A 224707-nucleotide genomic window follows, 5' to 3' on the forward strand; every position below is an offset into this window, starting at 1 on the left:
CTTGTTCTGTGAAAGAAATGCTTTGATCTCTTTCTCTCACCCTTGCCATCCCTCCTAGAGTAAGTACCTGTAGGGTTACACATTCGTATTTCCATTGGGTTCAGAAGACAACTGTCAGAAAGGCTGGCAGTATAATTCACAACAAATCATTACAAAGAATGATTCATCACAAAGAATACATTGAATATTTCATTCCACAGTATTCATTCGGGGATTATCAAACCTACATAAACATTTTTTAGAATCCTGGAGCTCATCATGACATATTCATGCAGGATAAACAGTCACAGCAGTTTGACTCCTCGGATTTCCATTTCAATTGATTACCCTCAGTATATTAGTGCATTATCCACAGCAAACTCTCACAGCAGCAGAAACATGTTGGTTTTATTTGTATGTTCACCCATTGAGTAAAACAAGCTTTTTGTCAGTAAGTAGTGAGCCAACATTGTAGCATTACAGGAAGACAATCCTCCTGCCGGAGCGCCCTGGTTTCACTTCATTTCCATGTCAGGTTCCGATTACTTATTATTTGGCCTCGAAGTTACAAACAAGTCGTAATGCATTTGTCACCGGATTTAAAATGATCCAACAAAGTAATTATTAATCTACTATATCACATACACGCATCAAGGATGATGCTACTTTTCCAAACTCATGGTAATACTCTGTACATGGGCAGCCACAATATGGTCATATGATTGCCACTAAATTTAACAGTAAAATGTAGCACAGATTTAGCAGCAATTTATTTACTGTATATCCTGTAAAATGTCTTTTTATACAACAAGGAATTAATGCGAGCTCTCGTGACATAGTAACCTGAAAATCTCTGCCTTAAAGTTACATCAATTCATTTTAAAAGCACATCAAGGTTCTAAGGTGCTGCCTTGAGTATTGAGTGAGCGAGAAGCATCTCCTTTATCTATTCAAACTCAGGGGTACCAACGCCACTATATGTCATCCCTGTTTCTTATTTGGGTCTCCCCTCGTCACATTTCCAGCGCTCTGCTTGAGGAAACAGGGTAGCTCAGCTCCCCTGAGAAAGAGCTGCAACTTCTAGAGGCCGTCCGGAAGTAGGGCATCCAGCTTTAGTTTAACCAGTAGGCTGTTTCTGTGAATCATAAAAGCACATGTCATAAAGTGCAGTTGCAGGTGAACAGGGTGTGGCAGGTGGTGTTTGGTAAGGCACCCTATCAGTAAGTCTGGCAGGTCTAGTTTCAACACTGAAACCAATCAAATCATGTTTTTTCTTTCCCTTTAGCTTGCTCTAATCCGTTTCACTCTGACAGTTTTCCTGAGAACAGTCCGGAACACTTCCACCCCAACAGCTTCTCCTGAGAGGCAACTGATGTCCTTGTGCCAGAGGTGGAAAATCAATCCTCCTGCCAGCCTGATCTAATTACTATCATTATGTTAAAACAAAGGGCCGTGTATATTTACCCTATTTGAGGGATTTATATCAATTTAATTTAGTTGCCATGCAAGCCACCAAGGTACAACACAGGCCCAAGTAAGAGAGAATCTTGTGTTTGTCTATCCTGACGTAAAGCCCTGACATTTACCATACACTATCATGATAAATGAGCGCCATGTCTATAATGTTGTACTCCCACTATCCCATCACAGCCACTCGCACATGCACTACCCGCAACTCCACTTCTAACGGTGTTGACACATAGGTATTAGACTTTATCACATATTGATATATTTATAGTATTCTTACTTTATACAATATTAGAATGATGCTGGAATTAAACATAATTTAACGTAATCAGTGCATCATGTAGTTCTTCTTATGCAACACAATATATATACACGTGTATGGAGTCAACCAGACAGCCTAATGCAAAATCAGAGGGCATTGGAGTCTCCACCTGTATGAGTCCAGTAACCCTCACTTTAATCTTCATCTTAAAATAATGACATTATTCAGTTTTTCAAAATATCCCAAAAACCTTTTGTTCTCCTTTTCATTTTCTAGGCCCCAATCCTCTTTAATAACATATGAGAGAGTTCTCATACAAACTTATCCGGAGTGAAGGAAGTATTCAGATCCTTTACTTAAGTAAAAATAATACAACATTTAAAGTTTAAGTCCCGGATTCAAAATGTTTTTTTGGTTGTTCAAAATTAAGTTTTATCTGCAAATATTCAGATAAAGAGGCGCTTTTTTGTGGAATTCAAACTCACATATTGTTCATCATTCGTTATCTTTCTTTACTTAAAAAAACCTCAAACAAACATTGGTAACTTCTCAATTACAGTGGTAATTGTTGGGCATCTGGAATGAGTAATAATTGTATATGCTTAAAGCTTCCTACCTCTCGTGCACAAGCTCTCGTTTACTATGGATCAGGTATATGTGTGTATATGAATCCATCTTATAATTATCTGGGTTGCGCTAACTGCAAATTAAGCATCTCCAACAATGCAGAGTAAATGTGGTCTTCAATACTCTGAATTGAATATAAGGCCAACAGCAGAACATTTATTTAATTAAATTACATTTCTTTAAAAACCTAAAAGATGGGGGGCATTTGGTAAAACATTCAGGGCTGGAATATAGACTGTAAATAAAGATGGACGACGCATCTCCACTTCCTCCCACTGTACAAAAGTGAAGCCAAAATATCCCGGAAATGGGCACTGCCCAAGCCCCTAGGAAGTGGGCTAGGTTTTGATGCCAATTTGATATAGCGGCCAAACAGTGGAATTACAACTTTCGTGTCCATCACGTGCCATAGGGCCCAAAAAGACTTTTTCCCATAGCCTTGCACAGCGAAAGACATGTCTGTTAATCCATGGATACAGTTTTTTGAGCGTCACAACCCCAGGTTTCCCTTTCGATTTCATTAATTTTTTCCGATAACATTTGGAAAGTCTCAAAGAGCCACGCGATTAAATCATTCCCCAGTCACGTTAGCAGAGAGCTAAACCAGGATGTAGCTGGCTCGGCCAGAGGAGGTCTTTAGAGCACCTGGTCAATGGGCCGCACAGAACGGAAGCAGTGCCAATCATCTGGGTAACGTTATATACAGCAGTTGAACATTTTTGGCTTCATGAGCCACAGAGCAACTCTCATAAGAATGAATGGGGCCCCGTCCTAAACGCTGTATCCAGTTATTATTATACATCCATGGCGCTGCCATTTTGTAATTTTGTCAGAGTCTGGGTAGTAGTAGTGATCAGGTAGTGGAACCTCTGAGTTAAAGTTCCAGTCATACAGTACACTTGACTGACCAATAGTGAGTCAATCCATGCTGTCAGTCATGACGTTTCACACCGTTTTCATATCAAATTACAAAAAAACAAACTTATCAAAAAAATGAAAACTTGAAGAAACATAAATGTGATAAGAACTACCTAAAATGACAGAAACCATCTTTGGAAAACATTTATTTGACTTTGATTTTTTTAGTTTGGCCGATGTCCCATCTGCTCACATATAATGTATGACATTGATGTCTAATAATAACTGGATACGGGATCCCAAAATGGGACCTATCCAGTTTAATGGAGTTGTTCGCGTGGCACATAGGCCAAAAAGGTTTCTAAGCTTCCAGGTTTACTCTGCGATATGTGGCCCACTGAAGAGTAGTGTTTCTCCAGATGGCCCCGCCACGCGAGTTCCTGCTCGGCCCATAGACTTTACATTGTGGTGGTGTCACAGGTTTTTAAATCGCTTTTCTCGACAAGAGGGAAGTTTGTCAAATATAAAAAAATCTAACGATTAAATATTTAGAATAGAAAGAGTCATAATTGATGTTGTTTGCAGTTCAAGGTGTCCTGCCAACAGTTTCACGTATGCTTATTTTACAATGGTGGCCTACACGTATGGGGAAGATTTTTGGGCCACAGGGGGATTTTTTTGTTGTAATAATGCAAATGGCCACTGGAACAAAACTTATCTTTTGCTTGCGTTATAAAGAAACAAAATTAACTCCATATTCGTGGGGGCCTGATTTATGAACTGTATCGCAGCCAGCCACCAGGGGGCGATCAAGATGGTTTGGCTTCACATACATAGTCTATACATCAACCCCTGGGCTGGAGCCCCTGAATCCACCCCCAAGTCAGCCCCTGATAACTATGCAGTAGCTGTAAAATAAATGTAGTGGACTAAAAAGTACATTCCCCGCGCTGAAATGCAATTGAGTACAAATATAAAGTGACATAAATGGATAATTTCAAGTAAAGAACAAATGCACTTTGTAGGACTCCACAATTAAACTTTACATAGTAGAAAAAAAGCCGAGTGGTAAAAATCACACACAAGAAAGAACATCTGTATACATTGACGCTGCTGCTGTGCTACTGTCTCTTTAAATATCTCTTCCAGTCTGTTGCCCCGGTAACCCGGAAGCTTCACGCTCTCCGTGCTCTGCACTGCTCAGAGTCCTTCCTGTTTAAGAAATTTCGAGGAAGCAGAAGCAACTGGACAGTCGCGTATAGCTACTGATGGTGCGTGAGTCGAACAAAAAGCATGCATGCATCTACTGTAAACAGCTGTTCCTCTCCAAAATGTGTTGACTGTGAAATAAAAGCACACTAATGTCCTACTGTACCTGCTCGCAGTGGCTTCACGTAGAGCGACTGCAGCACACATCCCGGGGAAGTTGTTTGTAAGAGAACGAAAACATTAAACAGATGTTGACTGTTTTTTGAGAGAATGACAGAGCAGTCTGAGGTAGCTAAGCGTGTGAAAATGAATGTTTTTGTACTGCCTGCAGCGTGGTTTTAAAGCGAAAAATAACGTTGCTGTGTTTGCATAATTAATTTAGTTGCACGTGTGCAAAGTTGGGCGAATACACACGGCTGCTGGCGTACCAGCAACACTTAACGTGTTTCATAGCAATAATGTTGACAAATAGTTGTAGTTAGTTGTTTATCCAGTGTGTTATTGCAGTGTGAATTATCACGGCTCCGTTTTATTCAGTAAGCTATAAGCTTGTAGCCTGTACAGGAGTGTACTATTCGACAGTGTTATATTGTGTTGGCTCACTGCCACCTTTCAGGTGCAGCAAGCTTTGAGGCAATTACCTTCATAGTCTGGTAAATAAAGAATGGGCTCATTCTCTGACTGAAGTATAGAACAGTATGAGTATATAGCACAGTGCATGTGCTCCATCATTGGTGAGTTCTAGTTCTTATTCTTCCCACATTTGACAGGATGCATCTGATTGACCTTTGGGAGGGGAGGACCCATGCTCTCTCATCTTTGCGCTGCCACACCAGCCCTGTACATATTGTGGATCACTATGGCCCAGATAGCTGGCCAGGAGGACAGAGAGAAAACCACTGCACTCAAAGGTATACATGAAGTGATACTCTGAAAAGTGACTTCACTGAAAGAGGAGAAAAGTACATAAAAAGGACATAAAATAAAGTTAGGTTAAAAACCTACATTGCCACATAGACTTTGCTGTGAGGGACCTTATTTAGAATTTCAACATTGATTTATTTTTCAGTTTTTTTAGTCTGCTGCTTTCACCCAAGTTAAGTTTTTCTCCTATCTTGACCTGAAGGCAAGCCCACCAACATGTCTGACTTGTCTGATACCTTGGCACACAAATTCACATGGACTGTAGTCTTATATCATTGATCGTGTCCAGCCTACTCGTTTGCACGATCTTGAAAACTACAGAACAGAAGGTATAGTTCCTGTTACACCATACTAGAGTTAAAATGATTATACAGTTTGGGAAATCCCAAAATATTGTGCACAAGTCACAATTGAATAAATGTGGCAGAATCCCTAATTTTGTCTCATATTGTTATAAAGGAATGTGCAATTCATATCACGCTGATTTGTGATTGTATGCCTTTAAAATGTATGTGGGCTATCTGACTCTAAAAAAAAAAGTATATATATTTTATCCAATGAACTGAAAGTTTTACTTCACAGTTAGCTGGCCCCAAGAAGGGGGACATAGGACAGGAAATCATGTTCCACTTAACCATGAGTCAAACATATTTACCCACCATTTTAGCAGATCAATGTGTGTGTTTATGTGATTTTTCTCCTCCCCCCACTTTTTTTTTTTTACTTGACTGATAGAATTTTGCAGAAAAATGTTACTAGACATTTTTGCTGCGGTTATTATTTGAAGGGAATATCTGCTTTTCCACCTGCTATGCTACTTAAGAATGGTGAAAAGCTTTTCAGTTTAAGGGAGTAGGGAGGACTTTGGCGTAGCTGTTGCTTGGTAGCTTAACACAATAAGGCAACATTATCAAATTGTAATGTAGGCGATGTTGCTAGATATTATCAGGTTATGACGCTGTGATTGCGATTATGGCATTTGACATTCTTCGAAGGAAAGCAGCAGTGTCTGTTGTGACTCATTTTTGCTCACCTTTGATCTTATCTTTTCTCTTTCTCCTCAGATTTGCTGTCAAGAATAGACTTAGATGAACTGATGAAGAAAGATGAACCTCCTTTCACTTTCCCCAAAACACTGGAGGAGTTTGAATATGCCTTTAATGAATGTAAGTACATAATTTAGTCTTCAAAGCACACAATGCCTTCTGCTTTAACAAGACAAAACAAAAACAAAAACACCAATCCCATGAACTCTAAGTTAATGGAACAACACTGCTGACAGTTTAAGCATAATACTTCAGCTCAGCTAAATAGAAAGTTAGACTGGATTGTCATACCACATGAGGTCTAGATAAAAACTGCAGGAAACCTAACCTAAAGAAATGGCGTTGTTCTCAATACATACATAGCATGTTGTCCATAGCTGTGGCTCCCAAACTTTTTGGCTTGTGACCCCTTAAAATGAAGGAGTCCCTCATCACAGCATGAAAATGTCCACCAAAGAGTGATTTTCCCTCTTGAAACATCTTAGATTGTTTCATTTGAATAGTTGTTAGTGACCTGAAGAGTTAAAACTGTCCCGTATTTAGATTGAATGAGTAGCAGAACAATGATTTTTTTCCCCCTTCCTTTATTCCCTCTTTTATCATCTTGTGACCCTTCAGTTTAATCTTGTGACCACTGGATGGGTCCCGACACCCCAGGTTGAGAAACATTGACCTACATCATTAGTTGCTTTCACTTTAATACTAAAGCTGCTGTGAAGTTGACATAAAAACAAAATTACCATAATCCCTTATTAAACATTTAACATAAACAGTCTGCAATTACAGTTCTGCTCAGTGTAATGTCACTGTTTTTGAATAAATGACCTATAACTGTCTCTGCTATCACCTGGGACGTGTGTGTGTGTGTGTGTGTGTGTGTGTGTGTGTGTGTGTGTGTGTGTGTGTGTGTGTGTGTGTGTGTGTGTGTGTGTGTGTGTCAATAGTGACAGTTCAGAGCAGAGCTGGACCCAGAGTGGTGTGGGTCCAGATGATGTAAAAGTCTCTTTAGAATTCTCTTGGCTCGCTTTAATTAAACCAGGTGGAGAGTAGGAGGAAGAGTTGGAAAGGGGGTGGTGGTTTTGACTCTTAGTATTCCCCTGTAGCCCCCCTCTCTCTCTCTCTCCCTCCCTCCCTCCCTTACCCCCTCTGTTCTCTGTCAGTGTCTCTGCTGGCTGTCTGGCTGGCTGAGTGGGGGACATGTTGTGTACTCTACGGCCCGTCAGTAACCTACTCAGCCTTGCCCTCCGCCTGACGGAGCATTTACATAACCTCGCTGTGCCTAAGAACAGAGACACGGAGACTTGCCCCCCACCAGCCACTGTGCCAACAACCCCCTACCCCACCCTCAAGTCTCAGCTCAGTCTCCCATGGAGGGATGAACACATTCAGAGACTTTGTCTCTTCTCCTTCACCCCCCTGTTCTTCTTTCTCTCCCTCTCTCTATATCTCTCTATTTCTGCCCCTGCCCTGCTCAAAATCCCCAACTGAATCCCTCCCCCCCTCCCACCCCTACACACACACACACACACACACACACACACACACACACAAAAAAGACACACACACACACACACACACACACACACACACACCTTTATGTCTTGTCAATTTCCACTCAGGCCTGTTTTTGATGGATAGCATTTCACAGTAGCCCTGGCTCGCAGGCATTTCTATAGCTTCACCAAGGCATCCTTTGCATGAGACAGGTGGAACAAAAATGTTAATTTGACCATGTAATGATGTGAATACAGACGAGGCTGTGTACAATAGTTTGCAGGTATCTTAATCACTGAAGATGATGGCTTCATCTCGCTAGCCCTCCAGTTTTCCATTACTGGAAATCCAAGGTTATGTACACCTAATTAAGCGGCCAAATTGAGAACAGAATGCTAATTATGACAGAAAAGAGGAGAAAAGTTGAGAAAACGTTATTCCTCTGAGAGGATGTGTTGGGGAGGCGATGGAGCTGATCACCCCCTAGCTTACACACACACACACACACACACACACACACACACACACACACACACACACACACACACACACACACACACACACACACACACACACACACACACACACTCCTTCCCTCGTGCCAAGACACACACTTCTTACAGTAGGATTTCATTATAGCTCCTCTCTTCCTTCTCTTAGGCAGTAGTGTTTAGTTCCTCACCCCTCCATGAATGCATAATTGATTTTCTTCAAGGTACTTTTTGTGCACACTGCTTTATCCTAACTTATCACGCATCTCCTGCTCTACCTCTTCTTCTGCTCTTTAATGCAACATGATGACAAACCTGGATTCAGCATTACATGTTGTCTAACAACTAACCATGAAAGCAAGCACTGTAATACTCAGTGTGTTAGCAATGTAAGATTCATCACATTGATAGAGGGGTGAAAATGATGGCAATTTAGAAGGAAATGAAAAAAAATACTTATGCATTCTTTTATCCTGCAGAGATATTATATTTATTTATATCTCAGATGGGTTTCTTCACGTGCAATAATTGAGAAAGTATGAGAGCCCCCTGGCTATTTGGGTTAAGTATGTGTACTTTTCAGTGGTTTAGCTCTTACCAATTCTGCAGTCATAAAGGTCAAAATTAAATTTAACACTGTTTAGTGTTTTATTGTGTTGTAGTGTCAACCACAGGATCGATGGGCTCATTGCTAAGGTATAAACGTAGTGGTTCCACAGCCACACAAGGGTAATTGTTTATTAAGAAAAAAGTAGCACTATTTCTATACAGTATTTTCCTGTCTTATGACTGTTTTATATCAAATAAAACCTGGATGTGTTGAAAACTCCTCTGTTTTCCCTGAATTATAATAAATCACTTAAACATTGTCCCAAAAAGTCTGTTTCTTCTCAGTCAATTTGTGTGTGTTGTAATGGCGCAACTACTCTCTTGCAAGAATTTATAGACACACACATACTTAGGTCTAGTATGTACTGTATGACCACACCTGGTCGTTCTGGCTGGAACTGCTGGTACGTGTGTGTCTGTATGTGTGTTGTGCGTAGGCTCTGCTGGTTAGGGTGATTGGCTGATGCCCAGACAGCGTCCTCAAAGGAATTGCAAAGAGCAGTTGTCTTTGTGGCTAATGCATGCCAGGCCACCTTTCTCACAAAAACACCCTGAGAACCTTTTTTCATACCTCCTTTAGTCTTTGCTCTTGGGGATTACAGGTGGACAGACAGGGACAGACCTGTGGCCTGTGGCCAGAGTGAGCGAGGAAGGAGAGAGAGAGAGAGAGCGAGAGAGAGATTGACACAGTTAAAGAGGAAGGGGAGAGGCTTTTAGACGGATGAAAAGAGGGAGAGACCATTTTTTCCATACCAGCTGTCCAGCGCTGGCCTGCCAGACTAACCAGAAGGCCGTTGGAGTCGTGACTGGAAGAGCACTGCTGTATCCACAGGCCTTGTACCTGCCAGATGGGGGTGGTTAAGGGAGGGTAAAGAAACGAAAGGACCACTAGAGGAAAAGAGAGGATAAAAATAATTGATAAAAAAGTAGGGGTCAAGCTTAATTCGCATAATTTGGCAAATAGAGATACTTTTGCGTGCCCATTAAGAAGTAGTGATCCATCCACTGCTCTCTCACAAACACACACACACACACACACACACACACACACACACATTTTCACGTTTTCATTTCACTTTCATTCTATCTTTCTCCCACAGATGGCCAGCTCAGACATATAAAAACAGGAGAGCTCTTTGTATTTAATGCCAGGGAGGATCTCCACCGCTGGAACCAGAAACGCTATGAAGCTCTTGGAGAGGTAACATCACATTATGTTTTTTCTAAAGCTTTATTCAGGCCATCCATGTTCGGAAACCTTTGCCTCAGCTACTGAGTCTATTAGGATTTTCTTTCCTGGCCAGTTTTTGTAACATGGCATTACAAGATATTGCAGTGGTTGTTGATTTTTTGGAGATTAAACAGAAATGGCACATCAGCCCTTATCACACAACATGCTTTGTGGAATTTTGATATGACAATCATTTTTGCTACCTATTTTTACACAGACCAAGAGCAATCAAGCCACTGTAGTTATAAAGGAGACTATCGTCCCAAAAGCCGCTTTAAGTCGTTTGTTCAAGCAACAATTACAGCTCTTATTTACCTTTTTAAATGAGACTTTAGTGGCCTTCTGTAATTATTACGAGAGCAAAGCAGGAGGTAAGGTGACAAAGTATAAGAGCGCCAAATTCTGCTTAGTGAAGTGGGTTGGGTTGGTGGACGGGTCAGACCACCACAGGACTTTCACCCAGGAGATCGGGGTTGTTGTCTCGTTTGAAAATAAAAGTAAACTGGAATTTTTTTTAACTTTACAGAACAAACCGAACTATGTCATATGCGAAACCAGAAAGTTAAGTAATATTGCAGATGTACTGATTTTAACCCAAACCGCAATCTTTTTGTAAACTTAACTAAGTAGTTTTGGTCCCTAAACATACTGTAACCAACAACGTTAACGACATCTTTAAAACCGTGCTCGTTGCGTCCTTTGGTTTAGATTTGACGGAAAAAGCTCCTGTGGGTGGTATTTTGTTGCTGCGTTGCTGACGAATGCAGGACTGTTGTGAATGTGATGTGACAGCACAGAAAGCTACTTTTGGAACTTCATTTAAATGATTTTATGCCACGAAATACCACCAGCTTTAATATCCTGTTGACACATTTGTTCTAAGTTCCTTGATGCTCTTATGAAGTTTTTGTGTTTGTCCAACTGCATCGCCATATATCCAAACATACACCATCCTAAAGTTAACCTCTAATTCACTCCCACAGTACCACCACATGCAATATGCATTAAGATAATGAGACAAATGTTCTTTTGTAATCAGTTTTTTTTATTTGCATCCCCTGCTATGTTGCTTTTAATTGTGTATATTCTTTGAAGTTCAAAGCAAAGTGATAGACCCGTTTGTGGGATTACCTGGGTCTTTTTATTATTTCTAATGCAGGTATGCAAGAGCTCCTTTGAGAGCCAGCCTTCTGTGAAGGCTTTTCCCCCCTCTTTTCTTTTGCCTGCTCAGGCGCTATCCACCAGCATCTTAAAAGGCTGTAGAAACAAACATTTGGTAGCATGCAAGCAGAAGCCCTGAAAGAACACACAGACATTTAAACTAACTGAACTCAGGCATCGGAGGGGGGCCAAACATTTGGAGAAAATAACAAATCATCAAGCAGGGTGTATGCAAATTGTATTCATCCTGTGATTAAAAAATTGACAGAAGCATCTTCTTTAGAAAAGAAAAAAAGGAAACCGTGTCAATCACTGTGTGTGTAATGAGAACAGATACTGTACTGTATGAGTTGTGCTGCAGGAGATTAACTGGCTGTGAAGAAAGCAGCAATACCCGAATACGCAGTAATATGTGTCTGTTGTTTTTAGGCCACAGATGATTCAAGAAAATTAATATTGTACCTCTCTCATGCAGCTTTGCAAGTACAAATGCACTGTTTCTGCTGGTAAGAAATATGCTCCATTATAAATAGACACGGCTACTGAATTGTATGCCTTTGGTTCCAAAAGTGGGTTATGCTGCTTAGTCAGCCTCTGTGTGTGAGTTTCTGCGTCCGTCTGGCCGATACATGCAGATGTTTTTGTCCTTGAGTTTTTCCCTCTATGCCATTGTTTGTGTGTCTAGTTTCTTCTATCAACCCTCTCTCATCTGCATCAAGCAGGATGAGAGAGTTTGTCAGATGCCATGAAGGTACATTTTTGTCTCAAATCTTTATTTATTTGTCATATGCACAACAATTACAGTGGAGCAGTTTTTGGCAATGAAATTGTTGTTCTCAGTCAACAATGCTATTACAAAATGTATAAAAGAAGAAAAACAAATAAATTAGAATCCAAGATGCAGACATGAAACAGAAATGAGTGAAGAATTTTAAATAGGAATATAATATAATAAATATAAAATAGAATGAAAATAAATATATATAATGTAGAATAAGCTTCTATGCAGACAGGCCTATTATGGGCCAACGCCACTCCACAACATTCCCCAATGCCCTCTATCAAGCTGCCACCTGAGACGATTCTGCCTGTGAGCTGTGTGAGATGGCACAAGGACATGGGCTCATGTGTTTAGAAGTATGAATAGAAGGGTATCATCATTGCCCCCTAATGTTCACTCACATTCCTTTCTCTCCCTCCCTTCCGTACCTCTGGGGGACTAATGGCTGCATCCTGCTACAGTGCACACACTCTTTTCACTTGCTCCCTGATTAGTTGCTATTTTTGCAACTTTTACTTGTCTCAAACTACAAAACCTAAAGGAGTGTTACCTATTAAAGCTAAATCATTGGGAGGATGACTTATGACAACTCGGGGCTGCGATTATCTACTTGATACTGCCTTCTGCTACCCACAATGTTAACATGACCAAAACAGAATTGGAGTGTAAAGACATGTCATGAATTGTTACCAAAGATTGTTGTACTTGAGACTGGGATATTCGCAGTGGAGAAGTCTTCTGAACTCCACAACACTCTGCCAAAGTCTTCTGTCAGGGAGTTAGCTCATCAGAACTCAACACAACAATATTTAAATGGACAGTTATTTCTCAGTGACACCATCAACTCATCTAGGAGACGATTCAACCTGGAACTCTATTCTGTAACTGTCTGGACACCCAGAAAGCCCAGTTTTATTATTATTATTGGTAAACTACTGCCAACGTTTAACAGACTGATAAACGGGTTCCGCAGACTCTTAGGACTCTACACATGGCTCATCAAAACCTGCGGTCTGAAAGGGATCAACTGTATTGATAACTTCATCTGTTGTGGGGATTTAGGCATCTTTTCAAGGCAGATGGCCTCCACCCAAGCAGATCTACAGTTAAAGTATTGATAGCCCATTTTGGTTCCGCCTGTGACACCCAATCGGCCAGGCCTAAGATGATGCACCCTGACACACAGGAGCCTCGGCGCCACAAAGACAAAACATCACCGACTCACTATCAATATGTGATAAGTGACAAGTGCTGATTACCAGCTCATGGACCTGTCTCCTAATTCTGCCTCCCCTCACTCTCCCCTGCCTCACCCCCTTTGGGATTCATTGATGAAAATGGAAGCGCTGGTTAACGCTGGCATTAAATCCAACCCCTTGTCACTGCCACGTCGTCTGCCTCCCTCCCAACGGAGCACATTGTGTAACCCCAACTTTGCTGATAAGAAAGATGACAAAAAGAGAGAGCAGCTCCTGCCCAGGCTGCCGAGACTGAAGAAGAGGAAGAAGAAGTTTGCTTCATCCGTCTCCATCTACCTCCTCTCTTAGGGATATCTCTAACAAACTAAAATCAGAGATTTAGGAACTGGATGTGATGTTGATGGATGCCAATGAGCTACACTGATCTTGAATCACCGCCATTACAATCCAAGGAAATCTGCCTGGCATCAGTGCAGACAGTAGAGAAGATGCATCGGACGGGCAGTCCCTGCCCCATTTCTGCTACCCCCAATGTGCCTGTTCTTTATCCTACTGGGCATGGTCCTACTACCTCGTACAGTGGCCCCCACCACCGCCCAGAATCAGGCTCATCCTAACGACATGCCGACGACACACAGATTTATATCTTATGCCTTTATATCCTATGTAAAGCATTTTGAATTGCCTTGTTGTTGAAAGTTGCTAAAACAGATCCGCCTCTGTCCATCTCTCACTTCTTTTTTCCCCTTACTGTCTTTATATCCTCATGGTCCTGTATTGGAAGAAGATGTGTGTGTGTGCGTGTTTGTGTGTCTGTACATGTGTGAGGGGGCTGGGGGGTGGCAGCTGTATTGTCAGACACATCACAGCACCAGATGTCCAATTTGCACTTCAGCCTCGTCTGAATGGAGGGACAGATAGAGAGAGGGAGCATGAGGATGTTGGTATGATGGCCTCCATGCAGAAGAAAGAGATGGGAACCAAATTTGGGTTGAGCACAAGAGCAGTGAATAATTTTTCACTCTTTATTTTTCATCTATAAAAAACTATTCTAAAATGTTTCCATGTATTTATGTTATAATGTTGAAAGATTTGCAGATGCTATTTCTGAAAAGGCTGCACTACTTTGTATGGATACCATAGGCCATATGTATATAAGGGGAGGGCAAATGTGTGCATGGGCAACTGGGCAACACAACAGCAAACTTAAATGAATACAAAGGAAAACATTTATTGAAAAAAACTGAACAATGAAGGTTGAGGAAAAGGGGATAGAAAAGAAGGTCAGTAAAACAAAACGTAAATTACACATTCAGCTTTTTGAATATACTGTTTGAGTACAGTGTACTGACTCAGTGCAAACAGACAGTAGGATAATGATGTTCCTTAGAACCATGAGCTCTGGAATGAGAACCATTGAATGTCCTCAGGGAGCACCTGATTATTAACTATCTGATATAAAATCCTTCAAGGGAAAGCTACGTTATTTGGGCCATACAGCTATTTTTCCTTTTTACCCCAAGACAGCCCACTCACTGATGCCTTTTTATGTCTCTCTGTGTAGTCTGAAGGTATGGCAATACCATAAGAAAGGGCATCTATGGTTGTAGGTCTCTGGATAAGTAGGACAAATAAGAAGTCTTCAACTGAAATATCCTTTTATGTTCCTAATGCACTCTATAAAGAGTTTAAGCACCAATTTAGAGGATCTGATTCTCTTATCATTTCCATTTACCACAGTTTGTAAATTGTAATATTGGTCTAATATATTCTTTATTGTGTTCTTTCTTGCTTTTGTATTCGGTTTTGTCATATTCAAACTAAAATACTACACAAACCAAGACTGAAGAACCCACAGACTGCTGTCGTAGTGACATTTTCCATCCTTGACTCCGACTGTTATCATAATGGCCATATTACAGCTGTGATACAGTGCACGCTATCTGCACAGTGTTGCTCAGTGCAGCGGAGTCCCCTCAGCCTGTGTGGGTGTCAGTTGTAGTCTAATTCTTGTGATTTGGTGATGAATCTCTCTGATAGAAGACAAGCATAGGGCCTGGCCCAAATAGAGCTCTATTAAGCTTCTAATAAATGAGGATTCTCCTCTGCTCTGCCTGCATCTGTGGAATGGAAGGCACTCACAAATTTGTAACACACACACACACACACACACACACAATATTATAATGAAGTAAAGCTAGCCAGATGGCTGAATTATAAAGCCGTCGCTTCTTTTCTCTCTGTTTCTTCATTTCTCTCTCTCTCTCTCTCTCTCTTCTCTCTGTGTTTCTTACACTCTCTGCTGTCGCTCTGTTATTTTTTTTCTCTTCCTGTCTCCCTCTCCACATTATGGATGCTGGGAGTTGTCATAGCGGTGACTAGCTGGCTAAGGTTTAAGGCCCTGCTGAAGTGCCCTTGAGCAAAACACTGAGGGGAATGGCAATATGTATATTATATTGTATTCTAAACTGAGTTCATGATACTTAATGGTAGCTTGTGGTATATCTCTACCATGTGCATAAATTACAATATCATCTACATACATCTGGATGCTAGTCTCAGGACAAACAATATATGCAGAAAAACATGTGGGATTTAATACAGATCGTTGTGGAAGACCTGTGGAGAGTCAGTGGCCAGCTCGTTGATGTTTGTGTACTTGTGAAGAGTTAGCTTGCAGTACTATCATTAAGCTGAAATCAATTATTCATTCGTTCACATTGCTGCAACGCAAATATTTATCCGTGCCCGTGCAGTAGTCTTTGTGTAAGTGCAGGTGCAGCCTTTAGATTATTCCATTAGATGTATTGTATGTATGCGTGTGTTTTTCCACAGGAAGCAGAAATGTTGTAGACTGTTTAGATAATCAACATTAACCGAAAAAAGATGAATTACATTTTGTTAAGGTGTGGCGTTCTTATGAATCAACTTTAAAGAGTCATAATGCAGTTATGAAGTGTTGCGTCAGGCCCACAGTGGGAACCCCGCAGACAGGCCTCCGTACTGTACTTAAAGCATCAGGAGGCCCCATACCAGTCGTGGACCATTTTGTTGAGAAGCTAATGGGCTGTCTCTAAAGAGGGACTATAAATGACAGCTGTCTGCCCAGATTCACTGACTGCCATCACGTCTCCATTCCCAAAACACTTAAACACTTCCGCTGCAGCTTCTGATGAGAGCATGAAGGAGGAAGCAGACACAGTCAGACAAAAATGGTTGCAGGGAGTGGGTGAGGTGGATTAGAGTTGATGAAAGAGAAGGGAATTGGACTGGGGGTGGGGGGTTTGAGTGCGGTGTTGGAGAAAAGACAGGAGGGCTGGTAGTTACAGCGCTGGCATCTGTCGCTACCGCCGGCACCCAGGGTGGCATACAGTACTTTACTTTGAATTAGACCTCTGCCGGCTTCTCAGTTAACACCTGAGGAGGTCATTACGATGCCATTAGGATGAGTAGTGCTGAGAGGGTGGAGAAGGAGTGAGAGAGAGGGATATCTTCACTAGTGTGTAAACAGTCTGTCTGTCCGTCTGTGTCTGAGAACTTTCTCTTCCCCTGGAGAGCCCTCTCTCCTCTGACAGAAGAATGACAGAGACCTCATGGGAATAATACCAGTCTCTCTCTCTGTGTGTGTGTCTCTCTCTCTCTCTCTCTCTCTTTGTTTCCCACACGGACTGACAGATCACAAATTCACAACAATAGGCTCTATTTTAATACCACTTTTTGTTGGTACACAAGGCTGACTTAAAATAAACAACCTTTCTATTGCCTCATGCTCTCTCTCATTTTCGCAGTCTCTCTTTCTGAGTACGCTTTGCTGTTGTTGCGGCTGTTGTTGTGCTGCATTGTTTCAGGGGATTTTCTTCTTTTTTTTTCTTCTTTTTCTTCCTCTCCTATAGTCTCTAGAGAAGAAGGAATACTTTCCTGGTTGCAGTCAGTGATATGGCATGGAACAGCTCTTTCAGTTTCATTATATAAACAGCTTTGATGCCTCTTCTTGCTCTCTGGTTTTAATGGCTAAGTGGCTTTTGGAGAGGACTCTGGACTACAGAGACAAGAGGTGTGTGTGTCTGTACATGAGTTTCTTGTGTATGTGCTGCTGTCTTAAGTATATTTGTGCACATGGCTGACACTGAGATAGTTTTATCAGATGATAGGCCCCAATATGTTAGAAATGTCTCCAATTACATTCATTAAATGGGAAGCCTCACAAGGCCTTACAACAGCTTGGTAACTATGACTTCTGATTACTTAAAATGTATTTTCAAAATGATTTTCATTTATAAATTGATTGTATATTTCACTATGACTGGCATTAAATTAAGTCAATCCCAATGAAACTTACAGCTTCCCTGATACACATCAGTTCATGTTTCACATTCGTCTCATCGAGGGCTGGTTTCAGATCATTGTTTTCTCTTCCTCCCCAGTAATTATCTCAGATTCTTCATTACCGTTGACCATCTCAACCTTTAGCCTCCCTGCCTCCTTCTCATCATCCTCTGATCCCTATCCTTATTTTCTTTTCATACTTGCCTTACTCTCTATTCCCTTACTCTTGTTCCTCATCTCCTCTTCTTTCCCACCTCTCTTCCTGTGCTGGTTCTTTTCCTCCTAACGTTTGTTTTCGTGCATGCCCGGAAAAATCATCTCCTTATCGCCTTAGGTGCGGTCATCCAAACCAGGCATGACTGTTGTAATCAGTGCAAGAGCACACATGCACACGCACGTTAACTGATACATGTGCACACATAATGCGGGAGGTCTCTCTCCATAGTGAGGGGTTTAAAAACATATCGACTTGCAGCCGCAATGGTCTTCATTTAGACCTTGGCATGGTGTGTGAGTGAGAGTGATGAAGAGATTGTTATGGGGATGGCCAGACGTTTGCTAGGAGTTGATGTTACAGCCCACCCACTTTAAGGCCTCTTATCGAGGCCACGTACTGTACTGTTCTCGCTCCTTCCATCGCTCATTCTCCTCTCAGCTGTTCTTTGCACTGGGAGCTGGCACGAACTTCTGGCTCCTGGGGATTACTTCTCCACGTCTCCCTTCTTGTCTTTTTTTCTTTCCTCCAACCGAGCCCTCCTCTAAGTCCCTTCCTTCCTCCCTGATCCTGCTTTTCTTGCTTCATCGCCACAATGCTTTTTCCACACAAACAAACCGCAGACACAGAGGTGACCTCAGCCACAGAAGGTCTATTTTAGACTCTCCCATGACCGCTCTCACGGTCATGTAGAAAGCCCACCATTATTTAAGGATACATCATCACCCAGCTGTCGTAGCAGACAATTGAAACTCCACTTTTACCATAGCTGACTCTGTCTTTTTAGTCCAGAGTGACAAAGTCAGTGAGGGTTACAATGGTTACAAATGTTTCCGTAAACTGTCACTCATGGCCACTGCTCTGTCTCTTTGGATGTAACATTCTGACCCCACTCTTTATGATAGAGAGAATCTAACATTACGTTGACATTTCAGATAATGTTGCGCTCATTTCTTTTCAGCCTGAATGTTATTACGTATTTGTTGCATATAACAAGGACATTGTAAGCATGTCTATGGCTTTGAAATCTATTGATTTGAAGTGATTTAGGTTACTTTTATCTCTCTCTCTCCTCTTCTCTCTCTTTCTCACCACCTCCCTTCCTTTTTCTTTGTGTGTCTTAAAATTATTTTCCAAATCCACTCCTCATGCTTCCCCTTTCGTCTGATGCCGACAATGCCGACAATGCAGCCACTCAGCGTTGCTTCCTGCAGGCATTTCATTAAAGCACTAATAACACATTGGTAATTAGGTGACAAAGAGGCTTTTTTTTTGGTACTGATCAGCTGCTAAGGACGTGGTCCTCTGAGGTCTACACAGAAGGAGGTTGACTGTGTGTGTGTGTGTGCGTGTGCGTGTGTGCGCACGTGCACACTGTCTGTGTTGTTTCTGAGTTGTGTGCTCCTACTCTGAGTCTATCCCATTTTTTTCTCAAAAGTTTGGGTTTGATGCAGTGGAATGATGGTACTGTCCCTTTTTCAAGTCTTACTTTTAGATCTTGTTTACTGAAAAGACAATCTGGCTGCAGGTTTTATTATGAACTAAAGCACACAGATGACCACACAGCCTATATACAAGTTTGGATATTGGATTCTTATTTAGGATCTGCAGTATCCTTTTATCAGTGGAAATGCATTTACACAGTGAAACTTGCATTCTTTCCCCTGTTCTCTCTTCTCTTGTTCCCTATAAATCTCTCTCCTTATTCTATATCAGATGGTTCTCTAGCCACCTGAGGCACTGAACAAATAACGTAGTGCAAATGAAATTTCCTGTGAGGCTTATTGATGTCATTAAACACTAGCATACTGAGGCCCGGAATCATTTTAGTCTTCATCAGAGCGGCTGACATTTTAGTGAATTAGCTGTTGGAGGTTTGGTGGGGTTGGTTTAGCTCCTCTAGCATTTTTTCGATCATCTCATTTGGTCGGTCTGCTGGCCTTTGATTGGCATTGTCATAAGGCTAATATGTGTCTGGTGCATAATGTTATTCTTGTATGTTGTTCGTTTTAGCTGTAAATCAAGTTAGGATTGAGTTTCTTTTGAGCATAAAAGAGCATGGCAATATTGTGATTATCATGAGATTTCACATTTGACCTAAAAGCAAAACATATTTTTTTGAGTACTCTTAAGTTGCATTTGGCCTTTTGTTGTCCTTTCTTTTCTGTGTCAAAATGCCAATTCATGCCATTTAAAAAGTGTTTGGAGTTTGGAACATGTACTTTTGGGGATATGCATAATTTTATTGTCCTGTGGTTGACATTTCAGAGCGTAGTCTAAAGAATCATTTTTTTGTGTGTGCACCAACAATTACAAAAGCTAAGGAGATCATGGCCCAAAAGAATCTCATCAGTTTTTCACTCTTTGCCAGTAATCCATGTTTTTACTATAGTCTCATGTCGCCAGTCAGGGCAAATATGTTCTCACTTCTGTAGGGAACTTGGGGAAATGTAATATCAGTTTGACTGAGTTTAGCTTGCTTGCTTTTAGGATTAGCAGGATGTTTTTTGACATTCAGTGTTATTGTCATGTAGCTGTACTACTACACTACTACTACATGCTGTAACTTACGCAGAGCAAGTTTACTTTTGATTGGCTCCAATACACACTAGCTGCTTGTGAATGTCTCTGGTTTGCACTCAAGAATGCTTATTATTTTTGTACAGTTTTGCAATGGTTTATATTGATATTTAAAGGAAATCTTTTAATAGCCTAATTAAAAACATTACATTTATTTGCAGATATTTTTATTGTTTCATCCCTATTACATTTCATGTGTAAAAGTGTCAATGTACAGTTTCCCCCCTCTCCACACATAATGAAACCTGTGCGTCACTGATGCCATGTTTGGGGTCAGTCAGTTGGTCTCACTTTGTAGCTGTGGCGCCACCGCTGGCCTTTGGTTTCCTGAATTGGTAAGTCGGATGCTTCAAAAGCTCACCAAAGTGAGACTTTACCGCAGGACAGCATGTTGCTCAGCTCTCCCTGTGGTCCATCAACCCATCATTGTTTTGTCGTGACATGTACAGGACAGGGACTCTGTCATCGCGTGTGTTTGTGAAACATCATCAGAGCGACAATAGGTCCAACACAGCACACTGCCAGCGGTCGTTTGCCCTGTTATCTGTTATCACCACTCCTCTGTCTTTCTCTCACAACTGATCAAAAATCAAAATCTGTTCCACAAAGCGCTTCTCACTGTTCTCAGCTGAGCAGGACATGGGGAGAAGAAAAGGAGGAAAGAAGGAAAACGGAAAAGAAAGTTGTTAATGTCACCGAACCATGAAAGGCTTGGCCTGGGGTTGGAATGATTCGGTATACAAGGTTCTTTAGTGCTGTGGCTGCGGGGATAAACATAACTTACATCAGCCCTTCGCTTGTACAGGAGATTTCCTCTCCTGGCACTTACAACCTCAACACTCTAACTGCACTGTGATACACACACACACACACACACACACACACACACACACACACACACACACACACACACACACACACACACACACACACACACACACACACACACACACACACAGTACAATCCAGACCCTTTCAAGTAGCTCATGTATACACACATACCAGAGGGCAAACAAGGGTTTTGAATAGTATTTTTTATTCTGTTTGCAAGCATGACAGTGGTTGCTATTACTTATTCACACATACAGAGTTTAGTTGGCTTTTGTTGCTGGAGTTGTATCAATATGAAAATATTAATTGCATTAGACCATATATTACTGTAATGTTTGACTGTGTGTGTGTGTGTGTGTGTGTTGTGTGTGTGTGTGTGTGTGTGTGTGTGTGTGTGTTCTGTGTCTTTTTCTCTCTCCAGATCATCACTCAGTATGTTTATGAGCTGTTGGAGAAAAAGTGCAACATGACTAAAGCAATCCTGCCAGTAAGTACCCAGAGTGAAAAGAGGCATGTTTCTTTTTGATTCATGCCCTTGAAGATTAAAGGGGGTATTAAATATGAAAATTGACGTAAATGCTTAGGCTTCAGAGTGTGATTATGATATTGAGTGTCCTGTTTAAAAAAATCAAGAAAAGGGTATTGTGAGGCGTCAGCTCTCCTCATTCTCTATCAGTCTTTGTCTTTCTCTTTCTATCTCACTCAGTTTCTCTCTTACTCCCTCTCTTTCTTTTCCCCCCTCCTCTGCCCACATCCTTTGTGCAAAAGTGTCTCCTCAACAAATTAACTGTATTGTGACGTGTCATTTCAAAGGCGCAGAGGCACAGCATGCTGATGCTTAATCTGTTTTGCATTCATTTGCGCTGAAGGGGACTTTCTACTCTGCCATCATGGAGTTATTCTTTGCCCAGCTCATCCAGGCTCAGAGCACACACTTGATCCCTTTTATTTGTTGTTAGAAGCATGTTTGTCTCTTTTTGCCCCCCTTTACCCCTCCAAGCCTGCTCCTTTTCTGTTTATAAAAGTTGTGATCATTTTTCAGGCTGCATTTATAGGGATGTTAGGCAGCGCCGGTGTTTAGAAGCATAGCAGACTTAGCTCCAGCACTAACAGTGTCCATAAATCACCTAGCCAGGGACTCAGCGCCTTTCATTAGCCCCCATACACTTTTACTGGTTTATCTGCCTGGCCTATTTATCTCATTATTCCTCTGGAAAATTGCTCTGTTCTGCTTTTCTGCTGCCCACCCGCCTGCGTGTATATGGCGTGTGTGTGTATTTGTGTATTAGTGGTGGGTCCGTCCACCTGCGTGGCATTGAACTTGTGACCGCAGATTTTAAGAAGATTAACCACAGCCAAGTATAGGGAGAGGGAATGAGGGAGCACAAGAGAATAAAGGGTAAGATTTTCTCCCCCGCTCGGCTCTCTTTGTCTGCTTGGATTAAGTTCCTGCAGCTGCCACCCATGGCTTTTATGGACAGTGTTTGTCTCCTTAGAGATTCTTCAAGGCATACTTGGTAGGGATGCAACGGCGCATGGGATGTGGACGGAGCGCATGCACACACACAAACACTCACTAACTTACTTAGCCTCTCTTTCTGTCCGCATTACTTTCTGCCTCAGTTTTAATCACACACAGGCTGTTTTCTAATCATGATTATTGCTGATTTAGTGTACTGATGCATATGAGCTTTTTTAATTACAAAGGCCACAGAGGAGAAGGCTGTTTCTCCTTAAACTCATGCATGTTACATAAGAAACCGTTTCTCTTCATAATCATTATCAGGAGATTCTTTGAACCAGCAGAAATCTCAATTGGATAATCTTTTGCATTTGCTGCTGTTGCACGGAAACGGCAAAGATTTATTTTGATTGAGTTAAATGTCCCGAAAGTCTATGAAATCATATTCAAAACATGTTGAGCAGTTTAAAAAAATGAATGAACATTATTGGGAAAGTATACATTCTTCCTTATATAAGGGACTTTTCCGTTACTGACACAGGTAACCTGTGATTTCCTGAACATTTAGGTGGATGCTACAGAAGATGAACCCACCAGTTTCATCTACCTGAGCCCAGATGCCTTGACCAACCCTTCTAAACTGCTGGTGCTGATCCAGGGCAGTGGCGTGGTGCGGGCCGGGCAGTGGGCCCGTAGACTCATCATCAACCAGGACCTGGACTCAGGGACACAAATCCCCTTCATCACCAGAGCCATGGAGGTAGGGGGCACAACAAAAGAAGTGCAATCTATTCTGTTGGATGTTGAACTGATTTTGTCCTGTTTCATGTTTCGCTAAGAGGGACTGGGTAGGCTGACTGCACTGAGGACACTGCATGTAAGATATTAGAATACTGTCTATTAGGGGGTGGCAGTAGCTCAGTCTCTAGGGACTTGGGTTGGGAACCGGAGGGTCGCTGGTTCAAGTCCCAGTATGCACCAAAGTACAGAGTGTGGATTGGTAGCTGGAGAGATGCCAGTTCACCTCCTGGGCACTGCCAGGTGCTCTTGAGCAAGGCACCGTGCCCCCCAACTGCTCAGGGTGCTGGTCCAGCACTGGCAGCCCACTCACTCTGACATCTCTCCATTTGTGCATGAATAGGTCCTGAGCATGTCTGTGTGTATTTCAGGCCTGTGTGTAAATTTTAATCCCCACTGGGGATCAATAAACAGTATAATTATTATTAATTATTGTTTCGCAGCTAGTTTTAAATACTTTACGTTTATATTCTCTACTTAATTTGCAAAGAATATATTGTGTGACAAAAATAATTCAGGCTGCGTGTTCCCGTGTGGTCGTTGGTACCACCACTACCACAGTGGTTAGCCTGATGGGATATTGGTGTGACAAGAGTAACACACAACGTTTTGTTTTTAAAAGCAGGCTTGAATATTTTGGGGCTGTGGAGAAGGTGATGTGGCACAGTCAGAAGCAGAGTGTGGTGGTATTTTGTTTTCTTGTATTTGACTGCAGGTTTGGATGTGATTGTGGATAATTTGTTCTTGCTGTGTGCTTTCAAAGCTCAGACTCTGGATGTACTGTATCGACTCGGTCCACTTCATTGTACAGTTTACACAAGTGCGGATTGGAAAGGAAACTTTGTCCCGGGGTCATATGAGAAATTCTATGATGGTGAACAATTTCTGCACTCCACAGAAGCAAAAAATAACAAGCAGACATTCATTCACAGGTGCAAACACAGACTCCTATTCTTGAATGATACTATTACGGTACAGTCCTCAACCCAATATTTAGGCTTGTATTGTCCTTGTTAGTGAAATAAAGCATATTCTTCAACATGATCATCATTATACAAGAACAAAAATTATGCATTCTTATGATGCATGATTCCTATGTATATGATGTAATGTAAAATATAAATTAGTTTTTTCTTTCCCCACCATATGATCACACACGAGTGTATACATCTGTGTGTCAGCAAGCAAAATGTGGCTCTGCCGGTCTTATTATTTTCATCCCTATCTCTGTGCTCATTTGTCAGCCTGGCCACGACTGCCTGTGCAATGTTATCGTCCCACTGTTCAAATTGACTTAGGGGAGATACTGCTCTCCCTCTCCCCTTGCCCCTTCGTTTCATCCATCTGAATGCCATAAAGACTTTCACTGCTGTGTAAAGCCCACTCCTGCTGTGTACAACAACGGGAGAGGTTTGGGGTGCCTGCGTCCGTGCCCATCTTTGTGCTAACTGATGATTTGGCTACCCAGAGACTGTCTTTGAATTACAGTTACCCTGGCTGGTATTACAGTTGGAGAAGGCAGGGCGGTGTGCTGCAGAAAGCCAAAGTGACAGCTTAGATATAGAGAACACGGTGTGTGTAGTGCGAGTGTTGCTCATTCATCACAGTAAACAAGAAATCGTGTTCCTACACCCTGACAAATCATCATCCAGGCATTTACCACACACAGGCCTTGTACTCTGTGTGTGGAGTGGATCGACAGGCACACACATTTACAGTCAATTCCTTCTGTCTGCATCCATTACGGGCAAGTTTGTCGTTTATTATGTCATACCATGAAATTTGTGTGGATGTAATTTTTAGATGCAATGTACAGGAAGTACAGCTACTATTCAATCTGAAGAAAGAAGTTGAGTTATTGGTCCAGTGCAGATATAAGCACATTTTATACTTTAATTTACAGGCATGCAGCACACAAGCGATGAAACATGTTTGATCATCATCTCACAAATGAATGACAGCTCGGGGAGATGACAGCTCTGTGGCACAGCAAATACAGAAAGCAAAATCCATGATCACAAGCTTTATAACATGTTAAGAGCAGAAACCCATGATAAAGCACGTATATGTAGAGACTATCTCAAGGACAGCCAATTAGCTGTTTTTACAGCACCAGTGCAAAAAATAATGTGGCAAAGTGTTTGCTGGTTTTCCTCTCAACGTAACACGCCATCAGCTGATTTTGATGATTAGTTCCCCCTCAAGCAAAGAGGGACCAGCTAACCAGGATGATAATCTCTATAATACTCATCAGCAGTACCCATTATAGTTATTCAATATGGTATTTTCAGTGGATACTTACGAGTGTGCTCCACAGGTATGCCACATAAGACTGGGTAAACCCAGCCCAATCTGCCGGCGATTTGATTTCGCCCTGCAGCTCAGGCTGGAAACCTGTACGTTTATCTATCCTGCTTCCGTTACAATTTTGCGGGGACCAATCACAAACTGCCTTATCCACCTGGCGCGCTATTGGCGGGTTTAACGCGATGACGATAGAGGAGCGACCAAGCAGCTTCTTGTTTACATTCAACATTGCGGCCACCGAAGCGCAGCAACCGCTCTCTTAATACATCCATGGCAGCAACCCGTTGATGCCGCTGTCGCTGCTACGTCACCTGGATCGTTGGTCTGATTGGTTGAAGGACTATCCAATTGCGTACAGAGTCATTTGAACTATGCCCATTAATCACGCCTCTTGTGCAGTAGAAAATACAGAGCAGACTCCCCAGACTAATGTTCAATCTTAAAAGATTGAGCTTGGTCTGGTGATAGCCAGACTAATGCCACATGACTCGTCAGCACTATAAAACAATGAAAATGGTAAGCTGACACGCATTCAATAACATACACTAACATAGCGATATTTTTATCGGCAGAGTTTTGGCTGCATTGTATTATGTATTTGACATATATTTTCGTCCTCCTTTATTCATTTACCCTCAAACATCTCATCTGCTTAACTCGTATAGAAGTGTGTAGAAGGTAAGCTACGATCATCACTCTGACAGAGATATCCCATCTTCCTTTTTAAAGATACTGTCTTATACCTGCCATACAGCACTAAGACAAAAGTGCATGGAAGCCCGGCATGAGTTACACATTCATTTAAATGTATCTCCTAAGTCAATGTTTATCATGAGTGCCTGACTGGTCAGCCAAGTGGTTAGCTGACACCCAGCCTGTTATATTTAATGTCTGGGAGGAGAGGTGCAGCAGAAATGGGGATGACTAGGTGAGGTCTGAAACCTGGCGAGAAACAACCATCTACACCATTGTTGTTTAACGGTGTTAATAGTATACAGCTAACCACTTTTGTATTCTTAAATTGTTACTATGACACATTAATAATGGATATGACGTAGTATTAAAAGCAGTATAAGCATATATAAACCATGTTAAAAATTAGTAAATATAAATATTGCTTACTTGCTTCCAAATCGGGCAGGTACTCAGCAGTTAACATTTGCTATTGCTACCTCTGTGGTTATCAGTATCATTCTCTCCACCTACACATATAATCCACAGCTGAATGAATCAGTGCAAAGATCACATTGACTGACAACAGTCATTCTGTGAAATTCAGGAAATGACTAATTGGGAAGTAGGGTGTCAAACCTGAGGAAATAAGTATATTACACCACTTCATTTAAAAAAGTAATTGGAAATGCATTGCTGATATCCAGCAGTGTTAGAACTGACAGCAGTGGAATATTCCTGTGACCAAACTGTCATCAAGTTTGATATGATAACGTATTTGTGAATCGTTCATTAGCACAGTCCAATGCTGTACAACTGTTTATGAGCAACTCAGACACCATAACAATTACACAATATTTTTGATTTACAAATTTAGTTAAGTGCAGTGTTGGGTCAAGTGTTGACATTTTGAGTATACTGTACTTTTTATTATGTTTAGATTAGGCTCCGTTTTCCTGCAATGTTTCGTGGCAAGAATCAGTTGCCCCGGGTGCAGCTCATGTGAAGTTACTCATGGGAAGTTGATTGGAAATTCAAAGCCTGCAGCAAAGGGTCAGCTGGAGTGCATTCGGCAAATGTGGGAGGGAGCTTGTGGCTTTGCAAAACACATGAGCGAGCAAGCAAGCACACACACGCACACGCACAGTTCTATGTGTGTATGGGCTTGCACATACCTGTGTCAAAGCACCACTCTGAAATTCTTAGCCATGTTTCTCGGAACTTCGAGTCAGCCTTTCCTCTCTTCCGATGGGGAAAAATAGCTGATTGCGCTAGTTAATCAGGCCCTTTACTCAACACACATGCACACACGCATACAATCACAGGGTGAAACTAGGGGCATCCTGTCTCTAACGCCCATATCTACCATGCTCCTGTCTACAGATATCACAATCTTTGTCACACTGCTATATGATGATGACACATTAATAAGCTGGCAAAATGTATATGTGAAAGATGAGTCTAAAATATTAATACTCAGACATGGACACAGAGAAAACACACACAGACACACACACACACACACACACACACAAATGCATCACATGGGGCAGAGGGTATACTTGTGGCATTTGGCGTGTAGAGTCACAGCAGGTTAAGGGGAATCTTTGTGCTGTGTGCATGTCTCATGCATGTTCTTTTTATGTGCATGTGTGTGTGCACATGGAAGTGGTGCTATTCCCATAGCCCAGAGGTAAAATGACAGGTGAGAGGAGGATGCTCCAGCAACAACCAGGAGGGTAGAGGGAGCAGAGAGGGAGAAGGGGTAGGATTGGTTGGAAGAGGACAGAAGAGGAATGAAGGAGAGGGGTACAGAGAGGATTGAAGCAGGAAGAGAGAAATGAGAGGAGGACGAGGGAGTGACTGCAAATGGGGTGGGACTGGCAGAGGAGAGACGGTAGTATAGAGAGAGAGAGAAAGTAGGCAGAAGGCAGGCGTCTGACAGCTCCACTACTGGGAGAGGGCCTTTTAATGACAGCTTATTCCTTCATGATTTCAATTCCTGACAGTCGACAGGTCTGCTTGTTGCATCATGGCAGCTGTATCATTACCTTCTGGCCCTGTCACTGCTCTGCATCCTGAGACTGAGATGGTGGAAGTGGAGGGTGGGCGCCGTGCTGTTTGGAAGGGATGGGAGAAAGAGAGAGTAGATTGTGAGGTTATAGTCAGAATAATTGAGGAAGGATGGAACATTGAAAGGTAAGATCATTAGTTATAGTAGCTGTTGGTATTAAGAGCAGGGCTTTTAACTTTTAGCAAGTTTGTGTACAAATTGAAGGAAAACCCATGCATGTTGTTGTGAGGCCTTAGCTCTCCTTTATCTGGTCATGACACAACCTAGCTGAGAAGCAGGAAGCCAAGATTTTTTGTGTGCCTTTTTCATTTTATTTTACTTTACATCACTTCTTTACCTTTTTTCCATTGGCATCCTCCGACTGTAGTCACAGTCTTTTGATTTTGCAGAGGTTAGTTACTGGCTACTATGTTACAGGCTACTTTGTGGTTCAAAAATACTTTGTATTCATCTGGGGCAAAAAACATCTTAATTCATTTTAAATTAACTACAATTGAATTGTTTATAATTCAATCTTTTTTCTGTGCGTGTTAGATTTTTCAAATATAAATGAATTAATCAACAATATTACGCTTGACAACTTTCCTACTTGTTAACTGCATATACAGGTGCACACAATACACACATCTATACACTGTCCTCAAGACCAACTTAATTTAATTTTGAAGTTGCTGATACAAAAACAGATCTATGCCTCCCCTCCTTCTCACCCCCCTTTTCTCCATCTCTCTCTCTCTCTCTCTCTCTCTCTCTCTCTCTCTCTCTCTCTCTCTCTCTCTCTCTCTCGATAGTGAGTCATGCTCGACACTGGAGACCCACTGGAAAGAAAGAGGGGGTGTGGTGTTTTCAAAAGTGTGTATTCAAAAAATTTCTTTTTTTTTTTTTTTTTTTTTTTTTTTTTTTTTTTTTTTCCCCTTTTTTTTTTTTTTTTTTTTCTTCTTTTTTTTTTTTTTTTTTTTTTTTTTCTTTCCCTCTTTTTTTTCTTTTTTTTTTTTTTCTCCAAGCTGTGTGCAATGTGCTGTTGTTTATTGTAGTGTGTGTGTGTGGTCCAGTGTTAAATTGTAAAGGTATTTTTTTTTAAAATTTTTTTTTATTATTTGGTTTTTATAAGAAAATAAAATTTTATTTTTTTTTCTTGTTAGTTTGTTTTAGCCAGAGGACAGTTTGTAAATGTATTGGTATTAAAAAAAAAATAATTATATGTAGGGGTCAAAAGATGCACCTTCTTGCCATGGCCTTGTAATAGCAGCCCTAGGTGACCCACTGTGAAAACACACACACACACACACACACACACACACACACACACACACACACACACACACACACACACACACACACACACACACACACACACACACACACACACACACACAGACAGGCATACACACACCTCCAGGTGGGAAGGTCCCAGCACATCCCGCAGCTCAGATCAATGCACTTGACACCTTCAAAGGCGGGTGTGGGGCCTGGACTTGCTCTGGGGTTAAACCTCTTTTAAATAGCATCCCGCGGGAAGGCAGCTGTCAATAACCCACCATAATTACCGGGGCCAGGCCCGCCAAGGGCTCGGCTGCACAGGCCAAATTAAAAATTGATCAGAGGGAGAGAAAACATTATTTTGTGGTGGTATTCCCTGTCCTAACAGCACTGCTGCTGCCGGATGTGAAATCTCATCAATTGAGGTCCGAGCTAGCTATCTAGAGAGCTATTTATCCATCTACCTGACCTCCTTCGTCCAGATGAACAATGGAGTGCTGTCCCTGTTGTAAAAAAATATTTGCATAATAAGTGTCTTTTAGTGTGCACGTCTGTGTGTGTGTGTGTGTGTGTGTGTGTGTGTACATGCAATACGAGAGTGTGGGCATGTGCATACTGTATGAGCATACAGCTGATTGTTATGTGCTCCAGGTAATCGTACATCATCCCCTATCTGTGTAGTGTATGTGTGTATGTGCATGCATACCTTGTAACATTATATTGATTGTGGTTTCATTGAGTTTCTATTGGCAGGGAGCCTTTATTTGTCAGTCAGAGAACGATATTAAGAAGATCTGTTCATCCTCAGGCTTCCTCTAGGAAAACACACTGGCTATTGTTTCATCAGACACTGATAAATGAGAAAGACAGTTCACAATGGGTTTGAGGTATTTTGTAAACACACTGTAAGTAAAAGGTCATAGTACATGGTTATTATCATTGTTTTCGTATGTCATTGGTGTAGGACATTTTCCTCGCATTGCGTATTAAGCCCTATTTAAATTGAATTTTCTTTTGGGAGGTCCTGTCATTATTATAATTACCAGTGGCATCTGTAATTTGCATCCCCTGCAAATCTGCCAGATACATACATAACCAGTCAAAAGTTTGGACACACTTTGATGGGAAAGTGTGTTCAAACTTTTGACTGGTACTGTAATTCACATAAGTGTTTAAGGGGGCGCATGCATGACATTTCACATTTGGGCTAAGAGCAGAGATTTAAGGAAAAACACAGCAAATTCTGTGGTGTTAATTAGTGCTGATTGGCCTCCATAAACACTTTCAGAGTTACAGTAAATTAACAAGCAATTTTACTGTGCAGATATCATTTATTTTGTGTAAAGTACCTATGGATTTACACACATAGCACATGCACATTGCAATAGAGGATTCCTGCTCTAAAAGTAATCCAATTTAAATAGTGTGAATTTAAACATCAGATGAGTTGTTTCCAAAGTGGTGGCTGCAGAACCCTGGGGTGCCATAAAAGTGGCCAGGGATGTGGCAAGATTGGTTTTTAATTTTTTGTGGTTCCCATTTAATAACATTTTATCACACAATAAAATAAATGCAGATAATAGATATTTACTGTGACATTATCAGCTTAAAGGGGTGCATGAGAGTGTGTTTGTGTGTGAATGGGGTGTCATGGTTTGAAACTAGTTTTGGAACTACTGCTGTAGATCCAAAAAGTGAACATGACATGTACAGTTGTAGCACTTTGTTTGTTACAATTCAGTAGGTTAAATACACTTAGAGGGGAAATTACACTTTTACTTTCTGAATGTAAAGTATGTACATGTACGTTGACATATACTGTATCGTTGAAAAAGCTGATGAGAGTTGTTTGTGGTGTCAGTTTCCAGACTGCTCATGCCACCATGCTGCTTGGGGATGAGAAGATGGAATAAAACAAGAGGATGAAAAACAAAAGAAAATGACAGAGGAAGACTTTGATCTAATTGTACAACATTAATTGGGAGTGTAAATCTTTTAGCCCACATATGATAATTTACTTTATTTTTCTCTCTTGAAATTAACAAATTATACCATCAAAAAGGCTGTGTGTGTGTGTGTGTGTGTGTGTGTGTGTGTGTGTGTGTGTGTGTGTGTGTGTGTGTGTGTGTGTGTGTGTGTGTGTGAGAGAGTGTGTGTGTGTGTGTGTGTGTGTGTGGGGTGGGTAGTAGGTCATTTGCAGCTGCAGGCTGTGTGTGTGCGTCCCAATGGGAAGGTCTTGTTTAGTCTCTCTTCCAGAGGGCCCCAGGCAGTGTGTGGTGGATACCTCTTCACTCTCTCACTGGGAACACTTCTCTATGGCTAATACACACACACACACACACACACACACACACACACACACACACACACACACACACACACTAAAGACATGCGCACACACGACAAAAAACCCTCAACAATCTTTTATACAACAACAATCTATGTTCACTCTCTGACAGCAGAATTTTTTTTTTGTGGTGTATGTACCGTATGTGTTTGTTCAGTCAGTTGATATTACATGCAGACACACACACACACACACACACAGCGCACACACAGTGGCTCAAACATCTTCTTGTAAATTTTACATGTCTTCTCCATTGCAGCAGCTTTACAGAGGTTAAAAGTGCTTAGCTTTGGACGTTCGAGGAGGAAATTGTGTTTTGCGAAGAGCTAGTGGTGAGCAGATAGGTGACCCACTGTAATGTGAACACACACACACACACACACACACACACACACACACACACACACACACACACACACACAAGCCACTGAGCATCTTTTAGGGTCAAAGTTGAAACCTGCTGTAAGCTCTCCAGTGCCAGCGTCGTGCTCCTGGACTGTGTGCTTCACACTTTGATCGATGAGAGGAAACTCTGTGCTTAAATAGGGGTTACCAGGGTTCTAGGGGGTAAACTAAGGTTTGAGGCAAACAACAACAAATCTTTCTGATAATAGTTTTAGTGCCAACTCTGTGGTTAGAAATGAAAATAGATGCTGGAGGGCTGCTCTGGTTTTCCTGCAGACATTTCGAAAATGACGTTTTGGAGACTGACTTTTCCCCCTATGTTTTATGGTAACAACATGATGCTTTTCAGACATCTAAACCAGCTTTTCAATCATTTGTCCCACTGGATTATTTGCCATATACAGATGATTAGTAATATTTGCCATACATGTTTTTGAGGCTGCGCTTTTATCTGTTTACCTGTACGTGTTAGTGTCTTGTAGCTGTCTGCTTTTGTGTTTTTGCTGCATCTCTATATGACCAGACGTTGAAGATGGAATCTGTATTTGAAGGCTTATCTGTCATTTGAGACTGATATTGTCCTGCCTTCTCTGTGGATGTGAAATGTACATTTCAGTACATCAGATCATTGCAGTGATGGCGGTGTTTCAAGATATGTGTGCTTTTGTGTCGGTGCGAAAGAAAGAGAGACAGACAATGAGGAGAGATGGGATCAGTGATCAGATTTGTTCTGCAGCTCTTTTGTCTTGTGCAGCTTAGTGGGTCAGTGGATACCTGTCCGTGTCTGTATATCTGTGAGTACATCAATAGGCATCAATATGCATCTTAAGTTGAACTTTGGCACAAAAATGCATGAAAGCCAATGTGTATAAACAATGACATGTAGGAGGTGTACAATTCTCCTAATAGGACACATTTTATATTAAACCTGTGTTTTACTATATTGTCTTTAATTAACAGTTAATACAGCAGCAGTAGGAGTTACAGTAGTAGACAAATACAGTAGTAAACGTATATCTGTTTACTACATCACAGTGTTTCATAAACCATTTATTTAATATTTATATACTGCTTGTAAATGCTTAATAGGGTGATTTAGAGTAAAGTCTTATCGATGTGAACCCATTCTGGATGTGAAACTCATGTTAATGTGAGGCGTGAGGCACTCTCTGTATCAATGGTTGTCTTTACTTTTCTGCTTTGTGTAATGCTACAACATGCTGAGATCAGGACCACCTATACAACAGGTGTTTATATCAGTTGTAGTTTATCCATTATCTTGTTGTCTAACTAGTCATCGGTTTCATCTGAGTCAACACCAACCTATGTATTTGGTCTAGCTCTCCTCCCCTTTATCTGGTATTATGGTGCTCGTGATAGGTGTTATTATCCCGCTGTATGCTGACAGCCTATCCCTTAACCCTCTTAGGAGCACACTATGCCACGCTTGGCTGACTTGTTTGCGCTGATGTCAAGTTTTAGCGGTTAGCAGGCGGTTACCATATGCCACTGTGCTGCTGTCGCCCCCGATGTCAGTCAAACGAATGTCAACCTAAGCTCAGAAACACACTACGGCACGGCGCACACCCAGAAACACAGCGACAGTGTCAAAACACACAGTCAGTCATACTGTACACACAAATAAACTTGCCGTAAGGCAAATGCAGAGGTAAGAACAAAAGAATCGCATCCTGCTTGGAATGCCATGAGAGGACAGTGTCGCTTGTCTCCAGGAAGGCCCTGACATGCTGCTCTTCATCACCTGACTGAAGGAAGAGGCAGCACCTGCATTGGTCCTGAAGGTGAGAGAAGTCCCTGTAAAACATAGACCTAAGCATACGCATTCGTAAGCAGTAGATGCACTCCTCTTTCAAAGTCTAAATTTGCTTGCTAATATTCTTAGATAAAGTTACTTGGACAGCAGTCCAACTTAATATTTTTATTGCCACACAACAGACGTTTGGGACAGCGCCCTTCCTCAGAGTGTGCTTATATTCTACAATTGTGATTGACCAAGCAATAAGTCGACCTAATAATTGATTGAAATGATGCACTTTATCAGACCTTCCAACAACAATGGCGTATTAAGTCCACAGCATTAGCAAAATTCTCATATACTTTAGTTTTGTTTATAAAAAAAACTATATTCATCTCAGTGTGTGCATAACTAAGGCGTTGACTGGCTTCCCGCTCACGAAAGCTGCAACTATGTTTGTAACAATGCACGACCAAGCCAGAGGTAGTGCTGCTGGGCATATAACCCCAGGCCCTGCCCCCAGTGGTGGGTATCGACCTATTGTATTTTGTGTCTGATGGACTAGCACACCTGTAATGATCATGTCATCATCAGGACACTCTACTCACTAATGTTTATCAGCTAAACGTTTCTCTGTTTAATAATTTACATCTGAGCTCAATGGTCCTAATATGAAATACATTTTATTTCTATCCTAAGTGTTGATTTGATCGATCTGTGGTGACTGGTGGTCGCATCAGGTGCATTTTCTTAAAACAGAGTTCTATTCAAAGCTAAATGATCAGCATTGCCTATTAGGAGCAGTAGTGGATGATTAGATGTCCTCTGTGCACAAGTAATAATAATAATAATAATAATAATAATAAGACTAATAAGAATAATAATAATACATTTTATTTGCAAAGCGCTTCTTGTTGTTAAAAGCAATCCCAAGGTGCTACAGAGGAAAACAAGATTAAAATCTAAGTAGATTCTAAGTACACTAAGCAAGGCTAATAGAACAGATGTTTGTGTAGAAATTGAAGTATTTTCCTGTGCTGGCACTGTGTAAATGCTGTGAAGAATCAAATATGTCAATGGAAGACCTACATAAATCAAGATTTACTTTAACTTTAAAGCTGTATAGGACCAGAGTGTGTAAGATAACTGGCAGCTGCCTGTCTTTGCTCACATCGAGAGAAATCCTGCTTCAGTTCACTCCATTGCAAATGTGGCACATTTTGCACTTCAGTTAAGATTAATGCAAAGGCATATGAAGAATATTTTATTCATTAACATAGTAAACATATGTTAATGCTATAAAGGATTGATAAGACAACATCTTATACAAAGAACAAACTTTGGACATGGAAAAATAACCTTTACAATCAGAGATCACAAATGGAATAAGATCTACCCCAAAAATAGAATCTGTAAAAAAAAAAAAATCTTGCTTAAGATTTGCAATATGGAACTCCTCCCCCATCCTAATCCCAATACCCCCATTTCTACCCTACCCTGTTATTTATTAATTTCAATTTACATTTATAAAAAGAATACAAATGTGAATGTCTGGAAAATGGTGAAAGAACATTGCAATAAATACATTTAAAAAGGAAACATAGGAGAACACACTTTCAGAAGTCAAACGGGTGGATGCAAGCTTGTGCAAACATTTGTCCAAAATGCATAAAGTACATCTGAACCCACATTCATACAAATGCGCACACATAGTGACATTCTCACACTCACATCTCACCATAAATTAAAGCGCTTTTATCATGTGGTTTCCCATCACCAGAGAACAGGGTGTGTGTGTGTGTGTGTGTGTGTGTGTGTTTGTGTGTGTGTGTTTTATGTCCTTCACTTACTTTATGAAAGTGTACCTCCCCTATCTTCCTGCCTCCCTGTATCCATCTTAAGATGTTGGTGGCTGTTTTCAGGTGTTAAGAGTTGTTGTGTTTTGCTTGGTGTTCAGGGATGAGGCAGAGTGGCTCGCTGCCCTCTGTTTATTTTGACCTTGTTCAAACTCACCCTTCCCTCCCCTCCCCTCTTTTTTCTTCTTCCTCTCTCCTTTCTCCCTTCTCTTTCTAAGGTTCCTTTTTCCATTTCATCTTTTAGGCTGCCTATGTTTTATCTAAAGTGTGGTGCAGTAGCCTTTGGAGTCACTGTCTCTTTGGCCTTTTACAGATCAGGATGGCAGTGTGTGACCATGGAGGATTGGGCTGTTTCTGCATTCTTCTTCTTGGTGTCTATCTCTGCCTCCTCTCTCTGCCTCTCTCTCTCTCTTCCTCCGTTTCTCCAGCTCTGTGTCTAAATTAAACATTAGTTAAACTGCTGAGCACCAGCTTCGATGGACAGTGATAAAGAAGTAACATTATAGTAACAGTAAAATGACATGGTGCTGTACAACCCCAGGGAATGACAAGAGAGAAAGGCGCCATAATCCATTTTAATTCCACTGATATCATTGTATTGAGAGAGAGGGAGGCAGTGGTTGGTGGAGCGAGAGGGAGAGGAAAGGAGAGAGAGGGAGAAGGAAGGGAGAGAAGTGAGATGTCTCAGACCAGAGCCTGTGCTCTAGCTGACTGCAGTGTCTTGTGGTGACCTAGTTGCAACCCCTTTGAAGTCCACAGGCTGATCTCTCTCTATAGGCTACAGAGGAGATCTGCTGCATACAGCTTTATTAGACCAGGATAGAAAAAAGAGAGATAGAGGTGATTCAAATTCATGGGTTCTTGATCCTGCCCTAAACCTCCCTTGCCATATATATATATATATATATATGTATATATGTATATATGTATATATATATGTATGTATATGTGTGTGTGTGTATATATATATATATATATATATATGTATGTATATATATATATATATATATATGTGTATGTATATATATATATATATATATATATACATATATGTGTGTGTGTGTGTGTGTGTGTGTGTGTGTTTACTGTGTACGTGTATGTGTCAGTTTGTACATGATTTCAAGTGTGTTTGTGAGTGTTTAGTGTTTTAAGGTATGTTTTTGGCTTCAACAGTGCTCACTTTAACAAGCTCTCTCGGTCTGTTTGTGTGTGTGTGCGTGTGTGTGTTTGTGTGTGTGTCTCTTTGTATGTAGCAGGTATTCCTTTCGGAACATGTAGCTGTAATGTCAGGCCAAACACAGCCTTTATCCTTTAGCCCACCACATTAAGAGACAGTGGTGCATTGTCAGGAGAGCTGACCTAGAATAGTCCAATCACTCTACATCCAGCCCCATGTCTGCCCTCTCCTGTGATCACCAAGCTGCCAATGCCGCAGTCTATACTGTGTATGTGTGTGTGTGTGTGTGTGGGGTTGTCTGTGTGTGTGTGTGGGGGTGTCTGTGTGTGTGTGTGTGTGTGTGACCCAGTTCAGTCGCCGGTGTCGCCAGGCTTGCCCCTGGTGAGGGCATGCATGTTAGGGCACAAAACCCTCAGATGTGTGTGTTCTGTTCAAGCACAGCTGTAGATTTCTTATATCATCTGTTGTTCGGAAATCAAGCTTGAATGCCCCCTTCCTTTTCTATCTGTATGTATCCGGCTGCTGCCGTAACTTTTAATTAAGTTTGTGTCCACCTATGATTAAAAAGTGTCCATTTAAAGTTCAGCATGCGCCTACAAAGGGTCAGGGCAAGTATACAAAGGTGTGTGGGTTTGTGCCAATATGCCATTTAGGGGTAGTGAGCTCATGGACACGCACATGCACACTGTTTGACATGGCCGCTCGGTGAACTCTCAATTATTATCGGGAGCCTTTCTACTTCACCCCTCCATCCCTCCATCTCTGCATCTTCCCACCTGCTCCCCATTCAGGAGCCTGTGTGAGCAGACATTCGCTGCTGGGGGCATGCTTAACCTTTTTTCCTGCTGCACAACACAAGGAGACACAGACACACATGCTCTTCTTCAATTAAAAAACCCACTTCACTTTTTCCCCTTTTTCTTTCTCCTTTTCCTCCTGTCTTTCATTGCCTTCTTTTTGAAGTTAGCCTGGGGCCTCGCAGAGCCTCATCAACCCTTTGCTAGATTGCATACAGGTACCCTCTGTGGCTATTTCAAATGACTTAATTAGCTTCTGAGTGCAGCGGGTTTGTAGAAGCCTTCTCTCTCTCTCGCTCTCTCTCTCTCCCCTATTCCTCCCTCTCTCTTGCTCTCCCTCTCTCTCTCTCTGTCTTCAGAGAGAGAGAGAGGCAAAATGATTGAGCCCATGTGACACATTTAGTCCCTTGCCATGTGGTTTCACTTTCTAGGTCATGCTCTGGCTGTGAAGCTGACTGCCTATTACCTCGTAGAATAAGACGACACGCACATCAAGACGCACAGAGAGACAGTGTGAAGTGTGCACATGCATCCATGAACACACTCCGCCATGCAGGCACAAGCACACATGCCTCATTTTATGTTTAGTTTGATTGTCACTCTGCAATCTTTAGCTTAAGGCTACATCAACCCTACGTCATTTGTAATTTATCTTCTTTTCATTGATGCAATATTTATTAATTCCATTGCCAAACATCATGTAAGCCAGACAAGTGAAATTTTGGTTTCTGGCTTTGCTAGTTTGGCACATGTTTGTTTGTTTGTTTGGAGGCTCAGACACAATCCGACGCTGTTTTGTTGTCTTAAGTCCCCAGGCGTGAATTCCCATACACACCAGTGATCAAGGTGTGTGCTTGTGTTCAGACTGTTGCCACGCCTGTGTTTTTTTTTTGTATCAGTGACAACAACGTCAAGGGCATGCCCCACTGCACTACAAAAATTCCATGTTGCCACATCCATCTCAGCCCTGATGCCACACATGCACCACATATACATTACACATGGGTACTGCACACACATTCATATACACAAAGTAGCATGTCTTATCAGCTCCCCTTCCAGGGGACAAGAATATGTTGGATGTTTCCACCTTTGTTGTCCTCTGTTGTTGTTCATGTCTTAAAAGCAGAGTCTGTCAGACTGTACATCTATACAGCAATGCAAATGGTAGCAGTCGTTCAAAATGTCAGTTTCGCAAACAGTCATAAACCATATCAGAAGTTTCGTCAATGACAGCTGAGTGGTCCCCTTACCTCTTTTAGCATTGTCAACTGTCAAGGTCTTGTAAGTCGGAGGGAAAAAAAAGTTTTTGCTTCATAAAGCTTTATTGTAATGAAGTGCCTGATGGATAGATATGACCACAAGGATGTGATCAGTGATGGTCATCAATGACTAAATGAGTTCTCTCACCCCTCAGGGTGGGAATGAGATCTCAGGGGGTTTAGGAGAGCAATGTGCCTGTTAACTTCTGGCTCTCTGGTCCAGCTATAGCTTGCTGGCTAGCTTCAGGCCTGTGTTAAAAACCGGGGCCAGCTAAATTAAGTTTGGCTGCACAGCCTGTGGCACGACACACATAGACACATGCACACACACAAGAGCAAGTGCACTTACAGCCGCTTGAAGTCAGGCATTCACCCATACCAATGTGTGTGCGCACACACACACACACACACACACACACACACACACACACACACACACACACACACACACACACACACACACACACACACACACACACACACACACATTCACTCTCCCATTACCCAATCTTAATTGGCTACCTTCTCCTTCCCTCTTTCTCTCTTCGTCTCTACCTCTCTCTTGGGCAGGCCTACAGGCCTGTTGGTATGCTGGCACACAGCAGCACAGTTTGGGTATGCGAGCAGGTCTGGGGGCATGGATGAAATTGGAGAGAGAGAAGTAATACAGATGGGTGCTAGCATGAGGTTTAGATCGCAATCAGGAGTTGAGAGAGGGCAAATTATAGCTATGCCTCAATACAGTGATATTTTACACTTAATATTTTGAAATTAATAGTGTTACTGTATTTTCACTATCACATATCCAGGCCACTTGTTAAAGCCACAGTTGGAAAGTAGAGTAGGAGATGCCTTTCTCTTTTTCCACTAGCTGAGGAGTTGTCATGTGCTGTCAGCCAGCTTGTTCTCCATGTGCCTGTCACTGCTCTGGATAGGAGCTCTGGGTCCCAGCATCCTGCCATTTGGTGAACTGTGTGTGATTGTGTGGATGTGTGCATATGTATGTGTGTGTGTGCATGTTGCCCTCAGAGCACTTTGTTGATTCTGCTCTGCAGTGTCAGTGACACATTGAGCTGGTTCGGTGGGAGTCCCCTGGTTACTCTCGTGCTGTGTTTACTCCATCTGTTTACTCCCCAAAAACACTCAAATCTATTACCCTTCTCTCTCTCCCTCTTTTTCACTCTCTATAAATCTCTCTTATTTACTCCTGACTTCTCTTGACTTGTCGTTTCAAATCGGTAGCTGTGTGGTAGTCAGGTGGTGAGCCTGTCGACAGCCAGCACTCGTCTCTACCTCAGCAGGAGGCGGGATTGAGTTTCTATCTCAGCCATCCAGCCAGCCATCTTTTTGCTTAAAGAACACATTCTTTTCCTGGATGGATATTTTCACTTATGTGTTCTTGATTGATAAAATAGTTGAATGAGAGACTGTGGGTAAAATAAAAGTATGTTAAATGCACAGAAAGCAATAATCAGGGGTGCTTAATGGCTGCCAGTGATTATTTTCATTGAACTGTTTAATCTATAAAACATTAGAACATTGTAAAACAAACATCACAATGTGTCAGAGCCCAAGTTATATCTTCAGATTCCTTATTTTGTCTGACAAGTACTTGGTTGTAGGGCACCCATTGATTATTTTTAATTAGTTTTAATAATTGTTTAGCATGTCAAAAAAATATTAGAACGTGAAAAATCCAATTATATACAAATTATATACAAATTAGAAAATCCTCATATTTGACAAGCAGGAACCAGCGAATGTTTGGTGATTATCTACAAGCATCTAATACATATACCATAATATAAAGTGTTGAGGACTGTACTGTACTTTCTCCAATAGTAAAACCCTCTCTTGGTACTCCTGAAGTTACACAGTCCTGAAATGTGTGTGTCCCTGTGAATCAGAAGTACAGAAAAGAGGGAAAGACAGGACACAGTGCTGTTTATTTGAGCATGATTGGAGCCTGCACCGCCAGTGGTGTTGGTTAAACCAGTCTGTTCTGTATCGGAATTCACTCTTCAAATTTTTCTCTAAAACTGTGGTCACTATTTGAGCTTCGATTCAGAGTAACTGAAACTATGGACTGTCAGACTGACAGAAGTAATGAATGGATGGTTTGACAAGGAATATTTAGATGATTCGATGCATTATAGTCTCTAAAGGTTATCTTTGAAATAACGTCCAACAAACTCAATTTAAATTCACATTAAATAAAATCTATCTCCGATTGTGAAATACTCATTGATTTTTCTTCTCCACACAGCATCACCCCTGAAACAACTTAATTAAGCTGTGTGCTCATTATGCAACCTGTGCTATGGTTTTATAATGCCAGCCCTGAGTCTGTGTGTGATGGTATGAATTGATAGTGTACATACCCAATGCCAAGGGCACCACCAAGGGCTCATGAATGAGAGATGAAAAGAAGTAGAATTGGAGCAGGGGAGGAAGAGAGAGATATATCTTTTTTTTTTCCCTCATCCCTGTGACCGGCTAATTAGCCTGCTACACTACCAAGCCTCAGCTGCAAGGACAGAGTTCAATAGTTCACATATCTACCACTGAGCTACAACGATGGTAAACCTGGATTACCTGCTCTACCGGCAACCAAACCCCAGTATTACAAGTACCCGTCTTGTTCAGCCGCCTGGAAGTCAAATCAGTCCAAAGAGCTGGCCAGGTGGACTTACACTAAATCCGTTGTCCTGAGAAGAGACGTAGTTGCTTACTCCATAATCTCTGTGCATTATGGGGGAAAACAAGTTTGAGTGGCCTGGAAACTGAAGAGCTTGCATATTCAGCAGTCGGGACACTTTTCGGAATGAAAGACAACCAAAGATAAGTTAATAAGTTAATGGGATCAGATTTATGACTACTGCCATTTAAAATGAGATGTTACAAATGCTTTGTCCTAGATGTGTCAGCTATGTCTGTAAATGATTAAAGGCAATTATTGATATGGACCGTCAATCAGTTTTTGTTGTGACAAGAACTGAAGCATCGGAGATGAGCGCTCATCTTGACATTTGATATTTTAAGAATAAGTGAGGCTTCAGTCCGTCAGCCAATGAGATTGGTAAAAGATCTTATTAATATATCTACTTTACATTTACATATGAAGCATAAAGCAAACATGCAGCTTGCACTAAAAAGATAGAGTTGAGTAGTAAATACAACAATTGGCACCTTTTCTGTGTAATTAATTAGGTCTTAGTATTCTTTTAAGTTATTCTGCACCTTACCACACAGTGTCCCCATACACCTGAAGTGGCCCTAAAACCCATCTTCAATGTTCAATCAATAACATGTAGAGGCGAAGAGATTACAGCAGAATGCAGTGAGAAAGGAAAACGTAGGCTTTTGTATAGACAAAAGTCTAACTAAGAGCAAAAATGCATGCGCACCACATGCTGTTCTTCATTCTCACATCTTCATTTCGGTCTCAAACAGTGAACAATATATGCTGATGTGCAGAGGAGGTAATACGAGAGATATCTTGTGTGAGTACTGGCTTGTGTGTGTGTGTGTGTGTGTGTGTGTGTGTGTGTGTGTGTGTGTGTGTGTGTGTGTGTGTGTGTGTGGTGTGAGAGAGAGAGAGAGACTGATTGACAGAGATGCCTTTAATGTATTAGAATAGCCATACGATAGAGGACAGCTTATTAGAATTCCATTCATCTTTCGTTCTTATGTTCATTGTGTCTTATTCATCAGATAAAAAAAATTATATAAAACCATAATAAAGGTACAGTACATCTCGGGCGAAATTAGGGCTAATAGAACAAAATATGATCTATCACAAAATTGTGATCCTTTGTGAATTTTTACACCTATGATTTTGTAATGAGATTTTTTTTTTATTTTTATTTTTTTGAGAATCAGGAAAAGAATAATTCTGTCATCTTACTTTTTAACCAAATTAGTCAGTTTTTCTGTGTTGTATTTCTTGTACTACTCAATATTTCTATAAGCATCTTCCCTGCAGTCCTCCTGGTTGTGTGCCAGCTGTACCAGCGCTCGCTTCCTGTTGCTGGCAGAGCAGAGTATAGCAGAGTGGACTCGGAGGGTTGAGTCGGGCTAATGAAGTTGTCAGAGGCGTGTAGCATCGAGGCTGATGGGAGGGCCTGCCAGGCAGCCAATAGTGAGGCTGCGTCTGTGATCAGCCGAGCATGATGGGAGACCACCCTGCGCAGCGAGTGCTGAGGCCCGGCACAGCCCCCAGATCAAAGAGCTGGCTCTCTCTAATACACCAACAATTAGAGAGATGCTGCAGCCTAACACTAACACACAAGCAAGAAATAATTTGTAGATATACACAAAGTAACACCTGGATGCAACCAAACATGAACAAATACACATTCAAGTGTGTACTGATGCACACATTTACACTTGTACCAAAAAATGGGCAGTTTCATACTTGGACACGTGAAATAATTCACAAGTACAGCCGCATGCACAGACTGACTGTGGGAATATAACGAAGGATGAAGTAAAGCGAAAAGTCAAAACACGTCTTAGTTTCCTGTAGATATACTGTATTTAGTTCATTCCCCCCTTTAGCCCCTTTTGCACTCTACCAGAAGTTCTCCCTCTTCCAGGTCCATGCCTCTCTCCTCTCTTCCCCCCGTCTCCTCTCCTTCTCTCTGTTGCCCTCCTTTCTTGGTTATTAAGATATCTCATTAATAACCACTCCTCTTGCCTGCCTCCTGTTAGCCTCCAGTGTTAGCTTGCTGCTCGTTCTCTCACCCCGCCGCCTCTCTGTCTTTCCTCCCTTTCCTCTCCTCTGCTCTCTCCTCTGCTCTCTGCTCTGCCCAGGGTTCTTGTTTGAAATTCAAGAGTGGTGCAGTGAGACTGCAATAACCTACATACAGATCTCTCTCTCTCTCTCTCATTTTTGTTCTCTTTTCTAACTCTCATTTATTTTACCATCAGTCCTTTTCTTTTTAACAATATCCTCCCCCCCCACTACGCCCCCAGTGTATTTTTGAAATAAATATTATTAAAGGTGTAATGTATGTGCATATATAAGAACGCTAATGAATATCTTTATCTTTTTTTTGTTGCTTCATTTCTTTACAAACAGCTTTGTCAGTCTGGCAGACTATTGCACCTTTTCATGCTTTGTTCTTTTATTCTTCTCACCGCTACGGGAAGACATGCGGGGGGTTCTTGATGTCAAATTGTTCTCTGTTTACCATTGGTTAATTTAAAATGCTGATGCGTCCTACCTCCACCTTGCCTCGTTCCTCATTCCGCACCATCCTGCTGTGTGTCCCTGTAGCTTTGTGTGAACATGTGTGTATGTGTTTGCGTGCACGAGTGTGTGTGTGGAGCTGGCGGCGCAACTCCTAAATGCCCCGCTGACTTCTTGGTGAACTCCTCTCCTGCAGATTAAAATAAAGACAAGAACAGGAAGAGGCCAGATGAGTCGAACAAAGTTTGTGGATGTGTGCATAAACAGGGTGGGGGCGTCTCTGTGTTTATTAGAGGGGATGGAAGTGTTAGCATGTGCATTAATGCTCATATTGGCTTGTGTCTATGTGTGCAGTTTGTGTAAAGTTCCTTGTGCTTTTACTTGTGTATGGAAGTGGCAGTGGGTGGCAGTGTAGGAAAAGCAAGCTGGCTTGCAGGTGGGGAACCTGAGTCACAACGTTTAGTGAAAAAAATCCTCCTTATGCTGTGCGTGGAAGAACTTGATGTTCATCATTGCCTTCTTTAAAGCTTTTAAAGAAGGCAATTTTTAGTCACCCTTTAATGACAGCAGGGACATTTTTCTTTTGTGTTTCTCTGGTAGGCTCACCTCTTGCTAATTAGTTGATTGTATGCCAATTATTACAACTTCAAGGCCATTTATATAACTTGAAGTTAACGGATTTCTAAAAATGTGTATAGTTGGCAATGTTGTGTGGTTTGTCGGTGGTATATGTTTTAAAACTAAAATAGAAGAAACGCAGAGTGGAAAGTAATGATTTCTGCCCTCATTTTATTGGTTGTCATAAATATTGGATAACTCTGGAAAAAAATGCAATGCTGTATAAACTCCAGTTGGTCGTGTGTGTGTTTGTGTGTGTGTGTATGAGACTGTGTACACACGCACTAACCTGATTAACCCTGATTAAGTAAAAAACCCTTAGTATTACTTGGGGTAAGGGATGCATATTCCCCTGCTCATATTTGTCTGTTTTATGTCCAGGAATTACTAATACACAAAGTACTTCTCCAGATGTGGCACAAATTTAAATATGCATGCTTAACTTTGCAGCAAGATCCTCAAAGTTAGTCAAATTGGATGGATAAAGGTTCAAAGCTTAGGGCGGTGTGCTTTTTTGTAGCTGGGGAGGCGCTGCAAAATGAGAGCGAAAGGCAAATGATTACTTGGCATGGATCTACACATAGGGTCAGAACATGGGTTTAAATGCTGCTGCGCTAACTCTCTAAGGGAGTTGTGTGTGTGTGTTTGTGTGTGTGTTTGTGTGTGTGTGTGTGTGTGTGTGTGTGTGTGTAAAAGAAAAAAAGAGAAACGGGGATGTAGGGAGAAGGGCAGATGTTATATTGATGGCACGCCACGCTTCTTTTCTCTGTCCTGAATAATCATGATCCTGAGCTGATGGGATGCTGCTTCAAAAAGATGAGGGTATTCGTGAACTGTGGATGAACTGGAACCTGCACATGAACCAAGGCTGGTGGTAGCCCAGCCCAGCAGCCATCCCTGTTCCCCAGCCGGGGAATTCCTAAACCGGATTTATGCTGATATCAACGAGAGGTGGAGTTGGGGGGGGAGGAGATTTTGAGCACTTTTATATCTTCTTAGATAGTTGCACATGTTATGAAATTGTTGGTTTGATGTCAATAAAAAAAACTTTGTGTGCATTTGGTTGTTTTTATGTGTGTGATGAGGACGAGAGAGAGAGCGAGAGAGAGAGATATTCGGTCAGACTGGGCTGGCAGGTGAGCAGACGTTTGCTCCAGGCTTCTATGCTACCTTTTGATACAACAGGCTTTGTGGAACAGACACGATTTTCCTCTTCTTTTTTTTTCCTCTCTCCATCCTTCTCTCTCTGAAACTGTCACTGTCTGCATGTAATCTCTTTAGAGCTTTCATCATTCCCCTGTCTCAGATCTTTCCTTTCTTATGGTTGTGTTTTTTTCTGAATAATATGAAACTTGAGCGACAGATCGTGGGACAGATGTGTGAAGAGCAGGGACTGTTGTACCAGATCAGACAGATGGGTGGCAGTATACTGTCAGGCTAGATCAACACTCTCACTCCCTCGTCCCTTTGCTCCCCCACTCTTACTCTGACTTAATTGGGCCCCATTTGTTGTCAGTGTGTTCATCCATCTATCTATCTATCTATCTATCTATCTATCTATATATCTATCTATCTATCTATCTATCTATCTATCTATCTATCTATCTATTAAAACAGATGAGAAAAATATATATTATACAGTATACCCTGACTTAAAACACCATGCATACATATATGCACGTATATCCAGCTCTGAAAAATGCCTACATTTTAATATTATCATTATTATTATGGATTTAACTGAATTTCTACCTTCATCTTCAGCCTCCACTATTGCATTTTCATCATTGCATCTCTTCTCTCAGTCTCCCTCCAGGCTATCTCTCCGTTTCTGCGGACTCTTCCCTCATCACCCCCTGCAGGTACTCCCTGCTTAAATGCTAAAATGCAGTGATGTGAGCACTTGTTAGCGCAGATGTGGCTATTCATTCCTCTGTGTCCGATATAGGCTCTATACAAGAGAGGATGGATAAGAAATTGTAGCACTGCATACCAGCTGTGACTCAGTACCATCAACTTAGAAATGATGTGAGCAGATAAATACGCACGCACACGCACGCACACGCACGCACACACACACACACACACACACACACACACACACACACACACACACACACACACACACACACACACACACACACACACACACACACACACACACACTCACTCTCTCTGTTTGCCCAGATCAAGGCCGTGGCTCTGAGGGACTAGAGGGAGATCAGGCACAGAGAGCCTATGGAAATAGACGGCTTTGTCATCGAAACACCCACCACTTTTCCCCGGAGATGCACTGATGTGGTGTAAACCTCAACTCACAGACTTTCTTCTTCTCTTTCTCCCTCCTCTTGTTCTATAACCTGCATCTGACACACACACACACACACACACACACACACACACACTGCTCCCCCTCCTTTCCCATCTACCTTTCATTATCCTTAAGCTAAGCAGCATTTACTCTGAAAGTGAGTACTCTGAGTGCCTGCACTGGTTTACCAACGATTAGTTAGAATGAACTTTAAAATTTACAAATGAATCTTTCTTTTGTTTTGTTTGTTTTTTGTCGACGGGACTGTAATGGGCTTATATTCGCTGTTGTTGGCTAGTTAGTGGGTGTTGATAGCCATGGATTTTTATTTCTTCCTTTTGTAACTATGAATATCTCCCTCCTTTTTTCTTTCGCTAAGCAACATACTGTGTTGCGAGCACTCTGAGAATCCCCGCATTGTGAGTCTGCAGCAAAAGGGAGGATTACTAGCCAACTGTTTGCTGTGTCACTCTGAAAATTGTCCAGGATTCAACACTACTTAGATTAAACATACTGACTAGCTTGCCATTGTATTTTATTTTTTTCAACATCGTTGGCTATGTGTTTCTTTTTGGATGCTCTTTTGATATGCCACCAAAACACTCTAAATATATATTATGTCATTCACATTGCACAATACAGAAAACAGATCTGTTCAGATTTCTATCCTTCAACTGTTCAGACTTCATTTTTCCTTTCCTTATTTACTCTCCTGTACAATGTCTTTATCTCTTCCTTGTTTTCCTTGAAGCTTGGGAGCAAAGCAGTTGTGTGAAATGTGTAAGCCTCAGTGTGTGGTGGAGGAAAACCGCACAAAGTAAAACACAAAGTAGTACTGGACACCTGGAGACGGTCCTTTCTGTCTTTCAGTCTCTCTCGCTCTCTCTTGCACACGTGGGGCTTTCTCATTCTGGCAATGTTAGCAAACCCACCGTAGGCCGGCATCATAAGCAGATTATGAGTAATTGTAAGTGTGTATGGTTTTTGAAGGGTGGGGGGCGTGGTGAGAAGGTGAATGGAGTGTCCCTCCCCCCATCAAGTGGCTTTGCCTTGCCTGCCCGCTGCCCCACTGAGCTGGGGTTTGATTCTGTCAGTGGCTGCCCTGTCAGAGTTTGAAATGGGCACTCCCCCTATTGCATTCTCTCCCTCTTAGGAAAACCTATGTGAGGGTGAGTGGACAGGTCCCGTGCATGCACACATGCTGGTAATTGTAAGCAAATTGTCAATTGTCAAAAATTATCCACTGTGGTACCAAGCAGAGAGTAATATACATTTTTCAACTCAATGCGACTAGAGGGGGTATTTCAGCTTGCTTATTTGTTTTTTGTATTTATTTTTACAGCGCAAATCTAATTAAAAAAGAAATAAAAGTTAGGTATTAAGCCAACGCCGTGTCCTGTTTCTCCTCATCCCTCTCCTTCTGTTTTTCCATCCACCCATTCCCAGCTCACACCTGAAAGAGTTGAGGGTCTGCCGTGCCCAACTCGACCACATGTTGGCAGGGTCAGCCAGAGTATCTGGGTCAGAGCCAGCCCGCTGAGAGCCAGAGCCAGGGCAAGCCAGGGTTTGGTTTGACCAGCAGTGAGACCTGGAGTGTGGGCAGACTGAGATGTAGGTGGGGGCGGGACTGCAGCTCTTGTATCCTGCAGATTAGAACGATACACCATCTACATACACACAGGATGGGCTTTTCAACAAGAGCACACAACCCTGGCCGTGACTGCCTGAACTGGGGAAGTGTGTGTGTGTGTGTGTGTGTGTGTGTGTGTGTGTGTGTGTGTGTGTGTGTGTGTGTGTGTGTGTGTGTGTGTGTGTGTGTGTGTGTGTGTGTGGACGTCAGAATTTTTTCTGAAATGAAATGGCAGGGTAAACTTTTCACCCCACTTTCTCATGTGATCTGACTAAAACGGCATTCCACAGAAAACGCATGCGCCTTGCACCTGTGTGTGTGTGTGTTTCTGAGCTATTAGCAATAAGAGCGGTGGACTGTGGATTACCTCTTGTTCAGACAATTATATTTCCACCAGTCAATTCAAGGTCAGTTTTACAAAACCCATTTACAAATATGCTTCGGACAAGTATGTTTGAATAAAAAGCACTGTTTTAAATATCTCTATATATGACTTTTTATTTTATCTATGTATGCTTTTCGGTCTTTGCAATGGCTTGTATCATGTATATGATGTATATGATAGTTTTTCTTTGCCAACCGGTGCAGTCACATTAACTCTTCACATGTGTATGTCTTCTCTGAGTTTGTTGCTCTGGCTAATAGCTCTGGCAAGTGAAAGAGGGCCTGATGTTTGGAGCTTATTTAATAGGCAGTGCGCGTGCATGTGTGTGGGCTTGTGTGTGCTCAGTCTTTAGCAGTGTGCCACGTCTCAAGCCCCTTATTCTTGGATAATTATGCTGCAAGTCCTCAGCCTCCCCTTTAGCCTGAAAACCAAGCTCATTGCGGCCCCCAAAGAGCCCCCCGACAAGGTAGAGAGAAGAAAAAAATCCCAAGTTGTCCTTGTGCATAAAAGTAGATTCTACTCTCTAACACCTTTTCAAATTAATATTTGTGATGGGCGCCATTCTGCCAGCCCCAGTTTCTGTTCCCCGCCTTTGTTCCTCCGTTTGATGTAATGGAGGCAAGGACAAAGAGGAGAGCAGGCAGAGTGTGTGAAAATGGTAGTTAAGTGGGCTTAAGGGCTCCTTCAGTACCTTCTGAAAGGCCTGGACCCTGAATAGGACCCTCGCACTGCTAAGCTGTAGTGCAGTAAACAAGACAGGTCCAGCACAAAGGTGCGTCTCAAATGAGCACAGACACCCTCCTCCTCTTTCGCCTCACCCCGTCTCACCCCGACCTCCCACCCGACTCTGACATCTGGCCAATCCCAAGATCTGCCTTGAGTCCTCGCTCATTCCCCTCCCCTTTTATTCCTTCTTTATTTTTTTGCTCTCCTTCATATCTTTTCTCTTGTTCTTTAGTCTTTCTTTGCACTCTCTTCTGGTGTGTGTGTGTGTTTTGTTGTGCTGGTCCCGGCTGGACGGCTTGCTCCCCCTAGCCAGCCTTGTCCCCAGTGCTTGGGCGGTTCGGCTCTTTTGTTTAGTTAATTGCAATGAGTATAATGTACTAGTCTCTCGGAGGTCCACGAAAGACAATTAGACAATCCCAAGAATTTAATGAGACACCACCAGCCCCAATCCCCCATCCTCTCCTTTGAGAAACACCCTGCTCTCCGTTGGCACCGACTGTGACGTAGTGAGGAGGGGGTTGCCGTGCAGGTCGTCGGTCTGTGTCTGTTTGTGTGTTTACCAGATTGTTGGTCTGCCCATCAGAGAAATCACCAGAGAGAAAAGACCCAGAGCGATGAAATGGATAAAAAAAAAATAAAGTACTTTGTCTAGATTTCAATTTGTACATACATATGGCAGATTTCCAGGCCTGTTGCACCATGGGACTCTCATCTGAAGAACTGCTCTTCCCGAACAGGACAGGCTTCCCGGGAATGTCCGTGTAATTATTAAGAGCGATTATCCTGTTCAGCCAGTGAAGGGACAGAACACTTGACAGTGTCATCCCCGAAAGGAAGAGGGATTGCCGGGGGGCCTGGGTGATAGACGAAACCCTGGGTGGCCCTTTAAGGACTTCTCACCACTCCTTTCTCTCCCTCTGTCTTTTTTCTGTCTCTATTATTTCTCCCAATGTATTCCCTTTCTCTGTCTCTTTTTCTGTCATCCATCGTCAACTCTTTCTCAGACCTCTCTCCGGATCATGCCAAGATAAAGCCAGCCTTTTTTTAAACAGTGGAAATACCCATAAGTGATTCATTATGTCTCTCTTCACCTCACATGGAGATTAATTAATAATATCACTCTGCCATTGTCAAGTGCCCGTAATTCACAACCTTAAAACCTACACTTGTACCATCATGAAGGACAGTGTTTTTTTTTCTTATATTCCTTTTGTTTTCTCCTTCTCTCGTCCATTCTTTCTCTCATTCTGTCATTCCTGTGCTTTTTTCCTCCCTGGCTAATCATGGTGTTACAACAAAAGACGGGGCTCCATTATTGCATGTGTGCGTCCCAGAAGAAAGGAAATGAGAACGGGACAGAGGGTGGCCGTGGCCTGACACCGCACTATTAATCTTCCAGTAAAGCCTTGTCAGGCAGAAACGGACACAAATGGATCACTCCCATTAACTGGGGGAGTGTAGGTAAGGGCTTTAACAAGCGTTTACCAGAGTCCATTTTCTCACTAATGAAGAGGGGGAATACGCGACCTCCCAGCCAAACCTGCCAGACCGCACTTAAAGGTCTGGATGGAGGAGAAAAGGAGGGAAGAAGAAGAGCCGGAGGAGGAGAGAAGAAGAGAATATGTGAGCATGGATGAAAAGCTCTGCTCACAGTGCTGACTTGTCGTATCAGGCATGGTGAGAGGTTAAGGCTAGGCCACCTTACTGTTCTGCACTGTTCTTCGGTCTAGACTATTTTGGCAGCGCTCACCATGATGCGGGAAATAGCTGCAAAATTAGATACCTCTTGCCTCTCTGAACATCATCTAAAGCCTAGAGTTACACACACACACACCACACACACTTTCCAAATTCTGTAATAGATATTCACGCATAAGGGCGCACAGTTGTCGTATTCTTTGACACCCCAATCTTTTGGGATAAGGACAGAGGACCACTATGGTAGGTGTCATCTCATAAGGGGTTTGCATTTATGCATTTATGTTTTAAACATACGTCTGTCATCCTCCCGAGCTGTCTCCTGAGCTGTCATCTCCGTGGCCAGAGTTCTGTCCACACAGCTCTGAAACCTGCTGGTACTGTGACACGGCTCTCTGGGATGTCTCTGCATCCCAACCGCACTCCCAGAGGAGAGAGTGTGTGTGTGTGTGTGTGTGTGTGTGTGCGTGGCGTGTGTGCATGTGTGTGTGTGTGTGTGTGTGTGTGTGGTTTTGTATAAATGCGTATATATGCACCGGGTTTGTGTTTGTATCTGTGAGTCAGCAGGGGAGACTTGGAATTTCTATTGCATGATGTCCCTTGTCCCTTGATGTGAGCTGGATGGGCAAGTGATGGTTTTTGAAAAGCCACATGATAATAAGAGATGTGCTGGAAACGTATCAAGGATCAAGCTCTTGTGGGACAGTGTAATTCACCACCGCCCCTCCAGATGTCAAAGTGTTTTAGTTTAAGTCAGTGATACACAGAAAGGTACTTAAAGAATCACATAATTTCACTTGCACTAAATGCCATTAAAGGATCTTCCCATTTGTTATTTACTCACAGTGACTTTCTAACATGCTGTTCATGCATGTTGTGTACTGAATGATTGTCTTCTGCTTGTCCTTCTCCCAAGCCATGACACCCATGCGTGAAACCCCCTGGATAGGTTAGTTGTGCATCAAATTGTTGATAAGGCAGTTATATCATTAGATGAATGCATTAGGCTGTTGTTTTCCTCTGTGTCAAGTGGCTGTTAGCAATGAGACCAGTTTCCCGACCACGGCCAGATCAGTGGAGCTAGCGTCATTAAAGAGATAGCGGCACAGGCTGACCCGCGTGATACCGGAAAGTGAGCAAGAGAGGGAGAGAGGAAGAGAGGCGCGGCCCAGCCCGTTTGTCTGTTATCACTGGCTCTGTGTTCCACAGGCTCCCAGGGGAAACTACGAGACGAGAGGAAGAATTCACCTTCCTCCTACACCCCCTCCACCACCACCACCACCTCATCCCCCCCGCTCCGTCTTTCCTAGCACTCCAGCTCCTCGGCAGCTCCCCCCCCCACGCCCCAAACATTTTTAATTATATCTTCTCCCAAGTAGTGCGGCTCAGTAACCAAGGAGCTGACATTGATGCATGTGCTGATAAATCCGCAAACACTGGAAACAAGATTAACAAAGATTTTGAGGAAAGGGTGACAGCTAATTTTGCGCAATGGTCGGCGCCTCATTCAAGAGTGATGTTTTTGATAGAGCGAGCCACGCCTGAGAATTCATGCTCCACGCAGGGGAGGGGGACGCAAACATAGCGCGAGGAGTTCCGCGGCATTTGCACTTTTTAAATTGTTCCTTTTTTTTCAAAATCTATTCCTCTCCCCGTCACTCCGGAGGCTGTCCCAGTCTTTCATCCCCCCCCCCCTACTGAGCATGTAGCTTCTTCTTTTTTTTTTCCATCTTGTTTGATTGTGCACTCATAACTTCACATAACATATTCACACTCTACGTAATGAGATAATTCACTTTACTTGATTGTCAACACATTTTGCTACACATGACATACTTCTATTTCTAAGTTAGTAATAAGTGATATGACATAAAGAAAACATTAACCTATTGTTAACCCTATATGATAGTGTTAATTATTTCCCAAATAAGAGAACTTGGCAACTAGAGATGGCCAAAGAAATAACTTGACAATAGACAGCCTGTTCGTTCAGCTACTCGGTCTGCAGGGGCATTTATTTGTGTGTGTGTGTGTGTGTGTGTGTGTGTGTGTGTGTTTGTTTGTTTGTGTGAATATGTGTGTCTATGTGCCAGTCTAATCAGTGTGATCTAATCAGCAGTGTGTATTGTGGAGTCGGTGACATGCCACTCCAGGCCCGTGGTCCTGTCTCTGAACTGGCTCTCAACCCACTGAGACACCGATACACACTCCTCTGAGAGATATCAGTCTGCCTCATCACACACACACACACACACACACACACACACACACACACACACACACACACACACACACACACACACACACACACACACACACACACACACACACACACACACACACACACATATATATACGGAGAGAGAACGAGATAACAATCATACTTCCACAGCTGATTCCCTATTTTCCCATCGTAGAAGCCGCACCACTCTACCTCCTTCTCTCCTCTTTCTCCTCTCTCCAGCCAATTTCAGGTCTATACAGTAGAAACATCTTGTAGATTTCTTTTGTTCTGTTTTCATGCCTCTCTCTTTTTTTCTCTTCCCTTTTTTCCACCTCTCTATGTGATGTCTCCCTTCTCAGATTTGCCTCCCCTGTCTTCATCTGAAGGCAGCTGACAGCTTCTTTCACTTTTCTTTGTCAATTTCTCCTTCTCTCTGTCTCTCTCTCTGTCTCGCTAGCTCTCTTTTTCATCTGTGCCCCCCCCTCCACCTCTCCTCCTCCATCTGCTTTCGCTTTTGTTTGCCCGGCCCCTCTCCCATCCCAACTTGATAATGAGGAATGCGGTGTGACCCTGACCTCCATCGGCCCTGCAACCACCTCCGACCCCTCCAGGTGACCTCCGGTCCCTGTTTTGACAGCTTGATTAATTACAGAGTGTTATGATTTATGAGAAAAGCAGTATGTAAAAATAATAGACAACAGGTGGTCTTAAAAAAAAAAGTTTTAGATTTGAAAGAGCTTCTAGTGAGGATTGTGGTGGCGGTGGGGTTGGGGGGTCGGTCTGTGTGTGTGTGTGAGAGAGAGAGGATGTGTTTTACAGCCGCTTTCCATGGTAAATTGCTTTTCAACCGTTTTTGAAGGCTACATCGGGTTAATAGGAACATGTCTATTGCTCCATGCATGGTTTCCTTAGTTGCCACAGCATGGATTTCTGAACGTGTATTTGGCCGTATGGTGAGAGGATGAAGGGGATTCCAACATACATGCGTAGCTCCATGTGTGTGCTGTGAAGCATAAACCCAGCCATGTGGTAATGACACTATGGAAAATGTGCTGCACATGCACACACTCACACACACACACACACACACACACACACACACAGATACACTATATTCTCCGCCACCTCTTTCCTAGGTTACATCCTGTGAAAATAAGCACAGTAAATGGCAGGACAGAGCCGCCATAGTGTTTACCCTTCACACTTCAAACACAGCTTGTGATTGGCTGTGGCGACCTCCCCTGACTCATGGACCTGTGGTGCAGCTCCACTTAGAGAGAGGTCAGACTGTTGGAGTGTGTGTGTCATTGTGGTTGTGTGTCTGTGTGCTAATACTGTGGCCTTCTGATTTATTGCCGGTTGCATGATCACTGCCCAGTTACACTCTCACGGTGTACAATACCACAGCAAATAGAATGAATATTTTACACACAGAAAATTTCATCTCATTAAAGGTCACACTTAACATAAAATATCACACACACACACACATCTCGCATAGCAACAGTCCGCGACATCGGCAGGACCACCAGTTCTTTCTGTGGCTCTCCCTCCTAGGTCACAATAACAGGGCAGGGTTGAAGGGATTCCTCTATGACCTTTGACCCATGGCGGTCCTGTGATGTTCAGTAAGATTAATACCCTGTGCGGAACAGCATGGTCTCATTATTCACCAACACAGTGCCATTTACTGTAAGATGACACCCAGCGCAGCACTCCGACACATTTTGCATCAGAACCGTGCAGTCAAAATGTGAATTTGGAACCAAAAAAAACAAACTATTATGCATTATTTGCAAAAATGTACATGAAATGGCACATGCCACATTATGCAACACATGTACTGTACTTTTCTTTTCTTTGTAATTTACCATGGCATACACACAGGTACCTGTGTATCATTTTACCATGGAGATGGGTATATGCCTAAGTCTGTGCATACATACGTTCATGTGTCTACAATGTTTAGATCTGTCCTGCCATTGACCCCCGGCCGGCTCAGTCTGTACATATGGCCGTGCGTCTTGCACCCACCGTGTGTGTGTTCATGTGTGTTAATGCTCTAACTACCTGTCCAGATGGTGAACTAGAAACATTCATCGACAGCGCTCTTTAAGAATTTCTCATGGTGGTGGAATTTTTCTTTATTTCAGTGGAACTGAAAGGCAAGCTCACTTTTTGGTGTCATTGTTGTCATCATGATCATCAGAGAAGGATATTTCATTCCAGAGGTCAGATGGCTTATTTTTGTCCAGTCTTCAGAAATTAGATTTTGAAAAGCTGCCAAATACTTCTTTGTAACCATCATCATTATAATCATAATTTTCATTCAGCATCATATTCCTTCCATCGTAGGCCCATTAAGCTCAGGCTTTGCCTTTCCTCCTTCCTTCCATGCACATTAGTGGCCTTCAGGTCCTGGGATGCCTCCACTCCTCCCGCCTTCCCTCTTTTTGTAGCTTCCCGGCCTCCCCCTCTCTGCTCACCTCTCTCCCTGATTTATACATTAAATAGTTAGGCAGGAGGGTAGGGAGGCACCTATCATTCCATGATCTATATCTCTCTGTGCCCTCATTAAAAATACATGTGTATGCTTAGGGGAGACAATATAGAATACATAAATCAAAATGCTAACGGCATCAGAATAAGCCTCCTGTATTTATTTCCCCATAGCCTTCCCTCTGTGGGATGAGGACTCTTCCTGCTTACTGTATTTCCTTTGCTGGTTATGTGGCAAGCACATGTTTGATACTCTAACATTAAAGTATCCGGGAAATATTGTTAATTTAGTATGCAAGTGATTTGATAATCTGCCCAAGCAACACTGCTGGCTTAGACATGGAACATTGAAGTTTTGTTCAAAACATTTGATGTAAAACGATATAGTCAAATTCATTCAAATATCTGGATGTCTGCTAAGTGGCTATGGAGCTTATTACACATCTGGTGAGACGGCTCTAAAATATCACTGTTGCAGAGTTTACATTCACAGTTGTGTCTTTGCGCATGACACGCTGGTCGTGAAAAAGAAAAAAGAAAAGACAAATGACTTGTGTAACATTTACTTGCACAATCGATAGCTCTGACAATTTCCACCTGGACGGTGATTAATGCTACATCCACCCCAATCTAGCAACCCCCAGCCCCAACCCAGCACCTCCCTCTGTGTGTGTCGTGCTGAGAGCAGATGAAGCAGGCCTCCGAACCCTGTGCGCGTGTGTGTGTGTGTGTGTGTGTGTGTGTGTGTGTTGTTTGTTTATGTGGAAAAGTCTGTCCTGACACTCGAATGCTTGATCAACCATTGAGCACAGATAGTAGCTGAACAAATTCACAGATTCACAGACGCCGAGTATGGTAAATAATTGACACATAAAGTGGCTTTGGCATTGCACTGAGTGAGTTACTCAACAGTGTCTGTGTGAGTGTCTTTACGTTTATCCTTTCACTAAGGTGCTGAAAATAGACAGGTCGGGAGGAGCGAGACAGGAAGAGAGAAATAGAATTTGAAACAGAGAGAAAGAAATGTAAATGCGAGCATGAAAAAAGAAGCTGAGGCATCAGGGATCTGAAGCTGTGCTATTCTCTTCACTTCCTCCACCCCACTGCTCCACTTTGAACTCATTTATAAATATTCAGCTCTACATATAAACAATATCTAAATGAGCCCAGACATCCATGCCAAGGTTAAAAACTCTGCTGCTTATTACAGACACAACTTGACTAGCTCAAAAGGTTAGCCTCTTATTCTGACCTAATCTACTCGTGCTCATTAAGATCAAGAAAAAGATAATCATTACCGCAGAGTCTTATTTACTTTGACCAAATTAGTGTACGACTACATTAGTGGAAGCGAACACCGAATTCAGTCTTTGAACTTGAAGTGAAAAGTTGAACTTAGAGAAACTTGATTTAATGTGTACTCTTTATTAGAGGAGAAACCCATTCAGTAGGCGATTTGTTTAAAATGAACTCAGAGGGCAGATGGGGGGGGGATGACGCTCCAGTTCGTCTTACTTCTCCTATGTAAACGTTTGTTTTGGCTGTTCAATTGATTGCTTAAACATACATGGATGTGGGGTTTAGCAGAGGATAAAAAAAAAAAAGAAAAGTAATTTGAGCTCATGTATCTCATATGTACTGTATGTGTTGCAATGTGTGCCACCTAATTTAGGTGTAATTGTAGCCCATTATCTTGTTATCAACCGTTTAATTTTGCTATCTTTTTTTAAAGACACTGGAGATAATAATATTTAGTAACATGTAGGTCTTCTCTCTGCAAGTACTTGCTTGGCCCCCTGGGTATCGCTAGTTATCAAGAGGATGATTGATTTTGTGCTGACAGGCTGATGACAATCCCGTCTCATCCCCTCTCACATCACCCCTAAGATCCACACATGTCTTTTCATAGTCCCAGTGGTACAGTAAGTATTCTCTCCCACCCTTCTGCTCTCAGAGAAACATAGCTGTGTGTTTGGTTGGGTATGGGGGGTCTCAGGCTGGTGCGATGTTAAAATGAGAAAGGGGGCACCGTGACTTAATCTGACATTACTGTGCGATCTGTGTGGTATCTTAGCCTCAGGGAGAGGGGGAGTGGGAAAAAGAGAGGGAGAGAGAAAAGAGGGGGATTGGATGGATAAAGGGGCCCTGCAAAAAAAAAAAAGCTCACGTAGAGACGGAGACAGACAAGGTCACACAGAGCAGGGTGGCCCTGACAGAGAGGGAGAGTGAGAGTGTACTTGTTATTACAGTATTTACCTTCCCTCTCAGCTCCTTCATACCTCTTTATTGAGGAACAGTCTGTGTTTTATCCATCTTCCTTCTCCCAGTAAAGAGTTTTGTACTTGCATTTGATGTCGTTTCAGCCACAAGTAACTGAAATGAAAACACAAATTGTGACGCCAGTGCTTTGCTCTTCGCTTATTTTCCAACTTAGCTTTTCTTCTCGCTCAGCCATTGTGCCTCGTTCAGATCTCAAACCAGACGGTAGCCTGCAGACATCCCTCCCCTCCTCCTCCTCTTATTGGGTATGCCATGCAGGGTGACCCTTTTCCCCTTGTCTGTCAAGCCTGAGCAGCGAATCGGTAGCTGCGTATTGCTGAAACAAGGAAGTGGAGCGAAGGCTGTTGAGGAAAGGGAGCGCCGTCTGCCCCGATCCTAACAACCCCCCCGACAGAAAACTAATAAAGTAAGCTGCCCGAGATCCAATTTCAATGGAAACGTATAGACGGCACGCTGATTCTCAAGATGTAAAATGCACTAAAATACAAGTGCAATGCGAAGAAGAGCATTTATATGCTCCTATTCAGAAAAAAGCCACACATGCAATCTCAAATTCACGCAACCATACCATCTACTTTTCTCACTGCATGCACCCGTGACCGCTATCAGCCATGCTTTGTACCTGTCAAGTGCTGTCCTTTTCCCTGTGCCCAAAGCCCTGCTCACTACATGAGAGCTCTCACATCAAAGCTTCGCTGAGCTCCACACGCACAGATGAAACACCCTCTCACTCCGGCCGCCTCTCTCCCCGCTCCCGCACATTAGACACATTTCATTTCATTACAACGCTGTACACTGGAAAAATAGAGGTGCTGCTGTCTTAAAGGGACATCTTATTTACTCTCTCTCGCACTTGTGTACTCACTAACATGTGGACAGAAACACACACACACACATACACACACACACACACACACACACGCGCTATCCGCTTCCAAATACTGCGACTGGAAGGGAAAATAATGATCTGTTGCCATCAAAGTTCTAGTGGACAAGCGGCAACTAATCTGACCATAAAGCGAGCGCATCGTTGTCATCAAAGAGTGTCGACAGTATTGTTAAGGCAGCGCAGTATGGCTCCAGCTCTGTCATCATGAATCATAAATAATGCTTAATGCCATTATGTTTATATTGCAGCTTCATATTTGTTTTCTTTTTTTTTTATAATTTTTTTCTTAATACTTTCTTAATAGTAGAGTAAGGAGCGTTTGGGATTTCAAAGACCTTCACAATGCTGCATGTGGGGAGATCGGGCGATGACGGAGGAAGGGTTTCATCACGATGATGAGACAAGCCCTGGTTTCCTTAGCAGCAGCAGTCTTTGTTGTGCTATCTGGTATGGGACAGGCCGACAAAGGAGCGCTAAGGAGCGTCCAGAGCGGGGTGATGGGGGTCGGGGTGCCTCCCCTTAGAGGGGTCGGGGCGACCCTCTTGACCGCTGGCCCCAGGGCAGGGACTCAGTGTGGTGGTGGCACAGGGGCACCCACAGGGCATGGGAAGAGACTTAGCCTACATACTGCAGCAGAAAGACAAGACTGACCCAACGCTAGAGGACCGTGTGTGTGTGCGTAGGACAAAGGCAAAGTGACCCAATGTTAGCAATGTGTGAGAGAGAGATTTAGTGGTATAAAAAGCAGGGTGACCCAAGGTTTGCAGTGTGCATTTGTGTAAGATTCACACTTTGACAGCACATCACAACACAAAGATCAGATTTAGCAGGTGTATCCAGTCTGTGTGTGTGTGTGTGTGTGTGTGTGTGTGTGTGTGTGTGTGTGTGTGTGTGTGTGTGTGTGTGTGTGTGTGGGAGAGACTTAACAGTTAGCCAGAAACACAAAGCCTGAATGACCTAACTCTACAAGGGTATATGGCGAGATGTATGGAGAGATTTAGCTGTCACAAAACAACGCAAAGACTAGGATGATGCACATTAGCTCTGTGGGAGAAATGAATTCGGTGGGATTTGGGGTAAGCGTTTACATTGTGCTATTTAATTTAAATATCACGTTTTTTTTTCTTCTAAAACATTTGTAGATAAGTTTGGTATATACAACTAGACAATCACAGTAGTAAGTTATAATATTTGTTGTTGTTTTTAGATGAGAAAAATATATACAAATCACATTTATAAAATAGCATGATTTCAATTTAAGTTAAATTATTATTGTTTTAAATAAAAAAAATAAAAAAATACCCAATTGCTTTGTTTTGCTCGGTCCATCAGCACCAGATTCATTGTTATATATTTAGTTGACGGAGAGAAGAATAAGAGGAGGAAGTGTCTGGACAGGGAGAGCAATGTTGTCCTGACACCAACACAGACCTCTCAGTGTTCAAATAAATGATGGTTTCCGACACAGAGGTGAACTCGGCGGCCCTGCTGCTCCAGACTAAGTATGCCGACGACACTGGTCGCCTTTACAGCGATGTCCTTCTGGGTGACCGGACAGCTGAAAGGGTTAGCACTGTTAGCTCGGTTAGGTGTGTTAGCCTCCCCAAAGGAAAAGGCCAATAGGCTATAGGCCACTCAGGGTTAGCATAAGGACGCTAAAGGCTAAGAAGCGGGCCACTTGAGGTTACCAATAGTATGCTTAAGGCCAGGAAGGGTTATTGACCAGTAAAGGTTAGGCTAAGAGCGCTGACAACTAAACATGGTAGTAGGCCACTCAGGGTTAGCAACAGAACACATGGGCCAGTGTTGCTAAACCATTAACTTTTGGCCTTGTGAACCAGGATTAGGGGAAGGGAGAAATGCACACAAAATGATGTGGTGGTGGTTTGGAAGTGTGGAAGTGCAAGATGCTTTTCCTGTTCCTGTCATTCTGTCCTTCTTTCTATGGGAAATGTATCAGATCTTTGTGGGAATATGTTGACAGTGCATTGTCCTTTTTATTTTGTCATTGTTTAGTTTTCTCATATATATAGTGTATTTATCAGTATTGCATTTAATTATTTATTTAATTAAAATTGTATCTTGTTTTTATGATGTTGCTGCCATAGGCTTAACTGGTCTTGTCAGTTATTTTATCAGGCTGCCACCAGTGGGCAGTGGCACAAAGCTGGTGTGGATCTGGTTAGACCACATCTCTCCTTCCTTCTCGTTCTATCTTTGTCTTAGCATTTTATCTATCCATCTATATCTCTCCTCTTTTACCCTCTGTCTCTTCCCCTCTCTCCTCTCCTCTACCGCTTCTATTTCTCTTTCATCTGGCGATCCATCTGTCTGAATGTGCGCTCGCTTGTGTGTCTGAACTTCTGTATTTGTGTGCAAATGTCTGTCATGTCTGCAGGCTGAATTAAGTCACCCTAATAGATCCTCATCCATTACCTCTCCAACTTTCCTTTTTCTTCTCACGCACGCATACACACACACACACACACACACACACACACACACACACACACACACACACACACACACACACACACACACACACACACACACACACACACACACACACACACAGAAAAATAAAAAGCCAGGTTTGGCAAAACATCATATACCAAGAATTTGCATACAAACTATAATGTGGGCATGCAGTCTTTTAAAGTCATAAATCACTCGCTAAAAAAATACAATTAAACTTGTTGGAGGACCTTGTTGGAGTAAAATACAAAACTTCATTCCATCATCATGCCGATGCAATTATGTAGGAGGAAATTCTTTAGAGCTGAAATTAGAATTTTTCAAAATACATTATTACAATTATTAGTAAAAAACTGATGTAATAATGAAATATCTTCTTTTTTTTTAAAAACACAGATGTAATAATTAGCAATTTGATCATGTCCAGTTTTCTTCTCACTTAAAAATGCTTTCTTAAATCTATCATCTTTATATTAATAATAAGTTTAACATTACAAATATGTCCACCGGGGGAAGGAGAGCCTTTTCTGAATTTGAAAGGGAGTGAGAATCAAACTAATTTTATAATCTGAATAAGTGTCATTCTGCCGTTGTCAACACACGACAGGTGCTAAGGGAAGGGGTGTGTGGCAGGTTTGATGTCGATGGGCACAGGAGGGACACACACTCATGCTGCGTCAACAGAAGACAAGCACATTGTGTTAACACTTATTAAAGAAGAGGAGACGTGCCGCCTTGAGGAGACCGTGCGTGTGATGGCGATTTGCAGAGGAAGCTGAGTGACGCAGCCTCTCTTAACTCCCTTCTCACATCTCCTAAAGGTCTTTTTGTCAGCACCGATGTCTTTCGTACTCTATAGTGTGTGTGTATGTGTGTTTGCACTGGCGGATAAGCACAAGTTTGACTCTTGGGGTGTGTGAATGTGTATCACAATGGGGGTTGTGTGTGAAAAGCACAACCAAAGTGAAACAGGAATCCATCCATTTCCTGCTTTAGTTTCAGAGTGCTTGGGACAATAAACATAGTTAATTAAAATGGCTTCAAAGTTGAAGAAGTCACCAAAGGCTACAAGAAAACGTCCTTTTTTCCACAACACGTTTCCCTTCTGTCATTCTTTCTTATTATAACCACATTTTTCCTCTCTACTTTTCATTTTTGGCATTTTGAAGTAGTACACTGATTATTATAATATAATAAATCAAATATTATGTTCCAAAACATTATTTTTTTTTTTAAACGTTTGATCTGTAGTGCTGTCTGTAGAAGTCCCAAACACACGACGACATGCACATACACAGATACGTATGCAGTTGTGGCTAACTCTTTCGTTGAGTGATGGTGGGATCGATTGGGTGTGATATTAAGTGACGCATGGCCTTTAGAGTCACTAAATGCTACTCACCAACTGAAACCACCGGTGCTGAATTCCAATCCCCCGGTTACTTCTCAGGCTTGTCCCTGCAGTGACACTCTCTCCTCTGTCTCTTTCTCTGCCATTTCTTTCAGTCTGGATTTGCGTCATTCCCCCAGTCGTTTCACAATATGTGTGTTGTATTATTTGCTCATAGATATCCACTACCGAGCTCTTTCTCAAACACCATGAGCCACTACCAGACATAGACTGAGCACGAAGGTTTCTGAGCTTCAATGAAACCGAGGTTATCATGCGGTGTTATACCAGCTTTCCTAAGGTTTGACAAATTTAATATTGTCTTTTTCTGAAAGTACAAAAACAACAAACAACAATAAAAAAACACAAACTGCTCCGTCAAGATTACATTTTAGGTGTAATAAAGCGTATACAGTACCGACATTTTCAAAAGTAACAAAATCTCCAATATTTCGGGTATTAAAAAGGAAAGAAGTACACAATCACGCTTGTTTTTTTTTTACATTTTCTACATATCTCTCTCTCTTTCTCACACACATATTTGTCATGCTTTCTACCTAAATATACATTATTTAATTGATATACTGTAGATATAGAGCTATCTCCCCATTTTGCAGCCTTTTGTCTTCACAACCTCGTTAATTTGTAAATTTTATTTTTGCATTTTAAAGCACTTTGTTATAAAAAGATCAGTACAAATACAGTTTGATATATATACTACATAGATATAGATATATAATTGATGAATACATCAAATATCATAAATGCTTAACACGTAATATGAACAGTATCTGATGGAGATGATGCTGATGACATGGCTCTAATGCACATACGTGTGTTTCTTGTCTGTTTTAGGAGGGCTACGGTGTGATGGTGCTCAACCCCAATGAGAACTACCTGGAGGTGGAGAAGCCAGCCATGTCCTCTCCCCTGCCCTCTGCTACTGAAACCTCGGACGAACCTGCTGAAAAGAGGGAACGCAAAGATGATAAAGAGGGCAAAAAGAAGAGAGAATTTTATGAGAAGTACCGTAACCCACAGAAGGAGACGGAGACCGAACAGATCCCTATACGGGTAAGTCGGAGAGAGAAGGAGGAGAGACAGAAAAAAAAAAAGGCATGAAAGAAGTGTTCGGAGAGCCGCGGCAGAGGGACAGAAGGAGAGATGTCCGTCAAAAGCAGACATGATGGGGGAGGTGGACAGAGTGACAGTTTAGGGTTGTGGGAGGAGGTAGGAGAAGAGACATAGGTGAGAAAATGGGAGGCAGGCATTTGGGCAAGTTTGGAAAAGACAAAAGTGGCAAGCAGGAGCCGGGAGGAGGAAGGTAGGAGGGGGCTAGCTGAGGAACCTAGGGAAGGAAATGTTAGGTAACGGGATGAAGGGAGGATGGGAGGCAGAGGGAGAAAGAGAGGCTCTTGTGTGGTCAGCCTGTGTGTGAAGAGGTTGGCCGTGCTCCAGTCGCCTCTCAGTGAGCAAGTGTTAACCACATGGCTACCTCTCTCTCTCTCTCTCTCTCTCTCTCTCTTTTTTTTTTTTTTTCTCTCTCTCAGATGGTGGGCTGGTCAGTGCAGCTCTGGCCCTTTACTCTTGTTGACCGCTGGGATTATTATCTCTCTAACACACACTCTGCAAACACACTGCAACATTCTTATCATGCCACACTGACCGTACATCCCCTAATCATTCACACACACGCACACACGCACACACATATACACATGCACATACACTTAGCCCGGCCAGTTTACCTTGTGGTCAAACAAAGGAAGCAACCCTTTGAATAAATCTAGTTCCATTGTGAAAATAAATATGGGCAAGAGATGACATTAAAACAATTTTGTCCTCTTCAAAGATGTCTTTTGTTTATCCCCTGCCAACAAAATTCATAATTTGCCTCCTCAATGGGTTCCAGACATTTTTTTTACTTTCTTAAAAGCTCTCATTCAGTAAGATTTTGAAGATTAAGGGCACACTGAGCCAGGCTTTTTCCCCTCACAGGGTTTCATTCCTCATCGATTATCTGTGCCTTACTTTGGTTGATGGCAGAAACATCACAACAATACATGCGTTCGCGCTTTGTGTATATGCTGTTTTTTTTGTGTGTGTGTGTGTGTGTGTGTGTGAGAAATACGTCAATCTGTGGTGTCTGACAAGAGTTAGGGCTGCTGTGGGACTAGCGGGCGGCGTGTGAGCTGTCAACGCAGGCTTTTTTTTTTTCTCACCCCCCTGGCAGTACCTTTACACACACTCTAATAAGGGATAATTAGCCGCAGTTCTATCTCACTCTATCACACTTCTTTACATGGGCGCTGGTTTCCCCCGTCATACAACTGGTGAACTTGCTTTACGTTATCTGACATAAAGCTCTTCTGGTAAACAATCCATCATGTTGTATCACAGTAATGTAGTCAAACCTACTCGCACCTACTGTCACTTGTACATATTTTATGCCATAAATTAATATCCAAAATACATTGCTTATTGCATGTGAGTTATATCATATTCCAACTGTGTGTCTATATACATGCATTCTCTACATTTTGTTCAACCTACATTCAAAGGAGTGTGTATTAAATAGTTTTATTTTCAAGGTTTAACTTGAATGATTCTCATATCATATAATGATTTCTTTTTTTCATTTCTCTTTTTCTTCATATAGATAGATAGATAGATAGATAGATAGATAGATAGATAGATAGATAGATAGATAGATACTTTATTGATCCCCAAGGGGAAATTCCCGGTCCCAGTAGCTTACAGACATCAAACACAACATACACATACATCATAAACAGGATGATAAAATAACAAATAACAAAAAACAAACAAATCCACATGAATAATATGGACAATAAAAGAAAAAATACTAAAGAAAAAATCCATGAATGAATGTACTAAGGGATGTATAAGCATGAGACGCTTGCAGTGACAGGGCAGGTAAGGTGCTCTATGAGAGTGTGTGTCATGGTGGTAGTGCAAATAAGTCCAATAGTGCAAGGAATATAGACATAGTAATATAAAAACTATATAGCAGTGCAAGGATAAAGTAAAAAAAAAAAAAAAAATATATATATATATCTTGTCCTCCTCTTTCCCTCATCTTACCTTAAATCATTAACAGTGACATAAGCAGTGTGAGATCGTTAACACAGTCCCAACCAAGGTTCCCCTATCCTACGAGGTAGCATGCAGTATTACTCACATCTTGATATTGGGCTCTGCTCGCTTTCCCCATGCCTGCATAATACATGCTGGACAGGGTCAGATGCATTGAGACAAGGGCGGTATGCAGTAGTGGTGTGTCTTTTGAGACTGCAGTTTCTCGGAAATACTGTGGAGTAACAGTCTTGACTTTTCACAACTCCATTAGATGAAAGTCAGGACAAACATCATAATGAGCAACTGAGGAAAATACCACACCCGGCTGGTGTCATGTCAAGTCACTTTTCTGCTTAATATAAGATAGTAAATTGATAATTGATTTTGCAGTCCATACCAGCGCAGTATCCAGTGTTGTGGCATTTTAGACAGAGAGATGGATTAAAATTAAAACGCTTTCTATGTCTGTTTTTTCAGACCAGCAGGCTAATACAAAATGATCCTCATTAACCAGAAAATAGGGGTCATGTAGAAGGTTTAGATTTGTCAGCCAAACACACTTGTCCTTAGATGCAGGGATTGCAAGACTCGGGATAACGATTAATGAGTAAGCAGGTTGGCTCTGTGTTGGTGCCCCTTGAATTTTGACCTTTGACCCAGAAGTCAGCAAGATGTTGGTGTGTATGACCTCGCCTCTATCGTCCACGCCTTCTCCTGCACTGCTTTACTCTCCACTGCTCTGCCTCTGTCCGCCCCAGAGTAAGCTGTCACACACACGCGCACACACTCATACAAGCACGCACATAAACACAGGCAGAAATGCAAAGGCACACACATGCTGACAGACAAAAGAGTAAAGGAGGTGGAAAAAGAACTAAGGTTTTGACATTTGTGTGTGTGTGTGTGTGTGTGTGTGTGTGTGTGTGTATTTTTGTGTGTGTGTGTGTGTGTGTGTGTGTGTGTGTTTTTTTTATATCCTTCTACTTTACCTCTGTTAGTGAGGGTGGGTGGCTGATCAAATCAAACCTCTTTAGCGGGGCTGTTTTCATCTTTTTCACAGCACTCACCCAAGACACGGGCACACGGGCTCTACGCGCACACACACACACACACACACACACACACACACACACACACACACACACACACACACACACACCAAACCTTTATTTTTATTCACTAACCTTACACTCTAACTCCTGCTGAGCTGCCAGACCACCTGCACACAGCCATTCAGAAAAACAGACACTTCAATATATACCTCTACTCCTCGATATATAATGAAATTGAATGAACATTATACAAAAACACCATAAACTTAAATTACCACGTGTCTTTACCACCTTAATTTACATTGTACATTTTACTATTTTACTACATTGACTCACTGACACACACACACACACACACACACACACACACACACACACACACACACACACACACAGCCCTCTGATAAAGTTGAGTTGATTAATACGCTTCCTTACACACATTAATAAGCTCTTAACTGCTTTTAGGATTCTTACTTTTTAGCCTTGGGTTCATAGTGTGCAACCTCTCAACCTTATCTAATCCCTCTCCTCTCCTCCAGATCACACACAACTGGGCCATGTTTAGGGGGATGTTGGTGGAGGAGGGATAGAGAAAGAGAGGACAGAGGGAGGGATGGAAGGATAGAAAGTCTGATCGGAGGGATGCTGATGAGGATAGTGGAGGGGTGGGGCGGGGGAGGGCGCTCTCTTAGCACTTTGCCATATAGAAGTTTGGGAGTTCACTTTACTCTGAATTTTAGCAGTAATCCAGTTAGCTATTTTCTGTCAGCCAAGCGGAGGAATGGCAGGAACAAAAGGCACATTCATGGGCTTAAGAAGCTTCCAAAGAGTTCACTCAAGGCTGGCTGGCTGGGATTAGGCCAGCAGGCCCTGGAAAGAAGAAGGGGAAAAAAAGAGCAAAGGGGACAAAAAACAGAGCTTCGCCTTTCTTTAAGCACCATTTATTTTTATAAATGACTGGAATACTTTTCTCTCTTAGTTTTTTTTTTATGCTGTTCCTTTTAGCATCTCACCATGTACGTTGTTCAGAGAGAGAGAGAGAGAGAGAGAGAGAGAGAGAGAGAGAGAGAGAGAGAGAGAGAGGCCTCACTCTAATAGCATTTTGATTTTAATATCTCTGCTTTTCTTTACAATGATTATGATGATGATTGGGGCTCTTCAGTGTGCTTGTGTTTCCACTCAAGGCATTGGTTTTTTCCATTTCCATTTTTCTTACCCGTCACTCTGGTTAGAGTCGATGTAAGACAGTCTTTTATTTGATTGTATTTTGGGGGTTTTGTTTTGCATATCATACCTTTACTTTTTTCTATCTTCAGTGCAGATCAAAATCAGAATGATCTTTATTGTCATTATTCCATCTACAATGGCATTTTGCATGATGCAGGACTCTGTGTAGTATTGTGGTCTTCAATTTCTTGGTAACAGATGTCTTGTACTGTCTCATACTGGTCTGACTGTTGTGGATTGTACAGAGTGTGTTTCCTAAAGGAAGGAGCATACATTATTTAGGCCCTGCCTCTCCAAGACCCATTATTCCCAGCTGCAGCTGTCCACAGGGGCTGGCTGAGATCCTTGTCCTTGTCTGTGTTTAGCAGATGATGTCCTGTTTCCCCATGTTCACACTGTATTACAAAACGTCCTGAGGATTCACTAAAGCACACACACTTATACACACTCGCACCAAAACTTGATTATAAACATTAAGACATGGACATACAAGCGCACACACACACACACACACACACACACACACACACACACACACACACACACACACACACACACACACACAGGTAATTGTATTTGACATGGCGCTACAGTGTTTCTCTATGGGACTAGCTTTTTTCTCTTTGTCACCTTCACCCCTTTGCCCCAGTCTGTGGCCCACAAGCAATTATACAGACAGGGTTTATTTGACCTATGACCTGTGGTCGTGCCAAGAAGTAAGGCTCAGCATATCCAAGGACAGGTAGGGACTTGATTAACCTCTGAACTTGGTCAGAGGAGAGGGCAATAACCAGGGCTAGAGGGCAGCTCACCTGCTTGCTGCAGAGAACAAATTGGCTAGATGCCATTTTTGTATTTGGGTGTGTATTTCTGTGTGAGTGTGAAAGAGAAATAACTTTGACCTGGGTGCATGTGTATCTGTCCTTAGGAGCTAAGTTTCATGTTTAAGGCCACGGTACAAGCACACTGTCGTGTGTGGGACGTTTTAAATTCCGGTTTATCTTCTCGTCTTTGAATTTAGTTTAACAGTGAATGTGTTCGACTTCTCAAAGTTTTAAATGGGAGTGAGTCTGTTAGACACTGTTCTTGTTAGTGTTTGCATGAGCATATCTGGATATGTGTTATGTGTAGTCCGTAGCATCTGTGTGTGTACACATACCTGTGTGTTTGTGTGTTTGCTCAAGGCAGAACCATTGTAGCTGGTCTCAGATCCCTGCTCCCAATCTTCTAGTCAGGTCAACCATCAAACACATCCATCCTGCCCTCCCTTGCACCTCCCCACCCACTAAGGCTCTCTCTCTCCTTCTCTTTCTCTCTCTGCACACAACCCTGTTGTGGATACAGGCTGACCCGAATAAAGACATACACACACGCACATACACACAAACACAGCACCTCAGGGTCATCCTGGAACAAACACTGCCTTGTCTGCCTCCCCGCTCTCCTTTGCCTTATGTCAATTAATGGCTCGCAGTAATTTCACCTGACAATTCGGGCGGCAGCATGAGGCTAGCCAAGATGTCACAGCGATGACCTTTCTGGCCCGCAGCCGCTCCTTTCTAATAAAGAATCTCACAAACCCACAGCAACTTCCTTTGTACTTTGTTAATGAGTTATTGATTTGAAACAATGCCCTGGCAAATATTGTCAGAGCAGACTGACCCCAGCAAGGTCATGCAATTTCATTGTATACAGTCTGAGCACGCTAATCTGCACGTGGGATGACATGGACGCAATAGTTTTTCTCCTTTCCCTGGCTCCCTCTCTCTCTCTCTCCCTCACTTTCTCTCTCCTCATACTGTATATCCCTTCATTGCAAAGCCGAATAACCCACCTACACATTCATTTCTCTCTCTCTCGCTCTCTTACACACGTGCACACAGTTTCCCCCCTCTTGTTAGTCTTGCACACGTTTTTCACCTCGTTCTCGCTTTCCCCCCATCTCTTTCTCACATCATTATATTCCCAACTCTCCATAGGTACTATACCTGCTAATTACCCACAATGCCACAGTCATTATTTTCCCATCTCTGCCGCTAATTTGCTCCATACCTTCCTTTCCCCCCACTCTAGCAGACCCATCAGCTCCCAGACAGCTTCTAGCTAACTTCAGCTCTCTGTCGGCCTTAAAAAGAGAGTAAAGAAAGAAACAAAGACGGAAAGAAAAAAAAGAAAAAGAGATGGCGAAGCAGTACACGTCCCAGACATTGATTAGAATGCAATTGCAAACAGGTGTTGTTGAGGTCCCCTTTTTAATTACATGCACAGAGACATGTGCGCAATCACGCGCACAAACACAAACTTACTTACTCTAATAACCTTTTTGCTAACACCAAACATGTAATTATGTACATTGCTTATTAAATATTGAATCATTAGGCCAAATGAAAACAATCCTGTTCTGTGCTGATCAGGACCTATTAAAGAGTATAATGACTGGGGCTGCAGGTGGGTTTACCCAGTGTGTGCCCCGAGAGCAGGAGGGGACTGAGAGATTGAGAGAGATCGGTCAGCCAGCCAGTCAGTTTGTGTGTGTGTGTGTGTGAGAAAAAGCTCTGGTGTAATTTGTGTCATGTGTTTCTACCTCTTCCTTTGCAGGAAAGAACTCTCAAATGATATTGTTGTGTGATGTGTTTGTAATACTTACTTCAGCTCTCACTCTAACCGCCTCAAAATACTTGCCATTTTTGCAAGGTTTAAGCCAGCACTGCCCAAGCGAAAAAGTCCAAACCCAATAAAGTTGTTTAGGGATGCCGTGACACTGTCCTGACACTTCTGGCTCCCAGTGAAAAGTTTCTTAGTGTAAAAAGTATAATGGCTCTTATCCACTAGATTCCTTCCGGTCCACACTGCTCACCATCTCCCAACTTGAATTTCCAGCTTCCTCAGAAGTTTTCTGAGGTCCCATGTGTTTTGGATGAGGAGGAGGAGGAGGAGAAGAAGAAGAAGGGAGGTGCGGGGAGGTCTGAAGTGGTTGTTTGTCAGAGTGCGTTGATGTTGTTAGATTCATTGTTTCCTGTGTTGGTCAGACACTGGGTTTGTGTTGGCGTTGAGGCTGTTATTCTGGCTGCTCTCCTCCACTTTCCTCTCCCTGCTTCTAATTACAGTGAATAAACACAGGGCAAGTATTGGACCGGACAACCTTTGAAGAAACAAGTGTGTGTGTGTGTGTGTGTGTGTGTGTGTGTGTGTGTGTGTGTGTGTGTGTGTGTGTGTGTGTGTGTGTGTGCGCGTGCGCGCGCGTGTGCGTGCGAGTTTGTACCTGTGTGCATGCAATTATGTGTGGTTTTGGAAAGGAGTGTGAGTTGTTATTGTGTAAGTAATGGAAAGAACTAAATTGAACAAATTCTTGAAACTAGACAAACACATTCAAACAAATGAGTAACAGTTGGAACCACTCATGGACTAAAAGTGGAGTAGATAGTCATGCTCAATGTCGTGTAGCAGGTTGTCTAGTCGTTTTGATGGTGACGTAAGTTATAACACAGAGTTCTGTTGATTGGCAGGAACTTGGCTAAAACCACATTTTGGTTAGTTGACTCACTGCAGTCTATGGGGTTGTGTGTGTGCGTATATATATATATATATCGAACGCACTGTTAAACTAAATTCAAAGACGAGAAGATAAACCGGAATTTAAAACGTCCCACACATGACATTGTGCTTGTACTGTGGCCTTAAACATGAAACTTAGCTCCTAAGGACAGATACACATGCACCCAGGTCAAAGTTATTTCTCTTTCACACTCATATATATATATATATATATGCGACAAATTAAAGGAAACACCAACCTAAAGTGTCTTAGTAAGGTGTGCCAGAACAGCTTAAATGTACCTTGGCATTGATTCTACAAGTCTCTGGAACTCTGCTGGAGGGATGGAACACCAAAATACTTTGGAGAAAGAACAATGACAAAAAGTGAGACCGGAGATTTATTTGCTTGGACCGACGACAAGGTGGAACTTTTACTGAAAGGTATGTTAGCCTACTTAACCGATAAGACTGACTGATGTGCATTGTCGTTTTCAGGGTCTCCAAAGGGTTTCCAAAGGGTTTCTGCCCGTCCAGACTACAACACAACAGGGAGCTCTCAAAACCAAAACAGGGTTAGCAGTGTTTCCAGATGTCTCCGTTTTAGGGGCTCGGAAACGCTGTAGTATTTTGGACACAAAGCATAAACGTAGCAAAAGATATTAAACGTAGTAGTGTGGATGTAACCTAACGCGGGGTACACACCACACGAGAATCAAGGCGATTTTGGGCCCGATTTCCCCCTCCCGACAATTGTCAGCAAAGCAAATTTGATTTGTTTCTAAACATTATCTTGGCAGATTTTCCTTTTGTGTGAGGTATATACTGTATGTTATTGTTTTTACATCCCTTGATTTGCTCGGAAGTCCATCCTGGCCGCACTGATTTCAAATCGCAAATATTAATCATGTTCAATATTTGCGTTCTAATATCCTGTTGTATGTGGGGAACGCAGAGGACAGCCGAGGACACAGTCTAGTCTTGTTTTACCTGGGTCGGGCTTCTGTGGGAGAGCGGTGCTCATACGGAGCTCATATCGCTGATCAGCGGATCACAAAGGGATGAGTGTGGAGGAAACAGGGATCGCTAACAGCGCTAACCGCTACAGTGCAAACAGGGCATTAGTTAGCTCCACTGTTAGCTCAAACTTACCGGGGAGTCCTGGCTTCTGGGGTAGAGCGTTATCAGTGGGTAACCTCCATATGAGCACTGATCTCCCGCAGAAGCCCAGCCTGGACAGCACGGCTCTTCCGTCGTCGCCATGTTTGTATATACTCTAATGTCACATTTGATCGCAAGATTTCAAGTTTTGAAATTCATGGAATCTGTAAGTGTGTGGTGTGCTCTTCTGGCCAAATCATTGCTCTCCACACCCTATAGTAACACAACTGTTAAATCTATCATTACATGTCGTCATGTGTGGGGTCACTCACATTTTCAGCATCTTTTAAGATTTGAAAAATCTTTTAGTGTGGGCCAGGCATAGCACGTCGGTCTCCCGTAGGTGTTTAATTGGGTTGAGCTCTGGTGACTGCGAAGGCCATAGTATATGTTTCACATCATTTTCATACTCCTCAAATCATTCAGTGAACCCCTCATGCCCTGTTGATGGGGGCATTGTCGTCCTGGAAGAGGGAAGAAATGTTTCAGATAAAGGTGATCACTCAGAAAGACTTTGTATTGATGTTTATAAATTCTTATTCCAGAGCTGAGAGAGCCTGTCAAACTCTTCCCATAGACTGCTGTCTCCTTCAGTTAGACAAACACTGTATACCCTCCATAATATGTATGGCTCACTCTCTCTGTCTTTGTCTACTTTCTCTCTGCCTTTTTTGTATTTCTTTTTGATAATAGTTAGCTGTCAGCATCTTGAGACTTTCTGGTCCTGAGACTATCTAGGCGCTGATTCATATTTTATATTCCCTGAGGGGACAGTATGGATCACTATATATCTCCACACACAAACTGCACACACCCTTAAATGTCCCTCGACAGTCATGGCTGAAGGATGTTGGCAACAGGTGTGCAGTTGGGACGCTATTCTGACAGTGCTGGCAGATGCGCACACACACACACACACACACACACACACAAACACAAACAAATACACACACACGCACAGTTCGGGGAATCTGTGGAATATAAATAAATAAGCTAAGATACTATGTGAGAGCTGGTGACAGGAAGCCAGTCTCGCAGGGCAGTGTGCTCCACTGCAGCTAATTAACCCCAGGAAATAATTGCAACGGTATGCAAATGCTGTTTAGATAATTCACTTCACTGCCATGCCAGGTAGTCAGTCATTCTGTTGCCTGCCGCTGAGGGTGTAGGCAAAAATATGTGTTGTGTGTATGTTGGAGGATAGAGTCATGAGCACAAGTAGACTCATTTGACACCATGAAGACACAAACTGTGCAATATGTTTCCTAAGATTCTTCTTCTTCTTCTTCTTCTTCTTCTTCTTCTTCTTCTTCTTCTTCTTCTTATTATTATTCATAGCGTAAAAAATAAAAACGTTGCTTGTTGTCATCATGTTGGCTAGAAAGTAATATTGTTTTGTCTGCAGTCAGTTGATATTAGCAATGTGGACACGCGCATGCGCGCGCGCACACACACACACACACACACACATACACACACACACACACACACACACGTGCTACGCACAGTAGCAAACCCTGCCTAATGTTTCCATGTCAGGCATTATTACTGAAGGGTGGGTTGAAAGGTGGACAAAAGAGTTTGGAGCAGAACAGGTGAGGAGAAAAAAGAAGGTAGAAGAGACGGAAGGACTGAGGAAGGGAGGCAGGCTAATGAAATGGGCTTCACAGATGAAGGGTGAAATGGCGGAGGAGAGAGTAGGTAGACTTCAAAGGACTTTGATGTCACATCCTTTCAGACGGACAACTCTGCTTGAGCCGGCCCCTCCGTGCACGTAGGATAACACACACACACACACACACACACACACACACACACACACACACACACACACGAGCAGAGCACTGATGGCAAAAGGGCAGGGCGGAGCGGAGTTGCCCACTCTTGCATCACACTCTGTGAATGGAGGCGGGTGCTGACACTACAACCCCCTCATGCTAATCTAGCAGTAAACACAAACACTCTGACAGGTTAATTTACCTCTAGACAAACACAGCAACCAAAACACCCAGCAGCACATCATCAAATAGTGAAAGTGCACACATACCCGCACACAAACCTGTACACACAGATATGCACAAGCGGAAACATCTTATCAAGTCACAAGCTACCATACTTCCTTTCCTAAAAAGGTAAAGTTTCAACCATATGTTATGTAGCGCGTGTGTGTTCTACACTATCTCCTCAATTACCACCTTTAGGAGAGCGAACCTTAAAGTAGTCTAATTATCTTTCTGGGATTACACTGTATACTGTCTTAATTTGTTAAATGCAAACACATTTATGGAAAATCACAGAAGAGTCTCTTAATACACCTCCTCTGTCCTTTATCTCATATCACTAATTATTTGTTTTGGAGTTACATGGAGCATTATAACACTCAATTAACAGAACGTGCTTCCATTCTCTGTAGGCCATGTGTTTGTTTATTTTGAGATGCTCCTTTTTATATACATACTGTATGTATGCTAATAAAAAGGAGTGTATGTGTGTGCGTATATGGATAGCGTGTTTGCGTCCAGTATTGTGCTAAATACAGCATAGTGTTGTGATCTAAGGATACAGGTGTTTCTAGTCGACAAAGCTCCACGTGTAGTGCAACCTCTTGTGGGAATGTGTTGCTGATTTCTATTGTGAACCAGACAGTTTGATAGGAAATCAAAGTCTAGAATCAATGTCACAAGTTCATTAATGGATGCCCTTTTCTCGCCTGTACTTTTGCTATTGTTCTTTCCAGCCCTGGATAAGCGCTTACATCTCCGGTTAATTAAACGTGTGTGTGTGTGTGTGTGTGTGTGTGTGTGTGTGTGTGTGTGTGGGTGTGGGTGTGTGTGTGTGTGTGTGTGTGTGAGAGACTGTGTGCATGCAGATGAGAGTGAGAACATACGTAGCGGTATTCATTTGTGATTGTGTGCGTGGGTGCAAAACTGTGCCGTTTTGTATATGCACGTGTATATATCTCCTCTCTGTTGTTTTTTTTCCGTTGACCTTCCCCTAGTGTCTTCCCATTATGCTTCTACTGGTGTATAGATGGGTCTTCGATTCAGCAACGGGGTACAAATTAAGATTTAAACGTTACGTCACCGAGCCTATTGAGTTTTACATTTAGGGCATTTGCAATATGCAAGACTTATTGATCTACCGAAGTGTGTCTCTTTATAGAATCCCCTCTGGCCACCACCACTTTGTAGTTTCTCTTTTATACCTTTCTTTTTTGGCTGAACCCAGGGTGCAGGTTTTGATTATGTAGCATTAAATTAAAAGACTTTGATAACTCCATTGAGCTCCACACTCATTGGATGGACACATATCTTAAATGTTTTGTTATTGAACACCTCGTTTTGTTGACAGCCTTCAAGCTCATAAGATTTACATCAGTCTTCTTTGTCATGGATATAACATTAGAGTTTTTGTGTTGCAGGAAAATGGTTCCTCCGAGGAACACGTGCTGTATGTGTGGGACCACTTTGTGTCCAAAGCTGCAGCCAAGAATATCTTCATCATGGCCCACAGCTACGGAGGGCTGTCTTTCGTTGAGCTGGTGAGTGTTTTAGTTTTCTGCTTATCCTTCCTACCTCCCACAAACAAAGAGACGCGATGAGACACACAATACACTCCTGTCAGAACAATCACTCACATATATGTTTAAAGTTGGACTTGCTCCATATTCCAACTGTTTGATAGACTAAAAGCCACGTTTGCAATGATACTATACATACTAACAACCATACATGCACCAAAACATGTTAGTATGCAAACAAACCCTGCATATTGTCAGACATGCACTCGCGTATATACAAACATGCAGAGCAGTACTAGCATGGGTCACCTCAGGGAGACAGGCAGCAGAGTGATAGTGTGTGAAACATGGTGGAACCATTAAAAATAAATAGCATTTAGTTTCTTTGAAAAAGTATGGCTTTTGTAAACAATCTGGTTCATCCTTGTCCTTGGGCACTATCCACCTCCTCTACACATCAAGAACAGGAGGGAAACAGGGGAAAGGAGAGGGCTGGATGAAGAAATGTAAGGATGGCAATGCAACAACAGTGGTACTGTTAAACCAGATCTTCTGCAGAGCATGTGGATCACCCAGCCTGAAGAGAGACAGGGGAAAGGTTGAAAGATGGTGGGAGGGAAGTAGATTTGAAGCAATTAATGGTGCACAGGGGAGGGTGCAAGTAAAAGTTTGGCCAGCCTCTTGACTTTATAACCGCACCCTTCAGCGAAATGGGCCTACAGTGTGTCTTTTGTGGATTGTACTGTATGAAGGCTTCTGAGGTTAATGCTTTATTTTCTAGACTTTGGTTTACTGTGATGTCCTAGTAGGATTCAGCATCATCACTTCCCTGTGCATCTCTCTCTCTCTCTCTCTCTCTCCCCCTCCCTCCCTCCCCCCAACTGGTTGGGCAGATGGCCCCCCACCTAGAGCCAGGTTCTGTTTGAGATTTCTACCTGTTAAAAGGGAGTTTTTCCTCACTGCCACCGCACTAAGTGCTCTTTGCAGAAATGTTTGGATCTCTGTAAATTATAGAGCGTGGTAAAGTCTGTAAAGTGTCCTGAAATAACTTCTGTTAAAAAAGTTGAATTGAACTTTCTCTTCTGTTATTAATGACTGGAGTTGCCTAAAGCTTCAGTGTGCAGATACAGTCCAATACCATCGGGGTGAGTTATCCTTACTGGGTCGGAGTAGCATTTAAGAGTCATGGTTGATGGTGGGGAAGTTTATGATTGTCCCCTGCTAGCTTCCTACTTGCTGCTTGATTTATTATCCAATCTAAGTCTAATGTGTATACTAGTGACATATACAGCAACGGAAACTCGTGTACTGTGTAGTTAATGGACTTCAAAAGCAGAGATGGCAAAAGTACTCACTTCCCGTACTCAAGTAAAAGTACAGATACTTGTGTTAAAAATACTCTGGTAAAAGTAGAAGTACTGATTTAACTTCTTTACTCAAGTAAAAGTAACAAAGTACAGGCTTGGAAATTTACTTAAAGTATAAAAGTAAAAGTAGCCTTGCTAATGACAACCATTTTATATGCAAAGCTACCTGGACCATACAAACGTTACTAGAGTGCAAGCTGAGAAACTTCAGTGGACATGGAAAAAAGGTTCTTTATATGCCATTGGCTACATTTTAAATGGATGTCTGCCAATAGGCCTAAAACATCACATTTATTAATTATTATGACAGAGACTGGGACTCCAGGTTAATACGATTCTGACTGAGTAGCAAGATATGAATTCAATTGTGATTCTGTGAGAATTCACAGATCCAGTTTCTCTTTTTTAATCTTCCCCTTAACATTTAAAGGAAAGAAAATAAAGGATAAAATATGAATTACTAAACAGACATTAATTAAGAAGTTTCGGTTGGCACAATTTGCAGCACATTTGCCAGGAGTCATTCTTGATGCCTACTATCTCAAACATCTCTCTCAGATAAGGCCAAGGATGATTGGGAATGTCTTGCTGCTTGTCTGCCGAATCTCCGGGATCTCCGTTTTCTTCACTTTCAATCATGTCGCCGTCCATATTACTATGTGCTAACGTTACTGCCATCAAGCCACAATGATTTGACGAGAATGAATGCCGCCAAATCTTTCAGGTCGTCTTGTAGTGATGCGTCAAGTGCAACGTATATTCCCATCCAATTAGATTGAATTCGGTATTGATGATGCGAAAAATAATAATGGTAACTCCGCTGAAATTATTTGAAACTAAAGTAACGAGCCAATTTTGTAAAATGTAAGGAGTAGAATGTACCAATATTCGTGTTAAAAATGTAAGGAGTAAAAGTAAAAAGTCGGCACAAAAATAAATAGTAAAGTAAAAATATCTGAAAAATCTACTTGAGTACAGTACTTGTACTTCGTTACTTCCCATCTCTGTTCAAAAGGTATAAAACCTCACTCTGTCTTTGAGCTCTTTCCTACCATTTTATTTAATACAATGTTTTGATTCTAAGATTGTGATACAGTAACTTTAAGTTGAGCTAAGTTGTTACAGGGATGTGATGTTTAGGATGCAGAGAGTTGACAAGACAACAGCCAGATGTGATATTTTAGGCTCATATTCCTACAAAAGATGCTATCATTTTGAAAACTAATTTTAGCTAAAAAGTTACTGTAAAACATCTTTGCACATTTTCTCATATACAGTATAGCAGTAGCTCTCTGCTGCTTGATGAAAAAAAAGAAAAGAACAACCAAAAGTCGAGTTCTGTTGTATTTCCTGCTTCTGAAATTCCAACAACCACTTGTATGTAGCAATACTGGCTCAGTGCCAGGCTTATTGCGAACATGCTGTGCTAGCTGCGTTCACATTTAGAATACCAAGGACTACACTGTATTAAGCTATGCTAGCTGACATACGGTGCTAGTTGTGTTTGCAAGCCTCTCTATGATCTGAGAGCTGGGTTACAATGCCAGTCTGCTGGTTTCTTGATCTGAAGGATTTACTGCTAGACTCACCACATCCCATATTATTCAGGACATATCTCTTCTCTTTTCTTAGGAAGGGGAAGAGGAGGGAGGCGGCACGATGTGGGCACGGCTAGTGGGAGATTAAAGGTGGGCACTTGTCCCACTGGTGTTTTCAGGAATATTTTCTTTTCTTTCTTTCTCTTTCACCTACTCCTTTTTGTTTAGTATTTTGTAATTTTAATTTGGCTGCTAAATATTCATGCAGTGTTTTGTCCGTGACAGCCAATCTCCTGGGCTTTCTCGCTGTGTGACGAAGGCTTGCTATTCTCTCTATTTGTCTCATTCTGTCTTCTATGTTTCCTTCAGTCAGACTCCCTCTCTCTGTGTAAAGGCCTCGATGAGGTTCTTTTATATGATGTCATTGTCATGTGAAAACGCTCTTAAAAACACTAATTTACAGTAAGTGCATATATAAATACATAGTATATAGCAGATGCAATATGGAGAAGGTAACATCAAAACAGAGACTTAAAAGATCGTTGTGTTCACCTTAAGTGACAGGTTGTTTGAATATGCCATTGTTAGGGTTCCCTCGAGGCCATCCCAGCCTCTGTTGTCTGTCAGTGTTGAAATCACCTCTTCCAAACTGACACAAACACATATAGGCATTATAGTTTTTAATAGCTACACTCAATTGCCCACCTGCAACTTTGTCTTCAGAGAGCAGTGTGCAGACTTTTTCAAGCCAATCATGCCAGTTTGGATTTGGTTTTAAGATTCTCTTGTATTATTGTTATTATTATTTAACCTTTTTATATTTTCCAATTTACAAGAGTGCCATATGAATATACACATGGGATTCAAAGCAGCCGCTATACATTTCCTACTTGTTATTGCTGTACACACACACACACACACACACACACACACACACACACACACACACACACACACACACACACATACACATACATACGTACGTACGTACAGTCAGGGTTCATACGTTTTGAAAAAACCTGGAAAAGGTGTGGAATTTGAAAAATGCAAATTCCAGGCCTGGAAAGGTTTTGGAAACATAAAAAGACCCAGAAAGTTTTGGAAAAGTCATGGAATTTGTTTTTCACAGCATAATAATATGTCATTAATAAATGTATTTTCACGTCGTCTTAACCCCAATGTTGTATTCGGGGAGCGATATTATGAATCCCACTATGAACCACATAAATTGTCATTCATGTTATAGTTAAACCTCTGAGGGTAAACTTGAACACAGATTTGTATTCTTATTGTATAATGTCGACTGACATTTTCAGGAACACATAGTCATGGAAATTTGCCAAAAAGTCTTTGGAAAAGTCATGAAAAAGCCTAAAATGCATATGAACCCTGTACAGTATCTCACAAAAGTGAGTACACCCCTCACATTTTAGTAAATATTTCATTATATCTTTTAATGGGACAACACTGAAGAAATTACACTTCGCTACAATGTAAAGTATTAAGTGTACAGCTTGAATAACAGTGTAAATGTGCTGTCCCCTCAAAATAACTCAACACACAGCCATTAATGTCTAAACCGCTGGCAACAGAAGTGAGTACACCCCTATGTTAAATTCCCATAGAGGCAGGCATAGAGGATAGTTAAACCCTCAGAGGTTTAACTATCTCACTTTTGTGAGATACTGTACATACATACACACATGCATACAGTACATACATGTGCACGCCATCTACTTAATTGAGGATAAAGTGGTCCAGCGGGATGGGATGGGAGGCATGTGGGCATGAGCTGGAGAGTGGAGCCTTGCGGGATGAACCGTTTGACACATGAGAAGACCCAGAGAAAACAAGCTGTCTGTGGGTTAATTACTACTCCCCTTTGCAGTTAATAAATACATTTCTGATCAAGCACATCAAAAAGGCCCGCTATTAATTTTTCCTGCTCGCTCCCTTTGCTCCGGAGCATGTTAGCCCCTGTTTGGAGTACTCAAGTGTTTCATTGCAATTTGATTTCTTTTAAAACACTTCACAGTGTGTACTGACTAATTATAGACACATCAAAGAGTAGCTAACTGCCTTTGAATGAGAGTGTGAGAGAGAGGCTTGCGCTGCAGGGGGAACGCTGCTCGCTCTTTCTCTGCTTCAACCCCACCTTTCTCACCCTTTTCCCTTTTCTATCATTCTTCAGCTATCACAGAATCAATCCATCCATCTCCGTTCACTGTTTTGCAGTTCTCTTTTTCTCTCTATCGCTCCCTTAGAGTCTGGAGTCTCCTCTGACATCTGCTTTCATGCTTGGCCAGCCTGCTCCTCCTTTTCTGTCTCTTTCAGCTGTATGGTTTTAAAGGAAGATGGGTCATGTTCCCCGAGTCTTGCTACTTTGTTTTGAACCCAGTATTCCTATATTCCCATCAAAGTCTAGGGAGTTTTAGCCTGGCTGTTTTCTCTCCATCTCACACACACAAACTGGCCATGCTCCTCTAGGTTCCAGGTCTGCAGTTTCCTTTCTTCAGGACAAAATCTCAACCTAGAACGAACCAGAGAGAGAGTTAGGGCCCTAGGGGATAGAACCATACAGAAAGAGATCCCTGCCTCCATGTCTTCCTCTGCTCAGCCTGTCTTTCTATCTTTCTTCATTGCCAGGAGTGCGGGTTGACTGACGACGAGTTTTGGTTGTTGTTGTTGTGGTGCAGTAACGCCCTTCTTTTAAAAAAAAGGAAGGGGTTTGGATAGAGAGGGGGATATATAAGTGTTATTTTTTTGGCACTACCCTCCTCGCGGAGAGAAAAAAAAAGGCCTTTTTTTTTAGGAGAGAGGGCTGTTTATGTAAGAATGCATCTGTCTCCCAGTACACAAATGTGTGGGTGCCAACCAGACAACCAGCCAGCCGCCACAATAGCCCCTGAAGAACATGATTACAGATTTTAAGTATCCTCTATGAACACGCCACATATATATAGTTCATGTTTGCAGTAAATGTTCCTGTACACTTTCTGTACAGTGCCACCTGTTTCCATCTATAATGAATATAGCTAAGTTTTCTCTCTTGTTTCCTGGGATCCATGTGTGTGTAAGTGTATGTGCGTGCGTGCGCGTGCGTGCGTGCGTGCGTCGCGCGTGCGTGTGTGAGTGTGTGTGTTGTGGCTAGGTGTCAGATGTGGGAAGAGATGCTTGAGGTGAGACAGATAGGATTTATTCACTCCTTGTGGACTTCATTGCTATACCGGTGTGTGGAGGATGAGAAAGATGAAACACTGCCGGGTGAATCAGTCTAACTCGGAGAAGTTAGTTTTAGATAGCTCTGAGTTTAGAAAGTGATTACATTTCTCTGCCGTGATATGGCATCCTCACACTAAATCTAAACTAAAGCTGTTTATGTTGTATGGTATGGGAAGATGCAAAGAACAACAATAAGCTTTCTTGTGCCTAATCAGATTCACAAGTTGAATTACAAATAAGAAAACGTAGTTGCGCTTATTTTTTTTCTGGCTTCTGACTTAATAGGATTTCCTATTCATTTACCACGTTTGTCAAACAAGCTCACGTCCATTTCTTTGCGCTTTTTTTACTTTGTTTGCCTGGTCGCTCTTCAAGTTTCTTTCTCTTGAATCTTTTTTACTATACGTACAGAACCCTTTCACCGCCACATTCGCCATCCCAAACTCCGTTCAGCTTTATGACCTGTTTTGTGTCCTCATTTCCTTCGTCCTACTAATTCCCCCTCTCCCAGTCGTGGTGACCCTCAGGGCAGCGGCAGTGCCAACTATGCCCTCTGTGCGGGACTCTGGGTCTGGCAGTGGTCTGTACAGCTCCATGACTGGCATGGTAACAGCCCAGTGAACACAACGCAACACTTCTGTTTCCAGTCCTCACCCTTTTTACAGCATGCCTCTTGAAAATCACAAAAATGTAGTGTTGTAATTGTACCTGATCCTAATTCTTATTCATACTGCTTTAAATGTCTACTGGTATATCTGGTGTTTTGACACACATTCAGAGCTCATGCATACACAGTCACTCGCTTCACTTATGCTCTGTAAGTGCATTTTCTTCTTGAAATTTAATTGACCTTTTATGATGTCTTGTAATGTTTATTGTCATTTTGTATGGTTTTTAAGGAACACTTATTTTCTTCTTGTGTATTTAATGTGTAGAAATACAAAATAAACATGGTTTAAGTTAGCTTATGCATCAGACTTATTTACCAACTGCAGAGAGAAGCGACTTCATGAAGTCTCTTAGAAGTCCTTGTCTTATTGTAAAGTTCTTGGCGTTCCACAATTCCCTATGTCTTAAAAAAGCCTAGCTGATTCTTGGATGGATTGGTGGCTCGCTTACCAGCAAACACAACACAAAATTGAAAAAAAAGACACATTTTAAGTTGTTGTTGAAGTTTTCTCTTTTGTCGGAAGTTAGCTTTTCCACCCTTGCTCCAGTGTTCTTGCTTTCCTAAAACTAAACTATGTTAACCTTGAACTAAGCACGTCCCGGACCAATCTCTCTACTGAATGCACGGACGTAAAATTGATATTGATCTTTTTACAGAATCTAAATCCCAGTCAGACAGTAAACACGTTTATTTCCCTAATATGTTGGAGTGTTCCTTTAAACTGTGTCTAACTAAGTTCCACATTTATATCAGAAATACTCTTCAAAGACCAGTGCAACCTCAAGGACCAGTGCAACCTTCACCTGAGTTTATCACAAGCAAAAAATCACTTTTAATTTCTTGACAAAATGATCCCAGCCGTGAAGACGTCCATACACAAGCTCTGAAAATCCCCTCGTCTAATGTTGTATGCACGTCTCGGCCGCCTTCGAAACTCTGAGTGCTAGCCTGTCTATTGCTTCTGGAGGGGATGAAGAGAAGGTTTGTTTTTATCTCAAGGTTCTCCATAGCTGGCGGGCTTGTAAGCGGTGTAGTAGTAGTGCAGTTTCCTGTGTGTATGTCTGTCTATGTCTGCAAGTGGGTGCGCACATATTTTATGGGTCTAGTGTATGTATGTGTGTGTGTATGTGCACATATGCATATGTGCATGTCTGTGTGTGTCAGCCCTAGCCTGGAGAAGCCTGTATCGTCCTGAGCAGAACAGCTTGGTGGAGAGCAGCTATCAGAGCCACGTTAGGGGAGGAGAGGGTGAGAGGCGATGATAAATGGCTGGGGCACACTAGCAGAAATTAGTGGAGCCGTATGCAAAGCTGTGGCGTTTTGTTTGATGTGAAACAAAAGGACCACCATGACAAAAGTGCCTGCCAGCCTGCACAGCAGGACAGCAGCCCTCAGGACATACACCATCGCCACTGAGAAAGCGTGTATGTACGCTTGCACGTGTGCACGTGCGTTGGTACGCACGTGCGTGTGCGTGTATGTGCTGTTTTCCAGACCTGTCTATATTATGTACATTATCCCTCTCTGTGTTTTTGTGCTCTGCTCGTAATGACAGACAATGCCTAGCCCTTTGTACACCATGAAATGACATGGTTTCTTCCTCAGTAGGGCTACAGCATATTTGCTCTATTAAGCAGCTGAAATATAGACATCTAATTTCTTTGTGAATGAATAGGCATCTTAGAGAGCGGCTCTCCTCTTAACATAAGGATGTAAATTGAACTGTTTAAATGTCACGGCTAGCAAGCTGATTTGATTTGAATTGATTTGCTTGTTTCTGGGGGGAAAAAAGACCTCCCTTGCCAAACCTTAGCTGTGCTGGTTGCCACAGATAGACCAAGGTCTTTCTTTCCACCTCAACAACACATTGTAGGGCTTCTGAATTCTTCTATCTGCTGTGATTATGTACAAATGGCCTTCATTTGCCATCCATTTCAAAGCTGTAGTGCGGCATTGTGACTAGAGGCAGATGACGCAGACCAAATTACAGCGGGTTTGCGGTCTGAAAAGGATACTCGCACAATAGGCTTTGTGAAGTATTCCCTTCAATACGTCGCCATTATTTTCACCTTTGTTGGTGTTTCTCTCTATGTTTCAGGAGCATCTTTGGTTTTTAGATTACATTTATAGTGTTGGTAAGAAGCGTGGGGGGGGGGGGGTTGAAATACTTTACTCACCTCTTGTCTTTCTTGTCCTGTCCTTCAATATCAAGGGGAAATTGATTTTGTGTGAGGTACTACATTTTTTGTTGTTTGCAGCATTTTTTGATTTTCTTCATTATTAATTCTGTCTTGTATTATTGTTGCACAGTTGCAAGACAATCATGCTCCTAGAACATAACCACTGTTGACGTTTTTGGTTTATTTGTCATACATTTCTTTTCATTACATATAAACTGCATTCCTCTTTTTCGTCCAGTTGTTTCATAATGTCTCAGTTAGCCAAAGGGATGCAGTAAAAGGCAGCACATTTTTTTTATAGTTGACAGGACTTTTCCGTGCTGTGTCAGAATACAGGGTGGATCCCATTTGTCCACTGAGTTATCCTCCTTCATCATGTGTCCTATTTGCGGCCAGCATCTTCCTGTCCTCTGTTTTCTCACGCATAACAACAACTTACTAGCTAGCTAATTAGTCAGGAGTTGTTATCGTATCAACAAAATGGATTTCAAGAGGATTTACAGTATATCTATTTTATCAGTTGCTCCCGACTCAGTCTACAAAGAAATGCTGTATTTTCCTACAGTTTTGGTAGCATACATACCACTACACCCACAAACCGCAAACTCGCAACTCCTTATTGTGATCACTTGACTTTCTATGTTCAGTGTATTAAGACAGACGCTCCTGGAGGGCTGTTAACAACAACAACAACAACAACAAAAACACAGACAACAACACAGAAAAACTGTCAAGAGAGGTTCTGAGGGAAGCGATCCACCTTGTGTTCAGGAGTGATGCCTGCATAGCTTGATAAAGCACCTATATGTCACAAAATATATCTTGTAAACCCGAAAATACAAATAAAAAATCATTGCAATCATGAACTCAAGTGATGACGGGAGCTAGCTGCAGGACGACTCAATCACCATGAACAGTTTTTAATGCTCTATCAGACTATAACTACTCAAGAGTCTGCTCTTGAGACTTTGCTCTAATTTTCTGGACAATTAGGGCAGGATTCGGGATTCGGGACAACTGCTTGGATTTCGGGACGTCTGGTCACCCTAGTTACAATTTTGAACTAAGTTCACAGACCCACGTTCATTTCTTCCGGTTTTTGTTTTTCATGGCAGTCAAAAGTTTGAGTACACAGCTTACTTTTTTCATGACCAGTATAGTAAGTTGCTGTTTATTATTCTCTGCTTACAGAGACAATAGTTGTTATCAGTCTCCGGATCGCCACGGTTACCTTGTACATAATGAAGTCATTCAATACTTGTAATTGGTGTGTGATAGCTTCTGATTGATACCACTTTCAGACTCGGGTATATGAGTGCATGAGTAAATGTCAGCTGTTGGTTTTGAATATTGTCTTATCCAGACCTTGGTCTGACCATCCATGGTTTTTAATGGTCGGGCACGCTTTCACCAGGTTGTCACGGTTACCCACCCATTTCTTTCATTCCTCAAAACACACGGATGTTGCCATGGTGACGTAATTGAAAATCATTACACCTCAACCAAGTATTGTTGAGGTGACTATTCATAAGTCTCCTCTCACCTTTTTTCTCTCTCGTGAAAGGGACGTGAAAAAAATCTGTCCTCATTGCATCATTGTGCGAAGGCTCTTTTTAATCTCTCTTGTCCTGCCCCACCCACCACACACCCCACCTCTTCAACACGGGGTCTTTCTTGCCACTTTGTGATATAAGAAGCCAAGCTAGTTGAAGTTCATTTGAGTTCAGTTAAATCTTGGGGGATTCATCATTACATATTTACTGGCTGAGGCTGATCTTGCTGTAAGGTTCTACCCTCGTCCCATTGATCTAGTGCGCATGTTCACTCCCGAGGTTACGGGACGTGCTTCCATTTGCATAAGGCCCTGGGCAAGGTTCTTTCCACCATTGATTGGCCTGTCCATGAGCGCCCCGTGACTTCTCACATTGATCACTTTGTTTTTTCCCGGAGACAGTGCTACTCAGAGTTCAGCTGCAGCTCCGGCACATCAGACCTGCCGGAGGAGCAAGGGCCGACAGGGAGAGAGGAAGCAGAGGCAAAAGAAGGAGCGAGCACATGAGAGGGAGAGGTATGATTCAGAGGAGGATGGACAACCTTACAGTCAATATCTTAATCATTTTGCATACTTTTTCTTTGAATTGTGATACTTAAGCTGAAAAAGTAAAACACAGTTTCACCCTGCCACCCCTGTGTCTTTACACCTTCAGCCTGTGTTTTCCTGAGTAGTATACGCTGCTTTTACGGGAGTAAATACATGCATATATGCACCTAATCAGATTTACAATGAAGCACACAGAACACTCCACACACACAGGCGGATATTTGCATTTAAACTCATACCTGAATTGCTGCTAAAAGTGAACATCCCTCCTCCCTTTCTGTTTCTCCTCACCCTCTGCTTCAACCCTGGTCTGCTTGTATCAGTGTGCTAAAGAGAAATCTCTCCTCACCCTACGCTGTCTTTCACTTTGTTTGTTTTTTCCCCCTCCTCTTGCCTGTCTTCTCTCTCTCCACCTTCTCACTTGGTCAGTGAGGATGATGTCTTGATTCACTCACGGTTTCCTTGTTCTCTACCATATTGTGGCGGCATGGTTTATGCTATTTTAAAGTCAATGTTATTCAAAGTTAAGACACGTTTATGACAGACAGATCATAATCATATTCTGTAAGCACCTTTTATAGTATGCTAGTATATTATATGCACAATAGTTGATGTGATTGCATTAGTTTTTTGCATTCTTGTAATTGTGCGGTTTTCTGAAGGTTGAGGAGGTGCAGCACTAAAAGTAGGAAAACTGACCCTGTTGTTATTTAAAGGCAATTAGACTTCTTACCTAAATAAAGTGAAAACAGGTCTATATACCAATCAGTGATCCTTACATGAAGGCTTGCTTGTTTGCATTTTGATTTGTGCATATGTGCCATTGCGTGTTTTTCCAGCATGGCGTCAGTGGCGGCGCAAGGCTCAGACTCCCATGATGCACCTCCTCTCTTTGTTCTGCTGTGTGAGAGCAGTGTGCGGCTTTGTCTGCCTCTCTCTTTCGGCTCTTTGCCTCAGAGGCAAGGTCTTGCTCTCTTCACTCTCCTCTACTTCAGACCTCTCTTTCTCTTTCATTCACTCTTTAATACCCATTGGGCACTGCTGTCCACTTCTTTCGCTCCTCTCTCTGTCGTTCGTTTTCTTTTACCTTCTCCGCAAAACTCTCCTTCAGTCGTTCTTCCATTGCCACTTTTTTAAATGTCAAACCACTCCCTGTTACCGTTGTTTATTGTGTGGCTCTGGCACTCCACAGAGCATTTTCGGGCACCCTCCTACTCTCTCTTTCCACTTATCTGTGAACTTCTCGTTTTCTTTTCTTTTATCTCGTACCCCGGTGTGTGTGTGTGTGTGTGTGTGTGTGTGTGTGTGTGTGTGTGTGTGTGTGTGTGTGTGTGTATATATATATATATATATATATATATATATATATATATATGGTCTTACTCCTGTTCTTTGCTCTTCATCTTTGCTTCCGATTCACTCACTGTGTTTTTCCCTTTACTCTCTTAACCTCAACTCTATATCGGCCTTGCGCCTTCACTTGAGACTCACTTATGTCTCCTTCACAGACCTTTTTTTTCTTCTTTTTTTTCCCTCTTTTTTAATGTCTCTGTCCAAGACCACCATTTTGTTCCCCACTGTTTCCTCCTTCTCACAGTCCCTACACACTGTATTTAAAAATTCATCTTCTGAGGTGCTGTTTGTTCATTTATGTCGTAAAGCCGCTGAATGATAATCATGCTTTTTATTCAATATAATCTAAAATGTCGAATTATCTATGAATTGCTATTTTTTTTTCTTACCTGAAATTGCAAGATGCTCTCAGTCCTTTAAAAAGTATCCTCATTTGTTTCCCTTTCGTTCTTGCCGATCTCTCGCTGTTCCCACTGTGGTATTTCCATGCATTCACCTGCTGTGTCTGGGTGTGTCAGCTGGTTACGACCTAGGTCACCTTCATCAGAGTGGGAATGCGAGCGGTTGACGTGAGGTTTGAATGCGGTGAAGATGACATGTTGACAGCTCAAATGAATCGCTTGTCACTTGTCATTTTTTTCCCCTCCCCCTCTTGTTAATTCTTCCATAAGAATGCATACAATATACGAGAGGCATCTTGAGGACATACAGGGTTGCAAATTGTCTTGAATTCAACATATTCAATTCAGTTTCTGTGTTTTTTCTTCTTCTTTCTGTCTCTGCCCCCAAGACTGTGAATGGTCTCATTCTGCGGCGAATGTAGAAGGAAGAATAAGTCTTAGGAATTGAAAGGAAAGTGTCGTTTCTGAAAAGCTGTGAGGAACAGCTAGGCGGATCCTAGTGCAAATGTCAGTGAACTCAGTGACTTTAGGGTTGAAGTTTAAACCTTCTCTCCCTCCTCTGCTTCTGCTTCTCTCATCTTCTCTCCCCATTTTGCTTTTTTCCTTCAGACTCTGCATCTCCATCCACGCCCGCCTCCTTCACTCTCTGCTCTCTGTCTTTCACTGCTTTTAAAGTTCATTGAATGCGGTGTTGGTATTCTGTGGTGTTTTCGCCCTGCCTCCTCCAAACCCTCTGCACCAGGGTCACAGCATTCTTTTAGTGCGTTTGTAAAGAAGGTTTCAGTGTAAATGCATCACCTTCAGACTTTATTTCCTGCATATATCTCCAGTGTTTTAATGGAAAACATATCGATGGGATTGGTGGCAAAGGAAAAACACGCAATTCCACAGTTTCTCAGTCACTTTGTATTTTAGGCACTTTAAGAAATACTCCATTTTCAGCTGATCTATACCCAACTATATAGCCTCCGATACTTATGGAAAGCTGGGTTTGAATCCTTTATGGCAATCTTTTTCCATGGGTGTGTTTTAGTTATGTACCTGCAGTAAAACATATTTAATTTTTTAAGCCTGGAAAGCTGACAGTGAAAAGAGATTTTATGTGCCATTTTAAGGCTTTATGTGCTGTGAAATACGATGGGGGTTATGAAAGAGCAAAAGGAAGGGAGAGAGAGGAAGGGAGAAGGAGAGCGAGCGAGAGACTCCTGGTGTGGTGCAGCCTTTGATGTCTTAGCTGGCTTGGAGCTGAATGCGGAACTCACTGAAGGGTAGGCCTTGTTTCATGGTGGGGATATGAAGCTGGATGTGCTGTCCGAGTAAAAAAATAAAAATAAAAGCGCACAGATTCTTTTTTAATGCATTCATGTTTGTGTACATGTTTTTATCTTTAAGCATGAGTGTGCGTTTTGCTCCAAAGACTTGTTTGGTGTCCCAGTAAGCTAGGTTTTCATTTCTTCCCCGTCATGTCACTCATTAGTTTGTGGTTCATGTTCAGATGAGTTACCAGGCCACATTGGGTGGCTCAGTAATTCACAGTGTGTGCGTGTGTGTGTGTGGGGTGTGTGGGGTGTTTGTGTGTGTGTGTGTGTGTGTGTGTGTGTGTGTGTGTGTGTGTGTGTGTGTGTGTGTGTGTGTGTGTGTCCCTGTCTCATATATATTCTGCTTTCCTATTAGATGGCTTCACACCCAACGATTCCTCTGGACTCCTCTGACATCGGCTTTCATGCATGGCTCTCTTTCTCCTTCTCCCCCTCTCACTTTCTCGCTCTCTCGGCCTCGAACATTAAAAACATCTTGGTCGTGTCAAGACATCTTTTAACCCCTCCCCCACCACCACCACCACCACCAACCAGCTAACCAGCTAACATGTGCAATACACCCCCACCCCCCATACTCGCTCCTTAACTTTCATCCCTTCTTCATCTCTTGCTCCCTCCATCCCTCTCCCTTCTTCCCCCAGTGTCTTGCTCCTTCCACCTTACTCACCCACCCCCACCCTGTGCCTTCCACATGTGATGCCACTTCTCCCATGATTTCTGATTTCTCTTTGATGAAAACACTAGGGGGCACTGCCTGTCCTTTGTTACCCCTCTCTTTCCCTTAGCAGGCTTCGATGCAAGTGTATTTTTTGTGTACATGTGTTTTGTTTGTGTCTGTGTGCATGTCCTGTTTGTGTTTGCATTTTGTTAAAAAGCAGTCCCTTGTCTGTAATGGATCTGCATTCAGACAGACAGGAAGGCAGGCAGGCAGCGGGTCTCTGGTGGTCACCCGGGCTAGTGCTCCGCACCCGTCCGCACCCCCCTGTCCCCACTTCCACCCCCTGTATCTGTTTGGTGAACCCAGGGGTGTAGGTTAATGAAATAGGGCTTGGACCACCGAGAGGAGCGACAGTCATCTCCCAGACACCTCTGCTCACCTCTGGCCCTCTGAGACCCTTTCTCCATGACAGGCCCCCCTCTCCACTCCTCTCTCCGCACGTCGGCCCTCCTTCCCCTGGGTCAAACCACATCGTCTGGCTGCCCGCTGGCCGCCAAATAAAACACAGCTCACCCAGTGTGGCATTAGACAAAGGTAGATAAACTAGAAGAAAGAGCGGGACATTTCTTGAGGGGATGAGAGTTTCTGTGTGTGGGTCAAAAGAGAATGCATGAGAGTGAATGCCCTCTTTAAACAAAGGGATAGGGATTTAGACAAGGGACATCGGTCGCATTAAGGTCGGTTCAAGGAAGAGTCGGCCCCAAAATAAAAGATCAGCTCCAGACACCAGAGTGGAAAAGGAGGCGACGTAGAGGACGCAGATCTTTGTTCTGCTGGTTGAGAGCTTGTTGCGACGCTCCACTCCACATGTGGTCACATCAGCAGTGCTCTTTCTGTGCATCTTTTCTATACACACAATCCATACTCTACAATTAGGGATCATTCTCACTTCCCTCATGTATCCTTAAGTCCGCTGATCAATGCGATTGTTTTTGAGGGAAACTCTGAATTATTGATTTGTTTTGGGATTTTCTTTTCTTTTTGTGGTAAGCAGACAGCTGATGAGGGGTGTTTGATAGTGCTAATTGGCAGCTCCCGTCCATGCAGCGTGTGGTTGGTGGTGGGTTGGGCCTGGGCGAAGTGAAGCGCTGCTATTGTTTAGAGGTGTCAAACCCAACACAGAACAAAGAGGACGGGAGAAATGTGCTGTGCTCGCCTATCAGTGTGCTGAAAGCAACTAAAGTACACACACACACACACACACACACACACACACACACACACACACACACACACACACACACACACACACACACACACACACACACACAAATATATATTATATACATGTATGAATGCACATGTGTACGTCCATCCACACTCCATACACACACACAACAGCACATTACCTGGAGTCTCACACACCAGCGTTCGCTCACACTGACATGCACACACACAAACACCCACTAACACACGCATGCACACTCTTAGACAAACAGCCTGAAAATGACAAGATAATCACCACATTCAAACTTACCTTCAGCTCTGGGTAAATGCTTTTCTCTGAGATAAACTAATAAATATACTGTTTTCTTTTCAAATGTTCTCCACTGAAGGCCCTAATTACCATACGCTGACAAGGACCTGACAGAGGTGTAATAGTTAAAAAGGTAATTTGACTAGAAGTAGGAGTTTGGGTGGGGAAAAGGGTCAGTGTGCTTTCCCCCCACCCCCTCCATCCTCCTCTCTCTTTAATGGTTTATTCACGCTTTTCGAGGACTTTTTGCGTGATTGACTGACAAGGTCTTTTTCCGAAATAGCATCTTCAGTAATGAGAAATAATTGACTCCCTAATCAAAAAAAGGGTTCATGGAATCCACAAACCCAACTGTAATCTTCTGTGGCATTTCCAGCAGAATTGACAGTCCTCATAGCTTCAGGCTCTATACCACTTTGATTTAATTGCTTTTTTTTTTTTTTTACAAGATTAATAATATACTTTATACTGAATTGTGTGTGTGTGTTTGCCCTGTATGTGCTTGTGTGTTTGTGTATGTGTTCCTCACCCTTCTCTCAGGCTTTGTTTTTAATCAATAATATCACTTGAAAAGCACTTCAACTGGTGTACTACTTTTGGTAGATTTAAATTTAATTCATTAGGGGAATCACTGTGGTGATTTCATTATGTACTCAAAAGTATTTTGCTGTGGTTGTTGGGCAAATTATTTTAATAAACTACAGTAAAAAAAACATTGCAAAGAATAACAGAAGAATAACAGAGTAAATTAATATATACCTATGAAGTGTTCTTATGTTTTATTCAAAATGTAGTGTCTGCTTTAAACAGTAATATAATGATATAAGTAATAATGATAAGAATAATAATATTAACAACAATTAATTAGTAATGTTTTTGTATCTATTTTAATATCAGTGTGCAGTATCTCATTACTTTTGATATTATTTTATTACTTTTTTATATGAATATTTTTCTTTTGCTGAAATAGATCCCAAAATTGAGGCTTTTCATTTTTATTTTTAACTTTTGACTATCTATGGAATGTACGTTTGTATTTAAAGCTAGAAGGGAAAATGCTTTTGCTATTAAATCTGGTCCATCGGAACATCGTGATACTATTCCAATATTTTAAATGGGTTTGTTTTTTTCTTTATCCTGCCTGCTTAAATGGCTAATTGAATTACGTTGTATTTTCTTATGCCCCTAGATTAGTATTATTTTTTATCTTTAAGTCGTATGTCTTGATTAATTTGGACATAAAAATAATAATTTAAGTGAGTATGCCTTGAGAACTGCAAAGTTTTTACATGATGGGGCAAATTAACTTGTAGCTTCCTCTAGCCTGTCCAATTTGTAATATGGCCTCAACCGGTTCTCCCTCTCTTTCTTTTCTGACTCATCTTTCCTCTCGTTAAAAAGCTGTTTTAAATCATGGCTAGTGGCAATAAGAAGTTAATTTCAGATTGTTATATATTTCCATTAATTTCAGTTGGCCTTCTCTCGTTTCCCCTCCCTTATTCTCCCCTTCCTTTGAGTACAGAGGGATCACAGAGCCTGTTATTTTTTTTTTATTATTATTTCTTTTTATGGGGCTTTCTCTTTCCCCCTTGCCCCACAGCACAGGAGACGAGCAAATATGAGTAGAGGATGATAACTGAAAGGAGCGACACTCTCTTTGTCACTTTCATTAGCACTGTCTTTTACCTCTCCTCCCCTTTTCTTTTCCCCCCCTAACTTTTTTCTTTTCTTTTTGTTTGTCCATGAGCGGTTTCTCACTCAGAGATGGGTCGAGTGGCCCTGGAAGTTTAAACAAAACACCTCCCCTGAGAATCCAACTCCTGCAGCCCTGAAGGGAGACACACACACACACACACACACACACACACACACACACACACACACACACACACACACACACACACACACACACACACACACACACACACACACTCGCACATACCTGATTTGCCAGTAATGTGCAGAGCAGCAGGCGCCTCCAGATTTGTTGTTTTTGTTTCATTTTCCTTGTCTTCCTCCTCCCCCATTCACAGCTAAGGTGAAAAACAGTCTACTGAGATATTTGGTGAATTTTGCCATTAGCAGGCTCCACCTTTCCAAAACACTTACAGTAGCTGGACTTCATGTGTTGATTTGTGCGGCATGAAAGTGAATTTGTCTACAGCAGTGCTGTATTTAAAAGAAACAAACAAATGGGCTCATGATAACGACAAGAAAAGTTAAAAAAAAGTCTCTACTTAAACCATCTCACAACAAATTTAGAAGAACTGAGTGAAAATTCCACATTATAGCGTGGTAAAATATTCTCACTGATCCCCAATTTAGAATTATGGCTTGAATACCAACTGTGGACTCAGTTAGTACAAGGAATCAATGTTTATCAGCCCCTAAGGCTGTGTCTGTGTGTGTGTGTGTGTGTGTGTGTGTGTGTGTGTGTGTGTGTGTGTGTGTGTGTGTGTGTGTGTGTGTCTGTGTGTGTGTGTGTGTGTGTGTCTGTGTGTCTGTGTGTCTGTGTCTCAGAAATGGACAGCAGTACCCGATGGATATTTAACACATTAGCTTTGGCAAAGCTGAGAGTGGTGTGAAAACACACTGATTTCCTAAGTGGCAATCCTATCAGCCTCGCCGTCAGAGAGGCAGCAGAGAGCAAACATCTGTGTGCGTGTGTGTGTCTGTTTGTGTGTGTCTGTTTGTGTGTGTGTGTGTGTGTGTGTGTGGTGTGTGTGTCAGCGCATGCAAACAGTTTATGCATATATTTAGACATTTTTGTCTGTGTTTGTGTGTGTTTGATTCACCAGGATTAAGTGTATTTAATAGAATCAGTTTTCTTTGTCTTGTGTTAGTCTGTATTTCTACCTGTGTCTTTCTTTCTGCATCCAGCCTTCTCCTCTCCCAGCTCAGGGTTCCCTTCTTTCTGTCAGTCTCTCAGCCTCTGTTGCTGCATTTGCCTGCTCTGCATGTGTGTGTCTCTTTCTGTCTGTCAGGGGTTAGCTGTCTCCTCCCTGCCAGGGTTCAGGGAACCCTCGGTTCTCCTCGATGTCAGCATCACCCTGAGTTACGACACAAAGATCTCAGCCTCCTCCTCCACCCACCCTTGTTAGGCCCTCTCGCTCACTCCCTCCCTCCATCAATCTAATTCTCCCTCGCCCTATCCATCCTCGTCTCCAGCTGAGAGTCACCCATCCGAAACTATGTTAAAACAGGGTCATCCCCCGGCATGCACTTAAAGGCTGTCCCTTTAACCTGCTCTGAAATACTTACGGCTATTATTATAGCTTATAAATCATTAAGAAAGTTTAATTATACGAACATTTCATGGTGGAAATGTGCAAGCTGACACATGGGAAGGGGAATTTAATGGGCCAGCAAGTCCCAGCACCGTGAGGGAAAATATTGAGGTTAAGTTTCTATTTTACAGCATTGCCGGAGGGTTGGGAGACAGGGAGAAAGACAAGAAAGAAGCACTTTCAGAGTGAGAGAGAGGGAAAGAAAAGGCGAGTGGAGATGATGAGGCCTAGCCTGTATCCAATGTGCAAAAGTAACTTTCTCATGCACTCTGTAGACCAACGCTGTTAATATGGCCAGTTGATTTGGGAATGATGAAGACATTGCCCACCATACCTTGTGCTGGTTTTCTTAACTAAGATTTATTCTAATTAACACAAGACTTTAATTAGTTGCCATGCCGTAATTTCACTTCGTTAAGGAATGCTGCCTAATTAGAAATTACCATTTGGAGAATTCCTGTAATTGCTGTCGCCAAACAATATAAGAACATCCCTAACTACTAATGTTACAAAACTTCCACTGTCCACTTTCTTAATTGTGTCAATATCATTTCAATGTGAACATTACAGGGCTATTGTTGATATAGCTCCAGCAACTTGAGCAACGGCTGCCCTTCTTTTTCACTGTGACAGAAATGTAAATTGATCAAACTGTTGGGAGTTAATATCATTAACACTTAACACTGTGCAGATGTTAATTAGAAATTAATTGAATTCTGTTGTGGTAATTCTAAAATATAAAATGCTGCTGTACATTTGAGCATCTGCTTGGCTTATTGGGTCTGAATGATTTGAATCCAATGTCAGTGCAATAAAAGAGTTGTCTGTCGAGTCAAAAACCAATAGGAATTCAAATGTTTCATAGACTCATTATTATTTCATGGAATTATATATCACTAGCAGGATGAAAAGGATTTTAGTGGAAATTTGCTTCTGATTATGTGAAGAGAGATTCCGTGAGCTACATTCAGTAGTTATAATATATAAAAATAATATAAGAAAAAACTTTTTTTTACATAAATGTCTGATTGCACATAATCACATGCACAAACCAACTCATTAAAACTCTCACTCAACTTGGTATGAAGGAAACTAAATCCATTTTTTTTTTCAAAGAAACAATGGTTGCTTTGCACCAGGCTGCTATTGTTTATGAGCACTCCGTTACCCAAAACCCCTTTCTTCCCTCCCTTATTCCTTCCCTCTATCCCATCCTCCCAGCCCTCTCTCTCTCTCTCTCTCTCTCTCTCTCTCTCTCTCTCTCTCTCTCTCGCTCTCTCGCTTTCTCTCTCGCCTCCATCCTCCCTTCCTGTCTTCCTCTTGTTTTCCATGCGGGCACAAGCGGGGCGCAGCGCCCGCAGCCGGCGGGTTTCCTGGCATGCTGCTTGTCATCCTCTGCCTTTTGTTTCCACCAGTGGACAACCATTCTCCACTTCTGCTGTGTCAGTAAATATTTATTGGCCTTCCTTTTCCTCACCGCCCCCACTTGTTGGTCTGTATCTATATATATGTGTGTGTGTGTGTGTGTGTGTGGGGTTTGCATGGTTATACACGCATAGAATGCTCCCCAACACGTACACAGACATACACCACCTCCCACTACCCTGCGTCCGGTGCTGTCAGTCACACAATTCAGCAATGCCCCCTCCTCACCCTTTCAAATCTCACCCTGTCTCTCCGCCCACCATCCTCCATTTCTCTTTCTCCATTTCTCTCCATCATCTTCCCTTAATCATGCATGTGGTGAACAGCCTTGACAGGAAAGAGGAAAGAGAGGAGGAAGTTATTGCCGTTTTCTCCTGCTCCCTCCCTCCCTCTCTACACCCTCACCATGACCAGAGTTCATGCACTGGAGAGAGAGGGGAAAAAAACCCGGCAAGTAAATTCATGTGACCTCTATGAGGGAAAAACCACTGCACACTCCCACAACACTGAGAGATGCACACACACTCTCTCTGGCTCCCTAGGGCCCTGTGGCCTCGTGCTAGAGAGGGCTTCCTTCCTGCGGTTAAGACAAAGGAAGCTGGGGACCGACATGGGACCTGGGGCCGCTGCTTCAAAGCCACAGGAAGCACTGGTGTTGTCTCTTCCTGTGGAGGGTGTCGGAGCGTGGGGGGCCAGCTGCCTGTGTTTTCACAGCCAGGGACGGACAGGGATGAGTGTGTTTTGTGTTTGTGTGTGTGTGTGTGTGTCACAGGCAGTGTAGTTAGAGTAGCAGAACATGTTGCACTCCGAGTCCTATCCACCTTCTATGACCTGGGATCAATTGCTAGCAACAAACAGTCGTACACAGACACTGTAGGAATACGAGAGATAGCACACTGACATCATCCCTGTGGTGAATCCCGCGGCCATTATAACCCAAAGCCAGATGAGGATCATCAACTTAACCACTTGTTTATCTATAACGCTATTGTCCTTATTTATTTAAGATGGAAAGAAAATCATTGCCAGAGCATCAGTCAGCCTTTATGTTTGTTTTATTCCCAGCCCTTGCCACTGTCTTTCCCGACTCTACACACGCTCGCAATGTGTACATGTCCGTGTGTTTGTGTTTGTGCTCCTGTTCCAATGTTGGCGTGTAGGGATTTACGGGGGTGTATGTGTTAGTGTGCCTGCGCCATGTGTTTTCTAACCTTCCGGTGTGCACCCGCATACATGTTTGTTTGTTTTTTTCTGTGTTCGCCCTGGCTCTTCTGATGCTCTCCTCTTACTCTCTGGCAGCGACAGGACAGTTAATCAATCAAATATTTAAGCAGTGCTTCAGCGCTCAGTGGGTAGTCCTAGATTATGTGTGGCTGTTGGCAGTGCATGGCGCAGTCACATTATAAGCCTCGTCTCTGACTGGCATCGTCACGGGGCGCTTCTCGCTCTCTCCCTCTCTCTCCTCCTTCCCCTTGGCCTCTGCTCAGTCTTTGCTCACTCCCACTGACGCGCAACATTTTGTCCTCTTTTTCATTCTCACTCATTTTCTGTCATTCTCTTTCTATCCCTTGTTTTCCTGTCTCTTGTTTGCTGCTCTCTATTTGCACTCTCTCTCTATGTATAATTGTGGCTTTTCACATTGACTATCTGACAGTGAGCAAGGCCCCTTAAAGAGCTCTCATCTTCATGTCTTTGGCTGTTTCTCTCTTTTTTTCTCGCTCTGCATTCTTTCTAGGGATAAGTCTGCCTGTCCCCCCACGGGGATCTCCATTGTGGATTACCATTCAGTTTTCTCCCAATTATCTAGTGGCTTTCGCTGCCTTTGACACATAATTATCAAAGGCTTAAATAATTGTCTTTATTATTGCCGGTGTTTAGATGTAGCGTCAGCGGAGCAGTCGCGAGCAAGGGAGCGTCACGGGGAGAGGAGAGAAATGAAGTATTTATCTCGACCAGAGATTAGCTTAGCATGCTGTTAAATGATGTCTCGTCGCTTATTTCAACTCTTCGTCCAGATAAATAAACATGATTAATATGCCCTCCTTTCCCTCCTGCATACGCACAACCCACACTTACTTACACACACACACACACACACAAACACACACACACTATCGCATATCACATTCTTCGTCAGTTGTGAAAATAACATTATGCACAACAAAAAGTCTAGAAATTAGCTGTCTTTGTAGCAGGAAGCAGCTTAAAGGGCTTGCCACTGTACTTTGCTGAGGGCCATGTGAGAGGTCAGGTACAAGATACGGGGGTTAGAGAAAAGTATCTGCGTGTGTTTGAGTGGCTCCAAATGCGTGGGGGATGGCTATTTCATAGAGCTTGTGAAAAGCTGGATTAAGTAGAATTGTGCCGACCAGGGGGTCAGAAATCTGTGATGTTTGCAGGTCTCTATAGCAACCGGGCGGTCTACAGAGAAGTCAGAAAATAAATGGTTTATGAGGAAGAAACAGAGACGGTGCAGGGAGAAGGACTTCATAGTTCATCCAGAGTTTAAATGTATGTTGGGTGGGTGTGAACTCAATTCTGCCTCATCAGTTGTGACTCAGCTTTGTTATCATGGTTCAGAGAAATGCTAATGTAAAAGTGCAGTTCGTAGTGGTCAAATTACACTGAGGGAGTGTGTTTAGAAACAGCGTGTCACAAATAGGTTAAGAAAATTCTTTTACACCTTTTTTTTGTAGTCAAAATGACCTTAATAAATTAACTGAATTCAACTTATAAGCATGTAATGGTGCAGAAGATAGATGAAGTACACCAGACTGGTGATAAACATTTCACCAAGGGGCTCTAGTGAGTAAAGAGGCCGCCCTTCAAGCTGAGGACTCTGGTTCATACCCCTGCGATGGGACGCATTGTGCCAACTTTAGCTTCTGCTTATGTTTTAAAGACTTGCTTGCTTCAGGGATGCTGTTTCTGAAAGAGAAATTTCCTCATGGGGTTTAATAAAGCATTCATAAATATTCTTTGTTGTGCACATCTGCTTGTCTGTCTCTCTTCTGTCTTGCTTTTTCTTCTTATTCCTTCCTCTGAGTATACTACTTTTGATATCCATTCAGCTTCCTCTTATAACCTTCTGCCTTTCGACTCCCCTTTTCTTAATTTTCATTTATACATGCTATCCTACCATGTCCAACCCCCACCCGAAGTTTACTCTGCATATCCAGCTGCTCTAGCATTAAAGGAAAGTCCAGCAGAGAGGCGGCAAATGTCTCAACATCTGTGTGCTGGTTTCAGCTCAACAAGTATTTCCACATGTTTCTCTTCCTTTTTCCCTGTCCGATACAAGACTGATCACAACAGCTGGCCTGTTTCCTTGTTAAAGCTGCAGTCTGTGGTTACATAGTGGATTAGCACATTTAACATTCTGGATAAAGATGGCTAACAATAACTCACAGGCTAACATGGTGTAAAAATTATAACATGATGAGTCATATGATGAGACCGCTTTACATCGCTACCCACTTGGGACAATGTGGCTTTATGGTAACTGGTTTGTAAGATAACCATGAGTATCACTCAACTATCAGAAGATACAGGCATGCTTAGATTTTGCTTTCAGCATGCATCTAACCACAGTTGTCATTGTGGCTTGTAAAACACGAAACCCAGTGGTGTCAAAATCATTGTGGTTGAAGGCCACGCGTAGAGCACTCTCTCCTGGAGTCATTATTTGTCAACCTATTATCCCAACTGTTACCACAGCCAGCCATATGTGTGCAGGCATTGCGGCAATGAGAGCTGTCAGAACGAGTGATTGATATAGCCAGTGCTGGGAGATGGAGTTCTTTGGTCTTTAATCTTCGGTTGAGGCATCATCAAGGAAACAGACTCTGTTTGGTGAGAGTTGCTGATTTATTTTCCCTACTCATTTCAGCAAACATACAACACTGTGTTCGTATCTTTGAATAGCAAAGCACAGAAAAACTTGACCACAAAAGTTGGTAAGAAAAGGGCAGAGTCAAAGTAGTTTTTAGTTGTAACTCAACCCAATCAAGCGAAGGAGAACTTATTTTTACCATCAAAAAGCATCCAGAGGTGCTGAATCTAATCAATTTAAATGTGTGCTTTAGGATTTCCAAAGGTGTCATTATAAAAAAAAAAACTCCAGTCACTTGTCTGTTTGTTGAGACAGTCTATCTACACAAGATTGATTATGCACTGTCTAAATACTTAAGTCGAGTATTTAAGTTCCAGACGTATCCATCCAGCTCCATCTACAACCCAGCCTTCACTCCTCCCTCACCAGCTGTGCCTCTTTCTTTACACATACCTTTATGTTTGTCTAACCACTGTCTGTCATTCACTTTCTCCACCAAACTGCCCCTCTGTTGAGCAGTGCTCTCATACTGTATCTGCTCACATTCAACAGACATATGCATACGTGCAAGTATGTACCCACTTACATGCAGACGCACGCACGCACGCACGCACGCACGCACGCACGCACGCACGCACGCACAAATACAGTTTACTTTAGCACCAGTTAAATAATTATTTATTATGGCTCAGTTACATTTTTTATATGATATCCAGTGAACCTTACTCATGTAAAGTACATTTTCCATCAAAAAAAAAAAATGTTGGACTCAGATGTTTTAAGGGGTATTCAATAGGAGCAAGCAGAGGACTATTTATCCACTTGGAAAGTAGTAACAATTTTTTTTTCTCCTCCGACTTGGGCAATGTTTTTGACTAGTGTAAAGTCATGTGTTTAGCGTTTTCCATGGGCAGTCAGTCCACTGTCTCCTGTTTCCTGGCCTCTGCTAGCAGCCTCTATACTCAGGGACTGGCCCGTTTGGCTAGCGCCAGAAAACAGGACCTTGACTGACACCTCCAGTTTTAAAAGGTTGACTTTGCTACTCCCACGGGCCCAGTTCTGCCAGAGGAAAGCTTTTCAACCAAGCGTGGATGAGGAGCGAGTACAGAGAGGTGTGCGCGTGTGTGTGTGTGTGTGTGTGTGTGTGTGTGTGTGTGTGTGTGTGTGTGTGTGTGTGTGTGTGTGTGTGTGTGTGTGTGTGTGTGTGTGCGCGCGCGCGCATGTGTCTGTGCATACATGTGCAGCATGTGTCTTCTTTTGTTGTCTATCTCTACACTTGTGCACTTTTTTATGCATGTCGTTGTACCTCCCCTCTCAGTCTGTGGAAGCCTTATCAGCTGTATGATGTATGAGTCCTTAGTGCCTTAAAATATTCCATTTATCTCTATACACTCCCACTTTAATTTGGCTGGGCAAGGGAGGATGTATTCAAATGCCCAACGTCATTAGGATGTACAGCCAACTCACGGCCTAGCTGGCTTTAGATGGCCAGTGTTACTTGTCTGTGAATGTGTGTAGACGGGTAATTTCTCCAGCCTTAGCCCCAGTCTGAGTGTCAGATTCATATTAGCAGCAACGTAAACCCTCTATGCCTTCCCAAACTGAAGCTTTGTACTCAAGCAGCCCTATTTTGTTTTTATTACACTTGGGCTTTTATCGGCCAATATTTATCCTATTCTTTCATTCAAGCATCAAATAAGCCCTGCTATTGCAATCCCTGTCTTAGCCTTAACATTACCTTGATCTCCCACTCAAGTGCTTTTCTTAGGCCGGTTACACACTGGCTGCGTGGTGTGAGCGTGGTGTTTCTGTTGCGTGTCAGCTGCGTGGCTTTTTCTATGACTTTACACACCAGAAATTTGTCTGACGCGGCGCTGCTGCTGCTAGCCTTGTCTGGACACTTGTATGTTTCCCATTGATGAAATGAAATACCATGTTAAACATAAATATATACTGATTTGATTACAGCAAAGACAACGTCGGCAGTATTGATGGCAAAATAGGCTACAGAATATTTCGTTCTGTATTGACAGGTGCAATATTAGAAAATTACATTTATATCTGCATTTATATCAAAACCTAGAGGCTTTCAAACATCAACATGTCATTTATTGTGTCAAAATGACATATAAACATCTTTTCCTATTCTATTTTGCCTGGAAACGCTTCCAACGCGCTTGCGTGTCACGTGAAAAATAGGCGTCGGTTCTATTTCTAGCAGGCACGCGTTTTCGGCGCGTTTTGAGACGCGCGTGTCACGCAGGCAGTGTGTAAGGTCTAACCTGTTAACATGGGAGCCGAAATATAAACGGACACGCCACGCAGCTGACACGCTCGCGCGACGCATCCAGTGTGTAACTGGCTTTACACCCAGGCACCAAGCCATAAACACCATTTTAAGCCCGACAGAAGTCCAAAAGTATAGTGTCCTAGACTGTCTTTAGGTTACACTTATGATGAAGCTTTTTTATTTATTTATTTTTATTTCACACACTCTTTAATATAGTTTAAATTTGGTCTGTATGGCCTTAGCGCCACATGTAGATGACCAGTGCTATTCTGCAGTGCTATGCCCATCCCCACTCCACCAGTCTCTTTCCCAGCTTCACTAAACGTATACAATAAGGGATTGTTAACCTATTGTTGCAAGTCCTGTTCTCTTTTCTTCCCATTTTATCTTAAAGCAAAGCAGAGAGAAACGGCTCGTTCCCAAGGCCTGGCTTACGGTGCTCCTTGGGGTGGGACCAGCGGTGTGGGAAGTCTATTGTAGTGCTGTAACAAGTCCTTTGCGTGACATTTTCTTTAGCGGTGACATTCAGAAGGGAATAGGAAGACGGGCCTGCGGAAGCCACATTCTCTGTGACATGTGAAGGGAAAGGGTATTAAGAATGGGGACAGAAGTATTTGAACGTGCACATGGAAGGACATTTGCACAGAACGTGACAAGGACACGCTATGGTGGAGCAGCTCTTTCATATTTCACTTTATAACATTATGCTATACACCAGGTTGAATCTGTATTCACTGTCCACTGGGCCAATGCTATCCTAGTCCAGGGAGTAGCCTGACAGTGTATGGTTGGACAGGGAATACATTTTTTATTAGGCAAGTATCTACTGAAACAATGGGTATGTCATATTATTTATTTATTTTTATCTAAAGAGGCTGTCATATGTCTTACAACATAAGGTCTCTTTGTTGTCCTCCTCACCAGTGACTGTGTCATTATTAACATGCTGCAAGGGTGACTAACACAAATTGGATTTGTTTTTCGTGGCAGATGAATCAGAGGGAAATGCAGGTGAAGAACAGAGTGTGTGCCGTGGCTCTGACTGACTCGGCTCACAACATCTGGCTGCAGGAGACCAGCAAAGGCACACAGGACTGGATGCAGCAGGTGAAATAACCACACACGTGCAAATACACAGACGCAAACTGCAGGCAAACAAAGACTGTACAAGGGTCCATTCCTGAGCTCCCATCTCAACATGTAAATTCACCCAGCGGTGAGCTGAGGTCTCTTAGATTTCGCTCCTCTCTGATTTCTCCCTGCACAACCCTGCTGACCTTCACAGGTACCCCTGACCAACAGCTAGCTTTAGAAGTCATAGAGAACCATTGTTTGCATGTTTTCCCTCGCTGTCGTTTTTTAATTTTTTTTTTTTAAACCAGCTCCCACTTTTTCTTCCTGGCTGCATGTCAATGAATAACTAAGACAGTCAACCCACACTGGTGCGTGTGTATGTGGCTGGGCATGCATGTGTTTATATGTGCTCGTGGGTAAGCGTGTGAGATAGAATGCACGTGCACATGTGCATTTGTGTTAGCTTCATTTTAGCACTTGCCCTTTCTGGTGTGACCTCTGCGCCATACGCAGCACCTGGGCTCACTCAGTATGCACATACAGATGAGGACCATCCAAGACCAGAGCTGCTTGAGAGCCAGAGATGCAAATGTCATGCACACACACACACACATGCACACACACACACACACACACACACACACACACACACACACACACGCACACGCACACGCACACGCACACACCACACACCTTACCTGTATTTGTATCACATCCTCTTTTATATCCCTTGCCTTTTATTTTTGCTATTTCTGTCATCTCCCATTTTCATGTGTGAGTTTGGTTTTTGCGCTCAAAATGTGTGTTACTTGCCGGTGAATGTGCATGTCAGTGATGGTGATTCAAGGTTGCACTGGCCCCCTTCTCCTTGTCTGGCATTTCCTATTTTTGATTCATCTAAGGGATGTTTGGGACACAGCATAATTGGAATGTTAAGTGATTTTCTATTTGTGCTGATTACCCAGAACAATAAATCTGAAATAACCTTCTTTGTCCAGTCGGTGTAAGGGGACAGGCAAGGATTTACTCTCTCTTGGACTCATTAACCCACAGTCCTTTTTTGGCTGAATTTAGAGAGGAGACCGTCTAATTAAAGGGAATTATTTTTAGAGGGAAACAATAACACACCTATCCGATACTTTACCCTTCTCAATGATACAACAAAAAGCTAATAGATTTTGCATACTCTACATTTCTTTAGCTCTCAGCCTTGTGTTTCTTTTCCTCCTCTTTTTTATTTTTTATTTTAATGTGCATTCTTAATTCCCTGCCTTACCTACACAGTTTTAGGCTGACTATTCTAAAATAGTACTCAAAGCTTGCTAATTCCAAAGCAGTGTATTTCTCTCAGGGCCCATTAAAATCATTATGTAAATCACTACATCAATTTTATTGAACAACAACTAAATTGTTGTATCTTCTAAAACCTGAATGCACTTTAACTGAATTATCAGGAAGGTAAACAGTGTCACTGATAGAAAAATTGGTAGTCACAGAATTTTATCGCAAAAGTGTTTTGACATTTTCTTTGTCTCTGCTAATTTAGCGTCAGATAAAGACAAAGACTAATAAGATAGTCTAGATAAATACTTTAGATCAGTGCCAAGTGGTGAGCTATATATCATTTTTGTATATGTTGAAATCTGGTTGATATTGAGGTGGGAAACTAACAAAAATAATATCTTATATTTTCAAAACTGACAACTTCAATTTTATTACTCAAATTCAGTATTTCATCACATCCCTGGCTTCTGGGCCTGGATGGCAGTGCTTGTTAACAAGCCCCGGGTCAGCATGAGGATTGAGGTGAATCCAAAATCGTATCTGTCCCAGTCATTTACATTAGAAACCAATGCTGTGTATGTGCAGTGGTTCCACCAAAAGGTCAGGGCCCCTTTGTGTTCCACCCAATATGCTAATGATCTAGGGCTTTCTACCATTGGCTCAGTTTCCTGATGTTTGGCTTTGGATGATCACACAGTCTACAAGTGCATGCAGTTGTTGGTGCAGTGCAAAACATAGACACACGAGCACACACAAACCCTGACACTACCATGCTCCTTTTTAACATCTCTATATACATCTGTACAGTATCAATGATCCATACACAGCTGGATCTTAAACCTAAACACTTGCATTGCACACTAAGATACAGGTACACACACACACACACACACACACACACACACACACACACACACACACACACACACAGACGTACACATGCAGAAAGGGCAGCCCAGAGGTGGTGCACATCACCGAGAGTAGCTAGCACTGAACCTGCATAATGTCCTGGGTGGTTTTGTATAAAAATGGGTGCCCATAGAAGTGGGTGCATGTGAGGTTGGGGCACCCCAGCAGTGAAATGTTCTGTTCTCCTTGGACAGAGATAATTCCCTCCCTTTGGGGTTCAAGAGGTCACAGAATGGTGGGATAGAGCGATGAGAAGAGAAAAGTAAAAGAGAGGAGATGGGATTTAGAGATCAACGCTTGCTGGGCCGGGTTATATAGACCAAAGTGGGTCAGGCGAGGGGCAACTGACGTCATTGCCAGGAGACAAAATACAGAGTGAAGGTAAGAGAAAAAAAAGGCAGGGAATAAACAGAGGTAGAAAGACTCAGACAGAAAGAAATAAAGTATGAGAAACGTTCAATTATTTAGATTCCGTTGACTGCCGCCGAGAATGCACAGGTTAGAGCTGTGGAAAAGAAAAACAAAAAGACAGGTAGGATATGAATGGAGTGAATACAGATGGAGGAGAGGAGATGAAGAGATGTATGTAGAGATAGATGAGTAGCATAGTGAGGAGAAGTGAGTGAGCGAGAGAAATGCGAATGATGGTGTACAGCTGGCAGCCTGTCACAGTCTCCAAGGTGTCTCCTGTCACTGTGCTGGCCTGCTGTCACACTCTAGTGGCCTGCCCAGATCTCTCTCTCTCTCTCTCTCTCTCTCTCTCTCTCTCTCTCTCTCTCTCTCTCTCACACACACACACACACACACTCACACACACACACACATATATATACAGAGTACACTATGGTCATGAATAAACCATCCTAATCCATAGAGATTATACAGCAACTGGAGAAGGTAGGAGAGACAGACACAGAGAGAGTGAGCAAGAATTGATACTGAGGACTACTTTCTGAAAAGTTAGGTTGCAGGCTGTCATGTGTGTTAGGGTTTAGGAGACTTTTGAACAGCACAAAGTTTCTATCATGAGACTCAGTGGTGGACATTCTGTTTTACCATTGAATGAAGCCAATTGTGTATGATTGCAAATGCACAGTCTACACATATTTTGTTTAACTTGCATTCAGGGCTAACAGTTTCAAAAAATATATCAACATTTTGTAACTTATTTGATTATTGAATGCCCTCTTTATGAAGTTGTTTTATACACACTTTTTTTTACATTGTAATGTTAAAAGTGATAGTGAATTCTTGCTGAACCTTAGTTTATAGTATGTTCTGTTATTCTAATGCAGGTTTTGGAAGGTATGGAGTACACATCCTCTTTCTAAAGTATAACAAGCCGCCTAGGCACAAATTGAATACTTGACTTGCACATACATATATACCGGTACTAAGCACTTGCACATACATGCATACTCTCGTCCATATACAGTACATACATATAAACATGCATACATACATACATACACATGCATGTGTGCATAACGCAAGAATGTGTATGAGGGTATATGAATGTGAGTATGTACAGTCATGTGAAAAAATTAGGACACCCATGCTAAAGTTGACTAAAAAGAGGAATAAAAAAATAATCTTTTGGAAATTGATGCCTTAATTAATGCCTTAATTAAAAAAATGAGGAAAAATCCAATCTTTAAGGACACCAATTTTCATTGGCATGGTTTTATTTCAGTTAGCCTAATAGCTGGTTTGATTTGCATTGAGAGATGATTTTATGGAAAGTACCCCATGCCAATCTGTAGGTATGGTGACGGGTATGTGATGACGTGGGGCTATTTTAATTCCAAAGGCCAAGGGAACTTTATCAGGATGCATAGTATCCTGGATCCATGAAATAACTGGCCTTTAAAAATAAAAATCTGCCTGCCTCTATGGGAATTTAACATAGGGGTGTACTTACTTATGCCCCCTGTATTTTAAGGAAGAACATTTATTTATTTACAATACATTATTCATTCACAAAGAAAATTGGTGTCCTTAAAGATTGGATTTTTCCTCATTTTTTAAATTAAGGCATTAAGATCAATTTCCAAAAGATAATTTTTTTATTCCTCTTTTTAGTCAACTTTAGCATGGGTGTCCTAATTTCTTCACATGACTGTATGTATGAATACATACTCTCACCGTGTATACCCTCATATACATTCTTACTTTGTGCATGCATGCGTATGTACAGTACAGGCCAAAAGTTTGGACACACTTTCTCATTCAATGCGTTTCCTTTTTATTTTCATGACTATTTACATTGTAGATTCTCACTGAAGGCATCAAAACTATGAATGAACACATATGGAATTATGTACTTAACTAAAAAGTGTGAAATAACTGAAAACATGTCTTATATTTTAGATTCTTCAAAGTAGCCATCCTTTGCTTTTTTATTAATAAGGGAAACAATTCCAATAATTAACCCTGACAAAGCACACCTGTGAAGTGAAAACCATTTCAGGTGACTACCTCATGAAGCTCATTGAGAGAACACCAAGGGTTTGCAGAGTTATCAAAAAAGGCAAAGGGTGGCTACTTTGAGGAATCTAAAATATAAGACATGTTTTCAGTTATTTCACACTTTTTTGTTAAGTACATAATTCCATATGTGTTTCATTCATAGTTGTGATGCCTTCAGTGAGAATCTACAATGTAAATAGTCATGAAAATAAAGAAACGTGTGTCCAAAGAAGGTGTGTCCAAACTTTTGGCCTGTACTGTATGTATATGCATGTTTATATGTATGTATATGCATGAGACTGCATTGTATATGCAAGTGCTTTGTACTGGTATATATGTATGTACAAGTGAAGTATTTAAATTTGGCCTAGGCAGCTTCTCATAGCCATGTGTGTATTCTTGTGACACTTACTGTGTAGTGGATACGGACACCTATGAGAGACCTATTTGGTCCCTGTTAAGGCTCCATTAGATCACCCTGCCATCGGCTGAGTGCAGTGTTTTGTGACCATTACTCTGTGTGCGTGCGTGCATGTGTGTTTATGTGAAAGAAGCAGGCTGGCTTACACTCTGACTTGCACAAGCCAGAAGGTGATGGATCGCACGCACGCGCACACACACATAAATATACACATAACAAAGAAAGCTCAAAAGCATCTCTCATAGGTAGAGGGATAGAGATGACGCCTGTTTGTCATTTACACCCTCAGAGCATACTTTTAGCTTTATGGTTAGCTTTAGCACTTAGCTTTAGTCTCTGTCTCGCCACTTTAAAAGATCTTCTAGAGGATCTTTCTGCATAATGTTGGTGATGCGATTTAGGTGAAACAATATGCACTCTGCTTTCTTGAGGTGTGTGCTCATGGGTACATCTATGTGTGCATATCCAGCACAAATCCAAACACACACACAGACACACATGCACAGAGCAGCAGAGGTGGGAGGAGAGTCAAATCTGTTTACATGTTTGTTTCTCTGTCTGCCTTTAGTTCAATGGCACCATTGATCGGCGGACGAGCTGCTTGAAGTGATGATGCTATGCGTTAGAGGCAGCCAATGTGATGTCCCATCCTTTTGTCACGTCGCCCTTCTCTAATCCCAGCCAGCAGGCCTTGCCTTTATGTGACTGCTGTTATGCCTGCGGTCTCCCACAGCACTGGGGCTGTGTGTGTGTGTGTGTGTGTGTGTGTGTGTGTGTGTGTGTGTGTGTGTGTGTGTGTGTGTGTGTGTGTGTGTGTGTGTGTGTGTGTGTGTGTGTGTGTGTGTGTGTGTGTGTGTGTGTGTGTGTGTGTGTGTGTGTGCATTTATGCAAGAGTTTGTGTGCCCATGTGTTGACAAATCTATTCAAACCCTGGCCTCCCTGCCTCCATTGGTGGCAAAGATGGAGGTGAAGGGGGAGGGTCCTTTGAAAGACTCCCCTCCTTCCCCTCTCTCCACCCGCCTTCAGCCCACTGCTCCACAGCCCAGCTGACATCTTCCTCCAGACAGACTAAATGAATTAAAGGAGATACAATGAGACACTTGATGTAGCAGTCAAGGAGCCCCACTGCTTCTTTGCCGCTCTACAACGCTCTGCCCTCAAGCCCAGGCTCAGAGGAGAGCACATCTAGGGCAAAGTAGAGGATCTAAAAATACACACTATGCCACTGTTTACCGAGATGACTTGTCATCTTCTCCCAACACTAAACCCCCATCCTCCTTCCCTTTATTCCCTGTCATCTCTCTGACGATCTTTCGTCAACCCTCTTTGGCTCCCCTTATGCTATACCCCTTATATGACTAGCACTTGTGATTGACAGGGCTGAAGAAATTACTGGGGGAAAAGAGTGAATGGGCATTTCTACTATTTAAAAGGCAGATTCAGTTTGTGCTTCAGTTGATTTTTATTTGCTTTGATTGGACAGGAATGGATCACACATGGGCCAAACTTTATTTTAATAACTGACCTTTTTGTTACACATTTCCCAACTGAATTTTGTTTACTTGTTGATATTTGGTAAGGATTTGCATACATGGGCCAGATGTTTCATCATGATCGTCTCTCGCAATGAGTTTCTATATTTTTCAAATGTCAGGCAGACAGTAACAGAAAAGAAACCTCAGAAAAATATATAGACAAAAAAGCAACAGCCATGAGGGGCTCAATTATGCATCAAGTATATTCAGTGTCCCAGTGTACCTTTAGATATTCATACAGAAAAACATCAACATATCTGGGAGTAGTGTGTGTTTGTGTGGAGGGGGTTAACTTGAGGGATGACAGCTGAGTAGAAGTGTGATGTCACCCTGTTTTGTTTTTTAGTTTTTTGCATTTATGTAGTGTATGTGTTTTTTGGAGGGTTTAAAGTGGGAGACATTTCATATGTTTGTCTATCCAGTCCCTCCCCTTTCAGGGCCTTGGGAGTCAGGGTCGCTCAGGGCAAAAATGTGAGTGTGTTTGTGGGTGTGTGTGTTTGAGTCTGAAAGGTTCACAACGCTACACGTCTTCGTGGGAGACCCCCCGTAATGCAATCACTGTCCCACACACACAAGCGCACACGTACACACAAGCATGTGCAACACTGTAATGGCTGTCAGGGGGCCAGGGTGAAAGTAAACAAGGGCAGATAAGCAGTGATTCAGAAGGACGCCAGCTGCACATTCTAATCTCTTTACATTTTCTCTTTCTTCTATTGAACTTTTATCTTATCTGCAGAACGTCTTCTCCGAGCATTCCTTCTCAGCCTCCCTCTTTCCCTCTCTACCTTTTTCCCTTGTTTTTGCACTAGCCTTACAAGCCACAGCATTCCAATCCACATTGCACAGTCAAAAAGGAAAAACACACTTTGATATGTTGTCATCTGCCGAACCAGAGAATGAAAACTCAAAGCATAGGAGTAGTAAGTTGCTTTGAAGTGTGGATGGTGTTAGTTGATGGGTTAGTTCATTAATTGTGATTGTGGTTAAACCCTAATGTGTTTGAAACAACTTAGTAGGTAGAAAGATGGAGCACCACACGGACAGGAAGATGAAGACAGCAAAAAATGGATAAAGAGGTCTCCTCCTCTTTCTGACAGTAGAGTTGTCAACCACAGGGGGTTTGAGAGGACTAGGGGTGTTTGCAGGGGGTTATGGGTCAGCAAGCTGGGCAGACACCCTCCCCCAGGGCAACCACTGATCCAGCATGGTAGAAGGCCTCATCTCTCTACCACAAACAAACGCCAAGCTGTCTGAGCAACATGTCACAGAGCTTTTAATTGCTTGTTCCTGTCTCTCTCTTTCTTTCTCTCCCCGCACCTTGCTCAGCCACCCACACACACACACACACACACACACACACACACACACACACACACACACACACACACACACACACACACACACACACACACACACACACACACACACCTCTTACTTGATTATCATCTCTCACCTTTCCCTCTGCACCTTTCCCCCTTTTCTTTGTCTCCGTTGCCTCCCTATTTTTGATCACTTTCTTTCTCCATGTTTTTTTCTTTCTAAAATCTCTTTAATTAAACTTAAAAAGTAAAAAAAACAACATTTGAAGCATCAAGATGAAAAAAAACACACACATTCAAATCCCTTATTATATTTCCGTATGTGAGTATTTCTGTGTGTGTGTGTGTGTGTGTGTGTGTGTGTGTGTGTGTGTGTGTGTGTGTGTGTGTGTGTGTGTGTGTGTGTGTGTGTGTGTGTGTGTGTGTGTGTGAGACTAATAGTGGAGGATGCTAGTTGCCACCTATTCATTTCTCAAACCCTCCACATGCCATAAATATATAAATATTACATTCTTTGTAGAAGCAACATATGATGAGAAATCTGTCCTCAGCTTGTTTTCTCCTCTCCCCACAGCACTGTTGTAACTGGGTATCAAGTCCAGAGCCCCTGGACACACCACTGGATCCCATGCTGCCAGACTGCCCCCAAGTCTCTGCAGGTATTAAACAAACTCTGTATAAACACACGCCAGCAGTTATAACATTATTACTCAATATATACTTACAGCATTATCTGGATGGCTTTCCGTTTCCAAATACAATAATTGTACAAGGAATTAGGCTTGATTCATTTCAAGAGACAATTGAATAGTAGAGTGCTAGCACACAAATTGTAGGTCAAAATGTAACAGAGCTTCACATGTAGGCAATAGGTGCTATGTCAATGTTAGCTAAGCCAAGTTTCTTTTCTTCTTTTTGACAGTTAAAGGCAAAAAAATCGAATCAGAGTTGAATTGTAAGTAGTAACGTTGGTAGCTGCAGTTGGGATTACTGAGAAACTGAGGATTTACTACAACCAGTGATGTAGTAATAATTAAAATAGTGGGATAAGTTTTTTCACAATCATAGATATACTGCAAAATCAATAAAATGTTCATAAACCATTAGAACAGGTCCCTTAAATGTAGCCTAAAAAATGGGAGTAATCTCTTTTCTGGAAGAAAAGAAAATGGACAAATAGGTGGTTTTATTAAACACAATATCCCTGGTCCCAGCTGAGAGTACGGTGGATACAATATATCAACTTGTCACAAAGGATGTGACAATGTAGGTAAGTTCAAATATTTTATAGCAAATAGCTGCATACTGTTTACTTTCTGAGTGCATCAATGGCTTATAGCAGATTATAATAGTTCAGTCAGTGTAGCATGGTATGTATGCTGATATTTGTTTTTGTGTGTGTGTATGGCTGTTGGGTAGATCAGAGATCTTAGTATGGCTGATTGAGAAGGATCATTGTCAGAGAAACTGAAGCAGTGGCAGATTATCTTGAAACACAAATACACGCAGAAACAGAGGCTGTCTCACACACACGCTACAGGAATGTGCTGTTTGATTTACTTTCTATTTTCATCTTCTTTGTCGCGTCCTCTTTCTTTTTTCATCATCTACTCTGTCTCCTATATTCATTAATCCTCTCCTGTGGTGTTTGGCTTCCTGTCCCTGTGCCCTCTCTGTGGTTGACTGGCCTTGATGATGTCACGGCCATCATGAGAATGTGTCCTTAATGTAGGATTAGGGATGAAAGCTGTAATCCTCAACATGACCGTTGATAAGAGATGATGATTGCAGTGTTGTTTGAAGAGTGACACACATGCAGGCATGCATGCACAGGCGCACACACAGAGAGAAACAAAAGGACAGTCTTAACAGGAAATAATATATCATAAGTATTTAATGCACCTAAGTATGGATTGTTACATGTGTACACACATACAAACACACTCACATCCTTGTCTCATCACTTATTTCCATCATCTGGTGGTGATTTCATTCTCTTCAAAGCCCCTCTGTGAATGTATAGGTCATCTTACACACGCTCCACGTGTTAGTGAACACATCTCCAACACTGCTATCTCATCTCGGCCACTAAAACACCATGTTCCAAATTAAGCTGTGTGGGTGGGAGGCCTTAACATCTACCAGTGAATCAGCTCATTGAAATGTCATCTAGTCTTCATTGCAAAACCCATACTGTACTTCATGTTCAAATGTCAGTTTTTTTTTTAACTTGGTGTTTTACATTTCTTCTCAGTGGCTGCTTTCGGTCAAAAGACAGCAACCTTTGAGCCAAGATATCACGGACGATTTTTTTTTTAAAACCGTTGGCATGCCTGGCATTGTCCTATAACAGACCTGTTTGACACAGCATCCATCTGTATGTATGCACTATTGACTTGTGCTCTATTGACTTTTGCTACTTTAACCAAGCTGAATAGATACGAGTCCCTGGCCTGTTAACAGATCTGCCAACTCTGCTTGTCTCTGGTCTTTTTGTGGCAGCTTCTGATGTCAAAGGTTGTTTTAGTCGCCCTTTGTGTCCTTGGCAGCCTGGCAGGTTCACAGGCAGCAGCCATTGTGGTGAGAGTCACAGCAGAGCAACAGAGGTGACGAGGTTGAGAGAAGGTTGAGGGAAGGTTGTCAGGGCATCGTGGCTCAGCACTTCAATCAACACACATACAGCTCCCAACAGTCACCTCTTCTGCTACCAAGACTGCTGTTGCCTGGGTTGCTATGGTGTGTGTGTGTGTGTGTGTGTGTGTGTGTGTGTGTGTGTGTGTGTGTGTGTGTGTGTGTGTGTGTGTGTGTGTGTAGACCGGTGAATCCTTGTCGTCACGCACGCACATGCACATATGCAGACACGCACATCACAGTGTGAACCACCGCTCTTGTGTGGAGCCAGACTGAGCTTGGCCCGGGGCGACTCCCGACACTACTGTGGAGAATGGCATGTGATCAAACACACACACACACACACACACACACACACTAAGATGTTTTAAGGCTGGAAAAGTATTGGATGTGGACTTAAATACGGGCACTGGGGCTGGTCAGGCAGCATGATGGGAGAACTGTTTGAAGGACAAGTCTTACCGTTGCTCCCTTTGTGTCCCTGTGTCTGTTCTTCTCTCCTTACTCTTCTTCCTCATCTGACTTTCGCTATACATCTGTCTCCTTCCTCCTCCGCTTGCGTTTTGCCTCACTGTGTGGAGCAGTGATGATATGATGATTGTGTTTTCCATGCTGGTAGACTCTTGGCAGAAGAAGGTAGGGAGAAGTGGAGGCAGAGCTTGTCTGTTATTCCTAATCATCTGTGAAGCAAAGCCGTTATACCAGCATGGCACTCTGACTGGGCTTGAAGGACCCAGAGAGAGAGGGAGAGTAACGCATAGCAGGGAAGTCCGCTAATGTCTCAATTTCTTGTTTTAATATGCGATAAAACCTGGACCCATTTCCTCCGCAATTGACTAGCTAGCTTCCCTCCCTTTCATTATTTATTTTTTGTCTTAATCTTTGTTATTTTTACTCCATTCTTTTTTTTCCATCTTGCAAAAAGGAATTTGTTCCCCCTAGAAGGTCATTGGTCTGGCGTTTGGCAGTGGCTTGGCACACTAGCAGAATTTTATCAGTAAGGAGCATGCCGAACACAGGCTAAATATGCAGATAAAGTGGAACCAATCTCCTGCTGGAAAAGCTCCTTTGTGTGTGTGTGTGTGTGTGTGTGTGTGTGTGTGTGTGTGTGTGTGTGTGTGTGTGTGTGTGTGTGTGTGTGTGTGTGTGGGTGTGTGTGGGTGTGTGTGGGTGGGTGTGGGTTTGTGGGTTTGTGGGTTTGTGGGTGTGTAGCAACTACAAGACCGACAGAGAAATAAGTCTGGGAGTGGGGTGCTGGTTAAGTGGGATTGCTGAGGCCTTCCCAAGATGTAATCATTCCAAACCTACACTGCCGTTTAGATGCCAAGAGAAGGATGAACGCAAGATGGGAGAGAATAAGGGTGACGAGAAAAAAAATGGATGAAAAGACAGGAAAACACTTCTTTTTCGTCTTACACTTATTTTTCTTGTAAGGGCTCTTCTGTTTTTGTTGCTTAGTTTATTTTACCCTTTTTTTCTGGTGAGATGGTTGTTTGATCAGTAAAGATGCTATTTCAAAGTTGGGAAAACCCCCTTTGCTAATACCACACACGTACATAAGCGCAGACACACACATGTACGCACAACTTCCTCTTGGGTGATTACTCATTGTCCAAGCTGATTATTAATTACAAAGGGAGAGCTCTCTGAAGGTAAACACTGATTAATGGCTAACAAAAGTAAGTTAATGTCTTACCTGTACTTTAATTACCAACCCTGCTCTGTTACAAGCATCCCAACACAAGGCTGTAATTAACCCTAATGGACTGCAGAAAGAAACTCACTTTCATTTTCTTTCACAACATAAATACGCTACTGTATGTTATTTTTCGATGTGCCTACCTTTCTTGCGTTCCTACTAGGCTTTCCATAATTAAAAGTGAGGGTTTTGTTGAAAGGATTTCTTGATTTTTCTATCTTGAATGAAAATAGTGGGGAGTTGGCTGGAAAAGTGATGCAATATTGTTATAGAAATGAGAAATAATTCCTGCGCAATGACACGGGAGGTCACTCTGCCTTTCTTCTTTACCTAAGGCTCATACTTCTGTGGCTCAGTGTTATTAATGTACCAAGATACCACAGAGACACAAAAGATTTCCTGAGAATAAAAGCTGATACAGAGCACACACATACACACACACATTGTCGTGCTCTTATTGCAAATGTGCTCTGTCCTGGTGAAGGTTTGACTTGACTGTAACCCTCACCTCCCTGATCCACGCACTGCTGACTGTGAAACACCTCTAAGATGTCTGCACCTCTTCACCACACACAGACACAGACACACACACACACACACACACACTGGCTGATTGATGTTTGTGTTAGTTAACACTTTAAGAGGAAACTCAGGCCCACTCACATTAACCTCACCCCCTCCAACCACTGTTTTTTCAGCTTGGTAAGGTGGAAGTCCACTGCCTCGATGGAAGATCACATGAAAATGTGTTTGTGTCTGTGTTTTCACATATGTGTTTCAGTGTTTTCTTAGCCTGACCGGCACACGTTGCGCTAGTGTTGCAGGAAATAGACAAGTAAACTCTGGTGAACCGGACCCTAACCTCTGACCTGGATTCACTGAGGTTGCATCGGGCTATTGTCTGGGTCACATTTGTGACAGACCATATCATAATAATGTGGAAAATGCTGAGACCAAAGACCCCTGATGTCTGGGATTGGTGTTATCTGTAAGGAACTAGTGATAATGTGCTGATTGGTGAGATGGAATAACAATTTGGCTTGATTTGTGATTATACTTTGATATCATAAACTACAACTTAATGATCAGAATACCAACTTAGTTGAGCAGTGATTCCAGAGTGCTCTTTGTATTGGTTCCATTTACGTAATATTCCTTTTGATACCCAACCGTCAAACAATGACAATCTCTGAAAAATCATTTTTATTTAGTCCCTGAGGAAATCTCAGACAACAGTGGTGATTGGCCGATTGCACAAGTTTAACGCCCTTAAATCCTCTTTTTTTCCTTGTGTGATTTTTGTTTCGGAGACTCTGAAGGCCATATTTAGATGCTGAAGCTTTATGCCATTATATTTCCTTGGAAACTAAATCTTCATCAACTTGAAGCAAGAGCATAACGATCTTTCTTGACCTTCGGCTTGATTTTACAATGACCAGCTGGACTTTATTGGAGATCTCAGCCAGCTGTTTTATTTATTTTATTCTATGGATATCCTGATTTGAAGACAACAGAAAAGTGACAGTTTTAGAATCACAGCTTATGCTTTACACCATGTTAGAGCTGGAAAACATAAAAAAAATAACAACTGGAAATGTCAAACTGAAGGTTAAGGCAGACATGGCAGAGACCCTTTTTGGCTGTGGATCATAGTCTGTAAACTCGCTTAAAGGAGGTAAACCTGTTTTGACAGGCTAACAAATGCGTTTAGAATTCAAAAGCCCTGCCGTCTGATGTCTTTGCAGAAAAACAAAAGGTTATCGATTACTATCATATTCTTAGTACACTGATTATATTTTGATGAAGAAGAAAAAAAAACGAAAGATTGTTCAGTCATGCACTGCTGGTGTTTATTTGGAAAAGGCTTTGTCGTTTGTGTTGATGTTTTTAATGTTCTACAGACATAAAGAATTAGGGAGGACCTCAAGCTCACACGGTAGAGCGAGCGCCCCATGTAGGCTGAGTCCTTGGCAGGGTTCGAATCCAACCCCCGAACTCTCCCTCCTCTCTTTCTCCCCCTATTTCCTGTCATTCTCCAGCTGCTCTATCAAATAATACATATTTTTTTAATTACATTTGGAACATTGGTGTGTTACAGCTGGGGAACAGGGAGCTTGTTTGGTCCTGCATAACTGTGTTTAGACAGTTTTATGTTTGTGGGAATAAGGGGGTAGTGAGTGTTAAGAGGTGAGCCAAAAACTTCCACTTTTGTAAAATCCAAACCAAGCCAAAATCTGGTTCATGATGTCTGAATGTTGTTGCCATCTTTTGGTGGTCCACTTCTTGACACGAGTGCCAGGGTACCGAATGCTGGGAACATGAATGGACAAACATATAGGATCTGTTATATTGTGAAGCACCTGTGAAATAGAACGGATTGCAATGTATTTAACTCTCAGCTGCCTTGGCTCGAGTGGTACCTTGGCTCAATATCAAGAGTCTGGTGTATAAGAGATAAACAGAGGATATGAACAAATGAGAGTGTTGACAATACTGAATATCTTCCCTCTTAGCTTTAGTTTTCTTTTACTTGAGTTTTTATCTGTATGGTTTTTCTGACAAATCGGATTCTGAGTTGTGGTGGAGGTGTGGATTTAGAAGTTTTAGGTCATGACAGCTGGAAGAAAGGAAACATCTGTTAGCCAACTTAAAAGTTCCTTAGCTTAATTTCTCTCAGCTCTGATTAAAGATGTGTGATTGTGATTATTTATCCCCGTGGAAACACATTAAGACACAAGAGTTCAGCATAAATGAAGAATGATATTGAAGCTGAAGCTTAAAGGTCCAGTGTGTAACGTGTTTAGTTGTTCATTATCAAAATCTGTGTTGCCCATTCACAAACTTCATGAATATTTACCTCCACCATCAATTCCAAGTATTCCTTTTGGCTTGAAATTTTACGTTTGCATTCGCATGAACTGGGGTAGACGCTCCATATTCATGCGCCATCTTGAAATACGTTAGCCGATAAGGGACATACAGGACATACTGCTCCGCCTTTCGCGTTTTCGCTGTCACATGATAAACTCGCAGGTGCTGCTAATGCTGCTAATGGGTATTGTAGCTTCCCGGCCCCGGCAAGTTTGAAGAAGGAAACATGGAGGACCACACGTATTCAAAATCCAAATTTCAGGAACAGGAGTCTTCTTCTTTGGCCAGAAAAAGAAAAAGGATATTGAAAAGAGCAAGAGACCGGCTTTTTGAAGCATGAAGGCTACCGTAGCTGTAATACGTACTTTGAACTGCGTGGTGCGAGAGAGTTGATTGTGATATATGATCTCAACGCTAGATGGGAGAAATTCCTACACATTGGACCTTTTAAGATGAAAACCTCTTGAAAAGAATCTAGATTGCAATACCATTTTTATATTTCACTTTGGCCTTAAATGTGCATAGATTTCTGATTAGGTTGTTATATGAAATGGCTCAGGCCATGACAGAAATATTGGGTTTTCTCTGCATCAAATAACATTTGAGATTGCTTGTTTTTTAGGCCTGTCTCAATACCCTGAGGGGATAACAACCACCAAGAAAATAAACCAATGGGACTGTAGCCTTACATTAGGAACTTTTGCAGCAACCATCATCATTAAACATCTGAACCAATCTTGATGGATTCCTCCGCCAAATCTTCACTTTGTGACACTGCCCCCAGTCCATTGTCAGGCTGTTGAATGGTGACAGGGCAATCTGTTCCATCATGTAGGTTGCCGCCTCTCAGGGACATTTCCTTTGAATCAAAGGCTTGACCACTTTAATTCAATTCTTTGATTCAATTCTTGAGGAATGTTTGTGTTTATTGATCTATTCCAGCACTTTGCTTTCTGTCGGACATGAATCTTCAGCCAGATCAGAATCAAAGATATGCCGACATAGTCAATAGACAAGCCCTTGCTACAGGTCCAAGACAAGAGTGTTGCCATTTGTTTGTCTTAACTGACAGGGAATAAAGTAGATCAATACGTCAGGCTAATAATTGTACAAGCTTGTCAAAGTTAAACACTATATAATTCTTCGCCCATGATGTGAGGTTCAAGAAATGTTGACTCTTGCATTAGCTTATCTTTACAACTCATTTGAGTCATGTGAAGATATTGCTTTAGTAGTAATTGATTTAAAAAAAAAAAGAAGCCATTTACATTATTAGCAGCAGTAACCATAATAGTAATAGTTTTTTTAATGTATTATTATTTGCAGTATTTGTGGTAGTATACACAGATTGAACAGTATTTGACACCAATGCATCTCATTTTCAACAGGCATTATTTACACCAAAACAATTGGAATCAACCTCAATAGAGTGGTATGCAGTTCAGCATATTGACTAGCTTCCATGATCCTAAGATTCCATCAAGTAAAACACAGAGAGCAAAAAGATGAGTCTAATGGTGAGTGTGAAAAGGCTTTTACAGAAAAAAGTCACATCATCTTTTTTGTTTGTTTTTTTAAATTTCATTTTGTTTCCAAACCCCTTTCTTTACATCATTTCCAGCAATCTTTTAAATTTTAAGCAAACTGGGGGCTAAGCAACAATGATGCTTTTTTTTTTTTGTAATTGCTTTTTAACTTTGTTAAGTGTTGTTTAGTGTAGATTACAATTAAATTGTCATACAGAGGTTCTTCTAAAAACTGTTACATGTCTGGAAAATAACACAATACAGGTTTGTTAGCATTAGTGCTGTTGGCTTTGAGGTATATTTACTACTGGGCATATGCAGTACAGTATATTATATAGCTATATATGTTTATTTGATGAGTGCATATATCAAGGATGATTTATAATCACGTCTCACATGCAGAGCACTATTGCTTTACAGTTTAGACTGTTGTGATTATGCTAAATAGAAGCGTGTCTGGAGAGCCCAGTCTGTGGTCTTCAATTCACCCCTGTACTAAGTAAACTCTATCCAGGAGGCATTTTATCCTCTCCGCCTTTCTCCTGCTCTACCCATCATCAAAAGAAGAAAGGGGAGAGACAAAACGGGAAAGAGCCTGGCGTGCATAAATGAAAGTTCAACAAGGTTCAATGAAACACTTATACAATTTGCTGCAATATAGTGGGATTTTATAATCTCATTATCATCTTAGTGCCAGATTTGCCCACAAGGGCTGTTCTGTATTCACTCTTATTAGCTCCTCAGATTTGTCCATTTGTCCTTCTGCTACCCGCCTCGCAGCCAATCACTGGGACAGTATCGCTAATAAATACCCCCCCCCTCCTACTCGTGTTATCTCCACTTTTATTTTTTCTCTTGCCATACCTCCTACTGCTTTATTTATGCTTTTTTTTACTTTTACTTGCTGTGGGGCAAACACCAAGCATTTTATTCAGCAGACTGATAATAACTATATATTTCTTAAGTTATATTATATAGGCTATAACACGGCTGGTCTACTGCTACCTCAATTGGTTAGTTTGTGTGACTTTGGTGAATCCAAACTAGCTCTTTGAAACAGCAAAGTCACACCACACCAAAACCTAAACAACTCCTGTGTTCTGCGAAGTAAACTTACTGTTTTTGTCAGTGGAGTCTGGTGGCTTTGAAGAGAACATAGATAACAGCTTCAATTCCCGACAGTTCCTTCACGACAGGGAGAATTGTTGAAACATTTGAGAAACAAATTTTACTGTACATATTCTTAACATTGTGACCATTTCTTAATGTTTCTTGCTGGACGTTCTCTGTAAATGTTGGATAAATGGTACCAATACAGTTGCACAGTGCACTGTATTTGTTTACTCCTATAGTATTTTAATCGGTTTCATGTTGAAGGCTCTCTGAGTATGCAGAGTCAGATGGGGGAGCTAATGCACAGGTTTACAGTAGAGCAGGTCACAGGCTGCTTTTGAATCCCCAAGCCTCTGAGCCGCTCTGCATAGTGTCCATCCCTGGTCACTCAGAGGGCATCCCCAGATTAGTGCTTCACGGACATGGATCTCATTTGCCCATATGGCCTCTTCTCATTGACTCCATATAGGCTCTAATCCTCCCAGCCTTTACCCCTGACCTCGACATGTGGCGAACCACTTAGAAAAAAGAACACACAAAGCGTGCATATACCACATTTGACGGTTACCGGATCAAGTGTAAAGACGGGGATGAAAACCGAGTATTCTTGGTCATCAGTGGCTGTATGGGATTCTACAGTTGGTACCACATTGTGGTTTAGTCAAAAAGCAGGAAAAACCTTAATAACATGCTGAGTTCTTGTGGCTGTAGACCGATCCTAGGTGCATTCCCTATTGTGGAATTAATCCAATAAGCCTCAGTGGGGCACGGCAAATCCTAACCACTGCTAGCATTATAACTCTTAGCAATCACCTTCATCCTAAAGTCTACCAGTATCACTGTGGCCTCATTAACAAAGCATAAGTTGCCACCCAGCAAGTGTAACAGCAATGCTGTCCATGTAGCAACACCCCTCTGATTATACTTATCATCATTATTGGAATTGACCTTGTCTGTGAGAAGATGAGAGGATTACCAAGCTAAATAGGGAACCCAACACCTTAATAGCAGCACGTTTGCTCCCCATTGCTGGATTTTAATTTTTTAAATTTTTTAAACATTTCATTTTCATTAACTGATGGATGCATTTGGCTACTTCTGACATACATAATACTATTTCAGTCTATATATTGTAAATGTTTACAACGGCTGCTACTAGGTGAACTTAGTTGATGGGATAAAGTAGAATAGAGCAGGGAGAGGTTAATCTATTAAGTAATCATATGATTGTCATCATGAATCCTTATAAGTTCACACTGTCAAGAAAGAAAGAAAGAAAGAAAAGAATAAGCTAATTCAATGCTCACAGCAAATTTATTCAAGATTAATAACATGAATGTGACTGTACAATATACCTTAAATGACTAGGAAGGAAGACAAACCCACAAAAACTGATGGATATTTATTTTTCTTTGCAGTGATATTTATCAACATCCATGTTTATCAAAACATTCCATTTTTGTCAGCATACATTAATTCCAGTTATACATTTAAAGCTGTTGACACTTGTTGATTTGTAGCATTAGACAAACTGCTAATTTTGGGTTTGTATTCCCTTCAAACAGGTCAATTGGAGTTTAGGTGCAATCTTATCTTAATTTACCTACAGTGGTGATCAATTTGTAAAATGACTCCAAATACAGACATGGTAATTATATTGTGGTGCAAACAGAATTCTGCTGCTCCTCACTTTTAATTAGATTTTATGATTGTGGCTCCCAGAAGTGTGTATTGTGTGTAATTAGGTGCACGTTACATTTTTTGTTATTACTCTACTGATCTTCTACTGTGCTTTGTTGGGCTTGTTATACGTTTCTTTATAAATGGAGACTTATTATTATGGGTTCATGAGGTCAGTTCATAAGGTTTAGCTGTTAATTAACACACACACACACACACACACACACACACACACACACACACACACACACACACACACACACACACACATACACACACACACAGTGTATGCCAAACTACTAGATTGAAGAACCCATGCTGAGATTCAACATCTGCAAAAGCCAGTCAATTGACTATGTCACTGTGTGCACACTGTAAGTGTGTGAGAATGCAGGGTTTAGATTTTTCTTCTTTGAGTTTAAACCCACTGCTCCTGTTTAACTAAACTTTTTTGATATGTTGTGGCAGTACCTTTACCCTCTCTCTTCTGTTCTGCACAATTAGTTTATAATGAAATGCACATTTAATATGATTGTTGTGAAATAAAAAAGAAGAAACATGGAATCTGTAAGAATGTATTTGGAATGCACATAATTGCAATGCGAAGAGATGATTAGAAAATGAAAGAAAAAAAAATCACCCTTGAAAGTCCTTGAGTCATAATCAGCCTCAGTTTATTTTCCCATTTTTTTGCTGAGAAAAGAAAATTGCATCTTATTTATATAATTATGTAAACAAAAGTGATCGTAGATTCCACGTCCAGCCAGGTTTTGAGTATGCAGCAGTGACCTTGGATCCTCCCCGTGCTCCATGTTGACAGATAAAAACTTTATTAACCAGCCATCTCCAGGACAGGAGACAAACCGCCCGTGAAACCGATGTGCGCTAGTATTAGAGAAATGTGGCAATTAGAGGATGATTTTTTTCCCCAGTGAAAGCACTAAGCAGTAGAAGGGGGTAATAAACACAGCTTGTTTGTAGCGTAGGAAGCAGCAATTATAAAGTGCTTGGAGAGTTGTTGTGCTTATTGTGCCTGGGAGTAATGAGATAGCCTGCGCTGATCCCTCACTGATGCTATGGCTCGTAATCCTCAACCCTCTTTCCCCGCTTCTCTTGTTTATCCACCAACACCCTCTGACCATCGCTGGCCTGTCACTGCTCTGGGCAGCACCATGTGACCTTTGACCTGTGTGTCAGCTGACTTTTCAGCTCTGAAAACAGTCTGGCACTGAGTGGAAGCAACAGGGCGATAAATGTGTCACAAAGTGCACCGTAGTTTGTTTTTCCCAGTGTGCAACTAGGTGGGTTTGTTTTACCACCAAACCAATCACTCTGTAAACAATTGCCTTGATTTTTAAATGGTCTAATTTAAAATTGTGTTAGTCTCACTTGTTTTACTCTACATTATTTTCCTATATTTTATGTCAAATTTGTCTTAAGTGGCCTCTCAAATTCAAATGATTTAAAGCCAAGGGAACCCATTTTGGGACCTTGTTATATGGGGAACATATTCTGTCTATATCTGGAGTTTAGGTTTTGTCCATTGGTTTAGTCATATCATTTCTGTTTATATTTTTTTTGTCACTTTCTGTCCATCCTTCACCAAAACTTGCTTTAATTCCCCTGAGGCCAGCTAACTGTGTGACAGGTCATGTTTAGAGATGTGGTTTGGTGGTGTGAGCTTTGTTACTTGGGTGAAGATATGTGTGCAAGCATTCCTGCACTTACAGATACTCACCTACACTTGTGTGTATATCCTCCCAAGAAGAAGAAGAATGCTGTGTGTACTGGCGTGTTATCTGGGTGACCTAGAGACAGACTGGTTATCACCTCTGTGAGCCTCTCAGGGCTAAACTACAAAGCCAGCGGAAAAACACCACTCCTGCTTTCCCCCCTGGATCTGCATCTGTGTGCTGGTCAGCCAGTATGACCGCCTACTGCAGGGCTCAGCTCCTATCTAATCACCATGGACAGGCCACTTGTCTGTATACACACACACACACACACACACACACACACACACACACACACACACACACACACACACACACACACACACACAAACTAAACGCATACTCACAGAATGCACACGGACATGCTCAGAGATAGCCCTACACATGTAGACACACTTAGTGATACACCCCTAAAGACACAAGGACACACACATACACACCCACTTGCTGATAATCACAGACAAACTCACATTGATCGGGCCTGCTCTGGCTTCCCAGATATGACTAGCTGTTGCCGTGAGATGTGAGAGTGGCCCAGAGGGCACACAAGGGGGTCTAAGGCCAAGTGCTAGACATGCAGATCAGGTAGCGGAGGGCGCCACAAGGTTGGACAGGGGGGCCTTAGCGCCTAGAGAAAATAAATTAGGCCTCCTGTTTCTGAGGGAGATTCCCCTTCCCTATCCTTGAGCCCAAGTCACCTGACTGCTGTGTGGCTCTGGCCTTCATTCCAACCACCTCCACCCTGCCTTGTCCCTTGTTCATACTCCAACAGAATCTCCAGGCACAGAGGAGACAGCTTGAGATGCAAAAGGGTGGGGTCAGTAATCGGAGGCGCAAATTCCAAATCCATCTTCGGCGCCATTTTAATCCCCCTTTGTTTGGCTTATGAAATGCTTTTTTTTCTTCTTTCAAAGTGCATGCCAGCCGACCTTCTGATGTTACATAGTGCAGCTCCCCCTTGCCCCCAACCCTGCCCTCTGAACAACATGTGGCCAGATAACAAAACCCTAAACAAAAGAGGTAGATTGCCAGAGCAGAAGAAAGGTGGGGGCTCGCACTTTGTGTCCGCAACACTTCATGAGTGCTAAGCGAGGTTGGCACCAGTTGTTGGAGCAGAGTCGAGGAGAATCGGGGGGAAGTGAATTGCATTTGGCACCAGGCGGCTATCAGGCAGTAATTAGTATAGCTAACATCCCAGATGAAGGAGTCAAGTCTAGGTCAGGGTAAAAAACTTCAAGGGTCTTAGCGGGTAAGGGTTGGAGGCCAAGCCATGCCCACTCCCCTCCCTGAATATAAGCTCATGCCGTGCCTGCTCAGATTTGCTGAAATCTGTTTTGACCTTTGACCTTAAGGTGTCGCAGCCAGTCACATGTCAGACTGGCTCCTGTAGACCACGCTGGATGTGTTCATATTAGATTGGCTCAGTAGTTCTTACCCAACCCGACCCAACTCAGAGATTTAGTCTTACACACGATGAGGCTTTTGACAAAGATGTTACCTTACAGCTTAAACCCATGCTTGGCATTCCTGCCCTGCTCTGGCCCCAGGATCAACCTTTTTCTGTCACAGCCCTCAAACCAATCAACAGAGAAATGAATGCATGTATGGATGAACGGATGGATGAGAGAGAAATTGATTGTTTTGTACTACAATTCTGGAAATCACACTGTAATCTCTTTAATATATGGCAAGCTTGGTGTATTTTCTGTACGAACGTATGTGTGTGTATGGATGCATGCATGTGAGGGTCACTGTGCATTCATTCCTGGTTCCTTAAAATACCTCTAATCCTCCCATAATCTCTTTTAATGCATTGAATATAAGTCAACAAATCACATGATAATAAAGTGATATGAAAATGTTTCTCTCGAATGACAGGGGTACACCAAGGATTTATCCCAAGGGTCTAATCGTAGCTGACACTCAGTGTTTGTTATGTTGACCATGTCATAAGGTTTATGTCTGATGTTAGCCTGTAACCTTCACACAGCAGGGGCTAAAAGCTCACCAACCCTCTAAAATTGCCACTAACCCTTTGGAGACATAATCACAACAGCTTTAGTCTTAAAATAAAACCTCATAAATACCTCGTAGAACATAAGCAGTATTGATTCATATGAGCTATAAATTAAAAGGCACAGCCTTGTATTTTATAACTTTTAATCAGGAATTTCTCTGTGTTCTTACGTATCAAATACTTAAGACTCTGAGGAGTTACGATAAACAAGGTTCTACTGCAAAAAAAGGTTTGAACTATGTGAACTTTGGTGCATTTCATTCATCCCGCGTGCTATTTGTGGTGCTTTTCATCTCTTGAATCCTGGCCTAGTTTCTGTATCTTGTTTGTTCGAAAAATGAGCTAAGCTGTGGTGCACAAACCAGACCGCCATTAGATCGCTGCACTGTAGGTCTGACCTATGACCAGCTAAGCCCCTGCCCCTTCCCCCTGGTAAACCTCTCAGCCCAGCCCACCCGCCCCCACCTAGCCGCTCCATGACCTGCCCCATCCACGTCCCGTCTTGGAAATGCTATCATGGTGTTTGGATCATCCTCCTTGTCTTTCTCCATACTGTAATCCTATTTGCTCTGTCATGTGTTGGTGTTCACAGATGGTGAGTGTGTGTATGCATGTGTGCATGTGTGCATGGAGGCGGTATGACACCCAGCACACTCACAGCTGTTTGGACTAGCTCACTGGCTCCATTGTCTCTCCCACACATCCCAGAGAGGGTGGTCCTGCACAAACACACACACACACACACACACACACACACACACACACACACAGGGCCATAACCACAAAATCACCCAGAGGAGTGTAGACAGGGGCGTCGAACTAGGGGGGAAAAGGGTACTGAGTACCCAGGGCCCTCAGATGAGGAGGGCCCAAAAAGATGCTAGAATGAATAGCTGTGGATGCGGGGAGGAGCCCATAGAAGATGCCTTTCTACAGGGCCCAGAATTTTGTGCTACGCCCCTGGTTGTAGAAATATAAATAAGTGTAGTATTTTTGGTAACAACGCTATCAGGGTTCTAAAGTTCACCCCTTCGTCCTTCACTTTCCATTCCTTCAGTGATCTTCCTCCGTAGTACCGTCCCTGCACTTGCCGTAATGAACATGTTAAGCCGAATGACTGAATGAGTGCAAATGGGGTAGGGGGATGTAGTGTGTTGGGGGTGGGGGGCAGGTGGAGTGGGGTTGTGGGGCGGGAGGCATTGAGTTCCCACTCATTGTTGAGTCTCGGGCAAGAGAGAGAAAGCGCAGCAGGGGGAGAGGTCCTTGGCAGGGCTCCAAAAGTTGGCGTCTCAGCGTCCACATTTAGTTCCAGCTGAGTGCCCACAGTGGGCATGGCCGCACTGCCTTCCCTCTGACCTCTCGACCGAGGACCACTGTTTGCCTGTTTCCACCACCCCTTTTGATTTATCCCTTTCTTCTCCCTCTAACCCCCCTCCTCCTCCTTTGTATTTTGCAAATGGCTTCACAACAGCCAAAACAGAGATGTTTCTAAATTGATTTGTCAAAGCAATGGGATAGGTTTGTGATCAGACAACTAGTGGGATGCTTTTGGGGCTTTTTTTCTTCTTTTTTTTAATGCAGTGCAATCTATCATTCACCTCTTGATCAAAACAAAAATCTTGAAACAATTTTATTTTTTTCTGATGTTCAAACGAAAAACTACAGGTGAGATGTGTTTTTGTCAAATACCTGAGAGTTGCGTTCTACAAAAGGGAAGATTTGGGTTGTGCTATCATGTGACTGGTAATTGGGATTTCCCTTGTTAGACATGGTTGAGTGTCAAAAGGTAAGTGATGTTTAAACAGATAATCAATGAGATAATACTGATAATGATGTGAAAAGGCAGATCACCAACACAACCCATTATTTCTGTTGTCACATTTTTACTGTGGAAATCTAGGTGAAAACCCTTTATATTTTAACTTACAATTTGCAATATGTTTATGAGCTTTAATTGATCTTGGTGTAAATGTTTGGTTTATAACATTTGCATAAAGATTTTCAACAGAATGGGATTATTGCAGAAATTGTACACTTGTACAATGCAGCACAAATGTTGTGCAAGTAAGTTTTGAACAGGTTGTGTTTATTTTATGAATAGCTATCACAGGCCTCAAAGTGGAAGAGCAGGGATCGCAGGGTTTCTCTTGTTGTTTGACCTCCTTCCCCTACACTTGAGGACTTTCTCTCAAGGTGGTGCCCTTACGAGAATGTTAGTGTTGGAGCAATAACGCTGTCAAGTAGTCTGTCGGGAAGGAAAGGACTTCAGCGACAAACTCACGGAGTACTCTATGAAGACAAATCTCTGTCCTTTTCCTCACTTCTGTGCTGCTATCCATCTCTTTCTTTTCCATCTTTCTTTGGCAGATATTCAACCATCTTGTTTGTTTTAAACCTTTGCACATGTCCCTCTTCTCTCGATTTTCCTCATTTCTCAGTACTTTGTTTCATTTTCCTCTCTCAGGTAAAATTATTTTTAGATGCTGACATTTTGTGATTTCTTAATTTCAGTTAAATCATTTGTGGATAGCAGTAGTAAAAAAGTAGTTGTAAAATAGTTTGTGGATCACTTCAAATAATACAATTATAAATACAAATGCTTGTTTTTAGAGTTCATATACCCGCCTTTTTTTTCTTTCTTGTTTCAAAAAAAAATCCATAGATTTAATTTCAAAAAGTTTGTTTCAGCTTCTGGAGCTCGCCTGTTCTGTGCTGCTGCACAGACATTGAACAAGATGGGCACCCGGCCAAACCTGGAAGAGTCGATAGCTGTTATATGGGCAAATGCTTGCAGACAAGCAGATTTTGGGAGCCCTAATGAATTGCACCTGTATTGATCTCCATGGGAAATGCTTGTATGATACAAGAATAATTTAAAGAAAAATAAAACACTGGTTTGAATGGGACTGTGGAGGTGAGGTTGTTGGCAATGTGTTTGTGCAGACTTTGTCAGGATGCAGATATTGGGATCAAGATTGGGTATTGACGAGATAGGGGGCCGGGTGACTGAGCCACAGAAGCTTGAAATAAACTGTCGGAGGCACACGGCCAGTCATTACAGTGAAGCCGCCTGGCCCTGCTCAACCTTGAGCCAGTCGATAAGCTATTATAACCATGCAAATTGTGGCCAAATCAGAGACCTGACATATTGGTATTATATTCCTGTGCAGCCACCGGGTTATGCATCATTATTGGGAGCCAGCAACAATATGCATTATGCTCCCTTGGTGTTTAGTGTGTAGACTCATGAGGGGAAAACACTGCCACAGACAGAAGGACAATAATATTGTGTGTGTGTGTTTGGGAGCATTGAATTTTTTTTTTGTCAATGGCACAAATTGAACACCCCAATAAGTTTCTACATGCCAAGCTCTTGTGCCATCCTTTTTCATGTTGTTATTATTATTTTTTTGTCAGAATGTTTCCTCTTAATCTGACTCCACCCCCCCCGGTTGTCTCTCTCGTTCTCTCTGTTTCTCCTCTTTCAGCGTGACGGCAGCCTGCCAGGTCATTTGCTCTCAGTGACAGTGTGATGCATTCAGCGGGCCAGCGTTTGGATGATGTAATTTGGGCCAAAGGCTGTGTAAACACCATTGTGACCTTGGTTTTAGATTTGTCAATAGGGCTGGGTTGGAGAACAGAGAAGAGGCTTGTGTGGGATTGAGAGCAGTGTGCCCTGGCTATGATAGCTGGAAGTCTCTAGCTGACTAACTGATATGATAACCTGAGATCCCTCAGCCTTACCTCTGACCCAAGCTACACTCCTTTAACCATCTTCCTGCTCCCTCTCTTTGTCAAAGCTCTGGGCTCACTTCTGCTCCACTCCTTTCTCTTTGATTTTGGTGTACTTGCTCTTTCCTGAACAGTCGTTACCCTTCTCTTTTCTCCTCTCCGACACTGTTCCTTTCTTCTTTGATAGCAGTGTCTCTGCCCTTCTCCCTGCAGCTTGTCCACTGTCTGCCCTCATCTTCTCCGCCATGGTGCTTTACTCTGTTTCTGCTGTCATCTGTCCTACGCTGCTCTTCATGAGCTCCCGAGGTCAACACAAGTAAACACTGGCTGACAGCCCAGACAACACAGAGCTATTGATCTGGTTTAGTGGGAGAGGTGGTGGGTCTCGAAGAGGGTTATGACCTCCAGGTCTAGACTACACCGTCCTGGGTCCTTCAGTTCGGGGAGGTTAGGAAAAATTGAGTATCGGGTCAGTCAATGTTGATCCACTGAGAATGCCTTGGGGCTACCAGGGCTGCAGGTGCAAGGCTTCAGCATTTGGTCCAGTAAATTAAATGATACAAAGGCAACATTTTGAGACAGCAATGGGCAACAGTGTTTTTAATATTACATTTTAAATTTAAACCCCAAGTTTTTTTATTTTTTATGTAGAGACATAAAAACATCAAGAGCTGCAATATCACAGTAGTGGTGTTTTATGAAGCCAGAGCTCATGTTCCCCTGTTACTGTGCTTTGTTTAAGCTTTAACAAGGTCCATTTATCCCTTGCAATATTTTAAACTCATCCACCAACAAGAAATTATACAAATACAGAGTTACAGCAACTTTAATTAGCATTGACCACATGCTCAAAACACTTTCCCATTGCATGGAGACTGTGAAGCAGCTGCATATAGTGTTCTCATACACATTCATGCTTTTTGTTGTGATTTTTGTCCGTGGATTAGAATAGTATACATTGTAATTCATATTGGACAGGTATTATTTTTGTTATCACAGCTGAAATAGTTGTGGTTAAAAAAAGCCTGGCATTTATTTATGATTAGTTATGACCTGTCCATCGTAACTTTTTTCTCCATGTCCAATAAATTGATACTTTCTCTATCTTGTGTAGCCCTCACATGTACTCCAAAGATTTTTTTTTTAAATTGCACAGCTGCAAGGAAATAACTTTTCCTGTTCTTTTCTTCATTATGTTTTTGTTAAGGTTGGGGCTATCAGTGGATCAGTGTGCTAGTGAGATTTCATTGTGTTTGGGTTGGGTTTGCTGTTCACTGCCTTTTGTCTCAGTACAACACGATGATGCTGCTTCCTGTGACAGATGCAATAGTCATATGTTGAATCCCAGATAGCCTCTTACATTTTGAGACCATCTTTTTTGAAACTTTGCCTAAACTGGGGGTGGCTTCTAAAACCAACTACCTGGCAGACTTTGCACTTCCTTTCTCAGACTGACCTTTCAGTTTCACAAATGTGAATTCTTCACTGGATTCACTGTAACATGTGATCCATAGCTTTCTCTATTTGTCTGTCTACTCTATGTTGTGAGCAGCAAGAGCCAGTCTCACTTTGTTTCCTGACATCGTGGAAACTTTCTAGCAACATTTGCAGAACATTGGGATGTGGTCTTTGAGTCTTGCACAATACACAGTTCTATGGGACCAGCCAGGGCATAAGTCAGATATAAGGGCCACTTAGTGACCATTTTAGATAGAAGCCTGTTTAACAGCTCGAGGTGGTGCAGCTGATGTTTGAGAATACACAAATTTGTTCCACCAAGTTCTGCGTGCAATGGCTCGCAGATGGGCAGCGATTAATCAGAGAGGTAACTGTGAAGTAGTTTGCAATTAGACTGGAAAGCTCTGAGGCATGCTAATTGAATCAGAAAATTAGCAACAGCTCTGTACTGAGCTGTAATAGGCTAGCTTTCGCTTGCAGCAGGTGCTAGCCCACTCAGCTGTGGAACAAGGTATTTAAGTCACATTAGCAGCAGTAAAAATATTCCTTGATATGGAACAGTTAGATTTTCTGCTTATTTTCACTGCCCATGTCACCAACAAGAGCCAAACAGCAAGCCAGTCAGCTCAGCCAGCTTGTGGCACAAACACAACAGCTCTGAATGAGTCAGGAAGTGTTGCGTTGAAAACTATATGAAGACAGGAGATGAGCTTGATGGTGATCACATGTTAAAGACATATGATGCATTGCTGTATTTGAGCAGTGATAATGTAGAAAAGCTATTTGTTCACAGACAGTGCTTGTAAACATTGGTTATTTTTTTCAGCTCGCTCAACTGTTTCCCTTCCCTCCTATCCGCTGCTCCTCTTCATTCTCCTCACCTGCCCTTCCCTCATCTGTTACCACCCCCTCTTCCTCCTTCCTCTAGCCTCCCCAGGGCTCCTGTTTGCTGACATCTCTCTCTGACACAACATGAAAAAGTGGTGAGAAATTAAAAATTAATCACTTTTGAGCATGGGCTTGCGATCTTCTGCTCTTTGGCTATGAGAGAGAGAGAGAGAGAGAGAGAGAGAGAGAGAGAGAGAGAGAGAGAGGGAGGGAGTCGCTTTTGTGGGAAGGCTGTGCAAGCAAAAATTCTTTTAGGGTTTCCGTAGAGCAGAGTTAGGGAAGAGAGTGAGGGAGCAGAGAAGCGAGGCAGAGAGAGATGTGCAAAGGAGGATAGAGTGATGTAGCGATAGATACAGTAATTCCCCAGACAGACAGTGTTGTGCCTCGCAGTTCTGGCTTTAAAGCACGCTGCGTGCCACACATACAGTAGGAGCAGAGGCCATGGCAGAGAGACAGAGGGAGGGTGTGTGTGAGGATGTTTGTGTGTGTGTGTGTACATTTCAGGCAGACAGCATCCTCTTTTCTGCCTGTTGAGCCCCCCAGTCCTCCTCAACATTCCGATCCTGCCCTGGCTCTACTAACTCTGATATCTTCATCAGACACGCCTGCCTGCAAACACACATGCTCACTCACACACACCCACAAAGATTCCACCACAAGCACAACATGCATAAATGCATGCTTAGACAAATACACAATGACATAAATATGCTTACAAACAAGCAAAGGCACATGCTGCCTTGTGCAAGTTCATAGACACATTTGTATCGCCTGCATCTCTCGAACACAAACACACTCACAGACACATGCACGTAAAGCTTTTACACATTTTCAGCTGTGTTTTATCATGCTCATAAGGATGATTGTGCCTTCTGTATTGATTTGTGTGTTTTCGTCTGTGTTCATATGTTGTGGTGTCTGCTTAGCCTGAAATTAGAGGGGATGGAATGAGGTCTTAGGTTGATGAGAAGCCATCCGCTATAAACCAATGTCATGCATTGATTTTCCTGGTAATGAGTTCCTCACAATGTAGACACGGAAAGAGGCGTTGAAACATACACATCTGGTACACGCACACTATGTCACGAGCACTCTTCTCTTCATGGAAACACATAAAAGACAGGTAATAAGAACATGCGTCTGTATCTAGTGATTATAAAAATATTATGTCTTGCAGACAGGTTTATGTTCAACATTTTTCATGATGTCATCAAAACTCGCAAACAGCCATAACTGGAGTATTGTCAGTTAATTTCAATGCTTAAAAAAGGACTTTTTTTCAGTCATAGTAATTGTTTTAGCTGACCATATCTCTAAAAGTGGCAGTTTCTAAGTAGCTAATGAATAACCCTATGCCTAACCAAGCTATGACATGTGCTTCCAATTCTTGTTAATATTTGCTGAAGTGGTGCATGCAGTTTTTATTGCAAATCATGCTCTGGCACAAATCTGAACTCTTGTACTGTTCACCCCTCCAAAATTAGTCAGGAGAGCCTCGCTTTCCTAAAGACTCTTTCTTTATCTCCACACCCCCTCTCTCTTTCTCTCCCCTGCTGAGAGGATAAGGGCACTCCCACTCTTAGTCAACTGTAGAGCATTTACACTGAGGTAACTGTAGGGTTAGCTTGATCAGCTTTTAGTTGGAAACTCTGGCACCTGCTGTGGAATAGGCCCTCAGGCACTTTGGCCTGTTACACCAAAACTTTTACTTTCAGTGTTTACCTCAACTACCCCCCATTCTACATGTGACTGTGCAACCTTTTTTTGTAAATCAATTATACAACAGAAACTACAGTCACATCATGTGGTTTGTCCGAATGGATTCATTTTTATCCCTCACTTTGATGCTATGAAGATCATTTCCTCTGGCATAAGATATGTGGTTATTTAGGAATCTAATCAAATTGCACTAGTCCAGCGATCTTTATACTGTGGAGTGAAGAATTTTTTTTCAGAACATGGTCCCTGTACAGCTGCAATTCAGTCAGCTCCGCTCCCGGCAGCATATTCCAACACCAGCTTGTTAAACAATTTCAATCTCAACGCCAACTCTAGCCTATTCATACAGTTACCCCCCTCCCCCTCCCTTTTCCCTAAGCCTTCCCTCCGTCCTACCATCCCTCCCTCTGTCTCTCCTCTGATCCCATTTCACAGTGGAACCATCAGGCGCTTATCCCGATCTCCGCCTTGGCCAGGGGCCCAAAGCAGTGCATGGCCCGCTTGAACTCAGCTGTGAACTCTCAACCTTTCCCTCAGCGCTCTTCTCTCAATAGTTTACTGCCTCCCCCTTTACCCGGACTCCATCTCTGCCTATTTTAGGAGGGTTTTGGATGAGGGCCTCGATTTGCAGTGGATGCTCTTATGCACAGTTTACAGGGCACGTCTAAACACACTCAGGGTGTCGAGTAGAGCTCAACAATAACATAAACTCTCTGCTATTATCCAGACAGCAGCCAGCACACCAACCAGCCACCCGGCTAGGCAGCCAGCCAGTCAGCTAGCTAGCCAGGGAGCACACTGCTGCACACTGTCAGTCAAACAACTATCAGGGTAGTCACCTAACCCATCAGCCAGCCAGCTATCGTGAATGTTACAAAGCTGGGCTAACTAAGACAGCTCCCAAAATGTGTCCTCGGAGCAGAAAAGGCGATTGGGTTAATTTCCCTTTTCACTCCGTTTTTTAAACCGCTAAGTATGTCAACTGGCACTAGCTGGTGGCTAATGATGGAAGTCCTAGCCAAAAAACTAAGTCTCTGTTTTAGTCATCACAGACACAAACCAGCCGCTTTAGACAAGACCTCTGCTTTACATGGTGCCCTCGGCTTACTTCCTCTTTCCCTTTCTGTGTGTCCCTCAGCCAGCGTATTTCGTCAGTATCAGGAGTTACAATAATGAGATTGGGGGTTTAAATAACTGAGCTCAGTCCGTAGTAGTGCATGCCACTGGTCATGCTATTCTGGCCTTCATGGCCCTCATCCTGCTTATTCTATGCTGACCCTCATAGGTCATGTGAGAGTCAGGATAAAGCGCTGGTCTGTATGAGTATGTACAGTAAAAGGGACTGAACAATTCATATTTGCTCATCTAATAGTCAAAGTCAAAGCCAGAACCTGGGATGTGGAAAGTCTTATAAGACTTACAAGACTGTAAGTTAGCATGTTCATTATACTGTGCATGTGCTGTGTATTTATTTCTTGATAGATATGTATAATAGGGCTTCATCTAGGAATATATTGTTGTTCTTATTTGATTCCCCAACTTCCGATGATAGAGAGCACTAAATTCCTCTATGGAGCTGGTGACATCGGGCATGCTGCGCAGGTAATGTTAGATAACATGCCTGACCCTGTCTGGGAGCAGCATGCAGCCAAGGTGCTGACAGGACTGAGGTGATCCGTGGCTGTAAACCCCTACCTTTGCCCATGTCGCTGAATGTCAACCCAGCACAGGGAGCTAGAGCTAAAAGTGTCATCATATCAGCTCTCATCTGTGTTCACAGAGAGAGGGAACGAGAGGAAGAGATATAGGAAGGTAGGAGGGGGTCTGCTCCATGGGAAAGAACTGGCAAGGGTTTATGACACTCTGTTGGCTTCTCATATTTTTGCTCTGAAGAGATTTGACTGTGTGTGCATGGTGACTTTATCCTCTGTGTGTGTGTGTGTGTGTGTGTGTGTGTGTGTGTGTGTGTGTGTGTGTGTGTGTGTGTGTGTGTGTGTGTGTGTGTGTGTGTGTGTGTGTGTGTGATCTCAGGGACACACATCCCCTTTTATGAGAGGCACATCACACTACAGATGACCCTGTTGGATGGCGATGGCCCTTTTAACTACAGCACCCTGATGCAATCCGCTGTAAATACATTAAACCAATCTGCAGAGGAGGAAGCTGCTTATCCATCCTCTCTACCTCTTTCTCCATCTTTCTTTCCCTCTCTTGCTCTTACTCTATCTTTAGCTCTCATTCTCTCTCTCTCTCTCTCTCTCTCTCATTTTGCTTTATATCTGTTTCACTGCATTTGTCTCATTCTCGTTTTTCTTTTTATCCACTTACCTCTATCTGAAAGTACTGCATGCAGACACTCCCCAGTCTCTAAGCTTCACTGACTTTAAACTCCGCCGATCTGGTTTACCCCCTCTTTTTAGTATTACTGCCTGCTGACCACCTTTACCACCAATCCAACCGTATCTCCCGTCACCCCGGCTTGCCATAAGTCTCAGCCCAAACCTGCCTGCAGGTCACAGGGAGTGCCAAAGGTGCGATGAGTGACGTGGCACTCTGGCTGACCCCTGGCAGCTTGGCAGGGCTGCCTCCCTAATGAGATTAGCTGGGTAATGCCGACTCTGTGTCTGTTTCTCCTGCCGCCCAGCCCGGCCCACCCTGGGGCTCTTTATTTAGCCAGCAGCAGGACAGGGTGTGCCAGCATTCGCAGGTCGAGGGCAGGACAGGACCCACAAGTCCACTGCTCTCCCTTGTCCCTTCCCCCAACCCCATCTATCTGGACTGCCCAGCCTGGGTTTGTAGCTTCACAATTCTGCTGTTGCATTGTTCTTGTCTCTTGTTGTGGCTGTGTTTCAAACTCCCTCAATATATATCTCTGTCTGTCCCACTCTGTCTCTGTGACTTAGCGTATCTCACTCATTTTGTCTGTCTGCTTCTCTTCCTGTCTGTCTCTCTTCATCTTTCTCTGCTCTCTCATCATTGTTCATTACACGCACAGGTAAAAGTGTCCTTTACTGGTTGGACGAACAGCATTGTTCAGTCAATGATCAAACAATGTCCTGATCCCTTGAAACACACATACTCGGCTCCCATGCGTACGTGTGACTGGCTTTGATGATTGCTTATAGCAGCGGAAAGTGCAAAGCTGCTCACTGTACCGCCCTGTGAAGACACACAGACTTAAAATATTACCAAAGCTGTGGCCACCAGCCTGGAACTAGTTAGGTGGCCAGACAACTAGTTTGCACACACAAATGTGCAGCTTTATTCAGAACATGATGCTAAATTTACTTCCTCTGTATTACTGTAACCCTCTTCAGCCTCTTTTGTCCCTTTGTTAAGGTGTTTCTGAGAGAGAAGTTATTAGTACCCTTATTAGCAGTGTGCGAGTTTAAGTGCCAATTAAACGCCTACAACTTTGTCACTGTGACAGAGTGTTTTTATGAGAGGGTCCTCGACAGACAGGGGGCCTCCCGTGGCACAGGTGTGCCCCTCTCAGCTCTAGGGTCACTTTCATCCTGGAGTGTGTGACAGCTCCTGTGAGTTTGACAGTGCTGTGCAGCCCAGCCCAGGTGTCCAGGTGTTCTTACTGTCTGAGTGAGTGTGAGTGTGTGTGTGTTTGTGTGTGTGTGTGTGTGTGTGTGTGTGTGTGTGTGTGTGTGTGTGTGTGTGTGTGCGCGCCAACACCTGCTTGGCTGTGGCCCTGGGGCACAGACAGGTTCAAGTTCCACCCAAACAAACATCCTGTACCAATCGCTCAATAGACGTGTGTGCATGTGTCTGTGTGCATGTGTGTGAATGTATGTTTGTCTGCATATGCCTGGCAACAGTGTGTGTAGCCAACATACTAATACTGTCTGCCCTCTGTACTCATCATTTACACTGAGGGATTGTGTTACCTAGACGTGTCAAAGTCTGCTTTTGTGCCGACAGACTGTCAGCTTGCTCTTCACCTTGTGATTGCTCTTGATCACACTGGCATCAGGTTCTGACATTTTGTGTCCCAGCTCATCTCTGGCCACGTGAGAACACCATGGACAAATGTGTCATCCTCAGCCAAGAGCAATATTTAGAGAGGTGAATTAGCTTTAACCCGAATCCCATTCTTTGTGTTTCAGTTTAACACGTCTCTCTTTCACAGACATGCCAGAATGTACGCTGAAAAGACCTGGCTCTCTCTCCTTCTCTCTCTTTATCACTTTAGCACAGACAGAGTCACAAAATGCATGCTGAAAATAACAGAGATACACATGCACACACATGCGCACATAGCCCGCACAAACACACATAACTGTCCCCCGCCCCCATATCACATTGCTAATATGAACCTTTAGAAAAGAAAAAAGTTCAGTTGAATGAAATGAAATTGTGAGGTGGATTTAGAGGCCTCCATGTTAACCAGTGACCCTGCCCATAGATGGCAGGTCAAGGGAATCTCACCCACACGGCGCCTTTTCTAGTCAAGCCATTGCTCTGCATTTGTACAAACTAAAGCTCTCCCTCAACCTTTCTGTAAACTCTGTTTACATCTTTATAAGTCCCCAAGTACATTCAGTATTTTCCCTGTATATGTACTATATGTATTGGCATGTTTGTGTGAGTGGCTTATCCAAGCTGTGTTCCCATCTGCAGCTTTGACTTTTGAGTTCCCAACTCAAAATTTCTAAGTGATGACATGCTTTCTTACAGGGAAATATTGGTAATAAGGGGCTTAAGACACACCACATTTTCGTTGTGATCCAAGGACACTGCCATTTCTCTCTCCCTCAAATTTATGTAGTGGATTTAATTTTGTGTTATATTGTAATCCATGTAAATGTTTCTTTTACCTATTTCCATTGTCTTTTAATTTTTATCATCAGAGAAGAACAAGATATTAAAACCTGCAATGTCTTACAATAAACATGTGCATAGCATTAACATGAAAATCCCAAAGGGAATTTCTGTTCAGCTGGAGTTTAAGAAGTCATTATGCATCTCAGATATTTCTTATGAACTGCAATGTACTGCAGGATTGCATAGTGTGCCATTTTTAATGGTCCGGCTCATTTCCTGTTGGTGGTTCTCTTTTGGCAGAATGGTTGGTTTGGTAGTTTAATTTAAACTGTCCATTTTGGTTAGCTCCATTTATTTAACACTAACGTTAGTACTCCCTGTGATATCACTACAAGAGTTTGTGCGTCTTTTTTGAGACTGAGAGCCTTCTTGTCAATGCACATATGCACATCTGCAGTGCATGTCTTGTTGCTTGAGTGTGTGGTTGGGGTATTCTTCTTTACCACTGAGTGTGTTTTAGGGCATGGTGCCCAGTTCAGGATCTATGGGGTGGCCCATCATAGTGTGACCCTACAGGGATACTGGAGCAGGACAGCCCCTAGCCATATGGCGGGGATCCCTGGTAGGTTGGCTGGCCAGTAACTTGGACAGCAGCACACACACAACAGCCCTGAAGACTGAAGGCTTTGTTCAGTATGAGAGCGGAAGGGGGTTTGTGGACTCGTGGAGCTCCAGACTTTACTGTGCTCCAGTCCTTATGCATTGTTCCATTAGAAGTAAAGGAGCCCAAAAGAGTGTCATATTTGAAGATGGATGAGGTAGACGATAAAGCTTGCAACCAGACTTTCAAAAGACTTCCATTTTAGACCTCAGTTAAGTGTGAATTTGAATTCTTTCTTTTTTTTGTATTTTTTGGCAAAATGTCCAGGATTTGCACGTCTAGACTCTTTGACTAGACTAGATCAGCCAATGTCAGAAAAGAATACAAGGAAACAAAAAAGTAAACAGGAAAAAAAGAGTAATTTGGAGTGTGTGAGTGTCAGTGGGGGTAGAGAGAGAGGGTGTCAGAGGGTTGGAGTCAGATAAGAAAGTAAGAGAGGGAGAAGAGGATAAAGTAGTCAGAGACAGGAAAAAAAATAAGGCCATGAACATCTTGTATCCTCTGGATGTGGAGATTGTAACATCACACTGTAGGGTCCCTTATGGGACAGCAGCAGACGGGGCACACTCCCTGCTGCATGCAGGAAGAGGAAGCTTTGCAATTGCCAGCATGGAAAACATACAAGAGACGAACGAGAGATGAGCGGAGCAGAAAAAAAATGCAGTTCCCCCTAGAGACGAAGTGGGAATATTCTGCTCCGCAAACACTATGTAGGCAACTGAGAAAGAAGAGAGAGAGAGAGAGAGATGGCAGAGAATAAGAAAAAGAGGGATGCTAGTGGAAGGGAGAAGGGAGCGGTATGATGCATAGTGCAAATGGTGGGAAAGTGGAGGAGAGAGGTTTGGAGAAAAAAAAGCAGAGGGGTAATCCTTTGCAGAAGTCAGATCAATTGATTTGTAACACGATGGTGTAATGAGAGTAGACCAGGGTTCATAGTGTTTATTAGTCATGGTAGTATATATAAATATACTAGTATATGAGCCACAAAATTATCACATGTGACAAAAGAAGGTATTTTGGTTTGGTTTTTAAAATCAAAATAAAATAAGATAAAATCTATGGTAACTCGCCAAAATGACTAATTGCACTAATTACTACTGGAATTAATATTAATTCATGTTCATGCTCATGCTCCCACAGTTTATGCCTTCATTGGTTGAATTTTTTACCCTTGATGCAATCACTGCGCTGATCACCATGGTGAAAAACTGTCGAAACCCATTAAGCCTTTATTATAGGGTGTAACCCTTGACAACCACTTTGTGTATTAGGACACCAAACATTACCCAGAATGTCCACCCCCAGTATGATGTTCAATATGATATCTATATATATATATATATCTGTAATGTATGTGTGTGCACTGCGGGGAAAGTGCGGAGGAGGCAGATGAAAAGTGCCATTAAACCAGAGTAACCTAAGTGGTGTATTAGTGCAACTCAGTCAGAGCCATGGGGTCATCAGAGAGGCTCTGATCATAGGTCAGAGTATGCTGCTGTGAAATGGGACATTACCGCTCACCAATACAGCAATAAATACAGAAAGAAACTTTAACTGCTGTAAAATATGAGGCAGCCCTCTCTTTTTGCAGGGTGTGCATGACTGTGGGTGTGTGCACACGCACGCAAGAACGCATGTGCTTAAGTGTGTGTCTAGGGCTGCGGTTTTGCTTAAGGGAGGGAAGAGGATGGGGTTAGGGAGGGGTTTAATATGCTACTTTAGCCCTCGGGGGCTGTACAGTTGAAAGTCAGTGCATGAGGCGTGCAGAATCACACCAGCCTGCATTACAGAGGGACTGGGGGTGGTGGTGGATTGGACGAGTGGTGGGGGGCGACTGCTATAAAAAGTGAAATCATATCACTTAGCAGCTGAGTGCAGATAAAGCTGTGTTTGAACTGGGAGGCATAAATTATACATTGTAAACAGAGCGCTGGGAGACTACGGCTCGTTTAAATTATGACAGAGGGTAGTTTTTCTCCTCTCCTTTCTTCCTTCCCGCACTTACAGTTTCCTTCCCCTGCCTCTCAGCCTCCCGATCCTGCTAACTTTTTTACCTCGTGCCTCTCTCTTTCCCTTTTCTCCATCACCTGCCTCAACAAGCAGCCAACTCCACACAAACACATACTCAATCACATTCTTTAATTGTTTGCTGGTTGAAGGCTGAGGATAAGCCATTTTCGCCTAATGTGTCTGTTATCTCTCTTAAATGTTTTAATTTGCTACTTGGTTATGGCTTCCCATTGTTGAAATGCAGTGACACCTCCTCTCGCCACCCCCCAACCCCCTCTGTTATTGAGAAGTAGAGCTCCTCACACATCATTAGTGGAGGACAGAACTGGGTGAACGGGCTGGCAGGGCTCGACATGATTTGATCAATGTTCTCCTACTGCATAGTTCAAGTTGGGCTGCTGTGTTGTTGTTGTTTTTTAAAGGTGCCTTCGTCCCTCCTGACAAGTGCGAGGTTATTGATCAGTTTATTCTATTTGCCGTTGACCGCTCGGCACCGTCTCTGTGCTCACAAGTCAATAGTGGAGGATTGAGAAGGTGAGAGCCTCCCCTGACCTCCCCTCCCTCAATTTCTGACTCGACTTGTCCACCCCACCACACACACACACACACACACACATAGAAGAACGCACACACACATGCACAAAATGAATGACTCTGTCTGCCTGTTGTACCCACACCTCTGATCCCAGCTACAATTTTGATTAGTCCTGAAGTGCTGCAAGGTCAGGGCAGGACTATGTGTGTATCTGGTGTTAGCTGATGCTGTCAGATAAAGGTCTTAAGCTCTGTTGTGGTGGGTGCTCTGTTTTTAATTTAATTTCTGTGTGCATGTGTGTCTGTGCCAGGGTGGTTGTAGATTGTGTCTCCTCCAGAGGTGATCGTGGCCACTCTGAAACAGGGATCGGTGACCTCGCCCTGTTTGGCAGACACTGCTCAACTTGTGTGTCTATGTGTGCGTTTCTGCATACATTTTTGTTCTTGTACTGATTAGGAAAGTCTTCTAGAGCAAGGACTGTTGAGCCGTGTTCAGACCAACAATAATACTGCGTCAAAGAAACACACAAGCTCTATTTGGAGGTCTGGGTGATTGCTACAGATACAAGTGCATAGATGAAATACAAACCAGAAAGACAAAAAGTGAATCAGACACAAAGACATTTTTTTAACTTAAATTTATCATGGCTGCAATAATGCGCTCAACTGTCTCATAAATAGGGTTGGGCATTGGTTGGGTTTTATCCGATACCAGTGCCTACTCTATATTTTTTAAACGGTTTCCGGTGCTTAAACGGTTCTCGAACCGGTACTTAAAAAAACGAAACCGCACCACATAATACCCTTTTATTTCCAGAGCCAAATTGAACACAATATTAACTTAAATCTTTAAACAATATAAATACAAGTAACATATGGTAATAATAAATAAACCAATATAAAATAAAAATTCACATTTACATAATATCAAATAAAACAATATTGTATTATGACTTTTACTTTAAGCAGAGAAATATCTGACACTGAGCAGAAATATTTAACACATAGTATAGCCTCGCATATCGAGTGTACGATATGTGAGGCTATACACAGGTCATGTGACAGCTAGCCTGCAATCTTTAGCTAACCTATCTGTTGCGTCCCTGTGTAATTGCCAAATTGTGCTTTCCAAATCTAGTGTTGAAACTTGACTTGTTATGAACCGGTGCCCTATTGGCACCGCGTTTCAGTACTCAACCCTATTCATAAATTTAGTAGAATTAGCACAGCGCTTTATAGCACAAGCTAAGTGGAATATATGTTAGCAGATATTAGGTTGGCCAACGCAGTGCATTGCCAGATGCCAACTGTTTCTTGCCTGACAACCCTGCTGTACTCTCCTGCGATGACAACTTCGCCGGCAGTGTTGGGAAAGTTCACTTTCTACATGAACTAGTTCAAAGTTCAGTTCACAAATTTTAAAATGAACTAGTTCAGTTCATAGTTCATACTTCAAAATGTTGAACTAATTTCACAGTTCCAAAAATGAACTAGTTCATAGTTCTTTTTTTCCATATGTTGCTGCGAGCTATTATTTTTCAAAATTAGTGCCACAGCCCATATAGAACCACAGACAGCAATTATTTTATCAGTTTAAACACTGAAACTATGCGTCAGATTTCATCTTCATATCCAATCAGTTCAACATGCTGTTTCAGGTTTGCTGTGGATGTGACTGAAGTGCGGATTTTCTTTTTGAAAGCCGGCGGCCAAAGTTTGCACAGAAATGTAAGATTTTTTGCATCCTCACCGACCTTGTCATAAAACTTGTTTAAATGATCATACGAAGCCTCCATGCTGCTGTCGCCTTCATGCTGCTTTTTGTTTTGATGACGCATGCGCCGGTGCGACACTGGTGGCTGGTGTTGCCAGATTGGGTGTTTTTTCCGCTACATATTAAGGCCTGTTTACAGTGTGTTTTAGCCGGGTTTTGGCCTGGAAGGCTCTATAGAAATCTGGCACCCTATTGAACGAAGTTAAACTGAGAGAGCGTGCCGTTCACAGACAACAGAATGAACGAGTTCACAGTAACGTTCATCAGGCAGTAATACAGTACGTTCAGTTCACCTTCGCCCAAAATATGAACGAGTTCATGAACTATCGTTCAATGAACGCATTCAGGCACAACACTGTTCGCCGCACTAATGCAGTGATCTCATTGAAATGAATACGAAAGCTCTATATGCATGCCTTTGCCATTGTGCTTAACTGGGAAAGTTGTACATTTCCTTTGTTTTTGGGTTATGAATTAGCATAAATCAGTTTCTCTCTCAGCGCTGCTTCATTCCAGGACTTAGTTCATTTATGAAGACCAGACTGGGGGCTGCAACCCCACGCCTCTCCATGAAGCGAGAGGAGATAATTATTCTCTTTCTGACTCACACATTTCGATGAAAAATGCATACAGCTGGGACTGGAAGCAGTTTATCAAAAGGTTAACTCTTCCCCACAGTTGTCTGTGCCTACAAAGGGGAGCATTTCCGACAATAGTGGCAGCGTCGGGCCACGTTGTGTTTTCCTGCTGTTTTGTTTGGGTGTTTTCAACATTGTTGTGACCCGCCGCTGGCCCGATGCTTTGTTTTCACAAAGTTAACTTTCAATCAAGAGACAAGCCAGCTGTTGTTTGTGTTGTGCTCTGTACATCATTTCTTAAGCAGCCGTCTGAGTGCAGCTTCATGTAAAATGACTGTAACATGAATATATATATATATATACAGCATACAGTTATTTTGTATTATCAACTTTAAACTTTATGCGTACAATTGAATACTGACGTTGCATGCAAACAAACATGCAAACCAGTTTAACATTAATCTCTGACAGCAATCATCAAGTCTGACGGAGCGGAACATTTTGTTCTGGCCATTGTATACAATATGCTGTATTCAGTATGCACGTCATTGTGCTTGATAGCTCTTTAGATCATCTCATTGAGATTCGAAAATCTTTTGCCTTTTTCACCTTCACGTACACTGTATTCCCACATACACTACTGTCACTCATTCATACACACGCATGCTCACGCAGAGTTAGCACACACACTCACACTTGAGGCCTTATGTGGAAGGAGCGCTGCCTGGGAAAGTGATAGCAAAAGAAAAGAAGCTCTGGAGAGTGAGTTATCTCTTTAGATGTCATTGAGGGGCGCCTCTTTTCTCTCCCTCTCCTTCCCTCTATCATTTTCCTCTTTCTTCCCCTCTCTCTGTCTCCCTCTCTTGTTCCCACTTGCTCTCTCAAATCGTGCTCGCCTCCAGTGGTATTCAGACAGTCCAAGGACAAAGTAGAGATATGCTGGGAGCAATGGACTGTCCATCTGTGTGTGTGTGTGTGTGTGCGTGTGTGTGTGTGTGTGTGTGTGTGTGTGTGTGTGTGTGTGTGTGTGTGTGTGTGTGTGTGTGTGTGTGTGTGTGTGTGAGTATTCTTCCCTTGTCCTGACAGATCGGAGTCTCGTTCCTCTCTGTTTAACCCCCTGATGCTACATCACACACTCGCACACAAACAAAACACAGTTTTCAGGCTGCTGAGGACACACATAACAACACAATGCATAGCTTGCTGTAGTTGAGGTCAAACACTTGTGGTTAAGGACTGTTACGTTAAATTCATTTGATATTTATTGACTTGCCAAGGTGACTGTAATGGTATTAAATAGTTCATTTCCATAAAGAAGTAAGATGTGTGTTGTTTTTTGATTATTCACATGCCTCAGCCTTGTACTGTATTTGCGGCACCAAGCCAGGGGTCCCTATTTTATTAAGTCATGCAGTGTGTCAATGTGGCCTTGGCTTGTCTGACTGAACCAGACGGAAGTTGATGGCCCAAGGGTCTGTGACCCTGAGAGAGGCGCATACACACACACACACACTCACACACACACACACACACACACACACACACACACACACACACACACACACACACACACACACACACACACACACACACACACACACACACACACACACACACACACACCTACACACAAAACCAACCAGATGCTAACCTACTTCATGAAATCCATCCCGAAGACAGACTTCTCCCTGTGTGTGTGTGTGTGTGTGTGTGTGTGCGTGTGCGTGTGCGTGTGCGTGTGTGTGTGTGTGTGTGTGTGTGTCTGTGTCTGTGTGTCTGTGTGTGTGAGAGACGCGCCAGCTGCGCTCCCTCAGACAAACAGGGGAAATCCTCCTTGTCTTGCCTTGTCCATCACAGGCCATCTCACTGTCCCAGCTCACGTGGGCCCCTGCAAACCCAAGAGATTTAACCAACACACATGCACACACACACACACACACACATCCACATGCACAGGCCCCTTGGCTCCAGCCAGGTTCCCCTGACGCAGGGACACACGCAGGCAGGAAGTTTGAGGAGAAGTTTGTGTCAGTTTGCTTCTCTAAGAACACTTCAAGTCTGACCCTCTCTTGACCAGGCGGCTTCCTTCTCCTCCATCTCTCCGTAAACAACCACATCCCCACGACTGAAGGCGCGCTGGCTCGCCAAGTGTAATAACATCACTCATGTTTTGATGTGAGGTGGGACGTCTACGTGAGTTAGGGAGGCTGACTTACGTAGATATGTGTGTGTGTTATGGTTGTGTGTTGCAGAAGAAATCGTATGTGTGTTTGTGTGTTTCCTTCTGGGTTTTCTCTGATTGTGGGGATGGCAGATCTTCGTCATGGAGGAAACCATGTTAACCTGTCACCTTAGCAGTCTTCTCCTCCCACTATTTATCCGCTGTGTGTCCGTAAAACACACACCCGCCCATGCACGTGCATGCACACACGCACAGACACGCACACACATAAAGAGGGGTTGTCCACTGATCTTGTTGAGTGTGTGTCAACTCCATTAGCACATTCCCAGATAGGGCCAGTGCCCTCCTATCTGTGGCGACCCATTAATTACACTTTGTTCCCTTAAGTGATCTATTTCAGACCTGCCCCGCCCTCAACACCCACTCTCTGCTATCTCCACCCCGGACCTGCTCCTCCCCCACCTGACCCCTCTCTCCTCTCCTCTCCTCTCAGCTCTATACGTGCATGGCAGGTATATGTATGCACGTCTATTTGCAAACACAAACAACTTACAAAGCACCTAGTTGGTGGATTTAGATGTTAAATTCCCAGTGCCGTATTTAAACTGTGTGTAAATCCTACAGTCTAGTATACCACATGTTCAACAACAATACTATTGCCTTGTTTGTATGTGTGCGCCCCCGGCACCTGGGAGATGCTAAGCAGTGAGAAGTGTTCCATCAAGCAGTGGTTAAATTGGTGATGTTAACCCCATTGGAAAGCTGTTGAGTTAAAACCAAAATATTGACGTAGTCTCCGTGACGTCACCCGTAGGTTTCTGAAGAGCCAAGATGAAGCTCAAAGTGGGCGACGCCCAATGGCTCTGGCCATCACCATCTTGGCATCAAAAAAATTACATTACATTTAGCTGACGCTTTTATACAAAGCGACTTACAATTGCTATATATGTCAGAGGTTGCATGCCTCTGGAGCAACTATGGGTTAAGTGTCTTGCTCAGGGACACATTGGTTGATGTATCAACCAATGTGGACAATAAATGGACAAAGAGGTGGAGCGTGGATGGAGCTGAGGCGGGCTGAATGAAACCTACAGTCTATGCTCGCCTCCTGTGACCACCTGTCACTCAAAGAAGAACTATGCAGAACTTTAAGCCTGATTATATAATTTTTACTTTTAAAAGAGTTGTCATAAAGGGTGAACTTAGTTAAAGAGACTAAACCCGTTTTTTTTGTACCAGGTTGTAAACCTGTTTAATTCTGCTATAAAGTTGGGCATTTTAACATGGGGGTCTATTGGAATTGACTCCCTTTTGGAGCCAGCCTCAAGTGACCACTGCAGTTTCTGGCATTTCCGCAATGGCTTCATTGTTCAGGCCGCTTGGTTAAAACCAGGGGGCTTGATTCCACAAGGGTATGCACTGTACATGTGAGCATGCTAGTGGAGCTTCGAGCAGCTCCACAGGTTTGATCTTTGCATCGCTGTTCCTTTTCATGTCCTAAGGTCCAAAGGCAACTGCTTTGTGCTAACGTAGTTGTGTTTTCTCAGCTTTGTTGGAGATTGACACGGGTGACAAATCCATGCATAGAGTATCAATCATTTGCTTCCACTGCACAGCTCTTTTTTTAGCTTGTTGTGCGAAAGAGATCTCTGGGTGAAGTGATAGTCATGACTACTGTTGCTATAAGGTTATCAACCTGCTTCATGCTTTTTGTCACCAAATAGAACCACCTAGCAATGTGAAAAACATGCAACAAGGCATTTCATTTCTCACTGTAAGCAATGAAAACAGCAATTGTATTGCTGTATAAACAGCAGAGGACAAATATTTATTTGAAGAAGAATCAATATGGGGGCGATAATTTAAAGAACTGCCATGTACTGTACATTCCCTCGCCATACTGCCAGGTTATAATGCCTTTAGATGCTTTGCAGTAATACCTTGCATTGCACAAAGCATGTGCCAGTGGTGTTAATGGCTGTGCTCTATTCTTCTGTAGAGCTTCTACACAGTGTTCTAACTATACCATGGCCTTCGGGGTTTTACTTAACTTTACAATGACTTACAAAGATACAGCTACAAGTGTGTGCACTATACAGGATTTACCCTATTATACTTTATCAACAGGAACCACAAATAGTCTTTGACCCTTGTGTTGTCTTCCCATCAACCTTGAAAAAAACCTTTTTTTTTTTTACAGTTTGTTTTTGCTTTTTCCAACGTTTTAAATTTAATTTAAAAATTGAAAACGGGTCAATTTGACCCGAAGTCAACACAAGGGATAAACAAAGTATCAGGCTGTCTTTGAGATTTCACATGAACAACGGTTAAAGTTACTCAGGCTACCGAAGAATACCATAATTCCTCCGTTCAATGAAGCGACGCACCCCAAGCTTCCATCTTTAACAAACAGCCATGTAGGCCTATATCAGCTCTTCCAGTCTCTCCACTGCTGGCTGTTCCAATTTAACGGGAGAGAGGAGCAAGAGGGGTTAGGATGGTGACCGGCCTCTGACGAGCTGTTACCACCTCCATCTTCGGCCAGAGAGGACGTTATTTCTTCTTCTTGCGTTGTCACCGCGGGGAGGTGTGCCAACAGGGCTTGCAGCAGGTGAATCGGTTGCGCTATTAACGTCATTGCTACACAATTTCTTAGTAAAAACCTAAATGAATTAAACTGCGATTAATGGCCTCCAACATTTCTATTTTTCCTACGAATCTTTGAGTTAACATGTAGCCTACTAAACATGAACATTGAATTTGCACCGCAGCGCCGCCACGCCTTGATGCTCATGACACGAATAGCATATATAGTTATTTTTATTGAAGTGAATTAGGTTTAAATCGCTGTCATGCATGAACGAATTATATTTTTGCAATTTTACACATAATAATCCACGATGATCACGTTACACAAAACTGAAATTGCACGTCAAAGTGACACATTGTCAATATTTTTAGAGACCCCCCACCCCCCAAAAAATTTCACAAATCACATTTTCAGGGGAGACCATGTCTTATTAAGGGGAGCCGAGCTCCCCCTAGCTCCCCCGTAGTTCGCACCCTGCTTCTACAATCTGGTTGGGAAAGGAAGGCTGTATGTATGTAAGGTGTGTGCGATCGCCATGGCCTTGTGTGGATGGGGGTTCTCACACTTAAAGCTGTCTATTCTGAATTGATTCTGATTCTGAATGTGGCCTGTCTTTCTTACAGGTGCAAGGGGGCCTCTCTTACCCCTCTCCTCCTTCTCCACCTCTTTTGTGACTGAGTGATATGTGTATATCTGATATTGTAGATGTGTGTGTGTGTGTGTGTGTGTGTGTGTGTGTGTGTGTGTGTGTGTGTGTGTGTGTATTTTCTATGCCTGGTATTGTCCTGAAGGTGCTAGGGAGTGTGTGTGTGTGTGGGTGTGTGTGGGTGGGTGTGTGTGTGCGCCAGACCTCATTGTGTTGAAGTGGAGCAGAGGTTGTGTGTTTATGTGAGTGAGGAGTGAGTGTAGTATAGTGAAGTGGTGTTAGCGAGTGTGCAGTTTGGCTTGGGTTTGGTTATTAGACTGTGTGTGTGTGTGTGTGTGTGTGTGTGTGTTATTAGCGTGTGCATGGGCACACTCACTTGTGCGCATGCTCCGTCTCCACCACTGTCTTTGGCAAGGTTGTCTGTCCTGACCCTTGCCCAGACGTCATGATGTGTGTGTGTGTGTTTGTGTGTGTGTGTGTGTGTGTGTGTGTGTGTGTGTGTGTGTGTGTGTGTGTGTGTGTGTGCGCGCGCGCTTGTGCCTATGTGAGTGCATGTATACGCATGCATGCAGTGCCTCCATTAATGGACAGTCTTTGTGGGGGCCTCTCTTTTCAGCCATGCTGCTTTTGAGACACATTGTGCCTGGGCATAGAAACAGAAGCTCTCCATTGCCCCTCAATAGGCCAAAAACAAAACCATGTCAGGCGAGCTAGCAGCCCCTGAGTGTTTGCCATTTAAGTTCCGACCAATGGTGGTGCAGATGGAACAAAAGGCCTGGACAGGGAAGGAGGCCTACACTGTTTACAGTGCTAATGTCTGGGTGGCACTCCCGACAAGGCCCCTCCATACACATACATGTGTACGCACACTCAGTCACTCAATCTCTCTCTTTCTGTCTCTCTCTGTCACATACGTACACTGCATCAACAGGTGCATGCGCAGAACTTATGCATCTTTAAAACAAAAGCTGCCAGTGAATCTTGGACATGCCGGCGTGAACATTTGTCCTTCATTGCCTAGAAGCAAGAGACAAATGGTTTATAAGGAGCAGGATTTGTGCTATGTGCGCATCTGATTGTTCTTTAAAATCTGTCGTGGTTTCTTTCTATTACCAAGACATTTTCACAATTGTGTGTTTCTTGGTGTAGTCAAGTGAACTTGTTTGTATGAGCAAACCATGTGCTCAGACGATAACTTCAAATTCTTTCTTTTAAACAAATTACATATTTTATACAGATAGCTATCTCTAAATAGTTGTATCCTAATGGCTACCTGATTAAACTGTCTTTGATATAAGGAAAAACAATTAAAGTTATAAAATAATTCTGTTTTGGATTAAATTCATATAATTTACTTCAATTGATTCCCATGCTGCATATATACAGTGCTAACCTGAATATTCAATTTTAATATTTAAATTCACTTTGCAAATGATTCATTTTTAATCATTGTTTAATTACATTATTATTCCAATGTAAGAAGTAAATAAGAAAAGTTGCAACTGAGCTTTCTTGCTCTTCCAAAGTGTCTCATCCCATTTCAGTAGAGCAGAGTAAAACAACTGACACTGAGATGTGCTGTCAGAGGCGAGGGCATGTTTGGGCTTTCGATTTTTACTGAAGAGGAGTGGGGAGAGACTGACACTGGTATCAATAGCTTGCGCTGTCCTTGGACCAGGGTTATCTTGTAAATAACCCTCCAAGTCTATAAAAGCGAGGGTCCTTTATGACGGCCAAGGCCACTCATTCACGTTAAAATAAAAAAAGCACTCAGTTCAGCCTGGGTATGGAGGCGGCAAGTGGGGAAGGATAGATGAAGGGAGGGAACTGAAGGAGAAAGAAGGAGAATGTAGTGTGGCGTTTGTGTGGCAACCTTGTTGTCACAAGTTTTACTCTTCTTGGAATTATTATGTGGAATGTAAAGTAGCTTACGTTGGATGATGGTTTCAATAAGTTAATGTGATATTCTCCTCTCTGGGCTTTCACTCGATTTTGTTTCTCCATGTCTCTCTTCTGTTTGTATTTTATTCTAAGTAAATACAGAGTCCCCTAAGCGGCCCCTGTAGCTAGTGATTTAGGTTCCTCATCTCTGGTTGTGTAATGAGTTCTGCCTTGTTTTTGTCTAACAACAACACACAATAATAAGCAAAGTAATTAAAAGCAGTACGAAGGAGATGGAGGGATGCAGGGGGGGTGCGATCCCGCTTACCGACGAGCATTAAAAATGAATTGCATTCAAGAAGCAGCAGTGTATTACTGGTTTGATCAAATGAGCTCTGTTTAAGTATTTGTTCTGGGGTTTTTTTCTTTTGGGATGCACGTGTGTCTCTCCTACCCCTGTAGACATGTGAAGGCTTAGTACCATGTTGATTTTATTAAATTAATACACGTAGCATAGCATAAACAAAGTCTGATAATATGTATGTTACACTGTCTGTGTGTTTGACGTGGATGTCTTCACCCTTAGTGGAAATTGAGGGGTGGTAGAAGGGGGTGAGGGGGTAAATTTAGATTTAATTAGCTTTTTGACTGAGGACAGAGTTGAACTGGCAGTGTGGCTGACCGGCTGTCACCTGCCTGGGCTCTCTTTGACCTCGTCTCCAGTGGCAACATGTCCTACCCTCTTCGACAGACAGCCACGTGGGACAAAATGACATTCTTGACCTCTACCCATGTCGGCAAGCAAGATGACAACGCGCATAGCTGACTGTAGGCGCGCGTGCATCTCTTATGGACAACCACACAACAATAGGAACTAATACACGCACATACTCTGTGCACATACTCACACACACCATGGAAGATCATCTAATATCAGAGAGCGTCAGGGGCGGAAATCCGATCGGCTGACAACCAGGATACAGATAGCGATTCGCCACCGCTGATCCATGCAACAGATAGTTTCCACAAACAGCAGCCCGGCTAAGGTTACAGCCTGCCAGGGCCCCGCACCACAACGCACTGCTCTGCCTCACATCGAGATAAAACAAAAGCTTAGGTTACAGTCGATTGAAAATTGATAAGAAAATACACTGTTATATTTTTGATGAAAACTTTGACAAGAGGAAATGAGAAAATGTTTGCTTCGGCATGCAATATCATGTGCATCATTCCTGTTAGTTATTCTGTTTTTGTAATTTTCGCTTCATGATTATATCATTGTTCATCTCCTTTTTTGAATTGAAGCTCATTAAATGTTTAACCCAAATGTCAGTATATTTGATTAAGCACTCATAATTGTTTAAAGAAATGCCATTCACACAAAGTAAAGTATCATCACTTTACATTTCCCCTGCCTCAAAGTCCTCTTAATAATTTGAATATGTATTTATATTATAAATGAAGTAAAGAGATATGGCCCCCTTCACATCAATGTAATTACGAATCACAAAAAAGTTTGATTCAAATAAAATAGGCCATTTGTACACAAGCAATTAACTGGTGCAGCTTTAAATAATGTCGCCCAGATGGAACCTAATTATAGTCGGCATGCTTTGATTCTGGCTTTCTGTCGGAGTATCACTCGGGGCGTCACTTTGGCTTTTCAGTCACCTAGCGTTTGTTTTGAAATTTGTGACAATCAGAGCCGATTACCATTTGTAACAGCATGCAGCTTTTGGTGTGGAGGGAAGAAAGCATGGCCCATAGCTATGAAGGAGTTTCCTTGTTTCCTTTTTAACAGCTCAAAAGTCTCCTCCTCTGTTCCCTTACCTCACTGCACACAAATGATAACAACTGTGTGTGTGTGTGTGTGTGTGTGTGTGTGTGTGTGTGTGTGTGTGTGTGTGTGTGTGTGTGTGTGTGTGTGTGTGTGTGTGTGTGTTTGTGTGTTAGGGGGAGCATGTTGGATTGTTTGTTGTTTTGGGGGAGGGTACAGTGGGCATGTGTGAGCGAATGCATGTGTGAGTGTGTGCCACCCATTAGTAGATGCTTGCATTTGAAGTGTGTGTGTGTGTGTGTGTGTGTGTGTGTGTGTGTGTGTGTGTGTGTGTGTGTGTGTGTGTGTGTGTGTGTGTATGTGTGTGTGTGTGTCAGCGTCTTGTACCAGTGTAGAGTCAGAGGGAGATCAAACAGTCAATTACCTTGAGAGGGCTCCAGTGGCTGGGACAGAGTGGAGGAGGCTAAATATCCAGGATCAAATACTCTCCTCTGCCTGTCACATAATGAGGCAGCCTCACCAGGCGCAGACAACACACACAGAATGTTCAAATACAGGGCACAGGTTAGGCGCTGGGCTGAAACTCTGCCATGACCTGAGCAGAGAGCACGGAAGGGGAGCTTACACTACAGACCACATACCTGCTTTTTCCTGCATTACAGTGAAACATCATCATGGAGGTGTGTGTGTTCGCGCGCGCGTGTGTGTGTGCGCGCATGTGTGTGTGTGTGTGGGGGTGTGTGGGTGTGTACACGTGCGTGTGTGTGTGTGTGTGTGCGCGCGCTCTGCCTCACCTCAAGGTTAGAGCCGTCATCATTCTACTTGCAGAAATAATCTGCGTTAAGCTTGCCACTTCCTAATGCTAATTACAAACACATTGTGATAGTAAAGAGAATTTTTTTCTGTACTTCCCATGACAATACCCAATATTATGGAGCGCACAGTAACATCATTATTGCATTTACAACAAATGAGGACATTATTGCATTTACAATAAACTTTATTAAATTAATGCAATTACAATGATCTTGTTAAAATTAGCACATGTGACTTAATTGATTCACAGTTGTTGCAAGAAAGCGCACATAAATACACAGGCACTTTATTTTCAAAGTTTGATCAATTAAATACAAGATACAAGTTGTAATTAAACTGATTAAAGTGGAGCCGTTATATCTTGTTTAAACAGTACATGAAATCATTTGCTTGTAAAAGAAAATCTGCTTAGCAGTTGAAAAACTTTATCAGTAAAGGACTTAAATTGAGGATAAAGTAGTGCTCATTGGCTGTTTATGGGTTCACTTTACACACAAGATACAGCCTGATGACACCTCATCGATCCCCACATCTTTTAAAGATATTACTGTGATTTGTGGCATAGCTGAGGTAATTCTCTCTCTCTCTCTCCCTCCCTCTCTCTCTCTCTCTCTCTCTCTCTCTCTCTCTCTCTCTCTCTCTCTCTCAGCTTGTGAAGCCTGGTCATTGGGGTTCCTCCTCTAAATCAGTCGTCACATCTCATCTTTGACAATATCCATTAGGTTCGGCACACTTTGGCTTTTAAAGGAAGAGTGGACAGAAGCTGTTAAAGGCCTATTTAAGCCAGTGTGAGAGTGGGTTTATGTCTCTCTGTGTGTGAGTGTTGTTGGGTGGGTGGGGGCGCTCCACCATATAGAAGGGTGGAGCTTAACACCAGAGTCATTGGAGGGGCACAGGCTCATCTGCATATTGGCACAGAGACGCCCCCCTGGTGACCCCGGACTGCGATGGGATAGGGTGGAGAGGCTGGCGGCGTTCCGGAGGAGTTCACCACCAGTTCAGGGTGAATGAGAGAGCGCTGCGGCATTGATCGCTTCTGCGGGAGAAGGGGAAAAAAAAAAAAAAAAAAAAAAAAGGACAAAACAGAAGTAAAAACACTAGTGAGGGAGAAACCGATGAGACGGGGAAAATGGAGGAGGAGGTGGAAAAAAGATCACTGTGCCTCAAATTGGATATAAATGATAGATTAGAGGTGTGAGAGGGCTGTGTCTTTGTTTTCCAGGGATGGGTGTTGTGTTGAGCCCTACACAGGTAGCAGAGTCACTGAGAGCGCGGGGTTATTGACTCCCATGATTGCCAGGCCAGTAAATTTGACCCAAGGCACTGACTGACTGTCTTCTTGCTATATAGCGTGCAGCACAGTCCCTTATCTCGAAATGATCGAGAGCCCCCTTACATACTCGTACACACAAATTACACGCGCACACATACACACACACACAAACTAAACACTCCCCCTGCAACTGAACCCAAATCCACACTCAGCCAAAGACTCCACACTTACCCCTGGTCTAACAATCATACACACAAACACACACACACACACACACACACACACACACACACGTGCACGCACACCATCTCCATTAATGCGTCCAGGCAGGGGTCAATCTAATAAACATGGGGTCAGAGCAGTGGTCATCAGAGGCCTGTCTATGGTGAGAGAGCCTTTACGGTCCTTCCTTATTGTATCCCCGCGGCCTTCTAGTCTAGCTATTTATAGCCGATCGCATGTACACAGAGAAGAAGGGAGGAGAAAGGCAGTGAAGAGAGGAGCAGAAGTAAGGTGGTATTTTTGAATGTACTACTGATTTGACTCATCCTCTTGGGTTGTGGTTTTCAACCCTTTTCTGCTGGGACCCGTTGTTTTCATACAACCCTAACTGATTTCAGATACCAAGCTTATCCTTTTCTTTATTCCTCCTGAGAAAATTGTGGGGACACCATTTTAATTTTCTTATCTTGAAAACAAATATAGGTTCCAAAAAAAGAAAAGAAAAGAAAACTCATTACTTCAAGGCTTGTGTTCACTCAGCCCTCTGTCTGTAAACACATGTAAATTTTTCTTAGATCCATCTATCAGGGGATAAACCTCTTAATATCATCTTGCGGCAAGGGGGCACCTCAATATGGCTTCTCCGGTCCAGTTAGAGTTGTGTTGCTAAGCAGCCGAGCTGCAAGCCAGCGGCGGCAGAAACAAGCCATTATCTGTTAGCGCTCTCGCAAAATGGTTAGCGAGTAGGAGTAGGAGACGAGTCGGGTAACAGCTGCAGCCACGTCCTGTCCTCATCATGGATGCTCCGATGCAGAGCCGAGGTGTTCTGTAGCAGGATTAGCTGGCGTAGGAGCAACACAGAAACTGCCATCGAGTTTGCAAGCTATCAGCTAAAAAGCTGGCCAGCGATACCGTAACCCCTGAGGTTGACAGGAACCCGAGGCGCGTGTGCCAGATTTCAAGCTCCAGTGTGACCCCAACTTGGGAACTGGCTAACCTGGAGGAGGTCAGAGGGAAACCCAGCACTGCTGCCTCCCCCCCACCACCGCCAGCCCACTTGATATGCTTACTAGTTACCTCTCTCCCGCTTCTGTATTGCCTATCCTCAATCAGCCCTTTAGAATGAAGGACTACCGCTCCACTGGTTTTGCTTAGTGCCCCCATTGTGCATAACTCTGGTTTTGTTGGAAGGCCTGAGATGGAAAGAGGGACATGCAGTGGTGTTGATTATCAGGTATACACTTGGATAACATATTAAGGGCTGTCCCATTGGACTAATAGGTCATAGGCTGTAATGGCTCTCATGCATAATAAGGCCTTAGATATTCATGGAGCCATGCAATGCATTGTGGGAGTGGTGAGGCTTACAGGACTAAAGTTTTTATGCATTTGCTTTTTTTCACCTTTTGTGTTGCCACAGTAGGTGTACAGCATCCAGAGCTCCATGTGTAATTATGTCAGAATGTCCACCATACTCTTTTTCTTTTTTTTCTTTCTTTCTTTCTTTCTTTCTACAGCTTTACAGTAAGCAAGTACTTTGTGAACCCTGCTCATGCTTATGTTTGTGTGTGTGTGTGTGTGTGTGTGTGTGTGTCTTTTACATGTAGGCACAGAGCGGCATGAGCTGACCTCCTGGGTGAGTTTCAACACCATCTTCAGGTTCTTCAGTGAGGTCCTGGAGGCGAAAGAGGATGAGGAGGCGGAGGAGACCTCCAACGCTGTCACCACACGCAGCAGCTCCCTCAAAAACAAACACCAAGATTTGTAGAGGACTGACAAAAATGACTTGGAACAAGAGGTGCAAAGGGAGGCTAAGGTTCCAGATCCTCTCTGCAAATTTTTTTTTTTTTCCCCCTCTCCAAACTCCCTCGGTCTTCCTCTCCTCCGTCTTCTTCCTGAGTGTCATTTCTCCCTTCCAGCCCTCCCTGCCGGTGCACACAGGGCCTTGTTGTTGTAAGAGACACAAGAGTACAGGGTCACCATGTATACATCACAATAACGTTTTGCATTACTTCTAGATGAGCGCAACTGTCAAAGCAATATGGGCCTGAGTGTTAGCGCTTCCCGTGGGCTGTGGCCTGGCTGCGGGTACGGGCCACGGCAGCAGAGATTAAGGCTGACAGGCGCTGTGCACAATGCGCTGTGGTGCACCTCTAATTGTCCTGACATCAGCCTGAACTGAGCTAATGCCCCGCCTGCCCTCCAGTCTGCACTGCTCAGTCTCTCCCTCCTCCCCTCCTCTCCCTCTTTCTCCCCGGTCCTAAAGCCTGGACTGCTTATCCCGAAATCAGCTGTCTGGTATATTTTGCTAAGGTTTAACATCATTTCAAACTCACATCTTCTTTCCACCACAAATGCTTTTTACACACTCTTGTTTTTTTAACAAAGGGTGTTGTTTTTATGACTTCTTCATTCTCTAACTTCTCTGCACATGCAGTCAGCTTTTAAACCAGACTTTTCCTATTCAACTTTGTGTAAAATGTGGTTCAAACTCGTGCCATATATTTCTGGGATTGCAGTGCTTATAATAAGAGATATCTTTTTTTTGTATTATTATTTCTTAACTTTGAGCTAAATTTGAATGCAATGTCTCATACACACATTCCTATTTGATTTCTTTTATATGAAGCCAATACTTGAGCTGTAGGTGTTAACTTTAGAATATATGTAGGATTGATTTGCAAAAGTGTGGAGAGTCTATCTTTCTGTGTTTATTATAAATATATATCTTTTTTTTTTTCTTCTCAATTTGATATTCTTGAAATTGATGTCTTCGGATGATTGAATATGATGAAACAAATAAAACAAACACAACCTGTGCTGAATATGGAAAATTCCGGGCAGTGAGCATATTTAAAATGACTTAAAGTCAAGCATCAAAATGGGTTTGAGGGATATCTCATTTTAACAGGAGCCAGAAGTCAGCTCACAACACTCATAAAGCCTCAATATATCGCCTTACACGTGTCAGGAAATCCAAGATTTCAATATTATTCTAAGCCTGAATGATATTTCCTTAGATGCTGGAGAAATGTAACATATCTATTTTTTACCCTTTTTTCCTCCCACAGAAGTTCTCTTCTTGTGTACTTAGAAGTGACAAAGTCAGCTCCCTGCTCAGCTGCACATAATCTGACTATGTGACACAAGCATGATAAAAAAAAAAATAAAAAAAATTCCACGAGGCTGGTGTGCTTTATAAACCACTCAAGGCTTAATGGAATACACTTCTAATGTGTCATGACATTAGTAACAACTCAAACCGGATACTAAATGTTATGATACCTTAGACACATTCTGAAATATATACCTTTCCGATTTCTTTTTTTTTTTTACTTTAAATAGTTCCCATTGTTTAACTTTTACACTGAAATCCTGCCTCTCCTGCCACTGTGTGTATGGTTGAAGGCTTTTGTGGATTATCTTTCCGCTGTAATGAGACAACTGTGGCTGATGGTTGCAGGCCTAATTTCCTTTTAATTTGATTCAGATCTCTCCAGGTTTCAGCAAAGAAGTTAGCTTATTATTTGATTTGATGAGTTTCAAGATATCATTGCTCATCTTTCTGCTTTACAGCTACAGTCAGTTCATTTTTTTCACTCCATAATTTGTATATTGTTGCCTTAGGAATAAACAAGACTCTGTTCACTATTTTTAATAATACCCAGCAAGCCATATGTGAATGAACCTAAAGATGTTAGAGCAGCCTAAATCCAAAGCAAATAAAAGGGGACTCATCTTTCCGATTGTTCTTGAAGACTATTGTTGGTTTATGATTTATTTGTTGTATCGGTTTAAGGAACACGACTATTTTGGTTTTATCTCATAAGCCTTTGGGTTTTATATAACTGCGAGTGTCCTGCCTGGTCATATGTTTTTCTTATTTCTCAAATGTTTTTCTCATTCTCTTTTGATCCATTTTGCTTTTAAACGGCTGTCTTAAGAAACCATTTTGAAGTTGATTTCATTTCTGTAATTCACCTATTAAACCCGTTGAAAGCTAATAAAACGAACTTTTGCAACTTGCTTTTTAAACTGTACATATTTTCCTATTTTATTATAGATTTTTGTTCTGTTCTGCTTTTTATTCCCTCGTGCTTTTCTTGCGGAAGTATATCAGTGATGCCTGTGCAGAGTAGCGCACTTTGGAGGACTGTGTGGAAAAATAAATCCGCAGCGCTAGAAAGTCCGTCTATGGCTGGAACCGAGGAGAAGGAGACGTGTGCCTGAACGTGTAAAGCGAGTGCAGAGGAACGAGAAAGTCGAGCACCGAGTGAAAAATGACCGGAGTCATCATCTCACATGACTTCAATGAAATCTAACTGAGAAGGAAGACCAACTCATTCATTTTTCTGCCACATAATTGTTAAGTGCATTTTGTCATGTTTCTGGACAGGCTAAACCACCAATTTCCCTTTACTTCAGTTTTGTTGTTGTTGTTTTTTAACTTAAGCGGAAGATAAAAGTTTGACATTTTAAAACATGTCCAGTCGGGCTATAGGTCAGGTTCTGAAAGAGCGCAATATCGGGAAAGGGATTGCATCGTTAGTGAGTTAGTTAAGTAACTCACTAAGTGTTTTAAAAAGGAAAACAAACTATAAACAGTAATTCCCCTCTTTTTGGTCATTAATTTTGGCAAAGTGAGCCCCCCCCCAACTCAGCGAGGTTTTACAGCATCATTTGTTTTCACACGGTGAAACCGATCAGGTCATTAAACGCCCCCTCAATAAATCTTTAGAAATCTTTTCCATTAACCCCTGAACAACAAGTGGAACCAGGCGAGTCCCCCTCACACCGTGTCAGGCCGCTGATTAAAGAGAGGCATTCAATCACTCACACACACACACACACACACACACACACACACACACACACACACACACACACACACGATAGCCTACTCAACTTTCTGTCTTAAAAGTGTTTTCACAACTTACTAAGGAGAAGACTATCTAATTTAACAATTCTGTGATATTGAGAAAGAAAATCTCTTTTCGGAGTTTAATTAAATAACCTGCCTTCTGTCCAAAGCAATGATGTAGTGGCTCCATAAATTATGACCTCCAGTCAGTGATCATCAAGGCAGACGACTAATACACAGCGAGCTGAATTACATATTCGGCCAGGAATTATTGTATGCCTTAAGGACATGTTCACTATCTAGTAAGTCTACTTTACCGATTAGCCTATATGACAACATTAAAAGTTGTATAAAGTAAGTTTAGGTCATTTCAATACAGGAAAAAAACAAAAAAAAAACGTCAAGAGTTTTTGAGTTTCTATATTTGCTCATCTGTGATCCTGTTTCCTAGCGTTTGGCTAATAGAAAGTATGTCCCATTTCTCTTTAAGTGATTCTCTGAGGGCCCTGTGCCATTCACATTGACCACTCATGCATCACTTTGTCACATGTAGCTGTCTCCCCACTTCTAAAGACAGCGATGATCTCTTCATGTCCACGGGGTGCTATAGTTTAGGCTCTTCTCGGTGGTTCCCCGGCCGGGAGGGATCCCCAAACCAAACGAGAAACACTCGTCTCTCTTTTTACTCGCTAGAAGTTAGCACAGCGTGTGAATGTACAATAGGTATGACTGATTTGATTATAGCTTTCACTCTCCTAGCTATTGTCGGCTACAGACAGCTCCACACTGAATCATATCTACAACAGAAAATAGCATCAGCTGCGGAGCTTTAGGATGAAATCATCACGAATGGGGGGGGGGTCTGTGCTGTAATGGCAGATTTTGTGGGTGGGTTGGGTAGGGCCCTTGACATGAAGAAGTCGGGGGGACCCCTGTGCTGCCACAGCCTGATATTTTAATTTTAACTTTAAGAGAGTTGTTGTCACGCTTGCTTGCTCTGGCCCACTCTGATATGCACGCCGTCCCCGCAGAAGATGAACTCTTTCCAAAGGAACCAGGCGTTAGGCAAAGTTGGAATGTCACCCCTCTGACAGCCCCCCTTACACACACACACACACACACACACACACACACACACACACACACACACACACACACACACACACACACACACACACACACACACACACACACACACACACAAAAACTCTCTCTCTCTCCTTCAGCACTCCTCCAGCGGATCACTGTCAGATCACTATTTGCATAATTATATGCTCAGCTCAGAAGAGAAAACTAACCCCCAAATTTTACGGGTCAACTAACTGCAACAATCAATGTTTTATCGGGTATACTAAGGGCGAAATATCTTTAACAATCATGGTGGAGGAACTCTCTTTCTCTCCATCTCGCCCCTTCTCCATCAATTCAATTCAATTACTTTATTGGCATGACTGCTTATCAGAAACAATATTTCTAAAGCAGTTTAAAAAATGTAAATTCACCCCACACCCTTGCTTCAAGAAACTCTCTCTCTCTCTCTCTCTCTCTGTCTCTCTCTCTCTTTCTCAGTACGTGAGCAAATACTTTTTCGTCTATTGACTGAGGGAGAATGTCTGGCTTAAGCTTGGAGGTGCATTCAAGATTGTATCCCTTCTTCTCTTCCCCTATTCTGCCCCTCTTTTCTCTGCCCCGGCTCTATACTGTGTTTTTCCTCAGCAGAAGAGGTCTTTGATATAGTAGGGCCTGTGTACAAGAGCACAGAACTCACTGGCCGGTTTCGTTAGACATCATTACATATTCATTGACTTGCAGAGAAACCATTTAATCCAGTGGAAACAACTCCTCTTCAATCGCCTCTCTCCTCTATTCTAATAAGGAGTCGTGGACTGAGACGATACTTGGGGCCGCAGACGTCACATTTAAAGTGTGTGACTGGGCTTTATTCTGAGGGGCGAGGAAGGTGCGGCTCTGCCGAGAGATGCGCGTCTGGGCACAGGTGTTGCACCAAGTGGGGAGTGCTGGGCCTCTTAAGAGATGCAAGAGAAACATGCAAATATATTCTTTAATTTCTATCTGTTTAATGATGTGAGTCATTTGATGTGCGACATATCACACACCATACGTGATATATATATATATATATATATATATATATATATATATATATATATATATATATATATATATATATACATTTTATATTATGCACAACTGCGACAAAACCCCATTGTGGAGTGATGAACTGCCATTAAAAGTTTTTACGCAAATCCACGCAAAAAAGGGAACTTGTGAAAACTTGCGTAATGATATCCTGAGCATCCTCTCCTCACGCACCCCCACACACACAAACACCCACACACACACACACACACACAGAACCATATGGGTGACCCGTTATTTCTCAGCCTTTGCTCTCACCTGTCTTGGGGCTCTTATGAAAACCATAATGTGTGGAAATATTCAACGCAAATCGACTATCCCCAGTAAAAAATGCAATTCCCTATGTTATTATAAGAAGAGCAATGCTTGTAGAGAGGTGAAAAACGCCTTTAGAGACCTAAATCACCAAGAAGCACAGCCAGGCTGAAGTCTTATAGGAACATAATACGAATATTACCGGGATATTCGTGTGGTTATTCCTTGATATTTTCTTTTCTCGGCTTTGCTGTCTAATACTTCTAAGTGCCACTACATCAGCAGCATGGCCTATAATATGTGTGTGTGGTGCGTGCTTGAGGATCATGGCATATAAGACTCCGATTGTGGGACAGCTGTTGGCAGAGCCGTTTTACGGTGTTCAGTCCATTTGGCTTTAATGGCAGCTTTCAGGCGGACCGCTACTCTATCCCCTCACCGCCCCCTCAATTACACCTCCTCTGATACTCTGCTGGCCTAAAGACTGCTGCAGTAAAAAACACCCTCTGAAATGCAATACATTTGAAGAATGGGCTCTGACTTTTAAGATTTGGAGCTATACTCTGATGATTTCAGGGAAGCAGTGTTAGGTAAGCAGTGATGAAGGAGGCAGGAAAGGAAGTGTAACACCGCTCATTGGCCTAGTTTAACCGGCCACCGACGGCTTGCTGGGGAACATTGGTCATTTTGTCTTGATGAATGGCAGTCAGGATGAGGGGGCTCTAGGTAGGCCTGTGATCGGGGCCTTTCTCAGGCTGTAAAATGCGACTGGATATCGGAAAACATAACACCAATAATGTGTGTTATTTAACACGCTGTGATTTGTCAAATTTCAAATAGCATATTGACGAATGCCAATTTCAATTACGCATGTGTCTATGCGTGTTCTCGTGACATTTTCTAAGATGTTGTCCACACTTGGCCAACAAAAAAGAAACTTTTAAAGTGATGCGTAATGCAATGTCTCCCGGTATTTCTTCATGATATAGGTTACAAGAAGACGTTGAATGGAGTTGGAATCTACTGCTCTCAGACTCACTTGTAAACAATCTCAATGTGTATATAGTAGTATATTTGAGTTACACTCACATTTTTCATTCTATCCCATCGATTAAAAAACAAATAGTTTTGGTAAACAGAGTACCAATGATTGATCATAAATAATAAATTGCCCAGGATCTTTTTTTTCCTATGTGTATATACTTAAGTTGATATTTCTACTTAAAATCATAATAATACCGACCTAATACACTGCACTAAAATATTATAATAAATTATGTGGCATTATAAAATCTACATCTGACCATATATTCCTTATTTTAGAATCTAAATGTACTGTACTAAACTAATGTGCTACAACATAACAGGTAACCAAATAAATAGATTTTATTAAATCGAAATATATATATATATATTTTTAATGAATTCATAACCTGTATAATCCGCTATTATAAACGAGGCTTTTGAACAATAGTTAAATGCATATAATTACAATTATACAATGAAATATCGATCGAAAAAGGAAGTGAGTGTAGTGAAGACGAAGCATAAATTCATCTTAAACGAAAACACAAAAGAATAGTCTTCATGGAATTGTATTCATCGTTTTCTCAAAGTTTACTAAGAGTTTATCTGAAAAAGAGAAAGTGGAATTTCATCTGAAAGTGGCTCATAGTACATTTTGTAGGGAAAAAAAGATCAATTCTCCTTAAAAACCATTGTGTTAGTAATAACCCCCAGAAGTGAATTGTCATCCATGAGCACACAATTAAGTGCACAGTCTTATTTAAAGCGACCATAATAAATCGAAGGAGGTCGACTGTAAATGAAACAATATTTTCTTGCACTTAAAGCAACGAAATAATGAGGTATTTCCAGAAATCCTTAAAGTACAATCCTCCCTAAATCAATATCGCATTGGACTTGGTGAGATATCGATTAGTTGGCGGTTAGAGAAAAGGCCTTGACTTACACTGGGAAAAAAAAATGTAGCCCTTTAAAGAATCATCAGCCACATATTTTAGTGGCACACATATTAGTTTTCTTGAAAACATGCAAACTTATAACATCTGACAGCGTCAAATCTATATGTAATATTTCCAGTTTTATTTTATTTAAATAGTTTTGAAATCGTGTAAAAATAACACAAATTAACTCTGACTTCAATATAGACTAAAAGATGTGTTAAAACAACTATTTTTGCAGTGTAGCTCCTGAACTAAACCCCAATATAGCCCGCCGTCTTCTCTCTTTTGGGTTTAAAAAAAAAAAAAAAGAGAGAGTGCAACGCGATATTAAATCACACATTATAGATGAGTTTCATCATGTGGACGCAGCCCTCCGAGGATAAACACGGCAGTGCGTGGGGTAAGAATAAGATCCAAGTTATTATTACTGTGGGTGCGGCCTTTCACTGGCAGCACCCTGCATCCTCATTACATCCAGCCCAAAAAGAGATGAAGGTCTAAATGAAATTATTGCCATCCAATGAACTCAAATTAGCCAGGCCACACCATGACAGACAGCTCGGAAGCAGAGAGGGGGGAGGAGGGGGGTAGCGGGCTAGCAGGAATATAGGTGCTGGGATTGGCAGGTGTATGTTTTTAGGTGCATTTCATGGTTTGCAAGGCCCCTTAAGTGAAGTTGGGTTCATTTTGAATCTCCGTGGTTAAGCGAGTTAATACACTTGTGTTATTAAAGGGACTGCAGTCACCTTGCAGTCTGCTCTCTAATGCCTAACCCCTCCTTCTCATCCCGACGGCTTACACTTTGTTCCCATTTATTTCATTTCTTTATCAGCCATTCAAATATAACGTTTCTCTCTCTCTCTCTCTCTCTCTCTCTCTCTCTCTTTTTTTTTCTCGTCCACAATCTCTCCATCCGGTTGAATAGCTTTCTTTCTTGTCGCTAAGGTCCTCATTGTGTTTGCTACCTGAGTCAGCAGGGAGGATGAAAAGAGGAGAGTTTGACGGAGGAAGGGCTAGTTTGACATGCAGGGAGGGAGACAGAGGCGATGATAGGCGAGCGGGGCCCTGTGAGGAGTTGAGTGAATTTACCTTCTCCTCCGGTGGCGCGCTGTGCGCGTGTGATAGTGTGTGTGAAGTTAACGACACAGCGGCCAAGCCTACTTTATTGCTGTTTATCCCTGCAGCAAAAGCTGTCAGGCGGTGACAGCTCTAATCAGGGCCCTCTTCCCTTCTCTCTGAGATCCCCTCTCAACTCATTCTCTTCTGATCTTTCACAAATGGATTGTTACTAATGCCATTTATTCGGTGGATAACGCATACAATGCATATATAAAGTACAACTTTCCATTTTTTTTTTACTATTCGAACAATGTCGACATAGGTTTAATTATTTGGTATATTATATACATTATATTATATATTTAGTAAAATAAAAATAAAGAAATATATAGTTGGATTACATTGAGATACATTTTATAACTATTTTCAATGTAGAGAATTTGAAGCAAAACGTATAAATTGAAGGTAAAAAAGGGACATTTTATTTTTAGGAACAGCTATTTCACTCACTGATTACAATAAAAGAAAACGTATCCAATTAAAATGAAAAATAAAATATTTTCTATGCTCTGCAGAATCTGTAACAAATTAAATGCAGCTCATTTCAGTCAACTTGAGTGCATAGAAAATAAGTTCATAATGACATCGTGTTTGATGTGAAAAGGACTAATACAAGTATTTTTTTTTCTTTTTGCATTTTATGGATAAAAAAGATCTATAAAACATATTCTTTGATGTTGTCAAGATGAAAAGCACATTGTTTATGCTACTGACCGCGCAACCTTTTGGCCCACAACTATATGCATTATAAATATTTATACCATTTTAATAGCAGTTTAAATGAACCAAAAAGGCATGCTTTTACCTAAACTTTCGACTGTCCATAACAGTATGTGCATGGATTGTATTACAAATGTAGATGTGTGTGTGTGTGTGTGTGTGTGTGTGTGTGTGTGTGTGTGTGTGTGTGTGTGTGCGTGTATGTGTGTGTATGTGTGCGTGTATGTGAATAAGTGTGTCTGCTGGGGGGGTCTTGATATTCCTCACAAACCGATAAATGAAGGCTGTAAAAAGCAAATGAATTAGCACAAGAACTTCAAGTGTATAAAAAAAATCTTTATAAAAGCACGAAATCCAGCCTCAGCTGCCCGAGTCTGGAGCAGAGCCCGCAGAATAGACCTAAAGCTATATTTCACTTAGAGCCTTCAATGGGATTGGTGCTTATCTCGCCAACACAGCGCTGCTGACCTGTAGGCTGCAGCATCAGTGCTGTGTGTTTGTGTTGAGGTGTTGACCTGTCAGGGGGGACTTGTTAGGACTTTAACTCCGACTGCTGGCGGTCTCTAGACATCCGGGGGTGGCATCGATTTGAAACTTGTCCTGTCTAATTTGATGATAACATCCAGCCTGCCCCGCCGCAGCACCATGGACAGCGCACTGTCTTGACCTTGCCTTGCTATCAAATTACCCCCGTCTGGGCAACGGTGGGAGCCCAGCACCAAGTTTACTATAGGCTGAGAGAGAGAGAGAGAGAGAGAGAGAGAGAGAGAGAGAGAGAGAGAGAGATACTTCTTTCACCAGAGACAAATATCATCTGAAGCCAGTGCTTACACTCTGTAATACTGTGGTAAATCAAGAGGAGGTGGGCGGTTTACATTGGCTGTTGCGCCAACCGCCTATGTAAACATTACTCAGTCGCACTCACACAAATACTTTTTACACAAATACTATTTTATGTTTTTTATCCTTGAAGGACCTGGCAGTCCTTGAATGATTTCCTTCAGTGTGATAGTCAACTTCATTTCATTCTTATAACTGTATTTCAAACTGGGCATATTTAGCCTGGAGATATAAAAACTGAGGGTCACCTTTCCGGAAATCAACCTTTTCAGGTAGTGGAGAAAGTATTCAGATCCTTCAGTAAAAGTAGCAATCCTGCAATACAAAAACACGCCCTTGAAAGTAGAAGTCCTGCATTGAAAATGCAATATAAGTAAAAGTCCATGAGTATTGTTGGCAAAATGTACTCAAAGTGTCAAAAGTAAAAGTACTCACAATTCAGAAAAATCCCCCCTGTGAGTGTTACTATTATATTACTGCATCATTATATCTGATGTATTAATGTGTAGTTGGTTGAGGTGCAGCTCAATGTAACCATTTTATACACTGTTGGGTTGTTTCATCTTTAACTGTGCATCATATTTTATAAACCTATTCTAGTTTTGTATGTCAAATCTTAAGATGTTAAGTAAATGGACTAAAACATTTCCCTTACATTCCACTACTGCCATTTTCTAATGAATGTATCTCAAATTTGTGGATGCTTAAAGATCACTCAGAGCATGTTTCGCAGGTTATAGGTGCATAATCTAACATTTGTGAAGCAGATTGAAAGATTCGATCCACTTTAACGGACTATAAAAGTCATCTGTCTATCACACCAGCTTCAGAGAAAAGCAACAGTTCTTCATGCACCAGTCAGCCTTGAAGTCAAACCCAACAGAATATGTACAGAATGTGGACGTCTGGTGAATAAACGTGTGTAGCAGTGCGAGTAAATAGATGCTAAGCAAAAAGAGAAAACAAGCAATTTATATTTTGCAAATCTTCTCAGAGTAGTTACACCCTATCAGCTGGTGCACATACTGTGGTAAATAGTTGATTTGTGAACCAGAATTTCTAAAGTTTGAGAGAGAGCCCAAGGCACTGACGGGAGGAGGATTTAGTGATAGAGAGAGAGAGAGAGAGAGAGAGAGAGAGAGAGAGAGAGAGAGAGAGAGAGAGAGGCTGTTTGATGGAGCTCTGCAGCTTTGAGACAGCTTGTTAATTAAAACCCCAAGAGATGAGGCTCTGCAGCCACCGTCCATATCAGAGCACTGCTAACTATACTGACAGCAAGTTACTTAACAAGCGAGCGCCTCAATCCTGTACCGTTTTATCATAGGCAAGCAGTGAGATATTTTAATTCGTTAAAATCCCACTGTGGCGGTGAAATATCTTGTTTTCTACTTAAGAAATTATGACAAACCTTCCTATTCTCTGTCATTCCATGGTTGGAGCCCAAAAGGCTGCTTATGCCTCAAAATCCACACGCCAGCTTAAATGTGGCAAATTCGATTAAGGAAGGAAAGAAAGAAATGTCAAAAAAATGAGTGAATTAGTCTAGACATAGGTTGGGTGGTATTAAATTCTTAGCTTTATATTCAGGCGTTGGAAATTATTTCCAAAATCAAAGTAGCTTGTGATTTCAGAGAGGCAGATATGGCGTCAGTGCAGACACAAAGAGGCAACATTGAGTCAAAACAAAGAGGCTACTGTGTGTGTGTGTGTGTGTGTGTGTGTGTGTGTGTGTGTGTGTGTGTGTGTGTGTTTTTTTTTGGTGAGTGCGTTTTCTGATCAATTTCAATCGAGGTCATCATACGCTTTGTCCCCATGCATTATTCCACCTTAATTGAACCCGCAACCCGCCCTTTGCCTGCGGGATCTCTGAGCAATTCCAATTCTATATGCATGTGTGAGATGATGGCTTGTTAAGTCGAGGGAAACAAATACCAAGAGAGCCTTACTCAAACACTCAAAATGTATGACGGGCCCTGTGCCCATTGTTCTAAAATATAATAGAAATGCTGCTTCCCTCTCTCCCCCCGCTCGCTAATAATGTGTTAGCAAAGTGTAGGCCAACTCGTGTAAATAGCAGCAAGAGAAGACGTGGATTTGGAGGGAATGAGGTGAAGCCTGGGTTTGTGTTTTCTGGGGTGCTGCAGGTGGAGAAGCCCCGTATACAGTACCTGATGTGCCGCCCGGGATCCAATGGGGGAGGAAGTGGGACTGTGTGTGTGTGTGTGTTGGAGGGGGTGTGTAGGACAAATGGATAATGCAGCTCAATCAACAATAAAACCACTGCCTGTGATTAAAGAGATTGCTCTGTAAACTAGAAGGTCCCAGTAAGTTTTGAAGCTCCCCTCTCCTCCGCTGTAACAGGCACGAGAGTTCCTGAGCACTTCATCTAATGGCATATAAAATAGACCATTCTCCCGTCATCATAATGATCAACTATACTATTTACCGAAATGAACTACCATACTCCAAAAAGAATCCACTTTTAATTCCCATATCATTTTTCAATTAGCTCTATGTTATAACAGTGGAGTTTACATTTGTATATTCAGATGTCTTCATATGAGGAATAGATGGAGCCACAGTGAGGAAACAATCCAAAACCAACATTCACAGCCCACATGGGCTGCACTTGTACTGTGTTTATCTTCAGCCACATAAGAGGAAATCCATTCTCTGGATCTGTCAATTGATCTGTTGGCAAATTAAAAGATGGTTCGCAGTTGGTGATCAACACAACATAAACTAAAAAAACAAAACAATTTCAGCTTCGTAAAGATTCATCCTTGCACTCTTGTTCCCTTAAAAGACCACATCCTGAAACAATTGACATACTTTGATATTGTTTCAATTTACATCACAAATGTCAAACCGAAAAGTTTGCTCGATTTCAAAATAAAACGTTTGCAGAGTTTCCTTCTCATTGCAAGTGGCTCTTTCCAAATGTGTGTAAAGTGCGTGTTTCTTTTGTCATTGACTGCCGTTTTAAGGCCCCTGCACCTGATCTGTTTGTGGCTGGTCTGGGGCCACGGCGCTTTTTAAGACAGCTGTAAAAGGCTCTCGGAGTCTCCAACACATTCATCAACGTCAGACACCGACAAGCCGCGATTTAGTGAAAGTGTAACTGCAGCAGTATATCTTAGAGCACTCAGCAAACAATACAATGGACCTTTTTTCTCCTTGGTTGCAACCAATCTAAAACAGATTATAAAATTGGACAGATGATCGTTGGATTGTTAAAAAAGTATAATAATTCCTAATTATACATAGGTTATGTCTCGTTCATTTTTATAGTTTTTAACATAAACAATACGCTGTTTTTCGGTTACTACAGCCTTTCTCAGAGACACTTTAGTTAACAGTTCATTCCCAAAAACAATCTGCAAGGCCAATTTGTTGCTAAAAATGTCAGCTGTAAAGATTTTGTAGTCGAATTTAATTATCTGTTGCATCGTCAGATTAAGCATGCCTGTCTTTACTTAAATTAATAAGACATCATTTATTTGAAAATGGATAATAAAGTCCTTTTATTCCTTTCAACATTATTTAAATTTGAATTAGTGTATATATTCTGCAACGTGACATCGCTTAAACAAACAATTAATTATCTAAAGCTCAAATATTGTGCGATAGTGTGTGTTATTGTCAGTTTACATTCAAATTAAATGCATTGCTGATCGCTGGTTTTAATCGATGTGATTCCTCACAGCTTAACAAAACAAACAGCAATGTCAGTCGCCATAGGATAATGCAATTATAAAACTCCCACACTATTCGCAGCGCTGGGGTTTGCATTCGAGTCGTTTGCAGCTGCTCAAAGTCCTGGTTAAAAAATGGCCCTGGAAAAGCTGCTCTGTGCTGCGCGGTGGACTGTCTGTGGGCTGAGAGCAGAGCTGAGGAGAGAGAGAGGGAGAGGGAGAGAGAGAGAGAGAGAGAGAGAGCGAGAGAGAGAGAAGGAGAGAGGCTGTGAGGCGGTTCTTGTGTCAGAGGGTCCCACAACGCAGAGCGCCATCTAGCAAACAAAGGTAGAAACAATAACAGCACCGAGGGTCTGAGACGGAGAGGCTGCCTTTACGTACACAGCACACAGGGGCGCAGAGGGACGCCACAACAAAGCGCCGCGGTTTAGCGCTCTCACTTTGTGTATCTTGCCGTTTGTACAAGATTAATATAATCCAGCTAAAATCGATTAATTACTGATAGTGTTATGTCTGCTGCCTTTTTTCTTCTTCCACCAGATTACATTTTAACGAGCATCCGAGGGGTCAAGATGGCCAACCAGCTGATCAGTGGTCAGGTGAAAATTGGAGAACTTTTAATGTTAAAGTGGGTGAGGGAGGGGAAGAGTGGCAAGTGACTTCCCCTAAAATCAATATGGCATATATATATATATATATATATATATATATATATATATATATATATATATATATATATATATATATATATATATATATATATATATATATATATATATATATATATATATATATATATACTCAGAGGTGTTAGGGGTTGTTAGGGGGGTGGGATGTGACCAAAGAAAAAAGAAGAAAAAAAAAATTGGAATTATGTGTGTCAACTGGTTAGTAGTATGCCTCCAACACTTGCATCCTCACCCACGCAGTAATCTCCCCTACTCATTCTACACCGCAGCCATTATTTCATATACAAAGACAGAACTAAGTCGTCTACCCTGTAACATCATTGCTGGTAATGATGGTGCAATATCAGCAATAGCAGTATAGTCACATGCAGTATGAGCAGTAATAATGATGAGTAGCCTAATAATGATAGCAGTGGTAAAAGCCTGGGCGCGAGTATAGGGGCACAAGCACTATTAGTGCAGCAATCAATGCACTGCTATATATCTAAAATGATCGAGCTGCACTGTGCTTCACTCAACCGGCGGAATATTTATGTTATTGTTCTTCTTAGTCCACATTATAACCGAACAGGTTAAAAAAAAAACAAAAAAAACGTGCATATTATATTAATCAATAGGTGCTGTAAACCTAAAAGATTGTATAATTCTAGATAAAATAATAATATATACAATATACAATACAAATACATACAACAATGTGTTTGTTTTTAAAGGATGGGTAGGTAAAATAAATCTTTCAATTTTGACACATCACTTAAACATGATATCGAAGTGTAGTAATACTAAAGACAACATGTGAGTGATTGGCCGGCTTCTGCAATGATATATGAACCGAGGTGTCAGGGGCAAAAATTCTCATATTCTTTATCTTGTCATTCGTCCCTCGACAACCAGCAATTTGTGACAATTTTCGCTCGGTTAAGGCGTCCAATAATCCCCCACACCCTCCATACTGAAAATAAAGTTTAGACTGCATGGGCACACTCATAACTAGGCCACTAATATAGTTTTAGAAATAATTATGATTAAATTGTGACTCCTTCCATTGCAATGTACCTCTCCTAATTTTATTATATATACATAATGATGAAGTGATAAGCGTGTGTGTGTGTGTGTGTGTGTGTGTGTGTGTGTGTGTGTGTGTGTGTGTGTGTGTGTGTGTGTGTGTGTGTGTGTGTTAACGCGCACGATAGATGGTGACTGTGCCCTCGAAGTAAATTGGGGTATATGCACGGCAGGAGAGTACATTAATAGATTTATTAATTAATGGAAAATACATTTGCAGTTTTATAACGTGGTCTACTATTATGTGATATTGTTTATATGATCTTCTATGCAGTGTTGAGGACTTCATTAGTGCTTTATTACACACAAAAAACAAAAATCTTAGATTTATTTCAAATAAGATTCTCCTTATATAAATATATAACAATTCAAATATATATAAATTACTATACTACTATGTCTGTCTTTTCTCTTCATTCTAAGACCACTGCATGGCGTTCAGTGTCAGTTGCAATGTACAGCATACATAACATTATAGTCATACTTTTCCCGTTTTTTCTTTTTCTTTTCTCATGGCAAAGCACTATTATGGTGCTATAAAGAGTTTTTTTCATAAGGTATCCTATCTCTTCAGCATTATTGTGCTGTACCCAACCCCGCGAGATTACACGAAATGCTCCACTTTAGCAGCACTAAAGGAACTTTCTGACAACCACACTTGCCTTGAATTAATCCAGTATTTTATTTGCACAAATTAAAAGGAAACCACTAAAGGAGAACATTGGACACCCCTTCTTTTGTGCACCTAAACCTCTATGATCCACCTTGTCGTCCACATGTTTTATTTTCTGCTGCATGTTCTGCAGGCCATGCCACAGTACTGAGACCCCACCTTCCTTAAATACCCGCCACCTGAAAGCAAAGAGTGAAGATGTGACGGGGCGTATTTGAAGTATGACGAGCTTTGTGGTCCACTCCTTTTCATTCCCTTGCCTCAAATATACGCCCGCTTTCAAATAAGCCTCTTTGGCAATCCCATGCCTACCCCCCCAACACACACACACCCCCTGCCACCTTGACATGAATGGGCGACTGACCTTTAGGGCCGTGTCCACTCTGCGGTCCAGTTTTATCCAAACAAGCCTTCTTCCCCCACCCTGCCTCATACGGTGCCAGCAATTCTTTACTGATATCATCAGCGGATGCAAATGAATTTGGACGGGGTGTGGGGTGCAGGAGTGGAGGGGGTGGTGTTGATGGTGTAGTCATGGACAAAATACCACACTGGCCGCAGAATGCTGCATGTGGAGAGATGAGAATATTGAATAGCCCACCACCAGAACCATCCCCGCATTCAATACTGCAGAAAAAAAATAAATACACATTCCTATTCCAGAAATATTGGCTGTGAAATACCACCAAGAAACATCGCCATTCAAATGAGATGCGTTTATTTCTGCATGGCCTTTGAAGAGAAGAGAGGGGTCGTGTCACTCAAAGAAGGAAAGGGCCACTCCGTTATAACCCCCCCTCCCTCCTTTTTGCTCTCCCTCTCTCCTACCCTTACCCTCTTCTCTCGCTCCGAGCGACCCCCACTCACTCTACCCCACACACGCGCTCGCGCACACGCACGCGCATTTTCACTATAGCACGCTGGCTTTGGGGGCGACACAGAGGCTAGATTAGAGCTTTGCTCCTTTAACAAGGGAGAGGAGGCACTTCTATAATCACAGCGGCGGTATGTGGGGCCACAAAGAGTTTGCAACCACAGGGCGACTGGTCTTCTGTAGTGTGGTCCAAGCTGTGGGCAAGCCAGAGACATGCTCTATCCAACGTATTACTAGGAACAAAACACAGTAGTGATAGTGCGTGAAGAGGTTATTAACCCACAGAGCACAGCAAAAGACTACTTCTAAATCTCCAAACAGCATAACCCTGGCACCGCCTGACTCAAGACAATTCAGCACGTTAACATGACCAAAACACAGCTCGAATGACCAAGTAATTATTTAGTATGTAGAGAGAGAGAGAGAGAGCAATGAATCCCTTGTTGACGATTTAGAGTGTGTTTCTGCGCGACTGCTGGCACCCCCTCCCTCCCTTAAGAACAGCAGTGTAACATGGACATACAAATTTGATGGATGGTGCTGAGTAAGATGGAAAAAAGACATGTATTTATCAACATGCCGCATGTCCTCTGAGGTGGCTGAGAGGAGAGAGAGAGAGAGAGAGAGAGAGAGAGAGAGAGAGACAGAGAGAGAGAGAGAGATAGCACCAACCATGGAGGCTACAGGGAGTCAATGGGAAACCTTACCACTGTAAGGAGCGGTTCCCCGTGGCATAGATGAAAAATACCCTTCAATGCATCGTTTCAGTCAATCATAATAGACCTACAGCAGCTTCTCTGAGCAATCCAGGTAAACACAGATAGCAACAATATGAGATGCAACTTTGACAGTAAAACAGCCCATAACACAGCAGTGACTAGATAGATAGATAGATAGATAGATAGATAGATAGATAGATAGATAGATAGATAGATAGATAGAAAACTATGTATTAATGCCTTGTGTTACAGATACATATTTGTCACACTTTAGTTCATGCAGATGTAAACTAATTACATTTGTTTATAAGATTTTTTTCTTTTTTTTGCACAAATGCATTAAGGAAAAACACGCACTCCATTTATTCTACCGCAGACACACAGGCTTTTATCATGTCATAGTAAAACCTAACATAGTAATAAAATATAAACGGAATGGGTCTACTACCCAAATACTTGGCTAATGGCATTCACATGTGTTTAGTGGGGAGGCTGGATACCTGCTAAAAAGCTTGCCAATTCATTGTCAGTGGATAATATAGCAAAGGACTACAGAGGGTATGGGCTCAGTGGATTATATCTTTACAAGCATTATTCTGCCTGAGTGACTGGCGGAAAAAAACGCACAGGCTACAACAAAGATTGGTCAGGCATGAATGCGGCCTGTGTGTTTTGTCTTCATAACATATTAATCCATCAAACCATGAAGTGGGGACTGTTAGAGCCCTTTACTGTATTTATTTTTTTATTTTTTAACTTAAAAGTAAACTTCAGAACAGTTTAAAAAAAAAAAACGTCGCCTGCACATAAAGCAGAGCTCACTAGTGGGCACAACTTTTTTCTATCCTATTCCCTTTCTTTTTTTCTTCTTTTATTTTTCTAAAAGATTTTATAAAGATTTATTTTATTTTATTTTAACAAAATGCTGAGTAAAAATTGAGGAGCTCGCTGACTGCGGTGGCACAGTCACACACACCATCTGGAGTGTATTAGAAAGAGAAGCCGTAAATATCACTGAAAAGCCCAGGCGTTATCAGGTATGTAAGCCCGGGCCTTGCTGCATGGCCTCCCATATGTTGACATAATCAGACTATTGGGATGTCTATTAAAACGTATCTGAATGTAATACATGAACACAGTAATTAAATTCAGTTTGCTTGTGCAGCTCTCCCAAAGACTCCTAGTGTTGTTCTGTTTACATTTTTGGAGAAGGTGGATTATTATGGGATGATGTGCTGCAGGGGCTCATGTGATGTTATCACAGTATTGAGGTTGCTGTTATGTTTGGACCATGAGCAACAGGTTAACTGGTTTCAGCTCCACCTTTCCCCTAAAATCCATTAACGTAAAAGCTAATTATTAGCATGAGTTGGTTTTAAGACGCTTTGTCTTTTACGATGGCATCACTTTGCCGCTGAGAAACATGCACACATCCTCTCAAACTTGACAGAATGAATTAGGAGTTTCTCTTGAGCTGCAAACGCTCTGTTACATCCGATTCACACTTTTCCCCTTTAAAACCAAGCATTTCCTTTCCGACCATCCGGGTCCTTTTTTCTTTTTTTCCATAGTAGCCTACTTAGTGTGATCTGTTCCGCACGGCATGTATATGTGCACACACGCGCGCAAGTAAACACCTCTATTCGTGTAAACATGTGTCCATATATATATATATACATATATATATATATATGTGTGTGTGTGTTTGTGTGTTGATTATTTAGTTAGTGATGATAAGCGCGCGCACACAAGCACACAAACACACACACACACACGCACGCACACACACCCTCCCTCTTTCACTTTTTACGTATATATCCCTCCTCCCCTTTCTCTCACACTTCTTTCTCTCTCTTTCTCACTCACTCCCCCTGGCTTTATCCGTTTCAGTCCGAGGAACACACAAGAACACTGTGCAAAACACACACACACACACACACACACACACATTGAGGAAATAGAGAGAGAGAAAGAGTGAAGGAGGAGAGACAGAGCGTAAAAATGAGCCTTACTTTTTTTTCCTGTCGTGAATCTTCATCCATCCGTCGTTGACAGAGCTTGACTTGATCTAGCCACTTCTTCCCCAGTGCTGAAAAGTCTGTAGGAGTGCGCTTTAATTAATATATTTCTGGGCTGTGTCCCGAACCCAGAAGCTTTAGCGAGGGAAGAGGAGTGCAGATTGAGACATATTGAGCCCGCTTTAAAAGGATCATTTCATCATGTGGGAGGTTGGGACACACAAAGTTTGGACCCGTGACTGGCATTCCGGAGAGACATGCATATTTTAAAACAACAAAGCAAGACAGAGACCGGGGGCCCCGGGGTGGGAGGGGAGAAAAACTTGGAAAGAAGTTACTATCAGATGAACAGCTGTCATTGTTGGGCAAGACTTGAATGCATATTAAGATATAGTCCTCTGAAAAAAGGAGCTTGTCTAATAATGTCATGGTCCCTGTATCACTCACTCAAATCTTTAAAGTTTGAATTCAAACATATATTTTACTTTCTTAAAAATAGTACAACTGCAAGTAATTTATGTATTCATGTAAAAAACACAACTTGAACTTTTCAAGGTTCAGAGAACTTGAATTTAGTGTATTTGTACCGACAGCGTTATTAATCTGTGTGTTTATTTTATCCTATACAGATTATGTTGACAGCTTTAAGAGAAAACTATTGGACACACTTTTCAAAGGTGAAACTTTTTCTCCAATAGTGACACTAAATGGAACCAAACGTCCTAAACAAAGTGGAAGAATATTGACCTATTATTGAAATTATCATTTACCTTCTTATAATGAATGCTGTAGATTTTTCTTAAATCCTGAAATATTTAAATAATAGCAATTAAGGTTGCAATTGAAAACGTCTCCCACGTCTATTTTGTCAAGTCACACACAATTGTATGTCTTTCAAGCGAGTGTGCTTAGCGCTGTCACTTCTGCACAGCTTTTACAACATCACTCTCCCCTCTTTTTTTCCTTTGCTTTACTGGAAGGTTTTCTCTCTTGTGCGCGGGGTCCATTCGTGCAAAAAGAGTGGAGAAGGCATAAATAAAAATGTGTTGGCTGTGACGAGAGATCTGTCCGCTGGAAATGAAGGGCCAGGGGAAGAAGACAAAGGGGGGAAAATGCATGCAGTGGTGTAGAGCTGGATATCTCTGTTAGTTGTCAGCGTTTAGTCCATGGCTGTGGAATGCTAATGAGTGAGGTCTCTCTCCCTTTCTCTCTCCTTTTCTCTCCCTCTCTTTCTCCATCCCCCCTCCTCCTGTCCACACCCTCCCTCCCTCTCCCCCGCTCCCCCCCACCTCTCTCTCTCTCTCAGGGAGAAAAAGCGGATCGATAGCTGACCCGATGGTTTTGGCCAATGCTTTATTTATCTGGCCAGGCAATGATATTATCAGCCTTGAACGTTATATACAGCAAACGTCTTCCTAAATCAACACAAAGGGATCCGCTTACACAGCGATCCGGGCTTTCTCACAACCACCTCTCTCTCTCTCTCTCTCTCTCTCTCTCTCTCTCTCGCTCTCTCTCGGCCAGTAGCGCGCACACTACACGCGTACGCAAGCTGGTAGATACACGCTTTTACGCACGAGCATGCAAAAGAACGCGCCCGCACACATCCATATAGAAAAACCTCTCACAGACATAACACTCCTTCCATTGCCTACACATAGTTCTGACAATCATGACAAACTTGCGTGCGCGCGTGCACACCCACACAAACGCGCGCGCGCACACACACACACACACACACACACACACACACACAGACACACACACACACACACACACACACACATGCGCAGGGAGGCGTCCCCGGGAGGCGTCCCCTTATGTTACATTCACAACTAAGGATATTTTATACCCCGTAGGGCTGGATTTGATCCATGGCTTAAAGGTTGCCTATGAGGCTCCGGACAGATCTCGCGACAGCACATTGTAATCATAAGATATGTCTCTATTCATTATGTTTACAGTCAATACAACAAGAAACTCGGACTGTTTGCTGAGATTTAGTGCAAACATCTCACGGGAATCCATTTAATTTTGGACATTTGTCCTCACTGTAAGCCGTTCCCAGCCATTTTGCAAGCTCGTGCGAGTAAGGTGCGTGGAAGACACGGCGAAGCACTTGTTGTCCGGTGTTGTCATCAGTTTTACGCACAAGACAATATGAGAAATAAGCCGTGTCATACTTCACAGGGCCCCCCCATTCATACACGGAGCCGCTATTTGGAAATTGTTATTGTCTCAAACAACAGTATTTGTCAAATGTGACCGGGAAAACTAGGCTCCTATAAGTGAAATGAAGTGACGTGTGACGCCAATAGGACGTTTCCACTGCTGCATAAAATCATTGGCTTGCATTGAGGGTTTTGAAGAAATAGGTTCGCTGACAACTTAGGATAATAAATGTTTCGCTTTCAGACAGATATCTCAAACGTGAAATCGCACCCAGCTGCTTGTGTAAAGCAAACAAATAGCCCCCCGTGTTAGGAGTCCTCCACTTGTGGTTTGATGAATGAAACCAGACAAAGGTAAATGGTTATTTAACTCATTTTGTAGTAACACTTTGGTAGAGTTTCCGAAATTACAGAGACACAAATGGGGCCCATAGTGTGCCACATATCCATCTCTCTTACCCACCGCAGCTTCAGTCCAATCTGACAGTGCATTTACTTCTCCCTTAGTGCACTTTGTACTTTGCTTTTATTTAATTAAATATAAGTACTAATAACGTTGTCGTCACTGCTGAGGATAAGGAACTTGGTGATAAATGTCTATAATAAATATAGCTGCTATTTGAAGCTTATTATTTCAATATTTGAAGTGTTGCATAATATACTAATTTAAGCTTCTGTCCAAGAGTCAAAAATAGTCCATAGCCTAAAGACAAAATATCACTTTTCTTAGAGTTCTCATGTGTTTTGCTTGTATGTCCTTTACAGAAACGTTAATTAGCAACACATGCCACCATTTCATCTGTTTTTGAACTATTGCTTTATATAGCCTGTAGTGTAACAATTGTATAACCGAATGCTCTCAGCAAGAGGATAAAAGATAGTTACTCTAGAGGGATTTAGAATACATTATGTGGAGCAAACCAGCTGAAAGCTGTGTTTAATAACCACAAACTATTTAGTCCAGAGCTACATAAAAAAAGCGACCTGGGCTGTTGTAATGGCCACGGTGAAGCCATATTCATTCTCTTTGAAGAACAAACATTTATTCTCACATGCAGCCTTCCTCAGCATCCAGGAAACGATCCTCTGGATTATATTCCAAAAACACACCGGTGGAAGACAAACACGCTAAATAATTCCAGTGCTTCACCTGCTTTCAAGGCAGCGTTTTAGAGGTTGTGTAAAAATGTTTTGTTTTTTTGTTTATTATTGTTTAAATTCAGCATATTTTGCCTCCAGAAAAAAGCAGAAAGGAAAGGCCCCATCAGCTGATTATTCTGCAACTTCCCCCTGACCTAAAGCTGCATGATAATCATATCCACAATAAGGAAACAACGATCCAACCTGAAGACATTTCACATTTATGTTTGTACAGTAGCTTAGGCAACATCAAGGCGTCTGACAACTGACCCAGACAGGTCGATTGGGAGCTAATAGGTACAATATGCCTGAACAGACATTAATCATGAGAATGAAAACTGTATCCCTTTGAGAGAGCATTTAAGGACAGCCTAAAGCACAACCTATAGCATCATTCCAGCACGAGCGCGAGCTAATTAATACCTTAATATTGTAGCCTTTGAACGACACAGGCAATACAAACAAATAACGGGCCCCCTCCCTTCAAAAAGGTCCTAAAATATGTTTTTTTATTCAACATTACAGCGTGCTAAATGTCATCCTGTTCTTTCTGTCCCTCAGCAGATGAAGATGTGGGCAATATGGCACACAAGCAACACGTCTGATGATGAAGGAGGGGGGTGGACTAACAGGCAAATGTAATAATTGTCACAACGAAACCCCATTTTCTTCTTCATAACGCTTTCCAATATCACTTTTTACCACTCTATGTGCGAGTGTAACGCTGTATTGACAGTGTGGGTTGATCCAGGTCCATAACTGGCCTTCCTGTGTCATTTGTGGAGCATATGGAGACAAAACGCACATACAGAGACAGACCAATGTAAGGACAGAAACTCTATGTAACCCATCTAACACATTGAGGACTTATCGATGTACTCATTACACTCTGAATGTATCAGGCAAACCAAGGCCACATCTCTTTCTGTCTCTCTCTTCCTTTCTCTCTCTCTCTCTCTCTCTCTCACACACACACACACACACACACACACACACACACACACACACACACACACACACACACACATTACTCATCCTTGCTTTCCTTTTCCACGTTTCTCATTTTGTCTTTTTTTTTTTTTTTTTTTTTTTTTTTTTTTTTTTTTTTTTTTTTTTTTTTTTTTTTTTTTTTTTTTTTTTTTTTTTTTTTTTTTTTTTTTTTTTTTTTTTTTTTTTTCCCCCCCCCCCCCCTTTTTTTTTTTTTTTTCCCTGCTTAATGCTGTAAAATACATTTTCCAGATTGATCACGCATATCACAGCAGCTTTGCAGCGGGGCGTACTTGCCCGCCACATCAAGAATTTTTTTATGAAGGGGAAGAGCTTAGGGGGGTTTTTTTTTTTTAAGGGGGGGAAGGGGAATATTGTTTGGTTTGTGAAGAATCACCTTGATTAAGCCACATGAGGCAGGATAGAGGTGGCTCTGTGTGGTGCACAGGCTTCCCTTGCTGTCTGGGAAAAATATGAAACATTAATGCGCTCACAGGCTGGCAGAGAGCTCACTGCTGTAGTTCCTCATGTAGCTATAGCCTCTCCTCCTTTGTGTTAGCATTGCCAGTTATGTCACTGGGTCAGTTCAAATGTAGGATGTTGTGTAATTACCACACTTAATCCCGTGTATCACCTCGTTTTTTAGTGGTATAGGTGTAATAGAGGCAAGCAGTGTATTCAGAATTATATGTTTCGGTACAAGGCAATGACTCAGTAACTGTAAGCTGCATTTGCGCTTTACTTATTGGAACCAGGAGCGCACAGAGACAACAGATCCCCTCAGATGATATAAAATAAGACCGAAAATCTTGACATTTGCTTCCAGGAAAATGCTTGAGAATGAGACATTGTTGCCTATTTCTTTTTTTAATAGTACAGTCACCATCACACAACTTCATCAACCGACCCTTCTGCAAAAAGCTGCATCATGGAGTAAGCAAATTGAAGGCAACAACCAATAAAATTCAAGAAACAATGAAAATTTTCAAGACGAAACAAACAAAATGTATTTGAAATGATATATTAAAAGTGCTTTTGATTTTCATGTCTCTCCTCTTTGACTGATGATCGACTCCACACGCACTCATGGCCCGGGGAAAGGCGCCCCAGACGTCCTCTCAGTAAAAATGTCCTGGAGGTCAGTTTGCTGCTGTTGCAGGTCCATCGTTATCAATTGGGGAAAAAGTTCAACCATCAGTGGTGATATTGTCATAGCGATTAGACTGTTTCTTATTTGTCTAAATTTCTTTATTTTTCTGTTTTTAAATTCTCACTTCAATTTTAATTCTTGGAGAACATAGCTTCGACAACATATATCGCACTCATTATAAGAAGCAAAAGGTTATATCAAAAAATTATTAGTATAGAATCACAGAAACCCTGGTTTAGAACCAGAAAAAATACAAAACAGAGAGGTACATAGACACAGGACAATTCTTATAATTGCTTGGAAACATTATTTTCCCGCTAAGTCTTGATTCTTTTTTTCTTACTGCGCATATGATGTTTTTCATTTTATTTGTATTTTTTACAAAAAAAGGAAAATAAAGACTAGTATTTTACAAAATGAAAAGTATTGTTCTTGACGATGAGGGTGGATTTACACAGGTGTAAAGTCCAGTTCCAATATTTTTCTGTACATAATGTATTCCATCTCAGTCCCAGAAGACAGAAAAAAAGTAATGTCTTCCAAGTTTCTCAGAAAAGGTCCTATATATAGTCTTCTTGGAGGAGGATGGGGTGAGGGGTGCAGAATTTTGGTCCTTTTTTCCTCTTTTTTTTTCCACTTTCATATTAGGATCATTGGATGGACATGTAAGGCCAGTTGAAGCTGCTCCCGGATAATAGCATATCCCTGATGAGGGTTTCAATAGGAGTTTTACCTACCAAGCGGACGAAGAACAGCTGCTCGATTACCGACGATGAGACGGTGCGCAGAGAGGGCAGCCGCAGCAGGAGCTTCCCAAAGCGGCTGGGCTGGTTCGGGTACTGGCTCCTCACGTACTCCTCCAGGGCGCACTGGGATTTCTCCTGTAGGCTCTCGATGTGAGCAGCATCCGACAGGCCGCAAGCGTCTGAGAAACACACACCAAAAACCCTGTGGTTAGGCTCGTCACGTCTCAAATACCTCAAGGTACAACATATTGTGAAAGAAATCCCTTTGCTGTTAAACGTTAACATGTCGCAGTGAAACAATATGTTTAGGCTACAATATATATTATTAAAATATGATATAATTAAATCAGACTCTCAGGTCACCAAGCTTGCAGAAAATAAACAGTTGTATTTAAATACACATATCACTTTTCCATTGTATGTATATATATATATATATATATATATATATATATATATATATATATATATATATATATATATATATATATATATATATATATATATATATTTTAAATGTATAGAACTCAAATTACACTACTGACAATTTCGCTTAATATTTTCTGTGCAAAATATGAACACAAAAGCACATGGACAATTTTAGCCTCATGTGGACTTAGCTTTGGCAAGTGCACACCTTGCCATACCCAATTTATGTCCTGCAGACGCACTCTGGTTATCATTCAACATCAGCCTTTTACGTGTTATTGACAAAGTGGAATGAACAAACACCTTGGCCAAACATGCTACATCACACTGAGCGAGTGGGACTGTCATACAGAATAAACAAGGGGCTTGCTGCTGGAGTAGGGGATGCACAAGTCAGTGGAGGATATCTCTGCCTGCTCTTACAACAATCAACAAGAATATAGAGTTAAATGTCATGAAAGCAGTGTTGTTAGCGGGTTGAGGAAGAACTGATGGGGCAACGGAGCAAAGGCGAAAGGTAGGGTATAAAGGTCACTGCTCTTGATGTCTGGACTCAGGGGATTCAAGTATAAGGAAACATAAACGGCACTGATGAATCTGAAATTACACTGGATGTAATGTGACCTAATTACTCTGCAGTAAGCTGTTAAGTCATTTCGCCGCTCTTCTCTCCATAGACCACTCTTGGCCTGTTTTTCGATGGAGCCTATAGGACAGGCCGCTGGAAGCAATCACATTTATTAGAGGAGGTGAAGTCAATAGTCACGCAGAAGCGACATAAAATGTCACAAAATGAGCCTGTGCAACAACGCAGGCGAGACGCTGTTTTGGTGCTCACTGCTGGGTTATGCAGCCCTGTGCAGCCACGCTTCAGTATAGACAAAATCACATAAGGCTTGTTAGTGTCGTACGACGTTTTAGCCCGTTATAAAGAGCAGTGTGTTTTTTTCACACAACCCAAGCAGACGTGTTCTATCAACTGCTGTAAAAGCAAGCAGCATAACCGCTGGCATATATGGTCCCACATGGAGTCTAGGCTGTCCTCAAAAGATTCTGTATTGAGCTGTGCTTTTGTAGAAACTACACAAGAAAGACAGCTTTAGTTTTCAAGCACTAATACATAAAACACAGGACAGAGGCTTTTAAGCCTAGTCGTGATTCCGCGGTGCTATAACTCACTATGGCCAGACACAATAACCTTATGAACCCGGGGGCAACGCTGAGATCTCGGGGTGATTTACTGTGACCTTAGTCCGGCCGGTCAAAGCTCCATGTATGTAAATCCCTTTGGATTAACGCTGAGTGTCCCTTTTAAAATGTACTGCAATCAATAAGGTTGAAATTAATTACATTTGGAAATTTCTGGTAAAATATAATACTTGAATGTTGTAATGCAGAGCTATAGGGAGTTCGAGGTATTACATGGAATAGGCTGCATTTGAATTTATGCGTCAAGAGAAAGCTGGTCAAAGACACCCCATAGTTCTCCATTAGGCCTGCCTGCAACCCTGCACCCCATTGCCTCAATAGACTGAGACATGGGAGCAGATAGCTTCCAGATTCGCAAACGACTATTTCTGTGGTAGATTAGCAAAGGCACACACTGCATCGTGCACACGTGGATATACGGACTTCATGTAAGACAATGATCCTGATCTGTCTGTGGTGAAATGGTTTAGCCTGGCCACCATTATTTATGCATCAAATACTGACAAGTCTGGTGTTATTAAAGGCAAACAATCCACGCTGGTCTTGGCAAAGTGCCACATGACTTGTTATAGCCAACATCAGTTGTAGCCTATCAGACTAACTAAATGATTTGTTGGAAAACATGGAGGATGTTAATGTGTGTATGAAGTTTCTCTGGGTAATCTGGGGTGAATTACTGAAACGCCGTGCAATAGGAAAATATAGCCAAATGTCAGTGCACACGGAAAATTGAATCTAACAGGATGTCACAACACAGGCAAAGTACGTATTTATTTGTGTTAAAACATATATTTATCTCTCAGTGTACCTTCAAATTTTAGCATGTCAAATTAAACTAGTTAATTAAACCCCCAAAACTCAAAAGTAATTATTATGGCTCCTGAAACTAAAAATATAGAAACATAGAAAGTTCTCTAACTGAAAGAAAACATTTATGGTAATATTCGCCAAAAAAGGGAAATGTAATGTTGAAGGTGGTTTAGTAGCATGGAATACAATCTCTAAGTTCCTTTTTACAAGTTTGGTGAGCATTAAAACTTTGGATAATTTAGATCCTAATTATACATTGGTATTATTGCTTTATGCACACTACATAACATGTTAATATGGTGTTAGAGAATATATCAACAATATAATACAATATAATTAAATATAATATAATATATTGCGATATAAAAAAAAACAGTAAAAGCAATGTGTATATGCAGTTGTACATCCCTGTGACGTTAAGTAAATAATAAACACTAATTATTGAAATATGCTCGAAGATAAGTGTAACCACTTAATATAAAATGGAGTTGTGACGCTTTCTAGGCATATTGAAAGGGGGAATTATTTCAATACAACTCCAAATCTGAAAACTACAGTAAAACTGAATATGTTATGACGAACGTGTCCAATTATAGGATAAGTACAACTGTGTTACATAATTTTGAAATGGGCCAAATATGAGACAATGAGGTCAAAACTTTGAGGTAAGTTCTAAAGTAGTTTGGGGCCTGTAAGTGAGTTTAGACTTTCCCTTTCCTTCCAATCATCACCGGACTCCCTTGACATAACAGGCCTAATGGCACCACGCGTACACAACCAACTCCAAAATAGCATCTAAATTACGCACCGAGAGTAAATGAGGACCTTTTAGGACCTTGCCCCAGTCAGCCATCAATTAAGCTATCAACAATGTAGGTTACTTTTGGAAATAGCTGCTGATGACTTTTCAAAGTGTGTGCGACAAGAGAAACTATCCTCAATAACTTTAGATAAATTAATAGGTCAGCTAAGATTAATCTACAAACAATCTATACAGCAGTGCTGCTCTGAGTCCTACAGAAGCGATGCACTGACATATGAGTCAACTTCCATCAGCTTTTTTGATCTCAGTCTGCTAAGGATTATTTCCTGCACCCCAAGACATGTGTTTGTGCACGCAAAACAAGGATAAAAGCATGCACCAACACTCATAAATGCATCAGCTGTCATATATCACACAGTGATAGATTATTTCATCTTTACGCTCGATTATTTGACACCTGTTCCAAAATTTATGGACAAGAACCTACAAGGTCGCTCTCGGCTCAGACGTATTCAAAAAAGTTTAAACTCAACAATTATAAAATATTTACATATATGAGATTTTCAACTATATCCGACTTACAGCGCACTGAACTGAGTGTTACACTACAATAACTTGATGCGCTCACTCAATCTGGATTTGTTTACACGTCTTATGCTGCGGCTACAACTGACATGGGAATGTATGTAAGTGGATATGTAGCAAGCTGTTGACAAAATAGCTATTCCATCGGCAACACAAACATCTCGTAAACTCAGATTTGTGACCAGCCCATACTTGACACCCATATTCTCGGTGCCACAGTGTTTGGAGCCTCGCTCCCAGTAACGTTACTGCCACTAGGCCCCATTTGATTATAGTGTGTATAGTGTTCCTATGTGACATGTCGGACACCCACCTGATGTAAAAAGCACGATGGCCTTGAGGCAGCTGTACTCTGCCGAGTCTACGTGCAGGGTCTTAAGCTTCTCCACTTGCTCCTGGAAGATCCGGATGTGATCCATGAAAGCCACGACGCGGTCCGCGGACATCGGGGAGGCGTGGAGGCCCGCCGCGGCGAGCAGAGGGGCCACATGCAGAGGCATGGAGCACTGGGCCGCGTTAAGCACAAACAACTCGCTCCACGTCAGCCTGAGAAGGGACACCTGGTCGGTGATCTGCAGGTCGGGAAAGAAAGGGATGTTTCTTGCCCACTCCACGGCGCTGAAGAGCAAGCGAGCCGCCAGCTCGCAGATGTTCTCGATGCCCATGATATTGTTGGGCTGCATGCACTGGCTGCCGTACCGGGACGTCGGGTAAGGCTCGGCCCGCAGCAATAACGAGATGTATCCGGACAGATAGCAATGGCCATTCAGAGGGTCCCCGTTCGTCAGCGCGTACTGGCCTGGGTTGGGCTGAGTTGGAGGCATTCGTCCTCGCTGAACCGCTAACAAAAAGAGAGAGAAAAAGAGGAAATGTGCATCCCGGACTGATAAACATTGTTCGTGAGCAGTACAACCGAAAAGCAAGCTACAGCTTGTGTGTTTCTCCTCAGTAAAACGGCATGTTATGAAATCTAAATTCAGAACGCTTTTTCAAAACATATTGACTAGTGTATGCCGCTTGTAAGAGCAAATTAATACATTAACAGCATAAACATCTCATCAAAACAGATGTGCTGTGTCCCCTAACCTTCACACTGCTTGCATTTGTATTTAGCACTGCACGCTACATGGACTGTATGCAACATGAAAATACAATCTCTTTTATACAGTAAACACACACATTTTTTTCTATAAACTAAAGTACATTTAACACATGTAGTATTGTAAGTATTTTAAGGCGTATTTGCATTTTGCATGTAGCAGCCTCCACTGATTACTTTACCATTATATTTACGTGGGGTTTTGTTTATATTAATAATTATTCATTGTGGCCAAACATATTACGTATATGATTGATAATTACCGTTTAATGCAATCACATTCACACATTTTACCCACATCAAAAGGTCAACTGGGAATAAAATGAATTCAGCTGTTGTTTAATATTTAAAAAATAAAATATTAATGTAAATCAGGGCTTGTAGTTTGTACTGCAAATAGTACATTTTAAATATGGGATGTTTGCATGAATTGGAATTAAACACTTGACATACAGAGGAAAGTTATACGGCCTGTAATGGACCAGGCAAAACAATGAGCCATGAACAACTTTAGCGGCATTATTCAGTGTGGCTCAGCTGTCTAGTCAGCATGAGGAGCTAGAGAGAGACGTGGGTTTGTAGTGTGTTCATTCTACATTCACACACAGATTACAAACCCTACTGTACGATTATAAATTAGTAAACTGCACATACTTGTGGAAGGGACTATTAGCCTTGCACACTGTACACACACACACACACACACACACACACACACACACACACACACACACACACACACACACACACACACACACACACACACACACACACACACACACACACTGGCACACACAGGCACACAGAAAGACACACATACACACGACCCCTCTTCTGCTCTAAAACATATACGTAAAAAATGGCCGGTTAGACCGAATGCCTTTGCTTGATAATAGTACAATTTAGACTGCATGAGAAACATAATAAAAGGGTCAGCTAGACGAGCCGCTTTGTTCAGGCGACCTGCATTCACAAACATAGCTGCACTGGCCTTTTACCTCTCTTACATAGGCAGAAAGACTAATTATTCATGCAAACATCCCTAAAAAACATGGATGGAGACTGCAGTATGCCCAGCCATATGCCTGTGACCTTAATGCAACATGGCAGCCCTGTTCGTCTGCTACTAGGATGCGTAATCATGAGTGGCTTTAAAAAAGCATATTCACCTTCCCGCCGCATTCCCACTTTTAAACATTTCTTCAGCCGGCAGTATTGGCACTGATTTCGGTGGTGCTGGTCAATGGGACAGTTCCTATTGGCACGACATGAGTATGTTAAGTTCCTCCGTACACTCCTCTTGAAGAAACTTTTGCATCCCTCGCAGGTGAACTGGCCATAGTGTTTGCCGCTCGATTTGTCTCCGCAAACCACACATTCAATATGCTGCTGACTCTGTCCAGAATTCTGACTCCCCTTTTCCCCAGCGGTCCCCGGTGTGGACGGGGGTCCCGGCTGGCTGGGGGTCTGCGGAGTGTGCGGCGCCGCCGACGCCGCCTGCTGCTGCTCCCTCGCCGGCTGCGCTGCTGGGTTGGGGCCGCTCGGAGGTCCTCCGGCCACGTCTTCCTGCGGATCTCTCCAGACGCTAACTACCATTGCCATATCTCGGCCCCTGAAAGTGCTATAAAGCGAAATGATCGCCGGTGTTTATGTAGCGTACAGGAGAAAAAAATGAGATCTGAAAAGACGGGGCAGTGCAAAGTCAAATCGGAACACGCAATCTCATATGGGGTAAGAAGGAGAGTACAACGCGATCAATACATTCAAAATACAGGGGGGCGATTGAATAGGCACCCGATCAGGATATGCAAGTGTCGGGAGGCCAGTTCCAGGGTAAATTGCAGCCAGCCATTCAGGAATCCCTATCTTGAAGGAAAACAAGAGTCCAGTCGTAACAAATTGCAGTTTGATATAAAATAGCCACAAAGGAAAGGCAGGAGCGAATCAGATGGACGCAGGAACGAGTAAAAAAAAAACCTTTTGCTGGAAAGACACGCGATCCAAAGTGCTGCGGAGATAAATTCCTTTCTCTTTTCTTCCCCTTGCTCCTTTACACTCCCGTCTTCGCCGTATAGGAGGGGAGGAAAAACTGAAGAGCCGGATTTTTACATCTATATACTAAATAAAGCTCATCATCTCGCCCAGCAGCGAAAGAAAACCGCGTCGCCGAATGAAGTGCCCATGTATAGTTTCACCTCGCTCCAGCAGGAGGAATGGAGATACGAAGAGAAAAGATTAAAAAAAGAAGACCAACACCAACAACTAATAGAATATGCAAGAAGAAGGAGAGACCCAAAAATGAATGCGCTTAAACGGGAGGACCAGCAGAGCAATGTTTCCGAAACGGGGGATCTGCGCGAATGTCTGTATATAGTGAACTTTGACACTACTATTGAAACTGACACGTTTCTATGGAGATCGCTGCGCCTTATATGGTGCTCATGTCAAGGAGCCAAGAGAGGGGCTGCTGGAGACTGATAATCAAAGGCGACTGACTGGCCAGAGCCCTGCATAGAGGAGGAGGAGAGGAGGAGAGGGGGGAGATAGGGAGAGAGAGAAAATGGGAGGCTAAGGTTATAGCCAAGCCCTCTCTTTCTCTCCATTGGTTAGAGTCCCCCTCCGTTCATTCACTGCAAAAAATGTCCATCTCGATAAGTCATTGCGTCTCGTGTTCAAATCTTGAAATGTTATATTTTTTTTCTGAAAACACAGTAGAAAAAAAAATGCAATTGCAGTTTATAGAATTCCGCTTGTTTCAAATCGCAGTCCAAGTTGTTTGTAGCATATTTAGGAGTCAATATCATGAAATAAAGCAGAGAATGTAGGGGGATTCCTTTAGAAATGAACAATGGATGTAATAACATTTACAATGATGGGTCGATTGGCATTGGAAACTAGTGGAAGCATCTTGCCCCGATGGAAGATTCGGTCTCCTGTTTTGGTAAATCCAAGATTTCCAGACTCAATACGGAACTGACTAATGTCAGGGGATGGATATTTTTTGCAGTGTTGCAATCTACGGCTGGAGGAACTGGGGGGCTCTGACAGGCACAATTTACATTGAGCTCGCCCCGCGCTGCTATTTACTTTGAAACCTGATTAGTATGGGCCGTCTATTGTCACCAAAAAGAGGAAGAAACCCTGAATAGAATAGCAGAAAAAGCGGGGTAAAGGCAAGGGGGGGACAAAGCTTTTACGCACGACAAATAAACCCAAAACTGTGCGCAGCGGCGAAAAGGGGCACTCTGGTTCAGAAATTCCCCAAAGTTTCAAAATGGTTTGTCTTGGACTCGTATCTTTATTATAAAATTAACGGATGCCATGATTGGTTTGAAGCGGATTCATATTTTCACACGTTGTTTTTGTCTTTGGCATGCGCATTGCGGTACATCCTCGTCTGTAATCGGCACAGTCTCGCTGATTAAAACTTACAATTTAGTCAAAACGAGCTTATAAAAGGGAGGAAAATGTCAACTGGGGGGGAATGATGCATAAAAGACAGTGTGTTATACAAACGGGATGTCGTGCCAGCGGCCGAAAATCTCTAAAATTAGACGGAGCAATAAGCAATATTCAATAATTACCGAGGTCCTGTAGTCTCCACAATCACTAAGCTGGTGTCACATTATGTCTTAATAATGACAGTAATTCTAAATCATGTGAAGTTGCTGGGAATCTGCATGGGGATTCCGGCTTTTTTGTATCAGGGTTTCTGCAGGCTTACTAGCTCTCAACTCAAAAATGTCTGGATCGCGCTGCCATCTAGCGTACATTGTACAATTACAACCTCATATTAATGCATGCACAAGTCACCAAACATGAATTTTTTAAACTTAAAAGTTGATTTAAAAAAATAAAATAAGCCCCAATTTTGCGTACCTTTTCCTATCGTCTTTTTTTCTTTTTTTTTTACTTTCTTTGGAGAAAGTACAACCTTTTGATGTTAAGGTTGTATAGCGGAGAAAAAAAAACTTTCAAAAAACAATAATAAATATAAATTATATTACAACACAATAATAATAGTCCCAAAAGTGCGCTAGCGTTTTGATTGCATGTGATTTAGATAAAACATAAAGTCAAAATGATGTGCGTAAATCATCTCAAAAACATGGTAATACACCATGTTGGAAAAGAATAAGCATTCGTAATACATCAAATTATGATTTAATACAAATAAGTTGTTGTATGAAGATCTTTAACCACACAAAGATATTAGCAGATATATCGGAGCGTAAATATGCAAGTGCCACCTTTGGAAACGCACAGGAGGGATGGGTTGTTTGTTAAGTATTCAACAAGAGCTCTCTCTCCCGTCCCTGTCTCGGACACTCCACTGAAACTCCCCGGCCATATCTCCAGCTCTTTGAAAAGGTGAAACCAATAAGATTAAATCGGACAAAGAATTTTTTTCTGTAAGTGTATCATTAAGATTTAACTCCACAGATTGGAAAGGGGCTCCGCAGGAGAAGAGGAGAGGAGAGTGAGAGGGGCAGCGAATGGGAGCAGGGTAGGGGCTCTAATAGAAAGCTGGGAAACGGCGAGAGAAAAAGGAGAAAGTGGACAGCAGGACATTGAAAGAAGAAGCACCAGCCACGGCGGTTCCCAGTAGAGGAGCTGCTTTCTACCTGGATAAAACCAGCTACCGATAAGGCAAGTACAATATTTATTTCTCACTTCTCCTACGTTACACACGCATGGCTCCGAATGCAAGACTGCATTAGGCTATCTGTGTCACGCCACATGACCGTTAACTGCAAACCATGTAGCCGACCCGGGGCAGTGTCAAGAGTCCCAACTTTTTAAATACTGGACAGTTGCATCTTCTCTTCACATCATCACCGATTATGAGACTCGTCTCCCCCGTTTTCCAGCTGCCCTCACTGTACATCAGATAGTTATTACAGGCTGCTTGTAGTACCGCTGGACATAGGAGCGTTTTTTTTTTTGCACGTCCCGTCCCTCACCTGCAAGGCTATTTGTTGTTTGAGCACATAATGAAAAGATCGATAGCAGGCTGTTTGTCTCAGCGATAGTGTCACCGGATTAAAAGGCTGATCAGGGAGACCAACCGTTGCCCATCTTTTAGGCTGTTTTCCAATAGCCAGTTTAGCCACAATACTGTCAGATGCAAATATTACAGATGGGCGCAAAATCTCATGCACCGGCAAGAACACGTTGTATGTGAGAAAAGACTGCAGCGAGGAAATGTGAGATGACATACAATGGGATTTATCAAAGCAGCATTATTGATGTAAAGGGATTGCAAAGAAAACTGATTTAAAATAAATGATGTAGCACAGTAGGCCAGGTTCGCTTATTCTAGGTCAATCAGTTTGTAAAATAACCTTACATAACAACATTTAACTTCTTATCTTCTCGTGGTTGCATAAAGTTCATGCTAATCAATCATTTCACGTGAGCCAAGAAACATTTATTTTTCATTTCCAATTCTCTAAGTATTCTACCTTTTCTTATTTGGACAGCAAAATATGACTAATCTGTGAAATGATTGAAAATGTGTAAAGACTTACATAATCACATTATTATTAAACATGTCTTTCAGGTAATGGATGCATTTAAGCATTAGCAGCCGCCTTACTGTAATCTCATGCTTTGCTCTGCAACAGATAATTAGGGATCTTGGAATATTTAAATTCTATCTGACTTTTTTTATTTTTAATCAAAATTGAATAATCCACAGATTATCTATGGCTGTTTAAATTTCCCCCTGTATTATAGCTTTGTCAAAGGAACTTATTTGTTAACATGTATAGGGCTACAGAGCACATAACAGTTTTGCCATATCTGTGATAATCAATAACTGATGCTCTTTTGACACAGATACAGTAGGACGTTGTTAAACTCAGAAATGCAGCTTCAAAACGGCTGAAACCAACAAGCAGAATAATCCGTTGGGAAGACCCTGAGGTCATAAGTGCAAGGCCCCCAATAAAACAACACACGACTGTAAGGACGCGTTTAGAGCATTTAAAACGATGCAAATGGATGTAGGGATTTAGAAATGGACGAGGGTCTGTTATTATTGACTGGCACACCAGGGTTACAAGCACAGCATATAGCCACATAGACATTGTATGGGTTTAGAGGTTGATTCGCTTTTCCAGGGGCCACTGTTATGTTTCTGGACGCCGGGCTAAAGGGCCACATCCATGATGCTGATCCCCGCGACTTTAAACGTCTGCCTGCAAAAATAAAATGATTAAACAACCAAAACCAATAAAGTGATGGACACCTCGAGCGTCGTTACACAACTCAATGTTGGGTCCTGTCTGTTTGTTGGAATAATAGACACTGATTAATAGTCAAATCGAACATGTGTGAAAATAAGATGCAGCTCCAAACCTTTAAAATGACAGTTACAGTGGTTGGACTGTGCTTCTGTGTATTAAGGAGAAGTTTGTCACTAAAGTTTTTTTTCATTAATAATGAAGTGGCTTAAGATTTAGTGAGTAAACACTTAGGCGCCGCTGACGTTACACGGTTTCCCCTGTTATTCTGTGGAGATTAATTTGTAGTATTGTATTATATATTGTTACATTTTTCCGACCATATGAGCTCACTAACATTTGGGCAATATGTTTTACATATGGCATTAAAAAACAAGATGTAGATGTTCACTATCTTATACAACATATGCCACATGGCTAATACACTAAGATAATACATAAATGTAGTCTCTTATCTATCTTTTAACGATATGTTTTGAGTATAATTTGCTTTTGCATCCGGATTATTTGCCTTATGTAAGCAGTAACCCTGCAGTGGCATACTGCTTTATGATGGGGCGAATTTCTTTTTTAATCACGCTAACATCGTCAAATATAAAATAACATTAATGCCTTCGACCAGTTTGAAACAACAGTGATTTCACACGGTTTTATAAGTGACAACCTAGTCGCTACAGTGAAGTTAGTGTAACTTTTCTCAACACCTCTAAAGCCTCAGCCTTTACGTATAAAATGGAACGGGGGGTGGGGGTGAGGGGTGTGGGGGTACGGGGGGTAGAAGAAAAAAAAAAAAAAAGGTTTCACGGTGCGCACTGCGCTGGACATAGAACAAACTAACGCTCATATTTTTGCAAGTCCTAATTTAAAAAAAATAAATAAAATAAAACTCATTCTAATGTTTAAATGTAGGTTTTGTTGCTTTGAGTGGTTGTGTGTTGAAAAGGGAGGAGGGGTGTGTGTGTGTGTGTGTGTGTGTGTGTGTGTGTGTGTGTGGGGGCGGCTTCTTTTTGTCCAAATCTGATCCCCAAATTATTCTGGGGGCTCAGATTGGTGTGAAAGGGACGAGAAGGTCACTTCAAATCGCCTTTTATCCGCTGGATTTTTTTTTCTATGGATCAGCAACTTTCAATAGACATAATCTAATCGCTCTTAATGGAAAGGCCATTCGTGAGAAATAGTGGAAATATCGTTGAGCCTATAGGCTACAGCCATTTAAGACCGACGCATTTAACAGGCAGCGTGGCGATTAATTATTACTGGAAACTGAAAAGGGTCTCCCCCAAAACAGGGCAAGTTTACATATCAGTTTAAAACCGACAGATGCAAACATCAGTCTATATTCAGAGTAGCTATAACTTCAACTTCATTTGTGTTACAATTGCCCTGTTCATTTCTGTTATTTCATCATAATTGTTTTTTTTAAAGTTATCTTATTGCCCTAAAATGACTTTAGCTGTAAAAATGCATTACCCCACAGTTTGTATCATCCTAGTTTGTATGTAGACATTATTGTCTATTTCCTCATTATTTTGAATCTCTCCAGAGATTTGAGATCCTTCAGATTCAGAAGTGATGAATAGAAGTCTCTTTCCAGGGTTTTTGCATCCCAGACTATAATTGAGGACAATAACTGCAATGACTTTCCCAATTAGGCTTGAGGTTGGAGTTAAGTTGAGTGAGTTTGAGCTTTATTGCTCACTAACCATCATTTCTTTAGAGCCCATGTGCTAATTACTTTGGATGGTCCCAGAGACGGAGATTATAAATCCATTAGCACCCAAACCCTCGTGGTTCCACAGTGCAAACACTGTAATTTTGTAGTACACCAAAAAAACAAACTTTAAGTACCAGAAGCTAGATGAAGAGAAACAGATTTTCAACAGCGTGTGTACTTCTTAGGGATCCACTGTGAAGGAAAGCCCAGCGTATATCACTCAGCAGCTAAGCCGAAACACACAGAGTAAACTAAGCAGAACAGAAAATGAACTGACACGGGAAACTGTCTTATCACTGGCCGGTAGTTAGGTTTAAACACGGCCTGTTTATATTACTGTGTCAACTTAATGCAGCATTGTAATCATAAACGATCAACACAACACTGTCGCTTCTATTTTTAATGCAAGTTTGGGAAATCATTTATTCTTACTCCCCAAGTGCATGTGACATATCCAGGGAGCGCCGCAGCCTAAAGGAATAAAGTGAATTAAAATAAGATATAATACCTGTTTGACTGCGTTTAAAGAAGGCAAAACAAAAAAAACGGGACTCAAACGGGGGAGCGTGAAGGCATCTCAACCTTAAAGTAATTTATTTCAGGGAAACCGGAGGGCAAAGGTGGAATTCTTGAGAAATTCAACAAGGATAAGGGAGCTTTAGGAATTCTGCACGCAGATTACCTTTCATCCCATCCTCACATTATCCGACAACACACAGTAGAAATGTAGCTCAGCGACAAAAGAGCGAGATTACCCTCCGACACAGAAGAGTGCAAAACAATTTTAAGAAGTATTGCGATTATTAGGGGAGTGAACAATGAGAAGAAAAAAAAAAAAAAAAAAAAAAAAAAAAAAAAAAAAAAAAAGAGAGAGAGAGAGAGAGAAAAAAAAAAAAAAAAAAAAAAAAAAAAAAAAAAAAAGAGGGAAGAGGAAGAGGAGGGGGGGTCAACACATTAGAGGAGCTATTCCCTGTGTGCTTTCGAAGGGGGAGACAAAAAAAAAAGCTTGCCGTTCATAAGTGTCCCGTCACTGTCGTAGTGGTGTAGGTAGTGGCTGCTGGAGCCATCTAAAAAGAGTTTACCCATTAATATTTATGCTGAGTAAATTAACATCAATATAAAAGTGAGCGAAGATGAGCAAGGATACACTCTTGGTTATGATACCTTGCAAGGATTACTAACACTGGGTCAGTTTGCCCCATTTGGTTGAACTTGTTTGGTTATTTAACTTTTGGTTTGTAACTAAATGAGTGCATTATTTTTTCTCGAATGTCCCCCCCTCAAAACCAACACACAGCAGGGGCTTAATTAGAAATGTAGTGTAGCTGAACCATCAGCATGCTGGAGCTGAGAATGACTGAGCACACTGGTGCAGTCTCCTTTACATCACAGAAAACAACAACAAAATGATTTCCTCACAAATTCCCAGAGGCAGTTTGAGTGAAACACATCTTTATTTATTTACATTTGGAAAATATTATTTGCCATAAATGAATATATATAGGGATACGAAGCTGCAATCAAAGTTGTACTTTAATTCCAACCCTCCTAAACATCTGTGACATATTATTTATTATGCTAAAATATAACACAGCAATTGTGTTTTAATCACACATTTCTAATTGAAAACACTGACTAGCACAACACACCACCCCCACACACACAACACACACACACACATACCCCATACCCACACCACACACACACACACACACACACACACAAAAACACACACACACACACACACACACACACACACACACACACACACAATAATATTTTAAACAAAGAATATAGCCCTTTCTCTTACACACCCACACACATGGACAAAATGCTCTTAACTTTTTTTATTTTGTTTGAGAGTGTGTGTCTGGTGTTGGCACATGTGTGTAAAAAGACAGTGAAGTGAAGGTGGCCTGTGTTTAGTGTCCAGACCTGGCAGATTGTGACCTTATCAATGTGAAACTCTTAAGATAAATTATTCATAGCACCTGTTTGATGTCTCCGGCCAAAGAATGACAAAGGTGTAAGATTTAAGATCCTTCTTAAAAGCCATGAATATCAGCTGCTGTGCTACCTGTCTCCCCTTAGAGTAGAAAAAGAGGGAGATAGAGAGCTGCATTTTAAAGCGCAAAAATGAACAATTTGTTTCCTAACAGGGGGTGTAGAAGAGAGCGACCACAGACGAGCCATACAGTACTGTTTAGTATGCCAATCATCATTTGCACATTAATAAAACTCAACAGGAACTCAAGCTACCATTTACAGTGTGCAAGGTGTGGCTTCTGTCTTACTGTTACTGTATGTGACTCACAGGTGTCCAGTGATCATTGAAGCGGGCCACACACACTGTCGCTGCCAGCTTTCTCCTCACTTCAATGTGAAACGTGAAGCAGAGTCTGAGTGATTCGGTGGAGCTAACCTTGCCCTTTTGTAACTGAGTTTCTGTTGTGTCTCCTCGCAGGCAGAGAGCGACACGGCGGCCAGGCGTTCGGAAACACAGCGGGATGGTCGGTGTGCTGCAAGCGACAGACACTGGGTTGAGATGTAATTTAGGGCGAGTGCTGTTTGATTACAGAATGGTGACGGTGATACCACTGCTTAGTATGAGCGTTGGGCTCACTTGACATGACAGCCCTGCACTGACTGGCTCATTGTACTGATTCATACATGTGGTAAATATTACATTAACTGTAAATAAATAGCCACTCTCGGAATAGATTTTAAGAGGCTGCTCTTGTACATTACTTACTAGTGTGTGTTTATCAAGTACTATCCAAAGCTTTTCTACTCAGAAATGAATCCAAGCATCCTGGAACTCAAATTCCTTCTCAATGATTTGTTTTGGAAAAAGACCATAGTATGCTTTTTGTGAAACTGGCAGCTGCTCTTTTAATAGCTAGAGGTCACCATAACACTCAGTATTAATAAAACAAATAAGACTAGGATGGATATTAATGATGATATATACAGATGTACTGTGCATGAGCTTGAATTATGTGTGAGAGTGCTAAAGGAGAGACACACAGATGTTTGTGTGTTTACTTGACTGTGTGTGTGTGTGTGTGTGTGTGTGTGTGTGTGATAGCCAGTCAGTTTCCCTCAGATGTTCCCTTTGACCTTTGACCCCACAGTTGGGGTCAAGCCCTGACAAATGAGATGGTCGAGTTCTGGCCAGAACGGCAAACATTCCACAACAATCTTCTGTCCTCCTCCTCCCCTCTCCTCATATCCGTCATTCCTCACCCCTTAACTCCTCTCAGTATGTCTCCCCCACGACTAAGAGAGAGCCAGAGAGAGTTCTCATTACAAACAGACATGTTTTATTGAATTTGCGGTGGGAATCTTAAAGCACACACCCTTCAAATTAAGAATTACGGCATTGGTTATATTTAATATCCCCGACATCTGCCTTGTTTACAGAAGGGGAGAAAACAAAAACAAAACAAAAATGAGTACAATCTTAGAGGAGAAGCTGTGTTAAAGATTTGGATATTACAACCCTGCACTTTGAAAGCACACTGTGTGTGTTTGGAAAGCTTGTCAGTGATGTCAAGGATGAGAAATGTTGCAGTGGGGTTTTTTTTTTTTTACACACGCTGCTGGCTCCAGCATTTCCGGCAACATTTCTCACTCTGCCTCCCTCACACCATCCGCTCTGCTGCAATATCCCCACATTTTTCCATCCTTTCACTTCTTCCCCTACCCCTCCCTCCCTCCCTCCCTCCCTCCCTGTTTGCCTTCTCTCTGCTCTCTGACCACTCTTGCTCCCTTTACCCATTCCTCTCTGCTGCACCACCCTGCCCAATCTCAGCCTCTCCCTCCCCCTCCCTTTTTCCTCCACCCACTATTTTCTCTGATTTTCTAACATGCCGTTCCACAGAATGCTACCACCTGTGTCTTTAGGGGGAAAAGGGGGAGGGGGGGGGGGTATTGGTATTCCTCTTCGGGAAGCTGGTTAAGGTAAGTGGCACCCTCTATTACAATGACACCGCAAATAATGGTTCTGCCTGTTGTGTTTCTAGATTAACTTTTTTTCATGGAATGACCCCGGCTTCCTAAGCATCACCACCCTCCATCAGAGCTCTAGATACAAGTCACTGCGGTAAAACACACACACACACACACACACACACACACACACACACACACACACACACACACACACACACACACACACACACACACACACACACACACACACACACACACACACACACAGTCACCATCAATGAACGTCAGCAGAGCAACCACAGCGCCACAGAGGAGCCTGGAGACCAACAAAGCTGGTTGATACTGTAACACTGAGTGGATCATGCTCTTGAACTTGCTTTCAAAATGATGTAATATTACAAAAAGGCAATGCAACACAGCAAAGATCTTAATAAAAACACATCAATCTCGATATTTGTGCGTATGTGTTTTTTTTTTCTTCTTCTCTTTACTCCCGGTTGAACTGTGATATCATTTGATGTTGGATGTTATGTGATTCATCGGAGGGTACAGCTGCTTCACATGGATCTTGGCCTGGACAGGACTGTTTCCTCACAGGGGCAGCTGATCACATGACTCAATCACACGGATAGATCTGAGCTCTAATTGGCCGTGCACTGGTGCTTCACGGTAGCGAATCTGGGTGCATGTATACGGCTCTCTGCTTTGAATAGTAAAATGGTGGGTTGTGTGTTTTAGCTTCCTAGGCAAGAGGGCAGGGAGTTTTGTGTACATCTGTGGATGGGGATTAGACCCAGGGCTGTTGCTATGATGTTGTACAATTCTAAATAATATGTCATCATCAGTTTTAATATATATATGTACATTACTGCTTCCTGATTTCACTCTTTTTCCCTCCATTCTTTCACATCCAGGGTATGTCCACGCATTAATGACCCAGTTGGCTGCCTGTATACCCAGTGTAAATTAATAATAAAGCTCTGCTATCATTCTCATCACCATCAGCCATCAGCTTGGTGGGTTTTAAGTAGACAGCAAGCGACAGGCAACAGGGAAAATATGTGTAGGCGTATGTGTGTAATCATGGCCATGTCCATGGTGCATTTCAGCTGATTGTGTTTACGTCCCTTTCCTCCTCCTCCTGCTCTGTATGTCCACAGGCAGCTCAAAGATGTAAAGGAAGGGCTCAGAGCCACTTGATTCCCTGCCACCACCCACCGTTGCCCCAGTGTTACCGGAGCGTGGATGTCTGCCCCTGTCCCCCAGAGCCTCAGTCTCGCTCCCCCCTACCCCACCCCTCCCACCTACCCAACATGCACCCACCAACCCCCAATCCCTCCACCTCCCTGCCTCGCTCCCTGATTCAGTGTGTAAAAGCGCCCCCTGAATGATGGATTACTGTGTCACCGCAGCCTGCGAAGGATTAATTTGTTTCATTGATTTCTCTTTAGGCAGAATGCCAGCGTCTGCCGCTTCCCACCTTTTCCCCAAGACACGCAGCTGTAATAGACGGTAATGGCCTAAGACAAATCAACCCGTTTCTTGTAAAAATAGCACCAAATAACCCTCCCCGCCCTCTAGCCTGCACTCCACTCACAAGCACACCGGGGAGTGGTGGTGGTGGGGTATCAAGGAGTGTTCAATTCATCCTCATTCTCCATCTCTATCACTCTATCTGGCTATACTTCCATACCACCGTCCCTCCTTATCCTGTGCTGAGACAGAGGAGACCATCCAGTCCCTCTAACAAAGCCATAAGTCTGCCGTACTTACAGCTCCCTCTCAGGCCTCACAATGGATGGGTAATGACAGTGCTGTCTGGAGGGGGCTGTGGGAGTTGGGCCATTCTCTCCAGTAATGGAAGCAGTTACTGCCATTCCCTACACACCTGCAGAAACAGCTAAGTGTTAACCACTGTGATCTATGGCAAGGCCTTACCGCACTACTCTAAAGTTGAAGGGTTGTACTGACATCCCTGAATTAGGGCATGTCTGCACAACACATCTTATTTTCTGTGTGGTGCATGAAGTTCTTCTACTGTACGTTGAGAGATATGGAAAAACATTGCAGTTATTTAGAAACAAATCTGTAAAAATGAATCAGTGTTGGTACAGCTCTCAGCATTGCAGACTGACAATCCAGCATTCCTGACATTCACTGATTTAACGCTGACATAAGATGCTGCCACATCTTTACTACCCTGTCACTGCTTTGAACGATGGGAAACCCAAACTGCCTGTAACATTAAGCACACCACTACAGGCTGACTGTCCTCGAACGCTTTCCAATCCCACAGAGATTTATGAGCAGAACCAGATCCATTAATCCATTGTTGATTTGCTGTGGCTGCCCTGCAGTGTTTTGGGGATCAGATATCATACAGTGCTGAAACTCACCCTGTTGCGCAGCAGGGTAGACTATAACACCCTGACCAGTGCTTAAAAATGCTACACCAAGCATTATGGAATTAAATACAAGCCACTGTTTTCAATTGATAACATTAAATTCATGGCACAATTGAAATTCCTGCCACCATACTTATCACACACAACCTGACGGACATATGAATGTTTGACAGAAAACACTGTCACTTACATTAAAAAAGACAACATAAACCAGAGTGACAATCCATAGAGGGCTCTGTAGGAGTGAGTTAGAGCTGGTGCACAATGTGATAATGACCCAGGCTACAGGGAAATCTCATCAGCTCCCTGCAATCAATTTAACCGTGTTTACAAAGCCATGGGCTGAGGTTTGTGCTTGGGGACAGAGCACTGGTCACCTGGTGTTGAACTAGATCTCCCAGCTGAGCTGGCCTCTCCTGGGTAAACCTCCACAAAGCCCCTGCATGTCTGACACCACCAGGTCCTTCAAATACTGCTCTCAGACAGAGGATTAGGTAATCTCACCATGATACTGTCCATTTCTCTATTTCTATCCTTTTTTCCCTCCCTTATTGTCACCCTTTCTCTGCCCCTGCATTCTCATACCTCACATCCTCCCTCCCTCCCTTCCTCCCTCCCTGGCTTGTTGAAGTGCTTGTTCTACTCAGGGTACATCTATCCTCAGGGGTCCTTACATTCTTAAGTGGCTCCAGAAAAGGTTAGTTGGCAGGTAATTGTCCAGCTGTGGTTGGGCTTATCTTAATTGTGGGTGCTTCAATGCAAGCTACACTTCCTTTGATAAAGAAACTTACAGTATGTGGAATAAAGGGAGAAGATTGGAGGATGGTACAAGAAAAGAAGTTACCATTTGTAAGACTTTTAAAGACTCTCATTTTTTGTTAATATTCCTTTATACATGTTTTTTGGGGGGTTTATTGTCCATAAATCCAATATGTCTTTTATGTGCATCACTGGATAGGTTAGATTATAACAAACTCAGTATTTGTTTTGCCATGTGATCCCACACATGTATAGTGGAAAATGTTGACCTCATGATGTTGAAATCCAAATGACTAGGTCTTCAGCCACTCTAAATCTATACTTCTATTAGCCATCTGATCATATATATATCCATGTCGATAGGAAGCTTTAGGGGGGTTAGTGTTTGCATTGCCCCAGTCAAAGGTCATGACTGACCAATAAAATATTTCCAGAGCGCCATCAATAACTCCGACATGCAGACTAATACAGTATGGGATTGTGGGTAGGGGGATGAAGCCTGCTGTGCTTGCTTCGAGCAGAATGGATGAACAAGAGGCCAAAAGGTTACTGGACAGACTTCGGCCCCCTGCCCCTGCACCCTGTTATATGTGCATTTGATAGCGACAGAGGCAATTATAAAGGTATACTTCAGACAGGTCAAATGGGAGAGGGCAAAGTGCAGAACCTTTAAAGCACTGGCAGAAGTCAAAGGTTAGGATGGACAAAGCCCATCATAGTTTGCCACTGGGAAATGGGTAATGGAATCAGAGCTATAAAGACACAGTCTGATAAGAAGGACAAACAAAATCATATCTTCTCTTTATTCATGCAATATTTTAATGGACAGAGAAAGTTATGGCATGACACGTTGTTTGGCTTTACTACAGTAACTTCTTGTTCGGTGTGCTTAAGTGGTGTGTGTGTGTGTGTTTTCATATACTGTATGTTGTGTGATGAACCATCACGCTTCATAGCTATTAAATATGAATAGCCCAAAGTCAGGGAAGGTTGTGGCATGCATTTAGTACCAGTGACCAATGCCAAATGTAAAGGTCAAAGTGGAATTGCCTGAGTCGGGACAATACAATGTTTGCTCATCCACATTTACGCATCCCATTGGCAGTGATTTATGAAAGGAGATAAGCGTACGGATGGGAAGAAAACACTCTCTTTCTCCTATCCCGTCAGACTCGGTAAATACACTACTCACTCATATCAATCACCATGTCACAGTGAATCGCCACTGTATGCTTTTTGCTCAGATTAAAAACTGCCTTTGTCTTGCTCCCCCTTCTCCCTCCAGCTCTGGGGAACACACTTGCGGTATTGTTGCTATTTCACATGCTCAATGTTAGCATTTCAAACAGCTGTGGTACAAACGTAGTGAGTATGTTCAAAGTCAGCGGTATGCTATGGATAGATTCCATACTGTATCAATCATACACTACAGAAGGAAGTTCCTGAATTGATGGCAAAATACTGAGAAGAATGTGTTTTTTTTTTTTTTATCTGTTATGTGACAAAATGGGCTATAAAAAAAATATTATCCTCCCACTGATATATATTTCTAGGCCTTGTAGAAGCTGCTGTATTATTTTATTCTCTTTTAATGGGCTGCATTTGGTTTGCATGAGTTTAAAAAAAAATCTTTACGCTGTTACTTTCATCAGAATTCCAGGGCATTTAAAGGAGTTCAGAATGGAGCATGTTTTATGCTTATAAAGTACGTCACCACTTATTAAAGTTAATTCTCCCTACTCTGTCCTCTGCAGGACAACATTCCTGTGCTGCAGCCAGATGGGCTGTCCAGCATTTTGCAGGAGCAGCCGCTCAGGGGGGGGTCTTGACTGGGACAGTGATTAACTCTATATCCTGGCTTTTAGGTTTTTGTAGGCCTCTTGAACATGGACATGTTCCCCATGTCCCCTTGGTTCCTTAAATGTGAAAACCAGCCTGTCACTGGTGCACCACAGCCTTTGCAAACTACCCCCAAGTGGTTCAGAATCTAGCCAGAGAAAAGTCCAAAAAGAAAACATGCTTTTGAACTGCCGGCCAAAGCGGAAACATGGTCTAGTAAGCTGCTTTTTAACCTGAACCATAAAGACCAATTTTCCTTTCCTCCAATAGCAATAAATTTGCTCTTTTCCTTTATTACACATACTATGTTTTTTCCATGGTAGGATCAAAGGGTGATAATGCGTGACACCATAGGTACCAGTGTATATTACCTGACACTTTCTGTTTAGCTCTGCATTAGTCTGTATTTCAGCTTCAATATGACAAAAACCTCTTTAACACTACAAAACCTGCGGCAGCCAAAGTATAGAATGTTTCTCTTCTGGAATTCATATCAATTTCATTGCGTCTACTGCAGAGGTCAGCTTTGAGGATCAGATTTTTACCATTTTAATACCAGCGTTGACATTTCCCTACACGCCAGCCGTTCTACCATCTATCCTTCCCTCCCTCCCTGTGAGAGAACAACAGTTCTGAAGGCCTTTTATATACGGGACAAGTTCTGTATCATCCGTCACATTCATCTCTATTTCCCATTCACCACGGGACATTTGAACCACATCAGAATCTATTACCACCATGCAGATTCAGCCCCTGCTGACAATACAAATCATGATAAGATGGAGCAGTGACTCCATAAACACTCTCGCTTATATATCACATCATATGAGCTGGGCTGGATAGCAGATCCCACTTGTCTTCTCTATGTGATCGTATAATTATATAGATGGACTAAAGATATGGATATCATTACATCTCTGTCTGTCTTTAACCTGTGTCTGTTACTAACCCATTCAAACAATGGATTTACACAGTTGTGTGTGTTTATCTGCAGTAGCATCCATCACTCAGCAGTAGGAGTTCCAAATCAGCTGCTTGTGAGAAGAGATTTATGCTGTAATGCATCAAATCAACAGACCTTTACAGTAAAATATGATTTTATCAATAGGCCTGATCAATAGTGCATGCAAGACCCTGTGTAATTATTACAGAGGTCCGTATCAATAAAACTGTCACGCATGACCTCCTGCCAAAGGCTATGGAGCTGAGAGTCCCAGACAATTGAAGAAAGGTTTGTGTCGTGGCCCTGCGATGTTTGATATCCTGTACATAAGGTCACATCTGTGATGTACCATAACTCATCAGGACATCTCGGCTGAGATGAGTCAGGCAGGGAAAGTTTTAACAGCAGGAATAAACTACTGCATAGCAACACATTTAAACCTAAATGTACGTATATGATGCGTTTTACTGGCCAATTAATACGACCAGGTCTGTTTAAAAACTTTCATTGTGGGCGAGCTGTGTTTCCCTGCACCTCTGCAGACATTAGAGATTATAAATGACAGAGACGCGGATGACTGTCTTTACTGGAGTGAGGATCATTTGTCCTGAGGCAAGGCAATCCGAGAGTGGAAGAAAGAGTGTCAAAAAGAGCTTTGTATTACACTGTAGTGGGAGCACTCTGCATTTAAACACACGCACACGCACACACACACACAACACACACACACACACACACACACACACACACACACACACACACACACACACACACAGTCGCATACACAGTCACATACACACACATACAGTACACCAGAGAGAGAGAGAGAGAGAGCGTGAGGCAGGGACCAATGAGGCAGTTTATATCGGGATTTTGTTTCACAGTCACGGCCTCCTGGGAGAGAGGGGTCTGCCAATAACACTTAAGAGACAGAGCAGGAAAAGTAAGTGCTTTTATTACAGCTCATCACTCATGTAATTTCTGGCAGCATTTGTGATTACAGATCAAGTGATTGACTAACTACACATTCGGCGGCTGAGTTATGAACAGGGTGCCTACCATTCCAGCCCGGCAGATTCTCCGTGTCAGCTGTAACTCATCCTCTCCCAGGGTGCTAAATCAAAGAGCACACTGCGGCCGGAAGAGTTAAATAATAACTTGAGCTTTATTGTAAATCTGTCAGAAATTAAACCTGCACGGCCGTCGTCTTGGCCCTGATGTTGCACTGCATGGGGTGAAGAGGATGGATGGAGGGGATCAATACAGGTCCAGATGGAGATATTGATGGATGACAGGTGAAGTGGGTTTGGATGCGTGCGTGTGTTTGTGTGCGGCTGTGTGCATGTGTGTAAGGGGGTGGGATTGAATCGCCCTGGGGTTAGGTAGAGAGCACGGCTCAGGGTGTTTAATCGACAGGTCTCACCTTGAATCGATTGGCACGAGTCTTGCAGGGCAAAGACGTGATGCACACAACCAACACTTACTCACACACACCAAAACAAACCATAGGGAGTGTAGGAGGCGATGGGGTGGGATGAGGTCGGATGTTAGTATTAGTATTGCATGCCTGTGTGTAGTCAGTGTTGGGTTTGGTAATCACAAAAGCAAATCTGAGACTTAATTCAAAAGCACTTTTTTTGTTTTTTTATCTCATCACTTTCCTGGAGCAGAAATTCAATACCCTTTTAAATACCTTTGCTAAAGTTTGAGATATCAACATTAGTTACCTTTTTTCCCTTTAAACACTGGGACCAAGGTAGTGAATAGTCTTGGGGCCCTATTTTAAGGTGCGTTTAGGGCGTGTCCAAATCCAATTTTGCTAGTTTGACGGCGGAAAAAAGGGACCGTGCGCCGGGCGCATGGTTCAAAAGGGTTGTACTTAGTGTCTTCATTAATTCATAGATATATTTTAGGTGTAACATGCAATAAATCAATCAGAGTGTCATCTCCCATTCCCTTTAAAGTGCCCATAATATGAAAAAAAAACACCTTTTCTGGGATTTGGTTATCTTGTGTCTCTGGTACTTCGACACACATACAAATTTGGTACTTGTTTTGAGTGATATACGGGTTTCTTTTTTTTTTTTTAAGATTATTTTTTTGGGGCTTTTCCCTTTATTATACAGTAACAGTGGATAGACATGAAAGTGGGGGAGAGATGGGGGACGACACGCAGCAAAGGGCAGCAGGTCAGATTTGAACCCGCGCCGCTGCAGGACTCAGCCAACATGGGGCGAACACTCTTACTGGGTGAGCCAGAGGCCAATCCGAGATATGGGTTTCTGAATGTCTTCTGCCTTCAGTCTCCGGGTGAGCTGTTCAAAATCTGCAGGGCTTTCTACGTCAGTAGTCGAGACAAGGTGGCTAACCCTAGCATGCTAGCTCGTTCTCAATGGCAAAACACTGCTACAACACACACTAGTTCACCATAATCTACAAAAGAACTACTTACATGTCCCTGTTCTGCAGGTATTCCACGCAAAGTTGGAAGTGCGCTCTCATTTAGAAGAAGTCTCCCGGCTAATCCTGCCTTGTACTGACTGAAGTTGTAGAAACAAACAGCTAGCTGATGTGATCCTTACCTACTTCTTTGAGAAGCCTAATCATATAGTATTATCTCTGCAACAACTCAATTTCCACTCACACTCAAAAGAGCCATAGTAGCATGCACATGTGACTCATACTGCAGAGGCAGCCATGAAAACACTCCACCGTGAAATATCTTACAAGAGGCCAAGATCTGAGAGGGCGTTTTGTCTTTAATAAACAACATACTGTAAGTATTAAAAAGAAATGTGTCTCAGTAGTACGCAGTAGTACATAGGGTAAAAAACCCTCTCAAGTTCTGTTGAAATGTGCTGATTCAAGGACTCTGCAGCTCCTACACACGGCTTCGACTGCAAGACCAAAGTCTAATGCTTTCAGATGAGGTCAAGGTTCAGGAGTGTTGTTGACTGAGACGGTTTGTAAGAGGAGTATACGTATTTGCCAAATCACAGTGTGGGGTAAAGTGGAGTCCATTAATGCTGATCTGGAGTCTGTTTTAGAGAGCTCTTACAAAGTAAAAGAGGCTGTTTGTCAGTCACCTTGGAGCCAAAAGCGTTTAACTGTGTATGTGGTGTACAGCAAAGCATTATCAAGTAGATAATAGAGTGCACATTTTCTCTCCATAGCCAGTAATTTCTCAAGGCTATTGGGTAAAAATTCTTTGGACGCTGATGGTTTTATGGATGAGCTGTGTATTATCTGGGTGGCTAAATGATGAACATATTTTGCTTTTCAATTAATTCACATAACCTGACAGAAAAGGGGAAATATACATCTTTCAAACATTAAAACATCAGATAGATTCTACTGTTGGAGAGAACTGGATCTGTAAATTCTTATAGATTCTTCCGCGAAGTGCCAAGGAAAGATAGAGCTCTTCTGTGTGTAGGACAGTACCTGAATAGTTCAGAAGAGGAAGGAGTTGGCGATAGAGAGGTTACGACTCGTGGTCCTGGGTGGAAGGAAGGGGGAGACATCCGAGTTTGCTGCCCAGGGCTCAGACTGGGTGAAGAATTGTCAATGGGACACTTGAGGCCAGTGTGTGGTCTAATTCTTGAACGGTGAAAAGAGCCACCACGACCTGTACATCTCCCAGGAGGGGTGGGTTTGGGTCTGAGCCTGGGACTCTGCAAAATGCTGCTGTCACTTCCAGATCTGTGGACCAATTCAGTTAGATGTGTAGATCTCACCTGAAGAGACAAAGACATAAATATATATATATATATATATATATATATATATATATATATATATATATTGTATGTATGTATGTATGTATGTATATATATATATATGCTTTCAAGTTGCTTGGTAAATTACCTGATGCTATAATAGCAAATGCTTGCAGTAAAAGGGAAAAGTACATATACAGTACATATCTAGATGTGGAAATACATAAAGAGAAAGACCTCATCTTCATTATTACACAATATATCAATGTTCTTTTGGAAGACAATTCCTTTTTCTTCATTTAATCAGTCTCTGTAATATAAACGCTTTTAAACTTAATTTTTAATTGCATACTGTTTATTAAATGACTGTTCTTGCAGCAGTCCATTACTAAAGTCACACCTCAAGCCTGCCAGCCAGCTAATGTATACTTGCTTCTTTAATCTCAGCCAAAGTGATGTAATACTGCCTCTCAAAGTACAAAACCACTTAGCTCTCTCAGGCATGTTGTAGAAGGACAATTCATAGTAAGTATAACAAATAAAGGGTTAAGGGCCAGCAGCCCAGTGACATCACCGGGTCATCCAGATGTTTCCATTCACTCTCTACTGTCTAACTATCTAACAAAAGCAATGGATTGTACTTAAAGAGACAAATTTGAAAAAGAAAAAGAAATAAGATTAAATGTGTGCAAACCCAGATGCTTGTTGTCTTTTGAAGACATACGTGAAACATACTAGCGACAAGCTGGATCATTTGGATTTGTTCTCTGGGATCATATCGTTAAACTCACCATCCGAACCTCATCTAAAACCCTGCTATGAGCCTGATGTCCTGTGAGTAGCCGGGGCAAGCTGCTGGCAGTGGGCCTGCATTGCTCTCCTTCTGACCTGGGTAACAGATGCAAAGTGGTGAATACAACATCTCTGCTTCCTCTGCTTCTGCATGGTTCTTTCCTTAGCTCCCACGTTGCAGCTGTCCTGCAACTCTCCCTCTCATCCCCTTGGTCGGATTTGATTGATGAGTGGCCATTTCCTCTCCTGTCCATCCCCGTTGCAGACCTGGCAATGGCAAACGCTGATTCGTGTAACGCTCCATCTCCCTCCTCTTTGTTTAGTCTTTCGTCTTCCTCTGCACTCTCACTTTCTTCATCCTTCTCGTACTCCTCAGAGCCCTCTGGTCTCTCCAGACCGTGAAGCAGCTTGTGTTGAACCTGCCTGGAGTCCTGTCAGGGCGATACACAATATCTATTTAGGTGGTTCCTATTGTGACACAGGTAGCTCAAATGCACAGTCAAAATGAATAGATAGTAAAACAGAAACATTTCAAAGTAGGTATTTAGCTATATCAAAGGATATCATTTGTAATAAACTGCAACCATTTCTGAACTCCTAACTGATTCACATCAAATGAGAATATGAGATCCTTTGCTTTGTTGGCTAAACTAAAATTGAATTTTCAGGGCAGGTGCAATATACTTGGTGTTGGGCAATAATGTCTGCATTACTGTAAGAATTGCGCCTTCTGGTAACTCCAAAAGTTTTCCAATTTATATATTGGATTGTGTTTAGAGTTTGAGAGTATGTGAACACCACGGCTTGACTGTGAGGATGGGACTTCTGCTGTGTGCAGTCACAGGGGCTACCTTAAGCTAGTTGTTGATGGTCAGTAAATCCCTACAAGGGATGTATACGAAAGTATGTTAAGACACGTCGTCTCCTTCTTTACTTCCACATACAAATACAGCATATGTTTAAAAGGGATCATTGACAGAGCTGTGCTGAGAAACAAACAAAATACAATTAATAATGTAACAATTTACTTTTGCTCTTGAGTAATTAGTAAAGTAATGCAATTACTTTTCCATAAGTAATATTGAATGAGTAATTGATTAAACTGGACTTACTGTATCCAAAGTCTAAAATAAGGAAAATGCATTTGGCAATGTAACAAGAAATCCACTCCAGTCTCCAGTGGTACAGTAGTTAGAATGCATGTATGTGTGTACATGCATGTTGCATCCCTGCATGCATATGTGTGGAGGTGAGAAACATGCCCTGGTAAAGTTGCCTTCATCAGAGCAAAGTGTAATTCTAATTGGCTTTATTAGGGGGCTTAAATCTAATACCAGCTCTGTGCGCTGCCTTAGGTGCGCTGCCTTAGGCTGTGTGTGTGTGTGTGTGTGTGTGTGTGTGTGTGTGTGTGTGTGTGCGCATCTGTTTGATGTTTACGACTCACCAGATCTCTCCTAGAATGTTTTCTATGTAATAGACATAAGTAGATGGACTAACACGGTAATAAAACTACATTCCCTCCTCTGCTTCAGCCCATTTGTCTGGTCTGACAGCTGAGCCCCAATCAAACTGTAGCACCAGCTGTAATGATACAGACTTAAGGCAAGAGAAAAGCTGCATGAAACGGCACCGCAACATTTGACCCCATTTAAAAACTTGATACCAATTAGAGAGTTCTGGGGGTAAATAATTTAAGAGTCCTCTCTCACTGAACACACACAAATCATTTTACAGGCATTCACAAATGTATGCATGAATGTGCATGTGCATCGACACAATCTCCCGCATTAACCTGTGAACATACACGCACACTCCTGTGCATGCACATGCATGTGCGCACACATAGATTCCACCATACTCTGGAAAAAGACTTCTTAATGAAGCCTTCCCCAAGTGAAAGTAGAGCAGAAATACATCCTGGCCCATTTTTGCCTTCAGTTCACCCTCCTCTCGTCTCTCTCTCTCCCTCACCTTCTCCACATCATTTGTTTTATTCATGTTTCGTTGTATTTCTCTGTTGTCTCAATGAGTTAAATCACAACCCCTAATTTATGGCTGCAGGCAAAGACACTTCTACAAACAAACTGGCTGATGAGAGGGGATGACTGAAAACATACGCGCCAAGCGGTGTGTGTAAATCTAAAAATGTCTGTTACTGTCTTTTTATCTATGGTTATTTACATAAGAAATGACGTGTGTAAAAGAATGGCTGTAATGCAAAATGAAAAAGGCTGTGCACTGGAGGAGAGGGGAAGTGGGGGTGAAAGTAAATCCAGTGACACTGAGTGGGGAGCACTCAGGTGTGGTGAGAGGATTGCACAAAACCCTCAGTATGAATGACAGTAAACACCTGAATGACAGAGAGACGGGGAGGGGCGGGAGCTTGTCTGTGTGTGAGTGTGTGTGTGTGTGTGTGTGTGTGTGTGTGTGTGTGTGTGTGTGTGTGTGTGTGTGTGTGTGTGTGTGTGTGCGGCTCTGGGTGACAGTTTAGTGGTCCTCCCTGATATTCACAGAGGTGAGTAAATATATTCGACACCTAATGCTTTAAGGGCTGTGCTGTTTACTCAAGCGCAACTTTGTTATGTTGTATCATTCATTACAGATATGTTGATTTACAGCATGTATAAGGAAACTGAAACATGCTGAAAGAGGATTTGAGAGGCAAACAATGAATGCATGGGAGTGAGGATGTCAACAAGGCAGACAGGGAGCGTGGAAGAGGAAGATATCAATCAGGAGTGATCCACTGCAAGAGTTAGGGAGCTGTTGAGTTAGCAAGTGAGTTACAGATTGAGCTATACAGTATGCAAGTAAGTCAATAAAAGGGCTGTAGAGCAAGAAAGAGGAGGTATGTTTTTCTTACTTGCACTGTGTTTTCTTTCTCGGTGTGCTCCGTCGGCAGGGGATCACTGACAAGGTCTCTGAAGCGAGCTTCAGTTTCTGAGTGAGCACATTCACTGTTCTTCTCTCGGCTTGCTGAAACACAAACACACATCTCAGCACCTCCAATCAACACTTTGATGACCTTTTTTTGTCTCCTTCAATCCAATCTTTTGCTCATGCTTCTTTATCTCATTACTTACTTCAGTTGCCATGTCACTATTTACACATCGTTTAGAGAGAGAGTGTGTTGGTTTCTATTGCTGCGCAACTGAGTAAGCTGAAGGCTTGTCAAACTATCTGCTGATTGTTCTTTACTTGCATGGTTAAGTTGAATAAAAAGCTGCTATTTTTTGCAAGCCATTAGAAGGACTGCCAACACATTCGCTCCCCTCTTGTGGAATGTTCAAATGCATTTTTAACCTTTGGCTTAAGGTTAAATTCAGAAGAGAGCAATGCATGTCGTTTCCCAGATCTGCTCTTAGTGAAATCCCTCACCTCTAGAGCTATATCCCGGGTCCCCGCTTCTCTTTTTTTTTTTTTTTTTTTTTTTTTTTTTTTTTTTTTTTTTTTTTTTTTTTTCCTTCCTAAAAAAAAAGAGGGAGAAAAAGGAAAGGAAAGCAAAAGAAAAAACACTTTTAAACAAAAAATAAAGGTTTTTTTTTTTTTTTAGTTATTTTGCAGCGTACCTCCCTTTGATTTTTTTTTAAAAGGTTGTTTTTTTTTTTTTTTTCTTTTTTTTTTTTTTTTTTAAAAAAAAAAAAAAAAAAAAAAAAAATTTTTAAAAATAAAAATTTTTTTTTTTTTATATTATTTTGCAGCATGTTAGCATTTCACCCTGGTGCGGCTAAGGATCAATTTTTAATGCTGCTGTGCAGAGAGCAGACAGGGTGATTGGCAAGAGAGAAGCTATTTACAAAGGATCTATTTACAAATGTTCCATAGAAATATGCAGAGGGCACAATTGACATCTCTTACAGAATTTTAAATAAGCTCTCTCCCTTTTTTCACTTTGTCACAAGGCACGACCTCTGTGAGCCCCTGATGATCACTGCTCTGTGTGTGTGTGTGTGTGTGTGTGTGTGTGTGTGTGTGTATGTGTTCACTCACATGTGTTTCACATGTAAGAATAATAAAGAAGGCTACACCTCTCCCTTGTGTTGCATTGTGTTACATTTCTCCATGTTGTGCTGCTAGGGGCTGGGTAACTAGGTCAATCAACCCTGGTGTAAACACATCACAAGAATCTACGAACATACTAATGACAATGATTCTTTTTTATAATTTATATATACACTTTACTCACTCTTATATATATATATATATATATATATATATATATATATATATATATATATATATATATATATATATTTGTGGCATAGAAGAGTGAGTAAAGTATATATATATATATATATATATATATATATATATATATATATATTTACAGTTTACTCCTTGAGCAATGTCAATTTAAGCTTGACTATATCTATAGAAACCATTAGGTATAACTACATTAGGTAGTAGGCTTCCATACATACTGGATGTAACTAAGTGCTGTATGCCCTCCTCAGTAACAACTACAGCATAAGTCTAAAAAGTTATGACCAAGTAATACAAAGTTTTTTTATTGTTGAATTAAATGACTTCACATAAAGAGATGTTTCTTTGAGAAGATCAAATTAACTTACAGTAAGTCTCAGTGTGTGCTGAATGGCAGCGATGTTTGAGAGCTATACGAGACAGATTGGACACAATCCTACACAAAAGACCGCTAATAACTGAAATCTTCAGACCCACACAACGTTATGTTTGGACAGACCTGACACTTCTGTCTCCTCCTTCTGTATCCTTCCATGAATACATCCATGTATATGTCCATCCTCTATCCAACCGTCCATTTATCCGTTATCCAACCATCCATTCATTCATTCATGCAGTCAACCAGCCTTCCAGCCGACCAACCCACACACGATTGATCCAATGATTGACCCTGCACTGGGTGAATCAATACTCTCTTAAATGGCATCATTGTAAGCGCTTAGGCACAATGGCCGGGCGTTGTTTGTGCAGTTCATTTCCAAGGTAGCAGGGCCATGCAGGGCTCTAACCAGAGTCAACTCGCCTTTCTCCTCCACTTATGTGATTACAGCAAAACAAAATAGAGCATCCTGTACACATGCAACAAAAGGGGCAGTGGTCCATGCAAAACTACTTGTAATGACTCCAACTATTAGAAGCCTCAGATAAAACATGCTTGTAGATGCAGCACGTTTACAGACACTTAACTGTACTGTTACACAGGCAAGTAGACAGACGAGAGTAATAGCATACATTCAAACATTTATGGATGAAAGAAGTCATGTGTAAGGGTGCAGATCAACATAATGAGGGGGAAGTTAAACTGAACCATGTCCCATCAGACACACACTTCATCTCCACCTCCACCTCAGATAACTCCAATATTACTCCATGCAAGTAATGTAGTATTTTATAGAAAGAATTATAGTAAATGACTGCAGTAACGGTTTGACTTAAACAATATGAACCTGGAGGAGCAGTAGTATTCAGTAGACTCATGTTCAGTATATCACTGTGTAGCCTATTGTGGCTTGGTGTGCATACAGAAACCCTATTGGGTTAGAACTGGGGCCGGGTCTTGGCATTAAATGACTGGGACTCTGACAACTCTCGGAGTTCTGTCACTGCGGTTCACAGGTCTTGTTAGCCAAGGTGTCGGCAGGGGTGGAAATGACTGTGTGTGTGTGTGTGTGTGTGTGTGTGTGTGTGTGTGTGTGTGTATCTGTGAGAGTGAGTGTGTCTGTGAGTGTGTGTGTGTGTGTGTGTAAGGTGAACATTAGACAGCACTCCCACCTCCACCTCCTCACCTGACACCAGCAATAAAACTAAACAGGCCAAGGTGCTATGCTGTGTGTGTGTGTGTGTGTGTGTGTGTGTGTGTGTGGTCGTGCACATGGGAAAAAAGGGGCATGTGTGCTGCAGGGTTGTTGCTGCTGTCCTTTGGGCCTTCAGACGGGAGTAGGAGCAAGGTGACGGAGCTGTGGCTTGATAAACACAGAAGCCCTGCTTCGATTTCCCATCCAGTCCACTTTAGAAACACATGGCTCTTCTTGGGAGCTCTTGGCCCGGGGGAGAAGAAGGAGGGTGCAAAAGGGGAGGAAGAAGGAGAGCCACAAGAGAGATATAGTGATAGGTGTGCAGTGAGGGAGAATAGCAGCCAGGAGGAAGGTTGGGAGAAGGAAGTGATAGGGGGGAGTGCGTGGTAAAAATAGGAAGAGGGTGAAAGAGGTGACAGGCTCTGGTGTATTGACTTCCAAAGAGATGATAGACCTGCCGTGCTTCCATAGATGGAAATGAAGAACGGAAAATGAAGAAGAGAGGGATGTGAGAGAGAATTTTAGTGATCCTCTAAACAACTTACACCCTCAAAAATATTCTTTAAAATGTAAGACAACATACACCCTCAAACTCAAATTCTTAGTCCCACTCTCTCAATCTTTCATTCTTCCATTCCCTCCATTTCTATTCCCTTTTGCTTGGAAACATCTTCAGTGTTCCGCCTTTCAACTGGCATCAGAAGTTTAAAGACCATCTCCAGTTGGGGGAGCGGAGGAGTGTCAGTGAGGGAGGTGAGGCACCAAACTCCCCTCTGCCCCCCTAGAGAGTTAAGGAGATCACACTTTAACCCCCTCCACCACCACCACCAAACCCCACCCTGCCTCTCCTCTCCTCCATGCCTTAATACCAACATACAGTAAGAGGACAAGTGTGGGCTCTAAGCACCAGTGATCAAACACGAGCGGCTGCTGGTTGCGCTAGGCTCAGGACGGTTGGCCTAATAGGATTGGAAGCCCCCAGGTGAGCCAAAGGACACCTCCAATCAGCGTGATTAGCCAAAGGCTAAGCAGCATTTCTAGCAACAGCACTGAGTGATGTACAGTGCTATAAAGGATCACATGGGTTGCGGAGAATGCAAGCAAGTCATGAAGTGCAGTGCCATGGTTGACGGTGCATGTCAAAGTTTTGTGTGGGATTGAGTTGCATGGAGGTTTAACGTGTCAGAATGATCTTGAGATTTTGGTAATCATTATTAAGTTCACAGAGGCGTGTGATGTGTGCAGCGGTGGAATAATCTCGTCTTCCTGGCTACTTATAAAAACAGTGTATGTTGTATACACACAGCTTTAATGCAAGACTACACATGCATAAGCAAAACATATAAATGTGAGGATCTGCATGCTCTCACCATCCACAAGTTCACACACACATATACATCCACGGACAAACACACACATACGTTGCACGCCAAGATGCACGCCCAGATACACACACACACACACACACACACACACACACACACACACACACACACACACACACACACACACACACACACACACACACACACACACACACACACACACACACACACACACACACACAGGCTTTTATAAACTCATCACAACCAAAAAACAATTACCAGAGTCTGAGCTCATCACTGACTAAGCAAAAGTCATCCAGCGTGTAAAACACACAATATAATTAGCACACATCAAGCTGCTGTGTCCTACTGTGCATTAATGATGCTTCCCTCTGAAGTGAATTATGGTTTGATGAGTGAGAAAGTGAGTAAGGAGGGGCTTTGAGGAGGCGGGAAGAGAAGCGAGTGTGGAGGGAAAAGGGGCGAGTAATACGTTGCAAAATCTGAATTTGACTGTTTTGCCTTAGGTGAAGCACTCTCATTGCCCTAAAACAATTAGCCATAGAGATATGAACATTTAGGGTCGGGATAGACGACAGATTACTCACTTGTGGTGAGGGCCATCATATGCCAGGTACCACAGGCCACATCACACACCTGCATAAAATGAAAATAGTTTTTAGACTTCAAAGCAGTGAAAGATTTCAAAGCACATATGTGGTATCAGCTGACAATTTCCCCCAAAATTGCCCAGCAACAGGATTTTTGGATTATGCTGAATTGAATGGGAGGTAATTAGAGAATGAATAAGATGTTTCTTTGTTTTGTTGTGCAAGATGAGGTTACCATTTAAGATTCACTGCTTTCCAGTCTGAAAGACATTTTAAGGCTCTATTTTATGAGATTTTCTTTATTTATTTCTGGTATATTGCACTTCTGGCTACACCATCAGTTGTGATATTCTGCTGTGACATCATTGATTGGGCTGTGTTCAGGGGTGCTACATACTTTCAACTTTAAACACACAGAAAGCACTGCAGAATCAGCTTTCAGTCATATGTGATTCAGTGTGGACCCTTTAAGAATTTATACATATCCAGCTAAAACTTATACACCCAGAAAATCCTGGGGCTTTCTTCTACTTGAGAAAAATAATAATATGTTCAGTCTTTCTCATACACACCTTTCTGCCTGCCAGTGGAACAGGCTGTGGGGTCCAGAGCTTTTTGAGGCCTGGATGATCACTGACCCGGGACACACAGGGGATCTGACCCCAGAGAAGCAGCTCTCCACCTGCTGGAGATATGAACAAAAGGGCCAAATGTTCAGAGAGATACATCAGAAATACATACAATGTCAACTTGCCACATATTTTAGGGCAAAACTTTTATCTCAACTATGGGAAGCAAATATGAGCCATACGAGGATATGTTGGTATGCTCTTCACATGTTTCTGACCCTCTCCAATGTATTGCCAGATTGTGATTGTAGGTTCCTGATCATATTAACATTGGACTGTTTCATTTTGTTGTAGCTGTTTTATACGCTGGAATAACACAGAAGTGGTTCTGCCCATTCAGTGGCTAGGAGGAAACCAGGCCGTAGTCTACCACAGATCAGCTTGATGCTGAACTTTACAAGTCTGATTTCCTCCAAATTCAAAAAGAAACACTGACCCCCAATTAGACACTGTTAAAGGGAACTCAAATTTACATACTCTCAGTTTGGTTTAGTTTGGAATGGGGAGTTGATGTACAGCACTTTATTGAGACAGTAACCCCACCCACACCACACACCTACACCCACTCATCTGTCTTTGTGGCGTGCAGAGCAAAGGGAGCACATTCTCAGTTGGCACTTATCAAAGACACACGCACACACACACACACACACACACACACACACACACACACACACACACACACACACACACACACACACACACACACACACACACACACACACACACACACAGCAAACACTCAAGCATCCACTCACTCATGCTACCTCAGTCTGCCTATTTAAACCTGCCACTAATAAATTTATATTTACTGCCTGCAATGAGGACTTTTAAATTATGGCGTACAATAAACCTGGCACACACATCTCAAAAGCTCTTTCAGGGGATGTTAAAGCAATATAGTAAGCAATTTTCCAAAGTGGATTACAAATTTCACATCCAGGTTTTATTGCACATTACGATAACTTAACCACATCTAAATGTTCCGCATAAATAGGAAATATGTGCTGCTTAATATGCTATTTTTCATTTTTTAAGAAGCGCTTTGCAGACCCTGCCAAGCGAGGGAGCATGCTGGTTTGTGTGGTGGGGGAGTCAATAATCTTTATGAGGTGGATTTTAATTACAAGGAGATAACTGAGTATCCTCCTCACGGCAAGCTTCCATCAATCTCTATTCTGTATCAAGCCATGGCACGTACACACACACACACACACACACACACACACACACACACACACACACACACACACACACAGATACCCTTTCAGAAATGATAGATCAATCAATCAATCAGTAATGTATTATTTTCATTTCAGCGACGCAAACCTTATAAAAGCATTCTAGGCAGGCGTTGCTAGATAACGTTTTACAACAAGCACACACACAAACACACACACACACACACACACACACACACACACACACACACACACACAAACTGACAAGCACACAAACACACACACAAACAGAGACGCTGGCAGGGTAATCCAGCTAAAAAAGGTTAAGGCTGATGTTTTCCCAAAGAACGACGGTCTGTGAAAGGTCAGATCAATCATGTGCTAAGCATGCCTCGTAAGCAATCCATAAAGAGCTTGTTTTAAATAATAACATTTTATAGATCACCTAAAAAACATAACTGTAACACCGGCAGGTAGGGCCTCCGAATAGTCTTCAATGCACCAAGAATTCAAATGGGAACAAACTTAATATGTTGACTGCAGTTCATTTAATGAACCGGTGGCATTTCCAGCGAAACCACGCACACAGAGCCAGCAGACGTCTCTGTTCAACGATAGGCAATTCTTTTAACGGAATTTTGCAGTACAGCAGGAGGCTGTAAATGTGCCCTGGTCTTGAAACAAGTACAATGCCTTTTCTCTTTAAGTGGCTGATTCTTTAATTCCAGCTGTCTGGCAGAAGGCAAGCAGCAATTGAAGGAGAAGTAGTTGCCTGACACTTTGTAGTGGTGTAAATGTATTAGAACTAGTTTTGTGGCAGTTCAGTGACTCTCTATGGAGCAGAGGGGAGATGAATGAGATTGCTGAAAATCATAAGTTAGAGGATAAAGAGAGAAAAAGGTAAAGTTAGCAAAGAGCTCTGAGTTTGACTTTTTAGAAATTACAGGAAAGACAGCCATGCTAGTGGAAAAGCTGTTGTAGAGGGATGGTGGGCCTCCTTATCTCTCAGTCTTATTAATAACAAAGTAGCTACAGGGATAGTCTGAGATCTTAGCAGGGTAGTTTAGGGGATAGCTGGCTGAACAACAAATCAATTCATTATGTACGTCATCTATCATATAACACTAAAACCGGGTGCAGTATTGCACAATGTTGCTTGGTTTAAGAGATATTGAGAGCTAATGAGGTTGAATTTGTGCTCCGAGTGATGCCATTTGAGGACACTGAATCCTTGTAGTGTTAATTAAAACTCAATGAAATGATGTAGATGAAAAATGTGCATGGCTGAAAGCCACAGTGAGGGATACTGCTGGGAAAATAAGGTTTTCAAGTTATTAAGTTAAATTATATTATGTAGAGTGAATACAACTTTTAAGGACTTATTTTAGAAAGATCACAATGAGATCTCAACAATTTGCTGTTTGGAGGTTTGAGTTAAGCTGTTTTATTTAATTGTACTTAACACTTTTAGGCTAAAATGATACAGTTGAGGGAAAGATAAAACCTCTCTATGGATTCCCTCTTTTCAGCTGGATGTCCGTTACCTTCTGCTTTCTTTGTGTTGGAATTTTAAACTCCGGTGGATTTATGAGGACTATGATTAACTGCTCCTCAGATCTCTGCAGGGTAAATCCAGACAGATAGCTAGACTATCTGTCCAATCTCAGTTTTCTCTTGCACTACTAAAACAACTTTTGAACGTACACATGTTCCAT

General features: G+C 42.1%; 3 protein-coding genes and 1 long non-coding RNA gene across 8 annotated transcripts in view; 2 read left to right on the plus strand and 2 right to left on the minus strand.

Moving 5' to 3' along the window:
* The first annotated feature begins 4361 nt into the window (after nt 1-4361).
* fam172a (family with sequence similarity 172 member A) lies at nt 4362-160148 on the plus strand. Of its 4 annotated transcripts, none has more exons than XM_039802845.1 (11): nt 4362-4464; nt 5173-5313; nt 6391-6492; nt 10067-10167; nt 21711-21776; nt 23320-23511; nt 64637-64855; nt 77276-77395; nt 105545-105661; nt 114143-114227; nt 159960-160148. In XM_039802845.1, the coding sequence occupies exons 2-11, from the start codon at nt 5208-5210 to the stop codon at nt 160118-160120; spliced, it is 1269 nt and encodes a 422-aa protein (XP_039658779.1). In that variant the 5' UTR covers nt 4362-4464; nt 5173-5207; the 3' UTR covers nt 160121-160148. The 4 variants fall into 4 exon arrangements, with proteins under 4 accessions (XP_039658779.1, XP_039658782.1, XP_039658783.1 ...); XM_039802848.1 differs by lacking the exon at nt 159960-160148 and adding an exon at nt 134957-135009; XM_039802847.1 differs by lacking the exon at nt 4362-4464 and adding an exon at nt 4939-5055.
* Nucleotides 160149-185151: 25003 nt separating this feature from the next.
* On the minus strand, nt 185152-193610 carry nr2f1a (nuclear receptor subfamily 2, group F, member 1a). Of its 2 annotated transcripts, none has more exons than XM_039802851.1 (3): nt 192266-193610; nt 190311-190835; nt 185152-186380 (listed from the first exon to the last, which is right to left on the minus strand). In XM_039802851.1, exons 1-3 carry the CDS (start codon nt 192696-192698, stop codon nt 186106-186108), a joined length of 1233 nt encoding a protein of 410 aa, XP_039658785.1. In that variant the 5' UTR covers nt 192699-193610; the 3' UTR covers nt 185152-186105. The 2 variants fall into 2 exon arrangements, with proteins under 2 accessions (XP_039658785.1, XP_039658784.1); XM_039802850.1 differs by having other exon boundaries at nt 190311-190838; nt 192266-193608.
* Nucleotides 193611-200802: 7192 nt separating this feature from the next.
* On the plus strand, nt 200803-203463 carry LOC120560394. The gene is made up of 2 exons (XR_005639478.1): nt 200803-201733; nt 203084-203463. It is a non-coding gene; the product is annotated as an uncharacterized LOC120560394 (long non-coding RNA).
* A 9620-nt stretch (nt 203464-213083) lies between these two features.
* LOC120560105 (ultraviolet-B receptor UVR8-like) overlaps nt 213084-224707 on the minus strand; it is a 300069-nt gene continuing 288445 nt past the window's right edge. Inside the window, exons 10-13 of the mRNA XM_039802276.1 lie at nt 221755-221867; nt 221180-221228; nt 216333-216445; nt 213084-213900 (exon numbers count right to left, since the gene is read on the minus strand). Coding sequence (XP_039658210.1) covers nt 213451-213900; nt 216333-216445; nt 221180-221228; nt 221755-221867 — 725 coding nt within the window. The 3' untranslated portion in view covers nt 213084-213450. The remainder of the gene's footprint in view (nt 213901-216332; nt 216446-221179; nt 221229-221754; nt 221868-224707) is intronic.

This window comes from Perca fluviatilis, chromosome 6, assembly GCF_010015445.1.
Source record: "Perca fluviatilis chromosome 6, GENO_Pfluv_1.0, whole genome shotgun sequence".
Lineage (NCBI taxonomy): Eukaryota > Metazoa > Chordata > Actinopteri > Perciformes > Percidae > Perca > Perca fluviatilis.

Bases quoted from the DNA above. Each gene is read 5' to 3' on its own strand.
- fam172a (XM_039802845.1), top strand. From the start codon at position 5,208: ATGCTCTCTCATCTTTGCGCTGCCACACCAGCCCTGTACATATTGTGG. The intron at 23,512-64,636 runs GTAGGGGGCACA...TGTCTGTTTTAG, and splicing joins TCATCACCAGAGCCATGGAG to GAGGGCTACGGTGTGATGGT. The intron at 77,396-105,544 runs GTGAGTGTTTTA...TTTTCGTGGCAG, and splicing joins GGCTGTCTTTCGTTGAGCTG to ATGAATCAGAGGGAAATGCA.
- nr2f1a (XM_039802850.1), bottom strand. From the start codon at position 192,698: ATGGCAATGGTAGTTAGCGTCTGGAGAGATCCGCAGGAAGACGTGGCC. The intron at 190,839-192,265 runs GTGAATATGCTT...TCTTTTTGTTAG, and splicing joins AGTGGGAATGCGGCGGGAAG to CGGTTCAGCGAGGACGAATG. The intron at 186,381-190,310 runs GTGGGTGTCCGA...TGTGTTTCTCAG, and splicing joins CATCGTGCTTTTTACATCAG to ACGCTTGCGGCCTGTCGGAT.